General features: G+C 46.9%; 3 protein-coding genes and 1 long non-coding RNA gene across 9 annotated transcripts; 2 read left to right on the top strand and 2 right to left on the bottom strand.

Annotated features, from left to right (window-relative positions):
- Positions 1-1227: 1227 nt before the first annotated feature.
- On the bottom strand, positions 1228-18898 carry LOC142019261 (hyaluronidase-4-like). Its single transcript, XM_075005882.1, has 4 exons — positions 18828-18898; positions 6069-7071; positions 5373-5462; positions 1228-1620 (listed from the first exon to the last, which is right to left on the bottom strand). The coding sequence occupies exons 1-4, from the start codon at positions 18896-18898 to the stop codon at positions 1228-1230; spliced, it is 1557 nt and encodes a 518-aa protein (XP_074861983.1).
- A 20439-nt stretch (positions 18899-39337) lies between these two features.
- Positions 39338-40778, top strand: LOC142019146 (uncharacterized). Its single transcript, XR_012646996.1, has 3 exons — positions 39338-39461; positions 39856-39929; positions 40741-40778. It is a non-coding gene; the product is annotated as an uncharacterized LOC142019146 (long non-coding RNA).
- A 6152-nt stretch (positions 40779-46930) lies between these two features.
- ALAS1 (5'-aminolevulinate synthase 1) lies at positions 46931-57865 on the bottom strand. 2 transcript variants are annotated; one of them, XM_075005254.1, is made up of 11 exons: positions 57729-57865; positions 57145-57361; positions 54721-54939; positions 53394-53543; positions 53024-53246; positions 52136-52320; positions 50997-51176; positions 50735-50899; positions 49225-49493; positions 48422-48584; positions 46931-47229 (listed from the first exon to the last, which is right to left on the bottom strand). In XM_075005254.1, the coding sequence occupies exons 1-11, from the start codon at positions 57813-57815 to the stop codon at positions 47069-47071; spliced, it is 2019 nt and encodes a 672-aa protein (XP_074861355.1). In that variant the 5' UTR covers positions 57816-57865; the 3' UTR covers positions 46931-47068. The 2 variants fall into 2 exon arrangements, with proteins under 2 accessions (XP_074861355.1, XP_074861354.1); XM_075005253.1 differs by having other exon boundaries at positions 57139-57361.
- A 1209-nt stretch (positions 57866-59074) lies between these two features.
- Positions 59075-196077, top strand: POC1A (POC1 centriolar protein A). 5 transcript variants are annotated; one of them, XM_075005710.1, is made up of 13 exons: positions 59105-59143; positions 94897-94914; positions 95023-95059; positions 111315-111399; positions 114718-114889; positions 118619-118798; positions 122405-122512; positions 124901-125016; positions 131100-131233; positions 148150-148218; positions 150636-150734; positions 171226-171366; positions 193320-196077. In XM_075005710.1, exons 4-13 carry the CDS (start codon positions 111381-111383, stop codon positions 193416-193418), a joined length of 1137 nt encoding a protein of 378 aa, XP_074861811.1. In that variant the 5' UTR covers positions 59105-59143; positions 94897-94914; positions 95023-95059; positions 111315-111380; the 3' UTR covers positions 193419-196077. The 5 variants fall into 5 exon arrangements, with proteins under 5 accessions (XP_074861812.1, XP_074861811.1, XP_074861810.1 ...); XM_075005709.1 differs by lacking the exon at positions 59105-59143 and adding an exon at positions 86622-86637; XM_075005711.1 differs by lacking the exon at positions 95023-95059 and having other exon boundaries at positions 59075-59143.
- Positions 196078-287350: the final 91273 nt, after the last annotated feature.

Below are 287350 nucleotides of genomic sequence, written 5' to 3' on the forward strand. Positions count from 1 at the left end.
GCTTTCGTGGGCAAAGACCCGCTTCATGAAGCGGGTCTTTGCCCACGAAAGCTTATGCTCCAAAATATCTGTTAGTCTATAAGGTGCCACAAGTCATCGTCTTGTTCTTCCAGTGTCAAGATACCTTTTTGGAGATGAGGCAAACACCTCTGCATGCACTTCTCAAGATGTGGGTGTATCATGGGTTTTTATAGAAGCAATAAGATTGTCTCTTATTTTCTACCCCTATCTAAGTGATTCCTAACAGTCTTCTGTTTTTTTCACCGCTGCTGCATATTGGGTGGATGAGTTCAGAGAACTGTCCACAATGACTCTAAGATCTCTCACTTGAGGGGTGACCGCTAATTTAGTCCCCATCATTTTGTAAGTATATTTAGGATTATGTTTTCCAATGCGTATTACTTTGCATTTATCAACGTTAAAATTCATTTGCCTTTTTGTTGACCAGTCACTTTGTTTTGTGAGATGCTTTTGATAATCTTCAGTCTGCTTTGTTTTTAGCTATCTTGTGCTGGTTAGTATCAGCAAATTTTGCCACTTCGCAGTTTACCCCTTTCTCAGGTTGGTTTGAGAATTCAGGGGCCAGGCCGCTAAGCCGCAAACGTGATGTTCACATGGAAAATATTTAATCAAGAAAAATCAACTCAACTCCGTCTCCCTTTGCGAAGAGAGGGAATGCAAAACCACACACATATCCAGGAGTTAAAATAGCACCAGTCACATTGGGAAGACACCTAAAAATGATCTGAGTGGGAAAAGTCCATTCTGCATATAAATAGGAATGTATTTAAATACGTTTGTTTCTCAAAGAGGCAAGAGCGGCCATTGGTAACCCTGTTGTAAACAGCTAACCCCGACCAGCGTGAGGTTTTAAAAAGGAGCAATAGAAAACTGTTCCTTATCAGGCTGTGCTTTGGAAAAAGTGCACCATAAATATTTGTAAAGCTGCTTCTGTGCTGGTAGAAAGTTATTGGAGAATGTGATAGCACCCTGCAAAGAATGATGGTGGGGGAGGAAAATCCACGTGCTGTCTGCTGCGTGACCCCTTTTGGAGAAGGGGAGGGGTTGTGGGCGCTGGTGGGGTTCACAAATGTCTGGACACTTTCCTGTCCTCTTGCCAACCTACAGAACCTGCTGCTGTTTCCCCTCCTCCTTCCTTTTCCTGGGGTTCACGTCACATCACTGACTTCACAATTCACAGTGAGACTCGTTGGTTGCACAAGGGGGTCACATGCCCCACGTCCATATTGCAGACACCACCAAGGCAGGGATGCACAAGTTGCACGCCCACAGCCGGTTGCTCTGCCCCCGGGAACGGCAGTGTTTGCCCTGCCAGCCCTGGTAGCAGTGACACATGAACTCTCGTCTCAGCCTGGCCTTCTGCTGGGTGGTCAGGGCTCCTCTCACTGACACGCGGGGTACCTGGGCAGCTTTGTCCACTTGGATCGTGAAGGAGCTCGCGTCCAGGTGCAGGTAGCTGTCTGAGGCCATCTGCCTGCGGAGACAGCGCCCGTGGTCATTGCAGACCACCTGGCTGCAGAGTTTGGCTGCTGTGGTCACGTTGATGACGTAAGGGCCTAAGGTGGAAGTCAGGTATTTCTGGATCTTCACGCAGATGGGCTGGAGAAGGAAAATTAAAGCTGTTACTCTGCCGTTAAGTGCTCGAGCCGGGCTGTGCTATTCTGAAATCAAAGGCCAGAAGGGACCGTTCTGATCAGGGGGTAACACAAGCCGTTGGGCTTCCTTGAATTAGTTCTTACTTAGAGCCCAGAGCTGTGTCGGAACCAGACCAGATCTTTTAGAGAACACATCAGGACTTGATCTTAAAACTCCCGGTGCTGGAGAGTCAGTCACAGCACTTGGTGTGGTGTTCCGTGGGTTAATTATCCCCCACCCCCAATTGCCTTATTTCTGATCTGAACTTGTCTGGCATCAGTTTCCAGCCATTGGATTTTATCTGGCATCTGCTAGGATGAAGAACCCTCTATCCAATTTCTTTTGTTCGTGTTGCTACATAGACATGTGATCAAGTCACACCTGAGCCTTCTCTGTGATGAGCTAAATACACTCCAGGAGCCCAGTGACTGTGAGGCCTGTTTTCTGCTCCCAGCGATCATTCTCATAGCTCTTCCCAGACCCCTCTCTAGCTCATAATCTGCCTTGAACTGAGGACTCGAGAACTGAGCGTGATATTCCAGTAGTGATTGCTCTGAAATTACTTCACTGCCAACTAAAGGTCATATCACCTCTTCCTCGCCCTTCATCCAGGATTATTTTGTTTTCTTCCAGGTCACTGACACGAACATTAAATGGCGGAAGGCCAAGAAGCAATTTCTGCAGGATCCCCCCCCACAAACCCACCTGCTTGATGAGGGTTGCCAAGGTCCAAAATGTAATTAACACCTTCCCAGCTTTTCCACGCACAGATCCTGCCTTGCTGATTTTTGTATCATTCTAGTGTGGCACCAAGTTAAATGCCTTACGGAAGTCTTAAGTGTAGAACATCAACTCTATTTATCAGCCAAACTTGTAATCTCATCTAGTTAATATCCAGTGAGTTTTGATAAGAGCTATTTTTTATTCCCATGTTGATTGGCAGAGGTTCTATTATCCTTCTCTGAGACCCATATCAGCCCTTCCAATACTCTGTCTGGGATCACATTCAGGGTGATGGGCCTATAACTACTTGTGTTTCAGGGTAAAATGAGGTGCCCCCAAAACAACAGTATCTTCCATCCAGTCTCCTTGTGTTCCAGAGGTTATTAAAAATCAATGTGTGTCCAGAGAGCTCCTCGACCAGCTCTTGTGTAAAAAAAAAAAAATTGGGGGAAGATGATGTGGGCCTGTGGGTTTTTAAAAAAGTCTTGCTCTAGGAGCTGTGGTTTATCTGTGGATTGGAAAGTATTTGACAAATCATCCGATATGGTTGCATCATCTGGCTTTTTCCCAACACACCACAGGCATATTTTTGAATACAGGTTGAACCTCTCTCTTGTCCAGCACCCTCGGGACCTGACCGGTGCGAGATGAGAAAATTTGCTGGACCAGAGGAGGTCAATATTGTCTAGCACATCACCAACACTTCCACTGCTTCCTGGGCTCTTACAAGACATTGAGGGGTAAATGACAGCTAAATAACAGCCCAGAACACTGAGTGCCAGGACTGGTGGCTGGAAACAAACTCTATGGGACCACGGGCAACTTGGCCACACCCATGATAAATGGTCAGCTGGCTAACTAAACTCATGCTGAATTATGGATGTTGCTGGATGGGAGAATTCCTGACTAGAGAGGTTCAACCTATAGCTGCACCTTTTCTTCATTGTTAGTGAGGATTCTATCGTTTCCACCTGGCAAGGGCTGAAAGCCATGGTTAAGGTTTGTTTTGTTCCTGATTATTTTAAGGACTCCTCACCTCCGCTGGTGATGCATTTCCTCTTGTGGTTTTTAAATTTTTTTCTGCTTCCCTTCTCAATCATGTGAAATCTCAGGCTTCTAAATGTATAAGGAGGAGACATGACTTCAAGAGAGAGAAATCCCATGTAACAGAGAAAAGAAGGAGGGACATTGATAGCAATGAATAGTAGGCATCCTTCAGTCTGCATAGAGTATGGATGCCTACTATTCATTGCTATCAATGTCCCTCCTTCTTTTCTCTGTTACATGGGATTTCTCTCTCTTGAAGTCATGTCTCCTCCTTTCTCCGGTGTCTTTACATTATGCAGAAGATCGCTCCACTCAGGTTGATCTTCCAGGGCTCGATTTCACGTGCCTGGTAGGGATGCATGAAATCGAACTATCTGGGGTCGACAGTTGACCCCGTGCTCCTCAATATCGCCAGGAGTAAGAGAGGTCTATGGGAGAAATTCTCCCACCAACCTCCCGCTGAGCATGGCCAGGTAAGTCGATTGCAGATAAGTCGATTCCACTCATGCAGTTGCTGTAGCTAGAACTGCCTGTCTACAATTGACTTTAATGTCTAGTGTAGACCTGGCCTCAGTGATGGGACTGTGTAATCCCATTGGAAAACATAAACTCCTTTCAGTCACTTCCCTGGGTTGGTGGTTATTAGTCTGTTTGCAGTAGCTAAACCATCTCGGGAGGGATCGGGATCGGGATCGTACAGCTACCTGAGCCAAGGCCACCTGGTGCTGCGGGAAGACTAATAACAAGCAATTGAGGAGGATGTTAAACAGCAACTGCTAACGTTAGATGTCTGCGATTTAACAACTCTTTACCATTCGACTCCAGCGTTGATGGTAATAAGTGTTGGAACAGAAGGAGAGGGCCGGGCAGGAAGCTAGGGTTGGGCTCGCGTTGAAAGAGAGTTTGCGGGTAGAGCTGTGTAATCCTAGGCCTGCCAGCTGGACTTTGATCCTGGGCAAAATGGGGGAGTGACCGTCTGTCTGCTGTTGATAAAGAATTAAGGGCTCAGCAGGGGTTCACAGCACATGGATCAGCAGCCAAGCCTTGCTCAGAAGCATTTAACGGAGGAAACGAAAGAGCAGTCCTCTAGCACTTTGAAGACTAATAAAATAATTTATTAGGGGCTGAGCTCTTGTGGGAAAGACCCCCTTCTTCAGACCGGAAGGTGCTGGGAGAGAGTCCTCTGCCTGCCATAGCCGTGGGGCACAACTGGACACACACTACGATATTTTTACAGTATTCCTCACCAGTGCCGAATAGAGGGGAACAACCACTTCTCTAGATCTGCTCGCAGTGCTGCGCCTAATGCGCCCCAATGTGCCATTAGCCTTCTTGGCTACAAGGGCGCACTGTTGACTCATATCCAGCCTTTCATCCATCATGACCCCTAGGTCCCTTTCTGCTGTGCTGCTGCTGAGCCAGTCGGTCCCCAGCCTATAACAATACTTGGGATTTTTCTGTCCCAGCTCCAGGACTCCGCACTTCTCCTTCTTGAACCACATCAGATTTCTTTTGGCCCCGTCCTCCAATTTTTCCAGGTCCCTCTGGATCCTATCTCTACCCTCCGACATATCTCTCTCCCCCTAGCTTGGTGTTGTCTGCAAACCTGCCGAGGGTGCAATCCAGTCCCTCATCCGGGTCGCTAATAAAGATGTTGAACGGACCGGTGCAGGGAGATCACTTTACACAGCTTACTTCATCCTTGGCCAGTGTACTGCTGCTGCACCTAGCCTGCTGGGAGCTGGATCTGAACCCCCCCACCCCCGCCTTATGGCCAGGTCAACTGTGCGGATGAGCAGGGCTCTGGGGAGGTCCATCTGGCCCCTGCTGCTAAGGCAGGGAGCATCTGCGGGCTGGGGGACAATGAAAGGGGGACGGATCCCAGAGGCTGGTGTCCCTACATCCTGCACCCACCCGCCTCCCCCGCCACAAGTGCCCGTCATTACCTGGTTGCGAGAATATTCCACGCCTCCCCAGAGAACGATCCCGTGAGCCCCCAGGGCGGCCGCCTGCCCAATGGTGTGCACCAGGTCTGTCTGCAACAAGAGAAACCGGCGGCATGGTGAGAACACCGAGCTGAGAGCCCCAGGCCGGACCACTGAGCAGCCCGCTGCCTCGGCTCCGTGCCCGGGTCTGCCGCCCGACAGCAGCAAGCCCCCCAAGAACGGGGCGCCAGCTGGGTGGGGACACCCTGCCCTCGTGGGGTCAGCGGCTCCGAGCATGTGCGCCCACCGCTCCGGGCCCTTGAGCTGCACAGCATGGAGGCGCTGTGCTTCCCTTCGTGAGCTCAGTTATGCAAATGCTTTGCTGGCCAGAGGGGGAGTTAGTCCTTGCTGGGGATAGCAGCGTTTCTAAAGGACCTACCAGGTACGGGTCAGGGCGAGCACCCTGGAATCCTGCTGAGAAGGGCTGGTGTTAAAGGTGGGGGGCACGGGCTGGTCAACCAGGGAAACGTCATCACCTCTTCACCTGGAATTAAGTTCCCGTCTGCTCCCCCCTCCAGCTTGGCTGAGGCACCAAGCAGAGCACCCAGCTCCCGGTGGTGTCAGGGCTCAAGGTTCCAGGTTTGCTCCCTCCTGGTGATGTTTTGCAGGGGGTGGATACGGCCAGGGGCCAGGAAGGAGGACGAGGAGGCATCTCACCTGGCTTAGCTCCCTCAGGGAGTAGCTGTAGAAGGGCCGGGCGTAGGCGAAGACGGGCAGGGAGTAGTTGGCGGAGGGCAGCTGAGCCACGCGCAGCGCCTCCCTGAGCTTGGCCCGCACGAAGCTCTTGCCCTGAGGGGAGTCTCTCAACACCTCCTCCATGTAGACGGAGGGGTAGAGCGCCTTGCTCTGCTCCCACAGCCACAGCAGCTTGTTGTTCCGCTGCACCTCCACCTGCGGGCAGCCCCCGGTGAAGTTCTCAAAGTCCTCCCAGTAGTGGTAGTTGTAGCACTCGGGGAAGAGGTAGTAGCCCCACCAGCCGCCAGGCCGGAGTGACCGCGCCAGCTTGAGGGACTCGGTCATGAACCTGGCCGCAGCCGTCTCAAACTCCCACTTGGCCTCCAGCTCCACCTGCTCCTCGGGCCAGCCGGGGTTCCTCCGCCTCACCAGCCAGGCGGACATGGCCCGGTAGATGTTCTTCTTGTCCCAGTTCCGGATCCAGAGGGGCCTCCAGTTCTCCCAGTCGATCACGGCCAGGCCGCCGAAGGAGGCAGAAGGCAGGGCGTCGGCCACGTCGGCGGCCATCTTGTCCAGGTGGTCCAGCAGGCTGGCGTTCTGAGGGCAGCCGCCGTTGACGGCCATGGGCGGTGTGGTGGTGTTCAGGTAGTAGGGGTACAGGCCCAGCTGGTCGTAGTAGAAGATGGTGACGTTCCCGCCTGTGAAGTCTTCCTGCCTGTTCGCCAGGAGGCCGAAAGAGGCCACACCGAGGGGCACCTTGTAGGACGTCCAGCACCGAGCTGTTGGGGCGTTCCAGGCCACCAGGAAGGGTCGGTCTGTCACGAGGGGGGGCAAGGAGGGCTTCAGGCTCTGGGCCCAGAATGGCTCAGCGCACAGGAGCAGCAGCAGCAGCAAGGTGGTGCGGCCAACGTGTTGCCTGGAGGCCGGCGAGCCCCATGGTGGGAGCCAGCCCGAGCTGGTCCTCGCTGTAGTTTGCTCCACGGGGCTGTAAGAGGTGGGGAAAAGATCATCAGACCGTGGGCAGAGCCAAGGGCTGCGGGTAGAGAGGCTAGGTCAGCTGTCCCTCAGCAACCCAGGCACTTAGCTAAGGACCCTCATGAGCTCCTGGTTGGGCGGGGTGCCGTTCCCAGCCCTCGTGGTCACCTGCGTCTGCAGTTCTTCCTCTCCTTTGAGGCCCTGGCTGAACGCATGACCCTGCCACACCCTCTACTACTTCTCCTTCCTTCCCCAAGGCTCCCGATAGCTCCTGCCACAAATGGAGCCTCTCTCCGACCCTCCCAGGCATTTAGATGCCTAATTTCAATGGGCCTTTCTGCCCCTGTTCTCTGTGGTGGACGAGGCTGCTCCTCCTGGGGCCTTAACCGCCCCATCTCTCCTCCTGGAGCCCCACTGCTGCCCTTTGCTCCCACCCCCTTCCCGCTTCCTCTCCGCAGTGCCGGCTGCGCCCGCTCCCGACCCCCCTCTTACACGCTGAGTTAGCGTCGGCCTCTCAGGGCAAAGGTGGTGTTGCTGAGCGGTGAGCGCTCACTGGGCCGGCGCTGTCAGGAGCACAGCACGGCCCTGCTCTGGGCTGGCTCTGGCGCTCCCCAGGGTCGTTTCTCTTCATGGGGCCTGGCGGGGGGTGGCTGAGAGGCTGCACAGGGGGCTAGTGGCAGAGTCCAGCGGGTCGCGGGCGTCGCTGTTCTCTCGTGCCTGGAGCAGGGAAGGGGCTCTCCGGGGAGCCGTTAGGGTTGCAAAGTGCCTCTGAGCTAATGGGCAAGGTAATTCAATTTCCCACGTGCTCTTCTGGCTCTGGCAGCTTGGGGGTCACTAATTAGCTCGCAGTGCAATTCACACCGGCTGCCACATGCTGGAATGTCCTTGTCCTGCGGCCGCCACGGCCCCCCTGATCTTCTAGGGCAGGAGCCAAAGCACTGGCCAGCCAGCGCGCCGGTGCTTACCGCCTCACCAGCATTCAGCCGCTTGCTGAGCCTGGCCCGGTTCCCTCAAGGCTCATACTAGATCATCACCTGCCACAGGAGCATGCCGGCCACGTGCGGTGGGTCCCGCCACTTAGTTTGCAAACCCCGTTGGCCTGTGTTCTTACAGGTGCAGATGGTCCCCATGGCCAGGTGCCGACAGCCCCGCGTGGGGGCTCTCCCACGGCAAGTGGCGAAGGCCTTTGGGGATCAGGCCCTCAGGAAGCCAGTTGGAGCTCCCCTGTATCTGGTTTAAGCCTTGGTGCACTAGCGCAGGTTAGCTGCCTGGTGGCTGAAGGCTCTGCCTTGTTCTGCAGGGGCAGCCAGCTCAGCTTCCATTAGCGGTAGCTGTTTACTTTAGTACCTCAGCCGCCCCACCCGTCGGCCCTCAGTCAGGCCCTGAGACCTTCGTGTGCCAATGCATCTCCGGGTGCTCCCCTCCTGCCTTGTCCTGAGAGCCTTCCCTAAGACTAGCTCCAGGGAAGGGGGGTCAGCAGGCAGGGGGAGAAACTGCCCTGAAGTTTGCTCTCAAAGCCAGAGGGGAGGTTGGCCTCAGAATCACAAAGTGTCTTAAACCTGCCGTCGACTAGCCGAACTGCTGAGGAACCCTGCTTAGCTCCCACACGAGGCAGCTGAGCCATGGACGTGACTGGCTGAGGGAGGACAGAGACAGCGGCTGCCTTAGGCTGGGCAGCAAGGAGATTCAATCCCCCAGTTCTGGGCTGTGGTCCTCACCCTCGGATGGAATTCCCCCTGTACCACTGGTGCGGAGCTAGGATAACACAGGTACATGCAAGGAACCGATTAAATCCTCACTATCTAACCTCCAGCTTTTCCTAAACAAGATGCTTCACCAAATGTCAGTATCAGCGACCGGAAAAAACAAATCACAAATGAAGAACTCGGGCAGAGGACGAAACAGAACGTAGGACAGAAACTCTGGCTGGAAAATGGAGGCTGCAGCTAGAACAGGGGTTCCCAACCTGTGGGTCCCGATTACGTTTCCAGAGGGTGGCCGGCTTTGCTGGGTGGCTCCACAGGTGGCTGTTAAGAAGCCTTTCACGCTCTTGAAGTGGGTCTCAATTTCTTAATTGGATGATCAGCAGTCAGGCAGTTAAGCCAATCAGTGGCCTTGAGAACCATTTCAGCTGCAGGGCAGAGAAGTGCATATCTGAGGAGCGGTGCCCAGCTCAGGTAAGGGCGGGGAGGCGGGCGCTGGGTGGGAGGGCAGAGCTGATCAGTTCCCTGGCTTACAGCCTCTGCAGGACAGGGGGTCCTCGCAGACCCCAGCAGATTTCTGGCAGCTGGTGCTGCCGGCTGGGGCTGCGCCCCAGCCAGCTTTCAGCCACAGGGGTTGGGGGTTCCCCCCCACCACCTGGTTGGGTTTCCCACAGCTAGCACTACCAGCTGGAGCTTCCTGTTCCAGCTGCAGGGGTCCCTGTGACTCCCCCAGCCCCCTGCACCCCCTTAGTGACTCCTAGCCCCTGAGTGGGACTCCCCTAGTCCTCTCCAGCTTGAGTGACTCCTAGCCTCTGAGTGGGACTCCCCTAGTCCCCTCCAGACCCTGAGTTTGACTCCCCCGGCCCCTGATTGTGGGGCTTAAGCTGGGGGGGAGCAGTTTGGGGATGTCTTTCCACTACCACAGCTGTGACCAGCTATAGTAAATGTAATGTTATCATTTTATTAATATATTTCTCCTTTTCTATGAAATAACTATTATGAATATATAAAGCGGGGATACAATTTTATACTCTTGCCTCAGGCACAACACTAGCTAGGTTTGTGAATTGCTATGGGTCACCAAGTCTTCCTGAATTGTTAAAATGGGTCCCCCTCTGGAAAAGGTGGGGAACGGCTGACCTACAAGAACATCGCTAGATGGGTGCTGGGCGAGACCTTCCCAGGGGAAGAGGCGCTGCGGTAACATGGAAACACACAACCGGGGCAGGCCTGGAAGAATCGAAATGGTTAGGAAAGGAATTCCAGCTGCAGCAGGGGAGGAGCAAAGACAGAAGGCCTTGGGGCAGGTGCTGAGTTCTTCATAGCCGCGACAGGCAGGAGGCAGGAAGCAGGACCCGGGAGGGGGTGGACGTAGGGAGTTCTAAGCTCCATCTGCTCTGTACGGCACGTGTCGGGAGTTACAAATGTGCAAGCTCTTTCTTGCTGGCCCTTCTGGGATTTGCTGGCAAAAAGGCGTTGGCTGGGATCTGGCCTGAGGGCCCTGAATTAATTTTTCCCAGGCCACTGAGGACGACAAGCAGCCACCGTTGGTTTCGAGGTGAAAGATGCTCTAAGCCGGTATCTGCCAATCTCTAGAGCTCCCTGGTCTCCTAGAACTAGACCCCCGTAAGAGAGTCAGAGAAGGAAGATCCCACCACTGAAGCTGCCAGGGACCCCGTTTTCTCAGTCCAGCTGCTTTTGTAGGCCATCCAAGAGCCATCTGTTAATTCCAGGCCGGCTGCCTGTGTGACCTCTGGCGCTCCCTGGAAGCTGAGCACTAGGGCAGCCGCCCGGGAAAGCTGCCCATGCGGCCCAGCGGATTAGCAGCGCTCCCACAGCCGGCAGAGTGCGTGTCGAGTGATGGTGCAAGCCTCACGTGCCTGGGTGCGCATAAAATTTATCCTGCATGTGGGTGGAAAAAAATCGGGGGGAACGTTGCTGAGCTCCCCACCAGATTACTCTGCACCGCCGGCCACGTGGGGCCTGGCAGCCCCACACGTGGGCCACAGCTGGGGGCTCTGCAGGTGACTGCTTCCCTCCCGGCTCAGGGCTTATGAGCAGCCTCGGCCTCTCAGACAGCATTGGGCAACTCCTGCCGGTCACATAGCCACCGTAGCAGCAGGCGTGACACCCCCCCCACACTTTCTGCTCCATTACAGCATGCCGATGGTAATGGATCAGGTGAGCCCCAGAACCCCTGGCAGTTTCCTGGGGGAGTTAAGGATAGCTAAGTAATCATGGCAACTGCCTTCTCCACCTCCCCCATGCCCCCATAGGACAGCCCCGTGGAAATGTAGGTTAGCTGGGGAGAACGGTGGTGGGAGATGCTGGTCGTGAGGGTCTTGTGTTCTTCCATTTCATTCTATTGCAAAGCGAAAGACCTGATCCTGTGAGATGCTGGACTCCCTCCTGAACAGCCTCAATGCTCAGCTGAGCCAAGAGTAAGCCAACACCCTCCGCCCACATACAATACGTCCGAGCACCCGTCCGGGGGCGGAATGAACAGGCATGCCAGGAGCACTGACTGTAATCCTGAGAGGGTTGGACAGGGGGTGGGCAGAACCTCCCTCTCTGAGCCCAACTCGCACCCCAATGTTGGCTGAACAAGGAGGAGGCACAAGCACCCCCAGGAACAACTGCCTGGCCCTGCCCTGGGGGGCATACAGGCTAAGACTCACCCACACATCCCTTGAATCTGAAGTCCTTTAATCTGTGATGAACTCTGCGGAATCTCTATCCTTTCCATCAAGGTTCAAGAAAACAATACTGGATTTGTCTTTGGAAGTAATGAGGGCCTAGAGACAGATGAGGTCCTAAAGAAGTTAACCCCCACTCCCCAAGAACTACAGTGTTGAGGGGGGGGAGCTTCAATCATCTCACAGACAGGTCTCCAGGAGTGGTTTCAGTGGTTAGCTTCCACGCATGGCTACCAGCAGCAATCCAAGCAGCCTGGGAAGAGTTCACGTACCCCTCAAAGGAGGAAAAGATCCCCCTAGGTGCCAGGTGGTGCTAGACCAGAGGTTTTTGGACAGTGCCAGCAACAAAACATCTCGCTTATCCTCACCTTTGTAAGACAAGTAGAGACGCCCAGACAGATGGCGGCTCCAGCAAAGCCATATTGTCTATGGAGAGGTTCTGTTGAGTTCTTCAGCCTCTCCTCGTCACCATAATGTCTACAGGGGCAGCCAGCTCAGATTCCATTAGTGGTAGCTGTGTATTTTAGTACCTCGGCTGCCCCACCCATCGGCCCTCAGTCTTCCACGAGGGCACTGGCGTGACCCATGCCTGATTCTCTCTTGTTCCCTTCTCATCTTTCCTTCCCAGGTCTAAGTCCAATGTAACATGAACAAGCTGCCTCTCAAACAACATGAACTGCCTGAAATTTTACATACCGTAGTTCACCCCGAGGGACACAACATCTGGAAAGGTTGGGCCTCTCCATGTACAAACATCCACCTCAGCCTTGGTGTGAGGCTCTGCCCCTGAGATCCTATTGGCAAAGTCCCACCACAGCCAATTGGATTGTTGGTCCGACTTAAGCCAGCAGCAGGAACAGGGATCTGTCCAAACAATTGGGCGGCTCCACCTGGCTCCTGCTCTCCTGGCTTGATTTCCCAGCATCCCCCCTCGTCTTGACTCCTGGTGTGTGACTTGTGGCCATGGTCTCTAGTTTGTCTCCTGTGGCTGACTTCCTGGTGGCTTGACTCAGCTCCTGTGTCATGACTGCGGCCTCTGGCTCTGACCAGGAGATCTGGATGTCCATTACCCAGTGTCTTCATTGCAGGGTTAGCCTCGGAGGTTGACACTCGTAAACGCAAATGTGAGCAGCCACACTATCATGTTGTTCCTGAATTACTGTATTCTGGGCTCTTGCTGGTAGGTCTGAGTGGGTAATGGTTTTACTGAACCAAAAAACTTTAGAGCATTTGTAAAAAACATTCCCGTCCCTGACCTGGGATGAGAAGACAATCCTGAAATGTTCCTGAACAGAAACCCTGGGGAAAAAACACTCATTTGGGTCTTTTAAAATATTTCATTTTGATAGTTTGGAAACATTTCATTTTGTTTCTCTTTAAATTTTTATTTTTTAAATGCAACTAAACTTTCGAAAGGTAAGTTAGTTCGGCCCAGAAGTCGAAATATTTTGTCCAAAAAGCTTGAAATTAGCTATTTCGACACTTTTCAAATGCTTTTCTTTCCCCCGAATAATTTGCCTTCGCTTATCAGGAAAAAGTCCTCGCATCTGACCTGATCCTGCGGGAAGTTTTGGGTTTGATGAATTGGCATTGTTGATCTTTTCTATTAAAAAAAATTCCTGAGGTCGCTCCAGAGGTCCCTAATCACCTGCAGTCATTGCTAGGACTTATGAGGGCCTCACTCCCACCCCCCTGCGGTTTGGTGTTCTGCAGAAAATGGACCTGCTCCAGGAGTCTTTCCTGGGGATTTGTGGGGGATTTAGTCTGCTTGCTGACTGCAAAGCTGGTAGATTACTGGCCCCAGGGGAAATGGGACCCAGACCCCAGCTGTGCCAACTAATCAGTGTGGGAAGCTTTGCTGAACTCTGATGAGCGGTTCTTTATGTGAGATCAGGTGGTTGAGGGGCAACAGGTGGGTAAGGTCTATCCATACGTTCAGAATACACATGCTATGCACCCTCAGCCGTATGGTGCATGCTTCACTAGGCCTTGCTATGCTTTGTAAAGTGTGCATGACCAGATACCTATGGCCATGCTCGGGAGCTGTTGCGAGCCAACCTTATCCATCAATCTCATGGGCTCATGAAGGTATCAGTGTGTCCATAGTCATTAAGGAGATGGACCTCGGTGATGGATGGCTACCTCTGTCTCTTTCTGGCTGGCCTTGTCATTTGTGTGGTGCTTCAAGGGGAGCAGAGTTCAGGCTGTTGGAGTGACGCTGCAGGCCTGGATGGTTGTACGGGTGACGGTAAAGCAAATCCTGCTCTTGGCCTGTCAAGGCTTTCATCTTAAACGTGCGGGTTTGAGATGAGATCAATGGTCTCTAAAAGGCTTTTTGCACTCAGGACAGATTCTTTCCCCCTTAGGGCCAAGCTCCATGAAGATTTTTTTGCCTTGGGATTCTATCACACATTCACAAAATGACCCTTTGCATTTTCCAGTGGGAAATTCCCTGGCTCCTCAGCCATTTCTCCGCGTGCCTCTCTTCCAGGAATTGCTCCAAGCTGCGCAGAACAGCAGCAGCAGCAGCTGGCGGGTTTGGGACCATACGGTGTATGTGGCCAGCTGCGCGAGAGCTCTGGAATACCACCGTCCATTAGCAGCCTCTGATCTTCACCACCACATCCTTCCCTCTGGGTGGGCTGCTTTAGAAGTTTCCATCCCTGCTCCATCCCAGGGAAGACCACAAATGGGAATACTACACCTGCACTACAATACATATGAGCTGGAGCAGCCGGTCCCTGCTCTGATGGGCAGTGCAGAAAGGAAACCAACAAGTATCTCCTCCCTTTATAAATGATTTCGCTTTCATTCTTTTTTCACTCCTCTCTTCTCTCGCCTTTTATCATTCACTGAGCCCCAGCTTTTCCTTAGCTGGTGGAAAGAAGAAAAATGATTCAAAAGAAAGTTACGTGCTAACGTTCTCTCTGAATTAGATTAGTGTATGATTAGTAGATTAGTATATGGTATGAGAACTATTACAGAGCTGCTTTACCCAAAAACACCAATAAGGGCTCAAGTTTAGAGGCACCTATGATTTTCTTGGTTGAAAAATCAGTACTAAAATTGTCTGGCCCTGAAAGATACTCATGACCGGATTTGGAGCTCATTTAAAATCTGGTGTGAATCAGCAGCAAGGGCACAGAAGCTAATAAAGTTACATTGGTATAAAACTGGAATCAGCTCAGAACCTGGTCCTTGGGAGGCAAATTTCTCAAGCTTGTTCTTCTTAAACGGTAACTGCTGAAAGCTGGAATTTGTTTAAGGACAAGTTGCTGTAAAGGGGAGCAAGAAAACATGATTTTTTCACACCCAGTAATTTTTTAAAAAAATTGTTCCTGCTTTTTTGCTGCACACTCATTTGCTGGGGGGGAGGGGGGAGAATCAATAAAAAGCTTTTAGTAGCCAGAAATGTATCTGCAATTCCTAGGGGAGAGGAAGTCCCACACGGATCAGGAAGCGATACAGCCAGAGCGGTGTCGTGTATTTCGCAAATGATAATGCAAACAGCTCCCAGGGTGGGGTGGGGGAAAGGCACAGAGGAAGGGAAAAATACATTGCCTTGTCTAGAAAGTTATGGCATAGTCACAATGAGGGAAGAGAAGGAGCCAGGTTAGAGGAGAGAATGGTAAACTCCCAGGCTTCCCCTTTGCATGCTATATCGCAGCGTGCTCCACCGCTGAGCTAGTCAGCTAATTTCCCCAGCCCCTTCTCGCTACGCTGGAAATCTGATTTCCAATTTCTCCTGGCTCTTAAACTCACTCGCTATGCACAGAGCTTGCTCAGGGAGGGGCGCCGGTGTGGGGATTGCCTCCACCTGCCAAGGGTGGTGGGTGTCTGTCTGAAAGAGCAAGTCGCTAAGAAACAGCCCAAGTCATTGTCAAACTTGCCTCCCACCCTTCTGGCTGCCGGAGGGGTTGGGGGGGCGGTGATAGCCCTTTCCCATCTGATCCTCAGCTGCCCCGGGCCCAGGCTCTCAGCTGCCAGCTCCGACAGGTGAGTCCCAGAGTCCCGGCTCTCCCTCGCCTTTGAAGAAAAACAATGCCATAAAACAGTCCAGCAGCAAAACGAGTGGCGAGAAAGAGAGAGATGGATTCACCTACCGGAGAGGTTTTGCAGCCATGGCCGTGAGCTTGTCCCTTTGCCCCTCGAATCCTCCCAGCGGTGCCCTGACCACTTTGAGGTGCTGCCCTTCGATTTTTTTTTTTTTTTAGGCTGAGACCTGAACTATCAGAGCACCTGCTAACCCAGCTCCCAGGGCGGGTCCGCTCCGGTGTGTGCTGTGCTCCCAGCTCCAGGACTGCCCCAGGGAGCGCGGTGCCTCTCGCCCGCACCCCTGGGCGACACATTTGCGGATGAGTTGTGCACCGAGACCTCTCTGTTGCTAAGACCGTCTGAGCTGCAGGGGAGGGGGCCTACCTGTAGCTGCCCACCCCTGCCTTTGAAGTGGTACAATCCATGGCTGTGTGCTCACTAGCACAGCTGTGTTTATGAGTAACTCCTCTGGGCTATCCTCATGCTCGAGCGTGCGTTCATTCAGGGGCACGGAGCCTCTACGACGCGCAGCCCCTGCCTGGCAGATGGGGAGGGCAGCAGTGGCTCTGTAGCATAGACTCCGAGGGCGGGAAGGGACCTCAGGAGGTCCTCGAGTCCAGCTCCCTGCCCAAAGCAGGATCAGCCCCACCTAAACCAGCCCAGCCAGGGCTCTGTCAAGCTGGGACTTAAAAACCTCTAGGGATGGAGGTGCCCAGCCCAGCTGAACTCCGTCGTCTCTGGGAACAGGCCTGTTGGAAACGCACCACCCACCTGCAGGCCTGGCCCTGAGACTACCTGGTACGCAACAGGCGGCAGGTTAAAACCAGAGGGAACCAGTCATCCGTTTAGACGCTCTGGGCAGGTGTTAGACACAGTCTAGATCACTGTTTCTTAAACGTTTTGCGACCCCGGAACACCAAACGATAACGTTTTTTTTTTTTTATGTGGCCCACCGATGAAAATTTTCTCAAAAAAAAGGAATCGTCAGACCAAAATAAAAGCAAAGCAAACCCCAAACAGCAACATACACAGCGAAACCAAAATGAAGCCATTTGATCAGGCATCGTAGCAATGAAACCGTAACATTGTGTCTGGTTTTAATAACAGAAAATATAGACCATCCGCGTAGGATTTCACTCGCAACAGCTGCGAGTTGTTCACAGAACTGTCTCGCGGAACGTAGTTTAAGAAACAATAGTCTAGACGGAAAGGCGGGGGTGGTGGTGGTCCATAGTCTGGTTTGACCAGGAAGAGTGACTGTGACTGGCAGGCCGCCCCCTCCAGGACATCATCCCCCGGTGAGCTCTGATCAAATGAGCACCATTTCCCAGGTTAATAGTTTCAGAGGGGAAGCCCTGTTAGGCTGTAGCACCTTAAAGAGAAACAGATTTGGCTAGGTCATGAGCGTTATGGGTAAGACCCACTTCCACAGCGCTGGAGCAGAACTAAGAAGCTGGGGTTTATACAGTAAGGTGTGGAGCAAGGAGGGAAGGAAGCAGACAATGGGTGCGGGGGTGGGGGTGGGGAGTCACCTGTCATTCATAGGACCTGTGGAAGAAATAAATGAAGTGGGACGGGTGCCATTCCTGCTAATAGCCCAGGTGGGGAAATTGCCCTTGTCCGTCTGTCTAACGAGGAGGCAGGCAGCCCAGCTGGTATCTCAGCGCACTGACACAGTCACATGTCAGGCACCGTGGAGCCATCGGCATAAAACGGGGGCGAGCTCGTTTGACGTGGGGCAGCTCCAGCTAGGGAGCCGCGGCTTTCCCCTGCCTTGTCTCTGGCGCACGCAGAGCCCTTCGACGCGGGGGTGGTTCTTTGCAGATGACTCTCAGCGTGGCTGGAGCTCACATGTCCAGGGCTCACCCCCCCAATGCTACACAGCCCTTCACAAGCCGGGCTAATGAGCTCCCTCCCCTTCCCTCAGTTCTCCTCCCTGGGGGGGGATTTTGGATAGCACAGTGGTCCAGGAACGCCCGGCCGTCACTGCAGACCTCCCTGCTCGCCAAGGCAAGTCCATGGCCCAGAGCCAACCTGTATTTTGCCCTCACAAAGCATCACACCCACCTGGAGGGCCCAGGGCCTCAGAAGTTTTCCAGTGTGATCTGTGGAAATGGGGAGACCTGGAGGAGCTGGGCTTTTACACCCACTGTTACTTCCAGCTGCATGAGCTCTCGGGGCCAGGCATTGGCTTTCCCCCATGCACGACTGCCATCCTCCCAGACGCTCCTGTGGTACCGAAAGGAATTAGGTGAGTTCCTTTGTGCTCCTCGCTGGGGAGAGGCACTACAAACAGATCAGCTGGGCAAGCGCATTTTCCCCTGGTCGGTTCCAGCATCACCGCCTGGCTGTCAGTCACTAGCACAACACCGCAATTTGGGTTGTGAGGGGGGCATGTCACTCCACACCCAACATGAATGAGTGGAAGCCCATCTCTGGGGCACAAGCCACGGCAAACCTCACTTGTACCTCCCTTAAATGGAGGGGTCTAAACTGAGTTGGCAGTGGCACTTTAAGGGACGCCCCTGGGAACGTGTCTCTCTGCTAGCATCGTGCCAGGGGAGAGTGTGAGTCCCTGACGCAGGTTTAAATCATGAAGTAGCCTATTTAGTGTCTGTGTGTAGTACTAGCTTCTTGCTGGGACACCTGGCTTGCCCAGGACCAGCAGCGGCATGGAATGGGCTGCTTTTTGGTGCTCTGCAACAAAGGGGAGCAAACTTTTTACAGCGGGACCCATTTTTCATCCCTGCAAAAAGCGGGCCCCCCGCTCCAACCTGTCTCATGTAATCCAATCCGATGGCCATTTCGGTTACAGTCATATGGGAAAAAAACCCACCTCCTTTTAGCACGTCCAAGGTAACAAACCTGTCGGCATAAAAACCTTATGACTTGGTGTATAAATGTGAAGTCACAGCCGTAAAACCAATGACATAGTTCAACATTTTTAATGAGGCGGCCGAGCCTGAGACCCAGCAGCCAATCTTGCTGCACCTCTGCTGTAGGAAATGTCACCCCCACCCCGCCAACAAGGGGGCCTGCCCCCTGGTTTGCACACCCCTGGGTTATGACGTCTTGCCAGCCCCTCTCGCAGGCGCTCCGTTGTGCCGAGAGGGGGATGGAGCAGCTATAAGGGGCACCGGTGGGCTCGGAATACCTTTGGTCCTGCTGGAAGTTGAGCCGCGGCTCCAGGACTGCGCTGAAGGAAGGAGGCTGACCATAAGCTGGCAGCAGAACCCGCATTAACAGCTGTCGGGCACCAGGCTTCCAGGAACGCCAGAACGCAGGCGGCCCAAACCAGGAATTACCGCGAGTAGCACAAGCCGTCCAGTTACCTGTCAAGGCAGACGTGATGCTCTTCAGCCGCGAGCCCCGGCCCGTCGGCGTTCCCACTAGGCGAGGCCATAACACCCAGTCCGGGTGTCCCGCGCAGCTCAGCGGGAAAGGGCGTGAGAGGCGGAAAGCTGCCTCGGAGGCTGGAGAGGTCAGAGCAGCTCCAGGCCCGTGCGCAGAGGAGGCTAAGCAGTCACCTGCTGGGACTCCGTTCCCAACCCAGCGCTAGCCAAGCTGCAGCCATTTGCTCGCTCCCGCGTTTTAATTAAGGAAGCAAAATTCCACAGGCTTTTTCTGGGAGGCTGACAGGTGACCCTCGCGCCGGGGTCAGCACCGCTGGCACGCATGCCAGGAGCGGCACGCCAGCGGCGGGAGCTCAGCCCTGCCCGTCCCCCCCCCATGTGGCGGGGGACAGGGAGGGACAGGCGAGCCCTGCATGTGCTGCCTTCCTCCCGCCTGCCCTGTGGAGCTGGCTGGCCCTCCAGCCCTCGCCTGTGCCCTGCCCAGCCAGGAAGGCCACCTGCAGCCTGGGAAAGTCACTGCGCAGGGCGGGCAGGCACTGGGGGACCCTGGAGGAGGGGGATGTGCAGCCACACCTGGGCTCTGGGCCTGCTCAGCTCCCCTTGCTCCTGCCCAGGCCCCTCCCTGGGAGCCAGCAAGCTGCCCGGCTTGGGCATAGCCCCAGTGCCTTGGGAGCGGGACAGGCATGTCGGGCGCAGAGGGACCCTGGCAGGGGGCCGACCCGGCCCCACTCTGCAACCCCACCGCAGTCTGAGGGGCAGGTCTGTCATCTGCCCCCACCACCCTCCGCACGGACAGGTGAGGGTCGGGGTGGGGTGTCTCGGACTGTACATTGAGGTCAACAGGTCAAAGGCTGGTGCGCTGCCTCGGCCCAGTTGCTGAGCCCTGCTTCAGTGTCTCCCTGACCTGTCACACTAACCCTGCAAACTGCCCCCAACCCCCGACGCGGTCAGTGCATTCTGCCAGGTCGCCGCTGAGGGTTTAACCCCCTAACCCGGCGCCGTCCTGGCCTTGCGGCGTTAAGGGAGGGAAGGAATTCACTTCAGCTTGACTTGATTTAAAGACCCCCTGGCCTGAAATCTGGGCAGAACTGAAGCCCTTTGATTATTGGCAGACTTGGTTTGGCCTAGACTCGCCGCGAGGAACTGGTTTTGGGCCAGGAGCTAGGTTTGCGCTGATTTTTCCCCACCCATGTGTGGAATGAATTTTGTTACGCGCGCCAAGACGTGTACAGCTGTGCTCCACCAATAGAACTGCAAGCTGCCTGCTGAGGGAGCTCTGCCAAGCAGCCGGAGAACACCTAAATTGCTCCTGGGCAGTTTCCAGGGACCCCTGGTCAAGGGCCACAGCCCTATGTAAATTAGAGGCAAAAAACCCCCACACCATACTGGCATGGTCCACAGCTGAGAAACAACCAAAGAAGACACTTCCCCCATACACCTGCCTCAGAGCCTATGGGCCTCACAGGAGCTAGTGGGATGGTCTGCTGCCTGAGCAGGCTTAAGGGAATGCACCTGAGGCTTATAAAGGGGAACTAGCACTAGGCTAGATGCATGCAGGCACTATAGGGTGTAAGGAGATTCTTGCAGGGCCCTGAGGCAGATGCCAATGGGGAAAGCCAGTGAAGGAGGCCCTGCCGCAGGTAAGTGGCTGTGGGGAGGGAGAGAGCCCCTCAGGAAGGGCCAGCTGCGGCTTGGATAAAGCTGTGGTAACTGTGCTCCATGCTGGGAGACTTTTTGCAGGACTTACCCAAGTGCATGGGAGGAAGGGGATGTTCTGGGTCTGTGGCCTGGGCCCCCTCTGAAAGGGGCACTGAGTGAAGGGGGTTGGAGACCAGCCGAGGTAGAACCAGGCTGGTCCAGGGCTGGCACGTCCTTTGGGCTCACCTCAGCCTGTTCCACTTGACTGAGAGCTGCATTTTCTCTCAGACCTGCAGTGCTTTTTCAAGCTGTCGTAGGGGGCAGCCAATGAGACCCCCTGCCCCATTTAAAGAGAGCTTTTGTGCTCCAAGTGCACTAAAGTCCACCGCAGAGGGAGATTGTCCAGACAGGTGTACCACAGCAGGGACTGGGGCAATGTTTGGGTTGCGAAAGTGGGGGTCACTCAACCAAGGGGGGCGGGTCTCCATATTCAGCCCCCGGTGTTGAGCATCTCTGAATGTCTAATGGCTCTATAAGCCACAGCTGTTGTCAGAGCCTCTGGTGTGCAGTAACCAGGGCAAACCTGGAGTCATGTGGGGACCCTCAGATCCAGGCTCCCTGGTGAGGAGGTTATTTTAATATTCGGCTTGATTGACTCCCCCATTTATGGCCCAGGCCAGCCCCCTACTGCTCTGATGGTATTGCCTGGCTTTCGGAGGTTTGAGTCTAGGTACGCTTGTCCTATGGGCGGGATAAGCCCTGCTGAGGGGACCTGAACGCTTCACGAGTGCCGCTTTAGGGACATGAATCATCTGCGAGGCGCATGTTCATCACCGTGCGACTGATCTAGCGATTGCCTCTAGGAGAGGTGGATTAAGAGCAATGTTCCCTCTACTTTTTTTCCACCCATGTGTGAAATAAATTTTATGTGCGCCAAGGCCTGTGTGGATGTGCACCACCAATAGAAACTCCCTGCGGGCTTTGGGCGCTCTGCTAATCAGCTGGGTGGCACCTGAATCTCTCCTGCGTGGCTCCCCAGGCACCTGGCCTGCAGGGAACACTAATAAAGAGCTAGAGAGGAAAACCCTGTGGATGTACAGGAAGTGGCACAGCTCCAGTGTCATCAACTTGCCACTGGCGTGTAGCCCTAACACAAAATAGCAGGCGAGAAATAATGAGCCTGGAATCTGCTTCTTTTAAGTTCATGTCAGGAGTTTGACCAAACTCGTGACTCTTGGATGCACCTGTAACTGCCTTGTACCTCATGAGGGAGCCCCTCCAGGGCTTGGGAAGCGGGAGACATGGCAGCAGGGAAGACAGCATCCTGCCGCCGGTGGTTCTCTTCTCTCCCCAGGGACTGGATGGAAAGGGGGACTTTCTGGGAGCACTGCAGCCTGGCCTGGTCTCGGGTAGCCGATCAGACCTCGGCGAGCACAGGTCTGTAACACGTTTCCAGAGGGAGGCAGTAATTTCCTCGCTCAGTTGCAGCCAGCTCTATTCTGCTGCCTTTGTGCGCCGGTGATTCCCTTTGTAATGGAGATTGCCTCTTGGTAGACCTCTGGAAATGCAGCTGTCTCGGGAATTAGTTGCACATAATAGCAGAGAGAGAGCAGCGTTTTCTGCCTCGAGCGAGGAATAAGTCTGCCAGGTGATCAGACGACACAGAGCAGAGAAAGCACCAGGGTTGCTGCTAATTTTTTTTCCCCATCCTTGTGCAGAATAAATTTTATTACATGCACCAAAGCCTGTGAGGACATGCACCACTAATAGAAACACCTGCTGTGGGCGTACCACCGTTCAGCTGAGCTCTCTGCTCACAAGTTCCTGCCCCAACTCCTGTGCCTCTTACAACCCCGGCCCCTGTCCTGAGCCCCCTGCACCCTAATACTCCTCCCACCCTAAACTCCCCCACCCCACACTTAAATACCTTACAGCTACTGCTGTGCCACTCTCCCTACCCTCCTACCGTGAAAGCATCCCGGCCTGACAGTACCTGTACGAAACAAGTTACTTTCCACCCTGGCGAGTCCGATCCCTCGCTGGCTGAAGCTAAGAGAAATAGACTTGAAAGAGAATTGACTTCAGTGGGCGTTCTGTTTTAAGCCTGTATTTTGGCTATTATGCGTCCCAAGTCCGTGTTTAATTTCAAGGCGGCACTTTGAGTAGGGTTCCCGCCTCATTTTTTTGATTGTGTGCCAACATCCTTGTCATGACACAGCATTGAGCAACAACTCTACGTCCCCACCCCCAAAACAAATTTTTGAAGAAGGTGGGGCTGAGTCAGACCCTTGGAAACCCTGGGTAGGAACCAGCTCTCTGGGCAGTGCTGAAATTCCTTTTCCAGCAGGGCACAGGAAAATTGGTATTGCAAAGTGAAGTTTTCTTTTGAAATCATCTGGTGTCACACAGACCCATAAATGGGCCAGGCTCCTGCAACTCAAGACAGGTTGCGAGCCCTTGACAACTCCGTCCCAGATTTCAGGATTATACTGAAAGCATTACCCAGCTCCACTGATTTCCAAGCTATTCTGAACTTACACCCACTTCATCACTTCTGGAGCAGAAAGGATTAAATAGGGTAAATATATGGTTCCTGAACGGGCTCAGATGCAAATACATACCTTGTTTACGCCTTTCTGCTCCAGAGTCTGATGAAGTGAATCTTACCCACAAAAGCTCATTAAATAAAACTGTTCGGCTCTCAGGTACTACAGGACTGCTTGTTTTTTCTGTGAAGGTAGAGACTAATGCAGCTCCCCCTCTGAACTTACACCTGTTCCACTGAGTTAAGTCTTCTCTAGAAATGTGTTGCGGGGTCAGCTTTGTAACAACACCAGTATAAACATTACCTTCGACTTGCAATTGATGACCAAGAACTAATTTAGGTCAGCGGAGTGTAGAGGAATGAGTCATTACTTCTCATCACACAGAGGTTGCAACTAAGCATTCAGTGCTGCGAGCAACAGCTGGGAAACCTTGATGAGGTTTAATATCACAGAGGTAGCCTTGTTAGTCTGTATCTTCAAGAACAAGAAGTCCTGTGGCACCTTTGCCCACGAAAGCTTATGCTCCAAAATACCTGTTAGTCTACAAGGCGCCATAGGACTTCTTGTTGCTCTTAATGAGTCCATTGCATATGAGAATTTCAAGCAGCTAATGTGTAATCTTCTGGTGCCTCCCTGAGAAATTAAAATAACACCAGCTGGCTGCGTTCTGGCTGCTCTGCTGCAGAGGCGCCCGTGGTAATGATCCCCCCTTACAGGTCTGTTTGACAGCTCTGCACCACAAGAGCCATCTGACATACAAGGGCATAAACAAGCCATAGAAGACACCAAGGAAAAGCCACCACCATGGCCAGAATTCTGCTGAAGTAATTCTTCATCCCTGGTGCTGCCACTGAACGCCTGTGACCCCCTGGATTCTTTGCTGTAAAAGAACCCCAAAGTCCAATGCCAAGCTCAGCTCAAACCATCATGTCCCACCAGGATCAACCCTCCTGCAGCCGAGCCCCACAGCGTTTCGACTCAAAACCAAAATGCAGCCCTGGCTGACGTGAGCCCTGATTCCTCCTTCTGCCCGGATGTGGCAGTTGGCGCACGTGGACAGAGCTTCACGCCCCTGCAGTGCTCAGTGGGCTTCCGTGGATCCAGATGGAGGCTCTGCACCTCGCTGAGGTTCTCCTATTTAATTATAGCAACGAAGGGTCCTGTGGCACCTTATAGACTAACAGAAAAGTTTTGAGCATGAGCTTTCGTGAGCACAGACTCACTTCATCAGATGCTGCTCATGGAAGATGCTGATTTCCATGAGCTTCTGTGAGTGATGAAGTGAGTCTGTGCTCACGAAAGCTCATGCTCAAAACTTTTCTGTTAGTCTGTAAGGTGCCACAGGACCCTTCGTTGCCGTTACAGATCCAGACTAACACGGCTACCCCTCCGATACTATTTAATTATGTGTGCGGAGAATAAGGGCAGGCAAATTAAAAGGGCCGTTTTTAACCCTGCCTCTAAAATCCAGTAGCACCAGCCCTGATATCCCTCGAGTATGGGCGTCTGCATTGTCTCACGGGGGTACCGTGTTAGTCTGTAGCTTCACAAATAACAAGCCGTCCTGTAGCACCTTAGAGACAGACATGTTTATTAGGTCCTGAGCTTTCATGGGGTTTACCCGAGATTCAGCCACTTCTTGGGTTTTACCCAGCAACACTCATGACCTAATACGTTTGCTAGTTTCTAAGGTGCTACAGGACTGCTTGTTACTTGTGTCTATATGATACAACACTGCACTGATTCGTTCTTCTTAAAGATTTAACTTCACTTAGACTCCCTCCTTCCTTCATAGGTTTCCATATCTCTTCCACCAGCGATTCTCAACTCTTTTTTATAAAGTTCCCTCCTTCTCAAAAAAACCCCATAAGCAACACCCTAAATACCCAGACTTCTCTCGCATATCCCTAAGGGGGATGCACACCACCTATTCAGAAACAGGGTCCTAAGGTAAGCTGAGGTCTTGGAACAAGTGCCATTCAACCTGTCCAGATCACTGTAGCCCTTTCGGGAGACAGATTTCTTTTGCAGACCACCAAGTTACACCTCGCTTAAAAACCACTTACTTATGAAAACATGCAAAAATATCACAGACTACAACTGAAAACTTGCTGACTTTCTACTGTCTTATGATCAAATAAATGAACTGGAATAGAAACGTTGTACTTAGCAACAGAAGTGATGTGGTTGGTGTCTGCTATAGACTGCCGGATCAGGTAGATGAGCACTTCTTCAGACAGCTAAGAGAAGCTTCCAAATCACAGGCCCTGGTTCTCATGGGAAACTTTAATCAATTGGGAGACCAATACAGTAGCGCTCAGACAATCCAGGAAGTTTTAGAGAATGCTGGGGACAATTTCCTGGTCCAAGTGCTGAAGGAACCAACCAGGGGCCATGCGCAAGAGTAGTCAATATGTATTCACCAAGGGCAAGTCATGCCTGGCCAATCTGATTAGTTTCTATGATGAGGTAACTGGCTCAGTGGACATGGGGCAGTCCATGGATGTGATATACCTCGACTTCAGCAAAGCTTTTGATACAATCTCCCACAACATTCTTGCCCATAAGTTAAGGAAGTATGGATTGGATGTATGGACTGTAAGCTGGACAGAAAGTTGGCTTGACGGACAGGCCCAATGGGTAGTGGTCAATGGCTCATTGTCTGGCAGACAGTCGGTTTCAAGTGGAATGCCCCAAGGATCAGTTTTATGGCCGGTACTGTTCAACAGCTTTATTAATTACCTGAATGAGGGGATGGATTTCACCCTCAGCAAATATGCAGATGACACTAAGCTAGGCGGTCAGGTAGATATGTTGGAGGTAGGGATAGGGTCCAGAGCAACCTAGACGAATTGGACAATTGGCCCAACAGGAATGTGATGAGGTTTAATAAGGAGAAGTGCAGAGTCCTGCACTTGGGATGGAAGAATATCAAGCATTGTTACAGGATGGGGACCAACTGGCTAAGTAGCAGTGCAGCAGAAAAGGACCTGGGGATTACAGTGGTTGAGAGCCTGGATATGAGTCAACAGTGTGCCCTTGTAGCCAAGAAGGATAACAGCACATCGGGGTACATTAGGAGAAGCATTTCCAGCAGATCTAGAGAAGTTATTATTCTCTGTGGAGAGGCTGAGGGATTTGGGCTTATTTACTTTGCATAAGAGAAGAGTGAGGGGCGATTTGATAGCAGCCTTCAACTTCCTGCAGGGGAGCTCTGGAGAGGATGGAGAGAAAGTGTGCTCAATGGTGACAGATGGCAGAACAAGGAGCAATGGTCTGAAGTTCAGAGGGGGAGGTGTAGGTTGGATATTAGGAAAAACTACTTCACCAGAAGGGTGGTGAAGCACTGGAATGTGTTACCTAGAGAGGTGGTGGAATCTCCACCTCTAGAGGTTTTTAAGTCCTGGCTTGACAAGGTCCTGGCTGGGATGACTTAGTCAGGGTTGATCCTGCTTTAGGCAGGGAGCTAGACTTGACCACCTGAGGTCCCTAGAATTCTATGATTTCAGCGTAAGGCATAAGAAGCATATGTAAGAGAGGTGGAAACAAGTCATTGTCTGAATGACCTTTTAGCTTGTACTGACTTTACTAGTGGATTTTAATGTAGCCTGTTGTAAAACTCAGCAAATATCTCGATGGGTGATGTACCCCCTGGAAGACCTTGGTGTACCCCTAAGGGTACACCTACCATTGGTTGAGAAACACTGTCTTACACTAATTTAGCAGATTCCTTTTCATTCAAAATTAAACAGATGCAGATTATCTAGGAATTCAGCAAGGAATTGCTTTCATGTTGGGAAAGGATGCGAACTGTGTAATGTAAAATTTATCACTCCCGCTTTTTAATTTTCTTTTCCCCCCCTTTGCCACAAGCCCTGCCTACTTTGGTGGTGATGTTTGCCTGAATCACTCAAACATCTGTGAGAAGAATTTTATCTGCTGTGTGCAGAACCAGATCAGGGCCCAGGAAAACTGGCTTCAGCTCTTCACTCCACTACCTATAGTCCTTTAAACGTTCATGTGATGGCAGCCAGCAGAATAGCTCTAGTTTGGGCTGGGTCGTGATGGTTTTCATTTCCCAAACTCCCTGCACTTCAACAGCTATAAAGCCAGAGCAATTACTCAGGGTGTATCTACACTACTCAGCAGATCCACCCAGTCAGGGCTGATCTTCCACGGTTCTTATTTTGCATGCAAAGACACGCCCCATTCCAGCCTGCACCGACTGGCCATGTCCACCTGTGCCAAGACATGCCCCACTCCAGATAGCACCTGGGGCCTTCTGTTTCCCAGAGGAAGGGTACGTTCTGCAGCTCCACCCTCAGACACCTGGAACAGAGCTCGTGGCAAAGGCGGTATGGGTGGAAGGATGTCCAGGGGCCGGACGGGTGGCAGAGAGGAGGCGGTGTGACTGGGGAGTTAAGGACTAGGGTGTAAGTGGTGCTCCTTGGACAGCAAGTGCGGGGAGAGAGCCCTGTCTGTGGGATGAAAGGAAAGGTAGCCAAGTGGGTGCAGGAAAGGCTGCATGTTTGGCACACACAGCCCCGCAGCAGGTTGTCGTCAATTATGTCCGTGCCGGGCAGGGCAAAGGAAGTGTGGACATTCAGTCAAACCCTTCTCTGCTTGGGACCTGGAGGCACCCCCTGACTTTGTCGGACGGTGACAAGCTTCAGAGATAGCCGAGAGTCTGTTTCAGCAAAAACAACAAGGAGTCCTGTGGCACCTTAGAGCCTAACAGATTTATTTGGGCCCAGACTTCTATGGGCTGGAGTCCGCTTTGTCAGCTGCTCTGGCCAACCAACACCGAGGTCCAAATAAATCTGTTAGGCTCAAGCTGTCTGCCAGGGCAGTTTGGTACAACTGGCCGCCTCTCTGTCAGGACACTGTATGAATGACACGTGGGACACCACTGATACTGAGACGAACTAGGGTGAATTCATCTGGAATTTAAGCTGTTCCGAGTGTCCGCTGTTCATTCACCGTGTGTTGCCTCTCTCTGTTTAATAGCTGGTTCCTCTTAAAAATGAGGGCCCCCGGCCGCCAGCTTAAGGTAAAGTTTGTGAAATGACACTGAAGTCACATAAAGTTATCCCCGTCTATCGGCAGGGCTGGAAAGCTCTTTTGGACAAAGGACTGTGAGAGTGCCGGGCCTGGACCAGTGTTGACTGGTAGGGTTTCTAGGCTGGGGTGAGCAAACTTTTTGCTTTGAGCCTTGCTTTTTATCCCTGCACTTCCCAGGGCGCCCCCAACCTGTCTAACGTAACCCAAACCGATGGAAATCTCGGTTATGTTCACATGGAAAAACCAAACTCTTTTTCGGCACGTGTAAGAAAGTAAGTCTGTAGAATGTACAGGGGAACATAAGAACGGCCACTACTGGGTCAAACCAAAGGTCAATCTAGCCCAGCATCCCGTCGGCCGACAGTGGCCAGTGCCAGGTGCCCCGGAGGGGGTGGACCGAAGACAACGATCAAGCAACTTGTCTCCTACCATCCTGACAAACACCGACCTAAACGTTATGAATTGGTATATAAATGTGAATACACAGGTGTAAAAATAGTAACATAGTTCTGTGTTTTTAATGAGATGCATGAGCCTGAGACCCAGCAGCCGAGGGCGCTGCACCACCTCCTTATGGAACTTCACACACCTCCCGAGGCAGCCCTCACCCCTGTTCCAGGCTTTCTACCTCTTTGAGTCATCTCCCTGCTCCCGGGAACAGAGTGAACTGCTGGAAGGGAGTAAAAAGTACACAACTGGCTCTGAAGCAAAAAGCACATGGTCTTGGGCAGGTGGTTCTTGGGTCAATAGCAAAGTCCTCTTACTTTCGCTTAGGCTTGGCCTACACTAGGAAAATAAGTCGATTTCAGATGCACAATTCTTGTTATGGCAATCGCGTAGCTAGAACTGACTTATCTGAAATCGACTTACCTGGCCATCCACACAGAAGAAGGTTGACGAGTTTCTCCCATCGACCTCCCTTACTCTTCGAGATAACAAGGATAGGTTGGTTTCACAAGTCCCTATCGGGCACGTGAAATCAAACCCCAGAATATCAACCCTGAGTGGATTGATCTTCTGGGTAATGGTAGCCATGGCCTTAGCTCTTGGGAATTTTTTTTTTTTTTTTTCGTATTTTCGCTACTCTAATTGCCTGTTGGGTAGCCCCGGCCCTAATTAATTCACCTTTCTATGAGGTGATAGCGAGACTGATGGAATAATTCTTGCATTGATGTACCTGCATCCATGCTGGAAGTGAGGCCAACTCTACTATGTTGCATGGTGCACAGAATTTTTCACTGCCTTTAGCAATGCAGACAGGTGGATTTAATTTGTACCTGTAGCCCAGTCTTAATTCTCTGATTCTCAGCAAGTCATTCGACTCATGCCTGATTGCCCCTCCGTGAACCCAGAGCGATACCTCAAAATGGCCTTGGGAGGAGTGGCTAACATTTGCTGAATGTTGGGATTCATGGTGAGAAAAGGTGCTGAGCAAATTAAATCAAAAGACATTTTTTTAGCCCTGGGCAAAGCACATCTCTGGGTCCAGAAAGCATAAAGTAACCCAGGAAAGGGACGGTGATTGTAATCAGCAGCTGCTTGTTAGGAGTTCCCATGCTCAAAACCCTTTTGTTGTAAGGCTAGGAAGTGCCATATAGACACCTATGTCATTTGAAAGGTGAATCTAATTTTGGTGGGGGTGGGATATAACATTTGCCTAATGTCTTTAGCACTTCTGTCTCCAGAGATTTCTAGCTGCCTGGAATGTCTGTCAAAATATCCCGCTCCAAACCTATTATTGGCCAGGGCTAAACTATGTGGAAAAGTAGCTGGAATTGACATATTATAGACTGATTTTTATGGTGGCCCGCACAGAAGGAGATTGATGGGAAAATCTCTCCTGTTGACCTCCCTTCTTCCTTGTGACAGTGAGGAGTAGCAGGGTCAATGGTAGAGCCTGGATGGTTCGATTCAGTGTGGCCTCACTGGGTGTGCTAAGTCCAACCCCAGAAGCCAACTGTGATCGAGTCGCTCAAGTACCCGAAGGGGGATTGTACAGAAGATGGAGAGAGGCTGTTTTCATTGGTGACAGATGACGGAATGAGGAGCGATGGCCTCACGTTGCAGAGGGAGAGGTCTAGGTTGGATATTAAGAAAAACTATTTCACCAGGAGGGTGGTGAAGCACTGGAATGTGTTACCTGGAGAGGTGGTGGAATCTCCGTCCCTAGAGGTTTTTAAGTCCCAGCTTGACAAAGCCCCGGCTGGGATAGTGTAGTTGGGGTTGATCCTGCTCTGGGCAAGGGACTGGACTCGATGACCTCCTGAGGTCCCTTCCAGCCCTAGGATTCTATGGTCTTCTGGTAAGTAGAGACATATCCACTGCGGTCACCATAGTATTTGGAATCCCCAGACCTGGCCCAGGACCCCATTGTGTCAGGTGCTGTACAAATGCAGAACAAAAATATGATCCCAGTCCCTGCCCCAAAGAGTGAGCCTGAGAACAACATCCCTCGTTTGAAGAGTCAACGGGGCTTTATGGAGCAGCTCACGCATTGGGCCAGATGCTTGTTGGCTGTAAATTGACTTCAGTGCAGCTCACACTTTATACCAACGTAAGAGTGACCAGTCTCTCTTTGGGCCAATTTATAGTTCCGTATCTATTTCTTCCCCTCTCCCCGTTGTTCACATTTGCATGCAAGAGGGAACTTAATTCTGCATTGCTCCACCTAGTGTATAGACACTCCTGCTAATGCCAACTGGGTGGAAAGTGTTCCCATTTAATCAGCTATTCTGGTGTCAATGGCTGCGGAAGGGTCAGGGCCGTGGTGAACTGATCCGAGGAACATGGATCCCTAAAAGAGTCCCTAATTGTCACACATGTTGCAGCTGAAGTGCCAACTCCCTGTTTACTTGAGGAAACACCGCAGTTAGTTGCTATGACGATTATGGTGCCATAAGTGTAGGCTTGTGACATCACAACGGAAATAAGCAGCTGCAGCAGAAGAAACTACATGTTGCATCTCCAAAAACTGGCATTGTCTGGTCTGGAAGCACGAGTGATGTTCCTGGACCAGAGAATCAGGCCAGAAGGGCAACCAGGGGGCACCCCTCAGGGAGGCAGTGAGGCCAGGTTGGAGATGGCGTCCCCTGGCAGCCCCCTGTGGGGGACCACGGCTGGAGTGCTGGCTTTCCACAGCAGCCCTGTGGGGCTGGAACACTGGGGCTGGCTGTGGTGGTGAGCCACACCGGGAAGGACAGGGGCACTTACCTCACCTAGTCCGGCAAAATCCCTCGGCTGGGACCACTGAGGTCCCAAGGGTGCTGGACCAGGGAGGTACAGCTTCTATTGTGAAAGAACAGAGCCTGTTTTCACACAAAGGTTGAACAAAAAAGCAACGGGGAAGAAAAACGAGACAAATTTATGCTGAATTGGCAGAACTATTTCTGTTCCTCGCCATTTTTCCCCCAGTAGTCAACCAGATTTTAAAGAGCTTTCACGTTTTGCGAGATGAATAAAACGATCTGCCTTAACATGCCAGAAGGCATCCAGCATCCTGAACCCGTCTGAAAATCTGGGCCTGTGAGGTGGGCCCCCGAAACGTGAGCTACCTGAAATTAGAGCCCGTTCTTGAAAATTTGATCTCTAATCCCTTGGTGGCTCCATTTCCTCATCTGCGAAATGGGCACAACCTCTAGCTGCCCCCGTCCCCGTGTGTCAGAATTTATCACACTGCTCATCGTGTTGCCAATAGTCCCTTATTAAAGGAGAAGGGCCTTTATCGTTTTCATCTCTATACAACCAGATTGGGAGAGTCTGCAGAATGCACTGAGAAATACCCCTCCTCAAATGTAGGTGCTGCATGTTAATATCCATGAATAACCATTTTGAAATACAATGCTGGCAGCTGTAGGACATGGGCAGAATGCTTTGAAATTCTCAAGCACTACCGACCGGCAGCTTTTCAGGGAAAAGAGCGTGTGGGTGCCACCTGCTGGCATCAGCACTGCAGAGGGGACAATAGTCTGTTGGTGGATTTGGCCAGGTTCTCCTAAGTTTCCACAAGAACTGGACGCCCCACCACCACTTTGGTTGGGGAGTGAGGTAGTTTGAGAGACAGAAGACCCAGTGGGTTAAGAAATCAGGGTGGAGGACCCAGGAGGGAGAGAAAGGAAAGGGAATCGTGAGAATTTGAGTGCAGAGTCTGGGGCCAGTGTTGTTCAACATCTATATTAATGACTTGGATGACGGAGTAGATTGCACCCTCAGCAGGTTTGCTGATGACACCAAGCTAGGGGAAGAGGCAGATACATTGGAGGGTAGAGAGAGGATCCGGAGTGACCTGGAAAAATTGGAAGATTGGGCCCAAGAAATTTGATGCAGTTCAGCAAGGAGAAGTGTAGAGCCTGGGACAGAAGAATCCCAAGCATTGTTATAGTCTGGGGACCAAGTGGCAAACAGCAGGACAGCAGAAAAGCACCCGGGGCTTACAGTGGATGAGAGGCTGGATATGAGTAAAACAGTGTGACCTGGTAGCCAAGAAGGCCAATGGCATATTGGGGTGCATTAGGAGGAGCATTTTGAGCAGATCTACAGAGGTTGTTGTTTCCCTCTATTCAGCACTGGTGAGGCCACATCATAGAACACTAGGACTGGAAGGGACCTCAAGAGGCCATCGAGTCCGGCCCCAATGGCAGGACCAAGTACTAGCTAAACCATCCCTGATAGACATCTATCTAACTTGTTCTTAAATATCTCCAGCGATGGAGATTCCACAACCTCCCTTGGCAACTTATTCCGCTGTTTGACCGCCCTGACAGTTAGGAACTGTTTCCTAATGTCCAACCTAAACCTCCCTGACTGCAGTTTAAGCCCGTTGCCTCTTGTTGTATCCTCAGAGGCCAAGAAGAACAAGTTCTCTCCTTCCTCCTTATGACTCCCTTTTAGATACCTGAAAACTGCTATCATGTCCCCCCTCAATCTTCTCTTTTCCAAACTAAACAAGCCCAATTCTTTCAGCCTTTTTTCATAGGTCACATTCTCTAGACCTTTAATCATTCTTGTCGCTCTTTTCTGGACCCTCTCTAGGTTCTCCACATCTTTTTTGAACTGCGGTGCCCAGAACTGGACATAATACTCCAGCTGAGGCCTAACCAGCGCAGAGTAGAGAGGAAAAATGACTTCTCGTGTCTTGTTCACAACACGTTTGTTAATGTATCCCAGAATCATGTTTGCTTTTTTTGCAACAGCATCACACTGTTGACTCATATTTAGCTTGTGGGCCAATATAATCCCTAGATCCCTTTCTGCTGTAGTCGTTTCTAGACAGTCTCTCCCCATTCTGTATGTGTGAAACTGATTGTTCCTTCCCAAGTGGAGCACTTTGCATTTGTCCTTATTAAACTTCATCCTGTTTACCTCAGTCCATTTCTCCAATTTATCCAGATCATTTTGAATGATGACCCCATCCTCCAAAGCAGTTGCAACCCCTCCCAACTTGGTATCATCTGCAAACTTAATCAGCGTACTTCCTATGCCAATATCTAAATCATTGATGAAGACATTGAACAGAACCGGTCCTAACACAGACCCCTGCGGAACCCCACTTGTTATACTTTTCCAGCAAGATTGAGAAGCATTAAGAACTACTCTCTGAGTATGGTTATCCAGCCAGTTATGCACCCACCTTATAGTAGCCTCATCTAAATTGTATTTGTCTAGTTTTTTAATAAGAATATCATGAGAGACCGTATCAAATGCTTTACTAAAGTCTCGGTAGACCACATCTACCACTTCTCCCCTATCCACAAGGCTCGTTATCCTATCAAAGAAAGCTATCAGATTAGTTTGACAAGGTTTATTCTTTACAAACCCATGCTGGCTGTTTCCTCTTACCATACCACTTTCCAAGTGCTTGCAGATGATTTCTTTAATTACCTGCTCCATTATCTTTCCTGGCACTGAAGTTAAGTTGATTGGCCTGTAGTTTCCTGGGTTATTCTTATTCCCCTTTTTATAGCTGGATACTATATTTGCCCTTTTCCAGTCTTCTGGAATCTCTCCTGTCTTCCATGATTTTCCAAAGATGATAGATAAAGGCTCAGATACCTCCTCTATCAGCTCCTTGAGTATCCTAGGGTGCATTGCATCAGGCCCTGGTGACTTGCAGACATCTAATTTTCCTAAGTGATTTTTAACTTGTTCTTTTCTTATTTCAACTTCTAACCCTACCCCTTTCCCACTAGGATTCACTATGTTGGGCATTCCTTCATCAGACTTCTCAGTGAAGACGGAAACAAAGAAGTCATTGAGCATCTCTGCCATTTCCAAGTTCCCTGTTACTGTTTCTCCCTCCTCACTGAGCAGTGGCCCTACCCTCTCCTTGGTCTTCCTCTTGTTTCTAATATATTTATAAAAAGCCTTCTTGTTTCCCTTTATGCCTGTAGCTAGTTTGAGCTCATTTTGTGCCTTAGCCTTTCTAATCTTTCTCCTGCATACTTGTGTTGTTTGCCTATATTCATCCTTTGTAATTTTTCCTTGTTTCCATTTCTTATACAATTCCTTTTTTATTTTGAGATCATGAAAGATCTCTTGGTTAAACCAAGGCGGTCTTTTTCCATATTTTCTATCTTTCCTACACAGCGGGATAGCTTGCTTTTGGGCCCTTAATAATGTCCCTTTGAAAAACTGCCAACTCTCCTCAGCTGTTTTTCCCCTCAGTTTTGCTTCCCATGTGACCTTACCTACCAGCTCTCTGAGTTTACCAAAATCTGCCCTCCTGAAATCCATTATCTCTATTTTGCTGTTTTCTGTTCTACTCTTCCTTGGGATTGTGAACTCTATGATTTCATGATCACTTTCACCCAAGCTGCCTTCCACCTTCAAGTTCTCTACCAACTCCTCCCTATTTGTTAAAATCAAATCTAAAACAGCTTCCCCCCTGGCAGCTTTTTCTACCTTTTGGAATCAAAAATTGTCTCCAGTACAATCCAAGAACTTACTGGATAGTCTGTGCCCCGCTGTATTAGTTTCCCAACATATATCTGGGTAGTTGAAGTCCCCCATCACCACCAAATCTGTTTAAAAAAAGCCTCATCCACCTCTTCCACCTGGCTAGGTGGCCTGTAGGAGACGCCTAGCAGGACATCACCCTTGTTTTTTTTTACTCCTTTTAGTCTAACCCAGAGACTCTCAACACGTCCATCTCCTACTTCCATCTCCACCTCAGTCCAAGTGTGTACATTTTAAATACATAAGGCAACACCTCCCTGCTTTCTTCCCTGTCTATCCTTCCTAAGCAGGCTGTACCCTTCAATACCAACATTCCAATCATGTGTATTATACCACCAAGTTTCTGTGATGCCAACAATGTCATAGTTATATTTCTTTATTAGCACTTCCAGTTCTTCCTGCTTATTAGCCATAGTTCTTGCATTTGTATATAGGCATCTAAGATATTGATTTGATCTTGCCTCCCTTTTTCGCCCTGACCCTCTTCTTACTCTAACATTTGGAGTAGTGCTTCCAGTTTTGGGCCCCCCAGTATTGCAAGGATGTGGATGTGCTGGAGCAGGTTCAGTGGAGGGCAACAAAAATGATGAGGGGGCTGGAGCACGTGACCTATGAGGAGAGGCGGAGGGATGTGAGCTTATTTAGTTTGCAGAAGAGAAGACTGAGGGGTGATTTAATAGCAGCCTTCAACTTGCTGAACGGGGGCTCTACAGAGGGTGGAGAGGGGCTGTTCTCAGTGGTGACAGATGGCAGAACAAGGAGCAATGGTCTGAAGTCAGAGGGGGAGGTGTAGGTTGGATATTAGGAAAAACTACTTTACCAGCAAGGTGGTGGAGCACTGGAATGCGTTGCCTAAGGAGGTGATGGAACCTCCATCCCTGGAGGTTTTTACGTCCTAGCTTGACATAGTCGTGGCTGGGATGACTTAGCTGGGGTTGATCCTGCTTGGGGTAGGGGGATGGACTCGATGACCTCTTGAGGTCTCTTCCAGCCCTGTGATTCTATGAATGAGACGCAATCAGAGGAGTTGAATGGGACAGAACAGCTGTCTCCAGCGCAATCCTCCTCTTCCCACACCTCCATTCCTGCTCAGAACAGTGCCACCTTCCAGGAGAAGACTGGCAAGCCCTGGAGTAGGTCAGAGAGTCTGACACACTAGCTCTGAGGATGGGTGAAGGGCAAAAAAAAAAGAAAAAAGGCAAAAAACCAACCACCCACTTTAAAGAAAAGCCTGAAAAATACTGTCAGTCAGCCAGGAACCAACTCATTAATTTCCCATGCTGATGCCCCCCTCTCCCCAATACACAGATCTGTGTGAATTCTTTGACCTCGAGAAACAAGCTTAGGACAAATCAGTAGGGTAACTCTCATTATTTATTAACTATTTAGCTCACTGCTGACGATTTATTGCTAATTGCTGATTTCACTATTCGTGTTCCATAGGCTTTGTCTGTGAACATAAGAACGGCCACTCTGGGTCAGACCAAAAGTCTCTCTCGCCCAGCGTCCTGTCTTCCGACAGTGGCTAATGTCACATTCCTCAGAGGGAGTGAACAGAACCAGGAATCACAAAAGCGATCCCTCTCCTGTCCTCCTTTTCCAGCCTCTGACAAACAGAGGCTGGGGCACCATTTTTTTTTTTTTTGAGCCCTGTGTATTGTAGCAGGGGAACTCTATGATTTGTACCATGGCAATCCCTTATTCTTGTTATTATACTCCCCTTAGATGAGTGAGCTCAGGGGGAAGGTTAATTTTTACAGCTGGCCAGGACAGGATCTTATGTAAGTATTGGTATAGTCTGATTGCGTGAAGCCCTCAGAATTCAGTGAGAAACGGGCCTGGGTTTCTTGGTGCTTTTTCAGATTTCATGGAGTTCTGTGGCTGTAAACCTGCATAGGACTTGGCTGTCCTGCGATTACACCACCGCCGTAGCTGCTGGAAGTCGGGCAGCCCTCCATCCACGTTCTTGTGAAAGCTTCTCTAGAGTTTCAGGCAAAGAGGAAAAATCAAGTTAAATCAGACAGAGGGATGTGAGCCTTTGTCAGCACCTAATGGGGAGATATCAGCACCCAGGGCAGAGAAACTGCCTTTTTGATAAGTACTGTTGATACTGGGCCATTTCCACCTTGCTCAATAGACCTTGTCAGCTCTGGCCCTTTCCCTTACTATGACCCCACTCTTTAAATACCCCTCTGAAACCACCCCGCAACTCATGCACCTGATGAAGTGGGTCTTTACCCACGAAAGCTTATGCTCCAAAATATCTGTTAGTCTATAAGGTGCCACAAGACTTCTTGTTGTTCTCAAAGCTACAGACTAACACAGCGACCCCTCTGATACTTTTACTTCCATAAAAGTAGTGCTGCTGCAAATCAGGGGAGACGGATGGCCACCAGGTGGCTCCTTCAGCTAAGAATAGAAGGGACAATGCCAGCAGGAAACCCAGTCTCTGCCTAGCAAGTCCTTTATCTGTTTTCTATCATTCTTCAAACTAAGCACCTGCAGTCTGAGAAATCCTGAGCATTCCTTTACTGCAGGATGTGTGGCTCCAGCTGTCTGCCTCCTTATGCATTGCACCTGGCTATGTTTAACCAGCGGGCTTTAAAATGTCACAGAGAATAAGCAATCCCAGAACAATTTGTGATTTAAGGAGTTCAAACCCAAATGGGAAGAAGGGGCTTTTGAAGCGAGGGGGTCCTTTCGAAAGGCCCCTGTCTATACAGACGGCGTGTGTTTTGAAAGCAGCACTTTTGAAATGCATGAGGCTGCCATTTATGCTAATGAGGCACTGCATATTCATGGCAGCACCTCATTAGCCTCTGCCGACGTGGCTTATTACCATGCCCCTTCTGAAAGGAGGAGGCTAGTGTCGCTCAGGCCAACTTGTTCAGCCACTTTCCTTATGCTACGTTCTATGGAAAGGCAACCTCTAAAACCCTAATCAAACACACCGGCTGCATCTCCACTAACAAGTACTTGTGAAAGGTTGTTTTGAAAGACGGTGGCTCCTTCGAAAGATCCCAAAGCATCTCCACACAAAAAAAGTTCTTTTGAACGTAAATCAAAAGAACGCAGCTCTCCTTTCAGAAGTGCCCTTCCACTCCTGTTTCTGGAAGAATGCCTTCTTTCGAAAGCTTCCCTTGAAAGAGAGAGGGTGTAGACGCCCCACAGGGCCCTTCTTTCGAAAGAGCAGGCCTCTCGGCACCTGATTTTTTTTTATGCCTACCCCACTCTTTGAAAGGGAGCGGGGCTGTGTGGACGCCCTCTTTCCAAAGAGCAGATCACTCTTTCGATCCGCTTTTTTTGTGCGTGGACCAAAAGAAGTTCTTTCAGAAGAGATCTTCTGGAACAGCTTCTTTCGAAAGATCTCTGTAGTGTAGATGTAGCCACTGATTCTCAACACTGGCTATTGCAAGTTCATTCTACTACCGAATTGTTGTGAACCATGGGTTGGGCAGGGACGATATCACCTTGGGTTCTTTCAGACTTAGCCGGGGGGATGAGAGACGGGAAATACGTCCGTTAACCCAGGTGTGTCTCAGCCAAATTCTGTCTGCAGCTTATTCCAGATAGGATCTTCTCTGTTCTGCTGTGTGCTGTTAAACGAGCACCTTGCATAAGTCCACCTTGGAGTCCCTCGCTTGTGGTCTCATTCACGTTTTCACTTTTTCAGCAATATAACTACATGAGGACAAGGTGAAAGGCTAAGTTTAATCAACGTAGTGGACTAATTCCACCTGGTTAGAAGAACTTGTTGCTCCCTGGGGGCCTTGGAATGCTGTACAGAGGTAAATGGCATCACGTTTTCAAACATATGTGGAATTCTAACTCCTGTTCTTCATACTGAAAATTCTGATATAGGCTCTGCAACAGGGTCAGGCCAGCAGGCCCCAGGTGGAAGGGTGAAAGGTAGCCCAGGACCCAGACTGGGCTTGGGGGAAGAACAGAGTTAATTAAGCTCCCAGGTGGAGGCAACAGGGTGTGGTGGCAGGCAATCAATTAACAAGGACCAGCTGAGCCGACTGCCCGCAGGCTTAAAAGCAGCTGAGGCAAACAGAATTGGGCAGGAGAACAGAGAGGTGGTGGAGGAGTTTGAGAGACATCGTGAGGGATCTAAGAAGAAGCCAAAAGCAGATCAGGCGGTGAGAGAAAGCTCAAAAGAGAGCTGGGGAGGGATGAGTGGCGGGACTCCCTTCCCACAGCCAGGCTGACAGCGAGAGAGCAGGGAAGGAGACCAGCCACGGACCAGAACAGCAGGGTAATCACAGCCCAGACCCTACAGCTCGGAGGCAGAAGCGAGCGACCCGAACCAAGACAAAGGGGCTCCTTGCCACAGGCTCTTACCTCATCCATCGCCTTGAGGAGACTGAAGTGCTTTCGCACACACTTTGAGAGGCACTCGACAGATTTACAAGAGGTAGGTAAAAATCACCATCCTCATTTTCCAGCGGGGGCAAGCGGTGTACAGAAAGGTGACACTCACGCAGCAAATCGGTGCCAGAGGTTAGGGTAGAACCAGGCCATCCTGGCTCCCGCTTCGCGTTCTAACTGTGAGACACACATTTGGTTTCCCACCCTTTTGGTTCGAAGAGCAGAAAGGGAAGTGAAGCCAATTTTGAGGGTCACTCGATAACGAGGAGGACATCTTCACACCACCCTCCTATTTTTGAGTCCGTTGATGGCTGACCTGCCTGATTGAGGCGCACTGGGCCTTACCACAGAAGGGGCAGGTGTTGGTAGCCTTTAGAGGGATGCGGGGCAGTTTTTGACGCTCTTTTCTTCCTCTCCACCTCTCCTTGCCTGTGCTGCAGTGGGACCTCCCAAATTACACCAGCTCCTCACGGATTACCGCTCTCCGCTGGAGATGGTCCTGGGCAGGGTTCTTGTAAGTGTTGACACCGATGCTGCGCTTTTTCACATGCGCCAGTCTTTCCACATGACTTTCCAATGCCTAGGAGCTGGCCCTAACACCAGCTCCACCAGCCCTATACACGGCCACCAGGCAGCCTTCCTGGGGTCCTGCCACCCACCATCCCCTCAGGCTCTGCAACCCGCTGTCTGTGGGGCACAGGCCTCTGACCCTCGAGGCTGCACTGCTGCTCTAGATCTGGTTGGTGGCCTGGGACTCCACAGCTGCCTTCAGTTGTGGCTAGGGTGGCCAATGCCCCCAGACTGAACGCCCTTTGTAGCAAAGATGTCCATCCTGGGAGAATGGGCAAGTCTGCGGGTGACCCCAGCCTGGGGCAGTGAGGTGCTTGGACAGGTTTGGGGGCAGGCGCACCTCAGAATCCCCACCCTAAGAATAGTTCCAGGGCCACTGGACCAAATAGACCCAGACCAACTGTGACAGATATCGGTCCAACTGGTTCTTAAAACCGTTAAATGTCCGGGTTTCCACAACATCTCTGGGCAGCTTGTTCCAGAGATTAACAATCCTCAGATCATTAATCATCATCTTAAGATGTGCACCAACGCTTCCCACTTCCATATTTAGCAGATTACTCTTTGTCCTGCTTCGATGGATATGGAATTGACCGCTGTCCTCTTCATAAGAGTCCTTAACATATTTGAAGTCTGTCATCAGGTCGTCTCTCAGTTTTCTCTTCTCAAGACTTAACACGTCATTTTCTTTTTCACGCTTTTCCTCAGAGGTCAGGTTTTCTGATGTTGTTACAGCTTTTGTTGCCGTCCTCTAGGTTCTCTGCAGTTTGTGCCCATCTTTTGTGAAGTGTGGCGCCCACAACGGGATACAGTACTGCAAGAATTTAGTGGGTCTAGTGAAAACCTGCCAAACTGACTGCAGATTGCTCTCTGATCAATCCTGTTACTCTACCCCAGACGAAAAGAGTAAGGGAAGACAATGGGAGAGTTTCCCCCACCACCCTCTTGGGGCATAGACCTCGCGGTAACTCAACCCTAAGGTATGTCGACTTCATCTACATTATTCAGGTTGTTGCAGTTACGTACTTTAGGTTGACTTTCTGCAGTAGTGTAGGTGTAGCCTCACATGCAATACTTGTGTTAATTTCACCCAGAGTGATATTAGCTTTTCTTGCAATTTCATCACCCTGGGGACTCGTATCCAATTTGTGATCCTCTATCACAGCCAAATCCCTTCCTGCAGTACTGCTGTCATGGCATGTATTCCCATTTTGTAGCTGTGCGTTTTGATCTCTTCTTCTTCCCACATGAGGGATTTTTGCCCTTTTGTCTTTTTTTGAATTTCATCTTGTTGATTTTTAGACCAGCTCTCCAATTTGACCTGGCTGTTTTGAATTCTAATCCTGTCCTCCCAGGTGCTTGTAACTCCTCCCAGCTGGGTGTCACCCACACATTGTATAAACATATTCTCTCCTGCAGTATCTAAGTAACTAGTGAAAATATTGCCTCGTTCTGGATCCAGGACTGACCCCTATGGGTGCCCCACTTGACACATCTCTCTCAGTTTGGCAGCAAAACTTTGATAGTTATTCAAGCCAGTCTTTCAACATGTTTTCCACCAAATTTACAGTAATTTTATCTAGATCACCTGGCTTATGAGGCTGTCATGTAGGACTATGTCAAAAGCCTTAATAAAGTTGAGATATATCACAGCTATTGCTTCTCCATTTGAGTCCCTGATGGTCACTCGTGGAGGGAGAATTTTTTTCTCTGAGAGCTGCCGCAAGAAAAGGGAATGTAAAAACACTGAGTCTCTCTGTGGAATATGCCTTCATGAACGATGGCTCCAACTGAGTCCCGAAATGATGCGGCTCAAGCAAAGTCTGTGACACAGTGACATTTGAATATGGCAGATCCTCAGCCAGGTCTGAAGACATTCATAGAGTCAGCTGCTATGCACAGATTCTCTTAAGGTTACAGTGAAGGAAGAAACTTCTTTTCCCGCCCTAACCCAAAACGGAATCCAGAATACTTCATCTAAGGCCAGCTTATAGAGAGGACTAAGGTCCTGGAAAATTCATGGTATTCATTGCATGGGAGACGAGTCTTCAAAAACCACCTTTCCCTAAGTTAAGAAAAAATATCAACTGGGTTCATCCCTTCCTTTTTGGCTACATCTGCCTGTGGAGTGTTGGCCCTGGAAACACAGATGTTAGTTTGTTGCCTTTAGAAGACATGGATGCCTTACTTTGCTGGCAATTATTACAAATCCTGTAGTCAAATATGCTTTTAGGCAGGCAAAAAGGGAAGGAAGGGCTTGATTTTATCTGGTTGGATGAAAATCGGGACTAAACCTTTTGCTGCATAAGAGTGTTGCTCCTGTTTAACTTAAATCCATTTCTCAACCAGTATAGCTAGATCAATGCAACCCTGCTATGTGGCCCTTCCTTTTTTCAGTGTGTGTTAAACTTGTTCCCCATCAACTTAAGCTAAACCACCAAACGCTGCTTATACTAAATTGTCCACACACAGAATTGCACTGGTTTAACAAGGTTTGAATTGACATCTTCGGTCATACCACGACAACCTTTCCATGCAGTCAAGGCCTGTTCTAGCTAAATAACAACCTAATCACTCCCTCACCTGCTCTTGGCTTACCCCTAAATAAAAGCATGATATGGTCTTTTTGAGATTCAACAAGAAGTTGCTCAGCTATATGGAAAGGCTGCAAAACACTGGCGCTCTCTGGCGTTTATGTCCTGGATAACCTACCCCTACTACCTACAGTCAGTGAGGCAGCACCCACTCCCCTTGGCTACTGTGTTGCAAATAATTCTTTGCTCACATAAAGCAGATACCTTTTTCCACTGGGCTGTTGAGCAGTGTTCCCTTAAAGCTGAGCACTTGGATAGCTGCCCAGGAGAGATTCAGGTCCCACTCAGCTGATTAGCAGAGCATCCACAGCCAGCAGCGTGTGTTTTTACTCATGATACACATCTGCACATAAAATGTATTCTGCCCAAAATTAGAGGGAACATTGCTGAAGGGTGAGTGACTTTTTTTTTCATAGGCATTCAGCTTTTTTTCTTGGTCCTATGCTCCCTTTTGCGTCTTAAAGTTTAAGCAATTAAAGAGAGACAGACGGAGTTATCGCCTAGACATTTCCAACATTTTGTTTAGCTTTTCAAAACACTCTCCCTGAGATTTGTCTCTTCCACGAGCTTTTTATTCTGGTAATTTAATCTCTTTTCAATTTGTGTCCCCATTTATCTGTAAAGCAAGCCACTGAATTATATAAACTGGTTTATGCAATCTTGTTTTCCAAGCCTTGCTTGTACACAAACAATGACATTTTTCTTTCTTTATTCTCCCTGCTGTCTCAAAGAAAAATTGATCCTTCCTTTCCATCAGCATGTTATGAGCTTTTCTCCACATTCACATGACATTGTCCTGCAGATTCTACCTCTATTGTGGCTCGCCTGGCTCAGATTTCTCTCCTGCATTTACAAGCACTAAATCTGTCAGAATAAAAACGGCTGTTACTGTCTTTGACATGTGTTCCTAAATTAAAATCATTCTTGAGTTCAGACATATTTATTTCTATTTAAATAGCGTCCATTTTAAACCCATTCTGTTACCAATTGCCTGAGAATAGTCACTGTTATGGTTATATGTTGTCATATTGCATTTTTGGTTATTTGTTTGTATACTGTAATACCATATAACTTCTGTACAGGTATGGACAGAACTCTGGACTCTCTTAGCCCATGGAAACCCTGGGGCCTGAATCCTTAGGAATACGCTGTTATTAACACCCCTCCAAGAACTCCAGAGGGAGGAGGACTCCACAGAGGAGGAGCCTGTCTGCCAGCATTCCGGTGACCAGGGGAAATGGCTGAATGGGTCAGACCTCATTTGCATTTCAAGTTCATGATGGTTTGGGGCATTTGGTTAAAGTACAGCTATGTTTGGAAGTTAGGGGCAATAACATGCTATTAGCTTCCCTGGAAAATTCAAAAACAACAGAACTGAACCAGCTTAGCCTGGACTGAGGGATCACCCTGACCACAATGTCAGTCATGTGTAATTGGGTAAGGGAGTCCCAGCAATACTACCTATAACTGAATGTTTGTGGCCTATGTGTTGAAAGTAGAAAAAGTTTGTAGGTTTTATATGCAGGTGCTTTTTTTTTTTTTTTGTTCTGAATGTTGCATATGGAGGTGAAGCAACTTTTAAGCAGTAGATTATTCAGAGTTGGTTCTGCAACACATTTTGGCCTGTGGTGACACAGCATAGTTGCTGAGCTGAGCTGAGCTGAGAAACCACTGGGGTTAGCAGTCAAAGTTACTTGAAGTAGATCAGTAGAAGAGCTTCTGGAACTTCCCAGGCACCCAATAACAACTTGAGTCAGAACTTCTGGATTCTTTTTCTGGACTCTACCAAACTTGGACAACAAATGGTGAGTAAATAAGGATGTGGTTAGCAGGAATTAACAATTCACAACTGAGAGAGGACTGAATGTTAAGATTATTTGCTAAGAAATCTCAGGAAGTGGACAGTCTTACCTATATTTGCTATTGATTTGTTAATTACTGGGGCCTTCTCAAGTTTGCTTCCCCTCATTCCAAAAATAAAATAAAAATCTTGTTTTAGAACTCTGGAGCTAAGGTGAGTGGGGAGTCTTGCTTGGCCAGGTTTCCCAGAGGAGTTTCTTTAAATTGCTGGTTCGGGGGTTCAAGCTGCTACTATTTAGGTTTTGTGAAGTAATTCCCTGGAGTAACAAACTTGGCCCTTTTTGCTGATAACCTGATGGGGAGGGGCTACCCTTATTTGCTGGGAAATGCTGGGCCAACTCAGTATGTAACTGGGAACACAGCAGTGAAAGGTCACTGTCCTGCCAGGTGCAGGGTTGGTTCTCTAGTAATTGATGATTTTTCTTTCCTATGAAGACTTAAATCAATGACTCACAATGGTGCTAAAAGGGCATTAGTATTTGCAGGCCATAATGTACTTTGGATATCCTATAATTGAAATATATGAATGAGAAGTAGGATATTACTTTATTTAAAAAAATCAGAGAACGTACAAGCTACACTAATTAGGGAAGCCTGACTCCATTGATGTAATTGGTTTTACCATTTGTTTCCACAACAATGAACTAGGACAATGTTCTATATATCACAAAGGATGTGTATATTACATTTATTTTAGGGCGAGCTACGTTACTCCCTAGCATGGCAAAAGGGAGAGAATGAACCATATGTACTTATTTGTGAATTATGGTGTCATTTGCTCAGGTCATTCAGAAGACCTGAGAGCAAAGTTAGTGAGTTTCATTGGAAGACAGAATTAAACACTTGATTTGCTGCTATGTGACAATGACTGATAGACCTTGTGCTGTTAATACTGCAGTGATGAGAGGTTTCTCTCCACCCACTTGTGTGCTACATGACATTATTTTTATGTGAATTGTTGTAATGACAGAACTTACAGATTTGTATTTTAAGTGTTTTGAAGATGATGCACTTCCTAAGTTGTGGTTTGCTTGGTTTTGTTCTGCACCTATTTCCAGTTGTGATCATATGATTGTGTGTGGAAACTACAAGCTCTATCTTCTATAACCAAGTGAATACAGATTCCTCTTCCACATCCAGTCTGGTGCTTCAGCAATAAAACAGGAGGAAATGACTTGTGAGTAGTATTGTGCCTTTGGGTTCAAGTAGTTTGGTTCCCAGGTTGCACATCTAGTGCCAGAGGTCTTCCTGGTAAGACTTAATCTTTGCAAGAATGCCTAGTTCAGCTGGGCTTTCCAGATAGTCCAAAAGATTTAAATCTCCCCTCTGTAGGGTATGCATGTGCAAAGTGCTCTGATTTTTCCTTTGTCGGGGCTTACAGGACAACTTCACATTATATTTAATGTATGTTTAGCATAGGCCTATTTATGGCATAACTCCATGAACTTTGGGAGTCAGCTCTCAGCCAAAGCATTTGTTTTCAGAGTTGAATACAGCAAACTTTATTTGAAATACAATGATATCTATTCAAGGAAACAACTCAAGGAGATTTGAATCATAGGTGCTATCTTGTTTGAGCTTTTCATTAATCTGACCTGTTTCATTCTGTTTAGAGAAGCACTTGTGCTTTAAGTGTTTCCTGGTTTGGGTGGAGCTGTTAAAGGGGTGAGGCATGCAAATACAATGTAAATTGGATGACCTGGATGTACTCTTCACTTAGTCAGAACTGTTCAATGAGATGTGGGCATATCCCATAAACAGCTGCATTCTATGAATTTTGTTCTGTCCATGCAGCTGTGATTGACTATGGGACTCCAAACCCTAGGCTCTTCTGTAATGGTATCAAGCAATCTCAAATCTGTGTTCCCAGAATGTTTGACACTAGTGTTGGTGAGATGCAACCCTCTGCTGAGTGTTTCTTCTTTTTTTAAATCTTTTTGTATGGTGGCAATGCATGGGCTGGGAGAAACCCTGTGTAACTTCCTCAGGAAATTAACTGAACAAAGGTTTAAGCTACTTTTTTCTTCCCTGATTTAGAACAGAAGGAAGAGAGTTCAACTGTTAAGACACAACACCTTGCTCTAGTAAGAAGCCTAAATTGTGAGGTGCACTTCAGGACAGGACTGAGCACAGGATTACGACTTTTTTTTAAATCTTGCATAGACCATACTTAAACAAGTTCTCATTGAAAATACTACCCCCTTAAATCTGTTTTAAGGCCCTGAACTCATAGACCCATATGTTGTCGTCATGTCAGCTTATACCTTAATGTAAGACTTCCCCCCTCCATTTCACCTTCTGGCAAAAATCTTACATGGTATGCCATTTAGTGACCATCTTTCCCTGAGATCACTACAGTGGAGTTTATTTACCAACTTAATTCATTACTATGTAACTGAGATTTTTGTTCAACTTTTTCTGAAAACTCATCCTACAATCTCAGTTGCAGGGAATACAACAACAATGAACATAAAAGGACAGAGGCAGGACGTGATGTTTTGACGTTTATTTCTAGAGGTGTGCGTTGACTATTGATTAAAAGGTTTACAAATTTAATATGTAATTTTAAAAAAAGGCTACCAAGGCTATTTGGCTATCAGAGGACTAGATGTGGATAGGGTTAACAAGTTCAAGCAGTGGCAGATATAAGTTTGCTCATGCCACTGAAGTAGGATCTTTCCCTTTCACTCATCACCTCAAAATGCAGTGGTCTTCTACAAAAGTTGCATTCTGCTGATGAGTGAGGTTTCAACTCCAGACCAACGTCCTTCCATGTAGCCAACAGTTTCTCTGTTAGACAAGAGACACAATTAAGAGTACTTCTTGGTTCAATAAGCTTTCAGTACCTAGAATTTTTTCCAAACATTGAGTATTGCACAATAAGTTGCAGTGTTTAAAAATAAGGTGAATGTAAAAACCCAATCAACAAGTAAAAAGCTGCCCACTTTTGTTTGCAGATAAAGATGTTGAGTGCTCTCAAATATTAACTAGTTGTAACTTTGAAGGTGAACTATATCCAGCCATATTCAATTACTTCATAATGGAGGTGCTTTCTCCAGGAGAATCACAAACATAGTGAAAGGCTAAGTGCTTTATGGAGGTAGGCGTTACCTCTTTTTACTCTTTACTAGCCTGAAAGAGTGGAAGGTTTTCTGAGGGTCAGTGTAGTCTGGTTACACAGACCATGAAAACTCTTCTACCCCAGGTCAACAGACTTGAGTTAACACTCTAAAAAGACTTGCGTATGAACAGCCCTTTGAAGTCCTGGCTCAGGGTCTGAAGCCCACCCCTCTGGCTCCATTTTCAGAGCCCATGCCCCAAATTCAAAGTGTTGTCTACCAAGCTAGTTTTAGAGTTCTAGCATGAACTGGGCCATCAACTGAATTGTGCAGCTCACTTCTGCAGGCTGTGCAAACTTCCCAGCTGTGCCCTGCCTCACTAGATTGGAAGAGAGTTTGGACACCTTGAGTTTCATTCTCACTTTTAACTACTCCCATTTAGTATGAATGAATCAGGACTGAAGTGGTGGGATGCCATGCTACTTTGCTATAACAGATCTTGATTAAAAGTATGGATGACTAGGTCATTCCTTATGGAAACTGCAAACCCCTTGAATAGCCCTATTAAACTAGCACCTTCCATAAGACAACACCTTTGCTGTAAAACATTAACCATTCTATTGTCACCATAAAGAACTAAGTTGGAGTAAAGCTGGTTTATTACAGCTCTGGGCTTCTGTACTGCAGTATTTTGTAGCTTTCAGACCGATGGCTACCACCACTAAAGTGTTCAGAGACAAATCAATGGGGAACTAACATCTTTAGCAAACAAATGCACCTTCCAAACTGAGCTTTCCCCGCTGGGCCCAGCAAAGTATAGTGTTTTTTTAAGCTCTCAAATTAGTAATAAATCAGACTGGCAGCATGAAGATTTTGTAAAATGCTCCAGGTGTTGTTAACACTGGCAGAGTCCATTCACTCACCAAGGAAATAATTCATCATCTGAGGTGTGTGATGAGGAGTAGGGGCGATACGCAGCAGCTCTTCTCCTCGTGGAACTGTGGGGTAATTTATTGCCTGGACATAGATGCTGTGCTTACTCATCAGTTGGTCACAGATCTCAGTATTTTTAGCAGCATCTGCAACCTAGATTTACAAGACAGCCAAATAAATGCAAGGTAAACTGGCATCTGTCCACAGAAGCTACTGTTAGAGAACTCTCGACAGACTCAGATGGGTGCCACACACAACTCGCTCTGTCCACAGAGAAAACGCACAGTGCACTGCCCTCAGGAGGCAGAAAGCAGAATGGCAGCTCTGCGAAAGAGCTACTCCGCAAACAGAAGCCCTCTCTGACGGTACTGTCGACAGAAACTGAGAGGTAGCAGTGTTAATCTGTTCTCCATCAAAACAAAGCAGCAGAAATGCAGCTCTTTAAAGACTAACAAAGTGATTTATTCGGTGATGAGCTTTCGTGGGACAGAACCACTTCTTCAGATCAATTTCCTTGATTTGATTTCCAATTGATCTGAAGAAGTGGGTCTGTCCCATGAGAGCTCATCACCAAAGAAATCATTGTTAGTCTTTAAGGTGCTACATTTTGCTGCTTTGTTTTGTTGTGTTATTCCTCAAATTTTTGAGGAATAATTTGGTTGAGGCAAAAGCAGAGCTCTGTCGAGACACAGTTGACAGAAGAAGGCTTTGTGTGTAGATGCATAAAGCCCCTTCTGTCAGCACAACTCCTTAGTGTAGACAAATACAAAAGACATGAATCTTAAGCAGTTACCCTGATTGGAATGATGTGACTGGGACAATGTACTACAGGGAGACCAGCATCCATCAGCATTTGTCTCATGAGTTTCACATTGCGTTGGTGCTGGCGCCGAAGAACTTGTCCTTCTGCACTTTTTAAAGTTCGGACGGATTCAAGAGCACCAGCTAACAGCATGGGTGGCAAGGATGTTGTGAAAATGAAGCCAGCAGCATAGGAACGTACGGTGTCTATCAAAGAACTTGTACTGGAAATATATCCGCCAACACAACCAAATGCCTTGCCTGAAAACAAGAAACAGTCAGGATTACTTTGTCCTTTAGGAAACAGTCCTGCAAGACAGGATCTGACAGTTGTACTTTCTTCTTGGAAAAAAAACCCAGATCTTCTGCATCAAGCATTTCTGAGAAGTAAACTCCAAAGCCTGACCTTCCTATCAGTAACAAAGGCTTTCCAACAATTTAGCACACAATTAAGTGTCCTCAGTTTTATTCTTGTACTTACAAATTAGTAGTAAATTAGTGAAAGGTTAATCTACCACATTCCAGAAAAATCCCAGTTGTGACAATCTTGCCCATTACTGAAAACAAAAAAAAAAATATTTGAGAAGTTCAACTTCTGATTCCTGGGCCAAAAGATTCTTGTACTGTAGATTAATGCCAGTGAAGGAAACTGGGTGGGATTTATGAACATAGTTAAGTAAGTGATCAATGTTTCAATGAGTGTGAACACTTGGAACCATTATGTACTCCACTATCATTTTTTTAATCCAGCAAGTTTACGGGGATAATCATCCCTGAGAACTAAAAAACTCCTTGTTCATACCTTGTTTGTTTGTATCATGCAATTGAAAGGGCACATACAATAATCACCATTTCAAAGGCTACTACCCAATATTTAAAGGCCAAAACAAAGCTAAATTAAACTGAAGTTTGAACTATTCTGTTCATATTATGCTGAACTGGGAAATGGAATTCTTATACCAAGTAGTCGAATGCTTTTCTAAGAGAGCAAGAACTGGAACTCTGTTTAGAGAGTTTAAACAGCTTTCCGCAATTCTTAGTATTTGAACTCTGAAACCAGTTTGCATTACATCCAGCATTTTACTGGTTTTCAGTTCTCACCAAATCTTTGCATAACCCTGATCTCAGGTTTCTGGCCTAGGAGCATTCCACTGTACAAAGGAGAGTTAAGATCTAAATATAGAGCCCTGTGGACCACAATTAAACTCTCACAAATTCACAGCAGGTAGATGAATAGTAACTATGCCGCTAGGGTCATTTTAGCAACTGTTCAGAGAATATTTTTGAATCAGCCTAAATGATTTAACATAAGTTAATGGAACAGATATGCCTAAAACTAATTCATTCAGGCTCTTATGAAAAATCTCATCCTTTAACTCCTAGGAACAAGTCAGTTTACTGACTAGATCTGAGTTCATTTTATCCCTTTATCTTGTCTGCAATGTGAGCTTTGTTGTAAGAGTTTATGCATTTTATAACTAAAACCCAGAAGCTACACATACCAAGTGTTCCAGATATTATGTCCATTTTATGCATGACTCCATCCCGATCTCCTATGCCACCACCCCGGCCTCCATACAATCCAACAGCATGTACTTCATCTACAAAAGTGATTGCTCCATGCTCATGAGCCACATCGCACAATTCTTCCAATGGACACACTGCACCTGAGATCAAAAGACGGTTCGCAATGAGTCACAAGTTCTTGCTTTTGATGGTAGCACCTTCTTCACAAAGGATGCAAGCTTTTTAAAGCACACTCACCGTCCATTGAGTGAACAGTCTCAAAAGCAACGATTTTGGGTGTAGCTGGATCTGCTTTTTTCAGTAGTTCTCGGAGGTGATTGACATCATTATGGCGAAATATGTGCTTCGGCACTCTGCTGTTCCGAATTCCTTGAATCATGGAGGCGTGGTTTCCCGCATCTGAGTAGATCTCGCAGCCTGAGGCGACAACCAAAGGTTACCAGTAGTTTTGGGTGTACTGAAAGGTACTTCAATTACATAAAAATGCAGTACTGATAAGTTAGTGTTCTAGTCAAAGAAGAAAGGAATTACACATGTTAAATCAGAAGCTTTACAATAAAATACCAGTTGCAGTGAACGTAATTTTTGCTTGTGAGCTTCTGAAATTAAGACACTTATTTTCATAAATTCACAACTTTAAATTTGTACAACTGATTTAAGACAAACGCCTAATCCTAAACACACATACTTGAAACTTAACTTTATATCTGCAAGAGTCAACTGCAGATTCTCCAGCAGCACACACAGGATTGGGAAGAGCTAGTCTAATTGGGTTAACCATATCCTGGACCACAGCAGGGGGAGGGGGAGAGTCCTTTCACTTGCAGACAGGGGTGAAGAAAACAATATTCTCTCCTGAAGCAAGGCCAGCCTCTGGAAGCAGCAGGGAATTGCAGCAATGGGGCTGCTGTAACAGACATTTGTCTGTTGCAGTGTCCTTTACTTCCTCTAACCCCTAACTCAGGCCCCTAAGCTCATGTGGTATCAGATGGTTGTCCATCCTCAACTCATCCCCTTTGTCCCTCAGCCCCTCCACTGCCAGTCTCCTCTTTCTTTCTCCTCTTCTCCATCCTCCTCTGCCCTTTATGGCTCCTCTCTTTTGAGCAGAGACTAAATGGAACTAAGATGTACTTATCAGCACCATGCTCATAGCTTGTACCCTCTTTGTTCTACTGTAAGTTCATCAGGCTGCGCCTCTCAGGCATAAGCCTCCAAATCCTGATCATGCTATTTAGGTGCTCAAATGAAATTGGTGAAGAATATTGTTGAGAGAGAGAATTTAGTAACCAAAAATGTTCTGACTCTCAGCTATTTGGATTTTTTTCCCTCCTCCCACCCCCATGAAATGTCAGGGTGTTTAGTACATGAGGTCTCACCTGGCAACATTTTAGCTAATGTGAAAAGAGTGGAATCATTAGCTACAAAACAGGAGGAGAACAGCAATGCTGCATCTTTTCCATGGAGATCAGCCAACTCTTGCTCCAAATCAACATGAAATTTACTTGTTCCAGAAATATTTCTGGTGCCTCCTGCTCCAGCACCATGTTGCTTCAATGTATCCCTTTAAGAAATGTTCAAAAGGGAAGCAGCATTACATCCATACGCATTGACTCTGCTGCGCGTCAACAAGTCAAGAAAAGGGACATACTTCTAGAACAAAACCACCATTCCTTAACAACTAACATAAAAGCATTAGTGAGTAAAGAGAAATGGGTACAAGAGATGCAACTATATTTGTTCAGTTTGAATAAAGATCTTGGAAAGCAAAACCAAGTTTTACACAAGACTATTCTTGAGCTCGCAGCAAATGCAGTTTTATTAGCTGTACCCTTTTTGAAATGGGCATACAAAGGCTCCACTATTTTATGCGGAGCCATTTGTCTTGAACAGATAATGAAATATCTACAGTATGTCCAGCAGTTTTACAGAAGCCCCAACATATAACCAAATACAGAAAGGAGAAAAATCAGGGATTCACCAGTTAGTGCTGCAGCACTAGAGCCAACAGTGTTAAGCTGTTTTACTGCTGTTAGTATTTCAACATGCAAAAAGGGAAGATATCCATGTGCTAAAATGTTATATCTTTAACAGCAGAAGGAAGCTAATCGTGTGAAGCAAATTATTAACAAACATGACAAGATCAGTTGTCCCCTCTGCAAAGAATGCAAATTGGAAGAAAGGTCATTTTATATAGTTCCCTGTAGATAACTAAGGTATACCATGATCAAACATTTTACTCTTAAAATAGTTACAGAACTACTTACATGACCGCTCCACACACCCGAGGGTGACGACTCATCCCTAAGTAATCATTGCTGCACCATACAGACACCTCTTTTTTGCTGACAAGGGAATCCGAGTAGTCATCTGCCATGGGAAAGAGCTGTGCCCTTCGATTTACAGTTTTGAATACACGGTATGTGTGATCCTTCTTTTTCTCATCAATTTTTTTTTCAAAGAACTGGTCATACTGGAAAGTAGAAACAGCTAAAAGAGGAGGGAGGCTATTAAATACAAGAATTAAGTTTTGATCATCAAAACATCTGTCTACAGCTGGCTATTGTAAAAATGGATTTAGCAAACTAATAGATTTCAAGTTTATTTTGCTAGTCAAACAAGATGACTGATCCTTACATTTTGGCAAGTTATCCTGAAGCAGATGAGACACTCTTTCTGGTTTTTGCTTTAACATAATATCCTGGAACTTCTTCAGCAAGCCATTCTGTTCTTGTCCAGAAGTCTTGATGTTTATCACAGTGGGATTCACTGGTGTTTTAGTGAACTCTGTACATTTGAGATGTTGCAAACAAATCCAGTAAGTCAGTTTCATACCATTTTGTATCAAGAAGATTGTATGCCATTAGGAGTTATGAATCTACTATTTTAAATAATTTAGTAAAACAAAATCTTAGTTGAGACACCACAGCAGCACAATAAGACCCAGAAGGCGAAGAGAATGCAGTGTATTTCCTTAGCTCTTGTGAAATCAGATCTTGTATAATAAACTGAGGTCCAACTGCAAAAACAATAAGCTATTGGGACCAATTCAGTTGACCCAAGAAGTTGGTACGCAGACTACCAGAACCAAACCTGTGCTGTAGTTGTAGGGGAGTATTTTCCTATAATTGGTACTCATTGTTACCACGGCTTACAGTAGCCTGAAAAAGCTGGCGTGAACGAGCAAGGCACAAACTGACTACTTTTAGGGGAAGCAGCAAGACTTTTTTGGCTCTGATAAAAGAAAAGCCTTAATACTGAGTTCTGACAAAGTTACTTTAATCTGTATAACAGGGATATTCTTATTTGTATAGTGACGTACCTAATGGGACACTACTCCCTTATCAGGGCCATTAGACATTATCAAAATATTAAAGACAATACAGTTCAGGGTGAAAGGGAGGCTGTTTTATTCAATTGCTACTTGTCTCTAGTGTCCCGCTTTGCTCTTTCCAGTCTGTAGTTGGGGTTGGTCTTAGTTCAGGCAGGGGGTTGGACTAGATGACCTCCTGAGGTCCCTTCCAGCCCTCGGATTATATGATTCTAAGTAGCTGTTTAATTCTTCGAGTGTGATTATTTAAGCAGAAATACTAATGTGTTCTATGTACAGGTAAGACTTTCTGGTAACACTGAATTTTTATAAGCAATATCAAGAACTGTTTCTTTGGGCTAACTGACAGAGTGCTGTAGCATGACATATATAGCAACTCGAACAATCTCACTATACCATATTTGTAGACAGTTAGTATAATAGATTATACAATCTGAGTATTATAAACAGCACTGCATGTGCACATTAAAACTCCTATATTCTGCAATAAAATCTTTTTTCTTGCAGTGTCCCATGACCTTCCCTCTGTCCTATAAAATTATGCCAGACTTGGCTTTTATCTCTAAGGCTAGTGCTAGCAAGCCACGTTACAAGAAAATATTTCACTCTTTATTGCGGCAAACAAAGACATACCTTTCCTTACAGCTTGCATTTCCTGTACATCCTCCTGGAGTTCTAAGCTGGCTTTGCAGAAAACATTACTGTTCCCAGGGTTCATCTGAGCAGCCAGGAAAGGGCATTTTGTGGCAGAGTTCTGATTGGTATTCTGGCTAATAACAGCTGGTGGATGGCCAGCAGGGAGCTGGGATCCACTGGTGTTCTCCTGGGATGCATCTTTGGAATTTTTGGACTCTTGGATAGGGAAAAAGCAAAACAAGGATTAAAAACAGATAGACATGATTGGATAAAAACAAAACTACCGACAACTTTAACTAAACCCATGAGGCATTCAGAATTGCTCAAGTGAGTCATCTACACTTGAATTCTCACAAAATATGAAGGGTCCATATCTGATGGACATTTAAATCCAAGCAGCAGCAATGTAGCACTTTAAAGACCAACAAAATGATTTATTAGGTGATGGGCTTTCGTGGGACAGACCTATTTCTGCTGCTTTGTTTTGGTGGAGTACAGACTAACATGGCTACTTCTCTGTTACTATTTAAATCAAAGTTTTCTTGAGTGCAAAACTATACCTTTTCTCAATATTTGTGGACTGTATGCTTTGTGGAGGAGTTTAATTTCAAATTTCTGTTTTTCCAGCTGAGTTTCTCCTCCCCTACTATTTCTAATTATAAATCCTCATATCCATGTTCAATGAACTGCCACAAATCATGAGAGCCGAGTATGCAACTGACTTGGAGTTGCACCAAGTACATACTTAGGGTCATAAGAACTTTGTTCTTAGACATTACACAAGAGTTCGCCAGAGTATAAAAAAAGTCATTTCTGTAAATTATATACTTACGTGTTTTAAGAGAAAATTAAGCAAGTTTAGAGCATACCGGTTCAGGCAGTTACACATGCCTAGAAGTTTCCTTCTGGCTGGGCAGTTTCCAAAGTGATTAAAATATTCTTCCTTTTCTAATTAAGCAGGAAGCATTTATTAAACAAGTCAAAGGCTGTTGTTGTGAAAAAGCAGCTGAATAAAAATGGCACCTTGAAAGACTTACAGCACAAGTGACCCTATAAACATTGCATGCAAGTTAAGAGTGGAATGTTGCAGAATAATGGACCTAGTATGCAACTTATCCACCAAGAGCAGATTATATCCAGTTAACATTCTTTTAATAATTTACTGACTGTTTTGCAATGATCTGAGGAGATACAATTCATTTTTCTTATGTGTATGCAACATTGCTTTTTCCATACTGTATACTCTTTTCACCTTTGCTCCTACAGCAAAAGAGGAATGTTACAGCACACATTGCATTTTCTATGTTTTGGAAGGTGATGTATTCCTCAAGCAACTAGGTTTGACCTCGCACAATTTGCCATTCTACTGTTCAGTATTCACTACATTTACATTTCTTCTGCATTACAAGACACACGCAAACCTTGTCTATCACCAAAACCAAAATTTAGATCCCCAAACTGATGACGCTATTCCAAGTACAACACCAAGTTTTATAGTACTAAATAGTTTTCCTCCAAAGCAAAATTTAACAAACACATTCCGGTATCCCTTTATTCATTAGGTAATAAGCTTTTGTGGTTAAGACCCACTTCATCAGATTTGAGTCTTTAAAATACAAACCACCCACACCGAAGCATTTGAACAAGTACATAAACGATAGTTAAAGACAATATTTTGAGATCTATTGGTAAATGTTTGCGGTTTTTTGGGGGTGGGGGTGGGGGAGAGGAGTTCACGTCAGTCACTGAGGAAGCACTTGGGCACTCAGAGGTTCTACTGTGTAACCTCAGTCTTATAAATGTAAGAAAAGGGTTGGGATCAAATAGTAAAATTGAATTGAAGCAGTGACAGAGATAGCCGTGTTAGTCTGCAGTCTATCAAAACAAAACAGCAGTCAAATAGCACTTTAAAGACTAACAAAATAATTAGGTGATGCGCTTTTGTGGGACAGACCCACTTCTTCAGAAAACATGGGTCTGTCCCACAAAAGCTCATCACCTAATAAATTGTTTTGTTAGTCTCTGAAGTGTTACTTGACTGCTGTTTTGTTATGACTGAATTTAAGTAGAATCTATGAAGCCTTATAATGAGGTTTACATTAAAACAAACTGCTGGGTCTGATAGTCTGTACCATATTAACCAGCTGTAAGAAGAGTGAGAAAGAGCCTGGTTAGAGGGTACTCCATCAAAACAAAACAGCAGCCACGTAGCACGTTAAAGACAAACAAAATAACGTATTAGGTGATGAGCTTTTGTGCGACAGACCCACTTCTCCAGCTCTACCAGAACAGGCTCAATAGATAAAGCACAGAGGTCCAAAAATTATCACCACTGTTGGCACAGCGGAAAAACCGCTACCAAGCTTGGCAAAGCCGACAGAAGAGCGCGTATAAAAAGGAAGACCCGACACCGACTGTCACCGGGTGGAGTTGTTTCCTCCGCTTGCTGGCAGCGAGCGGCTGAAGTTCCCAGGGCCCGGGACCCGACTTCCATCATCTTGGGGCAGCTCTGAGCGTAGAGCAGCAGCGACGGGCCAGCCTTCTGCAGGAACGCCTGGGACACCCGCGAAAGGAAGGGGCAGCGCCGAACGACCGTCTCCATGGTCGGGTGTTTTCTTTTCGGTTTGTTTTTTGGACCCTGGGGGAAGACGAAGGCAGGGGACGGGCGCGAGTGAGCGGCGCCAGGGAGACCAGGCCTGACGCGTACACGCGCGGTCCGCTCAGCCGCTGCCCAAGCCGGCGCAGGGGGTCCCCACCAGGAACCGCGGGGGGAGAGCCGGGTTAACGGGACAGCGGCAGCCGCCCCGTCACGGAACGGAGCCACCCGCCGTGTTGCCCCGCGCGGCTCTGCACCGCCGGGGCGGGTGAGACCCCTGCCCGGGCTCCTCAAGGGCGCGACTTGAGCGGGCCCAGCGGCGGGGGCAGAGCCGCAGAAGGTGCCCCCGGAGGCGCCTCCCAGCGCCGTGCCGGGCAGAAGTGGGTCCGGTCCGGCCCGCTCCGCTCACCCGCTGCGCCGCTCCTCCGCGATCCCCCTCAGGCCGCCGCGCCCTATATAAAACCACCCCCGCCCCGGACACACAGCGGGAGCGCATGCGCCTTCCCGGCCTCCCGCGCTACGGCGCGTGCGCGGCGCTCCCGCCGGCTGACGCGCTCGCGGGGCGGAGCCAAGGGGGGGTGGGGGCGCTGGCTGGGAGAGGGCGGGGCAGTGGCAGAGGAGGCGGGAGGGGCAGGGACAGAGGTGCGAGGCGGGTGGGGGGAGGGGAGGAGAGGTCACACAGGGGAGAGAACAGGGAACAGGGCAGGCCCAGGGCAGCTCCCCTCACTGGCCTGGGGATCAGGGCCTGGGGCTTGAACCGGGCTGGGGGGAGCGCTGGCTGCAGGGGGAGCAGGGGCACCCAGTTCAGCCCAGTCCGGTGACGGGTGAGGGCACCGTCCTCTCCTCACCCCAGCCCAGGGAGGCAGGGTCATTTCCTGCACTTCTTGGCTTCCGCCTTTCCGTTGCCCCCGGGGTGGCGTAATAAGTGACCTCCAGCCACGCAGGCGGAGAGGCTGGATCGGGCGTGGGAATCGCCTCCCGCTTCTTCGTGCTGGCTCTGCCGCCGATTTCCCCTGCGTGTTTGGGAAAGATGCTCCAACTCAAGGGCTTGATTTACTTCCTGGGAAGTGGAGGAAGTCGTTAGCGAGCTTTGGGGGCCTGTACAGCCCCTGACACAGCTGGCACAGGCTCCTCAGTCCTGCAACAAGTAACTAAAGGGGCATGAAAATCTAGGATGAAAGGTGCTAGAGCCAGATTTTTTTTGTACGTGATAAGAAATACTCCATCACGTCGGCCATGCACAGCTCTAAGATTTAACAGCAAGACACAAGTGGACTGCAGCACCGGAGAATGTTGTCTTGTAGCAAATTTGTTTGAGAGAGATCATGGGTGGGTGACTTCCATGTTCAGATCGTAGATACAGGAAGACTGCAAAGCCACTTCTTCTTTTAAAGTGCGTTACCTTTCCTTGTAGAAACAGAGAGGTAGCCGTGTTAGTCTGTACTACAATAAAACAAAGCAGAAATGTAGCACTTTGAAGACTTTAACAAAATGATTTGGTAACTTATCACCGAATAAATCATTTTGTTAGCCTTTAAAGTGCTACATTTCTGTGGCTTTCTTGTACTGCTGCTTCTCATTTCTATCATACCCCGTCTCAGGCACTCCCAGACTTATTACGTGTGAGGCACTTTTTAAAAAAAATAAATAAAAGTCTTAAAGAGCAACAGAGCCATGCCAAGTATTGTTCAATTCTGCTGTAGGACACTCCTCCCGGACCCTTGACATGAGCCAGCTTTGTTTTGAATTGCTTCAGGAAATGAACAGCATTCAGCATTAATAATTGGATCGGTACTGTTTACTGCCATTCAAATGGCAGCTAAGGTAAGCAAGAGTTTGTTTTTTTTCCAAACATTGGCACTTACTGTTAAACTCTGAGGCGAACTGTAAAAAACAGGGAGCTCAGCACGGTTGCGTAGGAGTGAAGAATAGGAAAAGAGTGGAGAAATTAAAGGAAGTGACAAACAGTAGTGAAAACAAATGACAGCAGCAAGTTACTGTCCAGCATTATCTTTCAATTTGCAATCATATCCTAGAATTATAGAGGACTGGGGTTGGAAAAGACCTCAGGAAGTCATCCAGTCCAATCCCCTGCTCAAAGCAGGACCAACCCCACCTAAATCCTCCTAGCCGAGGCTTTATCAAGCCTGGCCTTAAAAACCACTTAAGGATGGAGGTTTCGTCAGCTCCCTAGGCAATGCATTCCGGTGCTTCACCACCCTCGTAGTGAAATAGTTTTTCCTGATATCCAACATAGCCCTCCCACACCCATAATGTAGGGCTGGTCCTAGCCAGTTGACAGCCCTGGACAAATTTTGGTGGCCCCTTAAAAATGGCAGCCCCCACAATAACCCTGAGCCCAGCATTCTGCCCCAGCTCCACATCCAGCAGCCAGACAATCCTGGAGGATGTAGTGTGGTGGGGGCCAGCCCGGGGGTGGAGCACCTGCCGGGGAGCAGAGTGCAGGAAATGTGGCAGGGGCTGCCAAAAAGCCGGTCCGGTGTGTTGGGCTCAGCTGCTGTCTCGGACCTCCTTCTTGGCTAACTAGTTATTAAGAAATCAGGGCAAAGTCATCTTCTGGGTGCCCATGAAATCTGAACTGGGCAAAGGAGACAAAATAAGGCAAAATTTTGTCCTCACTTAAACCTTGTGCAACCCCAATAGAACGCATTTTTGGTGTGGACGCGCCCTGAGTTTTGCTGACAAAACCAGGGTTTTGTCGACAAAACTCTCTCGTGCAGATGTAGCTACAGTGTAAAGTACTTCACAAGGAAGTTCCCTTTTTAAGAAAGCCCCAGAGGAGCACTTCCCCTTTTTTCAAGACAGGTTTGTCTAATATTTCTGGAAACAAAAACTTGAACAGCAGGTTTAGCTTCTTTCTCAGACACACCTGCTAGTGAGTCGAGCCGCTGCACTCTGCTTTTTAGAGAGAGAGATGCTGATGGATCTTTGCGCTTCTAAAGAAGAAATTTCAATTGCATCTTTAACATAGTGAAACTGAGAACCATTGCCTGCCTCCTGCTTTAATACAGGAAGACAGCGTATGAACTACTAGCTCCATGGGAAGGTGGACAAAACTTGAACCCAGGCTCAGTTCTCCAAATAGGATTAATTTTTCACCTCCTCTCCACAGAAGTGGTTATGATTTCTTGCTCTATTGATACATATAGAGAATTTTGAAACAAAGGCAATTGTGCTGTTCCTCTTCTAGCGTGATGGGCACAGAGAAGACAGTAAATAAGGGATGATGATTTTGCTGGAATTAGTAGTTCCCATCCGGGATGGAAAACGATCCTGCCATGGAAGGATTTGGAGGAGTATGCAAGTACTGAGTGGTGACAGAGAGATAGCTGTATTAGTCTGTATTCTATCAAAACAAAGAAGCAGTCTAGTAGCACGTTAAGACTAACGAAATAATTTATTAGGTGATGAGCTTTCATGGGACAGACCCACTTCTTCAAATCATAGCCATACCAGAACACACGCAATATATAAAGCACAGAGGTCCAAAAATACCTAGTGGTGTCTGATGACTGGTGAACTGAGTTTTGGTGTGATGTCTCCTAGTTGATGGCCTACTAGACAGCTGTTCCCTCTACAGAAAACACTGTGACAACAGCTCTGATTAGCAGTCTGAGGGTAAGGTTGACTGCACATGGGGAGTAAACTACTATTTCCCCTCTAAAAGTGATTTTACCGTGTTGGATTTGAGGTACATTGGCACGGTACTACAGAGGAAACCTATGCAGCCTCTTGTGTTACCCGCACTGTAGCTAATCTGTGTGTGAAGAAACATGTGGTGTCCAGGGTTGGCGATATCTGAAGATCTATTTGTATGTAGTTAACCAAAAAGTCTGTGGAGAAGTAACATGTAACTATTCCGTGATGGCTACCTACTTGCAAAAGACAACATCATAAATCCTGATTTGGGGAGAAAGTGCTAGTGATTTGTTCAACTGTTAATGCATACACCGGCACACTATGTACAGTGTTCTAAAGTTTGTTTAGGTCTCATTTGAGGTGTGGGGTGGATTATGCCCAGGTCAAGCCATGACTGTGCATGACTGGAGCCCAACGTACTGGTTCAAATGTCCGTTATTGTATCCACAGCTCTAGAACATCAGGACTGTGCTCAGTTTGCCTCCTGGGTGCCAGCAGCTCAGTAAAACTCAGGACTGTGCTGCGTTCGGTGGCTGGGCGACCTCTCAAAAGGGGCAGTGGGCTCAGAGGAGTGAGTGTTCTGTTTCTTTGGGCAACTTCCAAGTTGCTCCACACTTGGCATATTTTTTCCCAGCTGTGGAAACCACCGAGTTCTTCTCTCCAGATTTGGCGTACGTAATCTTTGATCAATTCAGCAGCTTCTCTTTTCCCAGTGGAGGCGCTTATGGGACAGGGCTCTCACCTCTGTTTTCAAATGACACACAACATGATCTTGACGTCCTACTTGAAATGAAATTGGAGGCCTTGGGTGGGGGTACGTTTAGCCGTCCATTTCCACCCATCATTTCACCTGCTGTGGCACATTCAGCTGCTATATGAGGATGGTGGGATTTTCTTCCAGGGCCTCACAAAAGAAATCTGTGCTGAACGTGCTCCATAGGCCCTGATCCAGAGTGTTAAAGCCAATGGATCGCTTCCCAGTAAAGCTGCTGGATCTTCAAGCCCACGGAAAGTATATCTGCTCTGGTTCTGGTAGCCTCATTCCAGTATAGAAGGGGAAGCAGAGGCTGTGGCTCTCTTATCACGTAAGTTTAATGTGGGATGTAGTCCAGCTCTGCCACACACGTGCATGAGGTTTATAGGCTTGCTCCTGGAAATCAGCTGGAAAGGAAAAGACAGGCCCTTAAAAGGCATAGTCGCACCTGTGCACTCATCCAGGGCACTAGGGAAAGCCAGCCAATGCTCCAAAAATTAAAGGGCTGTGAAAGATTTAGTGAGATACTTTTGTCTCAGATCATGAAGGAAACCCAGTGGGAAAAACTGCTGTCAAAATCAGAGAATCTATTTCACACCGACACACCTATTTCCTTGGAAAGATGCACCTCCCCTGCCCTACAGAAAATGCGTGAAAGAGGGTTCCTGGAGACTTGCCTGAGAGGGACAAGCTATTTCACCTTGTATAAAATAACTGAGGAGTCCTTGGGCCAGAGAGAGGATAACTCCATAGCCTGGTTGCTGGGAAATTCACCTGGCTGAGGGGAGACTGAAATTCAAGTCTCTGTTCCACATCAGCTAGAGGCAGGAGTTGAACCTGGGTGTCCTTCATCTTGGGTGAATGTCTTAACCCAGGATGTAAACATTAGGCCTGTGGGAAGTTCTTCCAATGGATAATACTCTCTTAAAAATGCATGTCTTGTTCCCAGTCTGAACTTGCGTAGCTGCAAATTCCAGCCATGGGCGTGTGAAAGGATACAGCTGCTCCCAGTTTATTCCTGGAGTCAATTCACCCTTCTGGGGTTGGGTTGGCAGTTTTGTACTCCTGGGCTTCATCACATAGAATCATGGGCAGTGGGTGAGTCTAGGGCCGGGGGAGGCAAATCCCAGCCCTGCTTCTGCTGCCCTGAGCTCTTGGGGGGAGCCAAGCGCCTCGCCCCCCCTAGCAGGTGGCAGGTGGTTCCAGCCTTTCCTGGCCCCTGGAGCATAGGGAGGGCAGTTGCTCCAGCCTTCCCTCGAGCATGCAGAGGACAGGTGATCCCTGTGGCCCCCAAGTGTGGGCATTGCTCAGCCCCACCAGGGCTGGCAGCATGGTCCCAGCCTCAGCAGGGCTGCTGAAGCCCAGGCAATCCCAAGAGAGTGAGGGAACCATGCTGAAGCGGGGAGGGCAGGGAACAGGGTGTTGGTGGGGCCAGCCGTGCAGTTGGGAATGCAGGGCCTCCTTCTGCCTCTTACAGCTGCTGCCCATACATATAATCTTTCATTAAAGATTAAACTTTAATTCCCGGGGACTCCAGGTCAGTCCTGGAGGGAGGCCAGTCCTGCCTGGGAGGTCTCCACAGCAAAGGCTTGGGCAGCTGCTGCCTTAGCTACTGCACCCTTTCACACCAGCAGTGAATTTGGCCTTATTGGATGTGAAACTCTAGTTGTACCCTCCCTGGCCCGGCACCCGCAGGACCTCTGTGTTCCCAAACAAGGGATTTTGCTGGACCAGGGAGGTTAATGTCCCCTGGTCTCTGGCTACTCCCAGCTGGCCCTAGTCTTCCACAGGGGGCTGCCAAGGGAAGTCAGTGCTCCGGTTCCCAACCCAGGGCTGCTGGGGATGCCATCTCTACCCTAGCCTCGTTGCCCCCCCCAAATGGGGCTGCCAGCTGGTTGCTCTTCTGCCCTGGTTCTCTAGCCAAGGAACATCCCCGGTCCTGCCAGATGAGGGATGTTGCCGGACCAGAGAGTGCTGGCTTCAGGAGGTGCAACCTGTACTATCTCCGAGATATCATTGCACTGTACAACACAGCCTTGGGAAAGCAACATACAAAACCTGCCAGCTGAAACCCAATTAATTCTCCTCCCTTCTACCCTTTCCTACCGTTATCCTCTTTGTGAGAGTCCTCCTTCATTAAAAACAACTCCTCCCCCTCGGTGATTGGGCAAGCAAAGATCTGCAAGGTTGGCCTTACCTCTCCCACTCCCTCCCTTTCTTCACCCCAACACTTGTAAAATCTTGAGATAATTCATAGTAGCTTTGCAATCTTTTAGATTTAAATTTGCACAAGCCATGGGTTTCAACCCATTTCTCCATTCTTTCTGGAAGACTGGAGACCGAGCATGAATCAGCATCCTGGATCCAAACACTACAGGCTGAACCTCTCCAATCTGAACTCTCTAGTCCGGCAAAATTTTAGTTAGGTGGATGACCACTTACCATGGGTGTGGCCAAGTTTTCTGTGGTCCCATTAAGTTTATTTCGAGCCACCAGTCCTGGCTCTCAGTGTTCTGTGCTGTTGTTTAGCTGTCATTTACCCTTAATGTCTTCAAAGAGCCCAGTAAATAGTGGAAGTGTTGGCAATGTGCTAGAAAATATTGACCTCCCGCTTTCCAGCAAATTCACTCGTCCAGTACTGGCCAGGTCCCAAAGATACTGGATGACCTGTACCTGGGGTTGAAATCCAGACTTCCTTGAGGGAAATTTAGCCCAGCTCTTTACAGAACATTTTAAATATGCTCTTTTTATCTTAGTGGTTTAATCCTTTGTGTTTAGCAATTTAGGGAGCATTAGAGTGCGTTTGGCATGTGCTGTGCTCTCCCGATGATTATGATTGTCTTTTAATTGCTGGAGCAAAGGAAACAGTCACTTGATTAAATAAAAGGTAATTGTCATCATCAAACCCAGGTGCCTGACACAAGGAGAATCAACAGGATCCTAAGCAGCTCCAAAGGCACAGAGCAGCCCCAAGGAGAAAGATACAAAGCATGAGCCAATTTCTAGGCAGGGCAGGTGACAGATTCAACTTGCAGGCAGTCTCTTCTGGCCAGTGTTCCCTGGAAGTTGAGCGTTTGGGCAGCTGCCCAGGAGAGAGTCAGGTGTTGCCCAGCTGATTAGCAGAGCGCCCACAGCCGCAGTGGGCAGTGTGTGTTTCTGAAGGTGGTGAACATCTGCACATGCCTTGGTGCACAGAACAAAATTTATTCCCCCCACAAAGGGCAAAAATTAGAGGGAATGCAGCTCCTGGCCATTTGCCCTTCCCTTTATGTCCCAGACCCACACTTGTATCCAGAGGCTTTAGACACAGTCACGTTTTCTTTTTACCCCAGAGTCCACCTGAGGCAACTCAGCCCATTCCAACAGGTGGCTGCTCCTCTGCCTGCCTCTCTCTCATCCTATCTGGGCCCTCTCAGGCTGCACCTACACTACGAGACAAAATCGAATTTAAAGGAGTTAGCGCAGTACTAAAACGTCACTGTCTGCAGTGTAAACGCCATTCGTGCGAATTTGTGAGCCCTAATACCAATAATGAAATGTCGGCATTCGTGTCAAGTTCAAATTTCAAATGAAGGCTCGCGTGGAAGCGCCATGTCTTTAATTTGAATTTATTGGCCTCCAGAGCTGTCCCATATGTATCCCAGAAAGCTATGCGGTGACCCTCCATGTACGGCCGCTTCCTTCTCCGCTGCTCTCCATCCAGGTGTGCCTGAAGACGGTCACAGGAAGCCAGTGAATTTTTGATTGAATTAGAATTTGAACTGGACTTCTGCAGCGGCCAGGCCTGCAAATATAAAGGTTTGGGGGAGGGCTGAATTCTGTTACTGGGTGCTCTGAATTCTGGGACGGTGCTTTGCATTCTGGGATTCTAACGTGAAACACCCACAAGTAACCAGGGCTAAGGCACTGTGGGAGAGGTACCCACAATGCCCACGCGGTCGAACTTGCACAGGGCGATGGGGATGCGGAAACTCGACATGGAAAAATCGTGGGTCGAATTTCAAGAAGGTTTGTGGCCACTTAAATTTGAATTCTTAATAATGAGGTTAAAAAAATCGAATTTATTAAAAATCAAATTTACCTCGTAGCATAGACGTAGCCTTAGATTCTGTGGCCTTCATCCCAAGGATCCTGCCTTATTCCAGGTCTGTTTACGGGCTTAGAGTGTTACTGCAGCTTTCTGATAACACATGGGAGATATTGACTCACCAGCCCTTGTGTTTATTAAGGATCACAGACTGACCTAATTAAAATGCTTCCTAAGCCTGCATTATTTTTTCTGCTCTTCTTCCTTGCTGTGGCGATATCTCCAAGCAGCCTTTCAAGGCCCCTCTGCTCTGGTTACTTACTGCATCTGTCCTTCTGGGATTGTGTCCTTTCTGTGGCTGAGCCCAGAGCGCTCATGTTACATCCATTTCTGTAACAGATTCCTGCCGTACGACCAGAGGATTTAGACAGCTGCTCACAGCACACCTGTGTGGATTAATACACTAACCTAAATCTTGCCCAGTGTTACACAAGACTGCGGCCTCAGTTGAAGTCATTGGGACATACCGAGGCTACACTGGCTGACCAGGCATCTACTCGGAGCTATTGATTGTACCTCCATCTTGTCACTCCCAAGCTACCTGGGCCTCTTTAAGGCAGCAAACCTCAGGCTCAGGGTCCCCAAATGGCTCTGAACCCCTATTGAAATCAAGAGGAGTGAGGTACCTAAAAATCTTTGAGGCTGTGCACCTAAATCTTTCCTCTAGTCGGTTCTGTGTCGGCAGCTCGGCGTGACCGTAAAAGACAGGAGATCCTGGCCTTCAGTTGTCTTTACTCCCCACCCTTGGATCATGTCTGCTGAAGATGGTTTACAAACAAAACCTTCTTCTTCTGGTGATCTTGCCTCAATGGTTCTGGAGGAGCTTTCTCCACCAGCCTAGGGGATGGACTGGCACCCGTGTTCCCAGTAAACTGAGTGCTTTTGCGGCCAATTAGGAGAGAGTCAAACGCCGCCAGCTGATTAGCAGAGTGCCTGCAGCCAGGTTTTGGTTTTTTTTTTATTAATTTTTCTGCTGGTGCACATGCACCTTGATGTGTATAAAATTTAATCTGCACATGGATAGAAGAGAGGAGAGAGCGCATTGATTGGCATGTCCAGCCCCGGAAGGTGGATTGGCATATAGTGCCTAAGAGCCCCAGTCACAGGGCAGGACCCCATTTGTATTAGGTGCTGTACAAACACGGCCGCAAAGAGCTTACGGTCTAAGCAGGTGTCGTCGCCACCCTGGTCCCATTGTCTCCTCAGGCCGTTGCTTTCATTCCCCCCCTTTCTAAAGTTTTCTAATGTACTTCTTATTGATTTCTTGTTTTGGGCCCCTTCTGTGTCCCCCTTCACCGGCAGGCTGCTCAGCCTGGCAGTGCTTACTGATGGTTTGGGCAACACGTGCTGTCCTGGCACGTGCTAGGAGAGGATCTCAAGAAGAGGTTTGGCAGCTGAGCCTGCAGTCCTGTCCTTCTGTCACCCCAAGTGACAGTCCAGGGGAACGAGGCAGATCTAGGCCTTGAAGAAATCCCTGTCCCTTTCCCACATGGCTTTGTCCTTGTTGCTTCCCCTAAACCAATCTGAGGCCCTGGGGCAGGCCCCGTTGTCCTCCAGCGTGACAACAGTTATTCCTGTTGATCTCCGAGTCTCTCCTCTAGGTTGTTCTGGGGGAACAGACCACCTGGGAACAGTGTTTTGTTTGTTCTCAGAAGCACATGCTGGGACAGGATTGCAGTGGCTTTTCTCCTCAGCCTCAGAAAAATGTCCCCTGGGCCCCAGTGACCCATTTATTATTTAGGTCAGAAGCAGGTGCAAGAAAAACAACTTCTGAATCAGAAACGGGCAACAGGCTGCTCTGAGAGCTCACAGCTCCCTCCACGGAGAACAAAGACATTTATCTTGGGTTGGGAAGACTGGCCCACGTCTCTTCCTTTGCCTCGCCTCCAGCAAAGCAAGCCATTCAGTTAGGACAGCAAGTGTTAGCAGGCGGGGATGCTACACCCATAAGGCAGGCAGAAAGAACACATTTAAACTTTTGTAATGGGAACTGGGGTTTTCTAGCCTGGAACAACTCTGGGCAGGGGACATCAGCCATACTAGCATTAAAGGGTTAATTCATCGGTCTCAAAACGAGCGGCACACTTGGATTTAAGTATCACAGAGGGAGCCGTGTTAGTCCGTATGCTCGAGAACAACAAGAAGTCCTGTGGCACCTTATAGACGAACAGATATTTTGGAGCGTAAGCTTTCGTGGGCAAAGACCCGCTTTGCCTTTGCCCACGAAAGCTTATGCTCCAAAATATCTGTTCGTCTATAAGGTGTCACAGGACTTCTTGTTGTACAGTTGGATTTGTTTTTTTGAGGCCGTCTCCTCCTGTCCCCACACCATCAGGCTGTTGGTGTATGTACTGTGTAGTAGGTAGATTACGGCATCACCCGTGTGTCAGCTGAGATCAGGGCCCCTTTGCATTGGGTGCTGTACATACATACAGGAGAAAACTAAGATTTGAGCACTTTGAATAAAACTGAAGAACTTAGCATTTAAACAGGGGAGAGAGAGGTGCAGGAGCTCAGTAACACCTGAATCTAGGTCTCCTGTGACCCAGTGCGCTTCATTAACCACATGTCAGCCTTTTTCGCTGTCGTAGAAGCATGTATAGCTGCCAAAACACACGTGGAAACTGCAGCTTCTATTGCTCTGAATCGCCTTCTCCTGTGACTTTTAAATCACAGGCAATTTGACAAGCAAACTCTGTTTAAAATCTAAACGAAAACCTCCTTCCCCCAAACTCTGGGCCAGACAGGGATGGGCAGCTGGAGAGAGCTGATCTTGACAGTCAAGAAGTGAGAGAATAGATTGGAAGTTGTCTTTCCCAGAGCAGAATTCTCAAACTTTTTCCTAGCACAGCCCATGGCTGAGCAGAAGCGTCTTGGGGACATTCGCGATCACATGTACCTGCTCCCTTCCCACGTACGGTCACAGAACACTCCGGGGGTCCCTGTGGTAATTGCTCACATGGATCAAGAATACTGAGAAAGTATTTTGTGTATTTGAAGACGTCTTTTCACGTGACTTAGCAGCTAGGCAGGACCATGTGACCTTCCAGTTCCGTGTAGACTTCAGTTGGAGAACGGAGGCTTCAGAAACAAAAAACCTGTTCACTGATTTATAAGCAATCAAGAGACTCTTTTTGCCCTCACTTTGGCATATGCTGTAATTATAGGGCTTAGCACGCAGAGACTCCAACCTGGCTGAGCTCTCGAGGGGCTACTGCAGTATAGCTAAATAATGATAAAATCAATCCAGGCTTTCTATTGTGTTGCAGCTGGAGGAGGCTTCTGTTAAAAACTGTCATATAAAGATGTACCTGTTGAATGAGGGCAGGTATAAATACACATAATACACACACCTGGCAGTATTGTGGTGCTGTCACAGCCAGCCAGCTAACCACTCCGAAGGAGAGTTGCTTAGACACAGCTTAGATTCTCCAGAAATACTACACACATCAGCTGGGATGGAGAGAGAGAAGACAGGAGACAAATCTTGTCGTTTTATATAGCATCGACTCTAGAAATGCATTAAATGCAACAGACAAGATTATCCCAGTGGACATAAGAAATGACCGCACTGACCACGTCACAGATATTATGCAATACGCTGCAACTATAATGATGCAAGAGTTTACCTTGCTGAAATCCAATCGAGTTAGCAAACAGCATCTGTAGCCCATCAGTCTGCCAAAGACAAATTAAGCAGCTTCTGGGCACCTGCTGACTATGGAGCTGAATCTTTTCTGGGTGGACTTTTTTCTTGTATGGATACCAGAGATCAGATTCAAAACAAGAACTGTGGTCCCAAGAACTGTGATTCTGGAACCACGCCTCCTGTTTGAACCTTCTCCTCTTTCTTGGCTCCAAAACATTGAAAGTTATACATGCTGCACCCAAAGACTTCCAGATAGTCAAAGATGAGGTTCAAAGGTTAATGTATGAAAGGTGATTGAAGTGTGGAACTCCTTGCTGTGTGAAGTGACTGAGGCCAAGAACATAAGATTCAAAAAGGGATCGGTCACTTATATGGCTAACTGGAATATCCAGAGTTACCAGAATAAAATGACAGAGTTTTAGAAGAGTCCACAACTTCTCTAGGCAATTTATTCCAGTACTTCACCACCGTGATGATTAGGAAGCTTTTCCTAATGCCAACCTAAATCTCCCTTGCTGCAATATAAGCCTGTTGTTTCTCGTCCTGTCTTCAGGAGTTAAGGAGAATACTTTTTCTTCTTCCTCCTTGTTAACGACTTTGTAGGTACTTGAAAGCTGTTATCTTGCCCCACTCTGTGTTCTCTTTTTCAAATTAAACAAACCTAATTCTTTCAATTGTCCCTCCAAGGTTACGTTTTCTGGACTTTGAATCATTTTGTTGGCTCTCCTCTTGACCAGTTTATCCACCTCTTTCTCAAAATGTGGTGCCCGGAACTGGATACAATACTCTAGTTGAAGTCTAATCAGGGCATTCCATGTCTTGCTTCTGACGTTTCCGTGACTGCATCCCAGAGTCATGTTCGCTTTTTCGGCACGAGTGTCTCGCTGCTGACTCATATGGAGCCTGTGTTTCACTATGAGGTCCCTTTCTGCACTACTCCTTCCTAGACAGTCACTTCCCATTTTGTATGTGTGAAATTGGTTGTTCTTTCCTAAGTGGAGTGTTTTTTGCATTTGGCCTTATTGAACTCCATCAATGAGGGAGGAAGGAGAAGAAATGAAGGAAGGGGCACCTGGTGGGAGGGAGGCATAGAGCTGAGGGTCCATGGGTTTCCCCAACATTGTCCTCCAAGGAGTGATGCATTCCTACTTTCCTGTGATCAGAAATCCTAGTTGCACCAACGCCATCACCCACGTGTGTTATCTACCGGCTGGCTTACAGGTGTCGATGGCTTACTGTACCACTGTCTGGTCTGGGATGCCAAAAAACAGTAGTTTATGCACCTCTTATTTCACCTCTATGAAACTGGGGTGAGGGAAGGGCTCTCCTGGATGTAACCTTCAGTTTGTTCATTCATTCATTCATGTTACATACAGGAAATTCCTGCTCGGAGGGAAGGCTAGTCACCCGCCCTGCCTCTTGGAGTGTGGGTTCCACCATAGGCAGAGACCCCCACCACCAATACTCCAGAAGAAATCTCGCTTTGGGTGCAGGCCCTCCTGGTCACCACCTCACTAGGGCTTTGGCAGTGTCTCACACACAGTTCTCTGCTGGGGTGGGTGGCATCTGAGACCTGTCCCATGGACACATCCCAGCTCCCATTTACACAGGAGGGAGTGGGAGAGGCTGCGCCTACCCCCAAAGGGCAGGAACACATTGCACTGCACCATGGGTTTTCTCCACGTCCTGGAGGCCATGGGAGGCAGAGTTAAATTACAGCAGCCTCCCAAGTGGGTCTTACGCAGGTGTCAGCCCTGTGACTCTCCGCTCAGAGCTGGTAGGATTTCACTGAAGGGGTGTCAGTTTAACTCATTCACCTGGGAGAATTTCTTCCTGCATTTCCTCCTGGGTACTACCACTGACTCAGCTGTGCTTCTGAGCAGCCACAGGGGGACTCAGCGAATGGCACCCCTGTCCTATTGAAACCCAGTTGCCAGAGAGGGAGGGGGCTGGCAGAGACACACTCGGAAGAGAGAGCAAGCTATACAAATGGCCTCTGCATAGCTGGGTGGTCCCTTGCCCACAGACCCTTGAAATCTGTGGGGTTGGGGTGCCTTGGATCAATCACAGGAGGGCCCCAAACCCAAACGCTCTTCCCTGCCTGGCAGGATGCTCGGTGAGGCTTATCTCAGGAAGCTTTCTTGATCCTCTCTCACTCCACATTTATTCCCTCCTCCAAGTTTCTCTGTATTCGGGTGCTGTCTGGTTCATCCAGTGCCAGAACATATGGGGCCTGTTTTTGCCCCTACTGATTCAAATTCTCTTGGGTCAGGCCACTATCGGGCCCCATAGGCTTCCCCTATAAGAGCTCAGAACCTGCTGAGGAGTCATGGTGAGTACCTTCAACTCCTGTTCCTCCAACCGAGAGGCAAAGACTGCCGAGCTTTTGGGCAAAACTCTGCTCAGCCTCACCAAGGATTGGGCACATGGGCCATGTTGACACTGCAAAGCTATGGCCTCAGAGGAGGAGCCATGTTAGTCTAGAAGGTGCTACAGGACCGCTTGGGTTTTTTACTACAAAACTACATCAGCCCAACTCACGTCTGCATCGACTCACCACCGCTATTCAGTTGTGCCCATGCTGTGTGTTCTCAGGAGCGCCTGGGGCCGTTGTACTGTCAGCGTGGGGCATGGTGGGTCAGCTCCTGACAGTTGGGAACAGACACTACAATGCCTACGCCAACTATGCGCATGCTGTGCTGACCTAACGACATCAACCTTGGGGAAGTGGTGTTACTACATCATTGCAGAACCACAGAAAAATCATGGCGGGGATCCTCGAGGAATCCATTCGGAAGCACTTGGAGGAGAGGAAAGTGATCAGGAAAAGTCAACCAGCTCTGTGGATATGGGGAAGGCAGGGGATGTAATATGCCTTGACTTTAGCACAGCTTTTGGTACCGTCTCCCGCAGTATCCCTTCCAGCAGGTTAAGGAAGTATGGACTGGATGAATGGTAAGGTGTATAGGAAGCTGGCTCGATCACTGGGCTCAGTGGGTCGTGATCAGTGGCTTGACTGGCAGCTGGTATCAAGTGGGGTACCCTGAAGGTTGGTTCTGGGGCTGGTTTTCTTCACCATCTTCATTAATGAGCTGGGTAAGGGCATGGATTGCCCCCTCAGCACATTTGTGGATTACGTTAAACTAGGGGGAGAGGTAGATATGCCGGAGGGTAGGGATAGGGTCCAGAGAGACCTAGGCAAATTGAAGGACTGGGCCAAAAGAATCTGATGAGGTTCAACCAGGACGAGTGCAGAGTCCTGCACTTAGGGTGGAGGAATCCCAAACATTGCTACTGGCTGGAGACGATAGTGGGTTCTCTAATGAATGAACAGACCTGCCAGTTCCTTGCCATTAGCTGAATAGCACTAAAATTAAGACTTTCTTCTTAGACCCATGGGCATTAATAAGACAAGGGTATGTTTTCACAAAGAGGCTTCATTTTTTAATCTCGCTGTGTTGAACCTAAATTATTAAGGCATTTCCCCAACAGACCTTTTTTTCCAGAAGCAAACCAAATCTGGCGGCTAAACTGCACACTTTAATTCTTACTGAAGTTTTGCCCTGGTTTGTTTTCTGCAGAATTTTTTGAGCTAGACTACTGATTGCTCGCTGTTTGCTGTAATGAGTGAAGTTACTGAGGTTTATATTTCATGGAGACAGTGAAATGTATCAGTTAAATAAAGTTTATAGAAAAATGGATGTACATATTTACTACTGTGGCTTGCAAAAAATTAACTAAAAGTGAGAAATTGAAATATTATTAACGATATAATTTGTAGTTCTGTGCTCTAAATCTATCTGCAAAACTCAGCCAGGTTCAAGCAAAACTAGCTGCTATTGATAAAAGAATTTGCAGTGGTTTCCTTTATAGCTTTTCTTTTTTCCCTGCTATTAGCGTTAGTTGTTCATTTCCTCTGAGTTTTGCAGGCTGGAATATTGGCCTAAGCAACTTTTAAATGTGTCCTTTAAATAAGTTATGTTTTATTGCTCGTTTCCACAGCTCTTTTGTAAACCTCAGATCGCTTTCTGCAGGTGCTCCAGTTTCTTACATACACAAATAATCTGATCACACATTCTCTTGACTTCCGTGGATGTAGGATTGGGTCCGCGCTGTCTGTTATTACCTGCTGCCTTTTTAATTTCCTCTCCTCTTCCCTGCTTTGATGTTCATCCTGTCCTGTGTTTTGGTCCCACCTCTTCAATTTCAGGTCATTTACTCACTAACCCGTTCAACTCAAGGTTATTTTCTTTGCTTCAATTTCACTTGCTGCCTTTGTTCTCTCTTCATTCCTCTGGACGCATTATTTTACAACACCGGTGGTGCGAAGCAGTGCTTACTGGTACTGGTCATCTCTGGAAGGGCACATTGGCCTGATATAGCCAGACTCTAAGATGCACAAATAACTCAAAATCCTTTTGTATACTAACAGCAGAAGTGGGAGGTTTAAATCAGTAATGCGTCAAATTCACTAGGGCACTGTGCTGGCCTTTAGGTCACTTCAACTGCTGTTAATGCTTCAAGAAGGGATTCCATCAACTCCAGGTCCACTGGTTCTTTTCGCAGGTCTCCTTTCTTACAGCTGCGGGTGAAATATTGTGGGCACTGAAAGACTTTCAGAGGAAACCGGAGAGTACTTTACGAAGAACTGGGTCTGGGAGACATAGCTGTTATTAGATTGTGTTGCTTTTGTGGAGCAGATGGTAACAATTTCTGAGTTTGCAGCCCTTGTCAGTTTCTTGAGCAATCCATCAAACAAGACCACTTCCCCTGTATTGGTGACTGAAACCATCAGGCTGCTTGTGAAATACTGCTGAGCGCATAACTGCCAAATTTGTATAAAATTGGAACCAGTAAATCCCTCATTGTGAGCCTAAGCCAAACCTCACCAAAATTGATGGAAGTCTTTACCATGATATGTTACAGTCCCAGCCTCTAATTAGCCATTGATTTCAGCAAACACCGCAAATTGTTACAATCTATTGCTACAGACCCGAAAGAGATTCTTCAGTGAAATCTGTGCGAAGTGAATATGTATAACTGGTGTTTCTTTACACAACAGACCGGAACGACAAAAGTTAATGTTTATTCCTTTTTTAAATCTTGTTAGCATTGCACAGCTGAGAGAGAGCAGGACTCTGCTAAGACTTGTATATCATCCATGGAGTTCTTAACTAAAAGACACAGGGTCAGATGTAGGAGTACATGGATTGTGCAGCTGTAACCCAGGACAGATATGAGCTTTTGTCGCTGTGTAGGCCATGATGAATGAGAAGGAAAAAACCCAGCTTGACTTTCAGATCCCGGGATGGAAGTGTAGTGCTGGCGCTAAGTGGAAAAGGACCTTTTTCTTGAGAGCAGCATAAATGTGTTGTGACCAAGAGCGAGTTTGAAGGCGATGGATAAGATCTGGAAAAGCAAAGCGATTAGCTTCAGAACGAAGCTGGGTGCCTTGAAAACGTGTGTATTCAGCAGCACGTTGTACGGATGTGAGACATGGGTGATAACGCAAGATTCGAAAAGAAGAATATTGGCGTTTCTATCTTGCTATAGAAAGATTCTGAGAATAGGATGGATACAGAAGGTCACCAATGAGGAATTGTATAGAAAGATACAGCCGAAAGATAACCTGCTGCGGAAGGTTATAAAATGGAAGGTATAACTATTTGGACATATTTGCAGAATGAATGACGAACGAAAAATCAAGACCCTGGTATTTGGCATAACGGACGGTTCGAATAGGAGAGGCAGACCCCACAGAGAATGGATAGATGATGTAGTGGATTGGTGCGGAGCTAGTCTGCAGACACTAAGCCACTCTGCACTGGACAGGGAAAGATGGAAGGATATAGTGAGAGAGGCATCAGACACCAACGGGCGCTGAGCCCACGGTTATTGATGATGACGAATGACCAAGAATAAAACCATGTCATTTTTACAATCATTTTTTCATAGCCAAAGCCTTGTTTTGGGCCCGACTCTCTTCTCACTCTGGGGGAGTTACTTTGGTGTAAATACAGCTGGAGTGAGAGCAGAAGTGGAACCTGTATGCTTAAAGAGGCATAGCATGTGAGCCGTGGGGCCTGCTGGGCTTCTTATCATAAAAACAGTAACCAACTAGGTTGGGTTTTTGATGTTTTGATATCTAGCATGCCCCTTTTCCAGCTGGGAGCCCTTCCTTAATGTAATCGAGGCTCTGGAGATGTTTTCCTTGCTACCTGTGTTTAAAAGCAAACTTCACTTAGAACTAGTTTGAAAGTAACAAAGCAGCCAACACTGTCTTGCATGTTAATGCTTAAGGGATACTTTAATCTAACAACAATCTAGAGAGCCATCATTCACAGTGTGTAACTTTAATCCCACGGTGGATGTTCCTCCTGTCCCTCTCCTTGTCCAGCTCTTTCCCGATATTTTTTTTTATCTGAACCGTAGCTTTAATGACAATGGTCTTTCGACAGCAGTTGACAGGTAAAAATGGAACAATACGCTTGACAAAAATACAGCTAAGATTCAGGGGCAGCTTCCTACAGGAAAGCCTGTCCATGCATGCCCCCAAAAGGCATCAGGTAGAAATACAGGGTCTGGTTTTCAGGAGCTTTGTGCAGGGTGGTCTCATGGGCAGAACAGTAGACTGGGCCTCGAGATCTTGGTTTTACTCCAAGGTCTATGGTTGGGTGACCCTGGGCAAGGGTAGAAGGGAAAACAGCACAATCGAGATAATGGATTTCGGGAAGGCAGATTTTGGTAAACTCAGACAGCTGGTAGGTAAGGTCCCATGGAACCTAAACTGAGGGGAAAAACGGCTGAGGAGAGTTGGCAGTTTTTCAAAGGGACATTATTAAGGGCCCAAAAGCAAGCTACCCCGCTGCGTAGGAAAGGTAGAAAACATGGCAAAAGACCGCCTTGGCTTAACCAGGAGATCTTGCATGATCTCAAAATAAAAAAGGAATCATATAAGAAATGGAAACTAGGACAAATTACAAAGGACGAATATAGGCAAACAACACGAGCATGCAGGAGCAAGATTAGAAAGGCTAAGGCACAAAATGAGCTCAAACTAGCTACAAGCATAAAGGGAAACAAGAAGGCTTTTTACAAATACATTGGTAACAAGAGGAAGACCAAGGAGAGGGTAGGGCCATTGGTCAGTGAGGAGGGAGAAACAGTAACAGGGAATTTGGAAATGGCAGAGATGTTTAATGATTTCTTTGTTTCGGTCTTCACTGAGAAATCTGAAGGAATGCCTGACACAGAGAATGCTAGTGAAAAAGGGGTAGGTTTAGAAGTTGAAATAAGAAAAGAACAAATTAATATTTACTTAGAAAAATTAGATGTCTGCAAATCACCAGGGCCTAATGAAATGCATCCTAGAATCCTCAAGGAGCTGATAGAAGAGGTATCTGAGCCTTTAGCAATCATTTTTGGAAAATCGTGGGAGACGGGAGAGATTCCCGAAGACTGGAAAAGGGCAAATATAGTACGCATTTATAATAAGGGGAACAAGAATAACCCAGGAAACTACAGGCCAGTCAGCTTAAGTTCTGTGCCAGGAAAGATAATGGAACAGGTAATTAAAGAAATCGTCTGCAAGCAATTGGAAGGTGGTAAGGTGATAGGGAACAGCCAGCATGCTTTCGTTAAAAACAGATCATGTCAAACCAATCTAATAGCTTTCTTTGATAGAATAACGAGCCTTGTGGATAAGGGAGAAGTGGTGGATGTGATATACCTAGACTTCAGTAAAGCATTTGACACGGTCTTACATAATATACTTATCAATAAACTACGCAAATACAACTTAGATGGGGCTACTATAAGGTGGGTGAACAACTGGCTGGATAACCGTACCCAGAGTGTAGTTATTAATGGTTTTCAATCCTGCTGGAAAAGTATAACTAGTGGGGTTCCGCAGGGGTCTGTTTTAGGACTGGTTCTGTTCAATATCTTCATTAACGATTTATATATTGACATAGAAAGTACACTTATTAAGTTTGCAGATGATACCAAGCTGGGAGGGTTGCAACTTCTTTGGAGGATAGGGTCATAATTCAAAAGAATCTGGATAAACTGGAGAAATGGGCTGAGGTAAACAGGATGAAGTTTAATAAGGACAAATGCAAAGTGCTCCACTTAGGAAGGAACAATCAGTGTCACACATACAGAATGGAAAAGGACTGCCTAGGAATGAGTACAGCAGAAAGGGATCTAGGGGTTATAGTGGACCACACGCTAAATATGAGTCAACAGTGTGATGCTGTTGCAAAAAAAGCAAACATGATTCTAGGATGCATTAACAGGTGTGTTGTGAACAAGACACGAGAAGTCATTCTCCTGCTCTACTCTGCACTGGTTAGGCCTCAGCTGGAGTATTTTGTCCAGTTCTGGGCACCGCAATTCAGGAAGGACGTGGAGAAATTGGAGAGGGTCCAGAGGAGAGCAACGAGAATGATCAAAGGTCCAGAGAACATGACCTATGAAGAAAGGCTGAAAGAATTGGGCTTGTTTAGTTTGGAAAAGAGAAGACTGAGGGGGGACATGATAGCAGTTTTCAGGTATCTAAAAGGGTGTCATAAGGCAGAGGGAGGGAACTTGTTCTTCCTGCCTCTGAGGATAGAACAAGAGGCAATGGACTTAAATTGCAGCAGGGGAGGTTCAGGTTGGACATTAGGAAATAGTTCCTAACTGTCAGGGTGATCAAACACTGGAACGAATTGCCAAGGGAGGTGGTAGAATCTCCATCCCTGGAGATATTTAAGAAGAGGTTAGATAGATGGCTTTCAGGGATGGTCTAGAAAGTGCTTGGTCCTGCCATGAGGGCAGGGGGCTGGACTCGATGGCCTCTCGAGGTCCCTTCCAGTCCTAGTGTTCTATGATTCTATGAAGTCACTTTCCTTCTCTGTGGCACCATATGAGAAAAGGGAATGGTTTTATAAAGCACACTGAGATCTGCTGGAACAAAATGTTGTGCAAGTATTAGATGCTCCATTCTGCATGAGCGTAAATCATCTATGGGCATAAATGTGTGACGTTCCTTGGAAGTCAATGGAGGTCTGTCCACTTACAGCCACAGAGGGCTTGGTCCCATGGATGTAAATGGTGCCAAAATCAGGTGTAAATGACTAAATCGGATCCAAAGCAGTGGTTCAGGCATTGCAAACAGGCAAAGACCTCATTATTTTATTAAGCTGTATCTCCCTACTCCTCCTTTCAACATATTTTTTATCTTCAGAAGCAGCTTCCTCCCACTGATGTTTCCTGCTGAAGAATTTCTTGTTTATCTTAGCTCCTCTTGTGCAATTCTCTTTTTCTTCCCCTGGGCCACGTTGGCTTTTCCTACCCGGCTTGTGTATGTGTGACCTGGGGTGGGCATTTCATTGCCCTTCTCCACTGCATTAAAAAAAATAACCCCCAATTCCCACAGAAAGATAACTGGAGACCCAGAGTTCAGTCTCTATGGATCTTCAGCAAGGACTGCACAGAGTCAGCCTCCGCACATTCAAATCCTAGGAGAAGCTAAGACAATGAACGTGATCAAATAACTTTATAAAATCTACGGGGAAGAAACAAATACTCTGCTTTTTACAACATCCCATAACGATTTCATAAATCCAGGGATATTGTCTTGCCAGCTACGATAAGCAGAAACAAAGGGAAAAGAAAAGAAAAGGTGAACAGTTCAGTCCACACCAGTCAGCAGAAACAGAGAGATCCCAAAAGCCTGGATTTGGTTCACCTCAGTCTCAGTTATTGGCTTTGATCACCAAATCCGCACAATTTGCGGAGTCTGAACCATCTTCTCTCCACTTGCTGGTGTGACTCCTCGGGTGGGATCTGTGCAGATTTGCCTCCACTGCGGATCACGGCTAGCCAGCCAGTCAATATATTGAGCCGAGTGACTGGTTAGCCATAAGTACCCAGGTTCAAAGGAAACCCTGTCAGAAGAAAACACGCAAGCTGAGAATACCACACTAGAGGTGACTCTTTCCCCAGTATTCCAGTCACACTCGCCATGTTCCCTGGCAGAGGGTCAACACCGTGAGGACCTGCTGCAGAGTGGTCCAGAGGGAGGGAAGCCAGCCTGCTGTCTGCTGCTGCTGTCAGCTCACCCGGAGCACCTGGCCTCAGAAGAGCAGGTGCCCTGGCTGCTGTCCCTCTGTCTGGAGTCTGACCCTAGCAACAGATGCAGAGCCTACTGGAGCAGACCCCATAAGTACCACCCCAAATGCCAGAGCGTGGAGCGCTACAGCAACGACCCAGACGCAACTCATTCCTACTCACCTCCAAGGGTCTCTTAAAGAGAGAAATCCCTGTTAGCCACATGGGTTACATATGCTCTGGGCAAATATCTCTCCAGACCCACTCTGCACACATAGGAGACCTTGCATTAGGCTGCTGCTGCTGATGTGACGTTTCCTTACTATTTTGGACTTTGCTTACCCTGGGGCATTGGGGCTGGCTGGCATGCATAACTTGTGTGCGTGTGTGAGTTTAACCTTGTGCATCCTTTCCCTTTGAGTGTACCGTGCCGATCGGTTTCCCTTAGGACTTGCTCCTCTGTGCTGAATGGTGAATGCTCCCCTCTTAGCTTTCTTCCTCTTCCACTGGTTTTCTGTTTACTTACTGGGTTATGGTAAAGTCCAGGGTGTTGACATCTCGCTAAACTCATTTACTCTTAATTCCTGTTTGGCTTTGCAATGCTTCTGGTAAACTCAAACCCTTCACAAACTTCCCCCACAATCAATGTGCTGGGATTTTCAGATCATTTCCTCATTCTTATCATTCTTCTTTTTACTCCCCAGCCCTCTCATGCTGTTTCCTTGCTTAATTTAGTTTCCTTCCATGTGTGTGCGTTGAATAACCCCATGCCCAGACCTGAGCAGCGAATGAAGGAGAGCAATTATCTACATGGCGTAGCATAAGGAAGCTATCTACCAGTGGGAGTAGGTAATTAGCAATGAGGATGATTAATAATTTACATTCATATAGAGCTGTTCATTCTAAAAAGCCCCTAAGGACATCATGTATGATATAATATAGCATTCTCTGCTCTACACAGGACCAGTGTTCCTGTAAGCTGTTTGGAGCCACACCGGAGAGATTCAGGTGCTGCCCAGCTGATTAGCAGAGCACCCACAGCCGGCAGCCTGTGTTTCTACTGGTGGTGCGCATCTGCACATGCCTTGCTGCACACCACAAAATTTATTCCACTCACAGACGGAAAATATTAGAGGGAGCCCTGCACAGTACCACTGAAATGCAGCCACTTCTGGGGCACAGAGCGCACATGGCAACCTGGGAGAGGAAATTTTAGCTTTGGATATGAGTGCCAACAGCTACTTTTGAGAGCAGCGTTATGGGGCATGTTCTGCTACCTTTACTCACACTGAATGCTGGCTAGCTCCTGGACCTGTTCTGTTTGTAAGTAATAGGATTGGACTCAGAGTAAGGTGATCATGGCAAAATTGGTCCCTGAATAAGTTGGACCAAACACCTCTTGGTATCACTGGCTCGTAATATCTTACAACATCTTCTTAAATGTCGTGCATGGCACTGTGCCATTGTACCCCCTTACAGCCCTGCTTCTCTGAACACAGTCGAAACAAACAGCAGGTCGTTTGCTTGGGCAGCAGTCTCCAGGTCTGCCGCTCCAGGAAGCTCTGTCTCCAAGAAGCCCTGTCTCTCTGGTTCCTCTCAGGCTTACATGCTCCATACCTTTTCCAGGCTTCCTCTGTCCAGCACACAGTCCATACGATCCATACCTAAACCCCGGTGTCTCTGTTTTAACTAGGGAAACTCCAAAGTCCACACATCTTAGCTCTGACCACCAAGCAGCATGCTGCCTCTTGGGCCATCACCCACTGGTCTGCAGCTGGTTTTACGACATAAAGGGGCTTGAGTACTCTTTCTGCTGATCCTAAAGGAGAGCGCCCGGCACCTCAGCTTGTTTCAGTAAGGTCTGGTGATCTTCGGATCCAGAAGCCACCACTAAGGCATTTCTAGATTGCATCTCCAACAAGCCTGAATCCTGGAGAATACTCAGTTGGAATTCTTCAGGCTGGAAGTCCAGTATAGCTAACAAATGATGAAATGATCTCATTTAAACTGTCTATTTATTGCTGAAGTTCATGTTTACGCAGAATAACTGTCTTGGTTTTCCAATGATACAGAAATCCTCAGGCCAGGGATTACAAATAAAGAGCCCTTCGTGCAGCATTCTGACGCACACATGAAGCTTGTCCTCAAAGAGCTTACGGTCTGAGCCCGGGGTGTCCAGCCAGTTCTGAAAATACAAGTTGAACCTCTCCAATCCAGAGCTCTCTCATCTGGCAACATCCGTAATCCGGCATGAGTTTAGTGAGCTGGGCGACCACTTCTAGGTGTGGCCAATTTTCCCGCGGTCCCATAAAGTTTGTTTTCAGCCACCAGTCCTGGCTCTCCATGCTTTGGGCTGTTCTTTAACTGTAATTTACCCCAACATGTCTTCTCAGAGCACAATAAAAGCACTGAAAATGTTGGTAATGTACTAGACAATTGATGTCCTGTGGGCTGGCAAATTCTCTTGTTTGACACAGGTCAGGTCCCCAGGGTGCCAGAAGAGAGAGGTTCAACCTGTACATTTATTGTTCAAGCCAACTAGCCACATTCAACTGGCCAAATAGCCACATGTATTTAGTGGGTAGCATGTTGGACACCATGGGTCTAAGCACAGGGTGAGAACAGGTGGATCCTGTGAACATGTGCCTGGTCCTTTAAAAGAGACTGGGAAAGCACCAGCTATTGTAATCCTGTAATAAGCCATGGTCACGGAAATGTTTCTCATGCTCTTCTTTTATGGCACCAGTCAGTCCATTTTGTCAGTGATTGCAGCATATGGGTGAGTAATAAATATGACCTGTTTTCAATTTTAAATATGACGCTTGTCTCCTTGGGGCTGTTCTGAAGCTAAATTCATTTGCAAAGCATGTTGCAATGTTTTGCAAGCAGTAATAATCACAACCGCCCCTTGAGGAGGCGTGCATCCCATCTGATAGCAGAGAGATCCCACCTCTTATTCATCTTGTGAGCGATGTAATGGACAGAAAAAAATAGAACCACAAAAAAACATTCCAGTGGAATGCCACGGCGTATTGGACAAAGGAGTGAGATTCTTCTGCCTGAACATGAAACAGAGCATCCAGTGTGCAACGATTTGTCTGGATTCCTGCAGCCAGTTCCTCAGCTGATGTAACTCCTTTGGTCTGATGCATAATCTTTATTGGGCTTCCAAAAAAGCATCAACAGGAATGTATTGGAGATAGGATACCAAAAAAATCAGAGAACATAATTCTTCCATGTTACTGTCAAGTGGCCACTTCCTTCAGGCCATCTTTAGGATTGATGAGGGTTCTATGCAACGCTATTAAACTGATGCCTCCATATCTCTTAATTGGCTTCATTATTGCTTGAATGACACATCCCCAGGTACAATACTCTGCTCATAGGCTGGGCTGGGGCGGCAGACCTAGCGCTGAGGCTAGAAGGCTCTTTTACTTTTAAGTTAACTAGCTCATCTCACCAGGCTGCAGGAGCCTCACAACAGGCATGGGAAGACTCAGAGCAGCTGGACATTAAGACCCAGTGCTGCCTCACATTCTCAGGTGTCCTGTGCAGCTGTGTATTCTGCAAATGGGGAACGATGGCCCTGCCAGATTGTGTCCCCTTTGCTCACCTAAGCATAAATCTTTCCTTGCTGTCTTGGTCGCACGTTTTATTCTGCTGCACAAGTTATAGGGCCACATATTCCAGTCCTCCAGTGAAAAGACTGATCTGTGTTATGAGTATTGTTTTTCTTTCTGGCTCATGCATCCTGTCTGTTTCTAACATCTCCCGTATCGTGGTCTGAGCAGTCACATCAACTGTCTCGCTGGAGGCTTTTTTTTTTCTTTTAAAGGTCAGCAGGCTTGCAGATGAAATAGCTGTTAACCGTTCCAGTGCCAGTGCTCTTCTGTACCTATGTAGAAGGATTAGATTTCTATCTGTAAGGGCCAGTGAATGTTGATTTCGCTTTATGCGTACAAGCTGGAAAACAATTTTCAAGCAATTGTAATCCAAGCGTACAGATAGATAAAGGAATTAAAATCTTGCTTGAGAGCTCTGAGTCAAATTCCATTGATTTAGGCCTTTGAATGAATCTTGTTATGTATGGCCAAGTGGATAGCTGGTGAAAACAGGTTTGATTTGTAGATTTAAGATTATTTACTTTGTATATTTTGATCTGTCTTGTTGACCGTTTGTGTTAATGGTCCCTAAAGCTTTAATTCTTTGAATCTCAGCGTCTGCGGTTACTAGATAATTCTCCCCAGCTCCCATAATTTCACGCAACTTTGAACATTTAAATTCAGACCCGCTCAGATGCTGGCAAATAAACATTGGTATTGTCCATCAAATTGAAACAAATGAATTCTGCCTCACCTACTTCTTCTGTGCTGCTGTTCCACACTGAAATGGGCAGGACAGAGAAACCCACCATGTAACATTGCCAGACACCATTGTTCACAAATAATGGATCAGATGGCCCAAAATCATGATTTTAGAAATATTTTGGGTCTGGTTTTTTATGCTGTCTGGTTTCTGAGCTTGGAAGTGCACTCAGGTGACATTTTCAAGCTTTTCTCTGCGGCCATGAAGGACAGAAACGTATTTTAAACAAAAGGAAATCTGAGATTCTTGTGTCATCACTTGACCCCAGGAGCTGGGGCTTTTTGAAGACGACCAGTTACTGTGAGGCTTGTAGTAAAAACACAAGATATGGTGGAACTGACAACTACTGGTCTGCAGCCCTCAACCTGAACCAGAGAAGGGTTCAGTCTGCGTCCAACTTTGGCTTTACTCGGTTTGTATTAAAGCTGTCAGGTATTATTAAAAAAATGTTTCACATCAGAAAGTGCTAATTTGTTTAAAAAATACACAAACGTAGGTTTCATTCATAGTGAAGTTCCCTGAGGTCCAGGGTGGAATTTCTGACTGGAACAAGCCCACTGGTCAACAGCCCAGGGAGGTAGGTCACTCACTTGGGATATGGGAGATTCAGATTCAAATTTCAGCAGTCACTGATTTAGTGGAGGAACTTGTACATGGGTCTCCCACTTCCTAGGAGAGAGTCCTACCCACCAGACAGCAGAGTCCACTTCTCTAGTCCAGTGACCGTAGCTATACAAAGTAGAACATCTCCCAGAAGAGACTGAGCCTGTCTCAGTGGCCTAGATGTGGAAGGTCAAGGCTCAAGTCTCTGCCTCAGTTCAGACAATGCAGGCTCTCCAACCTGGACCTCACCCATCCCACGGGCGACCAGGAGTTGGGCTGTGAAATGGAATTCCTCTTTTCTGGCCAGCTTGAGTTTAAGATTGAGGAACCAGAAAAGAAGTGATGCTCAGCAGTTTAGCTGTATCTGGCTGCTTCTTTGGGTGTGCACCTGTTCTTCCTTTGTTCCTCCACCAAAGGCTCTCTCCATCTCTTTCCTTCTCCTCATCGCTTCTCTTAGGGTTACCATATTTGAACTTTCAAAAAAGAGGACACCCCGAGAAGGAGTGTCTCTGGGTCAGTATCTACCAACTCACCTTGAATTACTGTGTTATAGTTGAGCAACAGGCTAAAATTTTTAAAGTAAATTTTATAAATTTGTATAAACTATTATACATGACACAGTAGTACAAGATGAGTTGGTAGATACTGATACAGATACTCTCGCTGTCAGGGGTGTCCTCTGTTTTGAAAGTTCAAATAGGATCTTAGAATCATAGAATACTAGGACTGGAAGGGACCTCGAGAGGTCATGGAGCCCAGCCCCCTGCCCTCATGGCAGGACCAAGTACTGTCTAGACCATTCCTGATAGATATTTATCTAATCTGTTCTTAAATATCTTCAGAGATGGAGATTCCACAACCTCCCTAGACAATTTATTCCAGTGTTTGACCGCCCTGACAGTTAGGAACTTTTTCTTAATGTCCAACCTAAACCTCCCTTGCTGCAGTTTAAGCCCATTGCTTCTTGCTCTATCCTCAGAGGCCAAGTAGAATAAGTTTCCTTAGGACACCCTTTTAGATACCTGAAAACCGCTATCATGTCCCCCCCCGTCAATCTTTTTTTCCAAACTAAACAAGCCCAGTTCTTTCAGCCTTTCTTCATAGGTCATGTTCTCTAGACCTTTGATCATTCTTGTTGCTCTTTTCTGGACCCTTTCCAACTTCTCCACATCTTTCTTGAAATGCGGTGCCCAGAACTAGACACAATACTCCAGCTGAGGCCTAACCAGCATAGAGTAGAGCGGAAGAATGACTTCTCGTGTCTTGCTCACAACACACCCGTTAATGCATCCCAGAATCATGTTTGCTTTTTTTTGCAACAGCATCACACTGTTGACTCATATTTAGCTTGTGGTCCTCCATAACCCCTACACCCCTTTCTGCCATACTCCTTCCTAGACAGTCTCTCCCCCTTCTGTATGTGTGAAACCGATTGTTCCTTCCGAAGTGGAGCACTTTGCATTTGTCTTTATTAAACTTCATCCTGTTTACTTCAGACCATTTCTCCCATCTGTCCAGATCATTTTGAATTATGACCCTATCCTCCAAAGCAGTCGCAACCCCTCCCAGCTTGGTATCATCTGCAAACTTAATAATCCTGCTCCTCTCCATTCAGAGCACTCGGCTAAGCTACTGCTAATATAAAACTCTGGGAATAAAATAAACAAAGTGAGGGGACCAATCCTCAAATCGTCTTAATCTGTGCTGCTTTATTGGAGTAGAAGGAGGTGTTCCCACTTACATGAGGTGAAGCTCTGGCCCACACATGTGGGGTGGGGGAGAGTTGAAGAAACGAAACAGGCCCCTGAGATCAGTCGAAAGCAAAAATGTACCTGGTGTGTTAAGGACTCACCTGGCAGCACGTTTGCCGAGGGGCCCTTGGGGTGTTCACCTGGTGTGGCTGGGGGCAGACTGGGGGAGTTTTAACAAGGTGCACATAGCACTTCTGGCAAACCTGTGGCCGAGTGCCACTTGGCTGTTCTTCGACTGTTCAGTCACATTGACTGTGGACTCCCTCCGGCCATGCCCAGAACAGGCTGTGGAGCAGCAGGTGGTTTCCACTTGGATCAGTCTGACGTTTGGCTGCAGTCCAAGGGATTACGCAGGTACAGTGCTCTAAAGGAAAGCTGTGAACTTTCTCTCCTTGCCACAGTGTAGCTCTTTCGGGCCAGGCTCTAATCCAGGGGTGGGCAATAATTTTTGATGGGGAGCCACTCCGATATTTTGCTAAGTGGTCGTTGGCTGTGCTTTATGTGGAGTTTGGGACAGAGGCTGGGTGCAGAAGGGAGCTCGGAGCAGGAGCCTGGGGTGCAGGAGAGGGTGTGGGGACTGAGAGGGTGTTTAGGGAAGAACTGGGGCTCTGAGCTGGGGCAGAGGGTTTGGGGTGCAGGGTCCAGGAAGGGGTGTGGGCTCAGGAGAGGAATCTGGCCTGGAGAGGGGTGTAGGAGGGAGTGTGGTGCCAGAGGCAGGCTCTGGCCAGGAGGGGTTTACTTAAGCAGCTCCCAGCCAGCCGCGCTCACAAGCATGCTTCTCAGCCTGCCTGTAGCCCTAGGCCGCTCAAAGCAGCTGCCTGTTCCGTGGGGCTCTCGGTGCTGTGGAAGAGCCTTTGCGTGCCGGCCGGCCTCACCCCGAGAGAAATCTCTCACTTCCTCTTGGCAGATCGCCACGGGGAGCAGGTGGCCATTTTGAACAGCGCTGCTTTGTGCTGCAGGGGCCGGCCCAGGCCAGGCTAGAAACCCTGAAGGCCGGAGCTGGCTCAGGGGCCGGACCTCGCCCACCCCTGCTGTAAACACGTCCTTGAGTAATATGGCTACCCGCTGCTACACTGCAGCAAAGCTTGTTCATCCCGCAACTCTTATCTGGGGAAATACAATGTGTTGTTGGGCACATGGAGTCCGGCCAAACCAAGCCACAGAATTCTTATCCATGACCTTCAAGGCATGAAGACCTCCGGGAAGGGGAGTCCTTTTGTAGCCCTCCACAGTGCGTGTCAGGGTTTGCAGCTGCCCACGTTGACTTGGTAGACTGGCTCTAAAACGCAACTGAAATTCTGCTGCTGTACAAACTCCATGTCTGGTAGGAAACCAGATCAAAAGGCTCCATTGCCTTCATGGTACATGAAAGCTAGTAGGCCGACATTGAGTGGGGTCTGAGACAAGGTAATTATTTGCCCCTTCTTTGCATGAAGCTTGTCATGTGTCCTCTACCGGAAAGCCCCTCGCCTGGTAAACGTAACCACAATGGGCGAGGTGAGATCAGCTGACCTCATGCTGGATTAAACGACTCTTCAGCAAATCGTAGATGTGACATCACATGTGATTTCACCACAAGCTTTGCTGCCTTTTCCTCTTTGAAGCCCTGGGGGCGGACCAGTACTGCAGAGAACAAGTAAACACGGCAGAGGAGCAGATTTAAGTCTGCCTGAAATAATACTGGTGTATGTTGATCACCTTTGCGTGGGACAAGCAAGCTCAGACCTGAGTACTTTGATCATCTTCGTGTGGGACAAGCGAGCTGAGACCTGAGCACAATGCTTCACCCTGAATAACAGAAGTAACATGAAAGGCCAAAACTCCACTGCGAAAAACTAATTCCCTAGTTTGTGAGCATGAAGTTGGTTTCTCGTCTCAGCCTGGCACCTCTCTGAGGCAGCTTGAGGTTCTGTGTCCTGTCTGCATTGCTTAGTTTACATGCTTTGTATGTGTTCTGATTTTTTTTCCCACAGGGAAGGAAGGCGTGAACGTCAGCTCTTGTGTCCTAGGGACGCTGATTCCGGCCACGTGCTGCGTTACTAGCAGGTTAATTTAAGCTTTTCTGCACTTGGGATCAAGGCACAGTGATAAGAAAGATGAATGGCATAACTTTGATAGCGCACATGTCCTTCAAACAGCCTATCTGGCATTGGGTTGGGATAAGAGGAAGAGAAACACATCTGTTCCCAAGGAGAAGGGGTGAAACGCGGCACAGAAGAATGCAGCAGCTGGGGACCCTGCAGAGGAAATGAAAGCCCTGGGGAAGGCCTGAGGGACCAACCCGTGGAAAGATGTTATAGCAGTTCTGTGTCTGCCATTAAGGGTACGTCTGTGGTTCAGACCAAGGTGTGACTGGGCCACAGTTACAAACACCGTTTACCACCTTTACCCACAATAACACCACTAAAAACAGCAATGGGGCTGGGGTGGCAGGGGCAGCTTTGTGTCCTCTGTCAACTTTATCAGTGTAACCCCCACACCAGGGGTGTGGGTCACTGTCCTACGGAGAGGCCCTGAGATCACTTATGCAGAGAAAGCATGAGTGTCCTCTGGGGCCTTAGCTGAGAGCCAGCTGGCTTCTAGCTCAAACTCTCACCTGGAACCCACAAGGAAAAGAGGGCAGCCAAGAAACACGTGGCTTAGAGAGCTGAAGGCAGACACTAAAAAGATGGATACACCTGGTCAGAACTGGAAAAGATCGCCCAGGACAGGGGACGCTGGCGAATGGCCATCGATGGCCTATGCTCCGAGATGAAGAGGCTTACTACTACTTCTAGAGCCTTCTGCCCTAAGTTCCAGAGGTTGCAGGTTCTAGTCTGCCTGTGGGCGGTCCCACCAGCTAAAAAAGCTCTGTCAAGATGCAGATTGCTCAGAACTGCCCTGCTCCCCTATTGCACGGCAAGAGAGGCTGTAACCTCAGAAGAGAGAGAGCTGGAGGTGACAACTGAAGAGCCAGCCGGGGGGAGACTGATTCCAAAGGTCACAGCCCTGCGGTGAAGCATGCTGGGGCTGGTAAGTGCCTCAGGCTCTTACGTAGCTCCTTGTTCCTGTGACAAAGCTGAGAACAACAAGAGGTCCTGGGGCACCTGAGAGACCAACAGATATCTATAGTTATCTACCAGTGTTACCCCCACACCAGAGAGTGTGGGTCACTGTCCTATGGAGAGGCCCTGAGATCACTTACACAGAGCAAGCACAAGTGTCCTCTGGGGCCTTAGCTGAGAGCCAGCTGGCTTCTAGCTCAAACTCTCACAAAGGAGCCGAGCTGGGGGCACAAAGCTGCCCCTGCTGCAAGAGGAGTGAAGCTGTTCAGTAGATTGGCCGTCGTCATCACCTTTATCAGAGAGGCAGCCATGTTAGTCTGTATCTTCGAGGACAACAAGAAGTCCTGTGACACCTAGTTTGCTAGGTTTTTTTATGCAGTCTGTTGTAAGACTAGGCAAACCTCTAGATGAGTTGATGTATGCCCTGGGAGACCTCAGTGTTCTGCCAAGGGTATTCATACCACTGGTTGAGAAACACTGGTTGATGGCAAATTCATGTTCCTACATGTTCTTTAACATCCCTCAGGAGCAGAGGGGAGTTATGTCTTTGAATGTCTAGGGGGAAAAGTCTCCATTGCAAATAATACTGTGAATAGTAACAGAGAGGAAGCCGTGCTAGTCTATACACTATCAAAACAAAAAGCAGTCAAGTAGCACTTTAAAGACTAGCAAAATGGTTTATTAGGTGATGAGCTTTCGTGGGACAGACCCACTTCTTCAGACCATAGCCAGACCAGAAATTAAATATTGAGTCTGTTCTGGTCTGGCTATGGTCTGAAGAAGTGGGTCTGTCCCACGAAAGCTCACCTAATAAACTATTTTGCTAGTCTTTAAAGTGATACTTGACTGCTTTTTGTTTTAATGCTGTGAATGTTATGGGTGTGCCTGAAGGTACCTCTCTAATCTGGCAACATCCATAATCTGGCATGAGCGTAGTGAGCTGGATGACCACGTATAGGTGCGGCCAAGTTTCCCACGGCCCCATAAAGTTTGTTTCCAGGCACCAGGCCTGGCTCTCTGTGTTCTGGGCTGTTGTTTAGCTGTAATTTACCCCAAAATGTCTTCTCAGAGCCCAGGAAGCAGTGGAAGTGTTGGTAATGTGCTAGATAATATTGACCTCCCGTGTATCGCTTACAACAGGGGTGAGCAATATGGGGGGGGCACACCCTTGGGGGTGTGTGAAATTTCATAAGAGGGAGGCACAGGGTGATTGGCCTCCCCTCAGTTCCAGTGGCCTCTGCTGCCACGGTGCTGGAGCCCCTCTTGCCGGACTGGGAGTTCGACCCTTTGATGGCAGAGTAAGCATGCGTGGGGACGAAGGCTCCGGAAGGGGCTCGACAGCCCCTGTTGGCCAGCAGCAGGGATGGATGCACCCGGTTCTCCACCACCTCACCATCATATTCATGTCCTCTGGGGTGGGGCCAGCGGCTTACCCAGCCCAGCTCTGCACCTTGTCCTCGGGTGGCAGCACACCCAGAGCCAGCTGGGAGCGGGGTCACTCGTCCTGGCCCTGTCTGGCTGCATGGGTTCAGATCACAGCCTGGAGAGGCTGCCCCGGAAAGCTCCCTGCAGTGGGCTTCATAGCTTTTAGAGCGGGAAAGTTTTTTCTGATATCTAACCTGACCCTCCCTTGCCGCAGTTAAGGCGGTTTACCCCTTACCCTGGCTTCAGCGGCTATGGGGTGCAGTCGATCATCATTCCTTGCATTACAGCCCTGAATGCGTTTGAAAATTATCATCAGCTTCTCCCCTCCCCACAGTCTTTTTGGAGACTAAACCTGACTCTTTTTCACGTGTCCGGGTTTTAAACTCCTCCATCATTTTGTTGCTCTCATCTGGACTTTCTCACATTTGTGCACATCTTTCCTAGACCAGGGAAACCAGAGTTAGACAGAGTCCTCCAGCTGAGCCCTTACCCGTCCTGCTGTCTTGTGTACACCACTCCAAATATCTTCCCCCATCCCCTCAAATATTAGCTTTTTTTGCAAGTGCATCCTGTTGATTCATAGTCAGTTTGTACTGCATCCTCCTTTTGTTTCCCCTGGATCTATTTGAGAGTGTTAGCAAATAACCCAGATCTTGGCAGTCACTCGATAAGGAGTAGGACGTCTTCATGTCACCCACCTATTTGTGAGTCCAACAAAAAATAACCCAAATACTGAGGTGGGAATCAAACGTGGGGAGATGCTGGCTTCGTGTATTTACAAGAACTGGGGATTTTTCCTGCTGAAACAATGATGACGCTTTTGTGGCAGTGTCTGTCCTGGTTAGCTAGATGAATCATGCTGGAATAAATGGGTTCCATGGTGTATGTTTGCTGTGGCTTGAAGGGAAATAACTTTTCTTTTAACAATGCTTAACTCTGCGTGTGTGCCACTCCCGGGCCTTAGTTTCTAAACATAGGTGCATGTGGCTGTCACATTGTAAAATAAACTGGCATGCTGCTTTGGACTGGTTATTACTGAGCAAATATGTCTGTCGTGAGCTGCTGTTTTACATACACCGTATGAGCTGCAAAGGGATTGTCTGTTTATGCCATGAATAGTTTATTTAGAACATGAGAACGGCCATATTGGCTCAGAACAAAAGTCCATCCAGCCCTTTAGCTTGTCTGCCGACAGTGGCCAGTGCCAGGTGCCCCAGGAGGGGTGCCGAAGACAATGGTCAAGTGATATGTCTCCTGCCATCCAGCTCCAGCCTCTGACAATCAGAGGCCAGGGACACCATTCCCACCCTTGGCTAATAGCTTTTTATGAACCTAACCTCCATGAATTTATCTGGCTCTTTCTTAAATTCTATTATAGTCCTAGCCTTCACAGTTTCCTCGGGCAAGGAGTTCCACAGGTTAACTATGCGCTGAGTGAAGAAGAACTTTCTTTTATTAGTTTTAAACCTGCTACCCATTAATTTGATTTGGTGTCCTCTAGCTCTTGTATTATGGGCACAAGTAAATAACTTCTCCTTATTCACCCTCTCCGCACCTGTCATAATTTTATATACGTCTATCATGTCCCCCCTCAGTCTCCTGTTTTCTAAACTGAAAAGTCCCAGTCTTTTTAGCCTCTCCTCATACGGGACCTGTTCCAAGCCCCTAATCAGTGCAAACTGACTTGAGATTTTAATTATGTTCTCTAGCATACACACCAAAAAAAAAGGTTTCATGTCTAGCTTATTGTCTGCCTAATCATTGTTTCCCAGACATTAGCAGGGGATGAAGTTGAGAACTTATTACATGAGATACTTCTTCCACACCAGCTGAGTAGAAGTCAAGAACCTTACTTGTCAATGAGCCAAGAGATGGGAAAACAATCTGTGTATCTTCGAGAACAACAAGAAGTCCTGTGGCACCTTATAGACTAACAGATATTTTGGAGCATAAGCATTCGTGGGCAAAGACCCGCTTCATCAGATGCATGAGTGTGGGGGTGGTGGTGGTTTCAGAGGGTTATTTAAAGAGTGGGGACCTGGTAAAAGGGAAGGCCAGAGCTGACAAGATCTGTTCAGGCAGGTGGAAATGGCCCAGTATCAGCAGTATGTATCAAAAGAGGAAAAAACAAGTCAGATCAGACAGGGGGGATGTGGCCCATTATGTCTGTTTTTAAAGGGGAGTCTACTGTATTCCAAGCAAACCAGATAAATGTCAATCACGTGAAAGGTTTTTTGTGCGTGTGTCTCATTTCCCTTTATAGGTAAAGCTTATATTTAACTATTAGGTATTATAATTACTTAAACAGAGGAAAGATTTATGTACCTATTCATAAAGTTTTTGCATTCTACATAATTATTATCTTACACGTGCCAAAAAGTTTTTTTCTGTGAGAACGTAACTGAAATGTCCATTGGTTTGGATTACATTAGACAGGTTGGCGGGGGAGGGAGGGGGAAGGCGCTAACCGCAGGGATGAAAAGTGGGGCGTGATGTCAAACGTTTGCTCACCCCGCCTTAGAAAGCAAGAACCAGGAGGTAGAAGAAGTAATTCAAGTGGATCTGTTGCTGGATGTCTTTATATATGGTGATCAGGGAGCATTTGACACACGCTTGGCCCAGGCGGTTGACTACCCAAGGTGTCAGGCAGTGGAGAATCAGGCTCCAACCAATAATGACGCATGAAATCTTAAAGTTAGGAAACGCCTTTTCTTCCCAAGAGTCGAAGTGCTCTTGGCAAAAAAATGGGAATCACTTCACACGTCAAACCCTCCTTACCAGAGGGAAATCAAGCCACCTCTGGGGAGGAACTCCAACGTGGCAGGGCAGGGTAGAGCCAGAGAACAGAATCCTAGGGCTGGAAGAGACCTCAGGAGGTCATCAAGTCCAGGCCCCTGCCTAAAGCAGGACCAACTCCAGCTAAGTCATCCCAGCCAGGGCTTTGTCAAACGGGAACTTAAAAACCTCTAGGGATGGAGATTCTACCACCTCTCTAGGTAACACATCGCAGGGCTTCACCACCCTCCTGGTGAAATAGTTTTTCCTGATATCCAACCTAGACCTCTCCCTCTGTAACTCGAGAGCATTGCTCCTTGTTCGGCCATCTGTCGCCACTGTGAACAGCCTCTCTCCATCCTCTTTAGATCCCCTCTTCAGGAAGTTGAAGGCTGCTGTCAAATCCTCCCGCACTCTTCTCTTCTGCAAACTAACTAAGCCAGAATCCCTCAGCTTCTCCTCATAGGTCACGTGCTCCAGCCCCCTCATCATTGTGGTTGTTCTCTGCTGAACTTGCTCCAGTGCATCCACATCCTTTCTATACTGAGGGGCACAGAACTGGACACAGTACTCCAGGTGCGGCCTCACCAGTGCCAAATGTGGGGGAATAATAACTTCTATAGATCTGCTGGAAATGCTCCTCCTAATGTACCCAAATATGCCACAGCATGTCCAATGGATGCTGCAGGGTAGAATGGAGGCAGATAGAGTGCAATTAATGCAGAGTAACATTTGGCTTGGACACTAGGGCAGGATCAGCGAATCTTGAATGACTAGGACCCAGCTGTCACAGGCTGTCCTGAAAGATAGACCCTCCAGTCCCATGGTGCTGACTCAGAGAGAAGAGCACCACCTACTGAATCATTAACACCACTTCTGGCAACACCTCGGGCACGTCTAGACTTAACTGGAAGATCGACTCAGCCAGGGTATATCTTCCAGAGTTCAGTTTAGCGCACCTAGTTGACATGGTAAATCAAACTATCGGTGCTCAACCGTCGACCCTGGTACTCCGAATTCTTGCAAGGAGTAAGGGAGGTCAATGGGAGAGTTTCTCCTGGTGACCTCCCTCCGAGTGGATGGCCAGATAAGTTCTGATATGTTGATTTGAGCTATGCAATTGCCACAGCTAGAGTTGCGTGTTTAGGATGGACTTTTGAGTCTAGTGTAGACCTTCCCATAGAGTTCTCTGAGGTTTCCCATTCAGATACCAGCCAGGCCTGAGGCGCTTTAGTTTATCCCTTCACAGACCAATTGGAAAGAGAAGCCAGGCAATTAAATAATTAAGAGCAGAAGTTGCATGAGAGCCCAACGTAGGCATTGTGCAAGAAAAGTACGGTATTAAACGTTGTTTTTTTTTTTTTTTTAGGTGTGCGGTAATTAAGAGGTAAGTCCCGGAGCCATCACGATTTCCATATAATGCCTGGGGTACATTCATGATGCAAGACGCAGTTATGGTTGCAAGTGAGTTAACTCTTTCCCTCATTGTATTAAGGTACAGAGGTGACTGACGTGTGACAAGCCACTCCCAGGTAAGGGTAATGGGAGCACAAGGTCAAATTCCATACTCCGTTGCAGGGGAATACCTCTGAATTGCTCTTCACCCCAAAGAGTGGACTTACTCTGGATTTACACGGTGGTGTAGATGAGAGCAGAATTTAGCTGCTGGTGTTTTGGGAGGTGCAAGGAACGTTTGTGGAAGGCTGCGGCGGTTCACAGCGGGGAGGGACTGGATCTGACACGGGTTGAGGTGTAAGTTGCTCTGAGCAGGCCTGCTGATGGGGGGAGGGAAGGGAGCACTAGCCCCCAGGCCTGGCATTTCAAATGTGCCCAGAGCTCTGGCTGGTGCCACGGCCAAAAATCCAGGCCCCTTTGAAACATTGTGGAGCGCGGTGTGCTACTCTGGGGTGGCCTCAGTGTTGAGGGGTGCCCAGAGCTGACTGTCCCAAACCCTGCCCCTTCCTCCTTTGGCTCCACCCCTTCCGCCCTTGCCCGTAGGCCTGCCACACCTATTGGTGCCTCAGGGGCTGAGGGCAGGACTAGTGTCACCAATGATACAATTCCTCTGATAAGGTTGTGCCCAACTAAGGCTGGATTCCACAAGGCCCTTCTGAATCCCTTGAGTCTGCAAAATGGGGGTCTAAACTGGCACCCCTTGCTCTGCATGCCACTTCTTCATAGCTAGACTCTGGCCCCCTTACTCGTGTTGAGTAAATCTAGCTCTGTCCACGCACTCGGACTGCGGTGGAATTACACCCAGAGGATGGGCTCTGCAGCATAGGATCATAGAATGCTACAACTGGGGAAGGGCACTCAAGAGGTCATCAAGTCTAGGCCCCTGCCCTCATGACAGGACCAAGCACCATCTAGACCACCCCTGACAGATGTTTGTCTAACCTGCTCTTAAACATCTCCGCTGATGGAGATTCCACAACCTCCCTGGGCTTAATCACATTGACAGTTAGGAAGTTTTTCCCAATGTCCAGCCTAAACCTCCCTTGTTGCAATTTAAGTCCATTGCTTCTTGTCCTATCACCAGAGGCCAAGGAGAATATTTTTCTCTCTCTTCCTTGCAACACCCTGTTAGGTAGTTGAAAGCTGTTATCATGTCCCCTTTCAGCCTTTTCTTTTCCAAACTAAACATGACCTTAATATTGGTGTTGCACATCAGAAAATACAAGCTGGCCAAGGATGGCGAGCACCTAGGAGTGAAGAGTGATAAGTCTGTCTGACCAGTCTCGATTCAGTCTGTAAACTTGTCAAGCCACACCCAAAAGAGATGCTGCTGGTCTGGCATGTGGCACCACCTGTGTGTAAACTGCCCTATGGGGGAGGAACTTTACAGTTCTGGGCTGGTGGGAAAAACGAGATCTTTTAAAACAAAAAAGCAGTCAAGTAACACTTTAAAGACTAACACAATAATTTATTAGGTGAGCTTTCGTGGGACAGACCCACTTCTTCAGACCATAGCCAGACCAGAACAGACTCAATATTTAAGGCACAGAAAACCAAAAACAGTAATCGAGAAAGACAAATCAGAAAAAAAATGATCAAGGTGAGCAAATCGGAGAGTAGAGGACTAGAAGTGTGGGGGGAAGGTCAAGAATTAGATTAAGCCAAGTATGCAAACGAGTCCCTATAGTGACTCATAAAATTCCCATCCCAGTTCAAACCACATGTTAATGTGCCGAATTTGAATATAAAAGACAACTCGGCTGTCTCCCTTTCAATAATGGTGCGAAAGATTTTTCTTCAGTAACAGGCAAACTCTTAAGTCATTAACAGAATGGCCCACTCCATTAAAATGTTGACTAACCAGTTTGTGGATCTGGAGTGTTTTTATGTCTCTCTTGTGCCCGTTAACTCTTTGTCTAAGGGAGTTAGAAGTCTGTCCAATGTCCAAAGCATCTGGGGATTGTTGGCACATGATGGCATATATGATGTTAGATGAAGAACATGAGAATGTGCTCGTGATTCTGCGAATAACCTGATTAGGCCCAGTGATGGTATTTCCAGAGAAGATATGTGGACAAAGCTGGCAGTGGGCTTTTTTGCAAGGAAAGGTTCCAGGACTGGTATTCCTGGGGTACAGAGTGTGGCTGTTGGTGAGGATCCTCATCAGGTTGGGAGGTTGTCTGTAGGAGAGAACAGGCATGTCACCTATGAGATCTTTTGTAACGGTGCTCATGGTAAGCATGTAGAAGAAAAGCCCTGGCCTGCCTAGAATCTAGCCACGCGCCAGTAAACTCTTGTCTGCTGGGAAGGAATCATGGTCACCTTTGCCATGTTCAAATCCAGGCCGAGCTATAGGAACATACCACATACTAATCTGATATGGTACCTGACTCGTGCTAGCCACCAACCCCTGATTAGCCAAAGTGACAGAGTGAGGCCAGAAAGTTAGCTTAGAAGGGGAGAGAGGCTGCTCTAAACGAAGCAGAGATGGCCTGGCTAATTGGCAGAGGGTTACTTCAGGACATGGGGACAGCTGACCTGTGGAAGCTGTGGAGAGGCGGCTGCTACAAAGGGCTGGCTGAGCTCCTCTGGGGCTGCGGTGGGACTTTTAAAAAAGCCTCCCCTACTGGGGGAGAGAAGGAGAGCAGAAGAGGAAGTTGGAGTGAGGTGAGGTGATGACAACAGATAAGGAAAGCGTGAGAGAGCTGCGGAGCAGAACCCCAGCATGACCAGAGGTGAGGAGCTCCCTCAGGGTGTGTTGGGCTCCCTTCCCCCAGGTGACCACAGTGGCTGTGGAGAACTGATTACTCCACCCAGGCAGACCAGGGGGCACCTACCCCAGCACCCTTTCAGCCCAGGGACAGAAGTCCAAACCGTGGCGAGGGCATATGGGGCCCAGACCCCAGTGCCCAAATTACCTGTGGGACTGTGAGCTGAACAAGGGGCTGATGCCCAGGAATAAGACTGACCCTGCCAGACCAACCATCCAGCAAAGGCATCCGACCCTGTCTTTGTGTGATCAACCGCTGCACACTGAGGTCTTTGAACTTCAAATCTTTAATGAACAAGCTCTGTTGCTCGAGATTTATGGCCTCTGAGCCAGTGCTGAACAGGCTGGAAGAACTGCTGTGGCCTTCCACCTGGTTTTTAGAGCTTTCACTCTCAATGACGACACTGAGGTGAACACAGCTGCTGGCCCCTGGTCAAACTCAACAGAACACTTTGAAACCTCCAGTCTCGATTGGTTCAGCACTCTGTTTCTCTTAAACTCTGGACAACTTTTTCCATGGAAGAGGTTCATCCTGTTGCCACCCAGACAAAGAAACAAGCAAACAAAAGTCCTGCAGAGTTCTGCGGAGGGGGTGCAAAATCCACCCCACGAGGACCTCTCTAGAACACAGCTGTCCGGAGCCTATCAGGGAAGACAGCACTTATTGCACACTGATTGTGTCAGAGTCCCGGCCGTTTCTTTCCCCCTCCACTGGTGAAGGTTAATGTGTGCTGCTTATTTTAGCCAGCTAGTGTATTAGTTTCTTGCGTGGTGCTCCAAGGTTACCATTCCGGCACAGACTGTGCTGGAAGCGCTAAGGAAGGACAGACCAAGGCAAAATAATAGATGGCTATGATTTTATTAGCCACGGCATGCATACAAGAAAGGTCACGCCTAACAGATCTAGTGTTCCAAGGAAGTGGTGCTGAATAAGTAAGAAAAAGTGTTTTATTTGGCTCATGTTTTACTGAGTGAGGCCATCAGAGATGATTATCGGTGTTCTGGAGGAAGGAGCAGGAAGTACAATTAATGAATGAGGCAATGATTAAAAAATTGAGGAGGAAGGAAAGGGAGAATGAGGGCAAGGAAATGAAAGAGGATTTGGTTTATTTCAGAATCTGTTCAGAGAAGTGGGTTTTGAAGGAGACGGAATCAGACAAAGGCACAGACAAAAAACAAGGAGTCCTGTAGCATCTTAAAAACTAACAAATGTATTCATTAGGTAATGAGCTTTTGCGGGTGAGAGCTCCACTTCTTCACCCAAGAGCACCCATTGCCTAATAAATATATTAGTTAGTCTTTAGGGTCTTACAGGCCTGCCTGTCTTTTGTGAAGCTACAGCCTAACCTGGTTTTACCTCTGTGACTTTTTAACAGGCACAGACAGAAAGTTTTGCCGAAAGGAGCCCCGATGGCTACTTTCAGCAACTTTGCCTGTCTGATATTCTGTCCTGTGCAGCTTCGTACCCATGCCTCTCATTGTTGTATCTGACCACTCTCCAGTAGAACCATCAGCCTGTGCTGAGAACAAGGGGGCCATGTGACTTTGGGTGGTGGGGTCTCTGGGTTGGGGTGGGGGAATACAGAGGGCAGGCAAGACAAAAAGTATGCTGAGGGAAGAGGGACAAAGGAACAGAGAAGGGAGGTGCTTAGTGGTCCCATTGTACAGCTGGGAAACAAAAAAAAAAAGGGGCGGGGTTTGGTGGAAATTAAGTGATTTGCCCAAGGTCATTCAGGAAGTCTGTGTCAGAGCATGTCCAGTTATGACCCTAACCCCTGGAGCCTGAGCCCCTCAGCTGTTGACTTACTGAAGTCAAGGGGCCTGATCCTTGTCTCATTTGCCCCTGTGTAGAAATTCCACTAAAGCCAATGCAATGACTCTATCACCGAACCAGTGAATTAGGCTCAGATTCTCCAGTGAATTAGGCTCTTGTAGTCTAGACCTGAGGACAGAGAGTAATTGTTTAAACCTTCCTAAGGGTTTGTTTCCCAGTTGTTCCCACGGCCTTGATGATGTGGTTGCTCCCCCACAAAGCATTGCTTGGCCTGGCTGCCCTTGAGCTCACCCCAGTGAAGTAGCTCCTTTGGGTCAAAATGGCCCAAAAATGTGGGGGGTGATTTGTGATAAAGCCTCAAAACTGAAAATATGGAAATCCTGAAAAATTTCAACCCTGCTCCAGAGTTGGCTGGAAAACAGAACAAACCTTTCTTCCCAAAAGCATCCCCCTCCCAAGTTCATCATCAAGACTTGAACTTTGAAAAGACAAAACCATGGCCCAGTTCTCCCGCTTTGACCCATCAGGCTTTGCAATTCACAGGCTAGCCTGAAAGCTCCCTTAGGCAATGGAATCATGGAGGGTTCCCTCCCTGCTACGGGGTCCACAGGACAGAAAAATCCCTTTATTAGATCCATCTGGGCAGCTGGGGGGGCCAGTGACTCCTACGGGTGGTCTTGTCTATGTACCAGTGTGCCCTTTACGGATGTCCCAGTCCCGCTGCCAGAGGATGTTGTGAAGACCAGCACTGTAACAGAGTTCCAAAAAGAACTAGATAAATTCTTAGAGGTTAAGGCCCATCACTGGTTATTAGCCAGGTCGGGTAGGAAGGTGTCCCTAGCAGAGGCTGGAAATGGATAAGGGGAGAGGGATCATTTTGATGATTCCCTGTTCTGTTCACTCCATCTGGGGCATCTGGCATTGGTCATAATTGGAAGACAGGATACTGGGCTAGATGGACCTTTGATGACCCAGTATGATCCAGACATGTGCATCCTGGCAACTGGGAGCTGCCTATCACTAAGTGAATGACACAAAAATGGGGCGATGCATTAGAAAGGAGATGGAGTCCATTGACACGCCCACCCTGTGCTGTGAGAAAGGACCTCAAGAGAAGCAATGCTGCAGTTTAATTTGGTGTGGGGACAAGAAGAAAGTCTTTCATCGGCTCTGTGGGTGGTGGGAGGTTTCAGGGTGTATCCAACTAGCTCATCTGCTAACACGACCCCAATGAATTGCACTAGCCGCAAAATCTCCAGCAGCAGCAAATTTTACCAGTTCATCTCACTAGCACCTGCAAGCCGAAGCTCATGTGGCTTAATAATTTAACCAGCCCAGGCAGTTGGGAAACCACCTTGCTGGCATGACCTCTAGTTAAACTAGGCTTGAATTTGGCTCAGAGGTCATCGTAATGCTGTGTGGATGCGTCTGGCCCATTCCTGTTTTCCTTGTCCTCCTTACTGGCTCAGGCTCAGGTCTTATTTGAATGGGGGCATGTGAATGGAGTTAAGATGGCTTAACAGAGAGCAGAACTAGGCTTTACATCCTGCAAACATGACTCAGTTCAAAACTAGTACAGATTGGAACCTCTGTAGTCTGCCACTCTCTTGTCCGGCAACATCCGTAGTTAGCCAGATGATCACGTATCGTGGGTGTGGCCAAGCTTCCTGGGGTCCCGTAAAGTTTGTTTCCAGCCACCAGTCCTGGCTCTTAGTGTTCTGGGCTGGTATTTAGCTGTAATTTACCCCTAAATGTCTCCTCAGTGCCCAGTAAGCAGTGGAAATGTTGGTAATGCTGCTAGATGATATGGACCTCCCGTGATCTGGCAAATTCTCTGGTTCAGCACCAGTCAGTTCCCGAGGGTACCGGATTAGAGAGATTTAACCTGTAAAGGTAGAAACAATTCTAGCTGCAGCCTCAGTGCCTAGCTGCAGAGGCTTCCCTTGCAGAAGTCCAGGCCCTCTCTGTTGGTGGCAGGCATCACACCCCGGGGCGGGGCTGGAAGAGCAGGGTTTGAATGTGGGACCTCCTGATAATGATTCCTGTACTGTGGCTGCTGAGCTAGAGGATGGGCTCTGTTAGTTCAGAGTGTAACAGAATCCTCAGCGGCCTAGTCTTCCTCAGAAAGGGCAAGAGCAGCCCACAGAATGGCTTACACTAGCTCCCTGCTTCAGGACGGCTTTCACTTGGCACGGATCTCTGTGTTCCCTGTGGTTGTGTCAGAACACTCCTGAGTGCAGCGCAGGGTGTGAACTCCAGTGGCCTTTTGGGCCAAGCCCTGCAAGGCAGAGGCAGAAGGTCTATGCAAAGTGCTTGTGTGCTCCAGCCCAGCAAGGCCAGGACACTGACTCAATATTTACTTAGCAGGCACAGGCATTTATTCAAAGGTGAAACGCATTCAGAGCTAAAGGAATGGGAGCTGGTCTGCCTTGTGGGGGAAAGATACACCAAATAAAAGGTATAATCAGCCCTGGTACAGCGTACAAGTACATACACCTCCTTCCTTTTAGTAACCTTCATTGAAACCTACAAGAGAAGTACAGGTTGAAACTCTCTCGTCCGGCACTCGCTTGTCTGGCACCATCCCTTCTCCTGCAGGGCCAGGGATGTTGCTGGGCTGGCTTAATGCGTTCACAACAAAGTTCATTGCTTTTTGAAAAAGGGAATGCTATTTGGTGCAATCGACGTAACAGCCGTCACGTTCATGAAATTGCACCGTGTTTATGTTAAAAATATGCGTCTAAAGATTTTTGCCCTAAACAAAATGTTAGCCCGAAACAGATTAAATTAAATATGGTTATCAGAAGATGGGCTGCCTACAAGTTCTATCTCCCATCTGCATCTGTTCAATGGTAGGTATTTAGATTTATGACACCTTAAGATATAACAAAGGTAACATTTATTGAACTATAAGATAGATATAATACAGAACTACGACTCCCAAACTATATGCACAAGCTTATACGGCTCGGACGTTAGATTTTTTTTTTTTTGGTGATGCTACAGACTGACGGCTACTCTTGAGGGAAACTGCTTTACCGGCGCAAGCCTCTTTGTGCTGGGATAATTGTGTTTGCACGGCGAGGGTCATGTTATGTTATCTATGCCATTATAGTTAAAAGCGGTGCAGCTTTTAGGTTCAGACAAGTCCTTAAAGAGAACAGGGCTGGGCTTCTAGATGTTTGCGGGAGGGATAGCTCAGCAGTTTGAGTATTAACGTACTACAGCCAGGGTTCGACGTTCAATTCTTGAGGGGACCGTTTGGGGATCTGGGGCAAATAGATCAAAACAAAAAATGGATGGTGCTTGCTCCTGCCTCCAGAGGTCTCTTTCAACTCTATCAGGTGTGTATAAGTAGGAAACATGCTGACTTACACCGTGTTTCTGTGACGGGGCATTCCACTCCCTACCTGGTGCTGCCCCACACCTCAAGAGCCCTTGCTTCGGAGCAGTAAAACACTGCCAGTGGTGCTAACTAAGAAGGAGAACAAGAAGGAGGTAGTAGCACTGACAGGCAGGTAGACTTTCCTGGGCATTTTTAGGTTAATATCCACACAGAGTGGAATTCTATACCACCCCTTTCTCTGGTTTACATGTTTATCATCATGAAACCTACTGGGGGTTGATCCTGCTTGAAGCAGGGGGCTGGACTTGATGACCTCCTGAGGTCCCTTCCAGCCCTAGGATTCTATGATTCTAAGCCCAGGAAATGGATTCTAATGACCTTTACCAGAGTTCTTCCCCATGTGCTCTAAACTCTGATGACTTATATGCATAGAGGTTAGCCTGATTTCTGATCTAAACACAGGTGTTTCTGTTTTGGACATTGACACAGGGTCAAATTCTAACCTCTTCCCTCAATCCACTATTTACTCTAGCAAACTCCCATTAAAGTCAACAGGAGTTTTGCCCAAGTAGGAATTGAGTAAAGAGCTTGGGATCTAGATGCTGGGTGTTGTCCAAACTGTAAGAACTGAAAATGAACATGGGCGGCGGGGAGACATCAGACACAAAGACTCAAATAATTCACTCGTGGCTGCAAGGAAGGACAAAATAGACCGTGTCAGTAAAAAGAGAAGTGACAGGGATACATGCCCCTTTCAGCAGCCGTACATCAGTGTAGCTCTGTGGAAGCTAATGGCATGACACCAGTTTATGTCGGCAGGGATCTGGCCCTAAGGCTGATATATAACACGCTCTAGTCTGGCACCCTTGGGACCTGGCCAGTGCCAAGCCAGAGAATTTGCTGGACCACAGGAGATCATATTGTCTAGCAGCGTTACCAACACTTCCACTGCTTCCTGGGCTCTTAGAAGACACTTAGAGGTGAATTACAGCTAAATAACAGCACAGAACACTGAGAGCCAGGACTGGTGGCTGGAAACAAACTTTATGGGGCCACGGGAAACTTGACCACAGCCAGTCTGCCTGTCTGTCTGAAGACCCAAGCATTTACAGCTAAAGCTGAATACTCAGACTGTGTTCCTAAATCTCTGCGCAAGGTTTTATTAGAGATGTGATTTTTCTAACCTTCGGCCACAAGCACAAATAAGAGTATAAAGTCAGAGAAATTCAATCTTGAGGCTCACACTTGACTGGAAAATAGGAATGTACATTTTATTAGCAAGGTTGAACGGTCCGGTGGATAAAGCACTACCTGGGACTCCGACCGAGTTTCAGTTCTCGTCTCTGCTGGAGATTTTGGGTACGTCTATACTTACCGGGAGATTAGGGTGACTGTGTGTCTCATTTCTGGCGGGACAGCCTTGTATTTGGGGTGTCAGAAAGGCATCCTGGTTTGTTTTTAAAAAGGGGCTAATTGTTCTGTATTTGCATGCTGCTGCACAAGGGCGTGGCTGCCACCTAGTTCCTGGCTCCCCGTGGCTCCCAGGAGCTGGAAACCGGACCCATGTGACTGCCCCTGGCTTCCAGCGGCTGGCAGGAGCTGGGAGCTAGACCTGCATGGTTGCACCTGGCTCCTGGTGACTCCTGGGAGCTGGAGCAGCGTGCCTGCCCCATGGCTCCCCCAAGGGTAGCTGGGAGCCAGACCAGCATGGCTGCTGCCCGACTCCTGGCTCCCCAAGGTGTGGTGAAGCTGGGAGCACAGTGGTGCAGCTGTTGCCCTGTTCCCAGTGCCCTGAGACGTGGGGCAGTCGGGGAAGTCCCCTAGGGGGCAGCCCTGGGCAGCCGCAGCCAGGGAACCAGTCCCTCTCCTCCCCGTCCCATATTTAGGATAGGGGTATACGGCCACCCTACAGGAGATGGACCTGGTTTGATTTCACATACCTAGCGGGGACATGCGAAATCCAACTATCAGGGCTTAATGATTGACCCCGGTACTCTTCATTATGGCGGGGAGGAAGGGAGAGTCAATGGGAGAGTTTCTCCTGTCCACTGCCCTTGGTGAGGGCGGCCCGGTAAGTCGACTGTAGCTATATCAGCTCCAGCTACGCAAGTGTCAAGAGCTGGCATTGCATGCCTAGGATCGACTTTCAGGTCTAGTGTAAACCTGCCACTTGTGTGTGACTTTTGGCAAGTGGCTTTGTCTCTCTGCACTTCAGTGCCCCAGCTGTGAAAAGGGGTTGAAATTGCTCCATTCCACTTAGGCTACATCTATACTACCTTGGAATATTGACCCTCTCAGGGTTGAACTTCCTGGGTTTGATTTCACACATCTAGTGTGGATGTGCAAAATAGACCTCGTAGGGGTCTCAGTCTTCATGTCAACCTTCCCCAGTATGGACAGCCAAGTTAGCCGAGCACCAATATGTCGATTTAAGCTATGCAGTTGCCACAGCTACAACCGTGTATCTGTGGTTGACTTATGTCGCCTTGAGTAGATGTAGCTTTACTCTCTTGTTTATTTAGATCGTGAGCTCTGCAGCTCTTCTCCGTCCTGACTTTTTCTTTGAAGTTCAAATGCTCACTGCACTTTCATGTAACAGCTGTGACCTGAATTCCATGGAAGGGTTGCCTGGTTAACCATACTGGCGCCCTACAAAGTGGGCAGCTGTTTTAGCCGTGACGCTCTCTTTATGAAATGCAGGCATTAAGGAGCTTGTTCACGTCTCTGTGGTTACATGTAAGAACAAAGAGGCTTTCAGTGTGAATCCCTCACAGTGCTGGAAATGCTGAGGAAAAGGTCTTTTTGTTTATAAGTCAGACTGCAGATAGGAAGACCTCATTGCAATAGCTGGATCTCTTCTATACCTCATAACTAACAAGCAGTACAGTAGCACCTTAAAGGCTAACCTATTTATTAGGTCATGAGCTTTTGTGGATAAGACCCGCTTCCTCAGACTATATAAACTTCCAGGCTTTAGAGCCCAGCAAATCTGCAGATATCAGCTTTACCTCTAGAGGCATGTGCAGATCCTCAGATCACATTTGTAGAGGCAAATGTCAATGTAGTTACCAATTTTGTATCCATGCAGGGTCCTACCTCTGTGGAGGAGTTCACTGGAAATGAGCTGCTAGTTTTTTAGAACACAGGCTTTGAACTCTAAGCTGGCCTTCTGAATGATTGGGGCCTCAGGTTTGCAACCCAGTCAAACAACTCCTATACATTGTTCTCTGTAAGCTGTGTACTTGTGGGGCTGTAACCACCCAGCAGGGGGACTCAAACCTGGGACCTCTAGAGCTTAGTGCAGGAGCCTTGAGAGTTTGAGTTAGAAGCCAGCTGGCTCACAGCTAAGGCTATACAGGAGACTCATTCTTTCTCTCTCTAAGTGGTCTCAGTGCCACTACTTGGGCAGTGACCCACGGCCAGTAGATGTGTGGGTTACATGGCCACTCAGGAGAGATTCAAATGATGCCCAGCTCATTGGAAGAGTTCCCATAGTTAAGTTTTTTTTGTTTCTATTGCTGGTGCACTGTGAGATGGTAAGAGCAAGGCCAGATAGGGCAGGGGTTAAATGGAGCCCGTTAGCCCAATCAGCCCCACCCCGGTTCACCTGCAGCCAGTGTCAGGCCTGGAGGGGTATAAAGGGAGGGAAGCCCGCCCAACTGCAGGCTGACTAGCCAAGGGGCAGGAGCTGCCTCTGAGGTGGCAGAGCCTGAGCCAGAGCTGCCAAATGGTTGGCTGCTGGAGGGCAGACCCTCCTGCCAGAGGGGAGACTAGGTTCTTGAGGCCATGCCCCAAACTTACCCAACAGATTCTTGGGTGAGGCTGAAGACCCAGGCCCCGGCAAGGGGGCCTAGCCACTAGGCTACCCTGTCACTGATGGGAACCACTCCCATGCACATACACACATGCCTCAGTGCACAGAACATTTATTTTGCACCTGGATGGAAAAGAATAGAGAAAGTGTTGTTCACGTGCACAAATTGCTCGTTTCAGGAATGGCCTCTGGCTCTGGCCCTTGGCTCTGGCATGTGCAGTAGTTGCACTGAGAAATGCCGAAATGATGTTTGTCCAAAGTAAATGTATAGGAGAATGTCAGTAGGAGCTGGGATCTGATTGGGAAGAGAGTTAAAAGTCTGTGGCTGTAATAACTTGAAGTTGTTTACTTCGAAGTAGAACTTAGAAGAAAGCAACTTGGAAGTAGGGCACTGCTCCATTCTGACTGTGTCTACACTAGCTCCCGATGTCGAAGCAGCTACACATAAGCCAGCATGTCGAAGTTCGCCACGGGGGAGAATTAGCTTAATGAAGTGCTGCATATGCACTGTAGCACTTCATTAGTAATCTCCCGACACCTTACTTACCATGCTCCCTTCAAAGGTGGGAGCTAGTGTAGGCACAGCCTCTGGGAATGGCGTAAGGACTTCGAAGTTAACTTCAAAGTAAGGGAAAATGTGTGTAGATTCTCTGCTGGCTACTTTGATGTAGTGCCTAACTTCAAAGTTAACTCCTACTGTAGATGCACCCTGCATGTTTCCCTGAACGAGTAACACTTAACATTTGCAGATATGTTATTGCAATTAGCCCAGTGAGGGGAACATTCAAATCCATTTGCCTTGGCCACCTCATATTACAGCTCCTTTTCATACACACCCAACACTGTTGAATTCACTGCAACTCTCACCGTTATCAATGGGAAAATTCCCATAGAATCTTATTTTGCATTTTTCTACATACAACCCTGAAAAACACTTTGGGATACAGATTATGGAGAAGACACATAAACTCCTATGGTACTTCTAAAGAAAATACATGAATCGGTGTTGCCCCCTGGTGCTGTGTTGCAGAACTACTTTAATCCATCCAGCAGCTTCCTAACTGTTTGGCCTCATTTTATCCTGCACCCCAATAAAATACAAGGATAACGATAGAAAAGGTGTGCACCCGAGTGCCTGCCTCTCAACCAGACACGCTCTGAAGGCTGGATAAAGATGATCTTGGCCTCAGAAAACCAGGGTTCAGTTCTGGACTCTGCTGCAGGTTCAGTGTGTGACTGAGATTCTCAGTCTCTGATAATCCTTCCTTTTAGGCTTATCCGTTCAGATTGCAAGTTCTTGAGGGGAGGACCATCTGTGGCCGGTTATCTGTACAACATCTAACACGAAGGGGTCCTGGTCTCAGTTTCCAGGTTGTTGTGTCCAAAATGAAAGATACGAAAAGGCAAATTTAAAATTTAGGATGAGGGAGAATTTTGTTCCCTCTTAACACAAGTTTTCCATTTCTGAAGTAAATAGTAGTAGTAGTAGGCATCCTTCAGTCTGCATAGACAATGGATCGCGCCCTTTAAAGTTTCAGTTGAGGACTTCATTTACAGCATCTATTGTGACTATGAAGACCCACACGAGAGTGACAGTCCTTGCTGCATCTCTTGCAGATGTAGTGGGTGTCTGGCAAGTCCTTATTGTGCTTTCTGTGCGCTCGATCTTGCAAATACCCCTCAAGTTTCATATCTTTTTCTTGCCCTGTGCGATAGGTGCAGAAGGCATGAGAGAAAGCGCTCCTGCTTAACATTTTTGCTTGTTCCATTTTGACAACATGCACCTCAAACATTTTACTTTCACTGCTACCTGAAGCTTCCTGAATATTCTGGTATGTTTCCTTGGAATGTATGGAAACTGGGTACACAATTAGGGGGAGCAGCAACAACAGTGGCCCTGGTGGTATACGTACAAACGTTCATAAGCACACGTGTAGAATACATGTACACATGTCATACACACGTTTTCTATGTGTGGTAACAGAGAGTGAGCCATGCTAGTCTATATACTATCAAAACAAAAAAAGCAGTCAAGTAGCACTTTAAAGACTAACAAAATAATTTATTAGGTGATGAGCTTTCGTAGGACAGACTCACTTCCTCAGACCATAGCCATACCAGAACAGACTCAATATTTAAGGCACAGAGAACCAAAAACAGTAATTGAGGTGGACAGATCAGAAAAAAAATGATGATCAAGGCGAGCAAATCAGAGAGTAGAGGGGTAGAAGTTGGGAGGCAGTGGAGAGGTCAAGAATTAGATTAAGTCAAATATGCAAATGAGCCCCTATAGTGACTCAGAAAATTCCCATCCCAGTTCAAACCACGTTAATGTGTCGAATTTGAATATAACAGAGAGTTCAGCAGTCTCCCTTTCAAAAGTGGTGTGAAAATTCTTCTTCAGTAACACGCAGACTCTTAAGTCATTAACAGAATGGCCCACTCCATTAAAATACTGGCTAATGGGTTTGTGGATCTGGAGTGTTTTTATGTCTGTTTGATGCCCATTAACTCTTTGTCTAAGGGAGTTTGAAGTCTGTCCAATAGACAAAGCATCTGGGCATTGTTGGCATATGATGGCGTATATAATTTTAGTTGAGGAACATGAGAATGTGCCTGTGATGCTGTGGCTAACCTGGTTAGGTCCAGTGATGCTACCTCCAGAACAGATACGTGGACAAAGCTGGCAGCAGGTTTGTTGCAAGGAAAAGTTCCAGGACTGGTGTTCTTGTGGTATAGACTTGAGGCTGTTGGAGCGAATCCTCATGAGGTTGGGAGGTTGTCTGTAGGAGACAACAGGCCTGTCACCCAGGGCCTTCTGGAGTGTGGCATCCTGATTAAGGATAGGTTGTAAGTCTTTAATAATTCGTTGCAGTGGTTTTGTAAGTGTGAATTACATGAGATGGCTTTCAGGGATGGTCTAGAAAGTGCTTGGTCCTGCCATGAGGGCAGGGGGCTGGACTCGATGGCCTCTCGAGGTTCCTTCCACTCCTACTCTTCTATGATTCTATGTGTGTGAAAATATACATCCCTGTGAGTTGCACGTGTGAACTTTATACGCTAATAAATACATTTGTTAGTCTTTAACGTGCTACAGGCCTGCTTGTTCATGAATTGTGTGTGCGCCTGGACTGTGTATAATGAGTGTACACGTGTGAACGGATTGCTAGGACACTTGGCAACTGCTTGTGTGAGAGCAACTGGGTGCCCAGGTGAACAGCCCGTGCAGGAATGTGTGTGCACATCTGAGGGCGGTGTCTGAACGAGTGTAAATTTCTTACCAGAGCACGTGTGCGAGTACGCGTGCACACGCAAACTGCGCGCCTAACAACGCCTCTGCCCGCGCTCCGGCAGCGCGCGCCCGCGGAATCGCGTCTCGCCCCGCCCCCGAGCGCTGGCCACGCCCCGCGCCGCCGAGCGCGCCCCCTGGGCCCGGCGGCCTTTCCTGTCGGAGGCGAAGCTCGGCTCGGCTCCCCTCCCCTTTAAGGGCCGACGCCGTTACCAAGGCGGCCGGGGAGGCGCGCAAAGCGAACCCCGGCGGTGAACGCCGCCCGCCTGTCATGGCCGCCGCCCGGCTGGTAAGGGGCGCGGGGAGCAGGGGAAGGCGGAAGGGGCCTGTACCACCGCCGCTGCCCGGGGGTGTCTCTCTCCCCACCTCCCCCACAGGTCTGGGGCGGTCTCTTGCCCCCGTGCGCCGCTTGGTGTGGGGGTGTGTGTGGGGGGAGGGGTGTGGTATCCCCGGCCGGCCGCTGTGGCCTGGCGCTCGCGGGCGGTGAGAAGTGTGTGTGTTGAGGGGGTGACAGTGACCCCGCATTTACCACCCTGGGGCGGGGGAGCCGCTTAGACCCGGACGTGCGCCTCCCCCCACTGCTCACGGGAGGAGCTGTCAGAGCGCCCCCCCCCGCACGCTCTGTGGTTGGGGGGGTCCCACCGCGGCAGCAGGGGGCCCCACTGCGCCTGGCAGCAAAAGCCAGGAAGAGCCGCTGCCTCCTGTTCCTCCAGAGCTGCCACCCCTTCTCCCACCAGCAGTGTCCTCCACCAGTGCCCGCACCCACCCCTGGTGGGAGGAGCTTGTGGCGGCTCCGGGGAAGAGGCAGTGGCTCTGCCAGGCTGCAGTGGCTCTGCAGGGGGTAAGTCCGTGGTGGGGGCAGGGGTGTGGTATTTAGGATTTTACGGGCCCCAGTTCAGCGGAGTTTGGGAGCAACAGGGTCTGTTGATTCCCTCAGTCTGCTAAATTGGGGTCTGTAAAGTCGGGGGTTTACCGTACAGCGAAGTAACAGCACGGACCATGGAGAGCCAGGACAGGTGGCTGGAAACAAACTTTATGGGACCGCAGGACACTTGGCCACACCCGTGGTATGTGGTCATTCAACTAACTAAAATCATGCCTTTTTGTGGATGCTGTTGGACAAGAGCGTTCCAGATTAAAGAGGGTCAGCCTGTAGTTGTGAATGTATGATTTCTTATCCCCCAATGCTAGGCTTTTCATCTTTTAGAAACTTGGTCTGGAATATTTGGGGATGGGGGAATTGCTCAGCTTCGCAGTAAAATGGCGTGTGGTATTTTCATTGTGCAGAGATAGGGTATTAATGTTAGCTTATGTTATTTACATTTTAACTGCCTTTCAGGAGGATCCCTCTCTGGAGAGACACTTCAAAGGCCATCGAGATGCCATCACTAGCGTGGATTTCAGCATGAATAAGAAGCAATTAGGTAAATTACATTTTTGTGCTCTGATAGTCAACTGACAGGTTTCTTTTTGCAGTATAATTAAAGAAGCCGCTGAGGCTAGGTTTACACTGAGAGGTAAATCTGATTTTAGATATGCATATCCATCTACGAGAATTGTGTAGCTGCAGTCGACTGATCTAAAAATCGATTTTTGCCACCGTCCACAGAGCAGCGGGTCAGTGGGGGACAAGCTCTGCCATTGACTTCCCATAATCCAAAATGAGGGGCAGGCAGTGCTGCCAAGCAGCACTGATGCAGGTGCCCTATAAGTTTGATTTAGTGTGGCTCTACTAGGCCCACTGAATCAAACTCTGGAAAATCTGTTGGGGAGGGTTGATCTTCCCGATAGTGAAAACGTATCCTGAATTACAGAACAGGATCAGAAATAAGCAAAACTGTGGGTCTCAGTTTTGACAGTAACTCTTTAGTGATCTGTAATTGCTTAACTTCTGGAAAAGATGTGTGTGTATCCTGACAAAGTTGGAAGGATCATTGAGTGTTGCACTGTCATGTATTTGTGTGCTTCACTATACTCCAAAACCACTGTAAAGTAAAACTTGACTTTTACTTGCTTTGCCCAAACCAAGTTGTCTTTTCCGGTCACTTTCCATTAATATGGTGCATTGCATTATAATCAGTTGTCTTTGCTGAGAACTGCATAGCAATTGGCTGATGCCCATTGGGGTATTCAGTTTTTTTTTTTTTTTTTTTTAAAGAGTACAGGAGAGCATTGCTTTGTCTGTTGCAGAGGTGGTGAGCAAAGAATTGACTGGGCATAGGCGCCCAGTAGACATACCCAAATACAGCAGGGCTAAGTGTCTTGAAATTCAGTCACCCATTAGGCTGTCAGAAGGCATATTTCAGGATCTGGTAAGTCATGTGACCCTTGCTCTGAAAAATGAGGGACTATCAAAGTTAAGTGTATCTCTTAGATCATCTCTCCTGCCTATCCTGTTTTCTCTCTCATTTCTCAGTGGCTTCTTTATTCTGGAATTGTTTCCTGTCTTCCTTCCCTTGCTTGCACTTCTTTTAAGCCAGCAGCTGCAGAGCAAGAGCGGTGGGTAAAGCACTTCTGTGAATGAAAATGCAGGCAGGAAGGCTCAGAATATTTGAGTGAGGTATATTGAGTGACTCTGTATTCAACATAATCTTTTGTGGGCAAAGACCTGCTTCGTCAGGTGCACGAGTCACGCATCTGACGAAGTGGGTCTTTGCCCATGAAAGCTTATGCTCCAAAATTTCTGTTAACCTATAAGGTGCCACAGGACTTCTTGTTGTTTTTGAAGATGCAGACTAACATGGCTGCCTCTCTGATACTTGTCTATTCAGCAACCTGTACACTTCCTATTCTCTTATTTGATTCTTGATAGTCTTTAAGCTGAAGACGTGAGCCCTAATTTTGTGCCATTTTACTGGAGTGTTGATCCTACCAAATGCTGTTAATGCCTCGCCAATAATAAAGTGCAAAATACTACTCTCAAAAGTGCTTTACAGAGATGGAAAAACACTGTTTCCCTCATTTCGTGGATAGAGAAATTTGGTGCTGTAGTTAATTAGTCATTTTCTTTGGAGTAGAATTAATATTGGTAAAGTCTCAGCCCTGTCCTCCCTCCATATATCCTTACCCACCCTCTTTTATTTTTATCTTAAGGTGTTTAGGAAAAGGTGCTGCTGGTAAAAAGCCATTGAATGGAAACGTATGATTTCCTTCTCCCTTTTAAGAGAGTCTAAATGGGTCTACGTTAATCCTAAATCAGTTCCAATAAAGAAGAGAGCTGTTCTGGTTTGTATTTGAAACTACTGAAATAAAAGGACATTACCAGGAAAAGGTATTTGGTATTATGCCACAGTGGAAATCATCTAAATGTCCTGTGATTATGATCCTATCATGTAAACCAAATATCAAAAATTACACTTTGCTTAGGCCTTTCTTGCCCATACAGAAGCTATGTTCCACTTGATGCTCTAACAAGGAGATAAGGATTAGACTTTTGTCTGTTGGCAGGCTGTTTTTTTATTAGCACTATTGTATACCACAGCTTTTAAGCAAACAAACAAAAACAGCTTTTTGTTGTTTTTTGTTTTTTGATTTTTTTTTTTTTAAATCAACACTTCCCTTCCACTCCTTGAAGTTTCTGCAGTTCAAGTGTAGGATTAGTTTGAAGAGGTATTTTAATCATCACCATTTCAGAGCCTCGCTGTCTAATATCTTTCTGTAAGTTGCTACTCAATATCTGAGCCATTATGTATCACGAATGTCCACTGGGTTATGGGACACACAAAACATAGCAGGCTGCAAGGCAGTAATGGGCAGCCTAGGTTAGTGAGTTGGCCACACAAGTGGCCACAAAATTGTCATAACCAAGATGGTCTCCCTGGATAGGAGTTTTGTTAACCTGCTTACGTACTTATAATTTGCGGGCTGGCCAGTTGTACTATGCCAGTGCTTCGATTGGATGTGGAGGGAGCACACGACTTGACACGCAACACCGCCTGTAAAGTGCCATGCATCTCACTTCATGTGCCCTTACTTAACGTGTGTCGCTTTAGTAATATCAGTAGGAAAGAAACTATGTGAAAAGATACCAGTGGAATCAAGCAAAACTTCTTGTGGGCAATGGTAAACAAAATGTCTTGTGGGCCACACACAGGGCTCCCCATGGCCACCCTGGCTGTGGGGGAAGATGGGTAGCTCCATTTTCATCAGGGTCAGTGGCATAGAGAAGGCTGGAGACTTCCATCTGAAACTATGTCCAGGAAGGACATGTAGGCAACCACAGAAAACCTGGTGTCCTGGGCACAAAGCATTGTCACAAGTGTTTTTTTCCGTGTTTTGCGAACTTGCTGGACTTACCTGATTTGTGTCCCTGCTTTGTTTAATTATCCAAATGTAAAGTCATGACTACTATTTGCTCTTTGACAAAACAAAAATCTTCTGATGGAAGAGACGCTACATCTCAAGATCTTTGAGCTTCTGCACGTGTATTGCATTTTATCGGAAGAGCTCTTACCATGTTGTACTCTTTTTGTTTTTATAATATCTACTACAATAACAGGATTACCTCTGAGCTGCCTCTTGTTTGGGTTGAAATGCCTGCTTTTGTTGAATAAGTGATTATTGTGGATGCTTGGTTTTGACTTGGTACTGAAATGTATAATATATAGCGATGCTCCTGGGTTAAAAAAGGTCTTAATTCAGTGACAAGAACCATTGCTTGAGACGGCTGAGATCCCTTCAGTGTGTGATTGATCCAGTGTACTCAGAGCATATAGTAATGAGTCTTTTTCCTCTAAATTTAGCAAGTGGCTCTATGGATTCATGCTTGATGATCTGGAGTATGAGACCCCAGATGAGAGCCTATCGCTTTGTGGGTCACAAAGATGCTGTGATGTGTGTTCAGTTTTCACCTTCAGGCCATCTGGTTGCCTCAGGCTCTAGAGACAAAACGGTCCGTTTGTGGGTCCCAAGTGTGTAAGTATATCCTGCTTCTTGACTCTTCTGCTTTATGTTGTGGTGTAGGATTTCCACGGGTAGCAGTTCTCTATTGTGGAGGTTGGGAATCTTTTATTTACCCAAGGAAAAAAGTATTAGGTGATGTAACAACCATTCTGCACAGGACTCTGACATAAAATGAAATTTCGTCTTGGAAAAGTTCCCATCTTATTAGTTCTATTAACTGAAATCCTTCCTCTGCAATAGAGGTACAGCACAGATCTGTCAATGTAAGTTTCCAGACACAGCTCTACTACTATATTTAAATGGTAGGCTGCTGGTGTCCCTCTCAGATCACGTTCCATGGCTCATTAGTCCTTCATTTTGCTCTGGCTTGGTTTTTGTGATGTAGACTAGAAGTTAAGTCTGACTTCATTGTGCTGATGTACAGAACAATGGGTGACTTTTCATAACATCGGGTTTTAAATTTGAATATCAAGGTTAATTGCAACTCCCTGTCCTGCTAATAGCAGAATGATGGCATATGGCTAAAGCACAGACCTTGAAGTCAGGAGCCCTGAATTCCATTTTTCACAGAGTCAGGGACTTGCACGCAACTTTCTCTTCTGTACCTCAATCATTGTCCTTTCTAAAACTGATAGTTTTATACCAAACTGGGAGTGTGAAAGACGTGATGTTTGATGTGCTTTGACATCCTTGTGTGGAAGCTGCTAACCATATTCACCATTCCTCCAAGCAATCCTTTGTACATTTTTTTTTTTTTTTAAATGACCCAGATATTTTGGCCTTGATCAGGGCCACCTACTACTCATCCAACTAAAATACACTGTGGCCATGTCTACACTAGCCTGAATCTTCAAAATGGCCATGCAAATGGCCATTTCCACCTCATTAGCATGCTGGCCACCATGGCTCTTTGAAATTGCTGCTTTTTGCTGCCACGTGGCTTGTTCAGATGGAGCTCCTTTTTGAAAGGACCCCGAGAACTTAGAAATCCCCTTATTCCTATCAGAGAAAAGAGTCAATTTCGAAGAGCCCCAGCAGCTAGCATGCTAATGAGGTGCTGAATATGCATTTCAGTACCTCATTAGTAATCTTCGAAATGGCCATTTGCATGGCCATTTTGAAGATTTGGGCTAGTTTTGATGTAGCCTGTAAGTGGCAAAAGCCTGCATGCGATGTGGACTTGTAGAAAAAGTAGAGGTGGAGAAGTAGGATACAAGTAATACATGTTGGACCTCTGTGTGAAGCTGAGTGCTTCTCTCACCAGTCAGACTCTAGTGCTGAACTGAGGAAGTAATTTTTCCCCCTTTATACAGTAGCCAGCATGATAATTCCAGTCCACATAGCTGGCTAAGGGCTGTTGTTAAAGACTATAAAGAAACAGGGAGTCTGGTCCTTGAGAAGGAAGCAGGCTTGTGGTGGGTGTCTCTTGCTGGTGTTTGGTTTTTACGCATTAGCTATCTAAACTAAACACAAGGCCTCAGGAAGCAGGAAAGACATTCTAAAATTACTAATCTCTTTTTGTTGGAATGTCTTATGGCTATGAGTGTGTTAATAAATAAAAATTAATATAGCCTAAATTGGCCTATGTGCTAGTTCTTGCTACAGCAGTCTAGAACTGAGTCAGATTAAAAAAGTTCAGAATCCTTTTGCAAGAGGAATTAAAATTATGCATTTCCCTCCCCCAAAAAGTCTCCTGGGACCCATTGTAAAAAGTTACAATAGAACCCTGAGATACGCACACTCAAGTTTTTAAAGAATCTCAGGTTAATGTGACTCTGAGTGGCGGGGAGCTGCCTCCGGGCTGCTCGCTGCTCAGGGGAGCCGTAAACTGATCAGTGCAGCAGCCCTGGTCAGTTTCCCGACTCCTGAGAGTGGTGGGCAGCGTGGAGCCAGGCGCCAGCTCCCTGCCACTCACAGGAGTGGGGAAACGAGTAAGTTTCCCTGCTGTTTGTTGGAGCGGCAGCCTCCCCACTCCTTCAGGGGTAGCGAGTGTCAGGCTGCTGCCACTGCTGGGAGCTGGGAAAATGACCAGTGCAGGAGCACTGGTCAGTTCCCCTCTCCTGCAAGCAGCAGGCAGCTCAGGGACAGTTTCTGGGCTGCCTGCCACTTGTAGGAGAGAGCTGCTGCACTGGTCAGTTTCCTGGCTCCCCCAAGTTATGCAAAATTTGAGTCACAGGGGGTTATGCAAGAACGCAACCTCTGTGTAAGTTGGAGGTCTACTGTATTCATAAACTATATGCTGTCTTCAAACTTTTGTTCTGTATTCAGAGTGAGTTATACGTTTAGGGAACATAAACTTGTTATACTCCCAAATAATAATAATAATAATAATAATAATAATAATAATATGATCCCTGCTCTTCATGCACATTTCAATTTTTTTTTAAACATGGAGGTGCTATTTTGACAGCGTGATTGTAAAGTAGATTCCATGTACAGTGCAATTGGATAAAGTTAAGTTACACTTGCAGGCTATGGCCACACTTGGCCAAAACTTCAAAAAGGCCATGCTAATGGCCAAATCGAAGAATGCTAATGAGGCGCTGAATTGAATATTTAGCACCTCATTAATGTTTGTATGCTTCTGTCCATGGCGCTTCAAAATCTGAGGAATAAGGGGATTTTGAAATGTGTTGGATCCTTTTGAAAAGGACCTCCGTGTAGCTGCGCCGAGCCACGCACCTTCATGCGCATCTGGACGCGGCGCTTCAAAAGCACCGCTTTTGAATGTTAATGAGGTGCTGAATAGTCAATTCAGTGCCTCATTAGTATTCTTGGATTTGACCATTAGCATGGCCAATTCTAAGCTTTGGCCAAGTGTGACCACAGCCACAGTGAGGCAGAATGAAAAATGTACACATTGCAGTTTAACTTTCGCTTAGTAGAACTTCCCTGTCAGAAATGTGGCATTCTTAAATATCAAAACATGAATATTATTCAGTTATATTAGATAAATTACTCTAGGTGGATGAATAGTGAGGTTAAACTTTAATTAAGACAGAAAAAAGAGTGACAGTTTCTTCTATATCTAATCACTGGGTGCTAGTATATGTAATTCTGAAAATAAATTCAATAACAAAATAACCCCAATTATAGAAGTTCTTGGAAGTGAAAATGGGAATTGTGTGGAAAGACTAGAATTTTCTCAGAAGACTGAATTTAAATGAAGGATGCCAGATGATATTGTCTCATTACCCTGAAGCTACTAGATCTGTGGTAATATAATTTTGTGATTAAATCTTAGACAACCTTGTTTGGTAGCAGTAATTTATCTGGCCATAATTTCAGTTGTCCCTTTATATCCCTTTTTCCTCATTGCAGTGACACAGAAGCCTTGATGTCAGCCCAGAATTTCAGTCATTGTTCTTGTCTGTGTGCACTGATCATGACTGATATAAACAGTCTCTGTTTAGCAGAATCTTTGATTTACTGTAATTTAAAAACATTTCCTTTCTCTTACCTCTGCATAGACAACGCAAATGTAAATTGTCTCCAGTTAGCATGAGCTACAGTAGTTAAAATCAAACAGAGCAGTTTGTTTTGGTACTATGTTTTGTATAGTTCCTAAACACTTGTCTGCACCGGCTAGGTCAACAACTTCCTCCTAACATAAATGTATACGGTGCCCATAGAAATAGTGGTTAGAAACACTGTCTCATGTACACAAGCTTCAGTCTGTTTAGAACATAGTGTCTTAATCTCTTGTGCTGCTTAAAAATAATTTGCTACTTTCCTACCCAGGAAAGGAGAATCTACTGTGTTCAAGGCTCATACGGCAACTGTAAGAAGTGTTCACTTTTCCAGTGATGGGCAGTCCTTGGTTACAGCTTCTGATGACAAAACAGTCAAAGTATGGACAGTTCACAGACAGAAATTCCTCTTCTCCTTGAGCCAGCACATAAACTGGGTTCGCTGTGCCAAGTAAGTACATCCTGCTGGCAAAAACAGTAGGGGTGATGTATATCCTAAAATGAAGACTGCATTCAGCACATGGGTTTTGGTGTAACAACATTGCCTTATGCTTCAAATCAGTCCTGCGCTGAAGTAATTTTGAAAAGGTATAAAGAGTGATTAATACCTCCCTTGTTCTCCAACACTCAGGTAAATGCCACATCTCAATATTTTTTCTTTAACAGTTGGATTTGTGAGGAGTGGGAGAACTGCATGGAGAGTTGCCTGCTGGGTGCCAAGGTTGCAAGCCTCTTGATATACCTGGACAGATTTGTGTGCAGTGTTGGGGAGGAACCAGTAGTCGTGGTACATGTGATAGGGAAAGATAGGAGAGGCCCTGAGAGCCAAATTTAAGGTAGTAGGTAAGATATTTGCATTGTGGTTTTTTTTTTTTCACCCCCAAGTCCTCCATTAGTTCTGTTGGTAGGGCCAGTTTGATAGTCCTAACAGCAGGCTCTCCATGCAGGCTGCAGTGATGGTGTTGCAGGGAGGGATTAGGTTTATTAGAAACTGGGGGACCTTTTGGAAAGGAGGAGCCTATGAAGAAAGGATGGGCCTCCACCTAACCAATACAGAACAATATTGCTGGCATGTAACATTAAAAAATATGGAAAGAGCTTTTAAACTAAGGCCTGGAGGAAAGCTAGTAGCTGCAAGGGTGCACACGGTTTGGACAGACACATGCCTGAGGTGGGACCATTTATTAAAATGGGCGCTGTAGCCTAGTAAAGAGGAGAGGATAGAAATTGATAAAGTACAGGTAGGAACTAAAGAGAAACAGAAATAAGCAGATAACTAAATATTGACAAACTTTATAAGTGCGTGTATAAAAATACAAGAAGTCTAAATAGATGGTTGAGCTTGAGTGCCTGGTATTAAATGAGGCTACTGATACAGTAGGCATCATGTGAATTTGGTTTACCATTGTTCCCCCATAGGACATGGTAAAACCATGGTAAGAAAATACAGGAATGACAGAGTAGGTCTTACTGATGGGGCATGGCAGTGTACATGGGGGAATAAAAGCATAGTCAATTATAGAAATCTTAAATTAATCAAAGAATACAACTGACTCTCTATGGATGGAAATTTTCATGCTTGACTAATAAGAGTATGAAAATAGGACTATATTGCTGGCAACCTGAGCAAGATAGTAAGGGTGATGGGGAAATGCTTAGGGATATTAGAGAGGCTACAAGAACAGAAAACCCAGTAGTAATGGGGGATTTCATGCCTCCTCTTGTTGGCTGGGTATGTGCCCTCTCAATATGGGATACAGAGACAGACAGTTCTAGATACCAAAAATGGTGGGTTCGTGAAGCAGCTAGTCCTGGAGACCTGCAGGAGTGAGGCATTTAATGGTTTAGTCCTACATGGTCCCCAGGGCCTGATCCTAGAGGTGAGTGTAGCTGATCCACTCAGTAATAGTGATCATGATGTAATTTAATATCCTGGGATGGGGGTTGGGAATGCCAGTGAAAGAGGCAACTTTAGCATTTAACTTTGAAAAAGGGGTTAACACAGAAATGACGAGGCTATAGTTTTGAACCGTTCTAGTCAGACACTCATCCAGCAACATCCGTAATCCTGCATGATTTTAATTAGCCAGACGACCACTTATCATGGATGTAGCCAAGTTTCCCATGGTCCCATAAAGTTTGTTTTCAGCCATCAGCCCTGGTTCTGTGTTCTGTGCTGTTATTTAGATGTAGTTTACCTTTAAATGTCTTCGAAGAGCCCACGAAGCTTTGAAAGTGTTGGTAATATGCTAGATAATATTGACCTTCTGTCATCCAGTGAATTCTCTCATGCGGCGCCAGTCAAGTCCCAAAGGTGCTGGATTAAAGAGCTTTAACTTGTAGTTAAATATAAATGAAAAGAAGCAGTCACAAGAATGAGTGCCTGTAAGCTGCAGGGAAACTTTAAAAACACTGTAGTATAGTCTGAAATTATGTGCACCCTTTATTAAAACAAAACACAATTAAAAAAAACCCAAAAACTGGTAAGAGTACCAAACAATGCTGACCTAGCTAAACAGAATAAGAGAGGCAGTTAACGGCAAAAAGGCATTCTTCAAAAATTGGAAGCCAAATACTACTGAGGAAGATGGAAAGGAGTATAAACTCTGGCAAGTCAAATGTAAAAGTATAATGAAGCCAGCCAAAAAAGAATGTGAAGAGCAGCTAGCTTTGGCATTTTGATGCGCTAAACGTGTTGCTATTTTAGGTATTCACTATGGAAGCATGCAATGGGCTGATAAACTGTTACCACTTGTTGTCTTATGACTGCAAATAATAGCAAAAGTACCGTACAAAGTGGAAAAAATCAGTTTAATTGGGAAAGCATGTTGCTTTTAAAAATCAACTGTCTTTTTAATTGTTTTAGTTGTAACAGATTTTCATGTAAAATGTATGTAAAGTAAGGCAGTTGTTTCCTCTAAACATAAGAATGGCCATACTGGATCAGGCCAAAGGTTCATCTAGCTCAATATCCTGTCTTCCACTAATAGCTAATGGAATGACCATAGTAGATGACTGTCAAGGGATCCATCCCTTGTCACCCATTCCCAGCTTCTGACAAAAACAGAGGCTAGGGACACCATCCCATCCTCTCCTGGCTATTACCCTTTGATGGACTTAACCTCCATGAATTTGTCCCGTTATCTGGGCGTTCTAGTGAAATTACTATCTAAGATTGTTGCCATCCTCTGGCAGTGTGTGTGTGTGTGGGGTGGGGGGGGAGGAATCTACGTGATGTGATATCAGAATAGTGTATGTCTGTTATACTATACACGTAGCTGTAATCCTTTCCTTGCAATCTGAAGCCTCGATCCTGTAAAGATTTATGCGAGTAGACAAATTGAGCCCAGTGGGACTGCTTGCACAAGTGAAGCTCTTGAAGAGATTGGCTTACAGTTACAGTAGTTAAGTAATGTCACACTGTTTCTAATGCCTATTTTGAACTTCTCCTAAGAGCATTAACTAGAAGTACTTGCATTAGGGGGGCAAATAAATTATCTTTCCTACTAATAGTAAATCTAGAAATGATCTGAAATGGGACCTAGAGATGAAGAATTGGAAACAGGCTTAAATGAAAACAATGGGGTGGAGATTCTGAAATCAGTTTAACCAGTTTTTCTGAAGAGTTATTTAATCTATCTGCATTCTGTTCAATAATTTCAGTCCTGTTAGGTTGTTTCTCAGTAATCATAGAAATCAGCTCAGTCTTCTGGTACAACTTTGATTTTGTAAGACTATGTGAGTAGTTAAGTATTTGGCTACATAAGCATTTGATCTATAGCTAGCTGGAGTATAAATCAACTGTGTGCCAAGTGTCTGTGGACCATTGTGCCACGCAGTAGCTATTTTCTAGTGCAGTTTGATCTGTCCTGCTTTGAAATATGAGTAGATCATAGTGCACTTGGGAATGATTAATGCAAAGCAGCAGGATCCTCACAGGCACTTACAGCATGTCAGGTTAGTGCAGGGTAGGTTCACATCCCTGCAGGCTGGGAACTAAAAGTTTTTTTTGTGTAGTTATTTTTGAACTTTGTTATAACTTCTGCCTTTGTTTTAGATTTTCTCCTGATGGAAGACTAATAGCTTCTGCCAGTGATGATAAAACTGTGAAACTATGGGATAAAACCAGCAGAGAATGTATACATTCTTTTTGTGAGCATGGTGGGTAAGTACCACTAGAATGCACAGGGGCAGGACTACACAAGGCCCTCTTACTTGTGCTTTCCACACTGCTTTCACTGTTTTGTAGGGGTCAAATCGTGACTGTCCGCAGTCACATATTTCTGCAGATCTAGATCTGACCTTTTGTCCCCAATTACTCCTTCCAAGTTCCCTGTAGCTATGATTGAAAATGACAAAGAAGTAGTGTAAAATGGAGCCAAATGGGTTTTAACATCCATCTAATGGCTTAAATGTGAAAGCAGTTCTTAGAAATCAGTTTTTAACCACATTATGCCTTGTCCAAGTGTGCAATTTGTGACACATTGCCTTCTCAGCATCATCAGTGTTTTTAACTCTAGAGAACTTGAGGTTTGAATCTCCGTTCCCTTTACCTGTTTTTTTAAAACTTTATTTTTGTCACTCTTAAAACTTAATGAAGTTCAAGAACTAAAAGGTATTTGCAACAAAGCTTTGCACTTCTGTGGTACCTTTCGTTCTAGGCTCTCTGAATCATAAAATTAATCAAGCCTCACACATGTGACATAGGAAAGTGGTGTTGTAGTTCAGCTATAAAAAGATACAAGATTAAGGGACTTACCCAAGGCTACAGAGTAAGTCAATTATAGAACTGAGACTAGCACCTGTGATTTCTAGGTTGCCATACCATGGCATTATTTGATATATTCCTCCTCAATAGATCAGTAACTGCATACTGCATATTTGATTTCCCTTTTGTATGATTATCATTTTCAAAATAATGTCTGAATTGTTGTCACGACATTTGATTCTCATGACGTTAATGTCCTAGTACAATGTTGAGAGTTTTTGTTTAGTACACGTGGTTCCTCCACACAACAAAATTGAGTCCGATGAAGATCACTATATAAGTGGTTGGTATCTTTAATATCATGCAACAGGACAGTCAGTTTTCTCATTTCTGATCTCTTGTTTGTATCACTCGAGCAAGAATTACAAAGCACCGTATGAAGCATCAGTTTTGCACTTCCTTCAAAATAAATTTGTTCAAAGTATGTGGCTGCGTATTGTATCTCCTAAGCGCCAAGTAAGAGCTCCTGTGACCTTAGTTTAAAAAAACTTAAATGTTAGGACATCCAAATCTACAAAATCCCAGAAAGTTAACTTCTGGAACTCATGTAACTGTATTAAAAAGATGTGTGGTTTTTTTAAATACAGTGCCTTTAGGGTTGTGAGAGATGCGCAAGATACATTTTAAATAGTAACAAAGAGGTAGCCGTGTTAGTCCGAACTCCAACAAAACAAAACAGCAGAAATATGGCACTTTAAAGACCTAACAAAATGATTTATTCAGTGATGAGCTTTCGTGGGACAGACCTACTTTTTCACATCAGTCTTATTTCCAATACAGACTGACATTTATAAGTACAGAGGACCGCCCTGCCCCCCAAAAAAAATTTGCAATAAAACTGACATCAGGTCCATAGAACTGAAGGAGGGGTTTGGGGCAGGGGGATGTTTATTGTCCTGTCTGAGATAATTACACACATCAAAGGAAGGGAAGCAGTCCTTGTAATGCGTGAGGTAATTGATGTCTCTGTTCATACCACGTGTTGATGTGTTGAATTTGAATATGAATTCCAACTCACAAATTTCTCTCTCTAATCAGTTTTTAAATTCTTTTTGCTCCAGGACACAAGTTCTCAGGTATTTTACAGAAGGGCTCACCTTCATTGAATTGTTCGCTGACCTGCTTGTGTGTGTTGAGTTTCTTCTCTGTGTCCATTTATTCTTTGGCAAAGGTTTTGCCCAGTCTGTCCAACGTACATCGTGGCAGGGCATTGTTGGCACATAATGGCATATATAATTTTGCTGCAAGCGCACAGGAATGTGTCTTGGATCTCATAACTAACATGGTTAGGTCCAGTGATGGTATCCCCAGAATAAATACGTGGATAAAGTTGGCAGCGGGGTTTGTTGCAAGGAAAAGTTCCAGGATTAGTATTACTGTGGTGTAGCCTGTGATTGCTGGTGAGAATCTTCCTTTGGTTAGGAGGTTGCTTCTATGAAAGGACAGGCCTGCGACCTAAGGTGTTCTGGAGTGTAGCATTGTGATCCAGAATAGGTTGTAGGTTTTGACTAATGCGTTGCAGGGGTTTGAGTTGGGGGGCTATAGGTGGTGACAAGTGGTGCTCTCTTATTGGAAATGAGATTGATCGGATGAAGTGTGTCTGTCCTATGAATAAATCATTTTGTTAGTCTTTAAAGTGCTACGTTTCTGCTGTTTTTTTTTTTTAAAGATACATTTTAGTTGACTTGAGCGGTGTTTACTAGATTTCCTTCTGTCCGCCCTATATTAGTGCTCCTTCTTGGAAGGCATCTCTTCACGTTTAACCTGTTGGCTTTGTCTTTACAGATTTGTGAATCATGTGGATTTTCATCCCAGTGGTACATGCATTGCTGCTGCTGGTACAGATAACACAGTGAAGGTGTGGGACGTTAGGATGAATAGACTCCTCCAGCATTATCAAGGTAAGTTAGGAACCTAGGGGTCTTTATTTTTCTCTGGTGTTTAACCTAATAACTGGATCCCCAAGAGTCTGGGTGAAGAACCCCCTCCTGCCCACACACACACACACAAAAAGCTTGCAATGCCATCTTGCTCACAAGTTGAAAGTAAAACTTGCCATTTCTAAATTAGACTGTTGGCACCTCTGTGGCTTTATGTAGCCTGTGATATATCCCTATGCCACAGTGTTTTCAACTTTATGCATCTGTTTACTTAGAAGTGAGATTCAGAGAACTAAACATTTCTCTATAAATAAATCATTTTATTAGCCTTTAAAGTGCTACACTTCTGCTGTTTTTTGTTTTGTTAAACATTCTCTTGCTTCCCTATGTTGTTAATAAATAGTGAATGTACATGTATGGGTTGGCCCATCCTGGTCTGGTCCCTTGGGACCTGAGCTGTCCTAAAGAGGGAATTGTCTGCAGTCACCTGCCCCCCCACCTCCCCACCAGCTCTGCCTTTGGCCTGTCTGGGGTGTTGACCCTGGCTGGGCTTGCCAAATGCTGCCTGTCTGCCAGCTGAGGGCTGACCCTGGCCCTCTGTCTCTCTGATTCAAGAACATCTGTGGTACTGCCAGACCACAGGTGTTGCCAGACTGGAAAGCTCTTGTTTAGGGAGGTACAACCAGTGGCTGAAAGGTATGGGAAGCTGTAAGAATGCCATAAGACCAGAGTTGTTCTAACTCTTCTCCTGAGTGTCGTTCCTCCTTCATATGTACCTCTGAAAACATATCCTTAAACTCTTGTAATGGACGAGGGCTTTCAGAAGAACTTGTTCAGCAGTAAAACCGGAAATTGTGCAAAGAGGCCACTGATGCTGCCAAAGTCCTGTTGATATTATAAGGAGGCAAGTGAATGGCAGTACTGTGCTTTAAAAACAAAACCAAATCCGCCATTTCCCTCTTTCCCCAGCACCCAAGGGTTTTGAAATTCAAAGCTCCATGAAGTTCTTATTCTGAAGTGGGATGAGAGAACTACCAGAGTTAGGCTTCAGAGATTGCTTCTCTCATTTAAGCGACCATATCCCTGCTTAACCACATTTTAGTCTTTTTCTGTATAAAAGACACCATGGGACACACGACTTCTCTCAATTTATTCCAGTTTGCATTAGAGCATATCTGTTAGAAAACCATTGTCTTGATTTTAAAATTACCAGTGATAGAAGAGCTACCACAACCCTTAAAGTTGCTGTGCTCATGATTATTTACCCTTGCTGTTAAAATATTGCACCTAGTTTCTAGCCTAAATGTGTCTAGCTTCAACTTCCAGACATTTGATCCCATTATAGGTTTGCTTGCCATCATAGCTAGAACTCTTGGACCAAGTCTTTCACTGTAAGGAGTGTTTTTCCAAGCCTTTAATTGCTTTTGGACTCCTTTGTTGGCCTCTTCCAATGTATCAACCTTTATGTTGATCAACCAAGTTAAAGGAAACAAAGACCTTTGCAAGAGGTGCAGTGCAGATTGCTTGTGGATGGTGCCAGTGCGTCGCTATGTTTCTGATAACACTATAGTAGTAACTGAGAAATTCAACACAGAGCCAAATATGAATGTCTGAGGAGGAGGCAGGTATGTTCTTTCTGATGGCCATAACTTCACTAGCAGAGTTGTCTGTCCATACAGAGTAGTGCTTACTCCAAATTGTGTGTATTAGTGAAGCTTGGAAATAGGAATAAAAACTCTTTAAAAGTTCTGCCTGTTTTAACAAAAATCCTTAAACTAGGATAAAGGACACTCTGAAACTGCTTATCAGTGGGAGGATACACAGCATGTGTTTCCAGCCACACCATTACTTGGCTCTCCAGTGAGCTCTTCCTGCTTACAATTTTAGAGCTATAAAATTGTCTGGGTCTAGTGTAGCTTAGTTGCTATTTGACTGCCAGGATTATTTTTTGTCTCTTGGAATTTTTAACTTTATCTTTTGCCTGAGTGGCACTTTATTTTTATGCTTTTGTTATTGAAATCTTGTACAATGAGCTGCTACATAAATCCCAGTTAGGCACCAAACTTTCAGTCTGAAATACTAAAATTAATACCTTGAAGTGGTTACGTTGCACAGTGAATTCACGCTTGTTGCTTTCAGATACAAATGGGTATCTTTCATTTGCAAAGTATTTATAGGCCTGACTCATTTGATTTAGATGGAAATTAGATACCGCACACAGTGAAAATTATAATTTTAGAAGACCAGATAGCCATCAAATCACTAAACTCCGCTAGAGGGCATCTTTTCCTTCAATATGTAATCATGTTGAAAAACTGACATCTTTCTGTTGATTTCCAGGGATCCATTTTTAGTCAAATTGGATTGTTAAAAGAGTAGTAATTGATAAGTAGTTCTCCCCCTCCACCTCCATAGAGATGTGAATAACACTTTGGCTGTTAGTTAACAACAGATAAGTTCTTTTGTTTGTTGTTGAGACTCTTTCCAGCTGAAAGGTTGTAAATAACTCAAGGTTTTACAACTTGCTTTCTACTTTTCTACAGTGTGTCTCAGTAAACTAACTTATAAATGATGTAGACATACTTAATAAGCAAAGAAACTGTTTATCCAGTGCCCTGATGGCTGTACAGCAAATCAACCACAAAGTCCTGTATAGCAGTGTGTTACTGGTATGAAGCTCCCTAAGATGTTAAGACTTGTGTCTGAGGGCAAATCTGAAGTCATGTTGCAGAAAAAGGAAAACTAGCATACCAGTGCTAGGATTTATAGGGGGAGGGATGGCTCAGTGGTTTGAACATTGGTCTGCTAAACTTGGGGTTGCGAGTTCAATCCTTGAGAAGGCCATTTAGGGATTGGTGCATGTTAGGTCACAAAGAAAAGTAATGGAGACCTCATGGCATTGAGCACTAAGGACAGCCATCTTGCTTACACTGTGGAGTGCCAGAACACTTGTTTGCTGCATTTGTGTGTTTTTTAAATTTGGATGAGGACATCATTTGCACCAGGGCAGAAAAGAGATTTTATTATTGACAGCTTAAAAATACTTTGGATTTCCTTCCATTTTTATGTACTTTCTTTTTTTAAAAGCTTAAGATGAGTCATTGATGTGGGAGTAAGCCATCAGATCAGAAGTGATCCCAGATTACCTTAAGAGCCAACCCTGCTGGCTCTGCACTGTGCAAAATTTGTCAGATCACAGTGTGCTGATGTTAATCTACTGGAACAGCCCTACACTTTGTGTGTGTGTGACATGACTACTTTTTAATTAAAACTGTTGATAAAGAACAAAGAAATGCTGAAAAATATAGAGTAATAGATGTGCAGGTTGAACCTCTCTAATCTGGCACACATTTGTCTGGCAAAATCTACAATTTGGCACAATTTTGGTTCGTTGGATGACCACTTATCACGGGTGTGGCCAAGTTTCCTGGGATCCCATAAAGTTTGTCTACAGAAGCACCACTCCTGGCTGTCAGTGTTCCGTGCTGTTATTTAGCTCTAATTTACCTCCACATGTCTTCTAAGAGTCTAATGAGCAGTGGAAGTGTTGGTAATATGCTAGATAGACAATATTGACCTCCTGTGGTCTATCAAATTCTCTGGTTTGCTACCAGTCAGGTTCCAAGGGTGCTGGGCTAAGGTGGTTCAACCCTGTACAAAGGACACCACCTTTATTAAGGTGATGTTATAGCCATTTTAATTTATATTCTAGACTATGGTTGCTCAAATGGCATTAACTGGTCGCTGGCTTTCAAAGGGGCTGATCATTATCACAGTTCATGACTTAAATTTTGTTTACAGTACTTAAGTTCATCCCATAGGCTTCAGTGACTCAATTTTGGTGGTTGAGTTGGCAGAAAGGTGTATATGGCCTTAGTACTTAATTAATCGTAACTGACTTTTATTAAGATCTGTATACAGTGTAACAGTACCCATGTTGATCCAAGATATTGACAACACACCTTCTCTCTATATTGGCCATAGATGTTTTCTAAGCCTGAATGGCAAATGGACAAGTCAGTGGCAGGGGCTTCCTCTTTCCTCTGCTACCACTGTCATTTACTGGTTGCAGCATAAAATAATTTGGGTCACAGTACTTACTGGCAAGTGGGTGTAGGGGAGAGTAGGAGGTGGTGGGTGGTGATTTTAAGTAGCTCCTGGGGTTGGGAAGTCCCATGAAGCAGCCTCTTTACCCACTTTTTAGCTTCTTAGCCACCTGTATGCTGTCTCCTGTACTTGGGAGGCATTCCCAATGAATTTCTGCAAAGCTACTTCATCATCCACCTTTAAATTCTTCCTAAAAGCTCCTTTGCTGTGAAGTCTACAAAACATTTGACAACGATTATGTTATTAGTTTGCTGGGACCACTGCCTGTCATGGTGATCAGTGTTGCCTTATTGTTTGTACGCCTTCTCCTGTCTACAGCCAGCTGTTGTTCTGTTTTATACTTGGTAAATACTTACATGCTCCAGGAGGTTTACAGTCCATCTTCCGGTTCTGTTTCTAAATGCATTGCAAGGGGGTGGGGTGGGGAGTGGTCTGGTTTGTGACTTGGTCCCTAGTCATCAAGGTACTACAAATATAAATGGTGAAGACTGTTAGTAATGTTGAAGGGGAAATATCTATATTCTGTGTTACAACTCAAGATTCTTTGAGATTTCCCTAGCCAATGATAAGTCAGGGTGTTTAAAATTCTATCTGCTTGTAGTAAAACTAGGTAAGTTAAATGTGCAACTTGGAGTGAAATACGAACTAAGAATTTTGTATTTGTCTGTTTATAATAAAGCATATATGCAAGGCACTAGAACATTTTGGAATCGCATACTGTGAGATGCAATCTGGGCTTCATATTCAGAATATCCCTAAATGCAGTTACTGGTAGTGAGTTATATCACATGTGCATAAACAATTGTACATTATTCCTGTGTCTACACGTGCCCCTTCCTTTTGAAAGGGGCATGTTAACAAGCAGGTTCGAAAGATGCTAATGATGTGCTGCAATGTGTATGCAGGGCCTCATTAGCATAATGGCGGCCACGGTGATTCGAAAGTGCGGCTTTTCGAATTGCACGCCTCCCGTGGAGACGGGACCTTCTGAAAGGACCCCTCCCCAGTTTTCGAAAGCCCTTTTTCCAATCACCAGATAGGAAGAAGGGCTTTCGAAAACTGGGGGGTGTCCTTTCGGAAAGTCCCGTCTCCACAGGTGGCGTGTGATTTGAAAAGCCGCACTTTTGAATTGCTGTGGCTCCCATTATGCTAATGAGGCGCTGCATATTCATTGCAGCGCCTCATTAGCATCTTTTGAACCCACTCATTAACATGCCCCTTCCAAAAGGAAGGGGCACATGTAGACCTGGCCTATGTGAAGTACTATATGTTCCCACAGATAAATATGCAAATGGGCTATAATATTTAAATGTAAGATCATCTTGTTGCAGTATGTTTGAAAGTAGGTTTTGTTGCAATAGGTTTTTATTCAGAAGATTCAGACTTTTTTTTTTTTTTTTTTTAAAAAAAAAAACAAAAAATGAATTAAAAACCTCTTCCAAATAATGCTCTTGGCTCTATCCCCATGCAAAGCTTTGTTTCACTTGGATATGCATGTTTCAAAATTAAAAATCTCAAAATGCTGCTTACTGTTTTAAATTGTAAGAACTTTAAATACCCTGATGAGTTTTGTTGAAATTCTAGACACACCTCATGTTACACCTTCAGATAGGGACACTGTTAAGCATGTTTGTCAAGCTGTTTGTTACTTGTCTTATAGTGAGTCGTAAACCAAGACTGCAGATTTTTTTTTTGCCTTCATATGCAGTTCACATTTCTGGTTTAGGCCTAAAAAGCATCAGGACAAACTGGACTGTGAAATAACTGGCAAAACTTACTTTTCACTGGCCTTGAATTTGGCCCTTACTGTAGTATGCCTTGAAAAGAGTTGCTGCATAATGTGAAAATTATGATCAGAAAACCCATTAAACATTGTATAACAGAATATTGGAAAGTGCCTGCACCTTTTTTGGAGGGGAACTCTTTGTGTAAGATGGTTTCAGGCATTACTGCGTGTGTGTATATTATATTTATATCTAACTTTTTTCCTCCCCTAGTGCATAGTGCTGTGGTAAACTGTCTTTCCTTTCATCCCTCTGGAAACTACCTCATTACAGCCTCTAATGATTCTACCCTTAAAATTTTGGATTTACTAGAAGGAAGACTGCTGTATACTCTTCATGGTCATCAGGTAAGGAGAGTCTTTTATTGTTTTCATGAAGTAAAGGATCTAGCAGGTGGACTTATAGACAGAAAAATGGTCTTGAGTCAAGTGTCAGGCTGCAGTTACTCAGCCTATAACTCTTAGGTTCCTTAATCAGGGATTTTAATTAAAGATAAAATCAGTTGGGAGGAGGAGTGGAGGCAATGTAGAGAAAACATGACAGGAAATATAACTTATTAATCTAATGTGCTTCTTTCATAAGCAAAGCAAAAAGAGTCAGTGTTCACCTTTAAATCTAGCTTTAGCTTTAAAATTGTTTTACAAAGTGTTTTTTAAATGTGGGAACTTAATCTTTTAAATACTTTCCTGCAGAGTCGGCTACGGAAACAAGCACTAATATGTGGGGACTGGTGTTGGAAAATTGCTCTATACAGAGACTATTCACTGTGCCTGATGGGGATTTTGGGGAGGAGGAGAGGAGTATGTTCTTAGGGGTGGAGTGGAGTGGGTACGTTTCAGGACTCCTCTCATATGGTTATCGTCGTTTGACAACTCTGTCAATCAGGAATATTGAACGTATTTGCTTGCTAGTATTTACGCTTCTGTGTCTTTTTTGTGGTCAGTCTAATTATGTTCAGGATGCTCAGACATCATGTGTTTTGTCAGATATTAAATCTAAATAAATAGTCTAATTTCACTGTCCAAGCTGAATGAGACAGCAAAGGCCTGGCTAGCGAAAAGCAAACAAGTTCTAAATAGTCTTTTGTAAGATGACACTGACAACTTAAATTTTAAACCAACAAGTGTTCTTATTGCCTGGGAGCTGGGACTTCCAAAGTCAAAGGGGGTGGTTCTTTTGTAGCCCAACCTAGAAGGCCACCTCTTGTAGGCCAATTTTTTGAAAATCCCAGGCTGAAGCTGTATACAGGGGCAAGTTATGTGAAATACAAAAACAGCTATATCCGCTAAATATAGGACATTATAGATAAGTAAGGGCTCTGAATAGTGGATAGTAAGGACTTTATGCCGCTTATAGATTTGTGGGGTATAACTTGATGACTTTGTAGTCTCTTCTAATCCTCTGTTTAAAAGCAGGAGCAATCCCAACTAAATCATCCAAGCTGGGTTTTAGAAATTTCTAGGGATGGAGAGTCCATCACTTCTTTAGAAAATGAATTCCAGTGCTTGCTTTCACTACCCTCCTAATGAAAGTTTTTTCCCTAATATCCAACCTTGACCTCTTCCAGTGCAACTTGAACCTATTGCTCCTCATTCTGTCCATCCGCCACCACTGACAACAGCCTCTCTCCATCCTCTTTGGAACCCTACTTTAGGTGATTGAAGGCTGTTACCAAATTCCACTTTACTCTTCTGTAGACTAAGCAACCCGAAAGCCCTTCAGCCTCTCCTCATGCGTCATGTGCTCCAGCCTCCTGATGATTTTTGTTGCCCTCCGCTGAACTCTCTCCAATGTAGTAACAGAAGTAGCAGTGTTACTCCGTAGTCCAACAAAACAAAGCAGCAGAAATGTAGCACTTCAAAGACTAACAAAATGATTTATTTGGTGATGAGCTTTCATGGCACAGACCCACTTCTTCAGATCAATTTCATTTCCAATACAGACTGACATTTATAAGTACTGAAGACAAAAAAAAATTGTGATTAAAAACTGATCAAATCAAATAGGATTGAAGGAAGTGGTGAGAGGTGAGGGGATGTTAATTGTCCTGTCTGAGATAATTATGAGCATCAAAGGAAGGGATTAATAATAAATAAATGTGTCCATATAGGTATTCTGGGGATACCATCATGGACCTAACCATGTTAGTTACAAGATCAAAGGCACACTCTTGTGCACTTCAAGCAACATTATATATGCTATTTTGTGCCAACAATGCCTTGACACGATGTACATTGGACAGACTGGCCGAAACCTTTGCCAAAGAGTAAATTGACACAGAGCAGACATCAAGAAACTCGATACGCATAAGCAGGTCAGTGAGCACTTGAATGGAGTGGGCCATTCTGTTTAAAGACCTGAGAATTTGTGTCTTGGAACACAGGGAATTTAACAACAGATTAGAGTGAGAGATTTGTGAGTTGGAGTACATATTCAAATTTGACACACTAACGTGGTGTGAACAGAGACATCAACTATCTGATGCATTGCAAGGACTGCTTCCCTTGCTTTGATGCTCATCATTATCTCAGACAAGACAATCTGTATTGGAAATGAAATTGATCTGAAGAAGTGAGTCTGTCCCATGAAAGCTCATCACCAAATACATAATTTTATTAGTCTTTAAAGTGCTACATTTGTGCTGCTTTCCCTCCAATGTGTACACATCCATTCTGTAATGGGGGTCCCAAATTGGACACAATATTCCAGATGTAGCCTTACATGTACTGAATAAAGAATAATCACTTCCCTAGCTCTGCTGGCAGTGCTTCTACTAATGCAGCCCAATATTCTGTTAGCCTTCTTGGCTAAAAGGGCACATTGTTGTCTCGTTTCCAGCTTCACATTCAATATACCCTCTCCCCGAGTCCTTTTCTGCAGAACTGCTGCTTAGCTAGTTGGTCCCCAGCCTGTAACGGTATTTGGGATTCCTGTGTATTAAGTGCAGGACTCTGGGGTTCAATGAGGAGAAGTGCCATCTGTGAACTTGCTGAGGGCGCAGTCTATTTCCTTCACCCAAGTCATTAGTTAAGATGTTGCAAAAAACCAAGCCCAGAACCAGCCCTTTGGGCAGTTTGCTTTATTCTGACTGCCATCCAGCCATTGATCACTACCCGTTGCACCCATTGATCTAGCCAGCTTTCTGTCCACCTTACAGTCAGTTTAGGCAATCCATGCTATTTTAGTTTGCTGGCAAGAATGTTATTATAGTGAGTCCCATTATGAAAGCAGGAGGCAGTTGAATATCTTTAGTAATTTATGAATGTAGGAGGCTGAGCCTGATTTCTGCTCACATGCTTTTGTTTTTCTGCCCCCCCTCTCCTTCCTGGTGATGCATAAAGGAGAGAATCTAACCTTGTCTAGAGTAGTTTTCAGACCTGAAAAGGTAGAGAAGAGCTGTGAGTCATCAAACTTTGCATTGTGCAATACTAGAGGAGACTTCATTTCTAGCTTTATGTGGGTTGATGTTGGCTTTTAAAAAAGATTAGATTCTTCTTAAATCAGCAAGTCAGATGTAGGAATAACCATTTTGGATTGGAAACATATGGGCACAGACATACAAGCCACTCTGTTGTCTGGTCAACGTCAATAAGATATGCCTCTCATCTGCTGGATTGATGCATTATATTATAAACAGCTGGAAACCCTTCTGTACTGACGGATTGCTACAGACGGTTTGTGTTGCAACGCACTAGATTATCCAGTAAATGACTAATGAAGCTTGCCCCGCCGCCCTCAAAAATCAAACATTCTTGTGCAATCTTTACTAGTAGTGTATTAACTTAGGATCTGGTCCAACAGACCTGTTCAGGCCCTGGATTGGCTTGTCAACTGTATGAAATCTGCTGTGCTGATTTAGAGGCCAATTTTAACAAAACTTAGTTTTCCATTCCTCCTCAGAGAATGTGTATGTGATATGTATTGTCTTTCCCCTTCCCCTCTAATCTTAACTCAGCTGTTTGTATTGCCACAGTGACTGAGAGACGGAGGGAGTGCCCACCTATCCTAGCTAGTTTGAGCAGTGAAGACATGGGAGTATAGGCAGTCCAATTCTGTTTGCACTCCCGAGTATGTACTTAGACCACTAGCCCATGCTGCTGTCTTCTGCCTTAGTGGGTTGTTTTGCTTTTGGTACCAGCGCTAGCTAGATCAAAGCTGGCTGGGTAATGTTTGAATGTGCTGCAGTCCCATATTTGATGGCAATGTAGACAACTCTGAAGTCACTGCCAGTACCTACTGCTGTTGAAAACAAAGTGTTAAGACATGCACTTTTCTTAAATGAGCAAGATTGTAGAAATATTAGTCATGCAGATGAACAACTTGTTCCGAAGACATACTTGACTTGTAAGTTTGTGTGGGAGAACATGACTTGTCCAGATTTGGTGGTTCTCCAGACAGCGGATTGCTGTTCTGGGACAGTTGTAAGAGAAAATTTTAGGAAGACAGAGTTCAGTCAAACAAGCTTTGACGCAACTGTTGGTGTGCCAGTAATTTGGGTTACCAGCTGATTAGCTCTAGTTTACACAGGGAGAATTGCCAAGTTTACATTACTACCTTTAATTATAATGGAGCTGGCCTTTCAAGGATCATTAGAGAGCCTGGAGTTTGTAGCTCTGAGCTGACATCCTGCAGCTGCAAAATATCATGCTGTAGCTGCACATTCTTGAGTGCTTCAAGTAGTGAAGTACTTTCACTGACTCTCATACAAATCAGACTTGGTATGCAGACCCACCATTGATATTTGTTCATCATCTAGGAACAAAATGTTACAGGAGACTCATTCTTGGGTAAGTCATTAGAAAAATGTAAATACATACACTGTGTAATTGTTCTGAAGGTACTAATGATGACTACTTCCAGACATCTTCATAACACAGTAGAAATTGTAAGCAAATAGTTATTTTCAACATTATTATGGTTATATTTATAAATAAGCCAAAAATGCAGCATTAAAGTCACTTGCAGAATCTTTACTTTGGCTATATAAGCCTCGCCTTCAGCCCACGTTGACTGGTAAGTAGTAAAACTACAGACACGCATTTCGCTGACTAAAACTGTGCCATACTTTAAACAAATCTATCAGCATGTAGGTATGCTACTTGGCTGTGCTATCAAAATATTCTGAGAGGACAGCATCAGATTTTCATGCAGTTCCAGGCCTCTGAGGCATGGGAGTGAGGGGTGAGGTAGAGGCACATGTCTGTGTACAATGGTTGTATAAGCAGTGATTTTTAGATACCATTTGAAATATGGCACATACAGGTTTTTTTTATTTTTCTGTTTCAAACTTTTTTTTATTTAAAATTGTGGTCAAAAAGCCAGTGAAGAAGTATCTTGTAAGTTTATGTATTTGTTTATTATCATATGTGTTCTTTACTGTATGACAGGTCATCTAAATGTTTTATTCTTGTGACAAGATAAATTATCTATAAAAATATAAAGGTAAGAAGTCATTAGAAAGGAGTAATTCTTCGCCAATACAACTTCTCACCCGGGGATTAAATATCATTCTATCATGTGCTCACCTTCTATTGAAATGGATTTTTGCTATTCCATCTTCCTTATCCATTATTCAGCTGGTTGTCTGTGCATAGATGGGTGGAAGATGGCTTTGCTGTTGAGGCACAGTCGTTTGCAGTTACCTCTGTGGAAAGGAGAGTGGCATTGCTCAAGAACTGGTGTCTTTTATTACATCACTGAAGGAGTCTCTGAACTGAAGATTAGGAAGTGTGAAGTCTACAATTTCCCTCTCTGCTCTCTTTAGTGGGCAGCTCTGGTGTCTGAGGGTGGTGCAGGAGGCCCATGAATAATAGAATAACTTTGTGGGGAAAAGTAACTGAGAAGTAGCTGTATTTAGTCTGTATCTTAACAAAACACAAACCCAGTCATGTAGCACTTTAAAGAGTAATAAAATATTTTATTAGGTTATGAGCTTTTGAGGGGCAGACTCACTTCTTCAGATCTGGAGATAGTGCTGTATTTCCAGTGGTCATCTGGCTAGCTAAAATGTTGCCAGATTACAGAAGTTCCCAGATGAGGGAGGTTCAACCTGTACTTCATTTTCTAAAGAAGGGTGCATTTTTATTGGTTGGTACAGTAGAACCTCTGTTACGAACACAGTTTGCAAGCTGACCAGTCAACTTCCTACCTTAGTTGCAGCTGGGAGCACATAATCAGGCAACTGCAGAGACCTCTTGCTCTCCCTATCCCTAACAGTCAAATGCCATACAACGTTATGTTAAATGCAAATGCCATACAACGTTATGTTAAATGCAAATGCCATACAACGTTATGTTAAATGCAAATGTCTAAAGTGTTTTTTTTTTAAATTGTCGAGATAAGGAAAGTGTTTCTGTGCTTGTTTCATTTAAATTAAAAGCAGCATTTTTTTATACTTAACAGAGTTAAGCCGATGTTCAGTAGTAAATATTTGTAAAGATCAGCCCTAGTGTGCTCTTCAGAGTTGTGACCAACCTCCATTCCTGAAGTGTCTGCAGTTCTGAGGTTCTGCTTTCTAGCCATTGAAAGATATTGATTTGCAACTGAGTAGTCTTGGTACTAGATTTGGTACATCTTTTTGCTACATACAATGGTACTCTATATAACTGCATTTTAAGCAATTTTACATAGCTTCATGTTTTCAATTCTTACTACTTTTAGAATGTTCAATGAATGGTATATTGTTTTCAGCTGTTGTTTTTGTTCATTCTTAATATCAGCTGCATTAGGATGGTAACTAGAATTTGAACAAATACGCAACAGTGCATACATTTTTATTAAATAAAATTTTATTCAATTCAGAATTAACATTAAACAAGTTTACTTCAAAAACAAAATCTTAAATATTTATTTAAATTGTATCTACTCTGATCAGAATTCAAGACTGCTTGTTTGCTCTCAGCCTTCTCTTCCCTGCCTCCCTTCCCTTTTTTTAACATTGATATCATGGTTGATTCTCTGCATGCTTCACTGTCTTCTTTCTGTCTCATATTTAGGTTGTAAGCTGTTTGGGCAAACTGTCTTTTGATTTGTTTTTGTACCTTATCTAGCACGTCATGGTCCTGGTCTATGATTAGCGCAGCTAGCTGCTATAGTAACACTAATATTAATAACAAAAGGGACTCCTGCCACAATGTAGAAGGATGGCTGGAGCTCTCTACTAGAGGTCTGTCGTTGTTCCAAAGATTCGAATTATGGCAAAAACCAGGAAGTTTAAAGAGATCTGTGTGTTGGACAGGGACATGTTACTCTAAATGAGAGGGCTTGTGCTCACTTTTTTATCCTCACAAGTATACTTCATACACTTGATTTTAAAAAAAGCTTCAATTTGCAGTACTAAAACAATTAAGAGCATGTAAAACTTCTAAAGATTTTAATTATCCTAAAGTATACACGTTGTTGGTGATTGCACCTTGATCTTGGATGCCATATTATTTAAAGGTAGAATGTAGTTAGATTTTTCTGATGATGTCGCCCTCACTTTACATCAACATGAAAGAAAAGGTCACAGCACTAGACAAACCTGCTTTAATGACTGGACTGAGCATTAATAAGAGAGAGACCAAGACAATGAGAATCAACCAGTCCACCAGCACCACCATCATGCTAGAAGGCGATGACCTGGAGGATGCGGAGCGGTTCACCTACTGGGGGAGTATTATGGGTAGAGATGGATGAATAGACCAGGATAGGGAAAGCAGCAGCTGCATTCAAGACTCTCCGTCGCACATGGAGTTCACAAATAATATCTGTGGAGACAAAACTGCTGCTGTTCAACACAAATGTGAAGAGTGTGCTCTTGTAAGCATGAGAGACCTGTGTACTAAAAAGTCTTCAAATCTCAAGCTACAGACATTCATAAAGATGCCTGAGGTACATCCTTCATATCAAAAGGCAAGACTTGGTCACAAATGAGGAGCTTTGGAACAGAGCAGGATAAGAACCAATTGACACCGAAATCAAGAGAAGAAAGAGGGGATGGCTAGGCCACACTTCCAGAAGACTATCAGCCAGCATAGTCCGTCGAGCTCTCACATGGAACCTGCAAGAAAAATACAGAAGAGGAAGACTTTGGACAACATGGAGAAGGTCTATTGAAATTGAAGGACAACAACTGGGGTGGTACTGGAGTCAGCTAAAAGTTTTGTCCCAAAACAGAGTAAAGTGGAGGAGTCTTGTAGATGACCTATGCTCCATGCAGAGTGCAAAGGTTAAGTAGTAGTAGTTAGGCAAAGCCAAGGCATTATGATTCTTTTTAACATTAGTTTTTGCTCAGTTCATTTTTTACACAGTATGTAGCTGTTATGGCAAGATATCTATCCATAGTGAGCCTGTTATATCAGAAAAAAAGTTGTTTTGTATAGCAGCAGGGTTTCTTTTGTTTGTTTCATGCCGACAAATTAAGCCTGTTGTGTCTGTTGACCTGTCTGTATCCATTTGTGTGCACAAGTGCATTCTTTTATATCCAGTTCTAACTTTAGTTCATCTGTTATATCTGTTTAAACCTTCATTTTCCTCTGACATAAGGTGCCTGATGTTAAGAATGCTTGTTTGGTGGTGCTTTGTAGCATGCTAAATTATCTGAATATACTCCAGTGTTTAGATAATTTTAAACAGTCTGTAAAGAGCGCTAGTTCTGCGGCTTAGATTCTGGGTTGTTTTTATTTGGGAGTAGCTTGCCTGATGTAAATTCCTGTCATTGTTTCTTCCAGCTGTTCATTATAGCAGGCAAAGTGGAACTTGAATTAGGAGGGTGTTAATGTCAGATGTAGTGTGTAATACCTAGAGGACTGTAATCTTTCCAGAATGTTGATCTTAGTAAGATTTGGGTGTTTTTTGGAACCGTCCTATCCTTCAGGAACATTCCACCAGCGTGTCGCTTTTCTGGGCAGACTGTATGATGCAAATGTGAAGTATATTCCTGGCTGGTTTGTTCTATATAGAATCTCTCTTCTTGAGTATCTGTGGAAGTAGTTGAGAGCTTAGCAGTTTATGGAATGTAGAAGGCAGGGAGAAGACTGCACACTGGCCACAGTTGTATGAATATCCCCTTTTTTGCGGGTTGAGGGGAGAGAGACAGTTGTGGGCATAGTTGAACTACTAGGATTGTGTTAATAGTCCCTATAGGCCAAGCTATCTGGCCTCCTAATCTTGCTAAGTCCTGCACAAACTTATAGAAATTGAAACCACTACATCAAATCCTGGCAAGACCTCTCCATTAAAGGTGATTTATGCTACAAGAAAGCTGTTTTAAGAACTTGAAGTCCTACTAAAAAGTCAAAGGCTTTTCCCCCTTAAGGAATAAGGAGATTTAGCCTCCTTAAAAACCATGGATGGACAGATATCTTGGGGTCTTGGGACAGTCATAGCTGCCATTTGTGTAGATATAATTTTGTGTGTGAAAATACACGGGTTTGAAGAAATAAGGGTGTGAGTAGCACTAGTTGTTGTCTGCCTGTTGACAAACCGGTAAGTTTAATGATTTACAATAGCAATTTGTTTGGCCTTTTCTTGTTTAGTATGTGTAAGGCTAAATGAGTTTTCTAAGCCACTGTTTCTCAAATGTGTCCCTCAGGGGGTTTCCTTGTAGCCAAGAAGCTTCCTGTACAGTGATGGGTGGGGTGGGGGTGAGAGGCACATTGTATCAGCCACTCTTCCTCCATGTTGATCGTAGATGTGCCATGAGACAACTGGGGCACAAAGCTGAAGGAGCAAGGTGAGTTTTCTGCTAGAGGGAAAGAGGATGGAGGATTTAGTGAAACTTGGACTTCTGACCTGGTGTGGTTGGATGTCAGGGACTTAAGGAGCTTGGCAGCAAAATAGGACTCCAGCCAGGGGGCTTTGGGTCCCAACACCCAGCTCTGGCCGTGGTGTTTCAGGTGCTGATCCAGCTCTGGCTGTGCAGCCCTAACCTCAGTGATGGAGTTTCATACTCCAACTCCTGACCATGTGAAAAGGGCTCTGATTGCTGCCTCTGGTGGCAGTCGCTGGTTAAGCGCTGACTCCCTCTCTGTGTGTCCTGACTCCCAGCCCTGCCTGCTGCGCCTGGTGGCCTTAGGCTCTAACAGGTGTTGGTCCTGGATGCCGACTCCTGGCTGGCCATCCGCAGGCAGAAACATTGAGCACCAACTCCCAGCCCCCACAGTAGCCAGGGCTGGAGGCTGGTCACCAGCCATGGGCACTGCTCCTGAATGTTGACCTTGGGTTCCAGTAGGTGCTGGCCCTGGACAGTGGCCTCCAATTCCCACTGTGCAGCTGCTGGTCCAGGATGCTGACTCCTAGCCCTTGTTGGGCAGCAGCAGCTGTGGACCCAAAGTGCTGACCTGGGAGTTGATCCCCTGCCCTAATCACACAGCAGCAGGTGCTGATCCCCTGGCTACATAGCAGAGGGTGCTGATCCCCAGTCCGGGTGCTGATCCTTGGCCAAAGAGAAGTGGGCACTGACCCTGGTCATCAGTGGCCCACTTCTGCCGCCTTGTCCCCTGCCCCCATCTCTCCCGACTGTGCTCTTATGGCATATGTAAAATATCCTGCTATAAATTACCAGGGTGCCTATCGCTGCACGATCGCTTATTTTTCCTGCAGTTGATTAAGCATTTTAGGAAAAAATGTCAGTGTGGCCACCAGCAAGAGTTGGCGTGCGCATTCTGAGACCACCAAGAATTTGGTTGAGAATGCCTGTAAAGCACGTCAGAGGAAGGAGAACTGGGTAAAGGGGCATGGCCTGATTTTTTTTTGGGTGCGGAGAAATAAGTACATCCCGGAGCTTGATACATGTGTATTGAAAAGATGCTTGTCTGCCCATCTGGGTACAGAGTGACCTGAAGTAACATCATAGGATTACACAAACTCTGCTTCAGTCAGAGTATACATTTTGTGATCTCCAAGTACATTTACTTGTTTAAATTCTTCCCAAAAGCCTTAGTCATCAGCAGCTTCTGAAAACCTGATCCCGACTTCAAGGAAAGCTCGACCAGGCTGCAAAGTAATTGTTAGTGTCTGTCATAATAGTTCATTCCTCATATTCTCCACTATTTATTCCTAATAGAACAGTTTGTATATTGTGTCTGTACTTTGGTAAGTATTTCCTAACTCTGCTTTATTGCATGTAAGTGTCTGCCTAAACCTTTAGAGATTGATTGTTTGTGCAAATATTTGAAATCAGAAGTTTAAATCTGTGTGAATAGTACTGCACTCCTGTTTAACCACTATGTTAGGGAAAGACGAAGATTGTTTGAAGTCTAAAAGAATTGACTCCTAATTTGGCAGCCGTATGTTACCCATATTTCACTGCAATACAGAGGCACACCTACCTGCTAGACATTTAGGTTACTCCTCATTTTGAGCCCCTTATCATTCCATAGGGATGTGAGTATTCTACATACAGAGCTGGTCTTGTCTGTGTGATGGATCATCTCCTAATCTCATGGTGTTCAACCAGTTCTCAAGCAGCAGCCACTACTAGGGCACATGTAGCTATTTGGCCAGTTGAATGTGGCTTGTTGGCTTGAACAATCAATATATTGCTGTTGTACAACTACAGGTTGAACCTCTTTTGTCCAGCACCCTTGGGACCTGACTGATGTCAGATGAGAGAATTTGTCAGATCACGGGGAGATCAATAATTTCTATCACATTACCAGCACTTCCATTGCTTTCAGGTTAGAGAGGTTAAACCTATAGTAGATACGGCTATGGTGAACTAGCCACATTAAATATTTTCAGACTAATGTGACTAGTTCACTCTAGCAGTAGCCACTAGTTGTACAGATATATATTTATTGTTCAAGCCAATTGGCTATGTTCAATCAGCCAAATAACCACGTGTCTAGTGGGTAACATTTTGGACACCACCATGCTTATCAATTGGGGCGTTGAGTGATAGCATACTCTGGGTAGCAAAAACTCTCTAAAGAGCTGTGTAGCCAGTCATTTGTTGTGTGACATTCGTGGTTAATCAGCATGTTAGGTTATAGATAATTATATGTTAACTAGTTCACTTGTAGGATTATAAAAGAATAAGTGATCAATGTTTAGAAGAATCGTGTGTTAGATATAAGTAAGACAAGATGAAATTAAATTAATGGGAGTGTTGAGAGCAAGACATGGTAAGTCATTCTTCTGCTCTACTCAGCGCTCATTAGGCCTCAAGTGGAGTACTGTGTACAGCTCTGGGCATCACATTTCAAGAAAGAGAAGGCCCAGAGAAGGGCAACAAAAATGATTAGAGGCCTAGAGAGCATGAATTATGAGGGAAGACTGAAAGAACTGGGCTTGTTTAGCTCGGAAAAGAGGAGACAGAGGGGACATGATAGCGGTTTTCAAGTACCTAACAGAGGGTTACAAGGAGGAGGGAGAAGAATTGTTCTTCCTGGCTTCTGAGGTTAGGACAAGGAACAATGGGCTTAAACTGCAGCAAGGGTGGTTCAGGTTGAACATTAGAAAAAACTTCCTAACTGTCAGGGTAGTTAAACACTGGAATAAATTGTCTCGGGAGGTTGTGGAATTTCCATCACTGGAGATATTTAAGAGCAGGTTAGACAGACACCTATCGGGGGTTGTCAAGATGGTGTGTGGTCCTGCTCTGAGGGCAGAGGACTGGACTGGATGACCTCTTGAGGGCCCTTCCAGTTCTAGTGTTCTGTGACTGAGTCTATGAAATGCAAGAACCTGTAGGCTGAGGTTTGGCAAGATTTCAGCTTACATATTAGGCCCTGAAGACAAGAAATGATGATGATGTTGTAAGTCAGTGACACTGCCTCCCCCCAAAAGAAGAGGTTGCCCTAAGATAATGGGAAGAGAGGTATCCAGTAGTAATATCATTCAAAATTAGCTTTAGTTAGATCATTAATACTGTAAAGGCACACCTATCTCTGACATGTCTTAACTACAGGATATAAGTTATGCATCAGTGCTAATGAGAATCCAGGCAGCTTACTGAAAATTGGGGTCCTTTTAAGTTTCCAGAGAACATGACCAGTAAGAGAAAAGATTGACCATTTTTATGGACCTCTGCAGAACGTAGGTGTAGACAGAACCACATTCTAAAAAGTGAATGCCTAGAGCAGGAAAATTAGAGCGGGAATCATCCCTCTACTGATGACCAAGTCATGAGAGGCCCATCTGATACTAATACTATTGTTAAGGGTGTGAGTGTAACTTGTGCATATAGAATTTCTATATTTTTGGGTAATTTTAATTGTAACTTTAATGAAACTTGAGACTAGACGTGGTGACTGTACTTCATGCAAAGACCAAGGGTAGTGACCCTAGAGACTCTGAACCTGAAAGTCACCTCTGCTAATTGCTTTAATCTGTTAAGATTGAACTGTAGTTGCCACAGCCAAATCAACGGTGGTGTAAAACAACATTACACAATTCTCTTTAAATGAAATAAAAGCCCACACTTGAGAGGAATGTTGCCGCTCTGAGTAATTGGGTAGACATGCACAGAGAGCCTGCAATGGGTTGCTATGGTACTTCATTTTTTTTTTCCTTTTTGGCTGATTGTGAAATTAAAGTGATCAGTTATAAACTGAATGTCATGCGTTGAGCAAGTAAACAGTGTACAGTCATCAACAAATAAAGGCTCCTTAATGAGTAACTGCTGCTTCTCAATGAACGCAGGAGCATTGCTGCTTGAATCCCTTCCCATCAGTGTAGAACAGGATAAATACTCCATCAATGTCATTAACATAGGTGAACAAAGAATTAGGAGTGTGGAAGCAGGCAACTCTGGAGTGATTAGTGACAGGAAAGGGATTTGATGGTCACTGGCAGACCAGGTGCCAGCTCGTGGCAAGGCCTCAGACAGTTAGCTTTTTCAAAATAGATATTAAATCCCAAGAGTTTGTTTACTGTTTAGACTTTAGAAAATGCTTGTAGGATGTTGCATGTATTAATCTCACTTATTGTTTCTATAGCCCATGGTATAAAGTTATATTGAGAGTTTGCCGTATAAACCTGCGTTATTGAGTATCTCACCAAACAGGATAAGAAATGTTCTTTAAGGTAAAGTGCTTGTCCACATGCGAGATACCCCTTTATGGCAAATGAGGTATTGTTAAGCATCAAAGGACAGAGGCCCTGCTTACCCATGGCATTGCTAAATGCTCTTCAGTAAGGAAAGATCTATGGATGAACTCATTCCATCAGTTTTCACTCTTATAAAAATCCCTGACGAGGAGAAGCTGAATCTCTTCTGGACTGTGAGGGGCAACGTGCTGGTAGGTGTGGTTTAGCCCTGAAAGATATTTTGGTTCGACAGATTACGAATCTTTCACACCTTGAATTACAGACCGAAACTCATTTGTGTGTATGTGCTTGCTTGCTTTAACCTCTAAATAACTCACTTCCTTTCCCAAATTGTTTAAAACCTTTAGTTAGACAAACCTGTACTAAGCTGTCAGATATGTCTACACTTGTGGGAAGATCGATGCGCTGGCAGTTGCTTTGATCTTCTGGGTTCGATTTCTTTTTTTAAAAGCATGCCTAGTGGGGATGTGCTAAATCAAACTGTCCATGGTGCCACTGTCAACCCTGGTACTCCTGACACTTTCGAGGAGTAAGGGAAGTGGATGGAAGAGTTTCTCTCATTGACCTCTCACTCCGTGGATGGTGGCAAAAATTTGATTTGAGATAAGTTGACTTCAGCTATGCAATTCTCGTAGGTGGATTTGCCTATCTAAAACTGATTTTTTTTTTTTTTTTTTTTTTTTTTTTTTTTTTTTTAACCTCCTAGTGTAGACCTGGCCTAAGTGTTGTGTTTTGGTGTGCGATTTAAGATAACAAGTTGACCTGGGGTAACTGACTGGACTGGTTTCCTGGGAGTGGGAGTAGACTGAATATTTTGTGTTAGTGACCATTTATCATATAATCCAGCTTTCCTGGGTGGCAAGGTAGACTTTCTGTGACTCCATTGCAAGTCTGTTCTAGTTCTCTGGGGAGTTTACATTTGTTACTGCATGGATGAGATCTAACTCTAGCACATACAGCGAATTTAGGATATCTGCCCTGGGCTTGGCATTTTTAGTTGAGAGCCACTCCAAGCAGTGTGGCACTGATATATTACCTTTTTTCTGCTAATCTGGCCCTCCTCTCATCATGGAAGGACCAAATGACAGAAGTGAACTTGGTAGGGCATCCAGAGATAAGCAAAAGTTACCAGACTCCCTTACGATTTACAGACTCAAAAGTCATCGTGAAGCTGACAACGAACAAAAAAAATCATGTCTTGGCTCCTGATGGAAGCATGAGACGTAAACTAAAACATTCTATCCAGCAATCAAGCAGGGATGTCACTAGGGAACGCATCTGCATCAGGTAGCATTTCAGCAGAGCTCTGTAAATCAGGGTGATTATCACATTGAAAGGCGTTTCTTGTGGCAAGTCCCCAATATCTGGGAGCAAGCATGAGTGCAGTAAGACTTCAAGGATGCTGACATCCACCTCTCTAAATGTTAGGGATGTTAAACAGTTAACCAATAAGCATACCAGCAAACATGAGGCTCACCGGTTAACTGGTCCTTGTTGGTAAACTCCGGTGTGGCCAGCCACACTGCACCGGAGCAGCCCCAGCCACAGGAGAGCCAATGGGCAAAGCAGCAGGCTCTAAATCAAACTGTTTACCCCTAGCGGTTAACCATTTTAACATCCCTAATAAATACAGTAAATCATTGTGCATTTCCTATGTTGCGTTGTGGGTACATTCTTGCACTGATCGTAATGGGTATGCTTAGTACCAGCTGAGTCACAATGTGGATTTTGGTCTGGTTAAGGCATTGGAGATATGAGATTTGTACTTGAAGCAAAATGTCCTTGTTTCCTACTTAATGATTACATTTAGTTTTCCAAGTTCGACACACTGCTTCTTTTCTGTGGAGATCTTTTAGTATAATATTTACTGACCTCTGCAGAGGAAACTGCTTTAGAAATGCTTCCTTGTTGAAATGTTGCTCTGTACCTCAGGCTTCGTTGGGTTCCTCTGACTAAACACTGTTCAAGACTACTTGGAAACGTGCTTGGATGAGATCTGACAAGGGCTGCTTTTGCACTTTTAAAACAAAACACAAGTTATTTCTTTGATTTGGAATATTGGCTTGAAACAAGCTAATATTAGCTGAGGAGGCTGCTCAGATTTAGCAGCACTGCTCTTTTCTGATGCTGCCATCCAGCCTTCAAAGTGCCTTGGGAGGCAGGCTGGGGAGTGAGGGTAGAAGTAGGCTTCAGAAGGAAGATGGGACTGTTGGGGTGTCAGGGCTTCTGCAGCGATGTGAAGGGGAGGAATGCAGGGGAATTCCAGTGATGCATTATAGAAACATTAGCTCACCAAGATCTTGCTTGTACGGGTTGATCCTCCCTGGTCTGGCACTCTCGGGATCTGTGTGATCCCAGACCAGGGATTTTGCTGGACCAGAGGAGATTAAGCTCCCCTGTTTGGCTTCCAGCCCCTTCTCCTGGGCTCCCCTCCCAGCTGTTGCACAGGGCTTCCCAGCCTAGAGCTGTGCATCACCTGTTCCTAGCCCCGGCCACTGGTTCCCTGGCCCCAGCCACGGCTTCCCAGCTGCAAGTTGTCACTTCCTGGCTTGACCACTGGCTTCCTGCCCCTGGCCACCATTCCCAGTTGAAGCGGGAGAAGGTAATGGGACTGAAGTGTAAAATTAAGGTTAGGAAAAAGTGAAGGAAGTTTCATTATACTTGGAACAAATGATGTAATCTTTGCTTGTCTCCCAGTTCTGATTGAAAATTAGACTACTTCTCTGAGCCCAAACTTCTGTAAATCCTGAATTATGAAATCACAAAAATTATTTTGAGTGTGCATAGAAGCATACAGGTTCCTCCTTAAAAACATCACTCCTCATCTTTTAAAGTGCCTACAAGCCAGTTTTTGGGCACATTTAAGGTCCTGAAGATGTAGATAAGTGCCTAGTGGGATTTTTCAGAAGCAATCCCTTTGAGAATCTGGCTCAAACTGATTTAAGTACTTTTGAAAACTTTATCTATGGTCCGTAACTATTTCCCACTAAAACACCTAGCATAGCTCTTTTTAAAGCTGGCTAGTTGATCTTGAGGAGCTGGGTACCTTAAAATTTAAAAGTAAATGAGAAGTGTATAGTACCTCAAAAGGCAGCACATGTTGAGTTGCACTGCTGAATAATGTTTGATTTTGACTGAGTTAAAATTGTACTCCTATTTCTTGTCTGAAGTCCTGTCTTGAACCTCAGCATTGTAGCTCTCACATCTATAAATGGTTTTTGTTTTACAGGGACCAGCTACTTGTGTTGCCTTCTCAAGAACTGGGGAATTGTTTGCTTCTGGAGGGTCAGATGAACAGGTGTGTGATGTATCTGCCTAATCTGTTTCTACTCCTGTTTCCTAGGTTCTTGAGGCAGTGGAGGCAATGAGAGTTTTGTCTCTAATTATGTTGCAGAAAAGTGTTTGTATAACCATGTAGTTTGAGGAGGTTGGATCACCTTTGAAAGTTGGTTAAAATATTGAAAAAGTTCCCTGCATAAAGTTAGGGCATGAAATATAGGTGGAATATCTCCTCTTCTATCTTGAGTCATCTGACAAATGCTACAGAAGAGATAGAAGAAAATAATCCAATGGAATATAGTTACTACATGGAGGAGGAGTTTTCAAGTGCCCAGTCAACACTTTCTATTCAGGGTAAAAAGCTCTAAGCATCTCTCCAAGAGGCAGGTAAATATTACATCCATTCCTCAAGGGTAAACAGAGGCACAGTAAGGGTTATTATTTAAACAGTTTGTGAATAGCAGAGGTTGTAGTATAAGTCAGGGATGTTGGCTTGCATGCTGAAATTCTGACCCTATTAAACTTTTGCTGTTGCTTTTAATGAGAAACTCATTTTCTTCTTTTCACCTGAGAGATTGTATAGGCAGGTGTGTGTGGTTGGGGTGAGTGGCAGTTGTGATGCAAGTTTTCATTCTTTTTCATGCTCTTTGTCTTGGTTTATATGCCTTATTAATGTTTCTTTATACAGTAAACTCTTCTGTGTCCAGCATTCTATTATCCAGACCTCTCAAATAACTGGCATTTTAACCATAAGTAAATTTTAGTTACGTTTTCCATAAGCAAAATATGGTGAAAGTAAATACAAATAAACACAGCAAATACAGTATATGTTTATGGTGTGCAATACTACTCTCGGCCAAGTACTCTGCATACATTTTTGTTTCTTAATATCTAATCTTGTTTTTCTTGTGCATTGCTAGGTATGCCTCTCTACTATCCAGAATATTTGAATATCTGGCAGCCTTCCAGTCCTGGGGTTGCCAGATATGAAAGAGATTATTGTAGATTATTTTCTGATTTTTTTTTCTGAGAGATTATCATCTGATTATTTTGCTGCCTGTTACCTGCATGAGACTTATATCAACATGCAACCCCCATGCATCTGAATCCCTTTGAACTGGTCTGCTCTCTTCCTTAACTTGCTTTTTTCAATATTATACTCCTAAGGAGAAAAAAAATTCTACTCTTCACTCAGTTTAAATAGACTTTGTCCCCCACCCAATGCACTATTAGGAAACAGAACAGGTGTCCATTGTAAAGGTTATTTTCTTCAGTAAGCATTTATTTTGTTAGCCTTTAAATAGCATCTTTTGAGTCACTGGGTCTGATTGTTTTCTCCCAAGTTGTCCCTCATTACTTAAGATTTACTTGCAGCTTGGTTTTTGAAATACCTAATTTGTGTGTTTATAAAGAGATTAATAGAAATAGCAAGCTGGCTGCAGGGTGGTGGTTCTGTTATTTTCTTCTGAAAACAACCGAGGTATTGTTGAAAGCTGTATTTATGATATGCTTTACAACTGGTTACCAGCTGAAAAAATTGTTTTGAGATGCCACTAAATGCCTGACATTTTAAACACCTCTCAATTTCTGATTTAAAGTAATATGAAGAAGGGGGACAGTATTAACTGTTTTCTCTCCATTACATAATTGATGACTTCAGTGGTAAACTAGGTAGGGGGTGGGTTTCTTTCCCCTTAATTTTAAGTTGCAAAGTCTTTTTAGATTTCTTCATTTGGTTTTGACTTTACCTCATATTTTTTTGGGGGGGGGCACAATCTCAGTCTTTTTTTCCCCCTGCAGTGATGACATTTCTCATGTTCAGAAATTTCTCTTATGCTCAGTAAACTGGGAAACCAAATTGTAACACTTTGACCTTTACTTTTTTTCCAAAAAGTCCTATTCATCTAACTTTTCTGGTAGCAGTTTCCATTATAACTTACATTAGTATATGCTTTTAAAAAATCCTCCCTTTTGGCTGTAATTTTCTGCACTTTAACGTGAGCACATATGTAATTTTTGTAGGCATGTGTATCTATATGCATGTGTAAAATATAAATGCAAAGAGAAATAAATAACTCCTTAAACTGTATATTTAAAGCCTTAAGCACACTTCTGTTATGCAAGTGTTCAGTTAAAAACTTCTTTTTAAGATTAGAATTCAAATGCTATTTATGGAAGCTAAATACATAGTGCCAGTAGTCCCATTTTGCAAAGTTTTATACACATACTCGACGGCATGCAACTGATCTGCCCTGTGTGTAAAATTAACTCTCTTTATCTTATGTTGCCAATGCTTATCGCTGGCAAAGCTTTCCTCTCTGGAAAAATATCAGTACACCAAGGATCCTGAGAGCCAGCAAAATGAATGAATGTGTGTACGTAAATTGAAGTTATTAAAAAAAGATTAATTTTAGCCCCCTGGCTCTTATTCTTCAGGTGATGGTATGGAAAACTAACTTTGATGCTGCTGATTATGGAGATGTATTGAAAACTCAGAAGTATGCCACTAATGTAACAGGATCTCTTCACAATCCGGTAGGTCGGGCCACCTTACATTTTATAATATAGATTATTGTTGACGTTTTGACTTCCCTAGTTCACTTACTTTGACCAGGCTCTTCAATCTTGGTGGGTCTCAATCTTTTGGCATGGTTGCTTGCCTCAGAAGCTCACAGCAGCCCTCCGTTTAGGCATTTGCTCTGTGTTGTCAGCTTGCAAGTTTCGGTGGCCCCTCCAAGTGGTCCACGGAGGGACAAATCCCTTTACCAATACCAGTCCTGTTCCCTGTTCTGAAATAGGGAGAGGATGTTGGGTAGAACCCAGACCCACCCTCTTATCCAGATTCTAGCCCAGAGCCCTGTGAAACTGGCTGCCTGAAAACATTTTCGGTAACAGCCACATGACAGCTACAATTCCTGGGCCACTTCCCCACAGCCTTCGCTAGCATCTTCCTTCCCCTCAGGTTCTTCTTTCTGGTACTTGCTTGGTCTTGATCCTCCCACGTCCTCCACCACACCTTTTCTCCTCAGCTCCTTGTATGCACTGAACCAACAGAAGAGGAGTGCTTTTTGCTCACCTTTACTCAGACTGGGGACTTTTTTGCTCAGTCTGGAGAGAGGAGCATGGGTAAATAATGTTTCCAAGAAAGCAGCATGACAGCTGGGCAAGTCACTGCATTTCAAAAGTAGAAACCCAGTGGAAGTTGCATGTATTGGCGTGAAACATAGCTCGATGCAGCCTGAAGTTTTAATAAGAGGGAGGCCTAGTGACAGGAAAACTTCAGAAAAATATTACACTGTTGCACCATGTGGGAGGAACTGGGCATGATGTTCAGCCACCCTGTCTTCCAGACTAGCTGTTGCCCTCTTGGTTAAAAACACTCAGGGGCCTTTCCAGGCTAGCCCTACAGCTGGTCAAGCTGCATGGGAGTTACTAAGAGTGAAAATTAAGAAAAAAAGCCAACTGATGTGGTCTTGAGAATGGCTAGTCGATGAAAATCATTCAGGACTTCCATGCCACATCACTGTGATCCACAGTGCAATTTCTGCTGTACTGTGTGAATTGGTTAAAATATATTCTAGTGTTGCCAAGTGGATGACACGTAACTGAGTCTCGGCAGAAAAATGGACTTTAGGGTGAAAAGTTGGCCCCATTGAATTCAGTAGGAAAACCCTTTGACTACAGTGGGTACAGCATCACGCTCATGGTCTTGTCAGGGTTGTGACTATTCTTACTATGTACATAAGGATCCTACTGTGAACAGGTGAATTGCAACATGGTTATAAATATAGCGAAGAAAAAACCTACAAAAGTGGTTTCACAATGGATTTGCTGTCCGTAATCATATTGTGGAATTACCCTTTTTTGTTTCAAAATAAAAACATTTAAAACCTCCATTGTCCATATCCTGATACATATTTGGTGAGGAAGATATTTCATTTTAAAAATCCATAGCATTCTCTGTTGTAAGACAGATAAGAGGATGTTAAGCTTGTTTTTCCCTGTGAAGAGCCCAAGTGCAGATTAAAATGCCATACATTGTCTTGCTTTAACATTGATGTGAAATAGTCTGGGAAGCATAGCAGGTATTGCTGTTGAAAAGATTCTGGAGGTGGTTTGATTTACGATTTTAAATGTTGTATATAGCGTGAACATGGAGCCCTAGTATGTTCAGCCTTCTTTATATGTACGGGCTGTGCTTTGTCTCGCACAAGCTAGAGTGGTTTAAAGACAAAATATTTCTGTAGATAAACATTATGATTTTGAGAGGTTATAATTTCCTTCCCTCATTCTTGTGCTGAATCAAACTCTCAAAAATATATGAAATCAAACGTTAAAACTGCAGTTTTTGGTTTTTTTTCTTGCAAAGGGCCTTTGATTTTCTGATTAAGAACAAGAACTCTGCCCACTAGGCTATGTCTACACTAAGGTGATCGGTAGACAGTCTGTTGACAGATCATGGCCAGACTGCCAAGTGGATCGAAGAACAATCTGCTCTGTTGACAGAGAGGCTGGACTGCCCAGCCACTCTCTCGACAGAACAGCCTACCAGAAGCACAGCAGAGAGGGCTGCCCAGAGTCTCAGAAGTCATTTGTTGAAAGAGGGCCTCCCCAGAGCATCCACTCAGCTTTTTTTGTGAACAGATTCTGCCGAGAAAGGCGTTTTGCCTTGTGGGGGAGCGGCAGAATGCTGTGGACAGAAGTATTTGTGTTCTGTTGATTTACTGTCAACAGAACACCTTGGGAATGTGGATGCTCCGCAGGTTTTGTTGAAAAAACTATCTAGTGTAGACACAGTCTAGAAAGGGAAGCTGTTTAATCTTTTTCCACCTGTGCCTCATGGCTGTACTGTAAACTCTCGAGATATGTGCAATCAAATTGCACATCTTGGGTTAACACGACTGCCGCCCCTGATGGGAGCAGGAAGCAATAGCAGGGAAGACGTTCCTGTCAGGGGCAGCAGCCTGACTCTTGCCACCCTGACGAGCGGTTTCCTGCTCCTGTCAGTGGTGGTACCCGCTGCTGTTAAGGGCGGCAGCCTGACTCGTGACTGCCGCCCTGACAGGAAACGGCTGCTGTCAGGGGGAGCAGCTGCGAGTCAGGCTGCTGCCCTTGACAGGAGTGGGTTTCTGGTCTCCGGAGTGGCGGAGAGCTGGGAACCAGGCGGCAGCATGGCTCCCCTCTGCTTGTGGAGCTGGGAAACTGAGCAGGGCTAAACTCAGCATTTCAGGTGTGTACTCTAGGGTATATTTTGCATCTGAGGTTTGGTTGCTCAGGGCAAGCACTCTTTCCATTCTTTTGTCCACCTCTTTCCACAGCTGCCTGGCTAGTGGACAGTCCTGTAGCATTTGCATCAGACTGCCTTTTTCTTTACTGCAGTGCCAACAAATATCAGAAGACAAGGCTCCATCTTGTATAATTCTTGTGGCGTCCAATACATTTTCAGTTGTAACCTGAGACCTGCAGAAACGTTTTCCACATTCTGTAATATGCTCTGCCACCAAGATGATTTTAAGGACTGTCAGAACTTCCCTTCCCAAGCTCTCTTTCACAACTCCAGACCAATGGAGGTTCCCTTTCTTAATAAACAGCAACGAAGGGTCCTGTGGCACCTTACAGACTAACAAAACTTTTCTGTTAGTCTATAAGGTGCCACAGGACCCTTCGTTGCTGTTACAGATCCAGACTAACACGGCTACCCCTCCGATACTTTCTTAATAAAGCGTTCATAGTGGGCAGGAGTCTTGTGGAGTTTATAAAGTATTTCCAAAGTTCCCAGTAACTCTGGGGCCTCTGAAAGTGCGAGGCATCTGGAACAAATTGATGCTTTATCAGTTGTTTTAGCTGCAAGGGTTGCCATTCCACTGATATTGGCAGGTTGTGTAATTTGCTTATGGCAGTGGCTCTCCGCCTTTCCTGACTTACATTTCAGTGTATATAGAGCAGTATAAACAAGTCAGTTTATGAAGTTTTAGTTTGCACTGACTTCTCTAGTGTTTGTTGTGTAGACTGTTGTAAAACTACACAAATATCTAGATGAGTGGGTGTACCCATGGGAGACATCTGCATATTCCTGGTTTAGAAATACTAGCTTAATTATTAGTCATGGATGATAGCTATGCATCTTTTCTAACTGGCAAATCCTTAGGATGTCTGCTCAATCAGTTCTTCCTCCTCCTAATTTGAGGGGCTGGGTTACCCCAGAGAGATGGTTTTGCATAATGGTGAGGATGAAATTGGTACCCATTAGCTAGGATAACCCAGAGTCTTAATGCAAACAACTACAGTAGACCCCTTATTTCCATCCATTGGACAAAAGAGGAATGTGGTGGACTCCCAGAGGGAATTAGATGCATCAATGTCCATTCAGTTTCCACTCATGAGAGTATATTGGGGAATCAATTCTGGACTCAATACAGATTGAACCTCTCTAATCCGGAACACCTGTCATCTGGGAGCATCCGCAATCCTGCATGACTTTAGTTAGCCAGACGAACGCTTATAGGAGGAGTGGCCATGTTTTCTGTGGTCCCATAAAGTTGGTTTGCAGCCATGAGTCCTGGCTTTGTGTTCTTCGCTGTTTTTATTTAGCTGTAATTTACCCCTACATGGCTACGTCTACACTAGCCCCAAACTTTGAAATGGCCACGCAAATGGCCATTTCGAAGTTTACTAATGAAGCGCTGAAATGCATATTCAGTGCTTCATTAGCATGCGGGCGGCCGCGGCACTTCGAAATTGATGCGCCTCGCTGCTGTGCGGCTCATCCCGACGGGGCTACTTTTCAAAAGGACCCTGCCTACTTCAAAGTCCCCTTATTCCCATGAGCTGATGTTGTGTCACTGGCTCTATGAGAAAAAACATGATCTAAATTTATGTGCTCTAGAACATTGTTTCTAGGTACCTTTATACCCAAGGTACTTGATTACATCAATTTGCCTGTGAAAATTGAATTGAAAAAAAGCCCAACTACATGATGGTTTCCATTTTTCCCAATTGAGTAAATACTACGTACTGCTCTGCATTTTTGAATTAGTAAAAGGAGAGGTGGAATAATGGTTTCTGGTTTGAATATATAGGAAAGAGTTTACACTGATTTTATGTTCTATGGAACCAATTGTATGTCATGAGTATCCAGATGGGTCCATATAGCTAGTGCCAGGTGCCCAAGAGCCTAATCAAAAAGTAATGGAAGTTACAGGTACCCTTGCAAAGTGTCATGGAGGAGATTAAGATGTGTGATTTGTATAAACTTCCTAAATCTCAGTCAACCTGTTTCATGGCTGTTCTCTGGTCTGACACTCAGAGTGCACAAGCTGGGGGCCCACAAGGGACCTTAAAAATATTTTGCCTCTATGACCTTCTTCTTAACAGCTTCCCAAGGTCACAGATTCTCTGACCCTGGAAGGTAACTGCCACTACCCAAGTGAGAAAACCCCAATGTAAATCCCAAGAAGACTTACTTGAGATGTCTCCTTGAGAGGCAATCCCAAGCTCTTCACCCTCTCTCAGGAGAAAACATGGTGTGGGGAAAGAAGGGGAGGTGTAGGAAATTAAGCTGCAGTCTGATGGCTGACCTTTCAGTTTTAGGCATGCATAAACAGAGAATCAGACACAAGGAATCAAAGTGTTGCCTTAAAATAAAGGTGATTTATTAACAAAATGTATTCTCGATAAAGCATACTTGATTGCTAGGTGTTACAGAGCAGCTAAAAATTGTGTAGATTAAAGCACAGAGAATTACCTCCATGGGATTCAGTTTAAAAGTTACAGTGTATGGGGATGCATCAGTCATCCCTGAGAAGTCCCACATCAAACCCAAAATAAAAAATAACCTGATCATGTCTGACTAAACATTTCCTTTCTACTTACATACCTGTATGCCCCGGTCTCTTTAAGGCCTAGATATTTACTGAATTCCTTAAGTCTGTCCAGGCTTAAACATCTGTGTCTCTCCTCCAGCCAAACAAAAGAGACTCCTCAGCAGGTAAGTGCTTCAATTCAAAAAATATCCCCCTTTCTCTTCCCATTGGCTCACCTGGCTGCTTGCCAATGGAGAACTTGCTGTTTCTGGGTTTAGCCCTTTACAGGCATTCATTCATGACAACCTGTTTTATTTTACTCCCAGTGTAGCATTTGGTAGCATTTTCTCCTTTTCCCCATTTGTGCTGTGGTCTGTCACATTGCTGAATGTAACATTCATTCCATTATCCAGTCATTCTTTATGTAAGTGAATTCTTCCTGAATTGCTCATGTGTCAGATGTGTTTTTCTGCTCTGACCTCTTAGTTACTAATTTGAAAACCATCTCCTAATTTTGGTTTGGGCTCCTACTTCCCTTTTAGCATGTTTCCCCTCTTTGTTGTCATGTGCCCTTCTTTTCATGTAGCTTCATGGAGCTAGAACGCCTATTAACAGATAATGCCCTGCACAGTCAGCTATGCATATATACTGTACCATGCCCATCACAAAAACAGGTAAATAACCCGTTGTATTCTACAGGAATAGCCAAAAACACTACCTTGAATAGCAGTGATAGAACAACATTTCATTACTGTAGAATGGCGCCGTGGGAGTCTTATCCCCTTCCTATGGTGGTGTGCCACTTAATGGATGACAGTCTACTACCGCTATTTTTTGCCCTGTTAGCTCACTGCAGTGGATCTCAAGGCTCCAGCCCTGCTGACTTCAAGTGTCAGCGTGATGTCACATGATGGAATTTTTGTTTCTTCTTCGAGTATGTTTCCCTGAACTTTATGCTCTGGAGTGGCTGAAACTCAAAAAAATTCAGCCTGAAGCAGGCAGACACCATTGATAAATTCAACACAAATGATTTAAATTTGACAATATTGATTACAAGCAGCTGAGAACACAAGTCTGATAATAGAAAGCGTCAGGCAATTGTAACGGTAGATATCAATTCTGTGTCACCTATAATAGGAGTAGTCTTGTTTTCAGTAGATTTTTATCTCAGCTGCTTTATTTTTTTTATAAAAAAAAGTACATCTTCAAAATGTGCATGCGTTCAAGGGAACAAAGACCTCTAAAAATTGTGTACCGCACTGGAACGTCTGTCACTGTATTCGCCAATAACGATGCAATGCATGGCAGACCTTGTATTGTAATACTTAGATGTTTTGCAGGTAGTTTTAATGTACTACAGTTGTCCCTTGAGTTATGTGAAGGTTGCGTTCCCACATACCCTCACACAACTCAGATTTCACATAAATCAGGGCAGAGGGGGCATGGTGGCTTTATTTCCCTGGAGGAACACACGTTCTGCAGATGAGAAAACGGCAGGAGCACCCGGAGCTCCTTTTGAAAGGTAAGTCCTGAGGTTGGTGGGACAGTTAGGGCGGGTTAAGCCTGGCAGGGGGTTGGGGCCATGAGACGACGCAGTGGAGCTAAGCCTGGGGTGGGTTAGGGCTGCAGGGGGATGGAGGGGTAGAGTGGGGCCAGAGCTGCCCGTGCGTGTGTGGGAGGAGAGGCGGTGAGCTGGTCAGCTCCTGCAGATCTCTTATCTGTGTTTTAAATTGTAGTGTCTGACCAGCTGTAATGCTTAAAGAGCCATTGCCAGATTTTAGCGAAGTCACATTATGAAAATCTCATGGTTTCACTTTCCAAGGTTTTTATTTCCCATCCTTGCAGATTAATATGGAGAAACTTCTAACTGAATAAAAAAAATGCATAATGGATGTTCATACTTGGGTGCATGGTTTCTGCAGATGTCATTAGAGGATTGCAAGCTGAGTTCTTAAGCTTCCATGGGGATTAAATAGTACAAGGCTAGGTTTCAGGGAATGGCTAGACATTGAATTGATAGTGCAATCATTAACAAAACAAACCATCTCTTAGATTGTTGGAAGGTGGGTCATGTTACTACCCAAAAGCATTACAGAAACGTAAGCTATATGCTTTCAAGCTTCAGGTCTTTGTGCTCATCTTTGGCTGAGGGAGCTGATGCACATGACAGGTTAAGATTTTCAGTGCTGTTATTTGGACTTCTTTGCATTCTTTTACCCAGCCTTAAGGCACTGACATGCCACAGCAGATGCAGCCTTTAGTCATAAAGTGCTGAAGGCACTTGCTCCTTTACAATCTTTTCCTTTTCATATTCCATTTTCTAGAAAAGGAGGCTATGAGGCAGATCCCAACAGTTCCAGAGTCCTGTATCAGAGTTACAGGATGGAAAATATTTACATGAGATATGTGTCTGAGTCACTTAGCCTAGAGCTTCCATATTGCCAAGATCTCTGATCTCTATTCTTTTAGAGAATATGACCACTAGTGCATGTGCCTCAAACTTTGCAGCAGCATCAGCCTTCTTGATGTAGACAAGACACAGTCAGTATTCCGTATAATTTTGTCGTCCACCCCCCACCCCTCTGCCCTTAATGGAGTGAATTTTCTTCTGAGCAGCACTGTGAAGGTAATGAGCTCCACATCACCTTCATATAGATGTTCAGGACAAAAACCATGTGGTGGGAGTGGGGTCAAGGGTTTCTGAGTGTGGAGGGGACTCAAGGTTGGGGTGAAGAAATGTGAGGTTCTGGCTGTCGGTGCAGGCTCTTGTATGAGGCTGGGGCTGAAGACTCAGGGCTGTAACAGAGGGTTGTAGGGAGCAACGGCTCTGGCTGGAGGTGCAGGCTCTAGGGTGGGATTGGGTGTGAGGGTTTTGGGAAACAGGAGGGAGCTCAAGATGGGTCTGGGGGTTAAGACTTGAGCTTACCTCACCAGCTTCCTGCTGGAGGCCATTGAGGAAGGACTTCCCCCACCAGCTGGGGCTGGCCCCCTTAACTCCCTTTTGCCCTTACCCACCTCTGCCAGCCCCAGCAGTCAGGACTGGGGGAGAGGTTTCTCTCTCTGCTGCAGACCCGAGGCCCTGCCCTGAGCTGAATGGGAAGCTACATGACCACGCAAGTTAGGGAGAACTTAAGACATGATTAAAGGAAAGAACCAGATGCATCTTGGATGTTGGAAAGGTGGGCTTGTGCAAACAGAACTGATACATTATCTTGAAATATCCTTCCAGTCTTTTGTGCACTTTTAGTTTTTGGAGCCAATTAAAACGACAGATCTTTTCACACACGCACTCCTCTCTTGAAACTGTTGCATTTATGCTTGCTGTGTTGACTGTTTTAAGACGGCTGCTAAAAAATTTATGCTCTTTCTTTGAGCTTTAGCATTCTCATAGTCTTCTCTGACCTCAAATTGTTTACTCCCCTTTTTCCACCTTGTCTCCCCAAGGCCAGAGATGGCCTCCATCCATGTTTGCTTTCGAAGATTCATTGAGTGATTTGTTTTACCCATTGTGAATTTTAATAGGTATGAACAGCCAAGTCTGAGACAGTTGTTTTCCTTGAGCCTGTGTTCTGCTTTGGCAAGATATTTTTGCAGAAATCCAAATGTGAATGATTACACTTTTATTTGTCTCCTGTAGCAGTGAATAGATTTATTCTTCAGCTGAAGTCTGGCACCTATTGAGCGTTCAGCCTGTTGGAAAATAAAGCAAGTCACGACAAGGCATTATTGTAGAGGGGAACATTACCTTTATTTCAGGAGTGCCATTTCAGGCTAATTAATGGAAATTTGCCCTCTTATGCTGCTGCTTTATGTGGGCTTATTTTAATATTTCAGGCATAATTCAAAGAGAGGCAGAAGGAAATTTGCTACCCCCCCAATCATTATGTGATTTCAGCTTTAGACAGTGATGGATGGTATAAATGATTTAGTCTTTAGCTTATTATAGAACCTTAGACTTTATGCTTATTTGAAGTTTAGTTAAAAGTGAAAGAAATACCAAATGTAAATGTTACTTCTGTAATTTTCTTATTCATTACAAAGGATTTAATGTCACTAGTAAATAAAATGAGATACTGAATGTAAATCAAAGCAGCATCTAATGTGCTCCTTTATTGAACGGTCAGTGATGTGCATGCTGCTTCCTTTCGTTGGGCTTATGTTATCTGTTTTTTAAGAGCACCCAGTTACACATACATCTAAGAACATGTGTATGTAAGCATGTAACACATAGGTGTGGTGTTAGCAATTCCTTATGATGCTATCCTTGAATTATCTTGAGTTTTTTATAAAACAGTACTCTTTTGGTAGAGGTCCTTTGGACTATCTCCCCTGTTCGCATTCCTCTAGGGCCTAGTACAGAATTCATGTCTTAAGCAAAGAAATGCAGTTGGCTGTTATCCAATATAGCGAGAACGTCTGAAGTGAATTTCTCATGTGAATTCTGCCTCTAGTGTCTCTCTTCCATAAGGGTAGTGGAGACTTTTTTTTTTTCTCTTAAAGGAACAACTGATACTTGAAATTCCACCTTCCGAAAGAATTATCCTTCCAAGGGGCATCAGGTGCCATCCCTCTGTAAATTGCACACCTGGTCAATACCTTTGCTAGTTAAAAAAAACTTTATGTAAACAAAGTCATAAGTCATTGAATTGTAACATTGGAGGGGACCACAAAGGTCTTTTCGTCGAATCCCTGCAAAGATACAGGATTTGTTGCAACTAAACTGTATGAGACAGCTGGCTACGCAGCTTCCTTTTAGAAACCTCAAGTGAAAATGCTTTCACAGCCACTTTGTGTACTCTTCTTGACAAATTCATACAGTTTTTGTCAGATTTTGTGATCACCATGGTAATTTAAGTAGTTCAGAGTGTTACTGAAGTGGAAAAGGACCTGGAAACTGTGGGTAATATTTCATCCTAAAAAAATATCTTCCTGTCATTTAACTTTCCATAGCAAGACCATGGATTTAGTTCTTCCATTGTTTGCATTTGTTATCCTGTCATTTGTGTCTCAGCCTGCATTAAATTCTGATGCCAAAACATCTGTGTTAAGGAGGTAAGGAGACTCTAGTGTTTATAAATAACGTGAGGTGTATAGTTTTTCTTTCCAAAAATCAAATGGAGTCGTAGTTGACTCTCAGTCCTGTGGTCATCTACTAGATATACTTTCCTGCCTGGAAAATACCACAGACTGCTACTTTCTTCCAGTTTTGGCATGGAAGCAAGGAAAATATGGCTCAGAAAATGTGAGCATAATAACTGTTGCATGGATACCATGGAATTTTGGCACAAAATACAAACCAAATGGAATGCCTGGGTGCCATGGAAATTGGTCACTCTGAAGAGACCTTCCAAGAATTCAGTTGTTTTTCTTGGTGCTTCTAGATGTTCCCTTTAAATGCGTACTAGTAGCAGTTGTCTCTAAATCTACAAAGTGACATTTGGTAAAGATAAAACACAGCTAAGTCGAATAAGGTGAGACAAAGTTAAGGAAAAGGGCAGGGTAAACAGGAGGGAAAGAGAGAGGAAAAAGAAGCTTGTGATAGTCATGGCTGTCTGTAGAAAAGAGGAACTGCTGCAGTTATTTTCAACAACAACAAAAGACAGTGTTTGATAGGAAGAGATTAAGGGAATGGGAGCTGTGCGCTCGCATGTCTTATACAGAAATCTAAATTTTTACTCTACAAATACTTCCCTCCTTGTTCCTGAATTCTTTGTTTTAAGTTGACTATTGAAATACACATGGTAAGTTCTCTAGCCAGCCATTAGCTGTCTTCCTCAACAGCATTTTATTTTGTTCCTTACTTAGCAAAGCTCGGTGGTGATGTCTTTTGACTGGAAATACCCCCAATTTGTCAGTGCCTAGGTCAATCCGTGTAGGAAGGTGCATTAGACTGCTGAGCAATGGTGTCTTTTGAGTTTAAAGGTACTTGATTCATTGAAATTCAGCTGTTCATCTTCCCATGTAGTCATGGGCTGCTGGAATGAACACTCCATGGTTTACAAAAAAACAGGCGGTGTTGATGTAGATGAGCCGTGTATTAACGTTTAACTCGGTGCCAGCAAAAGGAAAAAAAAAGGATTCTTTTTGAGATCACTTTGGATAAAGATGATGGGTGCAGGTGTGGGCTGTCCAATCTGTTCTGCATTTCAGTACCATGTGAAAGTATACCTGAAATGAAAATGTGTGCGGTGCTTCAGGGGTAAGCTCTACTTTTAGAGAATCAAAAACTTGATTGTGTGCTAGAATGAGGGTTGACTGTAGAGATGAGTTGTGGTGGTGTATCTGAGTTTTCCTCCAAGTTAGCATAACTTGTATTTTCTTATCTACAGATGCAAATATATGCTGATTGGTGAAATCTTGGGAAAAGTGAGCATTCTGGAGATTCAGATGCTAACTAACACAGACTTGACTGAAGCATAAGTGGGACTGTATTGTTAGACTGTGGTCCCCCTTGCTCAATATCCTGTCTCTACTAATGACTTGTATCAGACTTCTGGAGAATGTACATGTTACGGCAACTTTTAGAATGATCTGTGCATGGCTTACTGTAGTCAGGGTGATGCCAAACCTCTGAGCGTGAGTTTGCACCCTGAGTGTCTTAGCTAGTAGAAGCCAGTGATGGATTGACTCTTTGCCTCCACCAACTTACTCAGTTCTTTTTTGAACCCAGTTATATTTTTGGCCATTTCAACATCATGTGGCAATGATTTCTCCAGGTTAGTTGTGAATTGTGTGGAAAAAGGTACTTCCTCTTATTTGTATTAAACTTTATGCCTATTAACTTCATCTTGTGATCCTGGTTTTTATTTTTTGTATTGTGTGAGAAGGTAAATGACACTTCTCTAGCTTTTTCCACACCAATCAAATTTTCTAGGTCTTTCACATCCCATCTTAGTTGTTTCCTTTCTAAGCTGCAAAGCCCTCTTATGTTAAATCTTTTCTCTCATATGGAAGCTCTTCCATACCCCTTGATTATCTTTGTTGCCCTTTTTCTTAGCTCGTGCTCAGCTCATTGTATCCTTTTTCAGATTCAGCAATCGGAACTGGTTATAGTATGCAGGGTGTGACCCCCTCATGGATTTATGAGCAATTTTATTTTCCATCTTATTTTCTGTCTGTTCCTAATAGTTTCTATTAGTGGCCTTTTTGACCACTGCTGCATGTTGAGCAGAAGTTTTCAGAGAACGATCTGTTGTGACACCAAGCTCTTTCTTGGGTGGTAGCAGCTAAGTTAGACCTCTTTATTCTTCTTTGAGTGCTTGCTCATATGCATTACACAATAGGGGTGTGTGCTCATTATGTCCACTGGTGCCAGAAATTTTACCCTTAGCCGTACCCATAGAGCGGAACCTCCAGTGAGCCTTGGAGTGGTGTTTGTGTGGCTCAGTGTGAGGTGCTCTTCCACCACCATCAGTTCCTTCTTCCAGCCAGTGACAGTACAATGGGACAGCTTCACTCCATGTGTCTCAAGTAACTTTCTCCCCTTCTGATTGTTTTTCCTTTGTAGTTGGTTCCTGCTCATACTCTGAGTTATCTGGTCTCCTTTGGGACTTTTGCCCAGACCAGGATGTGACCTGATCTTTGGGATCAAGTCTTGACACCTGCAAATGGCACATGCCACTCAGTGACCCATGCAGGAATTGCTTTTGCTGCCTGTGTAAAGCCCACATCAGTGACAGGTGCAAGATTTGTACATCCTTTAAGCGAAGGAACAAAAAGGAGCAGGATGTTCAGCTTCACGTCTTCCCTTATGGAGTCAGTCTGGACTCCAACACCCATGCACGAATTGGATTTGGCACTGAGGCCACTGCCCTGTGATACCATCTGCCAGCCACGCTTCCTATCTGGCTCCAGCAAAGAAGCTGAAAAGGACAGCAAGGGGTTCTGTGTCCCCATCTTGGAAACAGCGAGATAAAGTGGCAGACAGGCATAGACTCATGATGAGCAGCTCTCCTTTTCCCTTTGTATTCGTGAGGCCTGGCTCAGGTTGAGCGGAATATCCCCAAGCCACACTCGGGTGCTGCCCAAGCTGGAGCCTCTTCAGGCCACACGAAAGATTAGGACTGCCAGTGCTAGCCACCCAGTCCTCTGTGATTCCCCATTCTAGGGGCAAGTGTACGCTTGGTGCAGCTGAGTCCCATCATGACGGAACTGAACTCCATCAAGGGAAGGGTCCAGATGCTTCTCCCTGGCACGCAACCGTCAGGTGTTAGGCCAAGGCAAACCAGCTCTGCTAATGCCTCTTAGTTTGTTGGGCTTGGGGCTCAGGCACAGGGGCTTGCAGCATGGCTCTCTCGCACAGGAGTGCAGACCTTTAGGGGCATGTGCCACTTGCCAAGAACAGGAACACTGGTACCAAAGGTTACTGAGTCCTTGGTAGTACCAAGGCACCAGTTTGTGTAAATGGCACAGCTCCCGTCCCCTCAGCTGTCGGCTTGAAACAGGCAACCAGCCCACTCTGCCTGGAGATCCAGGTCATAGCTGTGGCACTGCTTGCAAATTGCTTGGCATAAATCACTGCAGATCCACTGACAGCAGCTGTTTCAGGGACAGCTGGGCTCAGAGGGAGTCCAGGTCCTCAGCACCAGACTACCGGTACTGACCTTGATGTGACTATACCAGCGCTCTGTTTCTGGTTAGTGGGCAGTGGCACTGGACTAGCCTTTCCTTGTGGGGCCTCCTGGGGCCATGGTGCTGTAGCTGGTACGCCATTCTTAATTTTTTGGTACTCTTTCTGTGAACAGAGCCGGGTAAGTTGATTGTAGAAAAGTTGATTCTAGCTATGCAATTGCCATAGCTAGAATTGCACATCTAAAATTGACTTTAATATATAGTATAGGCTTGGCCTTAGACAATGAAATTCAGCACTGCTATTTTGTTGCCCATTCACCCAGTTTGGTGAGATCTGTCTGTAAATGCTCAGTCTGCTTTTGAATGGGTGTACACAGGTAGAATTCTAGTGTAATTGTTCAGATAATGGTGTTTTGCATCAACTAAGCAGGGAGGCACAAGAGAACCTCAGGAGGTGCAGTGCCCAGGAACTGATGATGTTTACTTTATGTTGAAGCTAACCAGAATTTCCACTGGATGTCACTGTTTACTCTCCATAGATACAGTTAAAATAACATTTTACCTGCAGTGAAAATGGCCCTGAAAGTGATGTAAATATCTTTTGTTTGACTTGCATAATGACATCTCAGACATGACAATCTCTACTACCTAGTTTTTCCATTATTTCTGTTTTATTTCAATTAAGCTGTGATGTTACTGGATTTTTAAAATAATTATGAAACCATTTCTGTGATCAGTGTTCTACGTTTGCACCAAATCTTGTGCCAGTTGTGCCAAGTGAGGTGTCTAATGAAAGCTGGTAATGCCCTGAATCTGGTTATGCCACTTGTGCATCTGTGACATATTTGTATGTAAAGTTTATAGATCTTGGCTTTGTGCTTGCATTACAAATATTTTACTGCTGAGATTCACAATAGGAGGTGCAGTCTCCTCACAGCCAGGATGGGGTGGACAAAGAGTCAGATGTCAGATACGCATCCTGGGAATTTGGGACTTGTCATCTGGGATGCAGCTAATGGCAGAGTGCCACAACAGACGACCTGAGCAGATGACACTCCAGTGCCTAGGGAAGAAGAGAGGAGTTTTTCCCTCCACGTGCCAAGCTATAAGATGGCCCTGGCAGTGACCATCTTTGTTCTCCGTCCTCATGAACTAAGCCGTTATGGACTGGGGCCCATTCTGCAGACTGATGTATTTTCAGAGACTCTCAAAGTGGCATATACCATCCACTGTATCCTGCATCAATAGCTTTAATTGATATATGTAATATACCACTTCATATTTTCTTTCTCACCCTATTCTTTCTTTCTTCATTAATAAACCTTTAGATTTTAGATCGTAAAGGTTTGGCACAGTGTGCTGTTTGGGTAAAATCTAAGTATACATTGACCTGGGAATGAGACTGGACCCTTTGGGGCCTGGAAGAATCTGTGTGGATTTGGTGAAATAGGTTTTAATAACTTCTCACCTGAGTGGAGGAGGATTAGTGGTTGGGCATTAGGAGCAGCTGGAGAATCTGTGGGTGTGCTTGTGTAGCTTCTGGCTGGCCAGTGAGGCTGATAAGGTTACTTTTGTGGCTGGCTTGGTTTGACTGACTGAAAAGGAAACCTCAGCCTGGGCTGTAAGTGGCCCAGTTTTAAGTAGTTTGCCCAGGACTGGTTCCCTCAGCTTGACTCAGGATCCCCCATAATATACAGTAAGCCATCAAACATAGTCTCATACTTTTGATATCCGACTATCCATTGTTTAAAGATCTGTCAACTGGTTTCTTTCTGAATTAATTTTATTTTTAAAAATTCCAGAGTTTTATAAAGCACCCTTTAAGTAGTTGACTACTGCCTTTTTGTGAATTTGTTTTCCGTCATTGTTTTGAAGAGTTTAAGTTCCCCTTTTAGCATTTCACTGTATGTCAAGCAAGGCAGAAAGTTAGTCAGGGAGACATAGTGAAACAGACTAGAGGCAAAGTGTTGCCAAATGGATAAAATGGGCTGCCAAAAACCAAAACAAAACACAACAAGACCCCCCCCCCCAAAAAAAAAAATAGAAAAGCCTTTGTCTCCTGCTTAAACCTATTTTAATCTTTGGGTATTAATTGTAACAACAGTCAGTATAAAGATGTCAGGTAGAAATGTGATTTAAGTTGATGTTGCCCATTTTTAATATTACTGTTCCAGAATCATCATATAATCTTATGTAATTGCTTATCAATTTGTATTTCCTACTAGTTTAGATATTGGAAAGTTGACCTGTCCAAGACCCAAAAGTATGGTAGCTGAGTAGAAATTTCTCTAGTTAGAAAAAAATTAATAAAAAGTTTGACTACGAAAACTTTTGGAATGAAGGCTGATTTATTTCTTTTTGTCTTCATGGCCCCACGAACAGTTACTGTGCTTTTCAAGTGAGTGCTATAACTAAATCATTTTTTCCTTTTCTCACTAAACTATATTGTGTTCAAAAACTGCTTATCCATTCTCCTTTTAATGCAGCTGCTTCTTGCTATATAGTCAATGGCTAATAAGCAAAGGTAGTAATAAGATATTTAATGGCACATACATTTGCTCCATTGTGCTGAATAAACTGTTTGCTTGAATTAATGATAAAATAGATGAAACCTCCAAAGCAGTGTGGTTGTTCTTAGTGTCCTCCTTCAGTATTTATCTGGCATGTTACCTTACAATTCAGTTGTAAGGGAGTTCTGGAGTCTTTGTGTAATCATGACACTTGACGGTGCTGAAATAATTGTGAAGCTGGTACCTCTTTCATACTTTTGATCGCATGCATTATTTTTGCAGTATTTTCTCTTCATCTGCTTGAAGAATGGGCTCTTGAACATACTTTTACTCTCATTGTAGTCACCAGCTTGCCACATGCCCTCTGCCTCTATGAAAAATGAGAGAACTGCTGCTTTTCAAATGCACCGTAAATGGAACAAAAATAGCTCCATGACAAAATGGAAAAGTGTTGTTACGTGTATTTTCCTCTTCTTTCAGTTGGGAACAAAATTCTATCAGGGCATATTCCTGCTTCCAATATCTCAGGCCCAAATCAGTGGTAGGTACAGAAAAGTTTGCAGGCACGTGAACATCTCCCTGAAAACAAAAGGCAAACCAGAGAACTCCTGCAAGCTCTCCTGAGACCCCACAATAATATTTGTCATTGGAGGACATAGTAACAAGATAATGCTAGTTTAGTTCCCAAATATGCTGAAGCAATCTGTTGTCGTACTTCTGCTGAGCCCAAAGGGCTGGTATTTGTTTCAGGAAGAACTGGCACAGTTCTGCAGAACAGGCTCTTTCCCATCTATTTATTTTGCAGCCAAGGAGAAATTTCTTCATTTTAAGGAAATAGTAATAACGTGTCTACTTTTTTCCCCTAAGTGGGGAACAAAAGAAATCTGAGGCCCCATTCAGATTCAGTATATTTTAGAACTACTCTACCCAGCCTTTGCCCTGCAAAGTCCTGGTTCTGTTTCTTATACAGGCAAAACTCTAACTTCACTTTTAGGATATTTTGGGCAATGATGTCATTAACAGGCTTCTGAGTCTCATCTGTCCCATTTTAATCCAAATCCAAATCCAAAATCTAAAGGTTCTGTCAGAATCTGACCAACATGGAAATCTGGATGATGCATTCACTTACCCCAGAAACAGAAAAGTGATGTGTTTTCATTTGGGAGAGAAGCTCACATAGACGAATGATGTTGCCACCTAAAAGTTGAGGCAGTGGGCTTGTAAACCTTTACTTTTTGACTGTCTCAAGAGATGTAGAAAAGCATTTATAAGTGCTTTTTACAGGATTATTAAATCTTGATCCGTTTTTAAAGCTGTCACTTTCTTGTTAGTTTGAAGGTAGAGGGACACTAGTGTATCAGTACAATTATTTTTCTACTTGAGCTAGTCAGCTGCTTCTAATGGATTCTGACATGAAAGACTGTAAACATTGTGAACTTTTTGTGTAACATTAGTTGTGCTTGAAACTCAGATACGCAGGAATGGGTATGGAATAACTATACACCAGTCAATCAAAATATGAAATCAGTTTGATTAATCACAGAAGAATATTCTTGCGGGTGGGGGTTTATGCTGATCACCTCCTGGGTACATCAGTTTTTTTTTTTCTTTTTAAAAAGTAAATGGAGACAAATTGCAGTTCTGTCAGGTTTCCTTTAGAGTTAATTAGCTTTTGCTAGAGCAAATTTATGTTCGTAAGCTGTCACTGTTTGGACTGCAATCCTTACGGGTTAAACAAATGGAACAAATCTAATATGCATGTTTCTACAATTCTCTGTAGGGCTGTGGATCCCATCAGTGTTTCCTCTAATCTTTTTCATCAAGGGTGTGGATTTTTTCATCCATGTGCAGAATAAATTTTTTTGTGTACCAAGATGTGCAAATGTGCCTATCGTCAGAAATGAAAAAAACTAGCAGTAGCTGCTCTGCAGATCACCTGGGCAGCATTTGAATCTCTCCTGAGCAGCCGCGCAAGAGCACAGCTTACTGGGAATACTGGTTCCCATTCTTCCCAACAACCTCTTTGCTGAAAATAAAACATGTTAACAAATGACATTCTGACTTTTAACGTATTTGATTTGATTCATGGACTTCAGTGGAGCTCTGTACGGACAGAACGTGACACCAGTGGGCTTTTCCAGGGTAGGATCAGGGCCTTACTTTGTGTTGGGCAGCAGCTGGAAGGAATGGAGCACACTAAGCAATGCTTTGTTCCTAACACAAAGGTGGTGTTATGCTTTTCTGACTTCAGGAGCTAGGTGATAGAGGACTCACGGGGACTGTTAAGGGGGCAGAGTTGTTGATTTTAAATATATATTTCTATTTCAGTTAGGGTAAAAACTTGACCTATTCTTAAAATTACAGCATTGTTCAACGAATTCAAGTGACTCACATCAAGAAGAGCTGTAAGAGAATAAACAACGTTACTCAGAGAAACAGTTTATTAATACTGTGCTCAGGAGTGAAGAAGGCAAGGAGTCATTAGCCGCGTTCTAACTAGAGAGGGCCCTGAGTAGCAGTGATTCGGTTGTGGATTTCTAGCTCTCCAGAGTCTGAGCACCTGATTCTCTGGCTAACATGTTTTGCAGTTATTTCCACTAGTTCCAAGCAGGCGTAAGATGCTAATATTCTAATTTGGTGTTAGTGACTCTGCAAAGTAAGGGGAGGATCCACTTCTGGGGATGTTGGGGTCTAGTTTAGCTTCAAGGCCATGTCAAATTCTGATAACTTACTTAAAGTGCAGGGTGGAACTCCCTGGTCCAGCACCCTTGGGACCTGACCTGTCCCAAATGACAGAATTTGCTGCACCAGGGAGGTCCCCTGCTTCTCCCCCTTCCTGCCTCTGACCAGCTCTCTGACCACCAGCCCTAGGCCGCTGCATACCAGCCTTGGGGCTCTCTGGACCAGGAACATCTGTGGGGCCTGCTGATGGCAGGATGAGGGATGAAGCGGGCAATTGTCCTTTGGCCCCTTTTGAATTGCTGTGGCAGTGCTGCTGCATGCAGCTGCTGGCAGTGGGGCAGCAGCGGGGCTTGGGCAGCCCTGAGGGCTGAGTACCCTAGGCTCTTCCTCCTTGGCCCTTGCCCTTCTGGGTCACAGAGCCCTGCCTCCTCCTGCCCCGCTGCCCCCTTTCATCTTGCTCCAGGGCCTGTGGTACCTATTGGCACTGCTTTTGTTGGACCAGAGACTCCCAGAGGTTCAACCTCTGGTAAGTATTTGAACATTCAGCATCATTCATTCTGGCTGTTCATTTTTTAGGTTACAAAAAACAGCTCTCAGTTTGTTTAGTTAACACCGGTTCATTTATATCCAAAAGGCAGATAAAGTTTTGGAGCTCATTTTGCATAAAAGATCTCCTTTTCAGGAGGACGCTTCAGCAAAGAATGTAGTGGAATTCTTGAGGTTGCGTGACAAAACCAGCAGAGATTTGAGACTTTATTTAAAGTTGGCTTTTTTCCCCCGTAGCCTCAGTGAGGCAAGAGAGCTGGTCTAAACAAAATTCAAACAAGTGAATTGAAATTATGTGTGTTTAATTTCTGTGCGCATTGGAACATTTTTGCTTAATATTACATGCTTTTGGTGTGGTTAACTGTAGAAAACAAGTTCAATGTAGCCCATCGGTGTGAGAAGAAAGCCTGTTGTTGCTGGTATTGTTGCTATAAACCTCTGTGATTTTTTTTTTTTTTAGTGTTGGACTAAACCTGTCAGAGATGTTCATCGCCATGGTAACTGGTACATTCTTACTTGCAACGATATCTTTATGATCATGTTTGTGTGTGCGCAAAAGTACACAAATTGTCTCCTTGATTGCGTGCTCTCTCCAGGTGCGCTTGGTGCTCCTGTAGCACCTTCCATCCAAGCAGGCAATAGCTCGTCCCAAACTTTAAGAACTTGAAAAATTCATTGCTTCCATGAGGTGCAGATGTTATCACTATACTCCAGAGGTTACTTTGCCCGAGTCATCCAAGCCCAGGGCAGCACTCCTGATTTGTAGCTGTGTGCTGTTGTCTCAACACCTTCATTCCCTTTTCATAGCACAGATCCAGTTTCCCAGGACGGACCATGCTCCACTGCAGCCTATCCTTGAGGCAGAAATACTTTGGTTGCTTGTACTGACAAATAGTGTTTCTTTGTTTTTCCTAGCAATCAGAAATGGATTGTGGTGATCCTCCTAAGCAAAACAAAACCCACGAATCTGCCAGGAACCAGCATCAGCAAGAGGAGGAGACAAGCCTTGCAGACACCCTGGAGCATATTGTGGGGCAGTTAGATGTTCTTACTCAGGTATGAAGTGCTTTATAGACTCATGGCAAGAGGTCCCCTGCCAGCAAATGAAATGCAGGCTGTTTGAAATAGATCCCTAAGGTAAAAATGTAAATACTCCTAATATTCTTCTGTTTGTCAGAAGCTTATTGGTAAATCTCTTTGCAGAATGTCTGTCTGATTTCTGCATTATCTCAAAAATGGTTACAATATCCTTAAAATCTTGGGGGCTTTTTGTAAGTATTGGCAGGGCATGAAGAAGACTACACTCTACAAAACCTGTAACTCACTACAATCCCACCCCCATCTACTAACTATGATCTTGCTGCAGAGTAAAAAACAAACTGCTACTGAGTTCAATACTCAAGGTATAGGTATTGTTCCACAACCCACTAACTTCAGTCAGAGCAGAGTTAGGCCAGTGCTAATGGCTTTTCAAAATCTCACCTTATAGTTCATCCACTAGTTTGAAGCCAATCTGCACTTTTCCTTAGAGTTTGTTTTAATTCTCATCAGCGAATAATGGGTGTTGGGGGGTGGGGTGGAGAGGGGGTGTAGCAGAAGAATCTAAAACCAGTTCTAGATTATTCTGTTAAAATGTTTATTGGCAGTAACCTTTTGTAGCAATTAATTCTTGATCCTTCATATAAGTCTTTTAAAAGCACTTTAAAATTTAAATTTGCAATGGCTACAAACAGTGTTCTCTCTAATTCTTTCCATCCATGGGTGTAACAAGCTTTGTTACGTGTACCAAAGCATGTATAAATGTGCATCACCAATAGAAACCCAGGTTGCCTGCCGTGGGGAGTCTGCTAATCAGCTGGGCGGCACCTGCATCTCTCCTGAGCGGCCACCCAAGCACTCTGCTTACAGGGAGCTCTGGTTGCAAATTGGATACTAAAATTATGACTGCTTCCTGTGAATTCACAAATGTGTATGTTTACAGACTCTAAAGTAAATGTCTCTGTAGCCGTGTCTACACGTGCACGCTACTTCGAAGTAGCGGCACTAACTTCGAAATAGCGCCCGTCATGGCTACACGCGCTGGGCGCTATTTCGAAGTTAACTTCGACGTTAGGCGGCGAGACGTCGAAGTCGCTAACCCCATGAGGGGATAGGAATAGCGCCCTACTTCGACGTTCAACGTCGAAGTAGGGACCTTGTAGTCGTTGCGCGTCCCGCAACTTCGAAATAGCGGGGTCCGCCATGGCAGCCATCAGCTGAGGGGTTGAGAGATGCTCTCTCTCCAGCCCCTGCGGGGCTCTATGGTCACCGTGGGCAGCAGCCCTTAGCCCAGGGCTTCTGGCTGCTGCTGCGGCAGCTGGGGATCCAGGCTGCAGGCACAGGGTCTGAAACCAGTTGTCGGCTCTGTGTATCTTGTGTTGTTTAGTGCAACTGTGTCTGGGAGGGGCCCTTTAAGGGAGCGGCTTGCTGTTGAGTCCGCCCTGTGACCCTGTCTGCAGCTGTGCCTGGCACCCTTATTTCAATGTGTGCTACTTTGGCATGTAGACGTTCCCTCGCAGCGCCTATTTCGATGTGGTGCCGCGCAGCGTCGAAGTTGAACATCGACGTTGCCAGCCCTGGAGCACGTGTAGACGTTATTCATCGAAATAGCCTATTTCGATGTTGCTACATCGAAATAAGCTATTTCGATGTTGGCTTCACGTGTAGATGTAGCCTGTGTCTGTTAAATTGTCCTCCTCCTCCACAGGCGTGTGAGCCTGTGTGGCTCATTGTAGGGATCTAACAGCTGATTTAGCAGCATGCTGTTGTCCTGAAATTAAGGAAATCTATGAGTTCAATTTCATTCATATTGTTTAAAATGGCCAGCAGGTTCTACACATATGGTGTGTCTACACTAGGAACTAACTTCGATGTTAACTTCGAAGTTAGGCACTACTTCAAAGTAGCCAGCAGAGAGTCTACACACATTTTCCCATACTTTGAAGTTAACTTCAAAATAAGGGAGCCCAACTTTGAAGTCCGTGCTCCATTCCCTGGAATGGATTAATGCCCTATTTTGAGTGTTTAACTTTGAAGTAGGGTGTGTGTAGATGCTCAACTTCAAAGTTATTTTCATAGTGCAGACACAGCCATAGTGTTCTGTAGTTGTGGGAGTGTATCGCTATCTTTCCTTACGAGAAGTAACTTTGTGGTTCCAGATCCTTGGCCAGTGTAGCTTCAATGTCTCTGCCTCTGCTCAACTCCTACTTCTCCCAAACTTTCCTTCCCTTGTACTTCAAATTCTGCGATGTTCCCCAACAGCATCTGTCCTGTTTCTCCCTACCGGGCATCTCCCAAGAACATGTCATCTGTGTCCCACCACAGCTCTGTCCTCTCTCTCTCTCTTCCCCCCCACACCCCTTTTAGTTAAAGCACTAACTTGTCTCAAATGCATGACTCCTGCCTCCACTAATTGCACACACCTCTTTAACTTGAACCGCAATGTTTTACTGGTGGGGAGCGGGGAACCTTAACACACCTCTTATTTACAGAGAGGAAGCCATGCTAGTCTATACACTATCAAAACAAAAAGCAGTCAAGTAACACTTTAAAGACTAGCAAAATAGTTTATTGGGTGAGCTTTCGTGGGACAGACCCACTTCTTCAGACCATAGCCAGACCAGAACAGACTCAATATTTAAGGCACAGAGAACCAAAAACAGTAAGCAAGGAGGACAAATCAGAAAAAGATAATCAAAGTGAGGAAATCGGAGAGTGGAGGGGTGGGGTGGGAGGTCAAGAATTAGATTAAGCCAAGTATGCAGACGAGCCCCTATAGTGACTCAGAAAGTTCCCATCCTGCTTTAAACCATGTGTTAGTGTGCTGAATTTGAATGTAAAAGCCAGCTCAGCTGCTTCCCTTTGAAGAACGGTGTGAAAATTCTTTTTCAGTAACACACATACCTTTAGGTCATTAATAGAATGTCCCATTCTGTTAAAATGTTGACGAACTGGTTTGTGGATCTGGAGTGTTTTGATGTCTGTTTTGTGCCCATTAACCCTTTGTCTAAGGGAGTTAGAAGTCTGTCCAATATACAAAGCATCTGGGCATTGTTGGCACATGATGGCATTTATGATGTTAGTTGAGGAGCATGAGAAAGTGCCCGTGATTCTGAGAGTAACCTGGTTAGGTCCAGTGATGGTATTTCCAGAGAAGATATGTGGACAAAGCTGGCAGTGGGCTTTGTTGCAGGGAAAGGTTCCAGGCCTGGTATTCCTGGGGTATAGACTGTGGCTGTTAGTGAGGATCCTCATAAGGTTGGGAAGTTGTCTGTAGGAGAGAACAGGCATGTCACCCAGGGCCTTCTGGAGTGTAGCATCCTGATTAAGGATAGGTTGTAGGTCATTAATAATTCGTTGCAGTGGTCTGAGTTGGGGGCTGTAGGTGATGACCAGTGGTGTTCTGTTCTTGGCTTTTTTGGGCTGATCTTGGAGTAGCTGGTCTCTGGGTGTTAGTCTGGCCCTGTCGATTTGTTTTTTTACTTCTCCTCGTGGGTAATTCAGAAGGCCCTGGGTGACGTGCCTGTTCTCTCCTACAGACAACTTCCCAACCTTATGAGGATCCTCACTAACAGCCACAGTCTATACCCCAGGAATACCAGGCCTGGAACCTTTCCCTGCGACAAAGCCCACTGCCAGCTTTGTCCACATATCTTCTCTGGAAATACCACCACTGGACCTAACCAGTAACAGAGAGGAAGCTGTGCTAGTCTATACACTATCAAAACAAAAAGCAGTCAAGTAGCACTTCAAAGACTAGCAAAATAATTAGGTGAGCTTTCGTGGGACAGACCCACTTCTTCAGACCATAGCCAGACCAGAACAGACTCAATATTTAAGGCACAGAGAACCAAAAACAGTAAGCAAGGAGGACAAATCAGAAAAAGATAATCAAAGTGAGCAAATCGGAGAGTGGAGGGGTCGGGCGGGGGAGGTCAAGAATTAGATTAAGCCAAGTATGCAGACGAGCCCCTATAGTGACTCAGAAAGTTCCCATCCCGGTTTAAACCATGTGTTAATGTGCCAAATTTGAATATAAAAGCCAGCTCGGCTTAGACAAACTCCCTTAGACAAAGGGTCAGTGGGCGCAAAACAGACATCAAAACACTCCAGATCCACAAACCAGTTAGTCAACATTTTAATGGAATGGGGCATTCTGTCAATGACCTCAAGGTATGTGTGTTACTGAAGAAGAACTATCACACCGTTCTGGAAAGGGAAGCAGCCGAGCTGACTTTTATATTCAAATTCAGCACGTTAACACATGGTTTAAATCGTAGTGGGAACTTTGACTCACTATAGGGGCTCGTCTGCATACTTGGCTCAATCTAATTCTTGACCTTCCCCCCCCCACCCCTCCACTCTCCGATTTGCTCACCTTGATTATCTTTTTCTGATTTGTCCTCCTTGCTTACTGTTTTTGGTTCTCTGTGCCTTAAATATTGAGTCTGTTCTGGTCTGGCTATGGTCTGAAGAAGTGGGTCTGTCCCACGAAAGCTCACCTAATAAACTATTTTGCTAGTCTTTAAAGTGCTACTTGACTGCTTTCTCTTATTTACACTATTGTTTAAATAACACCCTTCTAAACATTACAAATACCATCTTCCTAAAATGATAAACAACTTAGCCGTGTCTACACGTGCATGCTATTTCGAAGTAGCGGCGCCAACTTCGAAATAGCGCCCGTCACGGCTACACGTGTTGGGCGCTATTTCGAAGTTGAAATCGACGTTAGGCGCCGAGATGTCGAAGTTGCTAACCCCATGAGGGGATGGGAATAGCGCCCTACTTTGACGTTCAGCATCGAAGTAGGGAACGTGTAGACGATCCGCGTCCCGCAACATCGAAATAGCGGGGTCCTCCATGGCGGCCATCGGCTGGGGGGGTTGAGAGACGCTCTCTTTCCAGCCCTTGCGGGGCTCTATGGTCACTGTGTGCAGCAGCCCGTAGGCCAGGGCTTCTGGCTGCTGCTGCTGCAGCTGGGGATCCATGCTGCATGCACAGGGTCTGCAACTAGTTGTCGTTTCTGTGTATCTTGCGCTGTTTAGTGAAAGTGTGTCTGGGAGGGGCCCTTTAAGGGAGCGACTTGCTGTTGAGTCCGCCCTGTGACCCTGTCTGCAGCTGTGCCTGGCACCCTTATTTCGATGTGTGCTACTTTGGCGTGTAGACGTTCCCTCGCAGGGCCTATTTCGATGTGGTGCTGCGCAACGTCGATGTTGTACATCGACATTGTCAGCCCTGGAGCACGTGTAGACGTTATTCATCGAAATAGCCTATTTCGATGTCGCCACATCGAAATAGGCTACTTCAATGTAGGGTTCACATGTAGACGTAGCCCTTATGAATAATTGCAGCTATTAACCCCCAATACATCCACATCCAACACAGTGCAATAAAACATAACCAGCAAGTAAAAATCAACATTATCTTCAACAAAGTGACCATCGCTTCAGTTAGAAAATTGTAACTTTATGGTAACCATGTGGAATGCAAAGATCAATATTATATGTGATGGTGAGGGGAGAATGCATGTGTAGTTTGGCACACTCTGGTCAGGCAACATCCATAACCTAGGATGATTTTAGTTAGCCGGACAACCACGTATCATGGGGGTGGTCATTTTTTCTGTGGTCCCATAAAATATGTTTCCAGGCACCAGTCCTGGCTCGGTGTTCTGGGCTGTTGTTTAGCTGTACTTCATCCCGAATGTGTTTTTAAGAGCCCAGTAAGCAGTGGAAGTGTTGGTAATGCTGCTAGACAATGTTGACCTCCCATAGTCTGGCAAATTCTCTGATTTGGTACCAGTCAGGTCCTGAGAATACCAGACTAGAGAGGCTCCACCTATATGAGAGGGTGATAGATGATGATGATGATGATGACGATAGAATGCAAAGAAGACCAATTCATATTCGTGATTTGGAAAAGCTGAGTGAGAATAATTTAATGGTGGCTTCATGACGATCCTAATCAGTTCCTTTTTTGTAAGTTTAAAAAAAAAAAAAGGGTACCGGTGCTCAGTACGGATACCAAAAAAGCACTGGTCTTAATGATTATATTTGTTGTATGGTGGTTCAAATGCACATACCTGTTTTTAATTAAAGAGGTTTTCTGGTCTGAGGTGGGACATAAAAATAAACAGTGAGGGTTTTTTTGTGTTGGTACTTGTCCTGCACCTTGGTGCTGCCAGCTATGGGACTGGCTGAGGATAAGGGGCAGGGAGCCAGCTGAGTACCGGAACCTTTCTCTCCACCTCCCCGCCTTCCAAAAAAGGCACTGAAAATACAAATGTAATAATTGTATAAGTATAACTGATTTTTCTTCCTTATTTTCTTTTATTAAAAAAACTCCTGCCTTTTTCATAGAATGAAGATTTTGAATGTATCATACATATTGCAACACTAATTCTTATTCCAACTCTGTCTTCTGCTCCCGAGGAACAGATTGAACGTGATTAAAAAGTGTGGAGGTTGGGGGTGTGTGTGGAATTACTCAAAATAGTAGTAGCTTTATCTAAATGTGTTTGAATGTTGGAACACTTACATCTTTAGTGGAATTAGTGAGGTGGAAACTAAGAAATAGTGTCTTCCAAAAAAATTCTAGTGCTATTCAAATACTAAAAAGCTAGTGGGGGGAAGTGCTTTTAGAGTCTATTGCTGTTCTGTTTCCGTGTTGGTTAGCATCTCAGCTGCTGTACGCAGGATTAAAATGGAGGCCAGTGGTTTATATTGTGTTTGTGTCCATTGCCAGTAAGAATAGAAAGCATTCTTTATCTTTCATTATGTAATTCTGATCCACAGTTCTGACTCTTGTGTAGTGGGTTCTGTTTCTACTGTACAGGTGTTTTATAGGAGGATAAATACTGTAGTAAACACTATATGTGAGGTTGAAAATAGATGTATGCGCTGCAACCATACCTTTTAAAGAGAGGTTCAGTAACTTTAGAAATTCCAAACGTTATTTTAGACTTAAGGGGAGAGAGAGAGGGAAAGGGAGAGGGAGAGAGAGTGTAGGAGGAATAAATTAGAATGTTACAGGATAAAGATGGAAATGAAGTCTGAAAGGATGGCAAAAATAGCTGCATTTAGGGGAAAGCTTTTTCCTAGCTGTACCTGCACCAGAATAACACTAAAATTTAATTTTAATATTTTAATCATTTGAGCCTGGCTGTATCCTTGAGTGCACCCTGTTTAGTTAGGAGAGAATAGATGCGTGCACTTCATTCCCATTAAATAAATCGGTAGCTCTGCAAGCATTAGGATGGTATTGTACCCCTTACACTGTGTGACTTTGACTGAACGAGACAAGACAACTTGCGATTCTAACGTCAGCATGCTGCAGGTAGGACCCGTAGAAATCACTACTCTTTTTTATTAGTAGTAGTAGGAGGAGAGTGTGTGGAGAATTGGAGGCCAGGGGAGATCAGAATTGTTGCTTCTTTGGAGTGTCTGATTCCACAGGATTGTGGACCATTGTTAGTGTAACTCCGGAGGACATAACTAGCCATATTGCTAGGTTGGCTAAATTTACTATTCCCTAAGGATGAGCCCACCTGGATATCACTGTTCCCTGTATCCCTGCAAGGGAGTAAAGAAATGTAAAGTTCCTCCCCCATCTCATACAGGTTACATGGACTATGGGTTTCAACACGTGGGGAAGTAGGCTCTGTAAAGCCACTGCTGCTGCTTTCACACAGGTTCTTTGAGTCTGGAGGAGCCCGGTTGGTGCTGAATATAATGCTGGGGAAATGACCTCCACCCAGAGCAAGAGAAATTGGACACCAGATTGTGACTCTGAATTAGTGTTCTTCCCAAGCTGCTCAAGTGGCATCTCATCTGTGGGTTGCCCGTTGTTTGTCTACTGTTTAACTAGTGCTGTACATTTGAACCCAGATTCTAGAAATGAGAGCTCCTGTCTGTAAAATACATAAATAACACTGTATTTCAAGTTGTTCTTAAATCTGGTGTCTCCATAATACGAAAGGCGCAAAAAGGGTCTATTTGGAAAAAAGATCAGGAGTATATTAGCTGTCTCTTGCTGCTGTTTTGTGATCGACTATTTATTTTAATATTCCTGAATATAGCACCAGTTGGAAAAGCTTTACTTTCTTAGGTGGACCCATACTGTTAAGAAAGAGAGACCAATTTCATTGGTGATTTCTCCACTTACTATATATTTCCACATTTGTCCTATTTTTTCCAGGCATTTCAATGGTTTAGCATTGAGGGACTTCAGTTTATTTCTAATATTTTATCTTGAGGAGGCTGAGATAAAATGGTGATCATGATGCTCTTTTGTTCTCATTGAAGTTACTCAGCTCTAACCTTTTAATTAACATAATGCGGGGAACACATTGTAGTTGTGATAAACTACTTTGGGAAATTATGCAAATATCGCATTGATCTCCAATTCATTTTCTAATGTCTTTTTATTTAATCCATCACTTAAGCAGTTTAGAATGTTAAACCCTAAGTAGTGCTTTACGGGGTGGAGAGAAACGAAGATGATTTTTCACAATTTTGCAGTGCTGAGAGATCATTATTACTAGGGAGCCTGTAGTTTGAAAGTTGAGAACAGTACTGCTGCCAATGCATAATTCTTTGTTCTTCCTTGAGTGTCCCCGTGGGTGCTCCACGATAGGTGTCGGGCTTGCCCCAGCGCCGCAGGTCGGATCTTTCCAGCAGTTTCTGCCGGACTGCGCATGCGCCAGCGTGCGCCGCTCCCTTGCGTGTTCCCGGCCACGTGCGCGATCCGGTCCCCGCCAGTTCCTCTTTAATTGCCATCAGCTGCAGACAGAATCCGCTCAGGCTACGGCCAGAGTTAGCGTATTTAATGTTTTTAAAGTGTTTAGAGTTTCTTTTTCAGTCTTTTAGCTTAAGTTAGCTTGTTATTGTTTTCAAAAAAAAAAAAAAAAAAAGAAAAAGTTTTACAGCCTTAGTAGCAAGTGGAGCCGCGGAGGCCCGGGGACGTAAAGCCATTAGGCCTCCTGCCGTGGCAGGCTGAGTCCGAGAGGGGAGCAGGCACAGAGAAGGTGCTAAGTACCCTATTAACAACTCAAAGACTCACCACAATGTCCTCTTCAGGATTCAAAAAGTGAGAGTCATGTCGAGAAGCGATGCCGGCCTCCGATGGGCACAGTCAGTGCATTAGGTGCCTCGGGGAATCTCATGTCACCCAGAAATGCTCCTTCTGCGCAAAGCTCCCAGCCAGAGCAAGGAAGGACAGAGAGATGCGGCTGAAAATGCTGCTCTTTGACAAGGCCCTCCAGCCAGACGCGCTGGAGCGGCCTCAGGAGGAGGGACCCGCAGGGGCCCATAAAAGGAAAGCTGCTTCCCTAACCCCATCAGCGCAAAAACGGAGGAAGCTTTCACCAACCCGATCCCTGCTGGCAGCCACAGCGAGCGGAACGGGTGGAGCGCATAGCCTCCAGCCGCAGTCACAGCTGAGCGGCGGCGGCACGGAGACGCACGTGGCAGAGGCTGAGCCTCCGATAATCAAACAGCCGCCCCGCACCGTGGGCAGGGCGGCAGCCAGGCAAGCGCCGGAACTGGCGGCACCGCAGCTAGCGGCACCGACCCCCGGGGAACCGGCGGTGCAGAGCTCGCAGGCATGTGGCCTGCAGGCACCGGGGGAGACCACCCGTGTGGCACCACAGCGGAGCGTGCCGAGCGCGGCGCAGACAGCGGGGCCGAGATCTCTGATGCGGAAAGGGGCGGAGCCAGCCCCACAGGGGAGGGGAAAGGCAGCACAGAAAACCCGGCACCTCAGCCCTTCTCCAGACAGGGCCGCAGGGCTACTCGCTCTAAGCCCTCCACTTACGCTGCGGACTCCAACGAGGCGGCAGGGGTCACCTCCAGTATGCGCTGAGCCCCCATCCCCGTTCCTACAGCCAGCATCACCATGGCTCGGACCACCATCGCCCTTCCTGGGCTTTGAACCCCTGGAGTACTGCCACAAATCAGTCTCTCCATTATCTCAATCACCCAGACGATCTCGCTCCCCCAGACGCAGGGGGTATGCGCCTCCAGAGTGGTCCAGGTCTCCATCTCTGGAACAGTGCCCGTGTTGCCATGGTCGCCCCTATCACATGGGGCATAGACACCATAGACATACTCCCAGGGACAGATCCCCCCCAGATGGTTCAATATCCCCGAGGGCAATCGCGGACGGGGATGGAAACACAGATATCTCAGGGGGAGTTGATTCTGGAACCCCGAGATTTTCCCTCGCAAGTATCTAGCGAGAGGATGTATCACCGTCAACAGGACCCAGAGGGGTCCAGAGTGGCTTACCCTAGCGGTTCCTCGCTATCTTCCCCTGACGAGGCCACGGCCCCAGGGGACGTCCATCCTCCGGACGATCTCAAACAGTTCCAAGAGCTGTTTAAAAGGGTGGCCTTCACGCAAGGCATCCAAACAGCAGAGGTGCAGGAGAAACACCATAAGCTCCTTAAACACCTGAGACCTCCGGCCTCTTCCAAAATAGCTATTCTGCTTGATGAAGCAATCATGGAGTCCACCACCACAATATGGCAGACCCCTGTGTCCACTCCGCCTATAAACAAGAGAGCGGATAAGAAGTATTTCGTCCCGGCGAAGGGCATGGAGTTCCTGTTCAGCCACCTGCAACCAAATTCTCTGGTGGTGGAATCGTCTCAACAGAGGTCGAAAACTTCTCAGTACAAGACAGGGGGAATGGACAAAGATGCCAAGAAACTAGAGTTGTTCGGCAGAAAGGTCTACTCCTCCTCTACCCTACTGTTGAGAATGGCGAATTACGCAGCGCATCTAGCGAACCATAATTTCGACAGCTACTCCAGGCTGACTTCCCTCATGGGCTCGCTTCCAGAGGACAAGAAGCCGGTGCTCAAGGCCATTGTGCAGGAAGGCTACGCAGCCTCGAGGACAGGAGTTCAGATTGCCCTAGACGTAGCGGATACGGCAGCACGCTCAACAGCTACGGCAGTGGTCATGCGCAGGGAGTCCTGGCTCCAGACATCGGGTATCCCGAGGGATCTGCAGGCAAAGATCGTTGGTCTCCCCTTTGACATGCAGAAGCTGTTTGCTGAATCAACCGACTCGGTCCTTCATTCCAGTAAAGACTCAAGAGCTACTCTCAGGACCTTGGGGATTTACACCCCTCCATACAGAATTACGACCAGTGGCAAAAGATCACCACAGACAAATGGGTACTGGAGATCATAGCCACGGGTTACGCGATTCCCTTCCAGTCGCTCCCACCGCCACGACCTCCACCCAGACCCCACCTAAAGGACGCTTCCCACGAAGCGAGACTCAAGCAGGAGGTAGACCATCTTATGCTTATAGGGGCAGTGGAAAGAGTGCCGGAGCAACTCCGAGGGAAAGGGTTCTACTCAAGATACTTCCTCACAGAGAAAAAGACAGGAGGCTGGAGGCCATCCTAGATCTTCGAGGCCTCAACCGGTACTTGCGCAAGCAACGCTTTCAGATGATCGCAGTCGCCTCTCTACTTACGGCACTGGACGATGGAGATTGGTTCGCAGCCCTCGACTTACAAGACGTGTATTTCCACATAACTATTCACCCGGCTCACAGGCGTTTTCTCCGGTTTATGGTAGGCAAAGAACATTTTCAGTACAAGGTTCTGCTGTTCAGCCTCTCCTCGGCCCCCAGAGTCTTCACCAAGACCTTGGCAGTGGTGTCAGCCTACCTGCACAGACAGGGGGTTTTTATATTCCCATATCTGGGAAAAAAAAAAAAAAAAAAAAAAAAAAGACTGCCTACTGAAAGGGGCCACGAAGGAGGAGGTACTTCGCATGATATCCGTCACAGCAGACGCGTTCTCTTCGCTGGGCCTGGTCATCAATCTGGCAAATTCAAAGACAGACCCCGCACAGGACATAGAGTTCATAGGGGCACGTATAAATTCCATCACAGCAAGGGTTTATCTACCAGATGCCTGCTTTCGTGCCATTGGTTCCCTCGTGCAAGTCATCACCTTCAGCCCTACGGTGCCGGTTCTGACATGCTTACAGCTGCTGGGCCACATGGCAGCAGCAAAGTTTGTGGTTCAGAACTCCCGATTGCATATGCGCAGCATGCAGCACTGGCTGGCGAGCGTCTACAAACCGGCAGCACACACCGTCGACAGGGTGGTGTCGCCCACGACAGAGGTGCGCAGATTCCTGCAATGGTGGGTGAACCCCAAGAACATGCTAACAGGGGTGCCCTTTCACCAACACAAATATCTGTTTTTCTCACTACCGATGCCTCCCACATAGGGAGGGGAGCACACATGGGCGAAAAGGTGACGCAAGGACTGTGGTCCTCCACGGAACAGTCACTGCACATAAATATACTGGAGCTCAGAGCAGTGTTCAACGCCTGCAAACACTTTCGAGACCAAATACAAGGCAAAGTAGTCAGGATCAGTACAGACAATACCTCCACCACGTTTTATATAAATCGGCAAGGAGGAGCTCGGTCCCGTGCCTTATGTGCGGAAGCAGTCCGATTGTGGAACTGTCGCATCGCCAACAATATAACCTTGAAAGCCTCGTATTTACCAGGTGCTCACAATGTGAAGGCAGACCAGCTAAGCAGGCGCTTCGCACTCACACACGAGTGGCAGATCTGTTCCGATCTGCTACGACCGATTTTTCACGCATGGGGTTTTCCCCAGATAGACCTGTTTGCCACTCAGCACAACAAGAAGTGCCCACAATACTGCTCCAGGGCAGGACTGGGATGGGGGTCCCTGGGGGACGCATTCGCGATCTCGTGGAGGGGGCCCCCTGCTCTACGCATTTCCTCCCACAGTGCTTATCCACAAAGTCTTGCAGAAAGCCAGGAGAGAGAGAGCCCGAATGATCCTAGTAGTCCCAACGTGGGATCGACAGCAATGGTTCCCCTTACTCCTGCGCATGTCGGACCGTCCACCGATGCCCCTCCCGGTGGCGCCGGACCTGCTCACGCAAGCCCAGGGGTCCATAGTGCATCCACACCCTCAAGGCCTGTGACTGCAAGCATGGTTAATCCATGGCTCAGCTCCCTAGAGAGCACGTGTACGGAGGGAGTGTAACAAGTCCTAGAAAGTAGCAGGAGGACTTCCACCAGGAAGACCTATAAGCAAAAATGGACTCGATTCACTGCATGGTGTTCTACCAAGCAATTAGCCCCCCTTGCTGCGCCTATACCTGTAATACTAGAGTATTTACTGGACCTCAAGAGAGGCGGACTCTCCCTGTCCTCGTTGAAGGTCCACCTTGCCACTATATCGGCTTTCAGACATGAAGAGGAAGGGCACACGGTGTTTGCCCATCCCACGGTTACCAGGTTCCTCAAAGGGCTGGTAAACCTATACCCCCCTCAGAAACCGCTTCTACCTTTGTGGAGCTTGGATCTGGTGCTTAATGCACTAACGGGACCACCCTTTGAACCCTTAGCCACGGTTTCCCTCCGTCTCCTTACGATAAAGACGACCTTCCTTCTTGCAATCATGTCAGCTCGCAGGGTGAGCGAGCTTGCGGCAGTTATGGCAACGCCACCCTGCACAGTATTTTCCAAGGAGGCGGTAACCTTACGGCTGCATCCAGCCTTTGTTCCCAAAGTTTCTTCAGAGTTTCATATTAACAAACCTATAGTTTTACCCTCGTTTTATCCAAAGCCTCATAACTCCAACAAAGAGGCGCGCCTACACCTCCTGGACGTGAGGAGGGCGCTGGCTTTCTATATAGACAGGACTAAGTCCTTCCGGAAAACGGATAGACTCCTAGTCTCTCTCGCTCCCAGATCAAAAGGAGAAGGTCTTTCTTCGCAGAGAATCTCGAAGCACATCGTATCCTGCATAAAAATGTGCTACGAACTTAGACTCCTTTACTGGCCCTGCCTAGGGCTCACTCCACTAGGGCGGTGGCGGCATCAACAGCCTTTTTCAAGGGCATTGCGCTAAAAGACATTTGCAGAGTGGCGACCTGGTCATCCTATGACACCTTCGCCAAGCATTATGCCCTTCACAAGGTATTCCAAGAGGATACCCGTCTCTCAACAGCGGTCCTCTCGGGGACAAGCTGCACATAAACCGATTACCCACCTCCTTACTTAGGTTACTGCTGGGTAGTCACCTATCGTGGAGCACCCATGGGGACACTCGAGGAAGAAAGAGAAGTTACTCACCGTAGTAACGATGGTTCTTCGAGGTGTGTCCCCGTGGGTGCTCCACCCCCCGCCCATCCTCCCCGCTTTGGATCTCTGTTTAGTATTTTTCAGGAGCATCCAAGGCGGTTGGTCAAGGAACTGGCGGGGACCGGATTGCGCACGTGGCCAGGAGCGTGCAAGGGAGCGGCGCGCGCCAGCGCGTGCGCGGTCCGGCAGAAACTGCTGGAAAGATCCGACCTGCGGCGCCGGGGCGAGCCCGACACCTATCGTGGAGCACCCACGGGGACACACCTCGAAGAACCATCGTTACTTCGGTGAGTAACTTCTCTTTCCATGTTGCAAATTTGTGAAGTTACGTTGTTTGCGCTTTGCTTGTCAGTACCTTTCTGCCACTGAGAATAGCTGTAAAGATGCAGGGAAGTGCTGTTTGTTTGAGATGGTTGATTCCACTCCGAGGCCTAGTGGAGTATTGTGTCTAGTTCTGGGCACCACGTTTCAATAAAGATGTGGAGAAATTGGAGAAGGTCCATAGAAGAGCAACAAGAACGATTTAAAGGTCAAGAGAACACGAGCTGTGAGGGAAGACTGAAAGAACTGGGCTTTTTTAGAGAAGAGAAGACTGAGAGGAGACATGATAGCAGTTTCAAGAAGTCAGGAGAAAAATTGTTCTCCTTGGCCTCTGAGGATAAGACAAGAAGCAATGGGCTTAAATTCCCCTAAGGGAGGTTTAGGTTGGACATTAGGAGAAACTTCCTGTCAGTGTGGTTGAACACTGGAATAAACTGCATGGGGAGGTTGTGGCATTTCCATCACTGGAGATACTGAAGAGCAGGTTGGTTAGACATCTATCAGGGATGGTCTAGACAGTGCTTGGTCCTGCTGTGAAGGCAGGGGACAGGACTTGATGCCTCTCAAGTTCCCTTCCAGTTCCAGTGTTCTATGGTTGTGTGATTCCGGCTAGATGCCATTTGGAAGGAGAAGTGATGAAGCGATAGAGTGCTGTGGCCGGTTTCAGGTGGACATACTGATGCTTCTTCAGTGAACCAATCAAGTAACTATAGAAAGCTGTATCAGAAGCGACTAGCGGCTGCTGCATACCACTTCCAGCGATGACATAGTGGGTCAATTTGATGTAGCTGATCTCCATGGTGACACTTTGTTTTTTGCCTCATATCTTATTGGTTGGTGCACAGGTTTTCAACCAGTGTTAGTACTTTTCTGCTTGAGAGTAAAAGTTACTTATCTTCCTTTGTTTACTTGGTAAATGAAGTGGTCTTAGCACAACATGTAAACAAGAATTATGTATGTACAAGATTTAACAAGAAGTTGATTTTTGTTTTGATTTACTTTGCAAATATTTTATTTTGAACCTATAAACATCCTAAATACAAGTGCTATCCTAGACTGGACCTGCAATGGTTTAAAAAAAAAAAAAAAAAAGTAAAGCTTCATTTTCCTGAGCAGCAGCATAAAGTTAATCTCGTTCTTATTCTCAGAAGTGGGCTGAATGTAACGATGCAGCAGTCCAGGCAATGGATATGTATATGCTGCATCGAACACCTGCACCTGGCCTGTGTCACCTGACTTGGGCTAGAGGGGCTCAGGCTATGGACCTGTTTAATTCCTGTGGAAATGTTCAAGGGTGGGCTGGAGCATGGGCAAGTGAGAGGAGTTCGAAGTCTGGACCCCACCAAATGTCAACACTGCAACTAAACAGCCCCATAGCTGAAGCCTCATGAACACAAGTCATCTGATACTGGCCAATCCCAGTGTAGCCATACCAAATGTGTGCAGGTAAGGAGTTGGAACAAAGAGCTGCATAACACTGGTATGGGGTACTAAAGCTATTTCCTTTTATGTAATGTTTTCATTCCAATCCCATTTCTTCTAGGGTGTGTTTGGTATACCTAGAGCAGAGCTGGTATTCAGATATGGTAGTGTTCTATCTCGCATATCTTACAGCTCCTATATTCCTCTGGAAGAGCAAAAAGTCTGAATTAATATTTCACTGCAATGGGAAACTTAGTTTGCAATGGAAACAAAAAAGCAGTCAAGTAGCACTTAAAAGACTAATAAAATAATTTTAGGTGAGCTTTCGTGGGACAGACCTACTTCTTCAGACGATAGCCATACCAGATAGGCGTGCAAGGTTAATACACTTTGTCATCACAAACACCAACAGTTACCATTACTAGTAGAACAAATATAACACTAGTACACAGTGGGCACTTATTGTGGGAAATAACTTCTGTTTTGTGTGAGAAGAAACATGCCTGTTCCAAATGAAAACAAGTGTTCAAAATCGGGTTATAGAATTCATAAATCACTGAGATAATCCACCCACAGGAAACAATTTCATATACATCCAAAACTAACCCTGCATTGAAGCCAAGGGAAAAACAACACAGTGAAATTTAGGGTTCTTAAATCTCTGTGATAATCCACATCAGGTATTAAAGGAGGTGTAGGCTGTGTGAGATTAAAGAATCCAGAAGAAATTGTGTGTGTTGGGGGCCGGGGGCAGTTTTTAAATGAAATTTACTAGTACACAAAACAGTTTGGTGGCAAAACTGAGCTTAATTCAAACTGGTCTTCAGAAATAAAGTATATAATCTAAAACAAGTCAATCGAAGTCATCACTGTTTGTATTCAGAATGTATAATGCAATGGAATGAAAAAGCCCTTCTTCCGTTCTCAGAGATGCATGAAGTATTGAACAAGCAGGTGGATCTGTAAAATACATGAGTGACTTCAAACAGGTGCAGCTCAACTGAGTATATAGTATAGAAATTCTGGCTCCTGTGCCACTGTCAGTACACAAACACAACAGTGGATAATAGCAGTCAGAAGAAAGATTTATAGAAAATATGAAGTCAATCAGTTTTTGTTCCAATGTGGTAGTCTTTATTTGATCCAAAAAACAAGTCCATCGGGGCGGGGGGGAGCTGTAAAATACTGGGATTGCTGCTTTTTGATATCTTAGCCTACCTGAAGGACCTAGGTGCTATTTTTCATAATTCTCAATCCTCCCTTTCGAAGATTGAGTAGCTTTAGTCTCAGACACATTCTGGATATTTTATTTCCTTGCAAGATGTTGATAGTGCTCTGCATTATAGTCTCGTACCTACTATTTGCTGAATGCACCCATGAAATATGCCTGTTTAGATTCCTGTGTACACTTCACATGTGGAAGAGTTCTTTCCTTCTTAAACTGCTTCCGTGTCACCTTTATGCTTCCCATGTGTCACTGTAGTGTTACTGCAGCACATAGTCCAAGGGTCTGCTCCTAAAAAGTGATGAGCATTTCCACCGAGCTGCTATGGGCCTTCAGTTTCTATTGTCCTTCAATGAGGAGGAACACTCAGCACCTCTTCAAGATGGAATTAGCCACTGCATTCAGTGAGACTTTCCATTGACTTCAATGGGCTTTGGATTTGACTCAAGGCACATAGCGTGACTGGGACTTCATTTTCTGTAAGTTATTACTCCGAACCTGGGCTATTGTCCATGTCTTCTGAAAGAATAAATGTTAGACTAAATATGCTCAAAGTGGTTTGAATGCCTTAAAAATGATTAATTCTGCAGACCTACTGTGAAAGTATCAATGTTCAGATCACTGAACTATATTTAGCTATGTGTATTCAGTACATATTAGTGACTGAGCTAAAGTAGCTAATTTTAGAAATTTGTTGTGTGTAATTCTCTTCTGTAAAACAACACAAACATCTGTAAGTTCACAAAATAACACAACAGTGGGGAGAGGAATGGCTACTAAAAATCAGAGTTAACCACCTCTACGCTCATCCCTCGTTAAACGAGTACTTTACTAATGAGTACTCGCTTAAACAACGGACATGTTTACTTTACAAGTGAACTCCCTCGCTAATATGAGGCTAATCCCCTCCCCTGGCTCCAACCTGCCCTAATCTGACCTCCCCACCAGCTGTGCTGCCCCAATCCGCAGAAGCCTGACACACACCCACTCACCCCCACTGGCCCCACAGCAGTCTGACCCACGCCCCTCCGTGGCAGCCTGAATCTTCCCCCCTCCCCACTCCCCGTAGCTCTGCCAGTCCCGTGGCAGCCTGACCCACGCCCGCCCTCCCCACCCCATGGCAGCACAACCCCCGCCTCCCTCCACTGGCCCTGTGGCAGCCCAACCCTCACCCCACCCTTCGCTGGCCCCACGGCACCCCGATCCCCCGCCAGCCCTGCAGACTGGCCTTGCAGCAGCCTGACCATCGCCTCCCCTCCCCGCCAGCCCCGATGGACCTAACCCATCTGCCTGACAACCCCCTGCTCCGCTGGACCAGACACCCAACCTTCACCAGCCTGACCCCCTCCAACCGTCCCACGGACTCGACCGGCCACCAGGTTTTAACCCTCCCTCCCACTCATGGCCCCAAACTGTCCCCGGCCTTTAACCCTCTCCAACCCCCCAACACAAGGTTCACTTACCTTTCAAAAGCAGCGCCTCCTGCAGCCACTCCTTCACCCAGCTCTAGGAACCAATCAGAGACTTTTTATGTATATTTTAATGGGAATTTAGTGTCCTCCTTATGAGTTTTTGCCTGTGAGCACAAAGCGGGGAACCAGTTGTTCTCGTAGAGCGAGGGATGAGTGTGCTCTTAAATATCCCATTCTGTCTCCTTAAATAAAACACCAGTGTCATAGTAAAATAATCTAACAGATTAACTGTTCTAAAAATGATCGTGTCTTAAATATAGTAAAGAATAATTAAGCGAACTCTCATATTGCTTCTCTGGTTTAAAACAGTGATACTCAGCCCACAACTTCTGTGCCACATACGGTGCTTCCAGCTATAGCCTATGGCTGTGAGTTCAGCGCTCCCTCCTGCCGCACTGTAAACAGCTGATTCGCGATGCTCCAGGAGGGAGGGACCCTCATTTTTTTCCCTACCTCCAGGAGTGCAGCAAACCGATTGGAAGAACTACCAGCACTAGGACCCTGGCTAAAAACTAATTTAAACTTCTTTGAACAATCACGTGCGTTCCTCTTGTGGAAGTTGGTACCCCCTTCTGTGGGCACAAACCTATACATGGTGAAAGCAATGAAAAAATATAGGAGCGAAGATGAGTCTGGACTCTTCAGAGAAGCGGGGGAGCATGATTGTTTCTTTGTGCTGAGTCATGGAGGTTAACGCATCTGCTTAATGTGCAACAATTCCATTGTCCAAGTCAAAAATTCTGACGGCCAGGCAGCTAAATAAACCCTATAGATAAGTTAGTTAAATTAGTTTTCATAGTACTGAGAATTTATTTGAAAAGTTTAGAGTATTTGGCTGTATGTACAGGTATACAATAAGAAGCATGTGTGCGCTCACTCATTTGGTGGCGTGGTTTGCAAGGCCTACGGCAATCACTTGGGTCTTTTGGTCAATGGTGGTGGCCAGCGGAGTACCACTGGTTTAAAGTATGACACTATGGTCCTTCAGCATGCTGGTACAGCAGGGCCTCAACAGTCTGGTTACCTTGCTGTAACACAACATGCATTGTTTTGCTGGCATTGACTCGTGTGGTCTATGCCAGCTTAGTTTTTTGAAGTCCGTTTTTTTTGTTAATTGTGACAAAGGCTTTGAATTACTTTTTTTCTTTCCTTTCTTTGATTAGTTTGCATGTTTGGAAAGTATCCGTCTTTCCCTAGGGACTCCCTGTGCAAGGCATTAGCTACTCCACTATGGTGCTAGCCAGCCTAAATAATATCTCAAAGCAGGTCTTGCTCAGGTAGCTACTTCCTTAGTGCAGTTTGGCTGTGTTTGCCATAAGCATCCATAATAATTGAGGGCGTTGTGAACCATCATAGGGCGTGGGTCACTGTCAGGTTTAAACTAGTGTAAATGGCAGATTGTCAGCAACTTGACATTTTAAACCATGATTTGAGGACTTGGGTAACTCAGCCAGAGGCTCTGTCTGTGTGTTAGTTACAGAAGTGAGTGGGTGAGGTTCTCTGGCCTGCAGTAAGCAGAAGGTCATCTGAGATAAGGGTGGGCAATAATTTTCACAGGGGCCATTCCAGGAATTGGATAAGTGGTCACAGGCTGCACTTTTCGCCTATAGTAATGGAGGGTGTGTGTGGTCTGGGGCAGAGTTTGGGTGCTGGGAGACACTCCAGACAGAGGATCAGGGTGCAGGAGCGGGTGTGGTTTCTGGTGAGAGTTTGGGAGCAGAAGGGGGAGCCATGTGCAGGTTCTAGCTGAGAGGTGCTTACTGTAGGTGGCTCCTAGCCAGAAACCCAGCGAGGCACTACGCACGCTGCCTGCCAGCCAGAGCCCCACATGCCGCTTAGTGTCTGTCTGCAGGGCGAGCGCGTGTCTGTGTGCCTCTTGGGAAGATAGGGCACCAGGCCTCAGCGCATTGCCGTCACCCACGAGCACCACTTTTGTAGCTCCCATTGGCCGGTTTCCAGACCATGGGAATTGTGAGGATGGTGCTGGGGGCGGGTCAGTGTGCAAATGTGTTTGCCCCTATTCACCAAAGAGGCATATGCACAGAGAGGCATGTTTTGTCCCAGGAGCCAGCTGCTATGAGTAGTATGTGGGGCCAAGGCAGGCAGGAGGGTCAACTCAGGCCTCGTCCAAATGTTTGGCATGCCGAATTCAGCCTGTGAGCTGTAACTTGCCAGCTCCTGAGCTACATGATCATAATGGTCCCATCTGGCCTTAAAGCCCGAGTCCTGATGCTGGTCGGTGTAATAGCTTCAGCACTGGTTTTCCTCTGGTGTATGCTACCAGGAAGCTTTGCATAGGTGTGCAGCACAAAATCTGTTCCGTGGGACTTGGGTTGCTTCTTGGATTAGCTCTACGAGTCTGTGCTGGCCATAAATTAGTAACATCATTATGGAAACTGACGAAAGTGAAACGATGTAGTTCTAATGCCAAGGTGTACTCGTTTCTTGTGCTTTTTGGTTTTAAATGTTCATATCTAAAGCTAAGTTATTAGGGTGCCCTTAATTCCTTTTCCACTACATTTTGTCAACTGGATAAACACCAATTTAATTTGCATGTGCATGTGTGGAGTGTTGTATTAGTGTTTATAACCAAGATTATTTTTAGGCGTTAACTATTAAAGTAAACGTATTCATAAATGTGAAATTGTTTGTGATTGAATATTAATTCTCTTTAATGGTTTCAGTATTATCAACTGCTTTGTTGCCCTTGAGATGCTCTTTCATGTTGCTGACTACCTTTGATTACTTCAAAGTAATCAATAAATGACTTCCAGCAGAAATTTTATCCCCTTGTAATTCAAATATCCTTTCAGGCATGTAGTATATGCAAGATTTAGATTTTAGACCTCTGAGAGAGAGCTGGTGACTGTATTTATAAGGCATTAATCACAGTCTTTTCAGAGGGCACAGTGTTAAGATAAGCATATCTAAGAATATCTACCACTGGTTTTTACAGTCGTGCCTGCTCGTTTGTTTTTTTTTAAATGCTTATTTAGTTTCTGGTGTGTTTGTCGTATATCAGCAGCCCAGCTGACATAACAACCAGGACAGGAGAAAAAAAATTGGAACAGAGATATGATGAAAACAGGCAAAAAGGGAGTAACTATTCAAAACGCCTGTATACTAGGGGTTTTAAGTGGTCACCTATTAAATGAGTGCTCTGGTGTTGGGTATATTTGAAGCAGAATTGTCTGTGTGTAAAGGAGGACAACATTCTCCCCAAAGGAGGGAGGTAGAGAAGGAAAAATCTTGGCCCAAGCTTGTGAAATGTTCTATTTTGCCGCTGCATGGAGCAGTAAGCGTACAGCGCCCTGCTTATCTTCACATATCATTCAGCAGCTCTTTCCATTTTCCTATGTCGCTTTGCAGACCGTTTCCATTCTGGAGCAGCGTCTGACACTGACTGAAGACAAACTGAAGGAGTGTCTTGAGAATCAGCAGAAGCTCATGCACAGTAAAGGGAATTGATTCTGTAAGAGGCTGACAAATCCGGAGCTGTTGGGAGGCTTGGGGGTTCGGCTTTGTGTTTCTCATCGTTCGTAACAGATGGAGTCGCTTATTTTATTGAAGTGTACAGCCAGTAGGATCTGTAAATACACATTTTTGTTACTATCAGAATAAAATGCTTATTTCATGAGACACGGCTAGCAATTTGTGGTCCCTTGTGTTATCTCCCTGTTGTGCAGGGGCAGGGGTAGCCCACTGGGGCCATAAGCAGGAATGTGTTTTGCCTCCACCATCCATAACAGAAGAGGGAATTGGGGCCCTACAAAATTACTTAAGGCTAGCCCACGCTAGAATTGCTACAGCAGCGAAGCTGTACCAATGCAGTGTAGCTAGTGTAGACGCTCTCTGCCAATGGGAGACTCTCCCATCAGCAGAATTACTCCACCTCCCAGAGCAGCAGTACCTACATCAGCACTTAGGTCAATGTAACTAACTTCTTTCAGGGGGTGGCTTCTTCAAACGCTCGAGTGACATAACTTATAGTGAACTAAGTGCTGGCACGTACAAGCCCCAAATACCTGGAGCAAGTACTGTATGTAGAGTGTAGAGCCGAACTTCTCAGAGCTGCTGCTGCATTAAGGTAATTAAGGTGAGCATTGGGTGGCATGTGCAGCATCCTGAAGGTGCTGTACCGGATTTGCTGATCTGTTGTTGGAAGGGGTGTTGCTTGCCGGCAATGAACGCCCACATAGTAGACGCGCACGACTGTTCTAAAACAGTAGCAAGCATCAACTGGAGAACATGACTCATGCTTCTAGAAGGTTCTGTGTCATCCAAGTCCCAGATGGCTGCTGGGGAATTTGATGAAGAGCACTTCAAAATTTGAATGAACGTCCTTTTGCACCAAGAATAATTTAGCGTCTGGGATCTACTCAGCTCTTACACAGCGTTCCAACTGTGAAAATAGCAGGGCCTCAGGGCAGGATGAGAAGCACCAGCTAGGAAGAGTCAATATGGTCCCAAGGTACATTCTCCTTCGTACATTTTGATTGCTTTTTCTAAAGGAGTTTTTGGAGGAGGATAAATAGCAGCCCTGTTAGTGAAAGCAAAAGGCGCTGGGCTCTTTCTGAGGCTACGGCTACACAGCAGCATTGTTTTAAAATAAGCTATTCCAGAAGGGATATTCCAGGATAGCTTATTTCGAAATAACGCTGGTGTGCGCAAAAATGCATTTCGAAGTCGCCGTCAGGGATTTCAAAATAGGCTCTATTTGTGAGTAGACACTCTATGTTGAAGTAGAGCCATTGGATACATTACGGCTTATTTCAAAATAGACTCTGTTCCCTATCTACACAGCCCCTATTTGAAATAGGTGTTTCAAAATTGGCACCGTTCCTCATGGACCGAGGCTTTTCCTATTGTGAAATAACCCAACTGTGCTCTTGAAATTATTTTGAAATTTCTAGCATCTACACAACGCAACTGCTAAGTTATTTCAAAATAACATCCGTTGTTTCAAAATAACTTTGCTGTATAGACCTACCCTGAGTGTCCCAAACCAGTTATACCTTAATATTTTATAGCTGGAATGGCACTTCATCTCCTGTCAGTATTTCTCCCCATAGACTCTATTCTCAGGGCTCTAAGCTTGTAGCTGCAAAGGAGCCTTCACTTCTGCACCCCGCTTTGCTAACACTCCTCCCACTGTTCACCCATTGTTCAATGCTTTCTGTAGCTACAACTACCTGCCTCTCTCAAGAAATGAGCTGCGGCAGCCCTAGCTTTACCTCGTTGCTGAAACCCTCCTAGCTGTGGCATTTTGATGGCAGTTGCACGGACTCCTGGCCTCATTCCTCTCCCACCTACTTTCCCAACTCCTGCCATCTCCCGGCGTGCTCTGTGCAGTGCGGAAGTTTGCCGGAGGCCTGGCTGGCAAGTCCGTCTTCACCTGGAGCTATGTAGCCCTTTGCCTTGCATCTGGTTCTGCAGAAGGCTCTGTCTGCCTGAATGCTATTGTAAGTTGTTAAATCCAGCAGCACTGCCCATTTCCAGCAGGATAAAAACTCTTTTCCTTTTCTCCCTCAGCACCGTGACATATTTCACTCTTTTTGGTTTGCAAGCAGCCCGTAGCTTTGCTTTGTTTCCAAGCATCTTGGTTGCTGATTTTAAATCTCTTTCTGCATAACCACAGACTGGAGTGCTTGTTTTCTACTTTTCAAAACTGAGAAATCGTTATTTTCACTTTGGGTTGATTCCAGCAGATGAATCTGTGATGTCCCCCCCCCCTGCTTAACAACCACATTTTTATGCACTTTCGAGAAGCTTTCAGTGGCCTTCTGTTGTGAAACCATTACATCATTTTTATTGATGGAGAAGGGAAGATTTAAAAAAAAAAAATCTCCTTTCAAAGGAGGACTGTTCCGAAACTGATCTAATTTTACTGGCAGATATGATTAGAATGGAAAGTGGTTTCATGCAATGAGAACTGGTAATTGCATCTTATCAATTGAATCCAAATGTCTTGGAACGCTCTTTATTTCAGCTTAATTTCAATTTTCTCCAGTTTCTTGATGCTCATGTGCTTTTCCCCTAAAATTTTATAACATTTAGCTTTGTATTGATCTTAATAGTACAAGTATATTTTGTCTTGGAGACCTATGTATTTTGTATATTATGGAAACTAAATAAAAGCAATATGTGTTCAATATTATGTGTAGATCCTTTTCCTTTTCCTTTTTAAGGTGAACTACTTTCAGAAATGTCAGTGTACATTACTTCTATCATAACTGGATTAAAAAGATAATGATGGTATAGGCGTGCCTAATCTATATAATCTGAAGTTGCTTCATTCTGTTCAGCTTTGAGCCAAAAATGCTCTTGATCAATACATTTCAAACTATTCTCCTGAGCAGAGAGGTTGTATTCGGAAATACCTGACTGAGTTAAGAACAGAAACACCATGCATACTTGTCCTCTTAACTCCCTCTAAAGCTTTTTTGGCACACTTCACGTTACCAACACAGTTCTGGGTGTCTGATCTCAAAGACTGACAGAGTATCTTAACAGGATGTTAGAACAAAAACCCTCCCTGAGTGATTTACATCTACTTAGCATTTTCATGGCATTGAAAAGTCTGCAGTAACCGTTTTGCAAAACTATTATTTCAGCTCTTCCAGCCCTGTGATTCTGTGAAGCAATTCAGTAGGTGTGTGTTTCGGGGGGGAGGGGAACCACTCCCCTCTCCCTGCCGAAATACATAACTACAGCGTGAGAAAGGCTTATTTTGCTCTGGGTAACTTCTGAGAGGACAACCAAGGGTTAAGGATTTTGTTTTGGATCTCCAAGGCAAACCTGATGCCAAGTTCTTTAAAAAGTAGTTTAATTTGTTGCCATTATGTTTGCCAGACATATGACCTCACTAAACTTTTAGCAACAGCGCTTTGTGCCCAGATTGGTCCCTAGGGGAGCTACATATGCCTGAAGGCTGCAGCAAATGGATTTTTGGCTGGTCTGAGTATGGAGCATGTTAAACACAAGCATGATCTGTGAAAACGCAAGAATTTTCAAGTACTGCCCACTTTCCTTCCTGTCTAGGAACTGGAATTGGAGAGAGACCCCGGTTTAGCTCATAACCAGCTAGGTAAAAGCACAGAGCACTATGATGCTGATTGTTCTGGGTTAGAGGCTGGATACCTAGCTGAAATTACCGCTAGCCGCAGTATCATAGCCAGACATCAGTCAGCTAACTAAAAAATAAGATTAAACGCTGCTCGGTGGAGAACCTGTATTTGTCCTCACCAGCCTGTGTTCCAAATCACACAGTTTTTTGGTCTTTTTTTAAAAATTCCATCTGCATTAAAATTAACTGGCTTTTCAAAACATAGGCAACTCGAAGTAGCCACTTTGTGGTGCGAAGAAGGCAGAGGTGCAATTTTCCTCCTGGTTTTAGAAAAGATCCTCCAAGCCACATGCAGGATGAATTTTTCTTGTACCCTTGTCCCACACAGCACTGATTGGAAGTGAAAATCGTGGATGGCTCACATGAATCCAAGCATTGGTGGTGGGGTGGGACGGAACCCAACCAACATCTGTCTTGCAAGTGGCCAGCTTAGGGTGATGGATAGCAGGCTGGACTATGAGGCATGAGGTCTAGATTCTGTTCCCATCTCTGAAACAAAACAGCAGGGAGGAATCCCATTGTCTCTCTAACTCTGTTTCCTGGTCTCTAAAATGGGGGTAATGACGCTTAGCTTTTGTAATGTGCTTTGAGCTCTGTAGAAGTGCTAACAAGAGATCTAAATTTGACTCTCTTTTTTAATGGGGGGGAAGAACCCATAGTCTGGTTGAGTCAATTTTTAGCTTGCTTTGGTTCATCTTTCTACCTGCTGTAAATTAAGCCACCGTTGCATCGTTACCAATTTCACCTCTCTCCATTCACTTGCCCTTCGTGTGAACAAAGGGCTCGTTTAGGATTTTTCAGACTGGATTGCTTGGGAGACAGCGCTTACTCTGGATGTGTGCGCTCCATGATGGGGGGACCTTTCCCTACCAGCGCTCCAAACTACTTCATGCTCAGGTCACCCTTTATGACATAAACCTCCACCTCTCTGCTAGCCCAAGTGCATGCTGGTAACCCCGTGGATTCTTCATGGTCACAGAAACAACCAGGCTAGATCAACCTGGCACTTCGTGCTCAGAATCTTCTCACCCTGTTCCCCTTTGTAATTTCTACACCTTGAGGGCATTTTTCACACAACCTATAATTAATGGGCCAGATGGTTAATGCATCTTCAGTCCCAGATCATGGTGACTCTTACAGAATCTTAGAGCTGGAAGGAACTTCAGGAGGTCATCGAATCCAGCCCCTGACCCAAAACAGTATCCACCCTAAATAAATCATCCCAGCCAGAGTTTTGCCAATCTAGGACTTAAAAACCTCTAGGGATGGACATACCAGTGGTTCACCATCCTCCCAGAGAAATAGTTTTTCCTAACTCTTTCCACTCCTTGGTAGGGTGAAACGTGTTAGTGGGCCACCACATCAGTGTATCTTTCTGAAAATGGCCAATAAGCGGCAGGTCTAAATCGTTTTGCAAGCCGACAGCACGGAGCAGGAGCAGCAGCTTTTGGTAATTGTGCTGGTTTGCCTGCTGGAAGGGTTAACTTGCTAAGTTGCAGAAAAGCTGCCTGGATGAGGTTTAGCATTGCTTCACTTCCCTTTTACACTCCCTCGGAGAGTATTTTCTTAACAGCTGGCTGGGAGCTGTTCCATTCAGACTTGCCTCTGTGTGGGCCTATGAAAACATGTCGTCTCCTGCCCTCGGGAAAGTTTCCATTGTCACACTTACATACTCTTTACTGGAAAGATAAAAATGGGGCTTGGTGCACGTTCCTTCGATTTACCGTGGAGTGTGGCTTTCCTGAAGCTCTATTTTTATTTGATGGAGGGGGAAATTCCATCTCTGTGGTGAAACAAAAGCTTTGTGCACACCACACAGCTTTTTGCAGACACAGGTGTGTCACTAAAAGTCTGGCAGTGGGAACGGTGTTTGTTGGCACTGCTGCTGACAAAATACGACCCCCCAACCCATGCCACAAGCATGATTCATGTTGACAGGAGAGAGCTCCTACCAAGAGCTGTTCACATAAGTTTTGCCACAGCAAAAGACTGTGTCTTTGTGGGCAGAGCTTCTTAAAACACCTGTGAACAACAAAAGTTGTGTCATTCAATTGGCAGTGTAGACAAAGCCAGAACAAGTGGAAGGTGTCTCTGAGTGGTCTCACCAGCTTGCTCTGCCCATTCACTGAACGGGACCCCTGTTAAAGGGAAGCAATGACTTCGACTACCTTCCTATACATAGTGATAGGACTTGCTGCCTTTGTGTTAATGTAGGTAGTATGTTATCGGTATAGCCAAGGGCTACGTGGTAAGAGCAGAGGCATAGAATCCTAGCGCTGGAGGAGGCTTCAGGAGGTTGTCAAGTCCAGTCCCCTGCCAAAATCAGGACCAGCCCTAATTAAATCATCCCAGCCAGGACTATGTCCAGCTGTGCTTAAAAAACCTCTGGGGAAAGAGATTCATCTGCCTCTCTAGGTGATGCATTCCAGTGCTTAACAACCCTCCTAGTGAAAGTTTTTTTCCTGATGTCCAACACACACCTCCCCCACTGTAACATGAGACCACTGCTCCTTGTTCTGTCATGTCACTACTGAGAACAGCCTCTCTCCATCCTCTTTTTAGACCGCCCCCCGCCCCCCCGCCTTCAGGCAGTCGAAGGCTGCTGTCAAAACACACCTCACTCTTCTCTTCTGCAAACTAAATACGCCCAAATCTCTCAGCCTCTCCTCATAGGTCATGTGCTCCAGCCCCGTCGTCATTTTGGTTGCCCTCTGCTGGACCCTCTCCAATGCAGCCACATTCTTTCTATACTGGGGGGGCCCAGAACTGGACATGATACACCAGTTGTGGCCTCACCAGTGTCAAATAAGTGACATCAGACATGGTGTCACTTCTGAATTGGTTCCTTGCCACTCAAGATGGAAGGTTGTACCATACAGTCTTGCCACAAGGTTGGGTTCGGCTCAGAAGACTCCAGTCTTTGCCTTGGAAACAGCGAGACCAGTAGCTGATTTAAAAAAAAAAAAGATCGGTAAAGGCAGCAGCAGTAAAGCGTCCACATCTCTGTAAATGTGAGTAGTTCCCAGGAGCTAGGAGGAGAAGATGGGGGGGACAACTCGTTCCAAGCTGTCAACAGCTGACTCAAACGAGAGCTTTGAGTGATCACTGGGTCAGCCATAGGCAATGTAACAATTGCATTATTGTCCTTGGATTCTGTTGTAAACCCTAGGACCTAGTCAAAGGATTAAATTGTGGCTGTGGCTTTTAACCTGGCCTGTCACCGCTTCAGTTCTGCAGCTGTTGAAACTGGTGACTTTCTCCCCTGGATCAGTGCTAGTGGCTGTGACCTCTACAGAAAGCAGCCAGACCATGGAAAGAGTGTGGGGAAGCTTTTGAGCTTCCTAGATCCTGCGTGGTCGGTTTGAAGAAGGAACGGCGTTGCCCTTCGGGCCTCTGTCCTGGGGTTTTAATTCCTTGAGCCTTGTGTATGCCCTGAGCTCCTGGAGAATGGATATGCTCAAGTAGAAGTCCAGCCCCCACCCCAGCTCTCTCTGCTCTGTCCTTCCAGTAGCACAGCTTCTTTCTGGGGACTTGCTTACCCGTCTCCTCCGAGGAGTCCGTCAAGTTCCTCCCCAGGGGCAATGGAAAGCATGGAACAAGAATCGTCGGGACTGAATGCTGACAAGCTGGGGGGCCTGCTCTGATAGGTAAGTCCCAATGGTGCTTGTGGGCACGAGAGGCTGCACCAAAACGCTCTCCCACGGTTGTGTTCCCCTCTCCTTTGCCATGGATTCTCCAGCCCTCGCGCACCCCTGGAGCTGTTGGCCTTCTGTAGCAGGGTGTGACTCAGCTCTGTGGCGCCTCCTGTTGATCACATGGGAATTAGCGTTTGCTGCCTCCAGCGCGCCCTCTTCTGGCTGGTGCCTCCCTGGTGGTTTGTTGCCCACCTTATATCAGGGGCAAACTGTAGTCTAAAATGGCCAGTTATCATTGGCAAGAGGTTGGACATGCTGCCTTCTGCTGCCCTAATATCCTCTGGCCTTGTTTCAGGGCTTGCCTGGCCAATGCTCCCCTGGATCCCCCTGCCTTTCCCCAGCACTGCTCTGTCTGTGGTACTCAACTCTAGCAGGCAGCTAGGTCCCGCTCCCTCTGGGGCTGGAGCAAGAGTGCGTGCTCACCCCGGCCAGCCATCTCTTTTGTACAGCCCTCCTGAGCTCTGATTGGCTGCCACAAGCCTCACCCTTGATTAGCTCCTGGGACAGCCCTCTCTCAGGGCTGTTTTTATCAGCGCAGGGCATCTGCCCCATCACGCATTCCCAGAGAGGTTGGAACAGGGGGTCATGTGGACCCTGGGAAGAATCTTTCCTCCCCTGGCTGCATTGTAGCTGTTGGAGCCAGCCTTCACCTCCTGCTGTGACCTCCTGAATGAAAGGAGAAGCTCTCTCTCTACTCCCACCTTTCCATGCACCCCCTGGGGGCAGGGCAGTGTTCACTGCAGGCCGGAGAGGACAGGACACAGCTGAGACGCCCTACCGTTCTGCCACGCGAGAGTAACTGCCTGTTCCCCAGACCGCTTGCTTGGTCCTTGTATAGGAACACTTTGGGACGGGATCTTCTTCCTGGGAAGCTGCTTGGGTTGAAACTCAGTTGCTGGTTGTGGAAAGTGTCTGGTCTTGAGATCAGGCTCCAGAGGGCTGCCCTCCTTATATGGAGAAGTTTGGAATAACTTGCCTGGACCTAACCCCTTTGCCCTTTCAGTTCTGCATTGCCTCTTCATAAGGCTGTAGTTTTGGGTGGCAGCCGGATGCCCCATTTGAGATACAGCACCCAGCGCAGTGTGGCTGCTATGTGCCCATAGTAAGATGGTCCCTGTCCCTTACAATGTAAGCAGACAGAAGATGAAGGGAGGACCAGAGCAAAGAAGGGACGTGAGCTGCTCAAGGTTGCTTAGGAGGTCATTGGCAGAAGTAGGACTAGAACCCAGGTCTCCCATCAGTTCTGTCTCCTAAACCACGCTGACTCGCCCGACTGAAGGAAATCTGGATTCCTGGTCCAGGCTGCTTCTGGTTCGCTGAGTACTGACAGCAAAGCATCTGAGCCCTTACACTCAACGTTGGGCAGAACATGGTCCACCAGTGCTGTGGGCAGATGTTGCCAGGGAAACCTGCCAAGAAGGGTTCAGAGGCGAGGACCAAAGGGAGAGGTGGTGTCCGGCTGAACGGTTGCCAGGAGGCTAGTGGAGCTGCGGAAGGGGAAGTGTGATATTTAGCATTTGTGAGAGGTGCTTGCCTTTAATGGGAAACTGGGATCAAGGGTCAGGGAACTTGCTGCAGCTTCATGTAGGGAGCTGCAAGAACGGCAGCAGTCAAACAGAGACTCCATGAACTAAGGAGCCGAATGGTGTCTTGCTCAAGTATCGCGGTCTGAGCACGGCTGAGCTGATGAAAGATGCTGATTGTGGGAATAGCTCTAATGCCATTTGATCTTTTGCTTGATGATCGATTTTTTTTTTTTTTTTTCCCCCCTCTGCCTCCCGAAGCTTTTTTTAAGATCCTGTTTAATGTTTCCCAAGAGACTGGCTTGGACGTTGCCTGCTTTTTCGGTTGATGTGATTGATGCTAAACCAGAGGCTGAGTACAGCAGCCCTTCTTTCCTTCCGTCTGCAGAATGGAAAGACGTCTGAACGCCAGCATCCGTCAGCCACATGAGTTGCCCCAGAGCCGGGGTCAGCAACTTTTCCAAGGCAGATTGCCGAAATTTGACCTTTTGACCTCTATGTGCAGGCTGAGTGCTGGTGATACTTTTTAAAGTCGTTAGTGGTCCTCCTTACAACGGCTTCGTTAATAAATAAATGAAGATACCGAGCTTTACTGTTTGGTGGTGGCTGGCAGCATTAGCTGTTCTTTGGTTAATCCCCAGGTGGTCTGGGGGGAGGAGGGGCGGGTTGAGCTCATGCCTTGCGTGCTGATGAAAATAGTCTCGTGCCAGGGGTTGCTGACCCCGATCTAGAACATAATACACAATGCTCCAAAGGGTGACGTTCCCACCTCATGCTAGACCAGCCCCGTCTGAGTGCAGTGTTGCAGTAACACTTCTCAGTTAGCCCACGGGGGATGAAATACCGAAACCATCGGAGGAATCTCTCGGAATGGGCCACGCAGGGAGCTGGGGTAAACCATTAGTTAATTGCATGGTTAGGAGCCTCGGTTGAACAATCCCGTCTGTAAATAATCAAAGGAGCTGCTGAGAAAGCATGACGCGTGTCTGCCTCTTTCCTCTCGCGTGCGTGTGTGTGAGGGGAGGGGGCAGTTTTGGTTAAACGAAACCCGGTAGCTGGATGTCAGTGGATATGTGCACATGTAATTGTTAATCTATGAGTGCAATGGATTGTACTTTAATCTAGTTATTTTGTCTATAAAATGCGGTAGGCCAGGAAGGAGAGAGATGAAAGGGGACCCACCAGAATTGCTGTGGGGGAGGGATAGCTCAGTGGTTAGAGCAGAGGCCTTATAAAGCCAGGGGTGTGAGTTCCACCCTTGAGGGGGCCTTCTAAGAGTCTGAGGCAGGTTAGATTAAAAAAATTCAGGGATGGTGCTCGGTCCTGCTGTGAGGGCAGGAGACTGGACTCAATGACCTCTCCAGGTCCCTTCCAGTTCCGTGAGATGTGTGTATATCTCCATGTTAGGGTTGGGTCTCGAGATGTAGAGCAGACTTCCCTGAGGGGAACGTGGGGCTTTCGAAGGATTCCTACAGCGTAACAAAGAGAATGAGGATTGGGAGGTGGAAAGGGGAGGAGAGAGAAGCTGCCTGTGGGATTTTTCTGGATCCAGAGGCTTTCGCTGTGGGGGAGTGGTGCAGATCTCACTAGCTTTCAGTGTTCCTCCCACAAAGAGCAATGCTGTGACCAGTTGGGGTCCATCCACACTTACAGGAAGTTTGCTGCTCTGGTGGTCGGTCTTCCAGGGTTTGTTTTATCACAGCTAGCAGGAACTCGCTAAATTGAACTTCCATGGCGCTGCCATCAACTCCGACACTCCTGGAAGTCACAAGCAGGAAGGGAGGTCAACAGGAGAGTTTCTCCCCTTGACCTCCCATGTGGACAGTGGCAAAAAATCAATTTTAGGCAAGTTGAGCCCAGCAACGCCATTCTCATAGCTGGATTTGTATGTCTAAAATCTATTTTTCTTCCTAGTCTACACCTGGCCCAAGTCATTTGCTTGCAATAATTCTGTTCTGCTTTCCTCCGCCCCCCGACATTAGTCTGTGGCAGAGGAGATTTATGCATCTGTTCCTAGCATTGCTCTGCGAGAGCTGCAGCTCTGCCTGTTTGGACAGTTTTAGTCCTGGTCTGCATATGAAAACTAGTACAAATTAACTACCTGTGTGAATTTGTGAAGTGGATTAATTAAATCACAGAAAATCAGAGTGGATTACATTGGTTTTAATTGTTTTCTTTTTTATCAAAGCACATTAAAGACATTGGGATTCTGAATCAGAACATCCATACAGGCTTTTAATGCAGTTTAACCAATCCACATTTTTCATTAGTTGCAATTAATTTTCCTGCATGTCTCCAGAGACAGATTAGGAACTTGAAGTTGTTGAACTGAATTAGGAGCTTGAACCGAGTCACTCAACCATGACTTGGCTGGTGTAGAGAGTCCATCTGTCCACAGGCAAATGAAATCAGCAGCTTGAGAAGTTTACAATCACGCTGTAATTAACTTTCACTTTTTAAGTGCTGTAATGCAGTGATTCTAGTTCTTAACTCATTGAGTTACAGCTAATTCTGAGTGAACTGTATGGTAACAGTGTGACTTTGTCCTTGGATTTTTCAGCAATATTTCCCTTAAACTGGATTATCTTTTTCCAGTTAATTACTTGAGTAGCTTGTGCATTTACCTTTAATGTTTGTGTCCTACCACTGGAATACTTAGGACATCCCCTGTCCATAGAGCACTGAATTAAGCCCACTGAGGGAGAGGGGGGAAATCTGTCTGTCATCATTGAAATTGGCAAGGAAATAGGTAGGTAGGATGGTCCAGGGGCTCAGGAGCTGGTTTCGGAGACTTGGGTTCAATTCCCAGTTCTGCCACAGACTGTGGGAATTGGGCAGCTCACTTAATGTGTCTGTCCCTCGGTTCCGCATCTGTGAAATGGGCCCAGTGCTGCCTGTACCTCCTGGCTCCCCATTAGCCCACCTGGGGAGAAAGCAGAAAGCCAGGCGGGGGCATCTGTAGGGAGTCCTGTTTGACATATGTCAGCCCTTGTCACAACTGAGCCGTCATCTTGAAACCTTTTAAATATCAACTCATTGGTTTTGGCTACAGAAAATGCTCTGTTGGAAATCATCTGACCAGCTCTAATCAGGACCCTACTGTGCTAACACAGAACAACAACCTTATGTTTCTGACGTTCCATCCCCAGAGGCAGCTGGATTTGTGTGGTAGGTGAGCATGCAGTAACTTACAAACAAACATACATACAAAGCTCTTGTTAACAGGGCTTGTAACCTTTTTAATGCCTACTGATTTACTTTTAACCATCCCGTATGCGGCTGTAACACGCTCATAAAGTATCGGGGAGGTAGCCGTGTTTAGTGTGTAACTTCAAAAACAACAAGCAGTCCTGTGGCACCTCAGACTAACAAATTTATTAGGTCATGAGCTTTTGTGGGGTAAAACCCACTTCTTCAGATGGGTGGAAAGAACAGAACCTAGGCTGTGCACATATATATCGGGGTGGGGCGGGGAAAGAAAAGGAATTTGTCATTAGTAGGACCAGTTAATGAAGCAAATTATTACCCCATTAAAGGGTTAATAGACGTTCAGGGCACTGCAGTCGGAAGAAGGGTTATAAGAAATTCATTAGGTGCCAGAAAACATTATAAGACACAGTAATAAGCAGCTTGTTGAACAGTGACAGTGAGGCAGCTGGGTTAGTCTGTACTCCAAAAAAGCAAAGCCGCAGAAACGTAGCACTTTAACGACTAACGAAATGATTTATTTGGTGATGAGCTCTCGTGGATAAGAGTTGACTGTTTGGCTGTTAGTGTTTTACTCCTGAATTAACCCCATATGAATGGACTCTTGCTATGAAGTGCAGCCCTCAGACCATTCCCCATCAGTGTGTCCTTATTCCCCAACTAGCTGCACTGCTTTCCCTCGGTCTATCGGACCAGCGTGGCCCTATCCTACCCAATGCAGAGTGCCCATTTTTAGAATTACATTGGAGGCCCATCAGTCCATCTGCCCTTATGCCAATAGCAGAATATTACCCCTTGCGACTAAAGGTATCCACCCTGGGCTGCTGGTGGGTTGGGCTCCTCCCCTTGGGCTGTGAGCATCCGTGAGCTCCTGGCCACCTACGCCAGCCCCGCTGCCCTAAGGAATCGAGCCTGTTGCAGTTTGACAGCGTGTTTGGGAGATTACATCTTGCGGAGACAATTATACTTAATAGCCCTGGAAATTGAGAAAATGATTTGGGGGCCATTTGCCTGTCCCTGCCACCTATTAAAGCAATGAGCTCCTTTCAAGTCATGCACTATGGTTTTTTTTTTATTCCCCCCCCACTAGAAATTGTGTGCCAACATTTGAATGAAGGCCCCTCGCTGTGTCTGAAGTTAAAAGCCGCTGGTGGATTTTGTGTTGAGGGTTTGCGTTAGCCACGCGTTTCGAGTGTCACATTGGACCCAGGGGTGCCAGAATGAGCTTTCAATGCTTCCTGCACGCCAGCGTGGGCGCCGAATGCTGGGCTGTAGCCTCTGCGTGATGGTGTCCCTCAGCGAATGGGGCAGGAGGGTTGGAAAAGCCATAGCTTCCTTTCATCTTGCTAATTAACACTGCTGGGAGAGGAACTGCAGAAAGCACATGACAGCTAAATGAGGGCTTGTTAGGATGTATTTCCTAACACTTTCCAACACCTGCTAAGGGCTAATTTAGAAAGCTGCTTGTACTGCCCAGCCCACCTTTCCACCTCATTGCAGTGGGGGCAAACTGCCTATGGCCCGCACGCTCAGCCATCCTGGCTGTGGGCCTCCTAACCTAACCATATGTCGCGCTCCAGGTGGGAAACGCATTTCATGATGCTTGACTGAAGGCTGCTAAATGAGGGACGGCTGGGCTGTATTCCACATCAACAACAGCAGAGGCTGCATTTTTTTCCCCGCCTCTTTAATTTTAAAACGTTTTCGGATGCCAAGTCGTGGGAGCTTGATGTTCTCTTCCCGGGCTGTGCCACTCTTCTAAGAGGTGTGTTAGCTTTTTATCTGGGATGTCACATAGGGCATCGAACTGCAATAGATCTGGAAGTGGCCGCAGGGTGTCAGATTTGCCCTCGTCACCTGTATAATTGCGCAGTGTCCGGAATGCTGGGTGAGGAGTTTATAAGGAGAAAACAATGAATCTATCATGGGTATTTCTAAGGCACCCGTTACCCTGGTATTGATCAACACCACATGTCTTATGGGACGTTGCAGCCTGCGTCTCATGGGTGACTCTGCTGCTTGTCCCACAAGCTGAGAGTCCGCAGGCGTTCGCAGAAAAGTGAGCATGCAAAACCCACCGGTAAGTGCATAATGCAGCCCTGGGAGGGATGGGAGAGACCTTTATAACAGCTTAGATGTATTGGTTGCGTTATTGGCTAGGTTGTGACTTTGGGGCACTGGCTTGGCCAGGGAAAGGATCAGTCACAGTCTAGCCCTGAAGCGAGACTGGGAACAAGACGCGATGAGGACACCTGGAGCTAAGGACCGTTGCGAGCGCTTGGTTCCATGTAGTCTTCGGTTGGTTTTCTCTGATCTGAAGCCTTTTCCCCCACCCAACGCCTTCAAAGCGGAATGCCCTATTGCTGGCCCTCAAAGGGGTGGAACCACCCTTCAGGTCAGTGCAAAGAGAACTTGAGCTGCTTGGTGTATATCCCACCCGGTAAAACCTGCCTGAAGGACTGTGTTCCTGCCTGACCTCACCTCCAGCCTAGGGATCCCAGGAGAGGTTCCATCCCCTTTGTGCCTCTCTCTGCCCTTGGAGGTCTGGTTTTGCCAGTTCCCGGGGTGGTTGCTCCAGGCAGATTTTGCTGTCCCTGTTTTTCAGAGAATTCCCTTACTCCTGAGCACATGCGCTAGGAGCGAGGCTGCGCCCAAGGAGAGGGGAAAGAACGTGCACAAGCTAATGATTGTGAAGGGCGAGTCATTCCTTTTCCACCGTTAATGAGCCCCTGGTGAGGACCAGAGGAAACTGCAGACAGTGATGTGTGGAGTTTGCTGGACAGCAATTTACACCACGCGGAAGAGGGGAGGGACTTGGGAAGACTGTTTTAGTAGCTGGGAGGCAGGAAATGGAGAGGAATCCAGGCCTGCTGGACTCCTTCCCGCTCCACTGGCTGAGCTCGGTGCTTTAGGAACAAGCTGCACCGGTGGCATTCGACGGATTGGGGGTCAGAGCCTTAGGAACTGCATTGAGTTATGGCTTCAGGAACCAAGGGACAATGAGACGTCGAATTCCACCTGGTTTCAATTTGTGCCTGCCGGAAACCCCCTCCTTCTCCCCACCCAGCAAGATTTCAAATGTCAGGACACGGAGCACCTCTGTCATTGAAAAGAGAGGAGGTGGAAGGGGGACCTGAGCTAGGTTAGGCAGCGTTCCCTCTCTTTTTCCCTTCCACCTAGGGGTGGCATAAATTTTATGTGCATTGAGGCATGTGCGGATGTGCACCACCAGTAGAAATACAGGCTGCCAGCTGTGGGCCCTCTGGGAAAAAACTGGTGGCACTTGACTGTCTCCTGCATGGCTGCCCAAGCGTTCAGCTCACAGGGAACACTGAGGTTAGGACAGAGCGAGCTGGCTAGAAGTGGGGTGTATCTCTGTCTGCTGCTGGGCCATGTTGTCAGGCATCCGGGAGTATTGTGATGTTTGGGTGTCATACCCAATGACCCAGGAAGAATAAGGGGATTGGGTCAGATCTCCCTGCTGCAAAGCTAACAGGGTAAAGAGAGCTGCGCTGGAGAGGCGTTTGGCTTCTTTTGTGCTGGCTCGTGAGGCGGGAGGGTTCTGCAGGAGCCTGTTTGTGCTCCCCATGACATCAGTGGCAGAGCTCTCCCCACCTCCAATGAGTTCATGTATGATTGTTTGTATTCCAGAAGTGCCTGGAGGCCTTCCTATTGCGCTCAGTGCTGTGCAAGCCCGGAGTAAAAGGCAGCTGCTGGCCCAGAGCTTGAGAAGGGAGCCTTGTTACCAGTCTTGTGGGATCTCTTCCATGTCTCAAATTTTCCCAGATAGATTATACATCATGTTGACTGATGGCTTGTTAACAGCCTTGATTGCTTCTGCAGGGATGTTGTCTGAACCAGGCGCTTCTCCGATGGATGTGAGACGTGGCGTAGTAAAAAGTCTTCAGATCGCAAGCTGTGGACCTTCATAAACAGATGCTGGTGGTACATCCTTCCTGTCAAATGGCAAGACTTTGTTACAAAAGAGGAGCTTTGGACTTTCAAATCAGGAGAAGAAAGTGGGGATGGCTCGGCCACACTCTCAGAAAACCGTCATCCAGCATAGTCCATTAAGCGGTCACGTGGAATCCAAGAAGGCTACTGGCATTTGAGGTTGCATCAAGAGGAGCATTGCCAGTAGATCCAGAGAAGTCATTGTTCCTCTTTATTTGCCTTAACAGCCTTCAATTTACTGAAGGGAGGTTGCAAAGAGGCTGGAGAGAAGCTGTTCACAGTGGTCACGGATGGCAGAACATGGAACAATGGTCTCAGGTTGCAGTTGGGAAGGTCCAGGTTGAATGTTAAGAAAAACTTTTTCACTAGGAGGGTGGTGAAGCATTGGAATGGTCTACCCAGGGAAGTAGTGGAGTCTCCATCCCTGGAGGTGTTTGTCTCAGCTCGACAAAGCCCTGGTTGGGCTGATCTGATGGGTTTGGTCCTGCCTAGGGCAGGGGGCTGGACTTGATGGCTTTTTTAGGTCTCTTCCAGCTCTATTGCTCTATGATTCTATGGGGAAAAGGCAAAAGAAGAAGACCTCAAACCATGTGGAGAAGATCTACTGAGACTTGAGGATAACTGGCATACTCCTGGAGTCACCTAGAAGTTTTGTCTTGAGACAGGGTGAAGTGGAGGAGGCTTGTAGACGACCTGTGCGCCACTCGGAGTACAAGGGTTTAAGTCAAGTCACGATGGCCCAGACCTGCATCTGACGAAGTGGGTCTTTGCCCACAAAAGCTTATGCTCATACATTTGTCAGTCTATAAGGTGCCACAGGACCTGTCGTTGCTTGTGCAGATCCAGACTAACACGGCCACCCCTCAGATACTTGATAGATGGCCCAGAGAGGACTCAATGTCCACCTAAGACACACACAGCTTTGCCCACCAAGACCAGAGAGCAGGAGGGTGAGAGCACTAAGGGAGTTGGCCCTGCTGGCACGTCTTTGGCTTGCAAGCACATGCTGATCCGAGAGGCAGGGTTCTGACTCGCAGCGCTACAGCCTGCATCAGACTTTCCAATGCCCTGAACCAAAGGCAACTGCTTTCTCTCCAAGAGCAACCTTGAGCCATGCTGTACTCCCTGGTAATGGCCCTTAAAACACTTTCTCCTCCACGCTGGAGAGCTGTGACTCAGACTGCATGCTCCAGAAGCCCCAGCTGAAGTCCTGCTGCAGAAGAGCAGCCCTGGGCTGGCTGAATTATTCTAGTCTTGAGGTGGGTGGGGACTGTCAGCTTCAAAAACAACCCACAGTCTTTGGCACCTTAGAGGCTAATGCATTTATTGGGTCAGGAGCTTTCGTGGGTAAAACCCACTTCCTCAGATGGGCTGAGGTGGGAAGAACAGAATCCAGGATGTATGCCGCAGCAGAAAAAAAGAAGGAAGTTACTTGTCATTACCAGTTAATGAGACAAATTAAGCTGTCTATGTCTCATTGATAGCATGTGATATGGAAGCGTTAACACCGAAGGTGGGAAAATTGTCCTTGTAATACAATAGCGGTTAAGATTGTCATTCAAGCCGACATTAACGGTGTTAAATTTGTACTTGAGTTCCAGCTCAGGTGGACTGCTTGCTGCTTTTGATTGTTCTGGTCTCTTCTCACCGCTCCTAGCAGATGTCACCTTCTTCCAGTCCCGGGGAGAGACTGACGGTGAAGAGGCAGGCTCATGGGTGGTGCCTGCTCAGGGACGGCCTTTGGCAGCTGTGGAAAGACAATGGTGCTTTCCGCTGAATGCATTTTTCAGTGCTGGTAGACCTGCAAGTGTTTATGTGCAATTGAAAACTGATGTGTAAACCTGGGCTGGTGTCCTCTGTTGGTTCCTTCTTGCTACATAACAAAGGCAGAAATAATGTTGTCAAAATAAGGGAGTCGGCTTGGGGTTTTTAAGGCTTTTTTTTGTATAAAATACCATAATCCAGGCAGCCTTTAGCAGCCTTCTACACACATGCATGTTTTCTACCATTTTCCTGCTGGAGAATGTTAGCACCAGGCAGTCTAAGAACACAAGAACGGCAATACTGGGTCAGACCAAAGTCCATCCAATCCAGTGACTGATACCCGAAGCCCCAGAGGGAGTAAACAGAACAGGGAATCTCTGAGCGATCCCTCTCCTGTCATCCATTTCCAGCCTGTGGCAAACAGAGGCCAGGGACACCGTTCCTACCCACCCTGGCTAATAGCCATTGATGGACCGAACCTCCATGAATTTGTCTAGTTCTTTCTTGAATCCTGTTAAAGTCCTGGTCTTCGCAATATCCTCCGGCCAGGATCCGCAGGCCGGCCAAGCACTGCATGAATCACAGACTCACAGAACCCTAGGGCTGGAAGGGACCTCAGGAGGTCATCTAGTCCAGCCCCCTGTGTCAAGCAGGATCAACCCCAACTAAGTCATCCCAGCCAGGACCTTGTCCAGCCGGGACTTAAAAACCTCGAGGGATGGAGAATCCACCACCCCTCTAGGCGACGCATTCCAGTGCTTCACCACCCTCCTGGTGAAGTAGTTTTTCCTAATATCTAACCTACACCTCTCCCTCTTCAACTTCAGACCATTGCTCCTTGTTCTGCCATCTGTCACCACTGAGCACAGTTTCTCACCCTCCTCTTTAGAGCTCCCCTTCAGGAAGTTGAAGGCTGCTATTAAATCACCCCTAAGTCTTCTCTTCTGTAAACTAAACAAGCCCAGATCCCTCAGCCTATCCTCATAGGTCCAGCCCCTAAATCATTTTTGTTGCCCTCCACTGAACCTGATCCAGCAAATCCACATCCTTTTTATACTGGGGGGCCCAAAACTGGACACAATATTCAAGATGTGGCCTCACCCGTGCCAAATAGAGGAGAATAACTACTTCTCTAGATCTGCTCAAAATGCTCCTCCTAATGCACCCTAGTATGCTGTTAACCTTCTTGGCTACAAGGGCACACTGTTTACTCATATCCAGCCTTTCATCCACAATAACCGCTAGGTCCCTTTCCATCGTACTGCTCCTGAGCCAGTCGGTCCCCAGCCTGTAACAATGCTTGGGTTTCTTCTGCCCCAGGTGCAGGACTCTACACTTCTCCTTATTGAACTGTCAGGTTTCTTTTGGCCCAATCCTCCAATTTATCCAGATCACTCTGGATTCTCTCTCTACCCTCCAACGTATATACCACTCCCCCTAGTTTTGCGTCATCCGCAAACTTGCTGAGGGTGCAATCCAGGCCCTCATCCAGGTCATTAATAAAGAAGTAAAAGTAAAACTTTCTTTTGTTTGTTTTAACCCTGCTACCCATTAATTTTGTTTGGTGACCCCCTAGTTCTTATGTGATGGGAACAAATACATAACTTTTCCTTATTTGCTTTTTCCACACCTGTCATGATTTTATGGACCTCTATTATATCCCCTTTTAGTCTTCTCTTTTCTATCTGTCCTCATATAGCTCTTGTTCCAACCCCCTACTCATTTTTGTTGCTCTTTTCTGTATCTTTTCCAGTGTGAAGATAACTTTTTTTGAAATGAGGCGACCACATCTGTACGCAGTATTCAAGATGTGGGTGTACCTTGGATTTATACAGAGGCAATATAAATGTGTTTAAAGAGTGTACCATCTACACGAGGGCTCGTGGCTTCCCCTGTGCTAGAAAATGATTAGAAACCTTTCCTTGGGTAGACAGACTGATGATCTCTCAAAGGAAACAAGAGTCTGGCCACTGATTGCTTGAGTGAGAGAGGACTTTGTAGCCAGAGTTTAAAGCTAATTAGTTTTAAATTTTAACTCTGCTATAAGTCTAGATCTTAATAAACACTTGGGAGAAAGAGCAGCCTTTGCTCCTCCGCTAGAGATATGAGGCAACTCCCAGAAGAAATCAATAAACCTGAGACACCAAGTCCTTGAGGGAAGAACAGATGTGATATTTGAGGGAATGAAATAAACCACCTTTCCAATCCATCTTTCTGCATCACAAGGGAGCAAAACAAAGACACCTGCCAATCTTTAGAAGCCCTTCGCTATTCAGCCTGATGACATCTGTCGCCTTGAATTTTTGTGAAGAGTCAGGCTGCTTTGGAATAACTTGACATTTTAGTGCTCTCGTTTCAGAGCCCTGAAAGCCAAGGGGAGAACTGGATGTTCTCTCAACCCTTGGCATCTCCAGACATCATGCTCCGTATCTTGGTGCTGCTGAGCATCTGCGAGTGTTTTGTTCTAGTGCTACTTTACCTTTTTTTTTACTCTTCCTTATCTTGCATTTACTAAAGGGGTCTCTTCCTTGCTTCAGGGCAAATGGGGATTTTGATAAGTTTCCTGTCTCAAATGTGTTCGCTTCTGAGATAATTGGAGCTGCAGAACTGCAAACCTCTCTTTGAACAACGTTCTCAACTGATTTTTTTATTTGTTGATAGCAGCCTTCAACTACCTGAAGGGTGTTCCAAAGAAGATAGAGAGAGGCTGTTCTTGGAGGTGACTGATGACATAACGAAGAGCAATAGTTTCAAGATGCAGTGGGAGAGGCCTAGGTTGGATGTTAGGAGGGTGGTGAAGACCTGGAATGCATTACTTAGAGAGGTGGTGGAATCACCATCCTAAGAGCTTTTTAAAGCCTGGCTTGACAAAGGCCTGGCTGGATGATTTAGTTGGAATTGGTCCTGCTTTGAATAGAGCATTGAACTTGATGGCCTCCTGAGGTTTCTTCCAACCCTGTGATTCTATTTGTATTCCGCTAATGGGTAGAGGGCCCAACTGAGGTTGTGGACCTATTGCTGTAGGTGCTACACAAGCATAGTGAGACAGTCTCTGCCCCAAAATTTGCAACCTGAAGAACCTAAGCTAATAATTCAACTCACGAGTATCGACCTTAAGTTTGCTGTGACAAACCGAAGCAAGGAGATGAACATGGAGATGAAGAAATGTCAACCAGTGTTCAGGGGCCCGCGTACATCCAATGCCTTTTCCCAGTCCACGGAAGAAGGTGTAACGCTACTGAAGGTGTTAGGTTTTCAGCCTTGGTGACGGCTATCTACGCCCTGCTTGTTGGCAGAGCTGACCGAAGCACTTAAAGCATCGCCTGTGCCAGGAAGTTGCTTGTTAGATCCTTGCTTTCTGCCAAGGCCCAGAGTATGGGATTTGTCTGTTTATTGGATTCACCCAGTAGCGGGAGCCAGACTCCTCCATGTGAATGTTGGATCTTTTATTGAAGCAAGCGGGATTCCGTGGTACGGTTTGGTGGGGAACTGTCCCAGGGCATAAGAAATTCATCACCCCCAAGGAGCAAGTTATGTAGCTTAGGAGTAATACAGACTGCCTGCTTTTCTCTTAACCCCCATTGAAATTGTTTTGACAGCACAGAGATACCACTTACATCCATTACTCTGTCTGAAGGGCCTTGCCTATGCCCGATTTGCAGTGATCTCATTAACATCGATTTTCAAACCAGTTTAAACTTGTGCATACCCTGAATGGAAATGAGTTTTAAAATTGATTTAGCGTAAGGTGACGCCTTGTGTCCCTGTGTGACACACGAGATCTGTACCAGGTGAACGGAATCCATTTAAAGCCACGATCAAATGTGACGTCGACCCGGCCCGAGTGCGAGGGAGAATCGGGCCCCTTCAGGGAACAAATAGAAGCACGCTACGAAAGGATGTAGCCGTTTCTTTTCCCTTAAGATCAACACAAGATGCTCTGCTAAATCTCTGCTCATGGCATGGAAAGTTTGCCTTGTTTGAGTCAAGATCAGAGACGCATATGGAAATTGTGCAGGCCGAGCCCGGCTGGCTCGAGAGGCCCCTTCTGAGGTCATCCTCCGGGATCAAGGGTTCAAATGTAAAACATGTGCTCCTGCAGAGATGGCGGAGGGATTCCTTTAGATGCAACACAGCAGCTTTGTAAGTGTGTGCGATTTATCCGGCTGTTTGTACTTTTAGCATGGACCCTGCTCTGAGTCAATCCAGAGTCCTTCTCCTGAGCCTGAATGTCACAAATTTACAGTGATGTTTGTGACAGAGCTACCTGTTTTTCCTGAAGGACACACCAGTCATTGCCATCTTGTCTCTATGGATACTGTTCAGGTTTAGGTGAGAGTGCTCACACCAGGCAGGGGTTCTGGCTCCACAGCCTGTTTTAGAAATAGCAGAGGAGAGAAGCTGGACTGGTGGTGATCAAAATCATTTTATCCTGCGTAGGAATTCACTTCCGTACCTATAGCCCTTAAGGACCTCAAAGCATGTTGTAGATGTATATTATCTCCTGCCCACGGGAGTTACTATATGCCCGGCTGAATTGTGCAGCGCTGTATGTTACAAAACAGTGGAAGGAAGGAGAAAATAATTGTTTGGCTCTTTTGATCAGCTGGATGAATCTCTCCTTTACTCCCACACTGTTGCTCAGGCATTTTGCAGGTGCAAAGACTTACAGGTTCACAGTAAATGTTCGAACTGGAGCTGTCAGATGAAAAATGTTGATTGATCAAAATTGGAGGAGGCCATGTGGCGGTGAATGGCGTTTTCTTGGTAACAAAGCAGGTTCTGGCTACTTGGCAGCCTGGCTCCTGGGGAGTCTATTTTATTTCAGTAACCACAAAATGTGCCAATGGTGAAGGTTTATTAAAGACTTTCAGTTTTTTGTCCCATTTTGGGATGATTTTTTTTTAACCCAAATATCTCGTTTTTTCCTCCCCCGCCGGGGAACTGGAAAACCGTGATCTGATTGGCTTTCGTGCTAACATTGTGTGGTAAGAACAGTACCATCAAAACCAGCTACAGCTAATGGCATTGGCTGGCGCAAATTCTCATACCCGCACGTACAAAGTACTAGACTATTCAAGGCAGGAGAAATCCACCCGCCTGCCAAGATCAAGCACCAGGTCTGACATGGACATGAGGCTGAAGTGGGACATTAAATGATGCCTTGGGCTGGGTTTCTGTGCACTCAGGTCTTAGCATTTGTACCATACATTGCCCATTAGCCAGTATGCGGCACGTAGCATTGCATGCATGGTCCTTCAGGCCAGGCTTTGAGTGTTCACCTTAAAACCACCCAGAGCAGCAGGACCTTGGAGATTCTTAGCCCTGAGCTCTCCAAGGGCAGTACCGATGGGCGGGCATTTGCAGGAGGGCTGTTTCACAGACCACTCCAGCATCTCTTGTCACGCCACGGCTACAAACAAGGGCTTCCCTTTTTTCCTGGGATGTAGCTATTTCTTTAAGGTTGCTTTGTTTAGAGATTATATTTTGTTTTCTTGCCTTTTCCAAACATAGACAGCTAACACTTTCTTCATGCTCCGTTCTCCTTCGCTACAATACTCACATGGCCCCACCACCTAGTATCTTGAGTGCTTCACAGTGTTTAATATGCCTCTGGCAGGGGCTGAGTTTCATGGGAAGATGTGGCCCCAAAGCTGGACTAAACCCTGGAAGACTATGGCTACGCTGTTTAAAGTTTGTGTCTGTCTCAGGTAAGGTACCAAAATTCACTTTTGAAGTGGACACCGAGTGGAAGACCTTAGTGAACCAACACGTGCCCAGCACGTCACGCCAGATAGGCTGTATAAAACGAGAGGAAACGGATCGTTCGACTGCTTGTTGATGTCCGTTGGGTGTTAGGTGTGAGTTCACCATGTGAACTGCAGATGGAAGATTTCCCTCAGGAGTATCCATCGAGGACCAGCTCCGGCACCCCCTGGAGTGGCAGCTGTATGGTGCATGTAAAAAGGGTGTCACTGGCTCTTCATACCCTCTGTTCCTTTTTGCCGCCGGTGACGGTACCCTCCTTTGTCCTAGCAAAGTTTTATCCTTTTGGAGCTCTTACAAACTTTTTGTATGTCGTTCTCAGACACCCGTTTTTTCCTTCCCTTAGTATACAGTAAATCCCCGAGTTACATGAAGGTTGCATCCCCGGGAAACCTCCATGTAACTCAGATTTTGTGCAAATCGGGAAGAGCCGGGAACCAGGCAGCAGCCTGGCTCCCAGCTCCCCTGCGCTTGCAGAAGCCAGGAAACTGACAAGCTCTGATGCGCTGGTCAGTTTCCTGGTTGCCAGGGAGCCGGGAGAGTGACTGGCACATTTCTCTCCCTTCCGAGCCAACGACCATCCTGAGCACATACCTGGCATGTCCTGTGAGCCAAGCAAGGATCACTGGTGAGGACAATCACTGGGTAATCGGGAGTAGCAGCTACATTAGTGACGGGGAAACAACAGCTCAGGGTAGCGAGTTGACTCACCCAAGACACACAGCAAGTAAGAGAGGGAGCCAGACTTAGCATCCAGCAGGAGCTCTGATACCACAGTGAGGAAGTCTGGGGGGAGCCCAGGTAGCCAAAACAAATGCATGCGCTGGGGCTGATGTTCATGAGCAAGAACATCAATCATTTTTGGAAAATCATGGGAGACAGGAGAGATTCCAGAAGACTGGAAAAGGGCAAATATAGTACCCATTTATAAAAAGGGGAACAAGAATAACCCGGAAAACTACAGGCCAGTCAGCTTAACTTCTGTGCCAGGAAAGATAATGGAGCAGGTCATTAAAGAAATCATCTGCAAGCACTTGGAAGGTGATAGGGAACAGCCAGCATGGTTTTGTTAAAAACAGATCATGTCAAACCAATCTAACAGCTTTCTTTGATAGAATAACAAGCCTTGTGGATAAGGGAGAAGTGGTGGATGTGATATACCTAGACTTCAGTAAAGCATTTGACACGGTCTCACATAATATACTTATCAATAAACTACTCAAATACAACTTAGATGGGGCTACTATAAGGTGGGTGAACAACTGGCTGGATAACCGTACCCAGAGTGTAGTTATAAATGGTTTTCAATCCTGCTGGAAAAGTATAACTAGTGGGGTTCTGCAGGGGTCTGTTTAAGGACCGGTTCTGTTCAATATCTTCATTAACGATTTAGATATTGACATAGAAAGTACACTGATTAAGTTTGCAGATGATACCAAGCTGGGAGGGGTTGCAACTTCTTTGGAGGATAGGGTCATAATTCAAAAGGATCTGGATAAACTGGAGAAATGGGCTGAGGTAAACAGGATGAAGTTTAATAAAGACAAATACAAAGTGCTCCACTTAGGAAGGAACAATCAGTGTCACACATACAGAATGGGAAAGGACTGCCTAGGAATGAGTACAGCAGAAAGGGATCTAGGGGTTATAGTGGACCACAAGCTAAATATGAGTCAATAGTGTGATGCTGTTGCAAAAAAAGCAAACATGATTCTAGGATGCATTAACAGGTGTGTTGTGAACAAGACACAAGAAGTCATTCTCCCGCTCTACTCTGCACTGGTTAGGCCTCAGCTGGAGTATTTTGTCCAGTTCTGGGCACCGCAGTTCAGGAAGGACGTGGAGAAATCGGAGAGGGTCCAGAGGAGAGCAACGAGAATGATCAAAGGTCTAGAGAACATGACCTATGAAGAAAGGCTGAAAGAATTGGGCTTGTTTAGTTTGGAATAGAGAAGATTGAGGGGGGACATGATAGCAGTTTTCAGGTATCTAAAAGGGTGTCATAAGGCAGAGGGAGGGAACTTTTTCTTCCTTGCCTCTGAGGATAGAACAAGAGGCAATGGACTTAAATTGCAGCAGGGGAGGTTCAGGTTGGACATTAGGAAAAAGTTCCTAACTGTCAGGGTGATCAAACACTGGAACGAATTGCCAAGGGAGGTGGTAGAATCTCCATCTCTGGAGATATTTAAGAAGAGGTTAGATAGATGGCTTTCAGGGATGGTCTAGAAAGTGCTTGGTCCTGCCATGAGGGCAGGGGGCTGGACTCGATGGCCTCTCGAGGTCCCTTCCAGTCCTAGTGTTCTATGATTCTATGACACTGCTGTTTCCCAGCTGCAGATGGTCTGTGGCATTGCACCCCATAAGGCCTGGTGCTCCCTGTCTGATGGGCTGTGGCTTTAGGGAAGAGACAATCCTACCTGGCTTCATTATAAGTTTTGGCCCATTCAATGGGGATCCTACCACTAGAAGTTTCTGGGGTGGGTGGAGGCATCACAAATTGTCCTCCATTCAGAAGAGAGACTCTGAGGGCATGAGGCAGAGTTGCCGAGGGCTCCCAGGGAGATTTGCTCCACCTCCATGACATCTGGGATCCAAAGCTACGCTCACGTGTTCATCTCCGGTTCACCTCTTTACTGCTAACCCCTGGCTGATCTCAATGGGGTTTTCACGAGAGCCTTCGCCTCTTCCCACGCCAACCTCTTTCCCTGGTGACAAGCTCTAGGCTGGTTTCTTCCGCTCAGGCATTCCTGCACATTACCCATCTCCACCGACTGCTGGTTTCTAAAGAAACAACCAGTCCCGAAGCACCTTGCAGATGAATGATTTTTATTTCCTAGGTAATGAGCAGTTGTGGGTAAGACCCACTTCACTCTAGATCCATTTTGAGTCTACATCTGACTACCCAGGAGAATTCCCTCACTCACCACAGTCCCCTCATCTTCCCAAAACAACAGGAAGGGCTTTCTTGGATGTGCTCGCCCTAGGTTAGGGCTGATCTGCAACCTCCTCCCCAACACCCCTTAGCTGCCATCTTGGGGCTGATCACAGAATCACAGGGCTAGAAGTGATCTCAAGAGGTCATCGAGTCCAGCCCCCTGCCCCAAGGAGGATCCACCCTAACTAAGTCATTCCAGACATGACTATGTCAAGCTGGGACTTACAAAATTCCAGAGATGGAGATTCCACCATCTCTCTAGGCAACGCATTCCAGTGCTTCACCCTCCTACTGGTGAAGTAGTTTTTCCTAATATCCAATTTACACCTCTCCTTCTGTAACTTCAGACCACCGCCCCTTGTCGTGGTGTCTGTCATCACTGAGAACGGTTTCTCTCCATCTTCATTAGAGCTCCCCTTCAGGAAGCTGAAGGCTGCTGTTAAATAATCCCTCAGTTTTCTCCTCTGCAAACTAAATAAGCTCAAATCCCTCAACCTCTCCTCGTAGGTCATGTGCTCCAGCCCCCTTAATCATTTTCATTGGCCTCTGCTGAACTTGCTCCAGCACATCCACATCCCTTCTGTACTGGGGACCCCAAAACTGGACGCGATACTCCAGATGTGGCCTCACCAGTGCCGAATAGAGGGGAACAGCCTTTCTAGATCTGCTTGAAATGTTCCTCCTAATGCACCCCAATATGCCATTGGCCGCCTTGGCTACAAGGGCACACTGTTTACTCATATCCAGCCTTTCATCCACTATAATCCCTAGATCCCTTTCCGCTGTACTGCTTCTCAGTCAGTTGGTCCCCAGCCTATAACAATGATTGGGATTCTTCCGTCCCAGGTGCAGGACTCAACACTTCTCCTTGTTGAACTGCATCAGATTTCTTTTGGCCCAGTCCTCCAATTTATCCAGGTCACTCTGGATCCTATCTCTATCCTCCAACATATCTACCTCTCCCCCTAGCTTGGTGTCATCTGCAAACTTGCTGAGGGTGCAATCCAGTCCCTCATCCGGGTCATTAATGAAAACGTTGAACAACACCAGCCCCAGAACCAAGCCTTGAGGTACTCCACTTGAAACCAATCCTTCATTATGATCGGTTTCCCTCAGGAGTGCTGCTCATTTCATAACCAGAGAATTTCTGCCTGCCAGCTAGGGCAGAGTAAATCTCTCCCCACATCCTAGACAGCCGTTCTCCCAACTTTCTCTGCGTCACGTGCCTCAGAGCTGAGCAATATTTCTGAGCCGACATGATTGTTTGCTGCAGGTTGAAGATTCGGGTTGACTGAAACATTTGGAAAACTTTCTGGATTGTTTGGGTCGTGGGGTTGTGGGGCCTCAATTCTATTTTACCTTAAAATGTTTCTTTTCAATATTTCTAATGACATCTGCAGGGGGTGGGGGAGTTATTTAGTTTACTTCCATTCTGTGTACCATTTAAAGTTAAACCCCCTCCCCGCTGATGCCTTTCCATCAGTCTGACAGAACGTTTGGGGCAGCAGCGAAGAGGGGTTGGAGCAGAAATTGGGCTTTGCTTTGACTTGCCATTTCCCCTCTTTTTTTGGCCCATGAACAAAAAGAACTATTTGCCCGGCTCTAATCTGCGCCTCTGTCTGCCCCGGAGGCCTTTTAACTAAGGATCTCCGAATCCCTGCTTAGTGACTGCAGCTGAGCTGGTGAGGAGGATGTGTAGATTGTGTACTCCTAACTTTTTTTCCTCCTTTCCTTCTCTCATCCTCTTCTTTTTTTTTTGCTTCTCCTGAGGGCCCATGCATGGGGAATGGGCTGCTGAGACCACATTAAAGCGGCCTCCTCAGCCCTCCCAGCTGTTGACTTCGCTGTAAACCCCACCCAGTGAAATATCCCCGCTGCCTCTCTCACCACTGGCTCACACCTCCTCAAGTCTGTAAAACACTGTCTGAACCTCAGATACCATGCAACCCTCTCCCTGCCTCCTGTCTTGCATGTGGAACTCATTACCACAACTGTCTGTTGCAAGTCTAACCCACCTGATGCTTGTGTTTAGCTAAATACTGGAGAGACCAAGTAGCCCTGGGCTGTGTGCGTGACCTAAAGGGCAGTGAGGATCTTACACAAGTGATGGCAGGGGAAGGCGACAGGGACTCTACAGCAGCGTTCCCTAAAAGCTGTGGGCTTGTGCAGCTGCTCGGAGGAGACTCAAATGCTGCGCAGAGCACCCACTGCTAGGTTTTTTGTGTCTCCATGTGGTGCACATTTTCTCCTGCCTCAGTGCACGTGAAAAAAATGATTCTGCACGTGGCTGGAAAGGATGACCATGAACGTTGCTCTCCAGTTAGATGGTGAGTACACCCACATCCTCAAAGGGCATGCAGCGGTGGTCCTCTCATCACTAATATGTAAAAGTGTGTGTATGTATATGCTGCGTGTGCATGTGTGAGATACATATACAGGAATTGGAAAAGTTTCAGAAAAGGCAACAGAAAGGGTTAGGGGTATAGAACGGCTTCTGTGGGAGGTGATTTTAATAAGATTGGGAATTCTCCGCTGGCAAAAGAGATGACTCAGGCAGGAGAGTATAGGCTGAAGTCTATAAAATTGTGACTGGTGTGGACAAAATCAATCAGGAGCTGTTATTTATGCCTTTTCATGACACAAGAACTAGGGGTCGCCAACTGAAATTAATAAGCAGCACGTTTAAACCGAAGGGGAGCATTTCTTCATGCTGCACTCAGCCAGCCTGTGGAGCTCCTCACTAGAGGACATTATGAAGACCAGGACTTTCTGACAGAGTTTTAAAAAGAACTAGAGAAGTTGGTGGAGGTGAGGTCCCTCAGTGGTTATTAATGTCCCTAGCCTCTGTCTGTCGGAAGTTGTAAGTGGATGAGGGGGTGGATCACTTGAGGGTTACCTGGTCTTTTCACTCCCTCTGGGGCATCTGGCTTTGGCGTCTGTCAGAGGACAGGATATTGGGCTCGATGGACCTTTGATCTGACCCAGTGTGGCTGTTCTTATCCTCTTCCGACTTCTTACTGCGGCTTAGAGTGGGCTGTCAATACCATGAGTGGGATTGGCCCAGCGTACAATCCAGTGTTGCTGCTTAGGCAGAAGGCTGCTGTTGCTCTGAAGGAGGAGGGACGATCTCTTGCTCTCCATAGGTTGGCTTTGTGGGCTTCTTTTAAAACAGCTTGAAAGACTGAAGCCCCTGGAGGATCTGTGACCCTGGCCCCGTGCGGCTCAGGCGGCTGCATGAGCCCAAGGTAAAACTGATCAGCAGCTCAGGGGAACTTGGTCTGCTATTAATGAGTTTGCTCACCAAGGCTGTGTCTACATGTGCCCCAAACTTCGAAATGGCCATGCAAATGGCCATTTCGAAGTTTACTAATGAAGTGCTGAAATGCATATTCAGCGCTTCATTAGCATGCAGGCGGCAGCCGCGCTTCGAAATTGATGCGCCTTGCCGCCGCGCGGCGCGTCCAGACGGGGCTCCTTTTCGAAAGGACGCCACCTACTTCGAAGTCCCCTTACTCCAATGAGCTCATGGGAATAAGGGGACTTCGAAGTAGGCGGCATCCTTTCGAAAAGGAGCCCCATCTGGACGCGCCGCGCGGCGGCAAGGAGCGTCAATTTCGAAGCGCGGCTGCCGCCCGCATGCTAATGAAGCGCTGTATATGCATTTCAGCGCTTCATTAGTAAACTTCGAAATGGCCATTTGCATGGCCATTTCGAAGTTTGGGGCACGTGTAGACATAGCCCAAGTGTCTTTCTGGTCTCTAGCGGGGATGCGGCCCAAGAGAAGAAGGTGGCGCCTTGAGAGCTCTCCTGCTGTGCCGTGTGGGAGAGTTTGTGATTCCCTGTAGGTCTTCAGTTGCATGATATGACCTGTGGGCGACATGGAGACAGTCCAGCTGAGGGTATCAGCCTGGTGAGATCCCTTCTATACCCATATCTCCAACCTGTCATCTGTAGTTTACCCATGCCCCGCCCTGGGTGCCCAGGAGTAATGGAGCGGAAGCACAGGCGCTTGGAACCCCTCGCTCAATGCAAAGGAATATGATGAGTGCTTCCCCTGGCTGCTGGCCTCGTACACCTTCCACTCCCATGTGTGTCCTCAGCGCATCCTTGCCTGGGGGCTTACGCTCAAGGCTGATATGTGTGTGTTGTGAACGAGACCATATTGGACCGGGAGGTTTTCTGTTTCTCAGCCTTGTGTTGGCTGCATCTGAAGCCGCTCTCTTCGGCCAGGGCTACACGAGACCTTAAAGCCAGTTGTAGATAAGCAATTCCCGCACTGGCAATTTTGTAGCTGGAAAAGACTTATCTACAGTTGACTTCCCTGGGTGTCCTCACAGGGGGAGGTTGATGGGACCAAACTCTTTCTTACTCCTTGTGATGTTGAGGAGTACAGGGGTCAACCATCAACCCCAGAGAGTTTGATGTCGTCCAGCCCCAAGAGGTACGTGAAATTGAATCCTGGAAGATCTCCCGGGTGGTAAAGAGACACCCTTAGTCACAGTTCTGGCATAAGCTACAGTGCATCTGACTCGGAAGAGTCAATCGTCAAAGCTCCCCTAAATCTGCGCAGTACAGAAAGGCTTTGTGTGGTTTTCCAGTTGGGTTGCTTCTGTGGGTTGCAGCCTGTTACAGGAGGCTTGTTATCAGCTGTCGTTCAGCTGAAAGATTCCAGTCTGCAGAGCAGGCATGAGCTCAAGCAGGGCTTGGTGGGCAACTGCCGAGAGGACTGTAAGGTCCAATCATCCCCGGCGTAAGCGACTGCAGCTTCAGCGGTGATTTATACCAGCTAAGGATCTGGCCCATAGTACGCAAAGGCTTATGGATGGTTTGTTTCCAATAGATCCTCTAATTCTATTGCATCTCGTTCAAACACCCACGCGACAATCAGTGTGTTCTGAAAGCCATGTATCTTCCCAGGCATTTTCATCTTGCACCTATGAAGTAAATAGCATCATAAAAGTATGGGGCCAAATGTATCCCTCACATAACTCTGCTACAGTCAAATAAATTGCAATCAATTTAGCTTGCTGTTCGCCTGTGCTGATCCTAGCAACTACTGCAACTTCATGGGGCCTGTTTGTGACAAATTAGAGGCAGGTCTCCAAGGTTGGAGCCTAAACCATGAAGGTAACATCTCTAGTGCTTCTTTCATTTTGAAGGTATCAGTTCAACTAGCCAGACTATCTGCTGGGGAGCCAGGGGATGGAGGAGGTGTGATGCAGTTTAAAATGAACATTGTGCTAGCAAATCTCCACCTGACAATCTCAGTCTTGTAACCTTGTGTTCATATGCATCATTTTAATTTGGTCACTAGAGGTCTCTGTGTGCTGGATCTGGATAGAGGTCATGACAGACCCTGGTAAATCAAGACAACAAGCAGGCACACGAGTTGTGTGGAAGGCTGCCATTGTCACAGTATATTTTAACAAAGATCTCCTGTTTGCACTGAAGCTGTGCTTCCGCACATCGTTCCAGATGCAGCAGGAATGAAGTTGTATTAGAACTTCATGCATGGAGACCTTGGGCAGTAAACAATTAAATAACACGTAGGCTGCTTAGATGACTAAGGCAGTTCCCATTACAAGGCCTGGTGTTGAGAACAAAATTCCCAGTGGGAAAAACTTGATCCACCCATTTAAACAACTAAACAAAAACAGACCCTCCTATTTTTCAAGCTCGAGTTCTCCCTGTGTCTCCACCCAGAATGTTGCCTGATGATCTGTGGAAGGAAATCACCTTGCGAGGCCTCCCATGCTTATCTGACAATGATGAGATAAATCAGTGGCAAGGCTCCGCACTAGCAATGTTGAGCAACATAAGGCCAGAGGCACAAAATGAGGTGCTCCGCCTAGGTTGTTTCCTTCTCTAACACGATCAGGTGACACGCAAACTTTTACTGCTTTCTCCGATGTCCAGGACGGCGTGGAGCATGATAGGAATGGCTGCAACCGTTCCTAGGTGGCAATAAACCACCTTGAGAAGCTGTGTCTGGATCTCTGGATTGGCCGAACGGCATCAGCTGTACCCAAATCTTCAGCTCAAAGATTTGGGAGCTGTCCCCTTACTCTTAAGTCACTTTTTGTGAACGACGTACGGGCATCTCCCTCTGGTTTCAAACGATCTCCTCTGGTTGCCAATCAGGTGGGGAGAAGAGCCACCTCTAGTTTGTCACTGGACGTCGGCGAAAAGCCCACGTGAGGTGCTAACGGCCGACTGCACAAGGGGGTTGTTGCTAGCGCCATAGTGTAGGTCTCCGTGGTACTTCACAGAGCGGTAGAAGACCTGGCACCTGCTCTGCCCATTTCAGATTCCCAGGGCTTAACCCTGCAAAGGGAGCTACCTAGAAGGATCTTGACTTAGCAGTGCAGAGACCCACTGGCCCCAGGCAGATGGATCCCTTCGCAACACTGAGGCTTGAGTTAGTTTGGTGCCTTGTTAGAATGTGTTGGAGCGACAATGCAAAGGGTATTATTTAGTCTCAAATAGTCCTTCGCCGTCTAGAAGCCTCTGTGTTGGGTGGTGGTGAAGAGGGAGGCAAGGTCAGCATAGCTCAGAGGAGTGAGTACAGGGAAGCCCTACAAAACAGGGGCCCCTCAGTCAAGCTGGAGATGCTCCACAAGCCTGTATCTCAGCACCATGGAGGACTGGGCCCGAGCTCTTTCCCAAAGCTGCACAGCGAGTCAGTGGCAGAGACGCAGTGTGAGACTCTTGGCCCTGTGCTCTCGCCTCTGAACCACGCAACAAGTGGCCTCTGCTCCCAGCTGCCCACGGAGAAGCAGGGCTCAGAGGGTCCCAGTGGAGCAGAGCTGGCTGCCACTCGCGTCACGGGGTATGTGCAGAGGGGCTGAGGAAGAGTCTGACCCAGGTAATTTTCCTTCCTGCCAGCCATAGGGCAGCTGTTGTGACTGCTGCCGGACCCCCAAAAGCACACAGCCTGGGGCAGCTGCCCCACTTCATCCTGTTGGCCAGGACATCTCTTCCTCTCAGCTGGGCATTCGGCTTCCAGAAACACCCTTCCCTGGCCCCCGTAACACAGGAAGCCCTGGGTCAGACTATGTAAAACTCAGCCCCTCCTGGCCGAGGTAGCTGAGCCCTTGGAAAGTAGGAAGTGTCGAAGTTCAGGTGATACACCCAAGCATTGTGGACTGCCCTTGATTGTCTGCTACAGCTGATGAAAAGAAAGGCGAACGGTTCTGTGGCTTTATTGGCACAGCTTTTCTCTGGTGCACTATCCCTGCACCATAGGTCTGAAATACAAACCATTCCTGCCAGCTCTAGAGCTGGTGGAAAAAGGAGAAGCCTTTTTTGTTCCTTGCGAGTATCTCGTAGATGCCCTTCTCCCCCATGTCAAAACTTTTGGTGAAATGTCAAAAAGATCAACCCTGCCTCTCACACAGGAGTTTCAAATGCAAAGGTGGTTTGTTGCCACTTTATTAACTGAGCCCACATGTGTCTCTTCTGCTTGTGGTGCTTCAGTTTCCTCATCGGTAATTTATCTGCTCAATAACTGCCTCTGTAAAAATCCTCTGGATCCACTGGCCTGACATCATCAACCACCAACACCTGTGGCAACTCACTCACCAACTTCCTGCTGAAGAGGATACCAGGAAGAGAAGATGGTGATGGATTGGACATCCCTTCAGAAAAGCAACCGCCAGCATCACCAGGCAAACCTTAAGTTGGAACCACAAGGGAAAAGGAAATGAGGGTGCCCAAGAAACACCCAGCGTAGAGACCTGAAGACGAACACTAAAAAGATGGGATACACCTGGTCAGAACTGGAAAAGGTCTCCCAGGACAGGGGACACTGGTGAATGGTCATTAATGGCCTATGCGCCAAGATGTAGCAGTGGAAGAAGCTTACCTACCTACCTAACCTATTTGCATTTTCATGTTGGAAACCATGCGCTGAATGGACTTCTCAAGGAAGGCCTGCCCCGCACTGTTTATTTTACAGCAGCATCTTCATTTACTTAGAGACACGTAAGGAAGTAGCATCATTTTGATATGTTTGATATGATGCCGCAGGATTCAAAATGATCTGGATAAGCTGGAGAAATGTTCTGAAATAAATAGGATGCAATTTGCTTAGGAGAAATGAAAAGTACTCCACTTAGATCATAATAATCACTTGCACAAATAAAAAAGGGGAAAAGACTTCCTAGAAAGGAGTATTACAGAAAAGGATCTGGGGGTTATCATGGATCACAAGCTAAATCTGAGTCAATGCGCATCAAGCTGCGATGTATTCGCAGGAGAATTGTAAAAATGCAAACGCAGGTTGAACCTCTCTAATCTGGAACACTCTCTTCTGGCAACATCTGTAATCCAGCATGATTTTAGTTAGCCAGATGACCACTTATCATGGGTGTGGCCACATTTTTAATTCTGTGCTGTTGTTTAGTACTAGAATCATTGAATTCTAATTTAGCGCTAATCTACCTTCAAATGTCTTCTAAGAGCCCAGAAATAGGTGGAAGTGTTGGCAACGCTACTAGACAACGTTGACCTCCCATGATCCAACACACTCTCTCAGGAGGCACCGGTCAGGTCCCGAGGGTGCCGTACCAAAGAGTTTCAACCTGTAGTAATTCTTAATGGCACTGAGTAAAGCAGGATTACACTGTCCAGTTCTGAGCCCCACCCTTCTGGAAAGACATGGAGAGACTAGAGAAGGCCCAGAGCAGAGCAACAAAAATAACTGAACGTCTAGGAAACATGAGCTACGTGGAAAGATTAAAATAGTTGGTTTGTTTAGTCTGAAGAAGAGAGGACTTAGGATGGACATGTCTTCAAGCGCACTAAAGGTTGTTATGAAGAGGAGAATGATAAATAGATCTCCTTAACTGCTGAGGACAGCACGAGAAGCAATGGGCTCAGATTACAGCAGAGGAAATTTAGGTTGGATGTTAGGAGAAACTTCCGGTCAGAGTGATTAAACACTGGAATAAATCACCAAGGGAGGTTGTGGAGTCTCCATCACTGGAGCTGTTTAAGACCAGGTTAGATGCACATCTGTCAGGGATGGTCTAGGGGTAATACTGGATCCTGCCATTCGCGCAAGGTCTGGACTAGGTGACCTCTTGAGGTCCCTTCCAGTCCTATGTCTGCCTCTCGGAACAAAGACTGTCAGACAGCCTTATGTAATTCTAGCTTGAGAAGCAGTGACTGAAGAAAGGTTCCCCCTACTGAGACCCAGCAGAGGCCTTGGTTTGCATGTTTCCTAACACACAGCTGCCTTTGAGTGGCTGACAGTACCTTCCTGCTATGGTGTGAGCACCTGACACAGGAGTGGTTTTTCAGTTAGATAAGGGAGGTGTAGTGGTTATGAGGGTTAAACAAAGACCTGGATCGCAAGGGGCTCGGGGTTCTCTTCCCTGATCAGCCCCAGGCTCCCTGTGTGACCTTAAGTTAGTTATTTAGAAGCTGGTCAGCTGCAGCTCCCCACAGGAAACCTTCTGTAAATCGGAACCTGGTCGTGATCCAAGTTTGCTGAGGTAAATTTGGAGAAGCTCCCCGGGACTTTGCCGGAGTTACTCTGGGTTTGCGAGGTTTTGCGTGACTCCCCTTCCTCGTTGCACCTCAGTCGGTTTCACTATAGACTGGCATAACGCAAATGCCACAGGGCTGGGGTCATGGAGGCTCGTGAAGGGTTTTCTTGGTATTCCAAGAGCAGGGGATGAAGTGGGCAGAGTGCTCTTACTGACCTGAAGGTGTCCCCACTTCTGTTTGGTTCTGTGCAGAATAAATGCTGTCTGGAAGCATCTAGGTGGTGTTCTTGGTTTACGTAGCACTTCCAGCCAGAGGCCACTAGTGAGGAGATAGCAGGGGTGCATTGGAAAGCACCCCCTCCTCACGCCTGCTCTACCCCTGCCTCACACATGCTTTTGGGTTGCAGCGCTGTGGGGGTGGATGGGACTGCTCCCTCCTCATTGGAAGCGGTGTGGTGCTCATGGTGAGTGTGGAGGGGGCACCTGTGTTTCCATCAATGCTTGTGTTAGCTTCCAGAAAGGGGAGCTTATGGCTGGTGATGTTTGCCCCAGAAATACAGTTCCTCCATGTTTGAGAGCAGAGAGTTCAGATCCGGACTGCAGAAATTCTGGTGCCAGGTTTTGCCGTGGGCCTTCCTCTAATTCCGGAACAGGAAGAGGGAGGAACACTAAGCATGTACCGCCGGCTGAGATCCCTCGGTGAAGCCCAAGTTTTGTGCTACCCTGCCAAGGCAACCCCATCACTCCCGTGCCGTGGTGACTGCTGAGACGGAGAGGTGACGGGTTATTCAGTCACCCTCTGTGTTGCAGGCTTGGGACAAAACCCAACGCCGGCAGTAGATCTAAAACAGAGCACAAAAAGCTCCTGCTCCGGGTGACAACTTCCTAGCGTGCCCTGTCCAGTGGGGCTAAAAGCCTTGTTAGCCCCCTGCTCACTTGTGCAATTCCACTGTCTGTGGGTGGGCCTGGCCCCATCTTTTAGGTGCTGTTCTTTTGCGTCTCTGATCTCTGGGGCAGCATCTTTACATTGAGTTGTCTCCAGCCCCGAGCAGTAACGAACGAGGAGGTCGCCCAATAAGCCCCTGCTGTGTCAGCCAGCCTCTCTCTCTCTCACCAGACACAGAGCACACCAGCAGTCCTCCCTGGACGCTTGAAGCTGGTCAGGCTCACTCCTGCTTGAAGTGACTCAGAGACGGGCAGGCCCTTGAGAAAGTGGCGGTGGTGAGTCCTTGATGGATTCTATCGCTTGGCCGGGTGAAAGGTCCCCCAGTCCAGCCAGGAAGAGAGGCTGCCTGCTCCGTTTGGTGACCCTGTGCAGCCCACTGCTGTAGATTGGCACTGAGACTTCTCTCTGTTTCCTCGGGGCGAGTCTCTGGCCTCGGCCGATCCGTAATTACTGCAGTAGGTTGGAAAAAAAAAATTAACAAATTTTGTCTAATATCTTGAATGTGTTGTTACATTTCTCTTCCTTCAGCATTTAGAGGAGGAATTGTTTTGTTCCAATATTTTTCAATGCATATTTGTTTTGGGGAAAAATTGTTTGGGACGATTTTTTTTCCAAGTTAATCTTCAGTCTCCTCTTTTTTTCCTTCCTCGTTTTGCAACTGAAAAGGGGTAATTGGGGGAAAAAATGTTTTAAGTTTTGTAAACCTCCCCCCTGCAATATTTAAAACAGCCATTTTCTACCTGATAAATTGTGTGTTTGGAAAACATCGCTTTGCACAGCTGTCTTCTCTCTGCTGACTCGCCAGACCAACAGCCTATCTACTCTGTGGTCAGATGAGCATCACCAGTTTTAACAGCCCTTTCTGCTGCATTCAAACAGTGGAATAAATTGCCAAGGGAGGTTGTGGAATCTCCATCGCTGGAGATATTTAAGAACAGGTTAGATAGATGTCCATCAGGGATGGTTTAGACAGTACTTGGTCCTGCCATTGGGGCAGAGGGCTGGACTCGATGGCCTCTCGAGGTCCCTTCCAGTCCTAGTGTTCTAAGAAAGGCTCAAAGGAGTCCTTATCCCTGGGAGAAACTGAATGGAACCATCAGTCCGTAGAACCCAAAATTAACAGAGGAGGGTGTCCGCGAAGCACGTGCTTGGCAGTAGAAGCTGAAAACGTAGGATTCCACCAGCTGTTTTTTACCATCTCCACCTGTAAGTTTAGACACAAGCCTGGATCTAGCTAGAGATGGTTTGAGAGAGGAGGCGCGTGGAGCGTTCCCCGGCACAGCTGGAGGGAGCAGCCAGAGAGTTTTTTATGGGTTGTGCTGTGGTGCTCACCGCAGGCAAAAATCTGCGAATTCGTTGCTGTTCAGAGCTGCCCGGTTCAAGCCATGGCTGCCTCTTGGCTTCACATTGGGAGAGTTTCAGTTTTCATGGAAATGACTGTCGAGCGGTTGGGCTTTCAGGGCCTCGGTGGGAATGTCCCCCCGTACATGACGTTATTGTAGTCTGCTGTATCTCCTTTTGCTTTTGGGGGGCTGAGTCTCCAGCCATTGAAACACAAGAGCATGTCCTGTAAGAGGCGCTGAAGGTGGACCTTCCGGTTCTGTCCCTTTTTATCCTCCTGCGCTTTCCTCTGCCGCCACAGTTTCGGAGTGGCTCCCCCATTCAGGACCAGTTTCCACTTCGTTTGCCCTCTTTGTATTTAAAACTCATCTTAGATTTGCAGCCCTTGTCTGTCTTTGCATCTGTCACTCTTTCCAAAACCTCTTGCAAACTTTTCTTTAGGGAAAAATAAGACGGAGCGGGGACATGACAGTGGTTTACATGCACCAAAAAGAAGGTTACAAGAAGGAGGGAGAAAAATTGTTCTCCTGGGCCTCTGAGAATAGGACAAGAAGTGGGCTTAAACTGCAGCAAGGGAGGTTTAGGCTGGACATTAGGACAAACTTCCTAATTGTCTGGGTGGCTAAACATTGCAATAAATTGCATAGGGAGATTGTGGAATCTTCACCAGTGGAGATATTTAAGAGCAGGTTAGACAGACATCTATAGGGGATGGGGCTAGATGGTGCTTGGTCCTGCCGTGAGGGCAGAGGGCTGGACTCAATGACCCCTTGAGGTCCCTTCCAGTTCTGGTGTTCTATGATTCCATGAAACCTTTGTGGATTTATCTTTAAGCATCCTTGTCTTATTCTTTGGAGATGTTTCTGTAACTTTTGTTTTTTACGGATAGGGTTGTTAACCCTAAGCCAACTCCATTTACCTCAGGGAGAGGCGATCCAAATTGGTCTGGTCTCTACCTTTTGACCTGTCCAGTTTGGGTGACCCTTCCAGGAGCTGTAGCTGCCACTGGCGTAGCTCTCCGGGTCTTTGAGACATGACAAGGACAACAACTGGGGTACTCCTGGAGTCAGTTTGGTCCCAAGATCGAGTGAAGCGGTGGAGACTCGTAGGTGACCTGTGCTCCACTCGGAGTACAAGGGTTTAAGTCAAGTCAGTCTCCTTATAAGGGTGCCGTTGTTCCCATCTCACAGACGGGGAACTGAGTCACAGAGATACTGATGTATTAGTCTAGATTTGAAGGCCTCCTAGAACGTTTATGACCTTCTCGTCTGAGGTGTGTCACCCCGGTCGGAGGGCTCTGCCCAGTAATTCCTGCGTCAAACCTGTAACCTCCATCTGAGCCTCAGCCTCCAATCCCAAGATGAAGAATTCAAGTGACGAGGAATCCACCACATACTTGGGCAAATTATCCCAGTGGCTAAGGAACTTCCCTGCTAAAAATCGCACCTTATTTCGAACGCAGCTTCAGCTAGCAGTCAAGAAAGGTGGCCAAGTCGCCAGCAAGTCTGGGGCACAGCTGGGCGTTGATCTCAAGTCTCTCGGAGTAGATCTGGGCAATTTGAACCCAAACCAGATTTTCCAAAAATGTTGTCTGGAAAAGTCTGGGCTGGAATAAAACCCTTTGTTTCAGTTTTAAGCATTTTTACCGTTTTTTTTAAATTTTTGTAAAAAGGAAGGTATTACCCAAAGGAAATGTATTTTGAATGGCAAACAGGAAATGCTGCCTTTGGAAAATGACAAACATTTTGCCTCTCAACTGCAGCAGTTTCATGGAACCAGTGGTGCTTACAGCCACTGCAGGCCCCCCGTGGCCTGGGGAAAGCTGCACAGCTATGCCGCAGCTCAGTCTTCCCAGGTGGTCGGAACACAGCCACACCGCAGCTAGCGTCCCAGCCTTCTCGGCCAGCTAGAGCATGGTTGACAGGGCTGCCCAGGTGATCCTGAGAAGGCAATACCTCCCTGGGCCCTGGGGATGTTGGAGGAGGTGCCTGCTCTGGGCGACCTCGCACAACTTGGGAGTTTCGACATGATCTAAAATGGACGGGAAAACAACCCAAAGTGAGCCTGGGACCTTCGCCCCAGACGTACCAGAGGGCTGGTCCACAAGCCCCTGATGCAATCAGTTGAAGAAGGTGCTTTGATACTGCAGTGGCAAGGGCTGTAGAAGTACCGAGATGGGCATAACAATGTGTCTCCACCGGTGTTTGTAAGACACTCAGTTTGATAGAACAATCCGGCCCCTCTGAGCCTGTTTGTTTTTTGGGGTCTTCTCCATATTGCCCTGGCTCAAACATTCCTTTTCAAGCAAGGCCTTTCCTGAGCTTTATTCATTCCCATACCTTGCCTGGCCCTGCGGCAGAGACACCCTTTTTCTGTCATATCACTGTCATTTCTATAGCAACTGCATGTGTGACGTTGTAATAATGTCAGATTAGGGCCACTTCACGGTACGTGACAAAAAGAAGAGATTCCCTCCCTTGTGAGGGTGAAAATGATTTGTACAGAGCCCGGTTAGCTGAGGGCAAGCCAGCCTTTTCAGGTGCAGGGAGTGATGTTTATTCAATGCTGTAGGTGCTTATTAATGATCGTTGTCTGATTAAGTGTCACGGACTAGAATTTGCTGTTGCTGGGTGGAGGTGATTTCTCCTACTCTTATAATGTGAACTCGTACTGAAGGAGCAGGGAGAGGTCCCAACTCCAGTCTCATTAAGAAGTAAAGCCCCTAAATGGATCCTTGTCTCTTGCCATAAAGAGAGCCTGAATCACAATCCCAGACTGACCTTTGAGCTCGCACTTCTCTTTATCATGAAACTTGGGTGACCAGATGTCCCAGGTTTTATAGGGACAGTCCAAATATTTGGGGTTTTCCCTGATATAGGTACCCGTTACCCACAAATGTGTAAACATCCCAATTTTGGGGGAAATTCAGGATCAGCTCTGGAATCCAAACCCCTGAAATTCAGGAGCGTTCAGAGTGAGTGTGTGTGTCTTGATATGTCCTGCGATAGAAACGAGGCGACTATCTGCTCTGTGTCACCAGTGTAAATCCAGAGTAGATATTATCATACAACTGGAGGGGACCTCAAGAGGTCACTGAGTAGAATTTGTTTTTAAATCAGACCTGCCCCAGACCTGTGGAAGGCCCCCTCAAGGATTGGTTACAAGGCCAACGCTCTAATCATTGAGTTATCCCATCCCCATCAGACTGTATCCGTCCTCTAATGCTACAGCATGCACAGCGGCATCAGAAACTTCCTTCACGTCATCCTCAACATTGAATGATTGTCTCGGGCCGAGAGGGCCATTCCATCCTCATGCTTGGTCGCTTTGCAGAGATGCCCACCCACCAGGAATCAGGGGTGACCCAGGACCTCTTCCACTGAAAGCACAAGTGTCTGTGACCTGAGTAATGGGCTATAAATCCCCTAACCCATCATGCAGCCTATCGGGGTTCTGTGTGGAGCCAGTGAGATGTTTTGTTTCCTGGGTTGCCAGATTCTACTGGCTTCCTTCTGCTTAGTTTTAATCCTAGTGGTGGTCTTAAAGTGACACACATGTAAAGTCAAGTGTGTGTACGAACTACGCACAACACTGACTGTAAGAGATGCCCGGTCCCTCTGCATCCAATCAAAGTGATGTTATGGGTCAGTCAGCACCCCCCCCCCCAATTCTAGGGACACAAGTACAATTAACAAAACCGTCTTAGCCCTGGAGTCTGTCTTGCTTATGACCGTCTTGGGCCCCACTGAGGTCGAGGGCCACTCACGTGGCCCGCTCACTAGCCTAGGTTGCCCATCACCAGCCCATCCCCCACCCACTGCAGCAGACTCGTTAACGCATTCGGAGGACCATTCATGAAAGGGAGCCAAAGCCCCACAGACAAGCACCCAAGCTCAGGAAGTTCTCCCTAGCAACCAATGGCCACACCACAGTAATATGAGTCCTGGAGCTTTTCCTCGCAACAAACCGCACTGCCAACTTTGTCAGCAGGTTTATTCTGGTGACACCATTGCTGGACCTAACCACTTTAATTACAGGATGAGGGGTTCATACTCCTGTACCTCAGCCAATGTTATATATGCCAGCAATGCCCCTCTGCTGTGTGTATTGGATACACTGGACAATCACTTCGCCCAGGAATGGATGGACACGGAGCAGACGTGAGGAATCTGAATACACGTTGGCCAGTCACTGAGCATTTCGATGGAGCGGGCCACACTGCTAAAGACCTGAAAATACGCGTCTTACCACCAAGAGACTTTACCAGCTGATTACAAATCTGAACTGCAGTGTGTGCTCGAATTCGATACTTTGGCACTTGGACTTTACAGAGAGAGCAATTACCTTGCACATCACAAAGACAGCTTCCCTGTCTTTGATATTTGTAGTGATCTCAGGCAGGACGCTTAAAGTTGGTAATTCTTTCCCCTCCACTCGCCCCTTTGCCCTCCTGCTTCTGGCCTATGCATCTGTATTGTCAGTTTTTGTTTCAAAATGTTTTTTGTATCTCTGTGGCTACGTCTACATGAGCCCCAAACTTTGAAATGGCCATTTCGAAGTTTACTAATGAAGCGCTGAAATGCGTATTCAGCACTTCATTAGCATGCGGGCGGCTGCGGCACTTCGAAATTGACGTGCCTCACCGCCCTGCGTCTCGTCCAGACAGGGCTCCTTTTCGAAAGGATCCCGCCTACTTTGAAGTCCCCTTACTCCCATCAGCTCTTCATTAGTAAACTTCAAAATGGCCATTTGCGTGGCCATTTCGAAGTTTGGGGCTCGTGTAGAGACGGCCTGTGTTATAAAACCATCACGCCTTTTCCAGCACAGCGCCTTCTCCAGATCTGAAGAAGTGGGTCTGCCCCACGAAAGCTCGTCACCTAATAAATTATTTTGTTAGTTTTAAGTGCCACATGACTGCTTTTTTGGCTTTGTTAGGATACAGACTAATGCAGCTACCTCTCTGCTACTGTTTCCATACTGTAACAATAGGGGTTAGACCAGTAGGGAGCAGTAACTGGTTGTTATACTGGGAGATGTAATGAATCCACCACCTAAGCTGGAATGTGTTTCTTGGGACCCAAGGCTCAGAGTTTGAATCTATTCCCATGAAGGCCTCTTTCACAGAAGCAGGACCGCTGCCAAACATTTTCACTCAAGGAGGCGTTGAGTGATAGAGGAAATTCTAGTTATGCTCCGACTTCCTGTCGATCAAAGCGATCGATCCTCAGAGGCCAATTTGATTGTCTGAGTATTATTCTGTGTAATCAGTTGTTACGTTAATGTAATTTAATTAGCCATAAAGGCAGAAGCCATTCAAAATGCCCCGCTGAAGCACACTTCTCCATGGGAATGAACTGTTCCTAAGGACTAGTTTGGAAGGGGCATGAGGACGGAACGGCATTGGATCCAGCGAGCCTCTTAGAGACAAAATCCAAAGAGGCCAAATCCAAGACCTTATTTAAGGAAGTTTAACAACAGTGATTTCTGCAGATTTGCTCCACTTACAGTCTGATTTGTACCTGTGCTGCTTGCTTTTATGCAGGTTGGTGTGTGGGGCGTGTGGGAGTGTTTAGCTGTGAGGTCCTGGTGGAAGAAGATAAATAGGATAATGAACACTCGGTGCTTGGTAAATGTACGGCCATTCGTCTCTGAGCGCAGAAAGTCTGGTCTGTAATGGCACCTGGTGAAAATCACACACACAAGCTGCTTTGGTTCCATTACTGGTCACCCCCTTCACACTTCACCCAGACCTTTTTATGTGAGCCCCACTGCTCCCTGCGCTGCTGTTACTTATTTGTGTTTATTATGGTGGTTCCTGAGGGCTTGTCTGGTTTTGTTTTTTTTTTTGGTTTTTTTTTGTGGAAATCCCTGCTTTTTTTTCTGGGGGTGGGGGGAAATAAAGCCCTTGTGTCCACACCACAAAGCATGTTGTCCTGGAATAACGGGGCATCTAACTCAGAATGACTTTCGCTAACCCCCACCCCCTGCTTTCAATTTAAAAATTGACCCAGTATGTACTAAGCAGAGGTAATTATGACTTAATTGGCCTCCTGCGAAGCATCCCATCATTGCTCTTATTTCAAAATTTGGCTCTCTAGTGTGAACGCTTCATTTTGCAATGCTCCAGCAGCATGGATGCTCTTTTTAGAAACAACTTATTCTGATGTTAGAACATTGTTCTGAGAAACCCTGCAGTGTAGCCATAGCCAAGAGCCAGCCAAGAATGGGACCTTTGGGGCTCGGCAATGCACCAGTACAGGAGTAGCTGGTCTCTGCCCTCCTAGGCAGCTTCCAGCCTACATAGACAGGGCAGACGGCGGATGAGAGAGAACACACCAGCAGGGCAAACAGTGGAATTGCCACAAACTCTATGTTAGATCCAGGGTTGGGTAGATTTGTTTCCCGGGTGGTCTTATATTAAATGTCCTGAGAAAGTCAGGTGGTGGGGGGGGACAGGGGAGAAAGGTATATAGTGGAGTGGAGCCATGTACTTGATGTGGCAGACTGCAGGCAGCCCATAAGAACCTGGTGCACGCAAATATACTGGGAGCTGAGTCAGTGCCTTTTTGTTCCCCACCTAGGCTCACAGAGTGCAGCCCAGCAGCCAGGTTAGGTGGCTGGGGCTCATTAAGAATCAGCCTGCAGCAAAAAAAAGCTAATCAGACACCAGCTGCCAGTTAAGCCTTCTGGCTCATTATAAAAGGTTTCCCCCCAGGCAGAGAGAGGGAAGGAGAAGAGAAGCAGACCGGGAAGAGAGGCCGGAGGACTGAGGTTTTGGAAGAGAGATGCGGCTCTGCCAGGTGCTGGGGGAAGGTGCTAGAGGAAGTGTTGGGGAAGTAGTCTGGGGAAAGGCTGCTGTATTTGGGGCAGGAGGAAAGCCCCATCAGCTACCCCTCATCTAGGGTTCCTGGGCTGGAGCCTAGAGTAGTGAGTGGGCGTGGGCTCCCCTCAGCTTTCCTTTGGGGTGCTGCCCGAGCAGAAGGATGGAGCAGAAGGACAATTTGAGGGGTCTTATCCCATACTAGTGACTTACCTATGATGATAATGTCTCAGTAAATGGAGACCCATACCTCTGGAAAAACCTAAGGAAGTAGAAGGGCTACTGTGAGTCTGAGGCATACAATAAAAATGCTCCAAGAAGCTCAGTGCCCCGGGAGGCCAACAAGGCTCTTGTCACACTTGGTAAATCAATGTCTCTTTGTTTGGAAGAAGCTGTTTTTGAATCACTTGAAACAACTGCTGGTCCCAGGCTCCTAAAGGGAAAGGATGTCAGATGCTAGCCCACAACCGCAGGGCCTGCTGGGTTATGTTGTTGCAGAACAAGAAGCGTTGGGGTGTGGCCCCATGGCTGCACCCAGAGAGCCAAAAGGGGGTGCCCCTCATGAAGGCGTAATGGGGGCTAAAGCGTAGCTTGCTCTGTAACTGGCTAGCACTAGAGAGGGCCTGTCTGTTCAGTTGCCACGTGGATTTCCATCCCCCTCTTCTCCAACCACCCCATTCCTGGCTTTTGACTCCGCGCCTGCTCTGTGTGTGTGTGTGTTTTGACATATCACCTGGGTAACACACTGACTCATGGCATGTCAGAAGCCCCCTCACCCTCGGCATTGCTCAATCGGCATCACTTCTGATGGTTTCAAACCCATCTGGTGGGTTCTCCACCACTAGGAAATGATTCAGTCGGGTTTTGCCTGGGCACAGAAGTTTTCCTTCAGCCCAGTCATGTTAACAGAGAAACGACAAATCAGAGAACCACCGTTCAGAAGTTCATCTGCTCTGAGCTGTGCGCTTATGAAACGACGTGATTGCCCTTGGTGTTTGTTATCGATTCTCTTTTTAGATGCGTTTGATTGACAAGAGCTCGGAGGCAGTGATGGGACCATGGGGAAATTAGACACAGTTAATTCTTGGTGCTCAAAAGAGCAGCTGTCTTGACATGTTCATGTCCCTATAAGTTCCTTTCAGCCGCTGAATCCCTCCCTGCTCATGTCCTTCATGGTGTGTGTTGTCCTTCCTTCAGGTCAAAGGGCATGGAGTGGTTGGCTGGTGTCCGAATGCCACCCCTGTCCCCTGCCCCCCTTCAAATCAGTTCTGTACAATGGAGCTGAGGGAATAATTCAGAGCAAAGAATCTCTCTGTTGAATGGGTGTCCTCTCTCAGGACTGGCAGAATGCCCAGGATTAACAGCCATATCAGGATTAGCTCAGATTTATCCGTGATTCAAAATTATTCAGTCAACTTTTTCTCCACTTGCAGTTAATTAACTGCAAAATGCCAGTCATGTAGCTTAGTTGGGAGTGAGCACACGGTGTCCTTGCTTCTCTCTGCTCGGAGGCATACAAATAACTCCTTAATAGTCCGTTTCGGACCAAGAGAAACGTATTATTACTTTTGTATGGGAAATGAATCTAAAATTTAGTTTCCAGTGATATTTGCCTAACATTCACCTCGTGTGAGCATTTAGTGCTTCTAAAGCTCAATTGCATGGAAGGGAACATGAAGAGTTACAAATACAGCCAAGAATTTGAAAGAATATTCCAGCAATTTCCACCCACTCGATTGTTGTTTCAGCGCAAATATGGAATATTCAGCTGTCAACAAACTAACTCCTGCTCCGCTAACCTGTCTAGAGCTATAGAAATCGGCGCTTAAGGCATCTAATTTTTACCTATTTCTGAGTCAATTTTCTTTTCAAAAAGCTTTCTTCTTCCTGTATTATGACTGGAGCCAGCTGAAAAATGGAGTGGGTGGGGGTAAAAAGTCACAAACAAATGGAAAGTCATTTTTGTTCTCCCTGTTTATTTGGATGTTTGGCACACCCATGGTTTTTTGATTCGCATCAGGACCAGCACTTAATATCCTAGCGTTGAAAACAATCACAAGTTGATTCTCAAAAGTCGAGAGTTAAGAGCTCATGTGGAAGGGTAACGAAAACAAGTTACATTATAAAACAAAATCGTAACGTGTTTTCTATGTACTAAATTTAACAGGATCTCCAGTTCAAATACCCCTCAAATCTTTTCTGCCGCATTTCAACCCGGGCTGCTTGTGATCCTGTTTTCATGAACAACAACAGCAGCATCCTGTTGACTAACAGGTATTTTTGAGCATAGACTTTCGTGGGCGAAGGCCCGCTTCGTCAGTTGCGTCTTCGTTAGTTGCAAGGTGAAAGGAGTGAGTTTTGAACGCTCAGCCGGCTGGTGCGTTTTGTGTTCGTTGTCTGGCAAGTCCTGTGGTGACTGCCCTTCTGCGCTGTGCCACCCCTGCTTTGTGAAACTCTTCGAATGTTTTGGGAAGGCTGCTAAGGCGACGAGGTTTCTCGACTTCCCCACGCCGCTGAGTCACTTGACCTCTTCTGGCTTCTGCTGTTCCTTCCCTGTTCTATAGTTTGAAGGAAGGCCAGCGGGCAGGGCAGAGGAAATGTTTCCTTCCCTTTGAGAAGTTATACTGGGTGGGTTTCTGTTCTGCTTTCTGCGGTGTGTGTATAGCACTGTAACTCCACTCACCATCCCCTCGCCCCGGCTTTAGGCAACCACTGTAATACAGTTGCTTTGTCAGCCTTATATCATCGCCTTGCTGTGATTTGTGGCCATGAGCAGTCCGCTGCGAGGGTTTGTCTTCCCAAAATAGTAATCAGCTCCTCATCTCTGGATGTGTTATAATGTGCGGGGCTGGATGCCGCAGCAGCTCTGTGCAGGGGGGACCACGGCCCCTCCTGGCCCCTGGAAGAGCTGCAGGGGAGGGGGCAGCTCTGAGGCTTGGGAAAAGGGGGATGGCCACGGTCTTCTCTCACAGCCCGAATGCAGCATGCTCCTTGCAGCCCTCAGAGCTGCACAGGGCTCAGGCAGCAATTTTAAGGGGCCCCCCCAGCCACTTCTGCTGTGGCAGTAACAAGGGCCCCGAGCGCCTCTGAATCACCGGGCCCTGGGGGCAAGTGACCTCTTTGTCTACCCATCAGTGGGTCTGGCTCTGCATGAGAAACTCCTGTCGAGCCACCCTTCGGTCCACCAGTGGTGCCTGTTACGTTGGATACGAGCCCCACAGAATCACACCGGTGTCCCAGGGGTTTCTCGCACTGCGCCTGGGGTTGGGTTTTTTCCCCCTCTCCCCTCCAGGATTCAGGACTTTAAGGTGCTCATTGTAAATCAAGTCCAGTTGCAGCCCCCAGGGTGTAAGCAGTTTTCTTTAGCTGAGGCTCGGTCTACCCTGGGAGATCAATTTGAATTTAGGTGACTTAGGTCGAATTTGTAAAGAATCAGTCCCCCATGTAGGGTTCAGTCCATTGACTTTAAGGGCTCCTGAGGTCGACTTTTGTATTCCTACTTTGCACAAATTTGACTTTGCATGGTTGACCTTAGGGTAGAGCAGATGGGGCACTGTGAAATTCGACCTTCTTGGCCTCCTGGGTGTGTCCCACAGTGCCCTACAGTGACCGCTCTGGCCACCACTTCCAGCTCCGCTGCTCTCTAAGTGTACAGGAAGCAGCCCGGGAAAATCTGAACTTCATTTCCTGGGGGGCCAGCGTGGTGAGAAGAGCAGGCAGCGTACCTCAGCAGCGCATCTGGCCATTAAGTCTCAGGGTCCCAGACAAGCTCCAGCATGGAGCGTGCAGGAGATCTAGGAGCTCGTTGCTGTGACAGGGATGAATCTGTGTTGGGAAAACTATGAAGTGGCAAAAGAACCGCGGACATATACACAAAGATCTCACAGTGAAAATAAAGGAGCTCAGGCAGGCGTACCACAAAACAAAGGAAGCAAATGGATGTTCTGAGTCATCACCACAAACGTGTCACTTTTATGAGCAGCTGCGTGGGATTCTAGGGAGTGACCCAACCGCTGTTCCTAAGGAGTCCGTGGGTATCTCCAAAGAGATTCCTCAGAAAGCCTCTGGCAACAGCCAGGAGCTTTTTGTAGCATTGGGTCTCATCCCCTCCTGCCAGGTTGTTTCACAGCTGGACCCTGATGGCCAGGAGAGCACTTCTGCCGAGTTCGGAAATGCTGCACAATGTAGGAACATCTCTGCCCTTTAAAAGCAACTTGGATCCTTTCCTCAGGTGTTCCTAAGCCCTCGTCAGGGGCTAAGATTTGCAGAATTGCTGCTTCTCCTCTGCTTGGTCTGTGCGTCTGTCCCCACAAAAGGTTGAGTCCACCCCCGCCCCCCCGCCGTCTCTGCTGCTACCAAGAATAGCTGCCTGGTTGGAGTGCCGGACTCACAGCTGTTCTCCGGTCTCTCTGCTTCCCTACACAGCATCTTTACGTGGGAGTAAATCAGAGGAGCAGATGTGCAGCTAGGCAGGGAAGCTTCCCAGTTCCGTTGGGCTTGGAAAGCCCAGGAGCTCCATCCTGGCTGCACAAAAGCAGGATCCTTCATACCACTGGCACAGCTGGGGCACTGCCAGGTCCATGCCATGGTGAGGAGCAACCCACGGGCAGGGCACAGCCTAAACAGCACAGGATCTCCGCTCTTGGAACAAGGCCCTTTTGGGGGCATTCAGACATGGCTTATGGAGATCTACCTATCTCATAGAGCTGGAAAGGGATCTTCAGAGATCATCAAGTCTGGTCCCCTGCGCTCACAATCACCATCCCTGATGTGTGTGTGGTTTTTTTCCTATTTGCCCCAGATCCTTAAATGGCCCCGTCAAGGGCTGAACTCACAACCCTAGGTTTACAAGGCCAGTGTACTCAAACCACTGAAGTATCCATCCCTCTAGGTAACACCTACCTCGGCATCAGAGGGCTTTGCCTTTGAACCCTTATTTTAATTTGGTTATTTTCTCTCCTCAGCAGCAGATCCTTATTGTCAGCTTCACCCAGGCCCATGAGGATTGGAAAGCGTGGGACACAGTTAGGGGCTCGAGCCACAATTCTGCCCTTATTCTGGAGTGAAGAGGCTTGGTTAGGGTGCTCCCTGGAATCACAGAATCCCAGACCTGGAAGGGACCTTGAGAGGTCTTCTGGAGGCTGGTGGATGCAAGGATGCTCTGGTCCAGGTAGGTTCTCCTGTGAGAAAAGTGACTGTAGGGTCATCCTGGGATGTGACCTGGCAGATCTGGCAGCTGCTATTATCTGTTATCTGCACTACAGCAGCATCCAGCGGCCATGGTAAGGGTTAGCACTAAGCTAGGTGCTGGCAAAGACATAGGAAGACGTGGCCGTGATCTCCTAAGCTATCTAGGTTCCTAACTTCCACCAATTTCAACGGCATGTAAATATCTTTAGGTGTCTTGGCCATGGTCCCTGCCAAAGTTCCCTCTTATTTTTTCCATCCAGGTGCAGAATAAATTTTATCTGGCTCCCAGGAATGTTCGGATGTGGACCACCAATAGAAACACATGGGCCCACATGCTAGTCAGCTGGACAGCAGTTGAATCCCTTCCAGGCGGCTGCCCAAGCACTCAGCTTACAGAAAACACTGCTCTCTGCTGTGAAATGCTAAAGTTAATGAGAGACAAGACACGACAAGTATCATGTGTGCCTGTCCATATCTAGCGGCATATGTACTAACCGGATAAGTGCACTTTACTGAAATATGCATAGACCTGGGTGCACAGACATAGCTACAACCAGATCCAATCTGCCTGCCTGCAATCTGTCGAACATGATCGGTGTTTGTTTCTTGTAGCATCCATCGTGGTGGGACCCACATGTGAAATGCAAGAGCTAATAATGGCGCTTTAGTAGGAGTAATTGTAAGTCTCTTCCACTCCTACATCTTGGAGCATAGGCCATTGATAGTGATTACCCAGCGTCCCCTGTCCTGGGCAAGCTTTTCCAGTTCTGACCAGGTGTGCCCCACCCTTTTAGTGTCCACCTTCAAGTCTCTATTCCAGGTGTTTCTTGTGTACCCTGTTTTCATTTTCCCTGGTAGGCCCCAATTTAAGGCATGTTTTGTGACGGTGTTGGTTGGTTTTCCGAGGGTAAGTCCCATCCATCGCCATTTTCTCTTTCTGATTTCTTCTTCAGCAGGAAGTTGGTGAGTAAGTTGCCACAGGTCTTGGTTGTTGACGGTGTGTGGCCAGTAGATCTGGAGGATTTTACAGAATTATTGATAAACATCTGGATTTTTTGACAGTCCCTTTGTTGTTCTCCAAGTTTTGGCTCCGTACAGTAGGACTGATTTGACATTGGCATTGAATAACCTGATCTTACTCTGAGTTCTGGTCTGCTCAGAATTCCGGGTGTTTTTCACGAGAAGAAAAGCTCAGACCTAAGGACAATTTAGAAATGTCCTCCCTCACCGCAGATTGGTGCTTTCATAGAACTCCACCATTCTGCCCTTGTGACCGTAACACTTGGCGTCCAATGGGAACTTGTCCTGTGTAACTGTGAGACAAGGTCTCACATTCCCAAAATACACTTAAAAAAATCCTTTGTTGTAGCTATGTACAAACTTTGCAGAGTTTGTGATCAATAGAGTGGCCAACCGCACTTGTGATTTGCATGGATCCCAGCTGGAAATCCCTCTTCCGCCATGCAGCTGGTGTACGTGAGCTCTCTGAGTTAGCTACGTGGCTTGTGTGAACAATTTAGGTGCTTCTTTCCAGCGCCTCTCTCCATAAGAGCTGGGCAGAAAGGACCCCGGAGAATTCTTGGGAAGTCAAACAGATTTGCTTGCTGGGGATGAGACAATGAACTGAAAGTCAGGGAAAGAAGGGCAAACCCTGAGCTGGTGGATCTGTCCCTGTGTATTACTCTTACCTCCACTACTGATCTGCAAGTCAACATGGGCCTTGTTGTTTAACCTCCCAGCTTCCCTGTCTGTAAACCCAGTGCTAATGATGGCTTCAGAGCCCAGAGAGGAAGGCTGTGGCAGCTGTTTTTGGGATTAGTTAATAAGATTGTCTGGGAACCTGCGGCTCTGGAGCAGCGCGTGACTCTTTAATGACTATTTTGTGGTGCCCAATGCAATAATCGCAAAGTTAAAAAAAAAACCAAAACAAAAAACCCAAACCGGATTATTTTCAATCAACGGCGAATGTCTAAAAGCCCAACTCATGTCTAACTAGCAAATGATATGTCATCTTGAAACACTGGATAACTCCCCCTTTTAATATGTGCAGCGCGTTGTGGGGTATGATACCGCGTCTGTGTTTTGAAGTCCTGATTTTGTAAAGCAAAAGGAAACTCGTGGCATTTCTAGCGGGGGTGGGGGGGCACACGTTTTGAAGAAAGAAAACTGAAGTTAAGCATGAAGTAAAATTGGCATAATTTAAGGGGTTCAGGAGCAAAAGTCAAGAAGGTGGTGTTACAGCCACACATGTAAAGTGTGAGGGAATAGAATATGTAAATAGTTTGTGAACGTCCCACGTTAACCACGCATCTCGTTACAAATCAGCATGTGCGCGCTGCTCTTAAAATAGAGGTTACCAAAAGTATGGTTTGACATCCTTTAACAAGGGCCGTCTCGTATTCCCAGGCAGCGCAGCTCTCGAATTAGAGTTTTTATTGAATTTGAAAAAAAAAACAAACCCAAAACCGGCTCTTCTTGCTATTTTGGTCGCCGACCCTTAGTCTGGGGAAAGCTCCCATCCTTGTCTGGAAGTTCTTTGCATAGCTGTGAAGACATTGATCATGAGGTGGGGAGCAAAAAGTGACATCTGGGGGGTCGCAGGCTTATGGATTGGTTGGCCCTGCACTGATCCCTGCCTACCTCTTCCCTGAAAGAGAAGCTAGGAACTGGCCTGAGCACGGCATATTTCCCCCCCGCCTGTCCCCGAAATGTTACTTAAGATTATTTATAGGGCTGGCAACGTACAGGAAAGCCTGAGGCAGCTGCACATGTAACTGGAGAGAACTGACAATCTACTTCCTCTCTAACACTACTATTTTCAGGTTTCCTGTTCCGCCCTGGGACTGTCAGTTTGCATTATGCTGTCATGATGAGTCTAGAGAGAGGGTGTCAAAAGCCGCCGCAGGGAGGGAAGGCGGGTATTTCCCCACACAACTGTCCTCTCCAAAACGGCTGCCGGGTTCGTGAACTCAGCTCCGAGCCATGTTTGCTCCAAAGCGCTGGGGTAGCAAAGGCTCTGGGAATGGGGACGGTGAGTGTCAGTAGTCTCAGCTCTGCCCGTCAGTGTCCTTCTCGGGAGCACTAGCCGTCAGTCAGCTGAGCTGAGTCTGCAGGTTGGCCTCAATTGGAAACTCAATATCAGGCTGCCCTGGGGGGCCTCGCTCCAACTCCCATCTGTGCTGTTGGCTGTGAAGTCCCGTTCCTGCTTTGCTAGCATCTTTCTCTCCCCCCCAGGCCGTGCTCCCGAGCATGTGGCCGGAGAGGAAATAGAACGTACGATGCTCCTGGACCAGCCCTTGGGCAGCCTGCTAATGGGTGCTCGCAGGTACCACCCCCGCCTTCCTCAGTGGCAGGCTGCAGCGGTTTGCTCTCTCCAGCCAGACATTACAGTCAATTGCAGATACGCAATTCCAAATACGGCAGTTGTGTGGCTGGAATCAATGTCTCTTCAATCGATTCACCTGGCCGTGCTCACCAAGGACGGTCGATGGGAGAAACTCTGTCATCACCCTCCCTTGCTCCTCACGATATTGAGTACTACAAGGGTTGATAGATCAGTTTTGTGGGTCTCTACCAGGAGCATGAGATCAATCCCCAAGAGATTGACCCTGACTGTGTAGATCTTCTCCATAGTGTAGACATACTCAGAGGCCTTCTCTCTTCTGCCTGCTTCTTCCTTGACCTTTGCAACTATCACGCCGTTCTCTCACCATGTCTCTTCCGATCCTTCCCTCTTCTGTGCACGACGGCGGCACTGTGATGGGTGGGCATCCACTCCTCCTCCTCCCAAGAGATGGGTATGACAGCCAATGGTCTTCTGCCTTCATTATGTAGCCAAGGGAGTGCCCGTGCCCCTTCGCCACTGAACTCGGCTAAGGTGACACTGGGGGTTCATCTTGGTTTCTGGAATTCCTCAAGAGTGTGCGGAAGGGGCACTCGCTCATTGGCATCTTTGTGCACGCGTCCCCCAATTCCCAGGGGTGCCGAGCACAATATTTTGCTCTGCGTGAGCATTTGTGGAGCACGTGAATTAGTGTTTTTGGTTGCCACTCACTGTGTACCTGTTTGGGATAATGTTTGGAGGGTTCCCTTTGTGAGCTCCGTCTGGTTCAACCTGCGTGTGTAGGGTGTGATTGCATGAGGCAAGTAGCACGCAGTTTTGGTGTATGACCAGTGGCCACCCTGCCCGTCCCCTCAGTTCAGCCCATCCCCTTTGGATCCCCTTCAGAGTCTGTGGACCAGATCTGACCTAGAAGTGGGCTAGTGAATGGGAAGGAAGCCCAGTTCCACTGCGCCAGCACACCCAGTTCTCCCCTGGCTTCCGTGGCGCAGTTGCCTTTGGAGTCCGTTCATGCTTTGACTCTTGCATATTTGTAATCACACCCATAGCCTCTCCCTGGAAGAATAACCCAGGCATTGACCAGGTGTCTTTCAAGACAATGAGAGGCACGTCAGCAAATACTCTGCTCCTTGCTGCAGCAAATGTCCTAGGCGCCTGTTGAGCAAAGCATGCAAGCACGTGCCTGGAGTTAAGCATGTGCTGACAGCCTACTGACTTCACAGCTGAACTGGGGCCCTGGAGCTCAATTAAAAGCTTGAGGAAACAATGAGCCTTATGCTCTACAGAAGGCTTGCAAACTCCACCCCTTATGGAAGCCCAAAAAGTCAAGTTCTCCTGGCATCAACCTCCATCTGAAGAGCAGTCTGTGACATGCTCAGACACGCCGCCCATGCAGGTTATAAAGTTGATCTTAAATTATAGAATCCTAGGGCTGGAAAAGACCTCTGGAGGTCATCTAGTCCGGCCCCCTGCCCAAAGCAGAAGGACTCTGTCAAGTGGGGACTTAAAAACTTCTAGGGATGGAGATTCCACCACCTCTCTAGGTAACACATTCCAGTGCTCCACCACCCTCCATGTGAAATTGTTTTTCATGGTATCCAATGTAACTTGAGGCCATTGCTCTTTGTTCTGCCATCCCTAATGACTGAGAACGGCCTCTGTCCATCCTCTTTAGAACTCTGCCCCCCGGCCTTCAGGAAGTCGAAGGCTGCTATCAAATCGCTCCTCAGTTTTTTCTTCTGCAAATTAAATAAGCCCAAATCCCTCAGCCTCTCCTCATGGGTCATGTGCTCCAGCCTCCTAATCATTTTGGAGGCCCTCTGCTAGACCCTCTCCAATGCATCCACATCCTTTCTACCCCGGGGGGCCCAGAACTGGATGCAATATGCCAGATGTGGTCTCACCAGCATCGAATTAATCCCACCTGCCATCTTCCTCCATCACTTAAATGATCACACAACTTTTAGTTTGGGCCAAATTATTCTCTCCCCCACTTCTGCTGAGCATCCCTGTTCCCACCAGCCATCAGAGTTTGCACACTTGTTTTTTCTGCCTGATGTGAACTCTGTGACTTGCTTATTTCCCTTAGTAACCACGTCTGGTGCCATTTCTCTCTCTCTCAGTGGTAGGAACTCTCTGCACAAGACTCTTTAATGTCTCACTTTGCCTTCCATGGGCGGGGGGGGGCGGGCACAGGACTTTTCTGCTTTGATGAGATGATTCCCATGGGGCAGGGCAAAGTTCCAGTAATAATACTAATAATTGAGCTCATAGACACATGCACCACTTCCTTTCCTGTAGGACAAAGGGAATTTTAAGGCCACATTGCTAATTACATTACTAGGGTCCCTGGCCGGTCCCTATCACTGGCATATGGGAGCACCTTGCGCTTTTCAGTACATTTATCGTTATGGACAGCTCCAGAGGAGGTTTGTGCTAGTGTACACATAGGCTCCAGAGGGAGAGAGGGCCCTATCTCTCTTTGCAGCCAACGGGAGTTAGGCACTTTTGAAGATCTATCCTTCCCTCTTCCAAAATGCTGTTTCTCACAGCACCCTGGTGAAGAAGGATGGCGTTATTAATGTGCCCATTTCACAGCTAGGGAAACTGAATCACAGCGGGTGCTTAAAGTGACCTATCCAAGGTCACACTGCCATTCAGTGGCAGAGGCAGGATCAGAACGCAAGTCATGGCTCCCTGTCCTTTCTGTTAATCAACCAGCAACATCTGCTCCCATTAAATAGCCCTTCACTCCCTGCACACTCCCACATGCAGAGACTGGAGAATTATTGCAGAGCGGCCAGAACCACCTGCTTTCCATGTAGGATTTAGTGCTGCAAAGGCTGTTTAACAACAGTCCCAAGCTGCTGGCAGATGGGACGAATTTTGGCTCTTTCTGGTACTCTGAAAAAAGGCCTCAGGGTTTCCCTGAAGACTTCAAACTCCCAGGAGTCCGTGTTAAATGGCTGATACAAACAAGAAGGGCACTGACATTAGGGTGTTGCTCTGGCTTTCTTCTGGCAGAGGGAGAGGAGCTGGGGTGAAGGAACAAGTAAGACGCTGCCTGGGAGAGACCTAACAAACTCGAGCAGGGCAAGCGGCTGGTCTTAACTTCTTCTGTGACATCACTCTCAAGCAAAGCCTTCTTTGGCCTTTGTGTCCGACTGAACAGCCCGGCCGAAGGTTTGCCAACAGGGGAAGTCTCGTTTTGCTGTGGGGAACGTAAGCCGAGCCAAACACAAAAGCTGATATTTTCAAGTAACTGTAACTGACCCTGACCGTATAAAGCGTTATTGTCTTCTCATAGAAATCCTTCTGTGCTGGAGAGCACAGCTGCGAGGCATATCAATGCGCCTCTCTTCTATTGTGTGTGTCCGTTTTGTTTTAAAATCGGGGATCTCACAACCGCTTGGTCAAGGAGCCTAGCTCTCCGCTGGCGATGGCGACAGGCGGATTCATAGCATGGGTGGGGAGGTAGGATGCTGAGCCCCATGACTCAGGCTGCTCCTTGAGAGTTAGTTCACTGGCTGTGGCATGACATCTGCTCACCTTGGAACTGGAGAATTCAATAATGAGCAGCTCCACTGACGTCCAGGGGTTAGTCGAATTGGAGTTTGGTTACTGACTTCTGCACGTTCAGGGTATAGAATCCTAGCATCCAAGGGTGGGAAGGGACCTCAGGAGGTCATTGAGTCCAGCTCCCTGCCCAAAGCAGGGTCAACCCCAACCAAACCATCCCAGCCAGGGCTTTGTCAAGCTGGGACTTAAAAACCTCTAGGGACGGAGATTCCACCACTGCTCTTGGTAACACATTCCAGTGCTTCACCGCCCTCCTGGGGAAATAGTTTTTCCTGAAATCCAACTTGAGGCCATTGGAATGAGACCTGAGAACAGCCTCTCTCTGGCCTCTTTAGAACCCCACCTGCTCCAGGATAGGTGACCACGTCCAGTTTTTAAAGGGACAGTCCCCAATTTAAGCCCTCCTGCAAGTGGCCAATTGCCCTTTATTTTCTGTCTTTCCCCTCCCATCAGTCCTGTTGGGCCCTGCTGCTGCCTGAATCTTTACTCACCAGCTGCCCTCCCACCAGCGGTGAGTAGGTGCGTGTGTAAGCCAAGCAGCTGATGGGGTTAGGAGGTACAAGGCTGGTGATCCGGCACAGCTGCAGTGTGAGGGGCCGGGTGCTGCCCCGCTTGTCCATCAGTGCAATCCTTGCTCCAGTTCCTCCTTGTGGCCAGAAGATCCCCTTTACCTCCTGTCCCATTTCCAGCCACCGGTGGCTGCTTGCTGCAGTGGTTGGGACGTGAGGGCTGGTGGTGTAGCCATGTTACCACTGGAGTGCGGGGAGGACACCGTCGGCTTTCAAGTAAAATTGTTTCAAGCCCTCTGGCTTGTAGAGAAAAGGCTGAAAACATGATCCGAGCCTGTCCTTGAGGCTCAGAAAGCAAAGCCACAGAAAGACCCAGAATCAATTGCTTGTTTCTCTTTCATCTCATTTTAAGCCAGTCTCATGATTTTTTTATTTGGCTCCTAAAGTTGGTCTGCCTGAGGTTGGCTTTGCTCCCAGGACAATGAATATTGCATTGACCTAGCATCTCTGGGAGACTCTCTCATTTGTCCTATTCCAGGGAATTAAGGAGGAGGGAGTAGGCAGCAGGAGACAGCAGGGTTAGTGGAGGGTTGTATAAATTCTGGCTGATACAAGTGGCATGGAGCCACGATAGGTTTGTTTCTGGGTAAGTAACACATTTCTCTGTACAAAGGAGTCTATGGCCACCTAATACAAGGGATTCTGATGTCTGTTGAGCAGACCATGCACCTGGGTTTTCCTGAACATGATCCTCCAGTCTTCAGCCAGACAAAGTTCCCTGAGAATCTACAGCCACTTCCATGGATGCTGTGGGAAAGGCTCTGCCAGGAATGACTGCGTTGGTGCATTGGACCTTTGAGTTGCACAGGAATCTCTTTGTGCAGTGCTTCTTAGAGTTTGGGCGACCATATTTTCCTCTGCTGAATACAGGACAGCGGGTAAAATGACATGTACTCAAGTGAGTTTGCTGGCACTCACACAGAACTATGCAGTTCAAATGCACATCAAGTTGACTGAGCTCCTGTTTAAAAAGAAATACCGTATAGCTGGCATCTCTTATTTACCTTGTTATCTCTAAGGTTTGCCCACGGAGATGTGACGCACACCTCTCTCCATCCCTGGCCCTAGACCAATGGCCAGTCTTTTAAGGTGCTACAGGACTGCTTGGTTGTGTGTGCGGTGTTCTTTGTGCACCGCCAACCTGTGTTCTCCATCGCTAGACACCTGAACAGAGGTGTGACTCGGGCCTGGAGGTGACACAGCTCCAGTGACACTGGGATTGGATCCTGCTGCCTGTTTTAGGGGCCGCATTTTAAAACGACGTGGAAGAGTCCAATGAAGTGAAGGCTAAAGAAAACAAGCCTCCCTGTGAGCTACTGAAAGGAGCCCGCTGTGTTTAGCTTCTACAAAAGAAGGCTGAGGGGTGACTCCATTGAAGTGTCTAAGGCCGTTGCTGGAGAGAACATGTCAGGTGTTCAAGGGCCATTTAATGTTGCAGAAAAATTTAGAGCAAGACCAGTGGCTGGGAGGGAAAAACAGACAGGCTTATCTGAGAAGCAACTGAATATAATACACTGGCCCCAAACAGTAATTAACTCTTTTTAGAGCAGACCCAGAGGACAGAGTTTGAGTTCTCTCCACTGCCATGAGTCTTAAAGATGGCCAGGCCCAAGAAGAGGCGGCCACACCCAGTACAAATGGGGCGGTGGGCATGCGTAGCTAGTGTATTGTTTGTCAGCCCATTTTAACAGAGGTGGCACTTCTTTGGAAAGCACAGGGCCTCAGGCTTGATCTACACCAAATCAGTTGCAATTGTTTAGCTGGAATCGATTGATCTGCAGTTGACTTACTTGGCTGTCTTCACAGAGGTGGGGTCGAAGGGAGAAACTTTCCCAACAGCCTCCCTTCCTCCTCGCAAGATTGAGGTGCACGGGGATGACCTGCCACCCTTCCCCCCAGGTAGTTTGATTTCACGCATCTCGACCAAGTGCGTGAAATCAGCCTCCAGAAGATTGACTTTGACTTTCCCACAGCAAAATGGCAAATGAAATTTAATGTGGGTGAGTGTAAGGTAATGCACATCGGAAAAAATAACCCAAATTACACGTACAACATGATGGGGTCAAATCTAGATACGACAGATCAGGAGAGGGATCTTGGAGTTACAGTGGACAGTTCTCTGCAGACATCCACGCAGTGTGCAGCGGCAGTTAGTAAAGCAAATAGGATGTTAGGAATTATTAAAAAAGGGATAGATAATAAGACAAAAGATATCATACTTCCCCTATATAAAACTATGGTACGCCCACATCTTGAGTGCTGTGTGCAGATGTGGTCTCCTCACCTCAAAAAAGATATATTGGCATTAGAAAAGGTTCAGAAAAGGGCGACTAAGATGATTAGGGGTTTGGAACGGGTCCCATTTGGGGAGAGGCTAGAGAGACTGGGACTTTTCAGTCTGGAAAAAGAGGCGACTGAGGGGCGATATGATAGAGGTATATAAAATCACGAATGGTGTGGAGAAAGTGAATATAGAAAAATTATTTACCTTTTCCCATAATACAAGAACTAGGGGACACCAAATGAAATTGACGGGTAGTAGGTTCAAAACTAATAAAATGAAATTTTTCTTCTCACAGCGCACAGTCAACCTGTGGAACTCCTTGCAGGAGGAGGCTGTGAAGGCCAGGACTCCATTAGGGTTTAAAAAAGAGCTCGATAAATTTTTGCAGGTTAGGTCCATAAATGGCTATTAGCCAGGGGTAAAGTATGGTGCCCTAGCCTTCAGTACAAGGGCAGGAGATGGATGGCAGGAGATAAATCACTTGATCATTGTCTTCTGTTCTCCTTCTCTGGGGCACCTGGCATTGGCCACTGTCGGCAGATGGGATACTGGGCTGGATGGACCTTTGGTCTGACCCAGTATGGCCATTCTTATGTTCTTATGTTCTTAATCTTCCACGTAGTCTAGACATACCTGTAGTCTAGGTTCATTCCCATGGGAACCAGTGGTACCTACAACTCCAATTTCCAGAGGAGCAGAAAAAGCCCAGCACCTGCATTTCATGCTCTCCTGGTTTGTGCTCACCAAGTGCAAAAGAAAACGCCTTTGACTGGTTCTATTTATTTACTCTGCATACTGCACCAGCCGATGGCAGAGTTTCATTTTCTCCAATTGCTTCCCCTACTCTCTCCTCTCCACCCATACAAAATCTCTTTTGGGGACGATGCGATGAAGGCTACTTTTCAGGAAATGTTTGGGAGTGAATGTTGAACAGGAAGGGTGATGTCACTCAAGGTATGGAAAAGACAAGTGCGGAAAAAGTGAACAATGAAAAGTTATTGACTTGTTCCCTTAACATAAGAACTATGGGCTCACCAAGCAACATGAATGAGTAGCTGGTTTAAAACTAACCCAAGGAAGTTTTTCCTCACGCAGCACAGAATCAACCTGTGGAACTCCTTGCCTGAGGATGTTGAGAAGACCAGGACTTGAACAAGGTTCAAAAAAGAACTAGATAAATTCACGGTGGTTAGGTCTGTCAATGGCTATCAGCCAGGATGTGGTGTGTCTAGCCTCTGAGCTAGATGGACCTTTGGTCTGACCCAGTATGGGCGGTCTTATTTTCTCAATCCAACAGAGACAATGTGAAGGTGCCGTTGTTGTTTCTCTGGAGAAAGTGAAAGACATTTAGGTTCCAATTTGCAATGTATTCCCCTTCAGAACAGTAGCTTAACTTTAAGTTAGTGGCCAAGTGTTTCCCTGAATCGGGGCCTTAAATTTGTGCAGAGTGATTTACATGGGCCAGCTTTTGCTTGTAACGAAATTGATAGGTATTTAGCCATTGATTTCAGGGAGAGCGGAACTGGAATCCGGAATAAGCCAATGTTGACCACAGTTTGCAGCTACGTCAGAGCAATATTTGCCCAAGACAATACAAAAATCTCTACCGTTAACAAAAAGCTGCCCAAAGTGCCCTTGTCTGAATCTGAGAGCGCCTGGGCCAGCTAAAGATTGGCTCACATGTTGCAAGACCCGATCTGTGCTAACTGCCTTTTTAGACAGCTGCATCTTTTCCTCCACACTTGGGAACTTGCATCTGTTTGAAATTTCATCACCTTGCAAGGCAGCTTCCGTCTGAGCGAAACGCGCTTCCATTAGAAAGTGGCAGGGCCATTAGCTGCGCAGGTGTTCACTAAAAGAGTTAACAACCCAAGAGAGAGTTGTAGTTTTGCACATTCTCAAATAGTTTCTCAGCTGTGGTCCCAACTTAAATCTTTCTGCACAAATGCCTTCTCAAGACATTGCAGGGAGCACCACGTCCAGTCCTGCGAGCTCACTGATGAAGTGGGGGTCTGATGAGGTGAGTCCTTGCCTACGAAAGCGTATGCCCAAGTGAATCTGTAAGACTTGGTCTACACTCGGCAGGTAGGTCGATTGCAGATACGCAATTTCTAGCTGTGGCAATTATCTGCTATTGCCTTACTGGGCCGTCCTCACTCAGGGAGGTTGATGCGAGAGTTTCTTTCACTGACCACCCTTGCACCTTGTGAGTACAGGGGTTGACTGCCAGCCCCAATAGGTCAATTTTGTGCATCCCTACCAGGCGCACGAAATCGAATCCTGGAAGATCAGCCTCAAGTGGGTCCATTTTCTGGGTAATGTGGGCATCGCCTCAGTCCTTAAGGTGCCACAGGACTCCTTATTGTTTATCCAGACACAGACTAACACAGCTAACTACCTCTCTGGTCTCGGCCAGTACGAAGTCCTCAGATTCCAGGCCTGGTGATAAATCGCTCACAGTTTCAGCCAGGGAAATAATAGCTAAGTGCAATTTTCAGTCGAACAGTTTCTGTACTGGGTGAAGGGTACACCTGGGATGAAGTGACTCTGTGCTCACGACAGCTCATGCTCAAAACTTTTCTGTTAGTCTATAAGGTGCCACAGGACCCTTCGTTGCTGTTACAGATCCAGACTAAGCCCACACGGCTACCCCTCCGATATTCGATAATCCCGACGCCACAGCAAGCGTCAGGAGGATAAACACATGGGAGATTGCGTGCGGTGGGTGGATGCTAGAGTAATGGGAGGGGGGCCATATCGTTACCATGGATGGAGCACCCTGTTTATTGCAACTAAGGTCAGACTTTGCTTCTCAAAAAGAAAACCACTGATTTTTCTTACAGCTGCTGCTTGAACAGAACCACCCAACTGTAGTCCAGCAGCTCCCTCTTCACAGATAGCGGTAGAGGGGTGTTTTCTTATACTCTGACTCGTTTTTGTTGTAAAAGAACACATCCCAACGAGAGGAAGGGCCGCCACAGACTACCTTCAGCCACTGGCCCATTGCAGCAGCCTGGGAAACAAGCAACCCGCACCCACTAAGCTGCTGCGCTGTGACTGCCCTCGGATGAGTCACCCTCGCCTCTTGAGTAAGAAGATCCTCCGCAGCGATACCGTGTTTAGGGAAGTAGGGTGATACACTGCCTTGCCCAACCAGCAATTGTTGTGACACGAACCAGCGCGCACGGAGGAAGTGAGATCTTCCGCAATGATCCAGGCTCCCACCAGAAGCCCTTGTCTTGACAGAAGTGCAAACACATGTAAGCCTGTAAGCGACAGTGACATTGTGAAATTTATTGGCAACCGGATGGTTTATTTTTAAACAAAACCCAGTCGACATTAATGACTGACTTGGGTTTTCTTTTTGTCTGCCTTACAAGCACAGCTTTGAGGCCCTTTTGCAATGCACATGGGGAAATTGTGGCTGGTCTCGGGTGGGGTGGAAGAGAACGGACCCTAAGGGGCATGCTCTTTCCCCTGCAGTGCATTCTGGCCACAGCTGAGTCAACTTCTTGGTCTAACCCCCAGATGCCTCTCTCATCATCTTTCTCCCCTGGATGGATTTGGCCACAGCAGTTACTGGAGTGGGAACTTTGCTCAGTTGAGGGACGTGCAATTTGGCCTGGTGTTATTCTGGGTGAAAATTCCCTGAGCAGCAATTTGATCTAAATCCCAACTCAGGCTTGGTCTACGCTACGCGGGGAAGTCCATTGCAGATGCACAATTCTAGCTACAGCAATTGCGTAGTTAGAATCAACTTATCTACGATTGACCTACCTGGCTGTCTTCATAGAGGGAGGTCAAATCTCCTGTCGACCTCCCTTACTCCTTGCGATATCAAGGAGTACAGAGGTCGACTGCCGACCCCAGAGAGTTCCATTTTGCATGTCTCTACCAGACGCATGAAATCAAACTGTAGAAGATCGACCCTGACCCTGACCTGTTCCCTGAATTGTAGACATCCCCTCAGCTATTGAGAACAAGAGAACCAACCATGTACAGTAGACAAACCTTTGGGGTGGGGAGAAAGGGGAGATAGATAGACCCAAAGTAACAGGTGACCCTCTACATCCAACCTTGCCTAAACATGCCTATCTAAATCACAAGAAACTCAAAACATCTGCCATCTGGCAAAGCAAACCAAAAATCTCTGCACTCCATAAGATGAGCGTGGGGGCCCAGACCAATCAGCAGCCGAAAGTGATGCCCGGACCTTGTGCCTAGCAGCCAAGTTGTTGGGACATGGGTTTGCAAGATGGCCTGCAGAGAGGGGAACCTCCTCTAACCATCTGAATTTCCCCACTGCCGGCGGTGGGGCGGGTAGGGTAGCAATGTTTGTTTGCGTCTATGGGTCTAAATCTTCAGGATCCTCTCATCCTCAGCCCCAACCACTCATGTTTCTAATTTACCTGTGGATAATTACCCAGAAAGCCAGGGGGGAGAGGGGTGAAGCAATGACTCCTTTTCCCCCACTCTCTTCCCTGACTGACTGCTCATGTTGTGCATGTACAAGAGGGACCATTCTGGAGCAGCCAGGTGGCAGCCTGTTTCCGTCAACGCCCTATTGATGTCCATTGTGACCTGCTCAGTTTAATGACTTCTGCTACTGCTTCACCTGCCATCCACGTGCCTAGATCTTGAGAGCTCTCTGGGGACACACAGACACTCACGCGGTACCACCTGGCCCTTGGCTGCCCATTCTCCATCAGGAAACTCTTCAGACAAAGGGCAAACCAAGAGCAGATGTGGAAGTTTCGTGAAAAGCCGCCAGGGCACGGGTGTGAGAAAGGACAAGTGACTGCAGCTGGCTCTTGTGTCGTGGAACTACATGACAGCTGCCTATGGGGTGAGAAAGGACTGGCTTGGGAGAAAACATCTGCATCCAGACAGCTAATGTGGGTGGGGAGGGATAGCTCAGTGGTTTGAGCATTGGCCTGCTAAACCCCAGGGTTGTGAGCTCAATCGTTGAGGGGACCATTTAGGGATTGGGACAAATAGGTGCCAGGGCTGGTGCTTGGTCCTGCCAAGAGGGCAGGGGACTGGATTAGATGACCTCCCAAGGTCTCTTCCAGTTCCAGGAGATGCGTATCTCCAATTTTTTTAACTGCTGCTGCTGGGGGAGCCTGCTCTGATTTCACACTGACTTGTCTGGTGGTTGATCTGGAAGGTGGTCCTCTTCTTTTGCCTCCTGCCCTAAGTGTTTCATAACTTTCCAGGGAACGCAGCATCTGTCCCTCCTTCTCTATTTTGCTCTGACTTGCGCTGTCGGATGCTAAAGAGATTGCGATCTGCTGCTTACCTCCAAGGTCATGAAATCTTCTTCTGCCTCTGGACTCTCCACGCTTCCCAGTGATTGGCTGAGTTGGGTGTTTGGCAGGTGGTAGCATCCGCCGTGTCTCCACAGCTGACGCTGGAGGCTTATGGGAATCGGTCAATGTCTGTGCAGCATGGCCTGATGCCAAGAAACAGCAGAAAGCCAAAAGCAGTCAGCAGGTAGGATGGCATGGTGTGACCCAGAGAAGAGCAACTAGAATGATTAAAGGTCTAGAAAATATGACCCATGGCAGAAGATTAAAAGAGCTGGGTTTATTTAGTTTGGAAAAGAGAAGCCTGAGAAGGGGACATGAGAGCAGCTTTCAAGTATATAAAGGACTGTTATAAGGAGGAGGAAGAACATTTATTCCCCTTGGCCTCTGAGGTTAGGACAAGAAGCAATGGGCTTAAACTGCAGCCAGGGAGGTTTAGGTTGGACATTAGGAAGTTTTCTAACGGTCAGGATGGTTAAACACTGGAATAAATTGCTTAGGGAGGTTGTAGAATCTCCATCACTGGAGATATTTAAGAATGGGTTAGAAAATATCTAGAAGGGATGATCTAGATGGTGCTTGGTCCTGCCATGAGAGCAGGGGACTGGACCTGATGACTTCTTGAGGTCCCTTCCAGTTCTAGTGTTCTATGAGTCTATGATCCTGGGGCTGACATGTCGGCTTGTGAGTCAAGAGAGACCCAGCTTCTAGGCTAGTCTCTGCCACTGGCTTATATGAAACTTGGAAAAGTCCCTTAACCTCTATTTTCCCATCTGTGAAATGGGGAAGTTGGAGATTTCTGCCCTGCTGTAAAACACGCTGGCATCTACAGCTGTACAGCAGCTCTTGGTTTTTTAAAATCTTTCTTGTCTTTTTTTTTTTTAAAAAAAAAAAAATCCCTGAATTTTTTTTTTTTTTTACTCTAAATTTCAGAGAGCAGTTTGGAGATAAACAAATAGCTCTGACACCCCAGAGAACAGTTGATCAAATGGGTACTAGATGGACTCTGATCTTAATGTGTAACAGCTATGCTAGTATGGAGCAGAAGGAGAAGTGGCTTATGGGCTTGAGCGCTGGGGCTGCTCCATGCTGTCAGAGAGGTCTTTAAATTAGTACAGGTTGAACCTCCCTCGTCTAGTGCCCTCGGGACCTGACCAGCGCTGAATGCGAGAATTCGCTGGACCACAAAAGGTCAATATTGTCTAGCACATCACCAACACTTCCACTGCTTCCCGGGCGCTTAGAAGACATATAGGAGTAAGTTAAAACTAAATAACAGCACAGAACATTGGGAGCCAGAACCGGTGGCTGGAAGCAAACTTCTGGGCCCATGGGAAAACTTAGTCATACCCACTGATAAATGCTCATTCTGCTAATTTAAACTCAGGGTGGATTACGAATGTTGCTGGATGAGAGAGTTCTGGATGAGAGAGGTTCAACCTGTATTGTTCTCTATTATAGAACAGTATGAAAGGCCCCATCTATGGATAATGAGCAAAAACTTGTCCAAGGCAAATCCTCCATTGGCGTCAGTTGTCCTAGTTCCATTAATACACCCACAAAAGATCTGCCTTTTTTTGTGAATAGCTGCTTCGGAATTTTGTTGATTTCCATTTGGAGCTGTAAGAAGCAACACAACAAGGCATTGGCCAAGATGATCTCAGTATTGCTTTGAGGACCTTGCCTCAGGAATCCCATGGGGCTCAATTCTCAGGATCTCTCAGTATAGTCACTCAACATCTCTAAATTCGGGAGCATTCAGGAGTTGAGGTATATACAGGTGCCGAGGGCAGGAAAATGGTTTGTAAGAATTTATGGAATCATGGAATCAACCATTGGATTGCAGGGGACCTCAAGGGGTTTCCTGGGCCGGTCCCTTGCATCAAGGCAGGTCTAAGTATTGCCTAGACAAGCCCTGGCAGATGTTTGTCTAACCTGCTCTAAAAATCTCTAGTGGTTGAGATTCCACAACCTTCCTGGGCAATGATATTTCAGTGCATAACCCTCCTGACAGTAAAGAATTTGTTTCCTGCTCTTAGTTGATCTTTTCTCCTTCTCTCAGAGTGGCCGTGAGCAGATGATTTCCCTGAATGTATTTGCTCTTGGCTATTATTTAGCAGTTGATGTAATTTTTGGGTTTATGCTGGGGCTTGCTATCCAAATTGTTGTACGTCACATCGGGGCTGGGTTTTGCCTCATTGTGATTGACCATAAGTGACACGATAGTCTTTGTTTCCTTGCTGCAAAAACAGATACATGTGTCCAGGTACAACTCCTGCTATGAATAATTATGGCCAGCGAATTAGAAATTCCCACCAAGTGCAAAACCTGGTGAACTGTTCTGGGCTGGGTTTGATGTATGGTGTTCTTGGGTATAAACTCCTGAAACCATCAGGTGAGACGAAAGGCAAAGATCAGGTTCTCATCTGTAACAGCGCATGCCTGTGCTGGGAATTCCCAAAGGGAGAGTGCCGGGATCACCTCACTTGACTTGTGTTGCTGCTATGGAAAGATGGCTCTCCTCCGGGGTGACCTGGATGATTGAATGGATGTGGCAATGGAGAGCACAATTACCGTGGGTGATGACTGAGCTCTTTCCCTCATCTTTTGAGATGCATCTGCTCTCAAGATGGTGCTTTCTTTCAGAAGGTTGATTTGTAAAGGGCAAAGATGGGCTTGATTTCCAGATGTAAATACTGGGTTCTGGTCTCCTCCGATGCCACAGCGAGGTGGAACTCTGTTTGTGTAGTTTTAGGTCTGACTGTAGAACTCCCACTTTGGGGTAGCTTGCTTTTCATTAATTCTCCTCTCCGGCCAGGCTGGCAACCGCCCAGGGGCAATGGGCAGAAGGGGTGTGGTCGTGGACAGCCAGCTCTTAGGGCTGCGTGGGGCATGGTGCTTAGAACACCACCAACCCCCTCTACTCTATGGAGCTGCAAGAAAATGGGGGATTGAACGCCAAACTGGCCTATATGACTTGGTGGTTGATTTGTAGCCTAGAATGGCCCTGGGCCATCCAAGGCCTAGCATCCCTGGAGTGTTGCATTGATATGGTTCTCCATCCATACTAGAGTGGTCATGTTAGCTGATGAATTGAGCTCACTCAGGCTTTTGCTGAACTTCCCAGTCTTACTTCTTCCATTATTAGCACTTCAGGGAGGGATTTGTGTATGTGAACAGGAGGGTCGAGTTAACACGAGCTTAGCTCTGACACACATGATGTGGAGGTCTGTAGAATCATAGAATCCTAGGGCTGGAAGAGACCTCAGGAGAACATCGAGTCCAGCCCCCTGCCTAAAGCAGGACCAATCCCAACTAAATCATCCCAGCCGGGGCTTTGTCAAGCCGGAACTTAAAAACCTCTAGGGATGGAGATTCCACCACCTCTCTAGGCAACGCATTGCAGAGCTTCACCACCCGCCTGGCATTAGAATACCCAATATCCAACCTAGACCTCCCCCACTGCAACTTGAGAGCATTGCTCCTTGTCCCGCCATCTGTCACTACTGAAGTGACTGGGGTGGGATCTGTGTTCTCTTCCAGGTCATGCCACTGAAGGTTGTGAGCTTTAAGCCTGGCCTGCCAGCTGGTGGCTTTAGTTGGCCCCTCAATAAAAGGGGAGCGAGGTATGTCACCCCCTTTAAGAAGGCCGGAAGCAGCTGCAGCGTGTTCTAATGGTTATTGGCCAGGGTGAAGAGCATTGGAAAGGCTGGGAGCATCGCAAGTGTGTTGGGCACAAGGGTGGTCTGATGTTGCCTGCAGTTCAGTTCAGTGCCAATCCCAGGAGTAACCTCCCGCCCCACCATTGGCCTTGTTTTTTTCTTTACCCCCACCCTTACTGAATGGATGCAGCGCTGCCGGAAGGGGCTAAATGGAGCACCAGGACCGCCGCTGTTCACGGACACGCTGTGGAATGCTCAGTGGCCCTGCAGGATTCCCTACGCTGCCCCAACCCCGCTCGTCATGCCCTGGCTTTGGCTGCTACATTGGGACCCCCTGAGGTGGTCAAAGGGGACAAAGACAGTGGAACAACCCAGGGGGTTGCTGGGCTCCAGTGGGAGCCAGGGAAAAAGCAGCTCCCTTCAGCTCTGCCTCTGGTGGCTGTTCTCCCCACACAGTCAGCCCCCCAGCCTATCCCCTCCTGTTGCTGAGGTGAGGAGAATGGTAGAAGCCTCCCAATACAACCAGACCCCATTCATCACTGAGCACCATCTCCCAATGCCCCCCAGGCACCATCCGGCCCAGAAGGGCCTTCCATTTCCAGCCTCCACCAATGTTTCCAAAGCACAATCCCTTCTCCAGTCCCCTCCCGGGATCCTGATCCCACAGTCTTCCACAGACCCAGCGGACTGCGGGATGCGGGCTGGTGGCAGGGGGCAAGAACCAGAGGTGGTTTTGGAGTCTGTGGTACAAAACGCCAGACCTGCTGCTCGAGGACAGCACCTGTGAGGTGAGAAAGGAGCTGTCCGTCCGTAGGGTTTGCTGATGGGAGAGTGAATGCTGCAGCAGGGAGTTTGGTAGCTCTCGAGGGGCCTCGTGGTCTTTGGATGCTCTGCCAAGAGACAGCTGGCATTGCAGATGGAGGTTTGTGGAGACCCGTCTCCTAGGAACTGCAATCACCGACTCGTTTCATGTGAGCCAAGAATCGGCCATCCTCCCACCAGCTTGTGTGTTCTATTCTTGTCTCATCTCCACCAAGAAGAGAAGCCTTTGCCATGTTTGGAGAATGAGTTGAGGACACCCTGGAGCAGACAGGTGCTGCATGGCTAATTTCCCCTTTTCTATTGATCCATTTTTCCAGAGTCTCACATATCAATGCTCCCGTTGCCCAGTCCATAGAGATCAGCTCTTCTGCAGCCTTCCACTCTGCCATGAGACGCATGGGGCAACTCTAACAAATCCATCAGCTTGTACTTAGCTCGGTGCAGTCCTAAACGGCCTCATTCCAGACCACGCCTCCAGCTCACTGCACTCACCAGAATCGGTCAGCTCATGAAATACGCAAGCGGAGAGTTCATCTGCGTGTAGAATGAATAGCTGCAGAGTTCTCCTATGCACCATCTACAGCTCATTCTTCTTCCCAGCACATCTTGTCTCCTGCTCTCAGGGTGCTCCCACCTCTCAAGAGCTTTAGGGTACACCTGAGCAGGCAGCCCCTAGAAAAGAATTGTCTGAGGGCATCGAAGAGGTTTCTAATAGTTTTGCCTGACTTGAAATGGGGGCTTCAGGTGCTTCGGTAAATAGACTCAGAGGACTGGAAGGGATGCCAAGAGGTCATCTAGGCTGTTTCTACACAGGCCACTTCCTTCGGAAGTGGCATACTAATACATGGCGCGAAAGATGCTAATGAGGCGTGGATGCAAATTCCCCATGCCTCATTAGCATAAGGTCACATGGTTTGGAGTCCAGAAGACCGTTCTTCTGGTCTCCAAAATACCGTGTATAAGTGCAGCCCCCGGGGGCGCTTCCGGAAGGAAGTTCTTCTTCTGGAGGCCCCTTCTTCCTGAAAATTTTTGGGAAGAAGGGGCCTCCGGAAGAAACACTTCCTTCCAGAAGTCCCCCGGGGGCTGCGCTTCTACATGGCGTTTTGGAGTCCAGAAGAATGGTCTTCTGGACTCCAAGTCACGTGACGTCATGTGACTGAGGCACGGGGAATTTGCCTCTGCGCCTTATTAGCATCTTTCGCGCCATGTATTAGCATGCCACTTCTGAAGGAAGTGGCCTGTGTAGAAACGGCCCTAGTGTTTAGCCATCCTAGCTTAGCCATCCCAGTATTCAACCTAAACCTTCCTGGCTGCAATTTAATCCCATTGCCTCTTGTCCTATCCTTCAGAGGCAAGTTAGAGACTTGAAAACTGTTATCAAGTCTCCTCTGTCTACTCGTTTCTTGACAAAATACACCCAGTTATTTCAGTCTTCCCTCAGAGATCTTGTTTTCTAAACCTTGCGGGTGCATCTAGACTACATGGTAGATGGATCCAATCGGGATCAATATTGCAGAGTTTGATTTCATACTCCTGATAGTGATATGTGAAATCAAACCATCTGGGGTGTACAGTCAACCCCTGTACGCCTCAATATCATCAGGAGTAAGGGAGGCCAATGGCAGATTTTCTCCTGTCCACCTCCCTCTGTGTGGACGACCAGGTAAGTGGATTATAGATAAGTCAACTCTACCTGTGCAATTGCTGTGGCTAGAATTGCGGATCTACAGTTGACTTTCCTGCCTAACGTAGACCAGGCCTCAGACATTTTTGTTGACCTTCCAGCAAGACTGTGAGCTATTGGTAACTACTCTCTGGGAAGGGTTTTCTAACCAGTTTGGCACCCATCTTATAGTAGCGCCATCTAGGGTTGCATTTCCTTACTTTGTTTATGAGAAGACCAGGAAAGAGGAAAAGGGTTTTTTTTTAAAAACCAAAGTCAAGATATCTACTGCACCCCATCCACAGGGCCTATTATCCTATCTAAGAAAGCTATCGGGTTGGTCTGACATGATTTGTTTTTGACAAACCCGTGCTGTTTCTTATCTAGATGTTTGCAAATTAAGTGTATAATTATTTGCTCCATTATCTTTCTGGGTACACAAGTTAAGATGGCTAGTCTGTAATTGCCTGGGTTGTCCTTCTTTCCCTTTTTATAGATGGGCCCTATACTTGCCCTTTTCCAGTCTTCTGGAATAGCTCTCGTCTTCCATGATTTTCCAAAGATAACTAATGCCTCATATCTCCCCAGTCAGCTCCTTGAGCATGTCAGGCTGCACCTCCTCAAGCCCTGGTGACCCGAAAACATCTAATTTGTCTAAATATTTTTAACTTGTTCTTTTCCTATTTTAGCCTCTAATCCTACCTCATTTTCACTGGCATTTGCTAGGTGAGACATCCAATCACCACCAACCTCGTTGGTGAAAACATGAAACGAGTCATTAAGCACCTCTGCTACTTCATATTTTCTGTTACCTCCCTGCCCTGACACACACATTGAGTAATGACCCTACTCTGTCCTTGATCAACCTCTTTGTCCTCATGTATTAGTAGAATGTTTTCTTGTTACCCTTTATCTCTAGGTCTGATTTCATTTTGTGCCTTGGCTTTTCTAATTTTGTCCCTGCATATTTGATTTCCTCATTTATATTCGTCCTTTGTAATTTGACCTAGGTTCCACTGCTTGTAGGACTTTTTGATTTTTAGATCATGGAAGATGTCCTGATTAAGCCAGACTGGTTTCCTGACACGCTTCCCACCTTTCCTACACAGGGAAAAGTTTGCTTTGGTGCCCTTAATAATGTCCCTGAAAAACTGCCATCTGTCTCCAATTGTTTCGCCTCTTAGAGTTGCTTCCCATGGGACCTTACCTGCTACCTCCCGGAGAGCGTTCAAGTTTGCCTTCCTGAAATCCAACTTTATTTTGCTATTCTCCCTCCTACCATTCCTTAGATTAACGATCTCCACCGTTCCATGATCGCTTTCACCCAAGCTGCCTTCTACTTTCAAATTCTCAACCAGGTCTTCCATATATGTCAAAGTGAAATCTAGAACTGCCCCTAACCTCGGGAGCTTTCTCCACCTTCTGAAATAGAACATATTTCCAATACATTTCAAGAACTTGTCGGATAATCTGTACCCCACGGTGCAGTTTTCCCAAAAAAGATGTTCGGAAGTCCCCCCTCACCAAGCCCTGTGCTTTGGATGATTTAGTTAGTTGTTTTTAAAAAAACACTCATCCACATCTTGCTGGTTACGCCTGTAGCAGCCCCCTACAATGGCATCACCCTTGTTAGTTTTTCACCCTTTTTATCCTTATCCAGCGACTCTCAACAAGTCCGTCTCCCTTGTCCAGCTCTACCTCAGTCCAAGTGGAGACATTTCTAATAAAGACCACACCTCCTCCCATTTTCCCCTACCTGTCCTTCCTGAGCAAGCTGGAATCTTCTCTACCTTCTAGTCCATTCATGTGAATTATCCCACCAAGTCTCTGTGGTGCCTAGTCTGTTAGTTGTTTTTCTTTGCTACCATTTCACGCTCTTCCTGTTTCATAGAATCAGAGAATACTAGGACTGGAAGGGACCTCGAGAGGCCATTGAGTCCAGCCCCCTGCCCTCATGGCAGGACCAAGTACTGTCTAAACGATCCCTTATAGACATCTATCTAACCTGTTCTTAAATATCTCCAGTGATGGAGGTTCCACAACCTCCCTTGGCAATTTATTCCAGTGTTTGACCACCCTGAGAGTTAGGAACTTTTTCCTAATGTCCAACCTAAACCTCCCTTGCTGCAATTTAAGCCCATTGCCTCTTGTTCTATCCTCAGAGGCCAAGAAGAACAAGTTTTCTCCCTCCTCTTTATGACACCGTTTTAGATACTTGAAAACAGCTCTCATGTCCCTCCTCTTTTCCAAACTAAACAAGCCCAATTCTTTCAGCCTTTCTTCATAGGTCATGTTCTCTAGGTTTTTAATCATTCTTGTTGCTCTTTTCTGGACCTTCTCTAATTTCTCCACATCTTTCTTGAACTGCGGTGCCCAGAACTGGACACAATACTCCAGCTGAGGCCTAACCAGCGCAGAGCAGAGCAGAAGAATGACTTCTCGTGTCTTGTTCACAACACACCTGTTAATGCATCCCAGAATCATGTTTGCTTTTTTTGCAACAGCCTCACACATTTGTTCCCCATACTTCTTGCATTAAAAGACAGACATCTAAGATCCTGATTTGGTCCTCTCCACTTGATTCTGTCTTTATCCCAGCTTTAACAACCCCACCAAATTCTGACCTTTCTCCCAGGTCTGCACAGGCTATCTATTTTCTATGGCTTTTACCTAAGCGCATCAGCAGTCCCTGCGTCTGTGTGCCTCAGTGCCAGGAGTTGGAATACATATACACCTGAAGCGAGCACTTTAACCTGCCTGGACATTCAGTAAAGGATTTGAAAGGAGCTGTTCTGTTCTCCTACCAAAGTTTTACCACAAGTTTAGAGAGGGAGATGTCGGAATTGGAACTCACTTGCAAGCTTTGACACATTTAACCTGGGGCTTAACAGGGATCTCAATGACCGTACGTATTACAAGGGCAACGTCCCCACCTCAGACGGCACCGTCACATTTCGTTTACTTCTTCCACAGGTCCTATGAATGACCGGTGACTCTCCCTCCACCCCCCATTTTATCCTCCTCCTTCCTCCCTTCCCCTCCCTCCCACATACAAACCCTGGATTGTTATTTGCTCCAAATCTAATGCAGTGGGTCTTACTCTTGAAATCTCATTAATAAATTTGTTAATCTTTAAGGTGCTACAGAATGGCTTGTTTTTTCCTGAAGCTACAGACAAATTCAGTCACATCAGTCAGTCCTACAGGTGGCAGTATGATCTAGTGGGTAAATCCTGGGTTTGACCCTGGAAAGTAGGGTTCTATTCCCCTCTCTTTAACTGCCCGGGTATTCAAAAATGGGTAAGTCCCTTTGCTTCTGAGTCCCTTCAGCTCTGTCGAGGGACGTCTTCAAGCCCCGTGGGCTGTGTCTACACTACGGCGAACTTTCAAAAGATCTTCCCGAAGATCTTCTTTCGAAAGAGCCCATCCACACGCGAAATGTGGCTCGAAGGATCGACCCGCTCTCTCGATAGAAAGCGGCCACACAGCCGTCGCTCATTGGAAAGAACGGGCTGGGGATCGAGAAATCTGGCAACACGAGGACTGTTCTTTTGGGGAAAAAAAAAGGTCCCACGGAGCATCTGCACACACTTTTTTTTCCAAAAGCCTCATTCGAAAGGAGGCGCTTGCCCCATCCAGGAGCAGAAGGGGACGTCTGGAAGATGAGCTGCATTCATTCAGTTTCAGACTGAAAACTCACATCTTGTGTGGGGATGTCCCACTGCCCTGTGGGGGGAGTAGGCATTGTTGTAATGCTAAGAAATTACACCCAGTCCTTTCCGAGAGGAGAGGAAACGGGACGAGGGTTCCTTTTTCTTCTGCTCAGCTAAGGTCTTACCAGCTCCCTGCAATGATGTGTGCTGATATTAAACACGAGGCTCTGTTATCCACACACGTTTCTTTTATTTAAAAAAAAAGAGCTCCTCTCCAAGACACAGGAGCTGCCAGGACTCCTATGCATGACCGTAAGGTGCAGCAACCAGCCTCTGTCAGGGCTGCTGAGCGTGGCACTGTATACCCTGTGTCCTTGCTTGGGAAATGTCAACCAATCAAGGATAAGAATATTACTGTGCCAGGCTCTTTCAGCGGCACAGATCCTGAAGTAGTTACACCTTGAGCCCTAGGAACTGGGTAAAGGTGGATGTGTCCCTGAAGCGTGGAAGGGATAGAGAAATGCGTGCGTGTAACAGCTCCCTTTAAAATGTCCCCTCTTTGCCTGTGTGAAGTTGTGCACCTGGTCTCTGGGTCCTTGCTAGCTCAAGGGAGGCAGGACAAAATAAGGGGATCTAGCAATTTCAATGCATGCTTTTGTGGTGGCTTCCCTCTTGGCTGGTACACCAAGGAGCTCCAAGCATGAGCTATTGGAATTTGAGGTTACGCACCAGTGTGTTTGTAACAGCGCCTACCCTCCATGGCTTGCACAGATGGGCCTCTGTAACACATTTGCCAGTGGGCTTCTCTGTCTTGTGACTTTGCACAAACAAGGCCTGACTGTGACAAGCAGGGATGCGCTTAGCATAAAAAGGCTTGAATGGTTTGGTTGTGTCCGAATGGATCAGTCCTTAGCAGGGCTGGGGTTGAATGAAGAATGGCAAATAATGTGTAACATGCACCAGACCTGAACAAGTAGGGGAAAGTTGTGTGAACTGCAGGGAAGCAGAAATGAGCAGCTGTGCTCTTAACTTCTGCTGCGGTCAGATATTTGCCACTAAAAGCAAGATCCCTCGATCATTGGGATCCTGGAGCGATCTCACACTGGCTCTGTCAGCACCTATGCTAGAGTGGCACTTTCTGAATCAGCTGGACACATCCCTGTTAACTCGCTAACACTAGGTGCGTTGCTACAGAATGATGGCCCACGGGCAGGACTAGCTGCCAGAATTTGTGATTTGGATTTAAACCTGTCCCTGTTGTTAAGCCTGCAGTTTGAGCCATTGCTGAATCTTATTCCCTCTGAAAAACATCACGTGTTCAGAAGAATTTTGTTTCGAGAGAATTTACAATAAAAAAAGAAATCACAAGGCAGCCAGCCGCCTGCCTCTGGTTTGGGCTTATTAAAAATAAGTAGTTTATTCCATTTGATGCAATGAAATTTGTATCCTAGTTCTGACAACGAAGATACCAAGTTCCAACCAAGTGCATAGTTGGACTGAGCTGCGGTCGGCTGCAAAGCCAGGTGTTCAGCTAGAAACAAATAATAGACACCAGGTTGCCAACCAGCGCAAATTGAGTTGTGATTACTTGAAGCCTGGGGTTAGAAACAGAAGCAGCAGTTGAATGTTAGTGTAACCCACTCGTCTCTGGGTGTGGTTCACAGTCCCATGTAGTGGCATCAGGACCACTTACAGGCTAGGTCTAGACTGCTGAGAATTGTCAGCAAAAGGCACGCAAATTGCACAATGCATTTGTGTAGCTCTTGCCAATGGTTCTGTTGGGAGAGGCATTCCCAACATTTGGCCAATCCAGATGGGGCCAGATGTTGGGGAAACCCCCTCTGCCGACGCATCCCTTCCTTGTGGAATGAGGAAGACCAGGATATCGGCAGAAGGCTCCCGGTGCAGCTGACTTCTGTTGAGAGGCCTCCGGGCTCCTGACAGCAGCCTGCAATCTAGATGTAACCACAGAGAGTGCAAGCCTGATTCTCTTCTACAGCCTTAGCTGAGCGGCAGCTGGATTTTAGCTTTGAGGCTCCTGCACTGAGCTTCTGACATGCCAGGTTCAAGCCCGCCTGTGGGAGGTCACATTAGCTCTAGCAGAGCAAGAGGCAGAGAGTTGGAGAAAGAAAAGCCCAGCTGATACTGCCAGTCTCAGGTGTCCAAAATCGTGAGATTAACTTTAAAATGCTTCAAAAAAGTAATAGATTTGCTGTATTCACTAGGCCGCAATGCCGTTGCATGCCCGAGTTTTTCCTTAGCTTTACACCAAATGCAGCGCTGGTGACTGTTTGGATTCCTGTTTGCAGGGCTTAGGGGCTTCAGAAGAAAGGAACCTGGCATTGGCCACTGTTGGAAGACGGGAGAGAGGCTGTGGGAACGCTCAGCTAACCCGCTATGGCTGTGCATGGAACACCACACGACGGTGGGAGCCGGACCCCAGCCTTGGGGCCAAATCGACTCCTCGCAGAGCGAAAGAACCGTCTGAGTCTTCTGCCCTTGGCTTGTTGCTGCCTTTCTTGTCCTGTGGCAGGATGCCTGTGCCCGAGCTCGGTGCCGCTATTTGCTGACAGCTAAAGGCTGAGATACTAATAGGCACCAGTTTGCTGGACAGTGGTCCTGGCTGCTTACTGACCCTTTCTGACAATGCCGCCACCTCTTCCCCTTGGTCCATCACATACCACTTTTATCCGGGGCCATGGGGCCTTCCACCCCCATGCTGCCGCATTGCTTTAGCTCAGTGGTGGGCAACCTGCAGCCCTCTGAGGCTGCACCTGCAGCCCACAGATCCCCTCTTCCCCCATGTGCCTCTTGGACACCCTCCTCCCCACCTCGGACTTTTAGCTCGCGCCGGTCGTCTGATCGATGCTCCGTCCCTGCTCCTCCTCCGCGAGCGGGAACAGCCGCAAATCAGCTGTTTGTGCCATTCCATCTCTGGGAGGAAGGAGGAGGAGCGCCCGGCAGCAGCTTGGTGGTGCTCCTAAAGGCATAGGAAGTGCAGATCCGGTGTCCAGGTGCATGAGAGGCGCAGGGGAGAGGAGACCCAGTCATGCAGCCGCTCCCCATCCGTCGCTGCTTTAGCTGGTGTCCCACAAGCCCTGAGTGTCACAGGCTGCAGCTTCCTGGGTGCTGGGACAAGGCCGAACAGCGGACGCGTCTCAGGAGCGTTCAGATCCGTTAAATGCTATTTTTCAAATCACACGCATGCGCCACCCCCGGATTTGCGGTGCGACGCTTGGCTGTGTTTTGCAGAAGCCACGCGACGCTCCCCCGGTTCTGGAAATTGCCTGGGAGCCAGGTGCTCTTTTGTGTGGTTTTAGAAAAGTGAGGAAGCTGCAGAGCAAGAAAATAGGTGGAGAGACGGGGGTGAAGGGGGGTGGGGCAGCGGAAGCCCAAAGAGGGAGCTACTTCTACGCGCACAGAACTGGCAGGTAATATTTAGAGGCTGCATTCGGAGGTGCTTCTTCAGCCGCTCAAGACTCGGGTAAATAAGCACTCGGCGAAAAGCCTCGGATGAGTTACAATAGGAAGAAAGTTGGCCTGATGCAAATTGCGAGCCTCGTCCCTATTCTAACAACCGGTATTGCTGAAAGGTGCCCTGTGGCGAGGTCTGAAGACTATCCCTCCAGGGAGGAGGCGGAGTGATCTAGTATCAGGCTAGGATGCGAGGGGGTTTGTGTTCTTCTGCTGGCTCCGCTACTGCCTCCCTGCATGCCCACAGCTGTGTCCTTTAACCTCTGGGCTGCATCCCGGCTCATGTAAAAGGAAGATGAGAACGCTTGTGCTCCTTTGTAAAGTGCTTTGCCCACGCGTCTGGAGGGCCTCTGCACCTCCTCTGGTTTCTTTGGGGAGGAGGTAGGTTAGTCATCACCCACAAAGAGGCAAAGCCTTTTGCGGTGTGTTCCACTGTGGGTTAGAGGGTCCGGACCTGCATGGGGCCAGGATTAGTCACTGAGGCAGGGCCAAGACTTGCAGGGGAGGAGGTCAGTCAGCTTCTTGGGGCTGGGACTTGCTTTCTGTTGGGTGTTTGTACAGTGGACTCCCAGGCCTGGAGATCATTGGCATCCCTGCAATACAAACAACAGTAATTATTGCGATAACAGCAGGTTTGCACATCATTGACATAAGCCAGAAATACAGGTTGAACCTCTCTAATCCAGATCTCTCTTGTCTGGCAACATCCATAATCCGGCATGAGTTTAGCTGGCTGGGTGACCACTTATCCTGGGCGTGGCCAAGTTTCCCACGGTCCCATAAATTTGTTTCCAGTCACCAGCCCTGGCTCTCACTGTTCTGTGCTAACAAGAAGTCTTGTGGCACCTTATAGACAAACAGATATTTTGGAGCATAAGCTTTTGTGGGCAAAGACCCACTTAATCAGATGCATGATTGGGGGGTGGTTTCAGAGGGGTATTTAAAGAGTGGGGTCCCAGTAAAAGGGAGGGCCAGAGCTGACAAGGTCTATTCAGCAAGGTGGAAATGGCCCATTATCAGCAGTATGTAGCGAAAGAGTCAAAACCGAGTCAGATCAGACAGGGGGATGTGGCCCCTTGTCAGAGTCTAATGGGGAGATATTAATACCCAGAGCAGAGAAGCTGCTTTTGTAAGGGGCCAGCTACTCCCAGTCTCTGTTTAATCATTGGTTGATGGAGTCAAATTTGCAAATAAATTGCAGCTCAGTGATTTCTATCTCCATTTGAGTTTTGAAATGTCTTTGTTTTAGGACCTGCACATCTGCTAATTTAATATATGCCATCATGGGCCAGCAACGCCCCACTGCAATTTACATTGGCCAAACTGGACAGCCTCTACCTAAAAGAATAAATAAACATACATCAGACATCAGGAACGGTCATGTACAGAAACCTGTGGGGGAACACTTCAATTTCCCTGGACACTCCGTAACAGATTTAACAGGGTGACAGTCCTGAAACAAAGAAGTTTCAAAAATCAAACGGAGAGAGAAATCTCTGAGCTGCAATTTATTTGCAAATTTGGCTCCATCAACCAAAGATTAAACAGACTGGGAATGGCCGGCCCCTTCCAAAAGCAGCTTCTCTGCCCAGCGTGTTGTCATCTCCCCATTAAACTCTGACAATGGGCCATATCCCCCGGCTGATCTGACTCATTTTTCCCCCTTTTGATACATACTGCTGATAATGGGCCATTTCCACCTTGCTGAATAGACCTTCTCAGCTCTGGCCCTCCCTTTTACTGGAACCCCACTCTTTAAATACCCCTCTGAAGCACCCGCCCCTCACCACCACTCATGCATCTGATGAAGCAGGTCTTTGCCCACGAAAGCTTATGCTCCAAAACATCTGTTAGTCTATAAGGTGCCGCAGCACTTCTTGTTGTTCTCGAAGATACAGACTAACATGGCTCCCTCTCTGATAAGTGTTCTGGGCTGTTATTTAGCTGTAATTTACCCCTAAATGTCTTCTCAGAGCCCAGGAAGCAGTGGAAGTGTTGCTAATGCTGCTAGACAATATTGACTTCTGGTGGCCCAGCAAATTCTCTGGTTTGGCACCAGGCAGGTCCCAAGAGTGCCGGATGAGAGAGGTTCAACCTGTAGCAGCCTGCCACGAGCTGGACATGGAAACGTCCTGCTATTCTCTCAGGCTCCATCCAGTTCTGCTGCCCCTCCTGGAAGATTGTGCACAGATTTCTATCGTAGCTACCCCCTTTGTTTCTCGATCAGCAGCGAAATCTGAAGTGGGTCTGTCCCTCAAAAGCTCATTACCTAATAAATTATTTTGGTAGTCTTTAAAGCACTACAGGGCCAATTTTGTTTTTGTTTTGTAGCAGGGAAATGGTTAACGTTGCTGTTAGGCCTTAAATCAACAAGACCTTAAAGTAACCAGAAGCCATTCATAGGCCCAAGCAGACAACGTTACATTGGTTTGCCTTTTGCCTAAGTCTTGAATTTGCTTCAGTAATAGCAAAAGACTTTCTAAAAGTAAAACAGAGGCTTAGAAGTTGGAACAGGCGACAGCCATCACCAGGGGAGAGGCCTCGCTCCTGGGTGTGAAACTCAGCCATCAAGAATCGTCAAATTGGTTGAACAGTCTTGGGAATTTGTTAATACCAGACGCCTCTTAGGTTCTTTGGCTGTGTCTTCCGCTTCCAGAGCCATCGAGATTTCCTTGCTTCACATCATCATCATCATCATCATCATCATCATCATCAATAACCGTGGGCTCAGCGTCCATTGGTGTCTGATGTTTCTCTCACTATTTCCTTCCACCTTTTCCCTGTCCAGTGCGGAGTGGCTTAGTTTCTGTAGACTAGCTCTGCACCAATCCACTATATACTCTATCCATTCTCTGTGGGGCTGCCTCTCCTATTCGAACCATCCATTACGCCGAATACCAGGGTCTTGATTTTTCATTTGTCATTCATTCTGCAAATATGTCTAAATAGTTGTACCTTCCATTTTATAACCTTCTGCAGCAGGTTCTCTTTCGGCTGTATTTTCCTATATAATTCCTCATTGGTGACCTTCTGCATCCATCCTATTCTCAGAAACTTTCTATAACAACTCCTTTCGAATGCCCATATTCTTCTTTTCAAATCTTTTGTTATCACCTCCCAGCCATACAACGTGCTGCTGAATACACACATTTTCAAGACCCTCATCCTAAAAGCTTTTCTCTTCTAACATGAGGGCTCAAACCAGACCACTTTCCCCAGTGAACATGTAACCCGCACACCGAGGTGCGATTCGCTGTCCAGGGGAGTCCACCTAGACCACTTACACAGAGAAAGAATGAATCTCCCCCACAGCTTCAGCTGAGAGCCTCCTGGCCTCTTGCTCAAGCTGGAGAGGCTTCTGCCTTCAGCTCTAGAGGTCTCAGGTTCAAGGCTGCCTGTAAACAGGAACAAAAACGGAAGCTGTATCTATCTACACAGCAACTCTTTCTGTCTGGGGTGTGTGGGGAAAAACCACATCCCCCTCTCCCTTGCATAGCAAGTGACAATGCTGTAGTGCAGTGGTTCCCAACTGGGGCGGGGCGGGGGGTGTCTGTGGACTCCTGGGGATCTGCAGGGGTCTGCAAATAAAAATGATCTTTGGAAATGAGTTGCAATCAATTATTTTTAAATTAAATCTCTTCCAATAATGTTAATTGCTGCCCCAAAATCTAGATTGTGGTTGGCTTTTTCATTTACCCAAGTGTACGTAGTGGCTAGAATCGGCTTTGATGGCCTCTGCGAATGGTTCGGGGAGTGATTAGGGGTCCACACTGGTGAAAAGGTTGAGGACCATGGCTGTAGTCACGCTGCCAGTGCCAGCAGCCTTGCCTGTTGTTAGGGCACTTTACTTAGCATGCTGGAAGAGAGCTGTGGCCATCTTTTTAACTGCTGTGACGGGGCTTTCATGTTGTAAGCGAGCGCTTAGCCTGAGGTTCTTCGGCAAATATCACAAGACTTGGGATGAAATCAGGAGAGTCGGACGTTTCAGAGGTTATCAGACCCTCAAGCCATAATCCCAAGTCTCTGTTGCCACTTTGTAAGGTGAGACAACAGAGCTATTTAACTGTGATATTAACATCAAGCCTGGTCTGAAAAGCCAATAGGATATGTGTATCTAACAGAGACCATTAAAACCCGGGATTGTGAAAGCCTGCGCTCTGTTCCTAATTAACCCCAGTTCCCATCCCAGAAATCATCCCATGCAGCAAAAGTTAATCATCTTTGCTCATACGCCTAATACACTCCAAGAGGGAATGAGTCACTCCCCTTGAAATAAATGTCTAATGTTATGAAATCCAGTGTGACTGATGCAACAGATCCAATCAAGCTCTTCCAACTGGCTGGCAGAGCCAAGGGCCAAAACGCAGCCCTGGTGTAAGTGAAAGCAGCCTGTTGTTTGGCTTCACTGGTGTTCTGCGGGGTTGCACCAGGACCGGTTCGGCCTCTCAGTACTAAAACAACTCCGAGTGAATGGCTGGGCGGGTTTGTGAATGGAAAAGCTGGAAAGATACAGTAGGGAGAGAAGAATGGAGGGAAAGTTTAAGTAAACAAAGCAGAATAGCTAAGCGTGTGTCAGCCCCGAGGTCTTCTCTGGTTCCTGGAACTGGTAATGCTTTCCTGGCCAGCATGGGGAAGAGCAGAGCTCATCATGCAGGAATGAAGAGGCTTGCAAGGCTCTTAAAACAAAGTGATGCAGTATAACTGCTTCCGTGGGCTGTTAACAAATTGCAGGTGCTGGGCTGAGCCTGCCCGGCACTGGGAATAGATGGATAGCTCTGGCTGACAGATGGAGGATACAGTCTCCAAGGGGGAGCCGTGTTACTCAGGGAATCATAGAATCCTTGGGATGGAAGGGACCTCAGAAGGTCATCGAGTCCAGCTCCCTACCCACAGCAGGATCAGCCCCAACTAAGTCACCCCAGCCAGGGCTTCGTCACGCCAGGACCTAAAAACCTCAAGGGATGGAGATTCCATCACTTCTCTCAGTAATCTTTAGGTAGTCTCTTGTTTAATTAGTAGCTTCCCCTCTAAAACACAAGCTGTCCTGTAGCACCTTAAAGACTAACACATTTATTTATTAGGTGATGAGTTTTCATGGCTAAGACCCACTTCTTCAGATGCTGGCGTATATGACAGAAGACAGCCTGCGCTTGTCCCACTCAGCTGAAATGTAGCAGAAAGACATCCCGCAGGCTGTCTGAGCCAAAGACCTCCGGAGAGACCTTATGGGATGTGGCTTGTGGTCAGACCACATGATCCACATATTCACCTGCATGAGATTTCAACCATGGCTTCTCTGCAGGTTATTCTTACCTGGCCTTTAGTAAGGAGCAGATTGTGATGGGCAGCCAAGTGCAATGCTGGGCCTGGCTAAAATAGGGACACACGCTCTGGAATTTTGCAGTGCAACATTTAGACTTTGCCCTGAGTCCCCCCGCCCCCCCCGTGCAAATGTAAAGCCTGTTAACTTCAGCAGAACTATACCGTGTTTCCCCTGAAATGATGGAGATCTAAGTCTGCTGGCCTCTGGGCTTCCCTAGTGGCCAAAAGTCTGTGCAGCTACAGGGGAGGTGGCCATTGGATTAAGCAACAGCATCTTCATAGTCTTCAGCAGTCAACAGCAACAGCATCTCAACAGTCTTCAACAGCAACAGCATCTCAACAGCCTTCAGCTGCAACAGCCAACAGCATCTCAGCAGCCTTCAGCTGCAACAGCATCTCAGCAGCCTTCAGCAATTAACTGCAACAACTCTACTGTCTCCAACTGCAACAGCATCTCTATGGACTTCCTCAGACAGGTAAGGGAATTGTTGTGTGCAAGTTAGCCATGGAGTAAGGCGTGGTGATGTGTTAAGTTACTTCTGATCTCACAGTGGTTTATGGTGCCGGGCAGGGTGTGGATACATGCCCAAGTGTAGTTGTTCAGCGCATGGGTGTAAATCAGAAAGTCAGCAATGGCTGAGAACGTGAAAACTGGCAAGCAGCAGCCTGTGAAAACCTGCGGTAACTCCACCTGACCAAAAAGGGCTCCCAGCCATGCTTGTAGTTGGGTCCTTCTCTTCACCCTGACTCCAAAGTCATTCTAGGTTTCAGCGTGACTCTGTCAGACCAGTGACAAGCTTGCATTGCTCAGGGGGGCGCTATACACATTTGAACAAGCCCCAGCTGGGCAGATGCTCTTTGATTTGTCCTGATTGTTATGGTTAGGGGTTGGCGTCTGCAGGGTTCTGTGCCGTCCGTCTGAGTAATTTGCTTTCATTTTGGGGTGTGCAGAAGATCACTTTGGTTTCAAAGCTCCGAAGTGCTGAGCAGTAGCTTAGGAAGGCAGATTGACTGAGCCAGTGTCTGCTTTCAAATTGCCCAATATTAATTCAGTGGAGCTACTGTGGGCCTACGCCAATATCAGAGAGAGCACAACTTGGCCACCTGTGTTTCCCTAGAGTTGGGGGTGCTGACAGCTTCTGCGGGCCCCCAGGCAAGGGATGGGTGGCTCCATACCCTGGCCCTACCTGTTGCAAGCCGTCCTGTAGTCCAGTTGGCATAGTACCTCTCAATGTCTGAACACGTGCATGACTTTACTGGCCTGAGGAGCTCTGTTTGAAATCAGTCAGGCCACTCCCTTTGCTAACCGTAGAAACACGCACGAGTGTTTGCAAGTTAAGAACCTAACAGCTACCCCAGGTCAGCCCAAAGATCCATCAAATCCCATATCCTGTTTTCCACCGATGCCAGGTGCCGCGGAGGGAATGAACACAACAAGGAACCACCGACTAATCCCTCCCCTCCCACTTGGCGCAAGCTGACTTTTAAGTTTGATTTGCTGTAAGCACGTGTAACCTGCTGGCCAAGTGTGTTGTAGATAAAAGCCTCCCACTGCTACCAGCTGATGGACTTATTCCTTTAGTTCGAGAGGTGACCTGATCTCCCTGCTGGTAAACAGCAGTGAGGAGGCGGTGATGGGCTATATGAGGACATGTGGATTTCAAATAGTCTTGACAGGATTCCCCGCTGGTGGTGAGTGTGCCCCCGGGTAAGTGGGCCATGTCCCTGTTTAGTTACTGCTCCCCGAGGGTGAGGGCCAGCACTTTATTTGCTCAGTGCCAAAGACTGTTGGATCAGGGCAAGGGCAAGAGGAAATCGCTGATTCAGCCCCAGAGCAACGTGCTGTAGCGTTTCTGGAGGAGACGGCCCAGCATTGGCAGCAGCAGGCCCGACAGCCACCGCAGGCCCTGGGCCAAGGTGGGAAGGTGGCTGGCTGTGTGCCTCTGGAAGGGGCGTGGCCAAGGGCAGAAGGGGCGGGGCTGAGGGTAGTCACCGAGTTGCCATGGGCAAAAGGGGCGGGGCCAAGGGTAGTGAGCCTGTTGCCCTGGGCAGAAGGGGCGGGGCCGAGGGTAGGCAGCTCATTGCCATAGGCAGAAGGGGAGTGGCTAAGGGTCAACATGCTGCCAAGGGGAGAAGGGGAGGGGCCTAGGGTAGGCAGCACCAAGCTCCGCCCGGATCCCACCGCTGCTCCCCATCCCCAGAACCACGTGAAGCCTCATAGCAGCATGGTCACGGCACTTCAAAGGGGCCCAGAGCTCCACCACTGCCAAAGCAGAAGCGACAGCAGCCAGAGCTCCGGGTCCCTTAGAAAGGCCAGGCCCTGGGGAAGTTGTCCCCTTTGCCCTGCTCTCTGGGCGGGCCTGGTTGCTGGTGTGTTCTCCAGGGGGGAGGAGGCGGCGACAGGGTCTCTGTCTGGATGTACCGTGAGCCGGGGGACGGCCCTTGCTGACTCTGGGTGTGCGGCTGCTGGGTCCATTTCTTTCCCCCATCAGCAGCAGTCGGGATGTGGGAGCAGTTATAGCCATGGGGTGGCACCTGCTGCGCAAGGGGCTGTACACACCGACAGGAAAGCTGCTCTCTGTACCAAAGGCTCCCTGTCTCAGTCCCAGCCACACGCTTATGCTCTCCCGGAAGGAAAACCGAGGCAGCAGCTTTAGCCTCTAGCAGTGACGGATTCCTTCTCAGCTCGGTCAACAGTGCAGGCTGTTAGCAGAGCCAGCCTTTGAGACTGAATCCCAGCCACACCCCCGCCCCATCCATTCCTTCTTCCAGGGCCGAGGTGGGAAAGGAGATCGCTCAGAGATCTGGCCTGTGCTCCCCGGAGTGAAGCTGCCAATGGGGAAGGCACAGAGCTTAGAGTCAGGAGCCCTGGTCTCCAGTCCTGACTCGCCTGTTAACCTGCAGCACTAGCTTAGACGTGTCTGGGTGTTTTCTGCTCTGTCCCCTGCCATGCACAAGCCCAAGGCATCTTTTCCCCTCCGCCTACGGTGGTCCAACCCCAGAGCCAGCAGGTTCGGGGAGGCGCCCCCTGCCCACGAGTCCCACCGCCCTTTGGGGGCGGCGACTCATTCCTGCACTGTGCTGGTTTCCTGCATACCCTGCTAGAGCCCTGGCCTGGGCTGAGGCGAGGGTGGCTCCAGTTGTCCCCAGTCCATCTAACGGTCTACTGCTCCTACACTGGAGAGGGAAGCTGGGGGGTGGGGGTGTTACCTTCTGCAGCTCCCCGGGGGCCAGTGAGGCCAGGCAGTGGCAAGAGAGCTGGGGGAGGGTCGGTGTGATAGGCCGGGAAGATGCAGGCCCTTTTCCCTGACGGCTGAGCAAGGGTGACACCCAGCAAGTAGGGCCCTTTGCGACCCCTCCTGGGGCGAGTGGGGTAGACAGCGGAAGGGTACAGAGAGTGCTCTGGGGGGAGGCGGTGCACCCCCAAGCAGCCTGGAGCTCCCAGCCCCTCTGTGTGGCCTGCGGGGGACAGGGAGCACACTGCTTTCTGGGTGATGTCTGGCTGGTTGCCCCTGGCCCTCCCCTTCTGCTCAAGGCCCCAGGCCTTCTGGGAACATGGAGCCACCCCTCCGCTTTGCCTAGGGGCCCACAGAGGCTGCCAGCTCCCCCAGGCCAAGCGAGCTCACTGGGGGGGGAGGGCAGGAGTGCACAAAGTGGGGGCACACCCCGGGGGTGGGGTGCAGCGTGATCCCCCCCTCCCTGAGCTGCTGCTGTTGCTGAGGGAGAATGGAGCATCACTTGCAGGAGACTGCCGCTCGCTTCCGGACAGGCGGTGCGGTGGTGGCTGAAGTTCGCAGGGACAAAAAGTGGGGCCCAATGTAAAAAGTTTCCAGCCCTGGTTTAGGGAAAAGTGCCAGTGGCCTAGGGCTAAAATCGCTCCCCCCCCACACACACACCAGCAGTGGGATGAAGAGGCCTCCCCGGCGCTAGGTGGAGGAGGTTTTTCAGCGTCACTGGTTAGAAACAAACCCGGCCCGGCATGGGGCCGTTTCCTTCCAGCAGAGCGGGACGAGGCGAGCCCGGCACTCCTGGCAGCTCTGCTCGCGCTCCAGGAAAGGCAAGCCAGCGCCCCGGTCCTTTCTGGCTCCCCTGCTGGGAAACTCTCTCCCTCTGCCACAGCCCTCGCGCTCCCTAGCCAACCCGCTGCGACCGGCCCCCGTTCGCCTGAGGAAAGAGCTGTCCGCTCTCCCACGTCTCCCCTGCGCGGATCTGAGACAGCAGTCCCCAGAGTGGAAGGCCGGTCCCTTAATTCAAAGCACCACTTGCCATTTTCGTTCCACACAGGCATCTCCCTGCATCAGTCATTTTACTCAGTGACCTCGGTGGCCCTGTCCATTGCAGACATGTCTTTCAGCCTAGTGTAAAGGGAATGACGTGTTTTTTCAGGCTGTCAATTAGCTGCCCGGATACCTCTTGCTTCGATTACTGTCCTCCACTCTTTTAGCAGTGGCACAGGGGCAATGAGGCCCGGCTGGCAGTGCTCAGAGACCTAATTAAATTGCCTGAGCGCACAGCAAGGGCCCGTCCATATTTGCAATTTCCTTTCCTTTGCTGTGCTAACCGCAGCATTTAACACCTTCGCAGACACACTTTGGCAGGTTAATATGCAGCCAGTGGACTAGAGAGGCAGGATTTCTCTGTGACGCTGAATCACACAAATCACAAATAGGACAGCGGCTGTCTATGCTGGGGGTGTTTCCTAATGAGTTTAGCTAAACCAGTATCGGAGAGGGAGCTGTGTTAGTCTGTATCTTCAAAAACAACAAGAAGCACCTTATAGACTAAGAGCTATTTTGGAGCATAAGCTTTCGTGGGCAGACCCGCTTCGTCAGATGCACGAGTGGGGTGGTGGTGGGGGGTTCAGAGGAGGATTTAAAGAGGGCGTCTCAGTAAAGGGGAGGGCCAGAGCTGACAAGGTCTATTCAGTCAGGGTAGATATGGCCCATTACCTGCAGTTAATGTGGAATAGTGGACAGCAAGAGAGGAGAAATCAAGTCAGTTCATCGGGGCGGGGGGATGTGGCCCATTGTCATTTGCTAATCTGGAGGTGTGACCATCAAGAGCAGAGAAACTGCCTTCGTAATGGGCCAACCACTCCCAGTTTCTCTTCAATTCTTGCAAATGAATTGCAGCTCTGAAATCTCTCTTTGGATTTTATTTCTGAAATTTTTTTGTTGTAGGACTGCTGCTTTTAAATCTCTTACTGAGTGTCCAGGGAGATTGAAGTGCTCTCTGACAGGTTTTTGTACGTTACCGTTCCCGATGTCGGCTTTATGTCCATTTATTCTTTTACACAAAGACCGTCCAGTTTAGCTAATGTAAATTGCAGTGGCGCATTGCTGGCACATATTATATTAGTAGATGTGCAGGAAAAAGAGCCCCAATGGTATGGTTGATGTTACGTCCTATGATATCACTGGTGTAGATATGTTGGCAGCAAGGTTTGTTGCAGGGATTGGTTCCAGGTTAGAGGTACTGTGTTGTGGTCTATAGTTGCTGGTGAGAATTTGTTTCAGATTGGTAGGCTGTCAGTAGCTGAGGACAGGCCTGCCACCCAAGATCTGTGAGAGTGAAGGATCGTTGTCCAGGATGGGTTGCAGATCGCCGGAGAGGCTTTAGCTGGGACGCTGTATGTGATGGCCAGTGGTGTACTATTGTTTTCCTGGTTGGGCCTGTCTTGTAGCAGGTGGCTTGTGGGTACAAGCCTGGCTCTGTCAGTCTGTCTCTTCACTTCCTTAGGTAGGTATTGTAGTTTCAGAAAAGCTTGGTAAGGGCATTGTAGATGTTTGTCTCTGTCTGCGGGAATGGAGCAAATGCAGTTGTATTTAAGTGTCTGGATGTACACACTGGATCATGTAGTGTGCCCTGGGTGGAAGCTGGAGGCGTGTAGGTAAGCACAGTGGTTCATGGGTTTTTCGTATAGGGTGGTATTTATGTGACCATCACTTATTAGCACAGTAGGGTCCAGGAAGTGGGTCTCTTGTGTAGACTGGTCCAGGCTGAGGTTGATGATGGGGTGGAAAGAGTTGAAATCATGGTGGAACTCTTCAAGAGCCTCCTTCCCATGGGTCCAGGTGATGATGACATTATCAGTTTAGTGCAAGTAGAGGAGGGTGTTAGGGGATGAGAGCTGAGGAAGTGTTGTTGTTCCAGGTCAGCCATAAAAATGTTGGCATACTGTGGGGCCATGTGCGTGCCCATAGCAGTGCCACTGATTTGAAGGTATAATTTGTCCTCAAATCTGAGATAGTTATGGGTGAGGACAAAGTCACAAAGCTCCACCACCATTTGCACTTCAGTCTTCTCAGGGATAATGCTCCTAAAAGCTTGGAGTCCATCTTCATGTGGGATATTGGTGTAAAGGGCCTCTACATCCCTGGGGGCCAGGACGGTGCTTTCAGGAAGGTCACCAATGAATTGTAGTTCCCTAAGGGAAATGAGTCTCGTGATGTGTGCCCCTCAGGCCAGCTGACGGGACGACAAAGGGGAAAATAGCCTCCTCCTTGCCTCGGTTGCAGCTGCAGAACAGCTGGTGTCTCAGGCCCTTTAAATAGCTGACGGAGTGATGCACAGTGAGCTCAGAAAGGCTCTTAGGGGAGGCAGGAATACCAGGGCGTGCACTCCAGGCAGTGCTGAGGGCTGGTTGCCCAAGGCCCCACCCCTTTTGGGGTGTGAAGCCGGACCCCCTCCCCACCTTGCCCCGGGACCTGGCGAGTCTGTCAGCTCTGCTGGCACCAATATCCCAGACGTGTGTGGATGTGTCCCACCAACAGAAACCAAAAACCTATATATAATTTAAATACAATATAAGTATACAATGATACAGTGAACACTCGAGATATGCGCAACTGTCTCGGGTTAAAGTGACCGTCATCCCAACAGGAGCAGGAAATTGCATCAGGCTCTGGTCAGTTTCCCAGTCAGTTTCCTGGCTCCTGCAAGCTCAGGAGGGCCAGGAACCAGGCAGCAGTCCGGTTGCTGTCTCCCTTCGACTTGTGCAAAAATTTGAGTTACACGGGGGCGGGGGGGTAACAGGAATGCTGCTCCCGCATAACCTGAGGGTCTACTGAATATTTTTTTTTTTTATTACCAGAGGGGTAACTACAGCAGGGAGGACAGGTTAGGCAGTTTTAGAAATTCAACTTAAGCATAAAAGAGAGAGAAAAAAATTATGAAACGCACAGGCCAGTCGAAAACCTAAAACAACACACCCGGAAAGGAAAAGAAGTGCCAACAACAGCAACACGAGTGTGCTGGGTCAGGAGGTGTGTGTGTTTATGTGGGTGACGATCAGAGCCCCGCACAGTGTGTGAGCATGATAGAAAGGCTCAGTGCTCCTTCAAGGATGCTGGGCATATACAGACGTCTGAGCAGATGCCAGCAACCTCCTTCCAGCCCAAGCCCTGTTGGGTGCCCCTGTCCTATGAAGCAAGGGTATAGGTGAGGCTAGGGGGCACGTCAGCACCCTCCTCTGCCTCCCACGCCCTGTACAGCAAGCGGGAGGCTCCCGGGGGCAGCTGCAAAGCCAATGGAGCAGCAGAGAGGCCAAACCAGGCTCTGGTCAGTTTCCTGGATCCTGCAAACAGGATCACCTGTCAGAAGCTCAGAGATCCCCAGAGGAGCCTGATCTACTGGGTGGTGCTGGCTGCTCTAGAAGGGAGGGTTTAAGGGCACCAGTAAGGAAAGTGGCTCTGATAATTTTTAATACAAGCAGCTTTTCTGGCCTCCTCTGGCCAAACATTGTTGGTGAAACAAAGCGACAGCTTTAGGGGTTATTTTTTTCTCTGCTTGTCCTGCTCTGTGCAGCTCGTTTGCATTTCCCTTCTGAGCAGAGGCACCTTTTCGCACCACCGGCCAGCTTGGTGCACTGCAGCCGGCCATGTTCCCACAGCTGCTCCTCCAGCGCAACGCGACGGACTCACTGCAGCCTGGCGGCTCTGTAGTTGTGGTAGCGGCAGCCAGCGGCTCATGGGAGGTCAATTTCCCCAGGAATCTTCTGCACATTGGCTGTATTCTGCTTCCGGGTTGTTTGCCCTGTTAACATGAGAGGATTTGCCCAGGGGACGAGATGAGCAAACTTTTTCCATTGGGCCCCAGTTTTTGTCCCTGCGGGTAGCAGAGGCCCCCTCCAACCTGTTTAATATAATTCAAACCGATGGAACTGTTGGTTACGTTAATATGAAAAAACCCCAAACCTCTCAGCACGTGTAAAAAAAAAAAAAAAAAAAGTCTGTAGAATATTTACAAAAATTATTAATCAGCCTATAAATATGAATGCACCAATGTAAAACCAATAACATATTTCAATATTTTTAATGAGATGGATGCGCCTGAGACCCAGCAGCCGATCGTGCTGGGATCTCCCCTTAAGAAATTTCATGCCCCACCCCCCAAGAGGGCTTCCCCACAACCTAGGGTAATGGCTTTGCTATACATGGAGCTATTCGGCTGCTCCTGGATAATACCCACACCCTCTTGCTCCCGTTAACCTGAACAAGGGGAAGAAGAGCGGAGTGGAGAGAATAGGTCTGTTTTGATTTTGGGTGGCCAAACCCAAGCACTGAAATCTACTTAGAGTGAAAGGATTCGCCTAAAGTGAGTTGGGCTCATGCTGGGATTAGTTTTGAGGCGCATTACCCTTTGGGAGGTTTAAAGAAATAGAGGTAAATTAAAAAAAAACAAACAAACAAACAAAAACATTTTGCTTGGAAAGTGCCAAACATTTCAACATTTTCAGGGGGGAAAATATCATTTCCCCTGACCTCAAGCAATTTGCTGGGTTTCTTCTGAATCTGTAAATGGTTGTAAGTGACATGCAACTGCCTGTTTAGCATTGTCTTCCGCCCCCAAACCTGCCTCTTCCCCCCCCCGCCACCTCCCCCCCCAAAAAAAATCCTACTTGTCAGAAAATGTTGCTTTGAGCCAAGACCAGGTGGAATTTGGATCCACAAGTTTTTGCAAAGAAGGGCTGGAGGGAGTACCCAGTATGCCTCGGGCTTGGCAAGCAGCTTTGGCCCCGAGGGACCGGACACTCCACTCGGGCCCATGTGTGATGGGGAGGTGGGGTGCAAAAGGTATGTCCGCATCCTCCATATGTCTAATTTCTCTCCCTTCCTCCCTGCTGTGCTGTGCAGGGGGGCCACCTGCAGGTCATGATGGGGGAACCCAAGACACCTATTGCCCTGGTTGGAAGGAAAAGGAAATGGCTCTGCTGGGTGTCCCACTGACCTCCATGAAGGCAGTGAAAATGAGAGAGATTTAATAAGCCTGTCATCCGTGACTGCGGTCGGCCACCTGTTGCACTCGGCCTGTCAGAGTAACCCACTGGTGGGCCACGAGTCATTTTGCTCTCCTTGGCGCTAGGCCATCCCTCTCTTCTTGCCTTCCTCTCTTGTTTCCTCCCTCTCACACTGCAAGAGCCTTGTTGTCTGGCGCTTCTCCAGGCAGAGAGCTCTCCTCCTGTTGGCTGTATTCCCAGCACTGTCTCTCGGAGCATAGCCAGCCAGCCCTCCGCCACGCCAGAGCTCCAGCAGCAGCAGCTCCAAGCCTGTCTGCAGGAAAGCGGAAAGGACATCTCTAACATAGGATGCTCCTACGGCTGGCAGGAAGCTTGGCAGAATGAGGAGGTGCGGGAGTCCAAGAACTTCCAAGCAGGGAAATCACTTACTTTTAATCTTCCCAGCCTGCCCCGCACTGCCTGCCTGAGGATGAGGTGCAGAACAGCCATCATGGTAGGTTGGGTGGTGAGAACAGAGCCCGTGGTGTTCCGCGTTTGGGGGCGGAATGGGCTGGGGGTTTTATATGAAGCTAAAAAACAGCTACAAAACGTTGTAGCCTGATTACCCTCCAGCTAGTAACTTAACTTGTTGGGGACAGAGGTGGACACCTTTACTTGCCTAGAGGACTACCATTGTCCCTTGGAATGCAAGGGGGCAGTAGGTGGGTTTTCAGTAGCAGAGTCTCAGTTTC

This window comes from Carettochelys insculpta, chromosome 11 (genome assembly GCF_033958435.1).
Source record: "Carettochelys insculpta isolate YL-2023 chromosome 11, ASM3395843v1, whole genome shotgun sequence".
Taxonomy (NCBI): domain Eukaryota; kingdom Metazoa; phylum Chordata; order Testudines; family Carettochelyidae; genus Carettochelys; species Carettochelys insculpta.

Coding starts and splice junctions, on each gene's coding strand:
- ALAS1 (XM_075005253.1), bottom strand. CDS start 57,815: ATGCGCTCCCGCTGTGTGTCCGGGGCGGGGGTGGTTTTATATAGGGCG. Junction 52,321..53,023: donor CGGGTGTGTGGAGCGGTCAT/GTAAGTAGTTCT, acceptor CATTTCTTAAAG/GGATACATTGAAGCAACATG. Junction 51,177..52,135: donor ATTAGCTAAAATGTTGCCAG/GTGAGACCTCAT, acceptor TTGTCGCCTCAG/GCTGCGAGATCTACTCAGAT.
- LOC142019261 (XM_075005882.1), bottom strand. CDS start 18,898: ATGGCCTCGCCTAGTGGGAACGCCGACGGGCCGGGGCTCGCGGCTGAA. Junction 5,463..6,068: donor CCCTGAGGGAGCTAAGCCAG/GTGAGATGCCTC, acceptor CTCTTGTTGCAG/ACAGACCTGGTGCACACCAT. Junction 1,621..5,372: donor TGGAATATTCTCGCAACCAG/GTAATGACGGGC, acceptor TTCCTTCTCCAG/CCCATCTGCGTGAAGATCCA.
- POC1A (XM_075005708.1), top strand. Junction 118,799..122,404: donor AACTGGGTTCGCTGTGCCAA/GTAAGTACATCC, acceptor CCTTTGTTTTAG/ATTTTCTCCTGATGGAAGAC. Junction 125,017..131,099: donor ACTCCTCCAGCATTATCAAG/GTAAGTTAGGAA, acceptor TTCCTCCCCTAG/TGCATAGTGCTGTGGTAAAC.